The sequence below is a fragment of the Zonotrichia leucophrys genome, chromosome 1A (assembly GCF_028769735.1).
Source record: "Zonotrichia leucophrys gambelii isolate GWCS_2022_RI chromosome 1A, RI_Zleu_2.0, whole genome shotgun sequence".
NCBI classification, from domain to species: Eukaryota; Metazoa; Chordata; class Aves; order Passeriformes; family Passerellidae; genus Zonotrichia; species Zonotrichia leucophrys.
The window spans coordinates 21,811,325-22,099,682 of NC_088170.1; the positions used below are offsets into that span (position 1 = coordinate 21,811,325).

At 41.7% G+C, this 288,358-nt stretch overlaps 6 protein-coding genes across 13 annotated transcripts in view; 4 read left to right on the top strand and 2 right to left on the bottom strand.

The window, feature by feature from the left end:
- Nucleotides 1-19,236: 19,236 nt before the first annotated feature.
- Nucleotides 19,237-95,548, top strand: RASSF3 (Ras association domain family member 3). 2 transcript variants are annotated; one of them, XM_064701866.1, is made up of 5 exons: nt 19,237-19,292; nt 89,279-89,386; nt 90,873-91,140; nt 92,194-92,309; nt 92,678-95,548. In XM_064701866.1, the coding sequence occupies exons 1-5, from the start codon at nt 19,254-19,256 to the stop codon at nt 92,825-92,827; spliced, it is 681 nt and encodes a 226-aa protein (XP_064557936.1). In that variant the 5' UTR covers nt 19,237-19,253; the 3' UTR covers nt 92,828-95,548. The 2 variants fall into 2 exon arrangements, with proteins under 2 accessions (XP_064557936.1, XP_064557935.1); XM_064701865.1 differs by lacking the exon at nt 19,237-19,292 and adding an exon at nt 41,943-42,187.
- Nucleotides 95,549-100,745: 5,197 nt separating this feature from the next.
- Nucleotides 100,746-121,068, bottom strand: GNS (glucosamine (N-acetyl)-6-sulfatase). Its single transcript, XM_064701867.1, has 14 exons — nt 120,842-121,068; nt 120,262-120,321; nt 119,403-119,609; nt 118,290-118,355; nt 117,783-117,881; nt 115,375-115,542; nt 111,844-111,926; nt 110,384-110,502; nt 109,661-109,764; nt 109,217-109,318; nt 107,904-108,011; nt 107,122-107,232; nt 105,131-105,291; nt 100,746-104,322 (listed from the first exon to the last, which is right to left on the bottom strand). Exons 1-14 carry the CDS (start codon nt 120,980-120,982, stop codon nt 104,247-104,249), a joined length of 1,605 nt encoding a protein of 534 aa, XP_064557937.1. The 5' UTR covers nt 120,983-121,068; the 3' UTR covers nt 100,746-104,246.
- A 288-nt stretch (nt 121,069-121,356) lies between these two features.
- Nucleotides 121,357-174,276, top strand: TBC1D30 (TBC1 domain family member 30). 6 transcript variants are annotated; one of them, XM_064701870.1, is made up of 14 exons: nt 121,357-121,482; nt 124,647-124,811; nt 149,995-150,056; nt 150,451-150,516; nt 153,581-153,706; nt 154,595-154,780; nt 158,110-158,278; nt 159,656-159,824; nt 162,578-162,683; nt 167,889-168,001; nt 168,171-168,310; nt 169,883-170,089; nt 170,299-170,355; nt 171,669-174,276. In XM_064701870.1, exons 1-14 carry the CDS (start codon nt 121,449-121,451, stop codon nt 172,448-172,450), a joined length of 2,382 nt encoding a protein of 793 aa, XP_064557940.1. In that variant the 5' UTR covers nt 121,357-121,448; the 3' UTR covers nt 172,451-174,276. The 6 variants fall into 6 exon arrangements, with proteins under 6 accessions (XP_064557940.1, XP_064557943.1, XP_064557938.1 ...); XM_064701873.1 differs by lacking the exon at nt 121,357-121,482 and adding an exon at nt 121,874-122,282; XM_064701868.1 differs by lacking the exon at nt 121,357-121,482 and adding an exon at nt 122,006-122,282 and having other exon boundaries at nt 168,174-168,310.
- A 41,981-nt stretch (nt 174,277-216,257) lies between these two features.
- On the bottom strand, nt 216,258-257,038 carry WIF1 (WNT inhibitory factor 1). The gene is made up of 10 exons (XM_064731105.1): nt 256,856-257,038; nt 256,625-256,764; nt 236,019-236,127; nt 230,099-230,239; nt 226,901-226,996; nt 225,212-225,307; nt 223,797-223,892; nt 220,002-220,097; nt 219,307-219,402; nt 216,258-217,093 (listed from the first exon to the last, which is right to left on the bottom strand). Exons 1-10 carry the CDS (start codon nt 256,989-256,991, stop codon nt 216,972-216,974), a joined length of 1,128 nt encoding a protein of 375 aa, XP_064587175.1. The 5' UTR covers nt 256,992-257,038; the 3' UTR covers nt 216,258-216,971.
- LOC135458384 (atherin-like) lies at nt 256,990-259,235 on the top strand. The gene is made up of 3 exons (XM_064733512.1): nt 256,990-257,174; nt 257,264-257,677; nt 258,953-259,235. Exons 1-3 carry the CDS (start codon nt 256,990-256,992, stop codon nt 259,233-259,235), a joined length of 882 nt encoding a protein of 293 aa, XP_064589582.1.
- A 23,988-nt stretch (nt 259,236-283,223) lies between these two features.
- LEMD3 (LEM domain containing 3) overlaps nt 283,224-288,358 on the top strand; it is a 40,979-nt gene continuing 35,844 nt past the window's right edge. For both annotated transcript variants that reach the window (XM_064701874.1, XM_064701875.1), the window contains exon 1: nt 283,224-284,809. In XM_064701874.1, coding sequence (XP_064557944.1) covers nt 283,291-284,809 — 1,519 coding nt within the window. In that variant the 5' untranslated portion in view covers nt 283,224-283,290. The remainder of the gene's footprint in view (nt 284,810-288,358) is intronic.

Sequence of the window (288,358 nt, forward strand, 5' to 3'; positions counted from 1 at the left end):
TCTAAAAAATGTATATTGGCAAAGAATTTACTTTTAAAATATATAAACTCAGCACACCCCAAGAGAATATTTCCAGTCAAGCACCGCTGGTTGTTTATAGTTCATTTAGGAGTATTTTATTGTAGCAATGAAGGTTGGTTTGGAGTATTTTTGTTCTTTCAGCTCCTTCAGTGGGCATGTCACTGCAGTAAGGCAGTGGGGTCACGGTGTATCCCCCTCTGCTCAGAGCTGCTCAGGGTAGACAGGGACATGTCCAAACTGCTGGGTGTTTCCTCAGCACCCTTTGGCTTCCCAGCTGTTTCTGCCATGCAGAAAGTGGGTCGGGAGGCAGATGTAGAGAGCAGTGTGGTGGAGCCAGCTCTGCTGCCCAGGTGGTGACACCCTGGGCACCACACATGGAGGCTCTGTGGGCATTCCTGCACTGCACAGGGGCCCTCTGAGCTCTGACCCCTGCTCTCTGGTGGGGAGGTGGGAGGTCAGAGGCTGCTGCATAGCAGAGGGGACAGCTGCTCACCTCCTTCCCAGGCAGGTGGGGCAGCAATGAAGGCAGCAGTCATTCCCTCCCCTCCTCCAGACACTGCTCAGATGAGCAGAGGATGACCTGGGGGTTGAAGTCTATTGCAGGGAAAAGCCTTACATGGCTTTTTTCTCTAAAGGGAGGCAGGGATCAAGAGTCTGAGTCTGCTCACATTTCAGGTCCCTTTGTCCTCCTTGCAAAGTATCTCTGTGCTGTCTCTCTGTCAGAGTAGATTGAAAGGTGCATATGCAGCCCTGTGTGGTACCTTTCTAATACAGTGAATTCTTAACTTTAATAATACATCAGTGTAATGTGAGGAATCAGAGCTGTCTTAGGAGGAGCTCTGTGGACTTTGCTGAGTCCAGCTGAGAGCAGTGCATTCCTGTGCAGAGCACAGTGGCTCATATTCTAAAGCTAGCAGTTCAGGTTGAGGGGACTCCCATCATCATCACACACCCCTGATACCTGAGCTGTGGGAAGCAGGCTGTTGTTCATTAGCTTTACATTTTGGCCTAACTATGGCCTAAAAATGTAAAGTGATGGAGAAGTTGTGATATTATTATATTCTAACTACCATTGCTGTTCAGTTTAGCTTGAATTCATGTCTGTATTCTCAGCTGTATTACCTGGTTTGTTGCATAGTATAATTGTCAGATTCATCCCAGTGATGTTTTTTGTATGGAGTAAGTTCTGTTTGTTTAAAGTAGTACACAGTGTTTTATGCTCTTGCCTATTTTTGTTTCACTAAACATTGTAAGGGATAAACATCCACAGGTTTGTTACTGTCATCAACAAAGTCAGTTTATCCCCTTATGTTGTTCCAACTGGATATGTTTTACTGAGTATTTTTTAAGCCTCGTAAAATACCAGTACAAAGATACTGTATCAGCATTGTACCTGTGCCCTTCGTATCCTGCTAAAGGACATATATATATATATATATATATATATATATATATATATGTATTCTTTGACAAATTGCAAAACTAGTCAATTTATTACATATTTACTTAGGGTTTGAAATCGTACAGGTTTCTTTATGCTACTTTGATTTTCATTTAATTTTATGTGTATAAATTTCAGAGAAAACCAAGTCATTGTTTGATCTTGTATTTGGCAGATGCCAATACACACTCAGACCCCTGCTATTTCCTGAGAGAAGCAAGTTGTCTGTTGGGCCTTTAACTCTGCTCCTTGCCTGTTCTGAATTGGGTGACAGACCTCCTACTTGTGCTAAAACCGTCACTTTGCTACTAAATTCCTTCTGGTGTGACAGGGTGGAGCTCAAGCAAGACAAAATCCAGTGGTCTGTGTCCTGCCTTCTGCTCTTTTCATTGGCACTGGCTAAAGAATTGTGACAAATACAGTATAAATGGAAATGTTTATTTGTTTTTAGAGACACACTGACAACAGGAAATGCAATCAGACACCAGTAGCTCCATCCTGACAGGCAGCAGTATGTTTAAAAAGTCAGATGTATAAAATGGGGTTAAATACTTGACATATTTTAGTGTAGAAAAATACATTGTGAATTCTGGAAGATTTATTAACTGTGTGCTGTGAACGTAGCTGGTGTAACAAAGCTGTTACTTTCTGTTTAAAGGTTGATACAAAAGGATCTTTGTTTTGTAATGACATTAGTCTTCATTTTCCAGGGATTTCTGCCGTTCAGATCTAGCAGAAGCAAAAAAATCAAATCAAATGTGAGAAGCTGGACACGTAGTTGGGAAATGGTTACATACTTTTGCTGTTTAAGAGTGTATACTAGAAGTTTTGATAAATGTTGCAGGGGACATTGCAGTAAATAGCATCCCTGGATTAACAATTTAATAAGCACCGTGATTGGAGCAGATGTGGGCTATGTACTGAGATGCTGTTAATTTTTTTGTATAGACATATCTTGATAGATGCTCAATTCGTAAGTAAATTGTGGCAGTGAATGATTTGACTCTTGCATTTGCCTTAAAATCCATTAAGAGGAAAGTTGCATTTTGAACGTGTGTATCCATAGAAATCTCTGTTAAATTTGCTGCTCAGAACCTTCAGAAAAAAGCCTTTGAGAGACACTCTCTCCCAAGAAAATTCTGTTGGTTTACATTGGGGATTTTGAAAGAGGACTTGCCACAATCAGTTTTGTTGTTTATTTGTTTTCAGCCTGGAGAAGGTAGCTAGAGATGAACAAAGGAGCCCTTCAAAGCCTTTCCTGCAGAAAACATGCCTTAACATCATTGGAAACACAGTAACAGGTTAAGACTCCAGAGCATTGGTCTTTCTTTAGCTGAAGCATCTATTAAAATAGCTGCTTCTTGTAATGCAGAGGGAGGTCTGGAGGGCTGAGAGCTGGTGACGGGGAGGGAGGGGATTTAGGGCTAACAGGTGGTCCTGAGCCGCAGAGCTCAGAGCAGCACGCTCGCCGCGGGCGTCCATGGGCTCTGCTCTCTCCTCTGCACACGTGTGCCTCTGCTCCCTGGGGTAGCTGGGGAGCCCCTTCTGCCATGGCAGTGAGAAATGATCTGAACAAAACCATCAGGAGGATAGCACGGTTTTTTTACAGGTTTCCTAAATCATTGAGCAGCTCGAGGAGGAGGACGGTAAAACTTCTCTGGAAATCTCCTGGTAAGTCTGCTGCTATTTTCCCCCAGAGTTTTTTTTCCTGCCAAACAAAACAAAACAAAAAAAGGGAAAAAAGGAAAAAAATCTGTTTCCATTGAACTGGTTAACTTTTCCAGTCCAGAACTGTATGCATATTTTCATTCTTGGAGGCTCATTAGGCAAAACTGTCAAATATCCTGGAAATGCAATAGAAGGTTCATCAGGCATGTTCTGACAAAGAGTTCCCTTACAGCTGCATCATTTATTCACATCACTGATATTTGGTATCTTGGTTTTGCTGTGTTTCTCCCTTAGGTATGTATATAGGAGCTCTAATATGACTCAAATAATTGCCTGAAAATTATTTGAAATTGCCTTGAGCTGCTAATTGATCTAGAAGGCCGTGCAAAGGCTGAACTGACTAAAGACTCTCACTCACTGCACCAGTGTTCACACAAAGTGATGGGCAGCTTAGAGGGGCTTGTGTTCAGCAGTGATGCCCTTGCCTTCTCTTCCCTTTTATCAGCTGGAATGCAGTACAGCTCAGCTCACCACTTAGTAAAAGGGAGTGTTCCTCACAGCAGCTCAGTGCTCTGATCCTTGTCCAGGCCTGGCAGAAAACTGTTTGCATCTCTCAGATTAACATTCTCATAGACACCCTTAAGGCCCAAACATGGTTTTGTCCCTTTAGCATGTCTGTGAAGGCTGGGGCTGAGGTGTGTTCTCAGGGGTTGGAAGAATGTGCGCTGTCATAGCGGAGGAAGCCGAGTTCCTTCTGTTCTTCTTAAGGGACTAGTGGTACAAGGTCAGTTTTCTTGTGGTTGGGACTCTTTGGACCAAGATGGTGAACTTTTCAACTCTGCAACATTAATAACAAGTTTGTATTTGCATGAGGTAGAATTTGGGTCCGTTCCACAGCTTAGTGTTGTACTTCAGACAAGAGATCTGTGACTCTTGAAAGGGGATTTCAGGTTTCAGATTTCAGGTGCCATCTGAAATCTGTCACAGAAAGGTTGTTAGGCCCCCTGTCTAAATGACACACGACTTCTTCCCAAAGGAGTCCACAGATTTCAAATACTCAGAAGGAAATGCCAGGACATTGAAGTCTGTATTAAACTTTCCTTGATGAATCCAGAGTTTTGAACCTTTCTTGGAATACTGGTAATCTCAGGTCCTTCTAATACATTAAATCATCCTGAGTCCTCATAACACATCAGATCATTCCTGCATCTCTTTTATTACTGTAAAAACTATCAATAAATGTTACTGAGAGCTTTAATTGCCAGCTGGGTTAGACACATGTGAAAATGTTTGCATGCCAGTTATCTTTATCCCCCAGTATTGCAAAAAAATTATTGTATCCATGATTTGTAACAAGAAATGAGGTGAACTCTGAGTGCTTTAAAAATAATGCTTTTTGTGGGTTGCCTTCCTTCTTCCTCTACATGTAGTGGCTTCAATAAGATTTACCTTTTTACTATCATTTTAGTGTATGTTTTAGCATCTCTTTTGAACTGAATTTGTAAATTGTGTCTGGAGTGCCCTTAGTCCTTTGCTGCCTGTGCAATGAGATATTTGTCACAGAACTGTGGATTTGATGGAATTGTGCCATTTCAGCAGAAGGTTGAGTCCAAGCAGAAAAAAATCTCAGTGTGAAAATTCAACTCAAATTTCTTATAAGTTTACAGAAGGCAGTCTCATAAGCTGGAAGCTGAAGTCCTGATGCTCCTCTCACAGGGGAGGAGGCACAGCTCCTGATTGCTCTTCAGTCTGTACAAAGACAGCAACTTACACTGTGAGTTAAACCTTACCTATCCTGAAGTCCACGGACATTTCTGCCTCCTTCTTCAGTGTCCAGAATTTTCCTTTTGTTTGGTGAATTACAAAATTACCCACTTCCTCAACTTCCTCCACTCTGAAACACCACGTTTTGGTAATTCTTTACCAATTGCCCTCCTGTCCTTCTGAGAGAGTTGTTCAACGCAAAAGCCTACCCTGGGCAGTACTGACCATCTACCCTGACAGAACTGGCTACCATCCCTTAGTACACAGAGATTTACCTTTGCTTCCAGCATACTAGAATCCAACTTTTTGCTGTCCTTCTGGTGGGTTTTAGTCCAGGACTGTCACTCACAGAATTTTTGATTCAGGATGACCCAGCAGAACAATTCTGTGTCACTAGGCTTGCCCCACAGATGAATAACCCAGCTGGCAATTAAAGCTTTCAGTAATACTTACCCATCATTTTTGGCCACTTGTGCTTTAATAGATAAATTAACATTTTAACAACAACAAAAGAGAAAAATTCATTGTTTGGACATGTTAGGGAGATCATAGATTTTGGGTGATCTCATTCATCATGTGAACCAAGAGATGGGCACTGTGCCTCTGCATAGTACCCTCAGACTTGTTGCTCTCGTTCTGCTTCTGTCACTCCGTGTCTCAGGATGCCTTGTTCTCTCTGCTTGACCCAGAAACAAAATCTGCCAAAGCACAAAATTAGTTTTTTAAGTATAACAACGAATTTAGTGCTGTTGTAGGTCACTGTGTTCAGAAAGGTGCATTTGACACAATTTTAGAAAGAGCTGTCAAAGCATAATTATGTTGCTGTCCTTAAAAATTCTTAGCTTTTCTGCCTGTCCTTGGTTGGGTACTTTGGGATTGTTGACCACAGAGTTTGACCTACATCTAATGTACTCCTTGCAAAGCTCTAAAAGAAGGAAGGAAATTTGTGGGTGCTCTTCAGCAGCTGATTTTTATTAAGTTACTTACTGAGGTATTAAAAAAAATGTCTTAGATGTGGTTCAGAATATACTAAATATAGCTGATAATCTTTTAACTGCATTTAGTTTGATCAAGCATACATAACATTTTATAAGAGGCTTAAACTAAGGGATGTAGATTTTAGAGTTCTGGAGCCTTCATTTCTTTGAAATATATTTGAATATTTCCTACAGCATCTTAGGAGAACTTATGCTGGCACATCATGTGACTAGAAATTTTATCATGATAAAGTACATATGTACAAAAGACAAAGGAATTAGAAAAAATATCATGAAGGACCATAGATTATAGATAGGATGAAGGATAAGATTATAGAATGATGCAAAAATTCAAAATAGACAAGTAACTCCTGTTTTCTCTGTCTCATAGCAGAGGAATAAGGTGAGGGGTGACAAATATAAAGCAGATAAAAGGATTTTTCAAAATTATTTTTAATTCAGCGTCTAATTAAATTGTAGAACTCATTACCAGAGGATGCTGCTGAGGTCAGGAATGTAACAAGATTTAAAGAGGGTCTGGAAAAGTAAGAATATTCAATATTATGATAATTGAACTACAATAAAAGCTTTGAAAGACACATAAATCTTCTTGCTTAAGGGTTTAAGATAATTTTTAACAATTAAGGATTAGTCTGAGATAATTTTGTGGCTCAGATCTCACAACTGTTACTGTTTCATGCAGTTTCTCCTTAAGCAACTAATGCGCCCCCCTGGAAGAGATAATTTTATGATCTGCATTGATTTAAACCTTTATGATATTTTTTAGGCTTATATAGAAAAAACCCAGATTTTAAACATGCTCAGAGGAGAATCCCATATTATCCTGTGAAAAACATAAAAAGCACAATGCTTGCTGACTTTTAATTTTTTCTTTAACTTTGCAAAACTGCCCCAGGGGCAAACCCTGCTTGTTCTGCAGCCGTTACAATAAATAAATAGCTACAGAAATCAAGTCTGTCTGAGGTGGGTGATTTTGTGTCCTGTTTCTTGCCAAATTCTGCTGGCTCGTGAAGACCTTTATTCTCAGCTCTCATCTGGTGAGAGGTCTCATCATTTTGAGCTACAGTTTCTACTAGGTACTTTGGAAGGTTCTTTCAGACGGCAGAAAGTGAGAATTTATTGACAGAATTTTAAACTGACTGTATTTCAGGCATCTGGAAATTGATTTTTACCTTTTGCTGTTGGCTAACATTTTTTGCACCTTTTGTATTCTATTGAGTTACACCTTTAGTCCTTCTCTAATGTCAAAGTTAGAATATTTTTATTGGTTTCAAAGGATTTTTGGTCAGAATGACCAAGCAGGATGACCAAGCATCCAATATAAAATTACATTTATGTAAGAATATGTGTTATGGAAAATAAGTGGACATCTTCACATGGGTATGTTGATATGCTTTAAACTTGCTACCTCCTCAAAGAATTAACATATAGAGTTTTAATTGATCATGCAGTATAAAAACTCAAACTTTCAGCTCTCTCTTCAAAATATATCCTGCTGACAAAATACATCGATAACACATCTGGGATGGGAGGACAATGTTAGGTCATATGTCAACTTAGATTGTCTTGGGTTAAAATATTTATTAATGAATTTTTTGCTTTCATATTCGGCCAACTAACATATGATGGCTTATGCTATGAGTGCCCATGTCCTTATGTGACATCTTTAATTGGATTATTCTGTCAATAGCTTGGGTATGTAGAGGCAGCATACCTTCATTTGGGAGACTGTTTGGGTAGCTGGGAAATTAATGAGCAGACAATGTCGCTCTGCTTTAGTGTTTTTGTCAAAAGCCAGCTGGTGAAAGCCATTGCCTCCCTGTCTCGTGAGGCCAGGGGTGGGTGACACCCGTGCAGTCCCTGGGGTCAGGCTGTGTCTCCTGCATGGACTCTCCAAGCTCTCTGGAGCCCTTGCAGTCTCTGGGTCAGTGAGGCCCTTGCAGGGGTACCGAGAAGGAGAGTGGCCACCTGTGGGAATGATGGAGAGTTTTGTCCTAACAGAGATGATAGATAGAGCATAGAGGCATTTGGGAACTGTAGCTCTGAAGCTCTACATCTCTTGTTGATGCTACATCTCTCATTTGCTTTTGCCAATGTCAAGCAAAGGCAGTTGGAAGATGCTGTTTCTTTCTCTCCACTGCCCCTCTTTGCTGCCCTCAGCACTAGCAGGAGGATGAGCGGATGATGATGACAAACTGTGGTGCATTTAGCTATGCACCTCTCCAGCACAGCTGCTTCAAGATTCACTACCAGGGCTGGCATGATGACTCATAACACCTGAAATAAAAGCTGGAAATTGGTCATTTATGAAGAGTAACATTAATGAATTAGTAGTTTAGAATTACCTGTTTTAAAGAGATAATGTAACATTAGAGCTTGAGATGTAAACATAGACCAAGCTTGGATGCAGCATGCAAAAGCAGGTTTAGAATTGAGCTGTACCCAGCAGGAGGGGTGAGCTGCACAAATGCAACTATTTTTGTATTAAATTTCATTTAATTTGATGGGTTTGAGTCAACTGTTTTCTGATCTCACATTTAAACAGAAGAGACTGCAGGTTTTGTTTGGCAGAAAGTTCAAGCTTTTAAATTTCATGTGATCTATCAGTTAAAGGTCTGGCTTCTGTCCTGGTCGGATATAAACTGCTGTTTCACTCCTCTAATGGAGTGATCATTGATGCTGCAGCAGCTATTCACAATTCACTCCTAATCCCAGTGTTGTGGCCAGGTAAAGCAGGGAGCCCTTCTGAGCTCTCAGCACTGTTTTTCTATGATCCTTCTCCTCTGTGAACTTGTAACTCTTGTTTGTTACCAATTCCAGCAAGAAGAGGGAGTTTGTTAACTCAGGTCTGGTCAAGAACTCACGGTTCTGGGAGTGTACAGATGTAGAGACCTAAACTATACTTTTCTTTCCTGTTGTGTTTTCGTTGTGTTTCTCCTAAAAGGAAAACAAAAGGAAGTGCTGCTTTGCGAGTATCCGTAATGCGGGCTATTTCGGGGATTCAGCAATAGAGGGCACTAGAGTAAATGCTTTATAAAGCCAGTATTTTTATTGGATTTGCATACAAAATTGAAAGATCACTTCTGTTTTTTTTATGTAGGAGGGATATTTTACCCATTTGTTTAGGTTTTTAATGTTGGAAAGAGGCTAACAGTCAAAGCAAGTGGAAGTCCCAAGATACCAGCATGACACGTAGTGGAACTGCATAAATACTTTGGGCTGATTTTGGACTTTTTAAACAAAAATTCTGCTATTTCTTTCCATTGCATTTGCAGTGCAGAAGTGTATGCAGCAATGTTTTCCTGAGCCAGGTGTTTATTGAATGTAATATCTGATGCCTTTGGTTCTGTCAAAGGTGGATTTCAAATGCATTTTACGAAGCCACCACAAAAGGAAAACCAGGTGTGAGAATGTGTGTAGACCCACACCCCCATTCTTGTTCAGGCTCTGTTCCCTCAGAAGTTGGGAATTCAGCATGTGCTCTGGGCTGCTGAATTTTGTGGTCTCCATATGAAAACCTAATTTAATTTAGAGACAACCTGAGCTGCTTTTAGCCTACTGGGTCATGACCTAAAGTTGATTTTTCTTGTCTTGGGCTTTCATTTTTAAAGTATTTCCACTATTGCAACTTTATGTTTTAACCCATACCTCTATTGAATGAAGTGAATATTCTCAGCCTTGTTTACAAACAGATTTTGTGATTATTTCAGGGTGGTCTGGCAATCACTGGGTGTTCTGTTTCTGTGGGTGTGGTGACTGTAAGCAGGACTGTATGCAGAGGAGTATCTGGCCAAAAGAAGTGTAATAGATTTCAGGAGTAGAAGCCTGTTTATAGGCTAGTTATGTAGGATCCCAGTTTGTGCAAGTCTCCTGTGACAAGTCTTCACTGGATAATGCTGGCAAGTGCTGGAAGGAGGGAGAAGACTTAAATGCTGTCACATTGATAAAAATACAAACAAGCTTTATCAACCAATTAGACTGATTTTAATTCTTTAATACTCCAGAGTAAATCAATGGGATTTACGCTCCTATGTCACTTAGGGCCAGGTCACTCAGGGCTCAGAGACATTTAAGCATCTGAGAACCAGTGCAGATTTCAGCAGCTGAATCCTTGACCCTTCTTGTGGCACTGGTGCCAAGAGTGGGGAATGCTCCCTCAGTCAGGGACCTTCTCTGGCAGCTGCCAGCAGCCTTACCTGGCTGACAGAGGTCTCTTAGAGATGCTTTATCCATGCTAACACCTACATCCCAGTTTTTCTACGTGCAGCTAGATGGCAATGTCACCCTCCCCTTCCCGGAGAGGCTGCTCAGCTGCACTGAGATGCCGCTCCAGGCCAGCCTGCCTCATCTCCTCCTCCTGGCCAAGGATGGCCATGACACAGAACACGTGTGTCCCGGTGTTTACCAGTTATCTAGCAAACCATCTGGCACAAAACACATCGACATTAGCTCATACCAAAAAAAAGTATTTAAAGGCTGTAAAATAGATGACAGAATTTTGGAGGTTTATAGAGGTACCGGTAGCAGAAACTGAAAAAAACATCCAGTTCAGGCTGTTCACTCTAAAATACCTGTCCTTCTTTCCTGTTTTGCAGGTGGGAAGCTGAGTTTAGGTATTAACCAATTATTTTCTATCTGGTGCATGAAATCAGAAATATGGTCATTGGGTTCCCAGGCAGCAGGGACATCAAACAGTCCCAGGTTCATGCAGGCTGCTGATTTTTATACCTCCTTTTCTGCTTTGGGCCTCCCTTGGAGTTCTCAGTGATTCACTCAGGGAAGTGTTTTCTTCCTACTAAAAGGCTGATCACTCCCCACTGCTTTGCAAATGTGATGTCCTTTGCATGTGGCAGAGTTGGGTTGTTGCCTGCCTAGATAACAAACTGTTATCTAAAAACTCTGAATCTGAAACTGGTGAGTAATATGGAAAATTTTTTGTGCAGTACCCAAACTCTATCTCAGTAAGACACTTGGCAAACAAAAACAGCCCAAGCATTTGTGTTGGAACCTGGACAGTTTGATTAAAGCACTTGTCTTCTGCTGAGGTCCAAATATATGCTCTTAATAGAGCATTAACAGTCTCTTAATAGAGACTGCTACAGGAGCTTATCCTGTTTCCAGGGCAGGGTTCCTGACCCTGAATTGGGCTGTGGCACTTACAGATAGGCTGCAGTTCAAGTGCTTCTTGGAGAATTTCCCTAGACAGCAAGTTAAGCCAGTTCCATGGTCTTTCTGTTCTTGGGAGAATGACAGAGGATCCTCTCTGTGGGAAGTGTGTATCCCAAAAAGGGCCTCAGCTCCTGTGAATGGCCATTGTACCCTCTGAGAGCAGAGTCTACAGAGACACAGCAGAAGAAGTTAAGGGGTACTTGTAGATAGTCACCGCCTTACAGGAGTTTGGAAGCTGTGGGCTTTGCTGGACTCCAGTCTGATATAAGCCTTGTGTGGCTTCTCAGTGGGGAAGGGGCACAAAATACACACAAAGATCCCTCAGGGGAAAGGATGGCCATAAGGACCTCAGAAATCCTATTTTACTTGTAATAAAAGTGATCCCTTAAAAATCACTAATTGGGAAATACGGTTAGAACTTCATTTTAATCTCAGACTGATGTTAAGTGTGACTAACAGATAAACAAACAAGCAGAAATAAAGAATATTTCATAGAGATCAAACAGATGTTACAGCAGATCTCCACTTCCTAGTAGCTGTGCTTAGAGCTTTCTGGAGGCTGTTTATTTCAAACAGGTTTCTCTATTATAGAACTGAGTGAAACAGTTAAAAAAGACCTTTGTGGCAACTTTGGCATCAAACTAGAATGTAGACATTTGGGCATCAGCAAAAAAAAGACCAACACAACATATACTAAGCATTCACTGAAACGTGACATGCTGATACCAATGTATTGTAGAAATAACACAGTTCATGCTGTCTTGGAGGAGAAATATAGCTGAACTTCATTCTCCTTCCTTTTGGAACCTGCTGGCTGAAAATGGCTTAAAACTTAAAGCACTAAACACCTTACATAGTTTGAATAATTTTCCCAAGACGCTTTACAGGCATACTTTCCATAGAGCAAGCAAAACTCTCTTCTGATTTCTGGAAACCAAGCCAGAGGTTCTCATGTAGAGATGATTTTAATTGCTAACTTCCCAACACAGTAGCAGGACCAAGTAGGGTGTCCTCCTCACACTTTCTAATGAAGACTTTTTACTGTGGTTGATAACTAATGCAAAGGTAATGCAACTTTGACTTTGAACTTTCCATGTGCTTCAGTTGTTTAGGCACAACATACATTTTGCATACCCATTTGGAAGTTAAATTTGTCTGGGCCATCACAGAAATGAAATCACTCGTTTCCTAGGCAGGGGAGACCACAGCAGGATAGAGAGGCTTTGCTGTTGAACCTCTGCCTGATTTAGTAATGCTTAGTTACTAGGGTCTGATGTTGGAGCATCTGTGGGGTCCCTGCCTGTTCCTTTGCTTGCTTTTTGCTGCACTGCCCTGGAGCAAATTGGTCGTGGGAACAGCTGTTTAGAAGCTATCAGGAAAAGTCAGTTTTGGGTGAAGGAAACCCAAACATCAGGTAGGGTCCATCCATGTAAAATGAGCATGCTGAAGCCTTACAGTTTACCCCTACTAGGGCAGGATAGGGGTGGTGTTGATTTCTAGCAATAATGTAAATTCATTTTTTCTATAACTCTAGTAAATCCATTGTTGCAGTAGAATAATAAACCATAAGGTGCTTCATTGTGCTCAATAGTTGACAATGAAACTTGCAAAGCATAATATTTATATGTTTAATAAATAGATACTTTGCATTTCTTAATAATGCAGGACAATTTTCATAATTAGTATGCATTGATGCATCATTTTCATACATAAATTCAGTGTACATGACAGCCTGAGCATCAGTAAAGTAAAACTATTAGCTTTCCTAGTTGTCAGTGAATGCTTTTATTGAATGTGCTAAGTCCACAGAGCTCGGATTTCAAAGAACAGGATTCATTTCAGATCACATCAGGAAAGAGCACCTGATTCTAATTGCTTTCCAAGCAGAAATGATATGGTAATCCATGATCTGATCACCATAACAGTCTTTGCAGAATTTTAGCTACTTTCTGAATTCATGGAAATTTTGGGAGTGCTCCAGTAAAAGTTTACCAGAAGAAGGCATTTTTCAAATTTGATGCTGTCTAAACCTTTGTGGAACATTGTATGCCACAACTGAAATGAAATAATGTATTTAAAGCTAAAACAGGTATGAAGAAAAGATCATACATAGATCCACTGTTTTAGGGAAAAAAACCATCCTTTTTCTAATCTTGCTTATTAAACTTATAAACAGTATGTTAAAATCTAGCTTAAGATTGAAACAATTTTAGAGATGAAGCTTATTTAAAGATGAAGCTTTCACATTTTTTGTAATTATGCCTATAATAGCCAGGTGGAATTTATGGGCTTGTCTTGCAAATGACATTATGGACTCACAAATTAAAATGAATATAAATGGCAAACAAAATAGCATTGAGAGTTAATGTTTCCTAACTGAATAAGTAATCCTGTTTCAGAACACTGTTTAGCTAACAGATTTTCTCCTAATATTATTTGTGCATTGGTGCATGCTCAGTACATACAATTGTGCAGTCACAGGAAGCTGGGGAATTAGTGAACCCTACAGATTGGTAGGACATTGCCCATGACCTCCTCACCACACAGGTGATGTGCAGTAGCTGCTTGTCCAGACGTGGTCAGACAATGGCATAATGGCTGAATTTTGCCAGCTTTGCCCTGACTATGGGTGTTAGTTTGGGTCTTCCTCCTTTAGCCTAGAGATAATTTTCATAAAACTTAATTAGCTTTTAGACCATTTGTAGTTGAAATGGTCAGCTCTGTCAGAACTACAGCGGGAGAATTGAAAGGTGGGCATACAGTGCAATCTTATAACCATTTTTTTCTAAAGAAGGTAACTGAACTTGCAAAGTAAAAAACACAGAAATTAAGGAAAAAAGAAGAAATTAAAACACTAGTTTCATTTGACCTTCTTTTGCTTATGCAGTGTAATGTAATTTTTATTTAAGTGCTCCCATCCTGGCTTTCTCATGGAGATGCCCTGTTCTCTTTCCTGATAAACACTGGCTCCGAAATTTATTTATTCCTCTTGGCTTTTCCACTGTGTCTTATGGGGTTCCTTCCCAAAGATAAAATGCTTCACTTCTCAAGGCATCCATGAAAATGAGTGTTCTCTCTCCTCCAGAATTTCATGAGGTACATGAATCATCTGAAAAATAATCCCAGCTGCATAAGCATAAAACATAGCCCTGGGAAAACCTCATTTGGGTCAAAAGCACAGTTCTCCCTGACTTCAGCTGCAGTTGGGAATACTCCATGTTTACTAAAAGTTGGATAAAGGAACTCAAATGCATAACCCAGGAGAAATTAGGCAGCAACTGAAGCAAGCCTCACGTGGCTTGCCAGCAGCACACAAGGATGTAGGGACAGCCATCATTTCTCCTGGGCACCCTACAGCTGCCTAACCATTCTCTTTATTTGTCTCTGTAGTCTTCTGTATTGCTTCACCTTTATCGAATTCTGTGGTAAATACAGTGACTGTTTTAGAGAGTTTGAGTCTTTTTCAGATTTATACTGCAACAGGGTCCTTTGTAACCCATAATTAGCTGGAAGCTATTTGCTGACGTGTCAAGAGGAGTGTGACTTGAGATACAGTGATATTATTGTGATATAGTTGTTGTGATGAAGTCAGTCTGTTTTAAGATCAAATTATCCCAATTGTCTGCCTCAGTGCTGATCCAGGATGGACTCATTATGCTGGGTTGCTGTGTTGAAAAAGTTTTGACAGGCTGACTTTGTGCCAAATAAATACAATTAATCTTGCCTTAATGCAAGTGTAACATAATTCTGTATCAGGCACAGGAATGTGATTACAGGTTTACACTTCATCCACATTATAATTTTTACTTTTGAATGGTCTGATGGTACAGGGGTCTTACAGGGGTCTTAAAGATCCAGTCCCTAGCCACGAGGAACATCATTTCAGGGAACACTCTGCTGTCTTGCCCCATAACACCATGATGAGTATGGATATTGGAAATGCAAAGGTTCAAGAATTTATTTTTTGCAGTGAGAAACTAATTAAACATAAGGGAAACTGAAATTTTTGAGAAGCTGATAAGGGAAAAAAGAGCCCCTTCAGAATTCATCTTTTGCTATAAATCTTGAAAGTGTAAAGCTTTGTAACAACAATGGGGGAAAAAAAGTAAGCATAGCTTAGTTAGAGAAAATTAAAGCATTTCCTCCAAAAGTCATTCTTGGAAACGGCTGAATTGTTTTAGCCGAAATGTTCTAAAACAAACAGCATGATGTTCCCCAGCATGGAAACTTGAAGTACAAGTGGTTGCTCTTTGGCAAAATTATAAGCAATTTAAAACCTAAAAATAGAAAGTGACATTCAGTCCTAGACAAAGATGGCATGGTGAACTCTGCCCAGCTTACACAGAAAATCAGCAAACACAACAGGGCTTCAAAGCAAATACAAGCTGGTTCTGCAAATACTCCTAAAGTGATTCTTTCTTTGAGATTAGAGGGAGTATGAATCATCTATTTCTTACTAGAGATAGAGCCATCTGCCTGTTATAATGAATTTACATTTCTAATAGCCATCTTAGTTGACTTTAATCACCAGCAAGTGAAATTTCTGAATTGTTACTGGAGGCAACTATTTGATTTATCAGCATAATTAAGTTTCAGATAAGCCCCTTACTCTGCTTTCAATATTCATGCACATATTCTTATAGGTACCTAGAGCTTAAAACATGAAAAACCATGTAGCAGTAATTCTCTGTTCTGAGAACTGCTCCTTTCATGCTTACATTGCAACAGCTAATACCCAGTTTGTGGCATGGACCTTTTGCAAGACCATCTCAGAGAGGCAGCGCTGGTCTGGCTAGAGAGCTGCTTGAGTGCAGGCCTGTCAGTGTGACACTGGGAGGGAGGTGTGCGGCACTGTCACCTTCGCTCCGGTGAATTTACATCTCCAGCACTGTGTAGCTATTATTATCTTTGATACGGGCGGGGAGGTTCACTTGAGAGCTGGGTATTTCTCTGAGGTCACGTAGCAAATGAGGATGTGTCTCACTCCTATGTTCTGCCTGCAAAAGCCTTATTTCTAAATACCATTTTAATTTCTTTCTTTTCTTTTTTTTCTTTTTTCTTTTTTCTTTTTTTTCTTTTTTTTAATCCCTGGTGTCTGTGTGTGGGTGTTGAAGATTGCAGGTACACCTGCCACGCTCACTGCCGAGACCTGGTGCACCTGGGCTGCCGGCGGAATGGAAAATTAATGGACTGCCTTGCCCCACATGACACCTTAGATTCATCCTACAGCAGCAGTCAGGTAAGTCGTGTAATTACTGCTTTCTCTTGTCAGCTCTGTCCTGAAGTGTGGTCTGCCTGCCTCACCTGCCTGCTCGGGAAGAATGTCTCAGGCATGGATTTCCCACCCGGTGCTGTGATTTTGCAGCACAGCTGGGTCGAGGTGCAACTGGCTGCTGCCAGCTGGGTCACTCCTGCCCCAGTGAGTTTTCAGCTAAAAGACTGAAAAGTAATCCCACAAAACAGTGGTTTTCCTGTTGGTTCTGGCCACTCTGGGGCCATTTACACCTAACCAGTAGAAACCTCTGAGATGTCACCTGTGATAACAACAGACACCCTCCTGTTTTTATTTTTAGGGGAGAGGGAGGATGAAGAATTGTGGCAAGTTTTTGTGTAGAAGTTCCTCTTTTCAAGCCTTTTATTTGAGCGCCAAAAAACCCCTTCATTAACACAGGTCGGGTCCAAACTTAGAGTGTTACTGTTTTGACTGAAAAGCATTATTCAAAACATAATTAGTGAAAACAAACTGGTATATGCACATCCACAATGGTCAATTTAACCCTTTTACTGTCTTTAGAACTCATATTGAAGAAATGTCCTTATTGGGGGAAAGGGTTAAAACCCAAACAATCCCAGACACAGCAATCATTGGTAATGCTCATTTTATTCACTTTATTCACTGTAAGAATTTATGTTGTTCACTGTAAGAATCAAGAGAGATTGATAGAACAGCCTACCCTGACTTTCATTATCCACAGAACTGCCAAGCACAGGCTGCACCATGCTAAAAGTGACCAACTGTAAAATTTGTGCCCACCCAAAACACTTCTGTCTCCAAGAAGTCTCCTCTTCCCATCCTTCTACCCCACCATAAGATGCATAAGTTCATTAAACTAATGTTCTGACACACAACAGTTGTACACCCTGTGTCACTTTTCCTACTCAAGGGATATAATTTAGCAGATTTGTGGGATGGGTTGTTTGGGTCTGTGTTGGGGTTTTTTTTCCAATAATGTTGTACAGAATAAACATTTTTAATTTAAGTTAAGCATATTTTGGTATCTTACTAAGGTCTTAAAAGACAATTTTGTGTGGCAAGAAACTATAATTCTTGTGTATTTTTTTCTTGTGGCGTTGTCCATAATATATAGTGGAGGCAGTATAACTGCCCTCACAAGCTGCCCAATTATGTACACAAGAGATTGCTCCATAAATATATTAACACACTACAGCAGATACCCCTTGTAGACAGCAACTTCTGCTTTAAATTTTTCTTTTCTGAAATCAGTCTGGTCTGAGGAATCAAACGGATGCCACTTGTCTTCAAAGTCAAGACTATCTTCCTACTTTAATTTACTACTAGTGGGATATGCAGACACAGGTGATTGTAGCCATAGCCCTATTTAAGGCAGATACTAAATAATACTAGGGAGGGCAAGGCAATCCTCCTTGAGGATTGCAAAAATTTATTCTGAGTCAGCTCTGAAGCCCAGCAACACAATCACTAACTAAAGATGATGCACTGCCATTTCAGTGAAATAGTCTGAAGACACAGAAAGAAAAGCAAGCTTAACTTGGTGGGAAAAGCAGCAAGAAATATTAATGCACAGTTGAGATACAACCCAGTGCTTATATTCCTCTATGATGATCACTTACTCACTGGTGAATCAACCAAAGAAATATTTTTTCAGCTAATTCCAAATTAAAAAATAGTGCAATGCTTTTCCTTTCCAGCTTCCCGTTAAGCAAAATTCTTATAGCATATACAGAAGGCCTAAAATCCAGCTGGGAAACATTTGTGATGGACAAAGTTAGACTTTATCCTCAGCCCTTGCCATAGACATGTCAGACAGATTCCAGGAAGCATTTTTATAATTTTATTTTTTTAGCAGGAGAAAAAATGGAACTTGCTACGGACTTATGTCAAAACCAATTTTTATGAAATGATAATTCTACCAAAAAAGTAAGACAATCCAGCTAAGTAAAAACAATATTTGGTAACACAAAGATGTGTAAAGGCTTCTAGTGACTGGAGTGATTGTTCAGGATAGTCCTGGAACAGGCTGCCCAGGGAAGGGGTGAAGTTACCATCTGTGGAAATGTTCAAAAAATGAGTAGACCTGGCATGTCACAATATGGTTTAGTGGCTTTAGTAGTATTTGGTTGAAGGTTGGACTTGATGATCTTGGAGGACTTTTCCAACCTTAATGATTCTAAAACTTCTGAGCACCCTTGTTGAGCTTGGTGTGTGCCCTCCAGGTCATCCCTGAATTTTCCCTGCAAGTGCAGCATTTTATTTTGTAGAAGCTCCACCCAATTGTCCAGCCCCCCATACTGTGACTGAGGACATGGTGCCTCTCTGTGAGCTCTGTGTGTCTTGCTGTTGGGAAGACTGAATGGGAATAACTCAGATGCTGAAAGGCAGAGCAGCAGTGATGGAGAGGAGGAAGCACAGGGCAACACAGGTTTTGGAAGTGTGAGTGACTGTCAGCAAGAAAATACAACGGGAGCAGAGAGAGAAGGGCATTAAAAATAATTATTACTCAAAAAGACACGCACAGCTTGCCTGTGAGAGATCTATAAAAGAGCAAGTGCTGTCCTGGGTATGAATACTGAGCAAGGATACAGTTTCTTGCTCTTTGAGCCTTAGAGGACTTAGGGGAGCCAAATTTCATGTGCATTTGTTTGTGTGCAACAAGCCTGCATCAAAGAAGTACTGTTTTTTCCTACTGATTTCCTTCCTCTTGGAAGAAGCCACACTTTGGCTGCTTGCAGTGGGTGACAGTTGTTGCAAATCTCTTTCCTCACTAGCTGTTTGGGTCAGTGTGTGCCTGACAAGTGATACACAAAAGATGAGGATTCAAATGCTATTTTCAGCATCCATCATCCACTGGTTTTGAGGCAGCAACCATTTACATGCAGAAAACCTGGAATGTTTCCTGTTGGGTCATTTTCTTTATGCACGGCTGTCCCACATGCACAGAGCAAACGGAGCTGCCACAGGAATCTGCAAGGTTTGAATTTGCTCCTTCCTCTGCTACTGACCTGCTCAGACCACTTTGTCTTTCTAGGACTTGTCTACTTCTCTTGTAGGTAAAAAAGAAATTAGAATTTAAAAAATAATTTTAATATCTCTGAATGGGACATTGTTGCAAAAGCTGACATTAGGTTACTATTTAATTAAACACAACTCTCAGCTCAGCTGCCTTCTCAAAATTACTATTTTCTTCCATGCTAAAATTTCCTGGACTTTATCAGAATTAAAGGTGATTTTTAACTTTCTGTTTATTGTTTGAACCTGCATCTCATGTATAAAACTGAACAGGTGTTTAGTATAAGGTCGTGAAGGGGTCAGGGGATGGGAAAAAGATGATGGTAAAAAGACTGAATCTATCTTCTTTACAAAATTATTCTTGCATTCTTACTCTGTGGATGGTGTCTAGTCTGCAGGTTTTATTTAGATGCAGGACTGTGTGCTTTTGAATCTAATCTTCCAATTGTCTTTACTTTCCTTGTTTTGGTTGATATCCGGGAGTAGTCATAGGAGAAGGATCAATTCCATTTCAGGTGAAAGCTGAGCTGCTTCCTGAAGCCTGTGAGGAGAGGCACTCCAGAAGCCAACCTAACACACAGTCCACCGGATAAAAGCAGAGATTTTCTTAAGTAAACATTATGAAGGGTTTATATTGAGGACTTTGGATTCTCAGTGCCACTTGCTGTCTTTTACAGAGCTGTGTGCTGCACTGCATTTTTTGCTAAAATAGGCATTAGATTCTTGGCACAGAACTTTTCCCAGTGATGCCTGCTTTTGCTTTATCTATATCATGACTTTGAAAATCACATGACATGCAAAACCAGTTAATTTTGCATGAGCTATGCTAGTCAAATGCAGAGTTGCAAAGATCACACATGTATTTGGGAATGCGTCACCTATACAGTGAACATCAGTTTAAATTGTGAAGGGATTTTGCAGGAACATTCAAATTTTTTAGTATTGCTAACAGACTATATATAGTCCTGGGATTCGTGCCTTTTCTTCCTGGGACAACTGCTTTGTTTTGAAGTGCATTCTTTTAAAACACTAAAGCACTAGTTTGAAGTCATTGTATTGGCACTCTTGTGCTGGTACAGGTTAAAGAGTCATGGCACCTCTCTATTTGCATATGCTCCTTCAAACACAGAGAATATTACTTTGTGATGACAGTAGGCAATGCTTTGAACTCTAACTCTCTAACAACATTTCAGATTGGGCACAAACTGCCCTTTACTCTGCTGCAGTGACCTGGTGGTGCCCCCAGTGCAGCAGAGCTTGGTGCCCAGCTGAAGCTTCTGGTCCTGAGTGCTTGTTCATGCCTCTACACTCTTCTGTGTTCCCCTTGCTCTTCCACTCCCAGTGGCACCAGGATTGCTGGTTTTGGACAATGCTCTTTCAAAATGGGTCAGGAAAACGTTGTAGCTTCTAACCTTTGTCCTTGCAAAGCCCAATCAGCTCTTTAGTTCTCAACACAGCCTGCGAACAGTGCTGTCAGCACACCAGGGGCTGAGTGTTGTGATGTGGCTGGAACACCTTAAACTCCAAATAACCTTGAACAAATGTCATGTTGAGACACAGTTTGAGAATCTAGACTTAAGATTTCCCTTATGGGAAAGAGACATTTCTTACAGGCTCTTAACTGCTGATTTTGCAAAGAGAGTCTACAGATTTCCAGTGGATTTCCCTCCTGTGCAATTCTGCCAGCAACTGGAGCACTTGGGTGCACACATGAGTGGTCAAACAGTCTCAGAATCTGGAATGTGGTCACACAGCTTGACTTTGTTAGCAAGTCACTGGAGCTCAAAAGACCTAATTTTTGAGCTTCTTTTTCTCAGTGTGTATATATACACACATAAATATTTCATTATAAAAAGGTCAAGGAAATTCCACTATGAAGCTGCTATTACACATCGCTAAGGCAGCGGGGTTAAATACTTGAAAACGAAACTCACAAAGTCAAACATACTGCAAGTACCCAATGGCAGAAATACATAACTCAGGTGAAAATTGTGTGGCCCTAGATGTTTCCCTCCTGAACAGACTTGCTATAGAGATTAAAGAGGAAACAATGTATATAGGTTCTCTGTGGTCTTGTACAGAGCACTCGGAAAAAGCTGGGGAAAGAGTTGCCAATTTCTTCCACAAACAAGCAGACTGGGATGAATAAAGCTCCTTTCCAGCAATCCTCCTTGTGCTACCACATTGCCAGTTACAGGCACCCCAGCTCTGACTGACATGCCTAGGCCTGCTCAAAAGTCTAAGTATCAAAGCCATTATGTGGATTTTCATTTTTTCCTGTTTTTCTGTCATCCTAGATGAATCAAAAAGTGACAATTTTTTATGCATAAGTCACAGATAGAATTTCTTTTCTTCAAGTTGACAAGCCTTCCCAAAGAGGTCTCACTACAATCAAATTTTCTCACAGACAGAGGGCATTCAGAGTTGAAGTTTGTACAAGACCTGAGGCACTTGATAAAGTATAGAATGAGATACAGGGTATTGCAAATTACTTGGATAACTATACCCCCAGATTGCTTCAAATTGGACATGGAAGGGCACTGAGGTTGTCACCTAAATGTACCTGAAACTGAAAGTGGTTTCAGTTCTTTCCCTTAAAAAATATGGTTGTTGAACATTTCTTCAAAAATAACCCATGGAGAAAAAAACTGACAAAACAGAGCAGATATAGGTGTGTGCAGTTCTTGATTAATAATAAAAGCTACCTTTGAGCTATTGATTGCTTTCCTCTACTAACGCTTGGTAATGGTGTGTACTCTGTACAACGGGCATGGGGCTTATGGCTCACACATTTCAAATCTATGTTAAACCTGGTTATGCTTGGTAGTAGTTGAAAGGACAAGAAGAAAAGTGAATTATGTTTGTTTTGGCAGGAAAAACGAGGCAAATTTTAAATTTTGACAGTAACTGTGAAAGCTTTGAAACCAAAACTGAAGCTGATTTCAGTTCTAATTATGTATATTTCCCAGGTTACTATTAGGGAAATATATTGGGCAAGAATAAAAGGCTTGATCACTTATATAAACTATAAATTAGTTCCAAGCTTTCAAAAAATAATTTGAGAGTTTCCACAATAGTTCCTGGGGCACTACCCTTTGCAACCCTCACTCAAAGGAATATTATTAAAACGAGCTTTGTACAATGATGACTTAAGGCCTTTAAACCATAAATTAATTGTAACATTTTATAGAGTTGAATTTACTCTATCAGGTATTTGGGCTTCTTCAGTATTCTCTGGTACAAGCATAATGGAATAGTCTGTTGGGTTTTCTTGGGGTTGATGGGGACTGAGGCAGTAGTTGAATATTGCAAGTAGGATAAATAAAAAGACACATTTAAACAAGGAGAGGATTTTAGAACTCTGAGTAGACCTCAAAGCCCAGTAAGTACAGACTGGATGTGGCATGTGGTGAGGGGACTTGTATGATATCACCATGATATCACCAAACAGAGTTAATACTAGAATTGATATTTTTAACAGAATAAATTTCAGCTTCCGGGTGGAAATTTTCAGCCCACAGAAGCAATCTGAATTGTGTTTGCATGCCTTTATGTTTTTTAAACTTTTGTTTAAAAAACACACATTTTTATCAGTAAATCTATCTTTAACCTTTTTTATCTTAAGTTGGGCTTGTTGGGGGTTTCTTTCCATTTTAAGTACTTGCTTCATATTCAGGCCCAACCTTTGAAACAGAAAGGTAACAAGCTCACTGCTTTAAGCACACATTACTGAAACCTGGAGAAGGTCAATTATCAGTTGTTTAGCAACCAGATCAATTGTAGCTCTGATTTTCTAGTTCCATTGAAACAGCAGACAAGGCTTCAAATTAGAGGAAAATGCTCCTATTAGACAAGGGGAACATTTAAAATGTGCATTTGATTTTTTGTACAATTAGCTATTTTCATATTCAAGAGGTTTGTATTGTCTTCCTAGAAAATTTGTTTCCCTAAAATGTAGCCAGCCTCAACCTGTCAGTTTGTCAGCTGCCATTGTAAGATCAATGTTCTTTTTCCACTATTTATTTCTAACACACATATTTTTTAACAATCTTTTCCACTGCTGTCAGTGTTGTGCCAGGTGTAGGATGTAAAATGCATAACATATTTTTTATTGTGCCAATTTTCTTCCTAATTTAGTTATTAATATCTTCCCAGTATCTCAGCAGGCTCAGCAGAGCAGAGATGATAACATTGCTAATTTAATGCAGGAAATGCAGTCTTGCAGGTCCTGTATGTTCCAGGTGGTTCTCCAGTACTCAAATAGCATTGCTTAATCATATTGCAGAAGAAGTTCAAAGAGAACTGATCCTCTAAAATGTTCAGTTCTGTGTAGGGCCTGATGGTTGGGCTTGTGACTGTTTGCAGCAGAGGGATCAGAGATCATTTCTGTCTTACCTTCAAGGTGGATTTTTCAACATGCAGAGCAGGACAGCAGCCACGAGGACAGCTGGTTTTGATGTGGCATGTGAAGGCAAATGGATGTGGCATCTAAACTGGTGTACTTGAAGATGTGTCTTTTGCTGGTTTATGGTGTAGGTTAGATGATATGTGGAAGCTGCACAGTTGCTGGGTGATAGATCACTGACCATGATAGTGTCCTGAGTGCCTTACTAAACTCTCAACACACGCAAAGAAAATGAGCACTGGTGGGGAAATTGTTAAATGGGGTGTAAATGCTGGGCCCTGCAAATCTGTGTCTCAGTGAAGTCCTAACACTGATTTTTCTTAGAAGTCCATATGCTGCAGATGACAGATGGAGTACTGAACTTTGCCTTTCAGTTAGAGACAGGCTGGCAAACAGAGTGACAGTGGCTTTCATTCCACCCTTCATGGCCTGATTGTTTTTCATATCCATTAAACACCTCACTCTAAATAGAATTACCAGCAGCCATGTCAGGTTTGTCCTAACCTACTAATCCACAGGGGTAAAGGGGTGACTGGCTGTGAAGTATAACAAGGGGCTGAAGAGATATTTAATATCAGACACTTTCTAGTGCACTTACTTAAGAGGCTGATTTTATTTTGCATTTGAATATTCAGGAAGGTAGCTGGGCTTGTGATATGATGCAGACTGCTTAATTCATCCCACATAGACCTGCCCTGAGCAAATAATGAGATGGCAGTGAGAACTGATTAGAAAAGAAAGTCAGAACTGTTGGGAAACTCATATCCCATGCTCTCAAATACTCTTCCAGCTTCACATTATCTGCCTTTTTTTTTTTTTTTAATAGAGTTTCAGCCTTTTTGTTTGACATATGGCATTAGCAGCTGTTGGAAATATACACAGAAGAGATTGCTGCTGCCTTTTGACTCAGTGCAGGAAGGGCATGATGCAAAACCTTCCCTGGTGGGGAAGGAAGGTGGGGAGTGGTTTTTGATTATTTTTAATGATAACATTGCCGGGTGAAGATAGGAAAATATTTGTTCCCAGTCCTTGATCCAAGTAGCATGCCAACCAACAGTAACAAAGACAGCTGTTAGGAAATCAGGTAGACAACAGAGCCCTATGCTGTTCTGTTTGTTTTTCTTACAGAAATGAAAAGTCTTGTTTCCCAGAGTGCAGGAATCAAATGACAGCAGGTAGCATTTTTTCATACTGATTCATGGCTTCCTCTGACTAGTGGCACTGCCTAAAAGCTGCCCTCCAGACCTTCCTCAGTGCAGAAGAGCCCACTTATCCTCGGGAGTTCGGTTTCTCCCCAGCTATGTGCATGTGCTGCACTCTGTGTTCCCCTGCTCCAAGGGATCTCATTCTACAGTGAAGCTCCATTCTTGTATATGTTGTCTCATATCAGTGTGCTCCACAGGAATTGAAGATAGGAGCTTAAACCTTCCCCATTTACTCTGCAAATAGTGTGTTTAGGTGTGTAAAAATTCAGTGATGTAGTGCTAAAGCTTCAATATCCTCACTGGGAAAGGGGAAGCTGTCACCAGTTGCATGCCATTTAAATGCACGACCATGAAGTCCCACTCGTTAAACTTCTGGGGAGTAGTCTTCTTGTTCCTGCCCAAAGCATGAAGAAGTAGCTGGTTGTCTCAGATGAAAACATGCTGGATTCTCTTAGCACTTGCAGGACATCTCAAGCAATAGCTAGTTTGTCATGTTCCCTCCTCGCTTTTTATTTCAGCTATGGTAAGCCTGCATTCCTGCAGCATAGGTCCACTGGGGATTCAGCACCCTGCTCCTGAGACCTTATGATACTTTACTGCCAAGTGAAAAAAGCTGCCTGGATAGAAAAGGCTGTTGTACAGTTTCTTGGGAACACAGAGGCAGAGATACAAAATGTATACTCCTACAAGCTTTTCAGATCTGGTTTCTTCCACAAAAAATACACTGATAATCAGTTGCAATTGGTTTTTTGTTGGGTTGCTTTGCTGGTTTGTTTTTTGTTTGTTTGGGTTTTTTTTCTGAATGCTTATTTCACAAATGATGTAACTAATGCAGAAAGAAAGGCTCCAGTCTTCAGGTGGATCAAAAGGCTAACTTTAATGAAAGTAGTGAGTCTTTTATAATGTGACTTGCTAAGGTGATACTTGATTGGTCTCAAAGTAGAAACGTCTCACACTATTGGTGACTATGAATAGCACACTGTGAAGAACCATAACTATAAACAATGGTTACAGAAAGAGAGATAATGATTGTTTTAATTCTTTCCTCTAAGATTCCCAGGCTCAGCCTGGGAGAAATTACCTCTGTTCTTTCTTCGACTGAACTGAGAATCTCCACATGTAACAAACCTTTCAAAAAATTAGAAAAAGTCTCTTTACCACTTCTTTCAAGATACACACCTTACATTATGGTTTTGATGTCCCAATTGGGATTTTCGATCCAACAGTAGTTTTGCATCCTGATCACCTTTCATCTGTGACCTTCATGTTACTTATGACTTATGCCTTGATTCCTAATGAAGAGTCCCCTCCTATGGATGAATTTTGGATCAGCTCCTGGCTCAGATGATGCTGGAGCCGTGATGCTTGGACACTGGACAGTTCCTGAGAAAATAAACCTGGCTGGTCTCTGCATGCCTGCCCTATTTGGATAAATAGGAAAAATTTTTGGAAAAATTACCTGCCCTTTGCATTTGAGAAGAAAACTTTCATCACGGGATCCCAAGAGATCTTCAGACACATGTATTTCAATTAGTCTTGGGAACCCATGGAAAGAAAGCTGCTCATGCCTGTGTCAGATATTTTGCCTGCTGATATGTTGCATTAAGATGGATAACTGGATATGATTACCTGATTTGCCTAAATCATACCTTATACTTCTCCATCTTTTTCTCTGCTGATGCTTGCAAGTGCATACTGTAGCCATGGTAAATCCCTTTTAAGGCTTTGCCTTTTCTGACAGACAGGAAGATACATACTCTCATTGAATATTTTGCTTTACAATCCTAGGTGAGAACAAAGCAGTGGTGGTTACCATGGGGCAGCAGGATGAAGTCAATACCATGCATCCTGCCTGGGGCTGACCTCACTTGGTTGACTCAGGATAAAAAATACTTTTTCTTAATTTCACTAGGCTTTTCTATCACAATTTCTTATCAGAAAATTCTGCAGCATTATTCCCTGGGGAAGGAAGACCAGTGTATCACAAGGCTGAACATTACTTTTATATTTCCCAGTACTCCTGAACTTTGGTTTAAAGGAACATTGCTTTCCAGTATTTTTCTGTTTTCCATTTGCATTGTTCTCTTCCTTTGACCTTCCTTTTGCCATCCTGAGTAACATTTCCCTTTACAGTAACCTTGAAGAGAGATTTCCTTATCTGCATATATGACTAATCAGAAAGGTCTTATGATTATTATAAAGCAGTTTGTTGGAGGTGGGAATTAGAGCATGAAACAGGGGCTGAGGAAGCCAGATTTGCAGTCCTTGCTCTACTAGTGACTGATTAGTTATGGCCTTCAGCAAGAAAAATTGGACTTAGTTTTCAGATGTGCTGATTTAATTTTTAGTCTTTTGCCTCTGGTTTTCTTTTCTTCATTGCTTTGGGAGGAGGGAGTTGCCCATGTCATGCAAACCTGCTTTTTTTTTTTTACCTCAAAATATGTCTCAGTCTGGGCAGTCAGAAGTAGAAGCTGATTTTAGAAATGGTTGTGAGTTGTGTTCCTTACCTATTAACACAATGAGGATGAACTCTTTCTTGCAAAATATTATGGGTGAATGAATGCACTAGGTGGCACAGAGTTATGAGTTCTGAGAACTCCATTGTTTCTTCTTTACGCTTTACCTGTAACTTCTGTGAATATCCCTGAATTTGTTAAAGCATCCATCATTTGGGGAAAGAAAGCAAGGTTGATTTCTTAAAGCTGAGGATTACAGATGAAGGTAAATTTAGAGTGAACTCAGTATGAGAGAGTGGACAGAATAAAATCTCTGGCACTAGCACTTATGAACTATGATTTTGATGAGTTTTCATATTATTTTTCCCACAATCAGCAGATATAACTAAAGACAGGAACAATATATTGGACTGAATGAAGAAGAAAGAAAAAAAGTGTTTTGAAAATACCTAGGATCCACACTTTCAGTTGTCATTTGGTGGCTGCTGTCTGTCTGAGAAGTGTCCTTAGCATGACCCTTTGTGGGTAGGTCAGTAGCCCTCTCCTTTGGCTGAACCATCTTTCTGAGATCCCATGCTCCATCTCCCAGCAGGAACTTGCCAGGCTGTGCTGGGCTGCACAGCTCCCACAACCTGCCCTGCCTCAGCCACACCCCAGGCTGCTGCCAGGTCCTTCCACACAGGGCAGGAGCAGCCTGTCAGATGTGTACATCCCCCATGTGGGGCCAGAGAGAGGACTCCTGCCAGGAAAAGAGAGACAGAAAAGGGACAAGAGGGGCTGACATGAGCCATCTGGATTTTGTATTCTTGTATCCTTCTGTATCCCATCAAGCTGTCTAGGCCTCCCAGAGCAGCCCCACTCTTGGGGATTCTTGAGAATCATGGGATTAGGTTAGACAGTGAAAAAGGAGATGTAGCGTCTAGCAGAGTCAGTAAGAGTAAAGTAAAAGTCAGTAAAAGCAGAATTTTGCTGCAACAGATCCAGTTTCACTAACATTTTGTAAACATCAATTTTCTTTTTTTCTTTAAAGTATCCTCAACTTGCAGTTTTGAGCCTTCTTTGGACTGAGATTGCCTGATGGGGAGTCAGGACATGTCCCTGAGCCATGGGGCCTCTGATTTGAGGGAAGTATGTGTGCCTCCGTCCCACCCACCCTCAGGCTATCTGAATTTTAAGATGAGTTGGCCACAGTCCAACGGTGGCAGCATTTCATAGACAACTCCTCTAGACTGTGCTAAAGTGCTGTGTGTAAGAGTAGTCTTATTTTACACCCTTCTCCACAGTTTTGTTTCTTATAAGTCACCTGTGTGTTTTGGCATCAGTTAAGAAGGAAAAAAATCTGGCAGTTCTGCTGTAGTCAGATTTGGCAGTCTCACTGGTTACTTCCAGTAATTATCTCCATGTCACAGATATGCTCTTGGTGCCAGTTTTAGGAAAACCTTCCACCTTTTTGATGTTAAGGAAATGGATTCTTTAGGAAATTGTTTTTGTCTGAGAACAACCCCTTCTTTACAAATGCTCTCACTGTGATCTTTCACAAAAGGCTGCATTCAAAATTTGAAATATGCTGATGTGCAAATAATTTCAATAGCTGACCTGCAGAATCTGTTGGCAGGGCTGCTAGAGGCAGTTTGCTCTGGTTCCAGCTGCCTGCTTAATTTTGGCAGCTGCACGCTTTCTGGCCCAGATGCCTGCAGTCTCTTGTCCAAGTTAGGAGCTAGACAAATTCTATTCACTGTCCTGTAAGTGCACCTCAGCTTATCATCTACATGAAGCATTAGACCTAAAGCTTGGGCTGCCTTTTGCCTCCCAAAGTTATTTTAAATGGCCCCAGGAAAGCTGGATCAGGGATGTGCAGTGGCGGCTGTGGCTGCTGCAGCCCCACCTTGGAGGGGGCGATTGCAGCCTTGCCTTGTAAGGGTATCTGCATCTGCAGAGCACTGCCAGCCACCCTGAGCAACAGCAGGAGGCCCTTGAAAGCAGCCAAGCACACAGGGGCAGCTCCTCTGACAGAGCAGATGCTGAAGCAGATGTTAAGGCCACACCGAGGACCACTGCGTGCAGTGTGGTGGGGTTGTGGCAGGAGATTGCTTCCAGGAGACAGATGTGAAATTCTTAGGTATGGCTTGCAGTGTTGGTGTGCCTCTGTGTTTCAAATCCTCACACCTCTGCCACAAAAATATTTTTAAAAGTTTTGCAGACTTTTTGTAAGTTAATTTAAAAACAGGTCTTTGAAACAAAGGGTTTTTATAAAGACTTTCAGGCCCAAAGAAAATGAAGGTAGATATCCTAATACATACAGCACAGAGCATGAACTCTTTAACATTGTTCTGCTGCTATCATAAGTGATGTTTCAGATATGTTTTGAGGTCTGCATGTAAGACTGCAGGTTCACTCACCACTGACTGTCTCTGAGGTCCAACCAATGGAAAGATTTCCATTATCCTGTGACTCTGCTAATGTGGTCACATGTCAGAGGAGGGGAGGAGCATGGACATAGATCTGTACATCTGTTGAGCCACAGGAACATAACCTCTCTTTGGCCATGTGTTGCTGCAGTTTGCTCTCCAGGTCTGGCACTCCCGACACTGAGTGCAGGTGTGGAGATGTGGTGCTGCCCATGATGATGAGGGGGTCTGGCACTGCTCCTGTGGGACAAGAGGTAGAGCCTGAATAATGGAGACAGTGTATGGCTGATGAGAATAAGCACTGACCAGCAGAACTCAAGGACAAGGTGTGAGGAACAAAGAAAGTCCTTTTTAAAACAAAAGCCATGCACTGTTCATGCCAGATGCAGTTTTTTCACAGTTGGCATTGGTGGCATTGCCTTTGTAATGGCAGCTAGCCAGACAGATCTGGGATCCAGTTGGTAAACAGCATAAAAGGAAGTGCTTGTGGCTTATGCAGCTTTGTCCCTAGTGTACTTTGTGCTCCTCTCCTACATGGAGCTTTCTGAGCTCTGACCAGTGACATCTTACCTCAGTATTGCTATGGTAGTCCCCTGCTGCCCCAGTACCCAGCTTGTTTTCCTCTTGGAAAGCTCAGTTTTGCCTGGAGGGGTGGCTCAGCTGATGAGGCAGCTGTTCTGTTGTGGGAGATTTCAGCCTGGTTCTATTAAGGAAAAAAAAAAAGGAAAAAAAATTGGTTCCAGTTTATCCTAACCATCCAAGCCCTAAATTGAGGTGGTTCAGCAGCTGCCTCAGGAACAGCTGAGCTGCCTGTGCAGAAGGAACATAAACTTCCCCGAGAGGGACAGCTCAGACTGATATTTAAGGGTAGGAGTAACTACTTGTGTCAATCTCTAGGTGCACAGGTTGTGTGGCACATCTCAATATAGCGAAGGAAATTGGAGTTGTGGGAGATGTCTCTGTGAGCCTGGAACAGAGCATTTCTATGTCAGTGACAGAAAAGAGAACGCGATGAAACATGTTGTTCAAATGTTGTAGGAAAAAAGCTATATTTAGCTGCTCTAAAAATTGCTAAGCATCAGACATGAGGGTGATGTCTGTGGCAACCTACGCTCTTCCAGTTTCACCTGTTGCAGTGTTTCTAAAGTCTAGAAATATCTATAAAATAAGTTACATAGCAGTTAAAACTTTCCCAGAAGAGGTGTAAACAAACTAAATTCACTTGATGAAACAGTATTACTGAACTATGAAGTGACCTTGTGCTGTGTGGATTTGCTGTAATGCAAACCATCTGCACGCTGAAACAATTAAAGCCTTCACATCTCCTAGGAGTTTCCTTCCTCCGATTATAACTTATGTGCTGTGGTAGAAGCACAGAGGTAAACAGCTAGTTAGAGTGGCCCTCTCTGTCTGTGTGTCTGTGTAATTTTATGGTGCAGCACATACAAAACCATTTTCATTTGAAGTGGCAGCCAGCTTTCAAGTAGAAAATATAGCATATGCTTGGTACCAAATGCTGGAGCCATGGCTTGTAAGACAGCCTGAGTTAGACACATCTGCTCTGCTCCTCTGCTTCCCTTCCCCCAGCCTCCTCTTTGGACGTACCGAGTTTTCATGAAGCACAGGTCATGCTGGAGAGGCAGCACTTGAATCCAGCCTGCTCCTGTGTAAGGCCCCTCTGCATGTGCTAAACTGAAACCCCTGCCTTCTGTAGGAGCAGCACCTGAGTGCACTGAGCCTGGGCTGGGTCTGAACTGAAAGCCTTGGATAGCACTTACACATGACTTTATAAAAATTGTATTTAATTTACAACTACTTTAGTTTCCAGAAGTTCAGAGTTTACACTCTTTAAAGCCATAAAAAATCAATCTACAGCCATGGCATTAGAGTTTGGATGTTGCTGTGGTGGGAAAATACCAGAGATGTTGCTTCTGTAGGATTGCTGTACAATTTGCTGTGTCCCACAACTGGCAAAGTTTCATATTCAAATCTCTGCACTATAAAACCTCTTTTTAACACATTCCTCCACCATTTATGTCCATTCAGATGACAACAGCACTAAAACCTCAGATCCTCCCTCTTCAGATCACAGGAAAGAGTAACCATGCAAACTCAGTAAAATAAGAAAATAAATTTATTTTGTAGGAATAGGGTTTTTTCCCTGGAAAAAAGTTGTAGACACTAATTTTTAGAAAACATTCATTTAGATTAACATTCTAGACAATGTAAACATAAACCATGTAAACATAAGACTGTAAAATTAAAATAATTAAATATTTTTCTTTTAAAGTTAAGTCTGAAAAGTAATGAGTAGTTGCAGCATGGTTCCTCAGCCAGCCATGGTTATTTGTCTCAGTGGGCAAAGGCTTCCATCCTAGGGAGTGACCTCTGGCATCTGGCCAGGTCCCATAAAGCACCTCACGCCCACATTTCTCAGAGCAGGCTGCATCCTACATGCCTGTATGTGTGGATTCCAGGTATGGCATGTGTGTTTTATCTGTTCAAAGTGCCTGGAAAATATGTGAGGGGGCTGAGTGAGTGACACTGGTTGGGATAGTGTAAGAGAATGGTGAAATGCAGAAAAAGACTGGGGGGCTCCACACTGCCCCTCATGATGTGATTTCTGGTGCTGACTACCCCTGGAAGAACCTCTGGGGTTTGTTTTGAAGGAAATGTATTGATTTGCTGTAAAGAGGGCTCACAAATGAACTAACATGTGAAATAAGATTTTCAGAACACCAGACCCTGGGGCTGAGCTGGGAAAGGGAATTATTTGGCAATGTTGGTTCAAGTCCTCTAAATTGAAGGTCATGTACATGTTATATATAAAATACTACCTATAGCAAATAGACAAAAGATATAAATTGCTAGATTTATAGTTTCCTCTGTGACCTCAGTACTGACCCATGTATGACCTCTGCTGCAGGCTAGAGAAGTAATGAGGGTCTTGGTCATGCCCTGCATGAAGGGTTTGCAGGAATATGTTAAGCTTGAGGCAGTCAGTCATGAAAGAGGCATTTCCCACCTTACAAGTACATGCCTTTGAGACTCAAATAGATCCCCTTTGTGTTTATTTTTTATAACATCACGGGGGTTTTGTTAATGAAACAGATGAAAAAAGTAATGTCAGCTTCCCTGCATCAGCCCAGGGCTCAGGCTCTGACCTCCTCACCCACTGCAGGGCGAGATGTGGCAGTCTGTGGGGGCATAAATGGCTTCTTTCCCTCGGGGTGGGAATGGTTCTCCTACTGCATTTAAGTGCATATATTGTTTTTTTCCCCTCTGGTCACCTCTTTTCCCCCCAAAGTGCTGTCTGATTGATAAAATGTAGGCAGAGGAGAGCAAGAGCCATACTGAGCTAGGATGCCTCTGACAAGGCTACAGCCCTGTGTGATCTGCAGCTCTGCTGGACTTCTCATTGATGTAGACATCCACTTCCTGCCTTTCTCTTCCCTCCATATGTTAAATCTCCTAAACTGAGGATTTGTGATGCTGTGTGCACATCATTCCATAATTTTGAAAGAAAATTAGAAGCATCATATTTTCCTTTTGTTTTCTCTTTCCTAGTTCTCCAGTATCTTCTCAGCCCTGATACACATGCTTTCCTTAGCTGCCTTTTCACATAGATTACCTTTTAAATTATGTGGAAACGCAGAGCACCAGGAATATTTCTCTGTCTGCCCCCCAGGGGAGCACTGACTTTAACCCTCATTCATGGAGAAAGTTTCCTAGACTTCAAGACAGACTGGAATCCACAAAAGTTTGAAATGGATTACAGAGAGGGGTATAGGTGTATCACTTGGTGAGAAATTTAGGGTTTGGGATTTTTAGTATGTTGTGGATGGAAGCAAGATGGAGGGCACAGCGTGTCGTCCTGGGTTTCTTCTTCATGCTTCTTCTTCCTTCTTCTTCATGGGTTTGGGTGGCATTTTGTATTTGGGCAGAAAAGTCCAGATTGCAGCTCTTTGGGATCAGTTATTGGGTTAAAAGGGAAAATAATCTAGGTGTCAGTTCTTAATTGGATAGTTTATTCTTAAAAGACCTTGTAACAAGAGATTGTTGGCCATTTTGTGCCTTCTAATGAAAAGCTGCTGAACTCACAGTAGTGAGACTGTTTTACTGATAAGAAACAATAAACACCTGAGTGTGAACATGAACTACAGTCTCAAGTGCCTTCAATGCAGACCCAGAGAAACCAATAAAATTATTTTAATTTCTACTTTTTCAGTATGTTTTTTCTCTAAATCTTCCTTCAAAATTAGAAATGTACATCTCAGCTTTCCTAAACATGTGCTCTTTTTTTCACACAGAAATCTCCATAGACATTTGTTTTGGAATTTTATGGAACTCTGGTGAGGAAAACTTAGTTCTATTCCAAAATATTACCTTTTAATTTGGGTTTTACTTGCTGACTTGCCTATTTCTCACTTCAAACTTTTCCCTCTTCCTGCTCTCCTGTCTCTTCTTTAGACTGTCTTACTTTTTTCTCTCTTTGCAGCAGTGCTTTCTCAGTGAGGGAGGAAGAGCGTGATAGCAAAGACGGCAATCAGAGAGGTCTTGGGTCAGTGAATGGGACACAGACCAAATATCAAAGGAGTTAGTGAGGTTTAGCTAAGAGAAAGCTTGATTCAGGTCAGAACTTTCAAAGGTGGTCACACCCTGCTGAAAATGTGCAAAATGTTGATCTTGGGCAGCCTTGCAGAAGCACAGAGGCCAAAGCCCAATCACCCTGCATTGGCAGCTCCTCCATGGCCCGCTGGGCTGGCGAGCTGGGGAGGGAGCGGGCAGGCAGGGCAGGCAGGCTGGGCTGGCTCCACAGGCACAGGGCACTGCACTTCAAGGAGACTTTTTCCAGATTTTTCCAGCTAAGGGCAGACTGGATGGATTAGACAGCCATTTCAGCAAACAAGTTGTCAGATCTGTTGCCTTGTCAAGCAGCACTGTTTTTCTGGGACAGTTGTCTTCACAGTCTGCTGTTGAGATGATTTACTAGGAAGTCCTAAACTTGTGCAGGCAGCTTCTAGGGAATTTCCATGATCTACTTCAGTCAGACTTATTAAGCAGAGCAAAATGTCATCTCATACACAGTATGACAAGACAATTTCTAGTTCTTTGTCTAGGAAATGACAATTGGGATGTGATTCCCAGACCAGAAGGCCCCTTCCCCCACCAATTCACCAGTCTGAGGACAGATGCTGGGAATCAGATTGCAGCTACAGCACATTAGGGCTCACATTTTCCTGGTATCCACAAAGCATGCTGAGCTTCCACAGTTGTGGTTTCCATACTTAAAACAGAAGGTCCTAGTTAATTTTACTGCCCTGAGTATTTTTATACACTGTTAGCAATTAGGAACTGAATAAAAGTAGGAGAATGTCTGTTTTCTGTACTTTGTTATAGAATATTTCCTTGAGATTATATTCTCTCGTGTAATAGCTCTACTGGTTACCCTGGCAAGGCATGGATGCTTGCAGAGAGTTGGATGACAGCACTCCCAAGCCTCTGAGCTTCCTTTATGCCAATGTTTGCTTATACTCATGTGTGACTACTCACATCAATGGGACTGTGTGAGTAAGGATGTTTATTTACCTGGTTATTGAGCTGGATCTTCTGAGCTACATCTGGGTCCTGACAGACTTTGTCTGACATTGTTGGGGCTGGCTAAAAAGGCTTTTAGCGTAAGCTAAAAAGGCTGTTGCTGCAGGGAATGGATTGCCAGATGGGACATGGCTCTCACCTTTGAGTTCCTACTAGTACTGACATATCCCTGATCCAGCCTTGGAAATGAGAGTGAAGGGCAGGGCAATTCTCACTTCAGGACATGTGCACAGCTCTCTCAAGCCCCCTGATTAAACATATTTCAGACATATGAAGTATTTTTTCATAATTTGTATTATAAAATCTACTTTTTTGGATCTTTGACAAGAAAGTACCTGTTTAATAATGCAGTCTATAATCAAAAGGAGAGGAAGAAAGGAAAATTACTAACATGCCTATCTGTTTTGGAGCGCACTTCTGCCTAACTGGGATGCAAAAATACTGATAGGAAAATGCACACCAGTACAGCAAAGAACTGCTTTATCAGCCTTATCAAGGCTGATAAGGCAATGGGAGTCTTTCAGTTGGTCCCAGTGGGTTTTGGGGCAGGGCAGGATGTGGGAAGGTGAGTGCTGATAACACATGATGAAGCCAGACTCCATGTCAGTGTCTTCAAACTGCAGAAATAGTCCCTTGGGGAAGGGTGTACTTTTAGCCTTGTCCTGGCCAACACTGAGTCATCTTGCTAAGCAGAATTGATGACATATCTGTTTGAGATAAAAAGGTGTAGAATATTCTGGAAAGCTGTCAGATTCTAACACAAGGATGTTGGTAATTCCAAAACTGTTAGAAAGGTACAATTTTATCTTTATAGCTTTAGGTAGCAACAAGATAAAGAATCCTCCAAACTATGTGCATGTTTGAAATTATGAATAGCTGTATTGATTTCAGTCAAACTGTGGATTTAGGTAGGTGGCCATATATTTGTAGCATCACAAGAAAGGAGACAAGCACAAATCTTCTTGTTCCATTCACTTTCTCTCCCCCTTCAAACTAATGTAGGTCTGGCTGGTCTGAGCACAAACCTTGGGATGGGAAAGGTGAACTGACTCTGATTTCTGTTGTCATCTGACCAGTCCAAGTATGGTAGATGAAAAACAGAGATCTGGTGAGGGACAATGTGCACACATATAAGAAAGTGATTACACAGGTTATTTTTAATTTCCAGCTATATCCCATTCTTTCTGAGGATTTTGGATGAACAGTTGCACCAAAGGAGCTTAAGGTTTGGGCAGAATCACGAATTTGAAGAGCCAGAAAAGGATTCCTGACAATGCTGTCTAAGGTTGTGACTGCCATAACAAGTACCCCAAGGCATTTCTTCACCACGGGATGGGGAGAGGCTGTTTACCTGGCTCCTGTTTGTTTTCAGTCTGCACTCATGTGCCTGTGTGGCTGCAATGACCTTGTTTGAATTAACAACTTGCTGGGGTATGAATCAAAGGATAATTGTCACTGCTGCCAGTGGTACTAAACAGACCTGAGCCATTAATTCAAGACAAATGGGAGAAATTAGTAAACAGAAAGTTTACTGGTGTAAGGAGACTGCAGGCCTGAGTAGATGGTCTGTGTTGGTTGTATTTCAAATTTATTGCTTTCCTTTGATCATTTGAAATTACTACTGTTTTCAGCTGGAATGTAGAAAAAACTAAGCCCACACAATTAATTATTTTTTCCAGTTTTAAAGGGACAGTCTGTTACAAGCTGTCCTTTTTCCTCTGCAACTTCTTTTTAGGACATGTTTTTTGTTATATGAGTATAATTTAAATAACTAACATAATGGAATAATTATATTTCCCAGTTAAATGTGTTACACAGAAGCCAAATCTAATGTGCTATTTAGCAGGAACCTCTTTGGATTTCACTCCTAAACATATCCTAAGATTTAGTCTGTCCCATAGGGACTAATCATCAATAAGACTACTGGGGTCAGGAACAGGGTTTGCAAAGACATATGAAGACAGAAAATGAGAGGGTAGAGAGACTCACAGCACCCCAGAAATTACAAAAAGGGTTCCTGAAACAGCCAGGGGCTGGGGGCATCGGGCAAATTCATAGCAGCTAGAATAAAATACTGCAAGGGTTGTTAATGAGACTCTTCCTGAAAAGCGCTGGTGAAACTGGAGGGATACTAAAGCAAACTTAGAGGGTGTAAGGGAGTTTAGTCCCTGTGATGACCTTTCCTTCCCTCAGCCCATGTCCTGCTTCCCTTCACTGCTCCCACCCACAGCAGGCTGCTGCCTACGGTTGTGGGGCCACCACAGGTCCTGCTTGCCAGGGTGTCCAAGCACCCTTGCAGGATTTCAGCCAGGGGAGACTGAAAAGGCAAGATAGAAAAGGAGGAATTGTTCTCTTGAGATTTCCACATTATTTTTTAAATTATAATAGAAATGTAGTCTTAAATGCCACAGGACCCTCCGACCCAGGCCATACCTTGCTTTTTCCTTTCCTGCTCCTTTGACCCAATGCCTTTTGATGTGGTCTGGCACAAGCCTGGAGAGAAGACCAAGGCTTGTGTGCAGCAGTGACCAGCTTGGTCCCGAACCTCAAAGCAGAATTACTGGCCAAGTCAATGTTTTGCAGCTTTCCCATTTCAATGAGTCCTCCCAGTTTCTCTGTCAGAGGGCTGAGGGGATGTTTTAGAAACATGTAAACATCATGCAGTTGGTAATGGAGTTAATGTAAACTCCATAGGATGTTTTATCAGTTGTCCCTTTGTTTAGTCTGGGAAGAAAAAGAATGGGAGGAACAAAAAGAGTCCTCACTTACCCAAAAGTTTTCTCTGAAAAGCCAGCAATGAACTGTTCTACCTCTGTTTCTTTTGTTAAGAAACAAATGGGCAGGGTTAAGGATGCAAAATGAGAGGTTAATAAAAGCTTTCTAACTCAATAAATAACTTAAACAGTGGAAAGGATGGCCTATAGTGGAGGTGGTACAGCACCATACTGTGTAGTAAGAATGGTTTAGCTAAAGGACTGTTAGGGATGGTGTAAAGTACTTGGTTATTCTTCAGAGCAGGAGATGAATTGACTGAACTAATAACCTGTGTAATCCTGTTCAACCATACTTTTCTGAGGTGTTCTGATTACTTCAATAGAGTGATATTTTGATACAAATAAAGCAATAAAGCTGCAGGACCTTGTGAAGCAATTTACCTCTGTGCAATTTGATGTCTGGTTCTAAGGGTTATTTCAGTTAGGGTAGTTCAAAGTCCTAATTCTTGCCCAATTCATAAAGCTATTCACAGCTGTTTTGGCATTTAAGAAGTCAGCTTTCACTTCTCTGGAAGTTATGCTTGATATTCATTTCTCTCAGCTGATTCTCCAAAACCACAAAGTGCTTTAAAACTGAATTTTATCCTAGAAAGGAACAGTCATTTAAATTATTGTTTTTCCTCCTACACAACAAATCAGTGTATGTCACACAGGTTATCTTTGTCTGTGATTGCTTTTTATTCATATTTTATTGATGAGATTCTTGCTTTGAAATAGAGTGCCTATTACTATTTTAGGTTGTGTTACTTGAGCCACCACTTTTAACTGGCTACAGTCTAAAAATACTATGAAATTCTATCTATGGCATCAAGCTATAATTTAAAAAAGTTCATTCTCTTTTTCTTCATGGGTGCCTTTGTAGCACTACTTGCTACTTGAACATAATGATTCATCTCAAAAAGGCATCTCCCTCTTCTCCTCTTGCAACTGCCTGTGTGATCCTATGATAACTGATTGACAGCTTAATTTCTTGTGGGATGGGATTATTTCTCAGAAGGACTGATGGAGAGCCTCGTAACGTTCTGTGTTTCAGATCTCACTCCTATGCCATATTCCTTGGCCCTTAAGTTAATTTTTTAACTTAATCATTAATCCATAATTCTCCCTAAGAACAAGTATGCTTTCAGAAAGCTTATTACTATCCTGACACATGGCTATTTTTATTTTCATTATGAAGTGCTGTTTGCATTTTCTTTGTTGACTATTTAAGAGGCCTGTCAGAATAAACCAAAAGTAGTGCAAGTGTTGTAGTGTAGATGCTTCAGTGCAGCACCTAACAAAGAGCCTTGAATCAATTTTAGGTAAGATTAAAATTCTAGGTAAGATTAAAAAGTCAATTTGAGAATGTGGAAGAGTACTCATCAGGGGATAGAAACCTTAAAAACATGGGCAGAGAGTAGCCAGGGGACAGTGAAATCCACAAGAGTACCAATTGATCTGTAAGTATCACCCTTGAAAAATACTTCTTTTTGGGTATGTTGCTTTCAAGCACCAAACAAATCAACACTGAAAGGCATCACATCTGTTTGTGCCTTGATGTGGATTGTTTGGGTCAGTGCCACGTTTGGAAAAAAATTAAAGTAAAAAATGTCTTGTCAAAATTAGTAGTCTTAAAAATTGAGCTACAGTGGAGGATTGAACTCATACTGGAAGATATATCACAGAAAACTTAGACATGTTTTCTTCACTGTTTTTTGTTGCAGCTAGAGAAAATGATAATGTGAATTTGGTGCTATCAGTATAAACGATGCTTTACAGATGAGGTGAATGCCATGCCTTGCTGCTAGGGAATATATAAACTTGAGCCCAGGACTTGCAACTGATCTTGCACAGGTGAACTTGAGCTCTGTTGCAGCAGCTTATTGTCTCAATGATCCTCTTTGCCAGCCTCAAGTTCCTCCCACACACTATCAGGTTTGAGACTGCAGCCAAGCAAACAAGCTATACACACAGCGCCCCTTGTTCCTGGTGAGTCCCTCAAGTGTGCCAGCAGATAATATATAAAAATACCTTTGTAGTTTGAAAACACAATTGCCATTTTTAATGACACCTGAGCCACTTAAAATCCTTCACCTTAACTGTGATCATGGACATGGGTCCCCAAAAGTTTTGTAAACTGGAGAAGCTGGGTCTCGGACAGGTTCAGAGGCATGCCCAGCAGATCTCTGGTGTGATTTCCTCTTGGCATGGGGCTGGGCTCAGCAAGCCAGGTAACACAAACCTTGTTTGTCTACACAAGCATTTTAATACATTTTAGTCGCATTCAAGTAACTTGGCATTCAACTTAAATCTATCTTGCAGCTATCTTGCATACCACAGGGCTTTACAGTGCCAACAAGTAGGCTCAAGAACTGACACATCTGCATCTATGCTGTTAGACTCAATAATTTGTTTTTAAAAGCTATGATACCTTCTAATCTGCCAGATGCCAAACTCCATATGAAAATCTGGAAGAATCAGAGTTTATGGGAAGGTAAGGATTTAACACCTCCCAACTGACTGACCGGTTTTGGTTCTCAGTGTGAGTGGTTTTGCCAGTTTTGAGGTGACTTTATCAATATATAAGGCATACCTGGTCCAGGAGGAGCACTTACTGGCATAAACAGACCCATTCTCCTTTTGGGATAGAAGCAGCCACGCACAGCAAATGAGGAGTGTGTGAGGGATCAACGAAATGGGGAGCAGGAAGAAGGAAAGGAGATGTTAGCTAAGGGTGTCCCAGATTACATCTGTATCTGAGTACTGAGACCACGGGAACTGATGTGTCAACGTGCAACATCAAATACGTTTAATCTGAGGCTGTGCTGTTGCAGAAAGGTATCGCCTTGCTGATCCCCATGTCTCAGGGTTTGCTCCGGCAGCAAGTGGCTGAAGTGACTCACTTCCCCCCATGGGACCAGCGCTGTGGCACGGGGCACAGCAGGAACACCGGGCTAAGGGCGTGCAGGAAAGGCAAATCTGCTCTTACGGGCAGCTGCACAGCTTTAGGAAGCCGTACCTTAAACCCGGTATCCTGTCGGTGACAGTGACCAGCCCTAGATAAATTAAGCGAGGACATGAGACTCTCCGGCAGGTAATTACGGAGTGATCTGGCCTTCAGGCATTGTCTGTCATTTCCCCCAGTAGTGATGAGTCTGATGTTTCCCCTGTGTCTTATCAGCACTTTCGTGCTTTAAATATGTTTTCCAGTTGTAGATCTGGATATTCTTGCTATCTGCACACATATCTAATTCCTGGTGAGTCTTCACAAGCCTCCCTCCTCGCTACATCCTGGGGCGATGAATTCCATTGAGTTAATAGTCCGTGTGCTGCTGATGGTGCGCGGGGCGGCCCCGGCCGGGCACGGCGGCGGCTGCGGAGCTGGAGGCTGTGACTGCTCAGCCGGAATTCATGGATCGCTGGAAGAACTGTAGGGGAAAAGCTCTCCCCAGTACCTCGCCGTCAGTAGTTTTTTAAATGACTATGCTTACGGTGCATAGAAGAGTGAAACTGAGTAATTATTAGGGAAAGGTTTGGGAACTTCTCACTTCAGCAAGGCCCCTCTCAGCTGCCTCTCTGCTGTAATGAGCATGGAGGTGCGGAGGCGCCGGCCCGAGCCGGGCAGGGGGTCAGGCCGCGGCGGGGCGCGGAGCCAGGAAGGAGCCACCCGCAGCCCTCACCTGCTGCCCGGGCGGGCGGGGGCGGCGCTGCCCGGGAACTCGCGCGGCAGGAAGGGAGCGGAGCGAGGGCGGGAGCGGGGCCGCCGGAGCCGCGGCTCCTCCTCCTCCTCTCCGGACCCCGCGGGCTGGGCGAGGAGCGGCAGCGGCGGGGCCCCATGCGGCGGCCGGGACGGCGCTCTCCGCCGCCCGGCCCCAGCACCACCAGCAGCCCCCGCCGCCGCCGATGACCTGGACCAGCAGCATGAGCAGCGGGTACAGCAGCCTGGAGGAGGAAGAGTCGGAGGAGTTCTTCTTCACCGCGCGCACCTCCTTCTTCAGGAGGCCGCCGGGCAAGAGCCGCGCCGCCCCACAAGTGAGTGCCGTGCGCCGGGCAGGAGGGGCGGCTGCGCCGCGCGGGGCAGCTGCTGCCGGCCGGGCCGGGCCGGCTCCCTCAGGCTCGGCTCCCTCGGGCTCGGCTCCCTCGGGCTCGGCTCCCGCCGGCTCGGCCTCCACGTGTCCGCCGCCCCCTCCCCCACGGGGAAGGACCCGCGGAGCCGCCCGGGCGGCGGGACGGAGCGGGGAGGAGGCGGCCGGGAAGGGCTTCCCTCGGCGGGCTTCCAGCGGGGCTCCCGTGCCACCGGGGGTCGCTGGAGGGGCCCTGCCGGCTTGCCCCTCTCGGCAGCCGGGCTGAGGGACCCCCACTGCCTGCGGGCCGGGATGTGAGCAGACATCCCTGTCTGTGCCGTGAGTGACCGCGCTGTCGGCCCCGCTGCCGCCTCTGCTCCTCTTTCGGAGCTCGTTCCGAGGTGAATGACAGCCTCTTCAGCTGGTTTGTTGGCAGCGAAAGGCCCTCTGAAGTGTTTAAGTGGCTTGGTTTAAGCATTCAGGCTCAGGCAAGTGGGGCTTTGAGGTGAAGAACTAATTAAATACAAAGCAAAACTCCGAACCAACCCCTTGTGTGGGCAGCGTTGAAATTCAGTGGAGGACCTGTCCGACCCAGAGCAGTCATTAAACCTTATAGGGTAAACGTCACACTTTTTTAGCTAAGCAGTCTATCCCCCCTCATTTCTCTCTTTCTGAAGCACAGGATCTCATTGTAGAGATGGCTGGTGTCTTTGGAAACTGTAGGCTAGCGGGCCTGTTTTGTTTATGCTACTTCTTCATCTGCTCCCACCGGCATCAGTGCCTTCTTTCTGTTCAGCGTCTGTTTCTTTCTACAAACTCTAAGTAGTTTTCCCCACTGCATTTCAGTGTTGGTATTACCGGTGCTGTAGGAACCTGGTTATAAACTTGCTTTTGACAGCTTGGACGCATCAGCTGCCCTCTGGTCCACCTGTGGTACTTGTCAAAAAACATCATTTGTTGCCCACATTCCTGTAGGCTGCATTCTGCTGCAGAAAGCCAATCTTGGTTTCTGTTTCTCTGAGGTTATTTGTGATGTGCTTAAACTGAAACCCTCTAGCTGCCCCTTAGGAAACTCCTGCTCCCGTTTGAGGAAGTGCAAGAGCTCTCTTGAACTTCAGTTTCCTTTGCAAAGTCTGGCAGGGAGCCCGGGCACACCCTCCTCCTACACCTGAGCTTGGGCACTTGGAGCAAATAGGTTGGGACCAGCTATGTACCAAGTCGTGGCTGCTTCTCCAGGGTACTTCTCTTGACACTCTCCTCAGTTTTTGTTTTTCTCATCTGTTTTGAGTTTCAGCCTCCCACTAACCTCAGGTGTTCTCTGGAAGCTGCTGAGTACTGTGGAGTGTCCCTGAACTTCATCTGGTAACCTGTTTGGCCAGCACTGGCTGCCACCTGGCCCTTAGAGAGGAGGATCCTTGTGTGACAGTACTGTGGGAATAAATACCTATCTGCTGTCTGCCTCAGTGTAGTTACTGTATCATGACATGGGAGAAGGGTCCATCTCTTAATTCAGATCCTATAAACATACACATCTTTCTAATGCTATTGTATGAGTTGTGTTTCTAAATATTGTCTGTATAAGTAGTAAGTTGTGCAAATGCATAATTCCTAGCAAGAGGGACTGGAAAAAAAAAACCCCTTCCCATAACTAAAATTTTTTATTCTGCTCTAGTATTGCTTCCCAAAAGAATACTGCAGTGAGGTGTTGCAGGGTACATATTTAAGTATGTATTTACTAGGCTGGAACAAATTCATTTGTATTGCTGACTCTGCAGCATCAGAAATACTCAGCTAGTATTTCTAGTCATGTAGTTACTACCAGTTGCTCTCAGCTGATGATTTATAGAGAGGAGAAAGAAACCCCCTCCAAACAATGCTGAATGCAGATTTCAACAGTCATGTGGCCAGCAAGAGTTTCCCCTTCCAGCAATAACAGTCATAATAAGCCTCTTTGTAGGGATGAGGATGTTACTTTTGGTTTGTATTTGAGGTTTAGTTAAAAAATGCATACTATGTCCCCTTGAGCAAAGAGAAAAGAGGGGAGCTGATAGTTATTGTTTCTGTGTCTTTCCCAACTACACAGATATTAAGTTCTCCAGTGTGTGTTTCTCTTCTTGCAGAAGACCTTTAAGTGCTGGCAGTTACATTTATCCTTCTGTCTTAGCTCCCTCTGCCCCCTTTCTTGCAGGGAAAAAATGGTTTAGAGCATTTGGTTTGCAGCTGTGCCTGCAGAAAAACTGAGAAAAACTCAGTACTAGTGTTTAGCCTTGTTACGTATGGATTTCCAAAGAGAAGAAAGAGAAAACAAAATTCACTTGCATAAGTAGTAAATTTTTGTCTTCATGTAATTGTGCAAGGATGGGCTTAAATACATCAAATTCTGCTAATGAGACAGGATTAATGAATTGACTGCAGTTCTGGTGTAAAAACTCTGTGATAGTACTTTTGGTCTTTGCTTAGGATCTGTAGAGTGATTAAAGATTTAGCAACTGTTCCCATTTCTATACCACTTCTAAAAAAAATTGCAGCATAAAACCTTTGCAGTAGATAATGGCAGTATGGTGTTTTAGGGTTCAGTCTGAGGCAGTGGGAATAAAAATGCACATTGCCTTTTGCTGTCTTATTGCTCCTGAAAGTTTAGCTTTATTTAAGGTTTCTTATCAGCTGTGTCTCTTGTAAAATTTGAGTGTCAGAGACTAGATTAAACTCAGTGTGGTCCTGTTTCATGTTTGCAATGAGTCATTTAATAAATGAAAAAGGCAGAACTACAAATATTTTTGTCCTGCCAGTCTGACTACTCGGGTGAGGTAAAGTTATCCATGTATGTAGGCTTTTGCAAGATCAGACCAGTGCTTCTGTATGATCAAGCCTTCGGAAATGGTCCATTCCCTGTAGAGAAGATATCAAAATAAGATGTTTGGCAAACTTTTGAAAACTGACCCCTTTCTCTCCCTGTTTCCTCCCACCCACCCCCATCCTTCAGGAAAATTGAAACCAGTCATGCCTGCTGCTGCAAGCCCCACCATATGCTGGAGGGATGTGCATCTTCCTGTGTATGTTTTCTGCACTTTCCTTCCACATGCCAGTTCCCTGAATTATCCCACTTTGAGCAGGGTTGATGTAAATCCTTGCAATTGTTTCCTTTCCCAGGGGTCTCAATGGACCAGTGCCTTTCAAGCACTGGAGGTGGCTGGTTCCAAGCCATGCTGAGCTCACGTTTTCTGTGGATGACTGCAAAAACCTGAGGACATCCTGTACTTGGTTCTGCCTGCTCTGTGTTTGAGGGCCCCTTCCACTGTAACTGTAAGGGTTTGAAACATGAGAAGAGGCTGTAGTCAAGCTCTCTCTCTGCCCTTCTGTGTGAGGAATCTGTGAGACAGGACATCACTGTACTTTGGGAAACCTTGCTTTGGGAAGCTGGCAGTGCTATGAAGGTCATGGATCCCAGCTAAAAAAGGGCCATTCCTGTTCAGTATCTGAGTTGTGAATACTCTGCACACAAAATGTGAGAGACTTCTGGTTGATGTCTCATGCAGAATGGCTTGGATATTGGAAGTTTGACACTTGGATGCTGCTTTGTTCTTTGGAGTAAAAACCCAAAATGCTGCTGTGTGCTCTGTTTTTCTACCATTTCATACAGGGCTCTGTAAAAGTTTTTGCAAGAAAAATGCAGTCTCTTCTGTTGGCAGCTTCCAAAAATGCACGTGTTCCTTCTGCACCCAAGAATGTCCCCGTTGCCTCCCTGTCAACACTGGTCCTTCCCTCTCTGGGGTCTGATTTCTCCCTCTCTCTTCCCCTCACTGGTCTTGGTCTTCACAGCTTCCAGACCCGCTAAGTTCCTTCCCCTGCACCCTCACCCAGTGCACTCTGCCATGACATTGGCTTTGTGGCTGTCTTTTCTGCATGTCAGTGGGATTTGCAGCTGTGGTAATGGTGGTGGGAAAGGAAATTCATAGAAAAGCTGGAAATGGAAAGCAGATAGGTAAGAGCAGAGGAGGTGTAAAGGGCAAGGGCAAAAGGCAGAGGGTGACAGTCTCATCCCTAGCTAGTCCTGACAAGGTAATCAGCTAGCTCTCATTTCACTGTTGGAGAAGAAGGTTTGAAGGGAAAGATGTAGCAATTTTTTTTTTTTTTTTTAATGGGTGAGCTGGTGAAAATGGGAAGAAGTAGGACAAACTTCTGGGGACAGATACCTTTTTTTAGGTTTCTTCCGTGTGAATTTGCTCAGTAGGTATGTAATTGAGAGGAAGAGAGATCATTAAAAAAACCCATTTGAGTTGGGAACAGAAGTTTCTAGTAGTAAAATGCAATTTGTGGCTGCTCAAGCCTGGTTAAGACATCTCTGTGTTACCAGTGTCCATTATTAATGTTTTACATTGTTTGGCCATTGCGACTCTTCCTGGGTTTCCTTTTAGTAACATTCCCTAGGGAAAACGGCTCTCCTGACTACCAGAAAAAATGAGGTTTCTAATTATAGGCTTGCTTTGGAGCCAAAAAGTTTAGGTTTGTGTTTGACATGTAGTCGTGAAACTTGTTTTAAAAAAGACAACTAAAAATATCCAGTAATATTTTGTTCTTTTTTTTTTTTTTAATTTATTTGGCAGTCCGCGAATATTATGGGATAAACATTGTCGCAACAGAAATACTTGAAAGTTAAGGGCTGATGGAATGAGTAGGGTAGAGACTGTGTCTATTTTAGGCCCACATCACTGTGATGATAAACTAGCGGTCCTTATTTTGTGTTTTTGCCTCACTCTTCTCTCAGGGGATTTGATGTGGTGTGTCAGTAACTTGAAGGGGCTTGATGGCCATTTTGTGGTGAACTCTGAGTCCCCTGCTGGTGTGTGACAGCCTCTGGAAGTGAGATGAGGTTTATGCTCTGTGCAGTGGTTTGTTATCACACTTGGTTCTTGGAATCATCGGTTTAAATTCTGAGGACTTAACTATATGAAATAGTAACTCCTAGCACATACAAAAATTTAAGAAACAGATTTAGGAGAGGTGGACTAACATACTGTCCTAGTCAGAGTTCAAGTCACTAAAACATGATGGGTGCTGTTAGATTCAGCAATTTAAGGGTTACGAATGCAGCACCAGCAGCAGGTACTGTTCAGACTAAATGAGTAACTCTTAACCTTTCCACTGTTTTCTTAAGTTTATTTTATTAATACTATATTAAGTGCATCTCAGGCAGTTACTTATCTATAAACTTTGGGAGCACAAACAATGTATTAATAACTATTTTACTGACATTTATTTAAATACCACCAGAGAAACACTGATTATTTATTTTTCCTTTTGTTGGAGAAAAAAAGGCTTTGATTCTCTTATCAGAGTCTTGGGGTATAGTAGCTAGGCTTCACATTAGTTAGATGAAGAGCATTTAGTTAGTGTGGGTATTTTGTGAATTCAGTGATGTAATTGAGTTAGGATAATTGTGAAGGTTTAAGTGCAAAGCAGAAGGGCAGAGTTGTGGAGTTTTGCTGAAGTCAGAAAGTACTGGGCACCTATAACTTTATGGTCCAAAATGTTTAGACTTAGGCTTCTTCAGACACATGTGAACAGACATGCAGGCACAAGGAGTTTTCTTTTAACTGAAGAGTCTGGTGAATCCAGGAAAGTGCTCTGCAGAGCAGCAGAGCTCAAGGTCATTTGAATACATTGAAGAGATGAAAAAAACCCAATAAAAAGTTACTTAATGAGAAAATTTGATACCTCCTTTTCATTATCTGTTATTTCAGCTGTAGATCAGTGTGTAAGAATAGTATCAAAATGACCATTTTGGAAGAGGATCCAGCTGATTAACATCTAGCTACAGTAATAGCAAAATTATGAACAAAAACTGAAGTAGAAACTGATGATACAGAAGTTTGTCTCTTCTGTAGTCTCTTCAGAAGTGTCTCTTCAGTCAGTGGCACCAGTGCTGAATTAACAGTTGCAAACACTGCTGGCTCATGGGTTGGGCACAAAGGGTCAAAGTGAATCATCACAGACTGTCAGCTGGCCTCTCATGGACTTTTGCAGGGCTCCATCCTCAGCCCAGAGCTTGTCCACATCTTCATTAATGACTTGGATGCGGGACTAGAAGGAATATGAAATAAATTTGCCAATGACACTAAATTGAGAGGGGCTGTTGAGTCCCTCAAAGGCAGAGAGACATTGATAAATTAGAGAGATGGGCAATCACCAGCTGGATGAAGTTTAACAAGGGCAAGTGGCATATTCTGCCCCTGGGATGGGGCAGCCCTGGATGAATGGACAGACTGGGGAAGGAGAGGCTGGAGGGCAGCACTGCAGAAAGGGACCTGGGGGTCCTGGTCAAGGGAAAGTTGAATCTGGGTCAGCAGTGCCCTGGCAGCCAGGAGGGCCAAGAGTGTCCTGGGGTGCATCAGGCACAGCTTCACCAGCTGGGCAAGGCAGCAGGGGATTGTCCCACTCTGCTCTGCCCTGGGGCAGCCTCACCTTGAGTGCCATGTGTGGTCTTGGGCAATGTAAGGAACATATTGCCCAAAACTGTGAGGAATGGGCACAGTGTAAGGAAGATGTTAAGCTATTGGGGAGTGTCCAAAGGGGGGCAATGAAGGTGTTGAAGGGTCTTGAGGGGAAGCTGTATGAGGAGTGCCTGAGGTCATTTGGCCTGTTCAGCCTGGAGAACAAGGAGACTGAGGGGAGAGCTTTTATTGCCTTCTGCAACTTCCGTGTGAGGGGAAAGGGAGGGGCAGGTACTGATCTCTCTCCACTCTTGTAACCAGTGACAGAACTCAAGGGTATGGCCTGAAAGTGTGTCAGGGGGAGGCTCAGGCTATGTATCAGTAAAAGGTTCTTCACAGAGGGTGATCAGGCCCAGGAACAGGCTCCCCAGGGAACTGGTCACAGCACCAGCCTGACAGAGTTCAAGAAGCATTTGGACAATGCTCTCAGGCACATGGTGTGATTCTTGGGGTGTCCTATGTAGGGTCAAGAGTTGGACTTTGGTGATCCTTGTGGGTCCCTTTCAATTGAGGATATTCTGTGATTCTAAATAAACTGATTAACAGAGAGTTAAGTGCTCAGTATGTAAAGCAGCATTTTGCCTGTGAGCCTATACTAGTGAGTCCAGACAAGCAATGTTAGCTTCATGAAGAGAGACGTGGGAGTGACAGGTCTCTTGTTCAGCTCTCCTCATGGATAGGCAGATAAGGCCAATGTGCAGGCAACACATAGGGCCAGGCTATTCAGTATATCCTGAACTTCATTCTTAGGTAGAAGTAGTAGAGAAGTAGTAGGGCTCTTACAGATGCGTGCTCACATTAAAAAAAAAAAATTAGATGTTAGCTATATATATATATATATATATATATATATATGTATGTATATGTATGCACACACAAAATATTCAGATTTATGTATATAAATCTGCCACACACACACATATGGATTTGTGCCTTTTGAGACCAACATTCAGGAAAGGTCTTAAAACCAGCAGTCCCACAGATGGTAGAGGTGTGCCCTGATGGGACTGAAGCTAGCCCAGCATGCTGTGATGCCCCTAGGTTCAGTGCAGCACTTACCTGACTGCTGCATTGTCAGGCTTTTGTGCGGGTTCAGGTGCCTGTGTCCAAGCCCGCACGTTTCTGTAGACAGGTATGAATTGGGGTGAGTAATTGCTGCTTTCCTGTTGGGTGCTTGCTGTTCTCTGAGGTTGGTGAAGTACTGCAGACAGTTTTGAGGAGAGTGCTTCCTATGCAGACATGTATTTGGCTATGCTAAGTAGCCACATGTGATTTATGTAGCAATTAAGAATGCTTTCTAGTTACTCATCTGTGTGTGTGCTGGAGAGGAATTTGTGTTCCTGAATGCAGAGGAGTCTGTGCTGTGCTGAAAATAATAGTAAAGGCAGCAGTGGTTCATCTGCCTCTGAGGATGCATCCAGCCTTGATGTTGGGTATGTTAGGAGTACTTGGTGTGTGGGCTGCCAGCTTCTGTCTCACTCTTTACCCACTCAGTAATTGTGGAAAATGCTGTTTGCAAGTGTGTTTCTTTTATAAATTACATAAAATAATATACTAGGGACAAATTACAAAGGCAGTTGTCTCTAATCTGTTATAAATATTCCTGTTGTCCATAATTGGGACTGCTTGTATTGTGATCTGTCTCCTCTGATCCAAGGTGTGGTCAAGTGCATGGATGCTCAGTCCAACTATGCTACAGTTTTCCTCATAGTGCACAGTCCTTGTGTCTTGTGTTTGTAATACACAATCAATACAGTCTCTCTAAAGCCTGACTGGTAATAATAAAAACTGAATATCAAGTTCTCATCTGACTGAATATGATAGCTTGCCAAATATTAAAGTGCTTAATTTTATTTCTGCTGAAGCAGGAATCCCACATTTTGACTTGTCCCCCTTGAAGTAAAGTTTGTAATAGAACAAATTTGTTAATGCTTTGCCAGTAGTTTAACACCTTTATTGATGGCTAATGACCTCTGTTGTAGAGGACTTTCTCTCAGTGACCTCTTGTGTACGATTGTGCCTAGGTCACACTAGCCTGTAAATTGCAAAGAGTTTAGTTCGGATGTTTCATTTAGAGCATTATTTTTCTCTTAGAGGGTTCCTCTCTTCTGAAGAATTTGATGCCTCAAGATCAAAGCCTGCTTGTCTTGCTGTTCAGTCCACCAGGAACTTGATTTGGTGTGTTCAGTTAGATATATAAGCTGAGATTGTGGAAGTCTTTTTGTTCAGATCTGCTCATCTAATTGTAAAATATTCTCATAGTTCTTATGAGAAGCACCTGGTAAAGCCACATAAACTCCAGCAACTGCACTAGGGATTTCAGCACGACCCATTGTGATTGTGTGCATATTCTTTGGCACTGCCTGAAAGATTAAGAATTTGGTGGTTATATATTGCATAATGGGAGAATTGGTCTGCATTGTTTCTCCTCATGTTTTAAATGAGTAAGTTCAAGAATCAGTATTATTGAGATTAGCATAAGAGTCATTGCAAGTTTTTAAAACAGATGCAATCTGAACTACTGTATTACAATTTTTTATTAAATTATTGATGTGTGGAAAGGTTATGTAATAGAGGCATAGACAGGTATCTTATATTACCATTTATTCTAAAATGTGTAAAAAAACCCCCAACCCCATTTTTTTGCGTCTCTGATTAGCATGCAAGTAGTAGAAAAGTTGATGTGTGGCAAGTGACCTAGGCTGTGCCTAAAATGCACAGCAGGTACACGCTGTAGCCAGCTGCAGGAACTGATCCCCCAGCCTTCCAGACTGGTGACTTAAAGAATGTTCAGCCCCATTTTTGTTACCATGCATGTGTGTTTAACTTTGAAAAGCAGTGGACAGCAGGGGTTTCTGCAGAAGTGTTTCTGGATCTGTCAGGTTAGATTGTTGAACCTAAGTGTTGAAGATCAAGGAAGAGAAATATGAGCAGGAGGAAAGTTCATTTTAATCCTTTCATACATATAGGCTCCCCATTTCCATGACCAGTACTTCGATGCAGAGATTAGACCCATGTGATGGCTGTGATATAGCCAGGGGTAAATGCTGCCATAAGGGGATGCTCCTGAAACTGCTAAAATAAATCCCTAACTCTCCATATGGCATGGACTTGGCAGCTGAAAGCTAGAAATAGGTGTAACTTTTATATCTGACAGTAAAGGATGAGGAGAAGAAAGGAATCTTTGTGTACAAAACTTGCTCCATCTTTTGAAGGATAATATGAACACTTATCAACTGCTGAGAGCAAACTGGAGTAAATTATCCTGCATACATGTGAGGCATGGTAAAAGAGAGGTGATGTTTGAGATGGGGAGTTGATTTGTTACTGTTGTCTTTTAGGAGCTCTGTTGCAAAGAAGGAAGAGAAAGTATTCTATCTGTCCTGCTGTAAGTGCAGGCTGAAAAATTGCCTGTTCATATTTCTGCATGTAGGATCAATGTCTTATGTCCTGGGGAAAAATACACAGCTTGTGGAAAAATTCATGCTTGAGGCAGGTGCTCCATTAGGTACCCACATACAAGTGCTGGCAGGGTAAGAACAGCAGAGTCAGGGGAACATTAGTGGTGCAGGCAACCTGATGCAAGCAGTAACCAGACTCCCATGTAATCTGTGCAAGAGAAATCTGCTTTATTAAGGGGAACTTGATCTTTCATTAAAGAAATCTTCTGGTCATCATAGTCACAGCTTTCATGGAGCTTGATTTAGCACAGTGTTACTTTTCTACTGCACTGTCTACATAAATTTGTAATTCTAAAGTCTGATTTGCTGTATTTAGAAATTTATCCAAATCTTTGGGTTAATTTTGATGTAAAATCTATTATTAGGGAGAGTTTGCAGTTTTTGCATAAGTTAGCAGGTCAGTTTAAGATTAATTTGGAATATTTAACTGGACATTCAGGGGCGCTTTACTTGTTGAATTTATGAAATGCCCTTTTCACCTTCCAAGAATATAGGATACAGGTTGTTAACTAATGCCAGGAGCCTTAATCAATTTCATTTCTATAATGAAAATAATTTAGCTGCTTTTAGGGAGCTAAATTATTTAGAGTAAGGGGATCTCAGGATCTAAGTAAATGGTTACACAGTAGCTGGTTAAGATGGTCTTATGGAGTGGGGCTTTTGTAGAGTTGAAAGACTGAAATATCTTTTGTTGTATTTGATAATATAATTTAGTTTATTAGTTAGGTAATATATTTTAGTTATTTTAGAAGTGACTCTTAAAATACTGAATTACTTTTAGTTACCTTTTGGTCACTGTAGTGGTAAGAGACTACTGCACATTCATACGAATGTCAAAAGAGACAGCAAAGCTTCTGGACATCAGTCAGATAAACCTCTGAATCAGATAATCACATTATTCTAGATTTCATTTTTCTGTTCTCATTGAATATAAAGTTGAATTAATTTATATGACTAGTTCCCTTTCTTTGAGCTCTATGACTATGTCAAAAATTGCTCCTGAACAATTTCCTACACTCCCCCTGCTCCCCCTTATTTTTTCTTCAAGGTCTTAGCCAAGCAAGAGCTTGTTTTATTCTTTGGGTGCTAATTACTTTCTCTTCTTCTTTTAAGCCTGAGACTGACTCATACTGCTGTTGCTTATAACAATTATAACAAGAATTGCTGATAAATCTAAATTCTCTAAACAGTCTCTATACTAACTGCATAGTGTTGCTTTGGGGTCTGATTCAGGCTTCGTGGGAGCAAGTTTGTTTTCACAGAAATTGAAAAATGGTATTAGTGCTCAGCTGACCATATGATCTATTACTCTGAACTTTTGTTGATCCCTTGCTTGCCTAGGAGGTATTTTTACTGCTTTAAAAATGTTAGCAAAATAAAATTCAGTTTAACTAAAACCACCATGTTTTAATTAAAGTATGTTAAAGAAAATGTCTTCTATAAAACTTTTAATTCTGTGCTGTGAATTACAACTTTTTTCTTAAGTGTATATTCAGTAGACTGTATTGTCAAAGAGTATAATAATTGGGAGAATGTTCTTATTGCTAACTCAAACCTGTGAGCAACAGGACTTCATTAAGTAGATTGTGGATTTCTGGCTTTTTGTTGCTCTGGTCAGAATTCTTGTTCTGTAAAATGAAGCAGACAGTTCCTGTGCTTAGTGTGCTTATTCTGGATTAGGCTGGGTGCCAATTAGCCAGCCACTGTCTACCCTTTACAGTGTAGACAGTTCTTGTACCTCAGACCTGATCACAGCCTGTGTAACATTGTCCCAAATAAATGCCGAGTGTTTAGGCAGGGTAGGGAAGCAGTGATGGTTTATAAATCAGAGCGGCTCTGATTTACAGAGCATCACTGTTGCTAGCAGGGCATGTTTTACCAGGGTTTCTCTTCTGGTTTGCTGAACCACAGGGCATTTGTGATTGCCTTAATACAATGATAGGAGGTTTGTTGTAAAATACAGAGGTAATTCCTGATATATACCTTTCTCAGATTCTGAATAAGAATGGAACTGTCTCTAAAACTCTAAAGAAATGTTCAGCTATCAGAAGATCAAATAAGTTGGTTTGAAACATGGCAGGCTGTGTAATGCAAATTTGTTTGACTTCTTAATGATCACCAAATCATAGTGAGGTTCCTGGGAGTTTAATTCTGTGTTCTGTCACCAAAAAGCTGCTTTGTGTGTACCTGTGCCTGAGATGAACTTGTGAAGGGTGTTTTCAGTTGGCAAAGTTATTGGCAGCACCCCCTTGGTTTGGCTCACTCCTGTTGGGCGTCCTTGGTTTTCCAGTTGCTGTTTTGCTGTCCCCCACTGGCAGCAGTGGGCATGGGAGCTCTTGGGAGGAGTCTTATACCTGCTGAGCTAAATCCTATGGAAGAATGAATTTTTTTCTCTTACTGTGCTCCCCTGGAAGGGGTCATCCCACTTGCAAGGAGAGTTTTAGGTGTTCTTAGAATGGACATCTCTGCTTTGACGGTCATAGCAGTTGGGGATTCCAATATCCAAACTGTTGTTCTGTTGTTCCACACGTTCCTGTGACTGAGGGGTGATAAGATGTGCCTTAATACAGATCTTGGAGGATTTAAATAACTTACAGGTTATTCCAGTGGAACAGAAGTTAGGTATTTAGAAATATCTTTCTAAAGATCTTCTGTGTTTGTCTGTTGGGAATTTAGCTGACTAGAGACTGGAAAAGTACAAGACCGTGTCTAATTCCAAGTCTTGCACCTGCAAGATAGTGTGTCCTTGGGCCTAGCTGAGTGTGATAACGAAGTGGACAGAGAGACGTGAGAAGTAGAGAACGTAGGCCCAAAGGAATGAGGAAGAGTTGATGGCATAGTTTAACCAATAGATTGCTTGGCTTACAGAATATTCATAAGCTTATTATTTGCTGTAGAAGTGTTTGATGCTTTCTTCAATAAACTGGACCTGTGATGAACCATCTGGTGTCCTGGTCCCCTTCCTTCAACATTTGTCCAGTCATAGGCAAGAGTGATTAATAGTTATATCACAGACTTTGTTTTATGGCTAGAGTTTGTGGGTTTCTCTACTCTGACAGCTGCTTTTGAATTCATGTGAATGTGTTCACATGGTGGGAAGCTTATCTCAGGATGGGGGAACATGACTGTTTATATTGTGCTAAAAGGTTAATATGTGAAGTGAAACATCAAAGCAGTTTCTAATGCTCTGAAGTTTAAAACTCACAGTTAATTTAATTACAAAATAATTAAAGGCACATCTTTCCCCACCCCTGAATGCAGACCCCAAATATTCTTCAAAGCATATTTGATTTTAATGATTTGGTGATTTCCTCCCTGAGGCTTTTTTTAACTTGCCACTGGCATATAAAGATGTAGCTTTGAGTTGCAATGATAATGGACTATTAGTGCAGTAGGTGTTTGCCTCCTAAGACAGTAAAATGACATGTTCTGTGGAAATAGCCTCATATTAAAAAAAAAAATTCCTAAACATAGTGATTTTTCCTCTAGCAGTCTAAGTTCATAATACACTTATTTTTAATGATTCATAGCTTAAACTAGCTCCTGAAGCAGCTTGGTTAAGTGCATGGTATGGAATGCTAGCATGTCACCCTTGTTTCTTCACTTTTTTCTTCTTTTGTCTCCTCCCCTTTGAATTCTAATGAAGGGTCCTGTTTTAAAATGAGTTTGATTTTAAATCCGCCTTTATGGCCAATGCTGGAAAAAATAATGTATTATGTAATACAGATACACTGCACTAAGTAGTTGTAAAGGTGTTTTGTGGAGGATATAGAATTGGAGCTCCATGCTACCTGTCTGGATTTAACAAGTAGCAACCTGTATGTTTTCATCTTTAGAGATCTATCTGGAAGATAGAGTGGAAAGAAACACCTTTCAGAAGGCATTTCACATTTGGTAGTAATTGTGTCAGAAACGAAAGGCAGCAGAGAGGAGTATTTTTACTAAAAGTTTTACTTAGTAAAACTAGCATTGGTATTACTTTATGTTGTAGGTATGAGCACTACAGTGCACTAAGGGCAATGTCTTGGTCTTGTCACCCCAAGACAGGCCGTCATTAGAAGTGTGGTGCCATTGCCAGGATATGGGAAGTAACCATGTTTTTTGGGTACTTGCAGAGATCCTTTCTCATCCTGCACACACTCCTGAGTAATGTGCTCGGGGAGACCCTGCTTGAATGGGCAGGTTGGGCTGGTTAATCTCCAGTAGTCCCTTCCAAGGTTACCCATTCTGTGATTCTTCCCTGTCTCCCTGCTCTGTGTTTCCAAAGGAACCTCAATTCTGCCCTTGCAGAGAAATCCAAACTTTATTCTGACTATTCTGAACAGACAAGTGGGAAAGTCTGAAATATGGTGGGGTTGCCATGCTGAAACTGAGCTGGAACTGGATCCCATTCTCTTTCAGATGTGTAACACAGAACATAACTTTGTTGGTCAGTGCTTGCCCTGTTCCCACTTTGTTGTTCTCGTGTTTCCTGTGCATTTCCATGGCTGCAGGCTCACAAAGGAGGTCTAACCTGCAGTAGTAATTGGATTGCTAATCTGCACAGGTTGTCTGTAAACAGGTGGTGAGGTTTTCTTGGGCTCATGACTTCATCATACTTCACTTTTGGTGAAGCAAAGCATCTTGGTGAAAACACAATAAACTAAATGCTAAATGTAAGTTGTTTTAAAATGTAAAAGGTCAAACCACAGGCCTAGTGGAACTCACAGCACTCTTTTTTTTGGGTGTTTTGTAGAAGAGGGGTGCCAAGTACTGCCAGGTTTCCAGTCTCCTATCCTATGAAGCACAGGGAACAAGTGATATCTCACAAGGTAGAACACAAATGGATCATCTCAGAGCAGTTAATCCTACCTGTTCTTCATGCCCTGTCATATCAGCCACATGCCTGCAAGGTGGATGCTGCAGCTTGAGGGCTATTTCAGTGTGACTGCCATTGCTTGAGCAGAGGGTATGGTTCCACTGAAGCTGCAGTTTAATTAAGGTAGGTTTTTGTTCTGATGTCTTCCTTCAATCAGATCTCTCTGTGGTTGCAAGAGGAGCAGCTCTGGTGCGAGAGCAGATGGAGGAATGTGCAGATGAGGAAACTGGCTGAGAGGGTGGGACCACAAGAGGCTGGGCTTAGCTGGTGGAGCTGAACTTGGGGAGAGAAAGCCCCAGCTGATGGCACAGTGAAGATGTGCTTTAGAGTGTCTGGACAAATTTCTTAAGTGGATAGACATGATACAGGTAGGCAGAAGGTGGAGAAGTCTGGGCATTTTGGTTTTGTGTGGTTTTGGTTTGGCTTTTTTTTGGTGTTTGTTTTTATTCTTTTAATGACTAATGGTTCTGAAAGGAGGAAAGCAGTAGAACTTCTTAAATGGTAAGTATGGTCTATGCTTTGGTATCTGACAGAAAGTAGTGTAGCAAATGGGATTGCAGTGTAAACCTTGGATTTACTTGCAGGTAACTTTTGGATTTACTTGCAGATTTTCAAAATACATGCATTTGTGTATTTCTAGGTCTTTGTATTTTCTGTGGCTTTAGAATTCTCCCTTAATTGTTCCCTGTAACAGGTTTAACAGGCCAGCTCATCCATTTGGAGAATAAAGTACAGGGCAGTGTTTTAAACATACTGAAATGTATTTTGAATATTATGCCATACCAAAAGGTAGCTACACTCTTTCCTATGCCTTGACCAACTTCAGTCTCCAGCTGTTATAAGATTTTTCCACCCTAAGTGTGAGCCTGTTGATGGAAATTGGGTGTTAGTCTTTTGCTTGCTGCCTTGCTTGCCAGTTTTGAGGGAAGGTTGGAAGGGATTTATTAATGTTTGACAAATGTATCATCAGTATCTATTTTCATGCCACATCATAAAAAGTTTCACTGCTGAAACTGTCTGCCTGTGGTAATGATTGCTGTAATCAAACCTTTTGCCATGATTTTGTTTTGTTATTTTGGGCTTTACTGGTTATGGTATGAACTCCACTTACTGCTGTTTTCACAACTGTAAATATGGGCAGCTGTTTATGTGTAACTGCTGGAGAGGAAGAAAGTTCCTTTTGCTGAATGGAAGACAGAAGAATATAGGTGAAGAAGCTGCAGCAAGGGAGGAGCAGCTGCTCTCAGTAGGAGATCTTTTGTTCTGCTGGTACTGTACTTTTGTTCTGCTGGTGGATCACTGGAAGGGGAGAAGCCTGTGTGCTCCTTCTGCCTGTCTTCAATCACAGAATGGGGACATTTGAGCATCTTGACTTCTGACTGTTTAATCATTTTATTTGCTAGTTTTAAAGAGGGAGACCATTACGTGATTAGCATCTGGACAAACTGGAAGGCCCTGTCATGATTCTTTTTTCTCTTTTTTTTCCCTTCTTTTTTCCCTCGGCCCCACAAGACTGAAAATAACAAATAGGACAGAGCTCAGATGAGTAAGGCACTAGTGTTGTCAGGAACGTGGCAAATATCAGAGCTGTGTATGCTATTAATGTAAGGAAAGTATGAAGTTAAAAAAGTGCATAAAATCATACCTCATTACTTGGCAGATTAGATCTATTTTTTTACCTTGGTTGTTTTTATTGTACGAGACACAAGGTGTTCCCTCCCTTCCTTGTTCTCTTAGATCTTTCTCTTACGGATGCATGAATCTGCTTCAGGTACTTGGTCAAAACGAGGAACAAGTATGGATGGCTTCCAGGAGGCTGCAGAGCACCAGCAGGAGGGACCAAAACCTGACTGATGTTGTCAAGACCTGAAAGCATTTGATGCTTTTTTGAAGGCGATCTCATTATGTAGTAGTCTCTGAACTCAGCACTTAAATGAATACAGTGCACTGTGGCACTGAGAAATCTGTCTAAACACTTAGATTTGTGCATAATCAGTTTTGGTTCTGCCAGTTAATAGTATTTCTTAGGAAGTAATTGCAAAGTCTGTTTTATTTTATTGAGAGCTGAAGAAGGGAGCCATTGGACTCAAAGAGCATGTGTGTGTTCAGCCCTCAGGAGAAATGGAGTGCCTTAGTCAGGGTGAGGAGATCAGGTGACACTGCATGGCCTCTGTCTCTTCCTTCCTCCCTGGCTCAAAGGTTCCCTGTGTGTAGCACCTGTGTGAAGAATTAGATCTCCTCTGGGCAAAGGGCTGATGTGAGCAGATGCAGGAACCCCTGTGAGTGCTCCAGCTCATCGGTGTGGCTGTGGCTGAGTCTCCACTCCCCGCAGGCATTTCACTCCTGTCAGCACAGTGTGCTGGCTTTGACAGGGGGTCCCTGCCATGGCCTTGGAGAATAGGCCCTTCTGCTCTCCAGAGAGCTCTGCCATGGTCTGGGTACAGGATAAGGCATCTGAGTCACCAAGCTGCCTGGAAGGAAAGGGAGAGCTCTGGGTCAGCTTCTGTGCAGCTGAGGGATGCTGGAGTTGGGAGGAGGCTGTGAGCACTGTAGTTTGAGTGCTAGGTTCATTCCAGTTAGCAGTGCAGAAGGCGGAGAGCCAGCCTGCTGGGGCCTTATCCCAAGAGAGAGGAGTCCAGAGAGCTGAACAGCAAGGAGGATGTCTCAGGGAGCGCCTGCTACCAGCTGGAGTGGAGGTTTGTACACATGCTGGGTGCTGTGGGTGACCTCAGCCCCCCCTGGGGCTGGTGGCCAGGTGGAGGTGGTGGTCTGTGTTGCAGCAGTGCAGTTGCAATGGTGGAAGCTCTGAAGATGGTGACCTGATCTGAAAGGAATGATGAGTCTGGTCTGTGCTATACAAACAGTGGTGTTTATGAAAGCAGCTTATGTATGAGGAAAGGTGTGCAGGGTGTTTTTGTCATCTTTTCTTCCAGTGTCTGTTTTGTTGTGTGTCAGAACTGGCTGGACTAGCTTTATGCTGATACCATCAACTTTACTTTTGTATGTTCTTTTAAACCTCTTCCTTGGTGGCTGTGATGCCTGAAGAGGTCATAAAACAGTACCTGGCTGGATGCAAATGCTTTTCAGATGATTTTTATCACTACCACTTACCAGACATCCCTTAAGCAAGTCTATTTATAAGTTGGTATGTTGGGTGATTATTAACTGTAAATCCCTCCTGTTTGCTGCTTGAAGGCTTGAGGATGGTTGCTGATGGTAGACAGGTTATTAAATGTCCATGCAGAAGTCCAGAAACCACAGTCTAATCCTAGTCCATTGGCTTCTTTTGCAGTATTAGGTGGATATCCTTAAGAGTTTAGATGTTGTTCAAAAGTGAAAGTCCTTTTTGTCAGAGTGGACTGTGCTAAAATTGAAAGGGCTTTCTCCAACAGCCTTCAGGATGCTTTGACTGTTCTTCAGAGAATGTGTTTGGAAGTAAATGTAAAAAGTACAATTTTTTTCTAACACAACAGATAAATGAAGTATGTAGTAAGTATAACAGTATTTAAGATTTGTATGTTGACAGACAATGAAAGTGGGTGAAAGACTGAAATTTGTAAAGCTGCTGTCCACTAATTGTACTTTTGTATCGCATATTTGCCTGTAAAAAGAAAAAACTGGATCATTTAATTTTGGGCTACACAGGCAAATGCCAGCCAGTTGCATGGAAGTGTTTGCTCTGGCACCCTTCATTGCTTATGAGAGTCTTTGCTTATGACCTGAATTCTGGGAAGGTATCCAAGGCCTATGCAGGCTGAAGTGCTTATCTCTTGAGTGTTTTCTTTCCCTTTGCACAACAGAATACTCAGACCTGCTTAGCAAATGCAGACCTACTTAGCAAATGCCCATGCAATTATAGCTCCGTGTCCCGTTTTGAATTCTCCTCCCACCCCGCCAAGGCTATGCATTTAAAGATCTTGTTCTTCAGTTGCACTTTGTTCTTTTCCCTTGAACCTTGATGGTGGCTCTTTTATTCTTTTAGTTTTTAAATATTCTTAGTTAATCTTATGGCTTATTTTCAAGGTGACCTGTCATCTTGTATTCATCTCTGGAGGAAAAAATAATTTTCTGAGCAAAACAAGTTGTATTCTGTTTTTATTTGAACAGTTGCTCAATTAACATAAGTGCATGAAGAATTTTTGCTTTTGCATGCATTTTACTGATGTAACAGTAGCCTCTTGCAAGAAGCTGCTATGAGAATGGTGTTTCTGTAACTCTTGAACTCCCTTTTCATTGTTGCTAGAGTTGTGCTGGCATAAAAGATCTGTAGTGTTCCTGGAGAATCCCTGTCTGGTGCCTGGGAAGGCTGAAAGTTGTTTGTGCATGGCGCAAGTAGAAACACGAGTGGCAGAAGTATGAGTGGCTTTGTTGTCTCAATGTCATATGTAGCTGTTTCAAAATCATTTGCTGCTGTGGAGGAGGTATAGCTTAACACAAAACTGTTCCTGACTGGCTGCTTGTGGTAGGATCTCAAAACTGCCCTGGCTATCTATTTTTAGCTGTTTCCTGCAGGAGTGACACTTCCATTCCCTCTCCTAAGCTTAGATAATGTGTTGGCTAGAACTCACAGAGGTCTGGAAACACACAGATATTGGCGGTTCTACAGATCTTTAGCTAACCTGTAAGAAGGATTTGCAGAGGAACAAACCCCACTGGTGCTCCAGCCGGAAGGTTGGCAAATGCCATTTGAGGCATCAGGGCAACAGCTCAGAGGACAAGCTCTACAATTCATACAATGGAGAACAGCTTGAATCACAACTTGCCTCTTTGGAGGCATCCATGTGGAAGTGTCATGTAATTCAGTTCACAGGTAAGTTGTATGCAAGATCAAGGCAATTGGGGCTTTGTTAGTTCCTTTACATTCAAACCACTTAGGGGTTTCTTGTTGCCTTTTCAGAGACTACTGGAAGAATTTTCAGTGTTGAGTGGAGCTGATGCTGTCCCTGACCTTGGGTCATTTGAATCAGAAAATGTTTTTAGAACAGCCTTGCTTTTTGAGAACAAAGGAGGACTGGGAAATTTTGAAAAGTTGGATAAATAACAATGTGTTTGTATGGCCTGTAGCAGCCTGGACTCTTTATGGCAGGGAGTATAGCAGGAGCTTTGTTCCACATTGCTGTCCTGGCTCTCCCTCTGGCATTGGTGGCATTCTGTGAGTGCTCAGTGTAGGGAAGGGAAATGGGTTGTGTCCACTGCTGCTGACTGTGGCTGTGTTGTCAGTTCTATGTGTTTATCTAGAGAAGAGTCAGCATCTTAAGTGTGTTTGCTCCCTTACACAGTGTTTGGCATAGTTCAGTTTGTGCCCAGACAGCCCAGGAGCTGCTTAGTTAGGGAAGGCAATCTGCTTTTGTCTCAAAGCAGTGGAGAGCTGGGAATGTTCCCAGTAAAGGAGGCTTGGTATTGCCTTTTCCCTGCACTTTTGTGTATTTGTTGCACTACAGAGGTTACCCCGTTATCCCCTTGCCCTTTGGAGTTGTGGATACTCTAGCATCTTTCCCATGCCCCAGTGCCTCTCAGTGCTTCCTCTTCTGGAATAAAGTGCTGCAGGACTTCTTCAAAGGGCTTTTTCAGCTCCTGAGGTAGCTGTGCTCAGCAGCAGGCCTGTTCTGGATTCTGGAAGGATTCTGGCGTGCTTTCCCCTAACCATTCTTATCATGAGACACAGATGAAAATGGGCAGATGCATCTTTAATGCATTTATAAACCTCAAAGGATTTGGCTTTCTTTTAAAGCAGGCATCTGGCTTTGCATTTCATACTTTGTTTTTCCTTGATTACTTGAAAATCCCCATGTGGTCCATCCTGACTCTCACCTTTTGAAGATGTTTATTGGAGATGATTTCCAATGATGAGTGGGATTTAGGAATGATTTTTAGAAGTGATATGTTTTATTTCTGCATAACTAGTTTTCTGGAATAGCTTAAATCTGTCATTGGTACTGCAAACAACTCGACACCTTGTGTGAAAAATCTGCCTCCAGATTCATTCTGTGTTATATGGCAGACACTGAAAGGCTCTTCAGCAGTCTCGTTCCCTCCAGATGAGGCAAACACTGGAAAATCTTTTATTAGGAAAACCAGATCAAATATGACTTCATACTAATAATATCTGTGTTTTCTAGAATTAAGCAAAGGGAATGGTGTGTTTTGGTCTTTGCGGTTCTCTGACCTGAATGAGTTTGTTTGTGGTGTTTTGGGTTTGTTTTTTTTCCTTAACCAACAGTTGATGTAAGAGGGACAGGGTTGAGAACTTCCTGGTCTCTAAATAAAATACCCTTCCATTTGTATCTATATCTAGGAGACAATCTTTTGTATTTTGACAGGGAAAAAAATGTTTTCATTTTGCAGTCCATGTAGGACATAGGATTTAGTCATGTATGATAGGTGCTATATGTCAGAACAGAGGATACTGTTTCCTTCATCTCTTTGCTGCTTTTACCACTCCCATCTTTGGAAAACAGGATTCCTTTGGAGTTCTTCACCATTGTAAGTAGCTAAGTACATGTCTTAGCTGGAACATTCAAATGACTCTGTCCCTAGAAGGAAGGTAAATTGATTAGAAGCATGTTAAATTCTTACCTTACTCTTAATTGTACTCTGGGATGTCACAAAACTGATAGGCTGTCAAGGAATGCTGGAGTATTTGTAGTGTCAGTAAAAACACCTTAAAGCAGGAAAACAGTATTGAATAAAATAACAGAATATTCAAGTTTGTAATCTGGCTAAATCTCAGTATCTTTTGCATGTCTGCCTTTTATAGAGATGGTTCCTTTCCTACTGAGGATGCCTTGCTTCCTTGCCCCATCTCAGTAACTGCATAACATGACTTTGATGCTTTGAAGAAATATGGTTCGTTCTGCAGGGTGGATTATAAGCAAATTATTTATAAGGAAATCTTGAAGCACAGTAGGAAATGCTTTAAACATTAAGACTGATTAGAAACATTAATAAAGGAAACACTTCTTCTGAATGCAGAAGTGATACCTATAGAAGGGCAGTATGACATTTGCAGTTCTGTAATTTTAAAATGGTTTCTGGATAAACTTTGCCCATTATTTGTTTCCAGTAGCCATTGTTTTTATTGTTAATAGTCAACTACTGGACATAAGAGATTCACATTTAAGTTAATTAAATGTATGTTTTTCTAAGTGAGTGTGTGAAAATTCTGGCATGCACCAAGCTTATTTCAGTGACCCTGTAATATCATAAAGGGCACATGGTGATTTGCTTAATTTCAAGTAGCATTTTCCCATACTAATTCTCTTCACTACAGGCCCAAAGTCAAAAATTGAATGGTGCTTTATGTACTAAACCTCGCAGCTGTCCCTTCCTTAGAGCTGATAGTTCATTCAGGGTACAGAGGAAATGCATCATCTGACTGAAGAAGTATTGCATACAATATTACAGTCTAGTGTGGGCAAACCCACACAGGCTTTACTCTGCTCTGGCACAGAGGTAACTTCTGAGGTTGTCCATTAGCTCCCAGTGAAAAAAACTCAACTGGGAATGGGGGGCTTGCCGAGTTTAAAGGCACATGATGAATTTCTAAGGCTGGCTGTCAGTTGTCTGCTTAGGTGTGCCTGATGGCTCTGACATCAATATTGCAAGTTCATCTATGGTTCTATACTTATAATTCTTGACAAGGATTGTCCATGCACAGCGACTGTTCCAGCTGATGTACTCTTACATTATTATTGGGACTCTTGGGCTGTTTCCTGAGGCAAGCGTCTGCAGTCTTGGTGTCATACTTTCATGCTAGATCTGCTCTTTTAAGGCCTTCAATTTTCCCAAAATGAAGAATACAGTTAGAATAGGAAGGAAAAAAATTTGCATGTGTAGTTAATTTGATGCACCTTTTCAAATAGCTTCACTGGTGGTGGAAAGATCTTACTTCCAAGCCCATGTTAGTATTCCTGAAGTCTGGATTTCTTCTAGATCTGATGGGTCGAGAGCCTTTGATTTGAGCTTGTACATGTTGAGTTTTTGCCGGTACTGTTTACTCAGGGAGCATTTTGAACACTTCACCAGTGGGGGAAGGAAGAGTCTTTTAAGGGTAAAGCAATGTAAAGGAATTCAGCAAGGATTAGGACGTGTCATCTGCAGGTTTGCATAGAAATGCTTTAATTTCTTGCTTTTAAGAAGGAACCAACCCAAACCCTAGAATTCGTGTTAATAGAGCATTTGGCACACATGCTGTGAGTGGGTCAGGAAGTTGTTGACTGAGTGGAGCCGGTGGAAGCTGCTGGAGAAAAGCCTTAAAGTACTCTGTGTATTGCCTCTTGTACTGCATGCACCTTGTTTTGCTAGCTTAGTTTTTCTTCTAGGGCTAGTTTCCTGACACGTTATTGAGCTGACTTTCATTCACCAAGGGTTTGATGAAATGCTGTGAGCCAGGGAAGGAGGTCAGACCCCACAGATGTAGGGAAGTGAAATATTCCTTATGTCCTTGGGAGCAACAAGTTGCTGGGTTGTGTCACACCTAGGAAAACCTAACACTTATGTTTGACCAGGTCTGGGTGATAACACTGTGGTATTTGCTCCCTAGAGGAAACGAAAGCTATTAGGACTCTTGTGTGACATGAATTGATGGCTGTGTTGCCCAGTGTAACATTGGTTCCATCTATCCCTTCCTTAAGCTGACACAGCCTTTGGTGGGGCTGGAGTGTGTGAGATCAGGGAGCTCCAGTACCATGACTCATCTAGGAAAAAAGGGAGTGGGGCTGTTTGAATGTGTGTGCCAGCAAAAACGAATCTATCTCTGCTTGGAGCTTTAAGCTTGCCAGTCAAGATGCCTAGGAGGTGAGAGGGCTGATTGGGGTGTGGAGAGTTTTGCAGTGCAAGGACTGGGTGCTGTGCTGTAGCCCTTGGCAGTGACGTGTGCTGCGGGGGTGCCATGGTGTTTCAGAGGAGCTGCTTGAGGTTGAGCAGCGTTTGTGGGCAGTAGCTTGGTACCAGCCATGTCAGAACACAGAGAACTTGTACGGGGGTTTTCTGCATTCTGCCGTTCACTGCTTCTGCTTGCCTCTCTTCTTGTTATTTTCCCAGCTCCCCACAGCAGATGATTGACTAGACAATGTTGGGTGTTTTAAGATAATGCCTTTCTTTAATGGTGATTTAAAGTGACACACAACACCATGCAGTGCCATCTACTTATAAGTCTTGAGCATTAAGAAAATACGTGGTAGCTACAATTCTAAATTACTTGCTATTGAGAAATCTAAAATTGGATGCACTGGCTTCAAGTCTGAAGATGTTATCTGTCTTTCAGAGAGAGCTAATGAAGAGTGTCTTTTTTCCAGAAGTACCTTTTGTTGTTAATCTGAATTGATATTATAGTGCATAATAGGTTCTTTGAAGCATTTTGTCATCTCATAAACAATTCTTGTAAGCTGCTTTCTGTCTTGTATCTTGGTTAGAGGACTCTTCCTTCAGCTTTGTTAAAATGGCAATAGATGACATGTCAAAAAATGGCAGAAAAATTTCTCTTATTTTAAACCAAAAAAATCTGAGGTGAAACTACCATGTAATCTTTTCCCATATATTCATATTTCACTTTTACTCCTGCTAATGGAAGCTAATTTTTGTTGATGTCTAACCATTTATTGCTTAGTACTTAGCAAATACTTAGGCAGGTCATCTGCTCTATTCAGAAGTAATTAGTAAATATACTGAATCTGTCTGTCAAAGTTAGCTTAAATGCCATTTGAGAAAGACCAAATATGCAGTGATACCAAGCTTGCAGAGAGTGATTAGGGATGTTTTGTTTTCTGTGTTATTGCAGGGATACCAAGGTATTAAATGTAAAGACAAGATTAAGCATTACGTTTTAAATTCACACTTCTTTTGAACTTTACTGTGCAAATAAGTTTTATTGTTACAGGTTTGATATGGAAAGAATGAAAGGATTTTTTTCTTCAATGCAACGGACAGCACTTTTTCCTACACCTTCAAAATAGTTGATGACAACTTCAAGCACTTGACACCTGTGAAAATCAGACTTCAAACTCTTGAAGTTTGGAAAAGCTTCTCAATCTCCTCCTAACAATCTCCTGTTAAATGTGATACTGAAATGAAAGGTAATTTGGAAAAAAGACTCAGGGTCTATAAGCCTCAAATGCAGCACAAGATTTAGCTTTCTTTTTTATAGCCACTTCCTAAAATGGCTTAACTGTTGTGACAGGTACTTTTACAGAAACGAGAAATCCAGGGTTTTTTTTTGACAGCAGTGCTTTCTTAGAAGCTTGCTTTACGTGTAACAGTAGGAGCACCCTTGCCTTTTGCTTAATTTGAAGTTAGTCAGTGGCACCCAGCAGCTTCCTTTGAGACATGCAGTGGGTGCAGTGATGGCTGCCCCCAGATACATGAGGGCATTGGGTGAATTAAAGTGCACCTCTGTAGGAAAAGAGCTGTCTTTCCTTTTTAACGTGCATTTTAAATCTCTTTAGCTTTTTTAACTGTTGAAAAGTGAAATGCTGCTTCCTTTTTCCTTGGCTTTCACAGTGAGTAGAGGCAGACTGATCTCGATTATTAGTTAGCAGCAACCAACTCTTTTTGGTTCCTCTAGATCACCAAACTGTACTGCCTCCACTGCTTTTTTCTCATTTACTCTCTATTGTATGACCAAGAAGGCTGTACTTAAGTCACAAATCTGCTGACTAGTTGCAGTTGGCTCTTTATCTTCATTTCCTTTTTTGCTGGCTATGTAGTGTGAGTAGTATCTTTAGGGAAAGGAGGAAATTGAAGTGATGTTTGTGCAGGCCAGACTGCTATAGCTTACCTTCATCTGTGTCCTCTGAGACTGGCCCAGGAAAGACAGGAAGACAGCACCTGCTGCAGGGAGATCAAATCATGTTTGTGGTACTAAACCAGAGGGGTAAACTGTAAACTATGGCTGAGCCTCCTGGGCATGGTATTGGCTTGTGGAGAGCTGGAAGTCAGAAGTGTAGCAGTGTTTCCTGGCCTTCTGAAGATCCTTAACTGGAACTGAGGAGTATCTGTATGTCCTGGACCATTGAACATTTCTACTGGAATGCAATATAAATGGCTTCCCAACTACTTCTCCAAAGTGTTTTCTCCCCAGGCATGGAGGCTGTGGTGGTGTGACTTTACTAGAAAACAGTTTTGTTTGTCATGGTGTACATTGCCATGTCCAAAGAGCGCCCTGTTCTGAGGCAATTGCAGTACAGGGAAGTGCTCGTGATGTGGGAGCAGTGACTCTGTTTGCCTTCCACTAGTGGCCTGCATCTATTTTTGGTTCCTCTTCCCCAACCCCACCTTAGGTGTTTTGGGGGTTTTTTTTGCTCCCTGTGAGGACTTCTGTTTGCACATCTGGGCGCAGCAGGATTGCCTTTTCCACCATGGTTTGAGTGCTCACTACCGTGTCTTTTTCAGGCTGTTACACTGACTCAGCCTGTGTTGGGTGAGTGTCTGAAGCTTAAGCCTTTAATATCCTCCCTGCACTACTACTTACTTTTCTTTGATCTCTGGTTCCTCTTAGAGCCATTTCTTTCCTTTGTCAGATACCACAGCTACTAACCTGCTCTCCATGCAGGTACTTGTAGCCCTCAGTATTTACTCTCTGTAGCTGTTTCCTTCCCCAAATGCCAGTGTTTGTTTTAATCCCTGTGGGATAAGTCAGATGATGATCTGCACTTTCTTCCTGACCCACCGTAGTTGGATCCAACCAGGTAATTTACATTCATCAAGCCTTACAGGAGCTCTGTGTAGGAGGCCGCTGTGTTTTCCCAACCAGATGAAATTGCAGGAGCCTGCACCCCCTGTGTCAGTGCAGCCACATCACAGGCTGAGACACCCACGCTTGGCCTTCCCCAGATGTGCTCGGAGCAGGTGGGCACTAAGCCAGTTTCTCTCTGGGTGGATGTGAGCTGTCCTTCAGAGGTCTGCTGGTGAAAACAAGATGGGGCATGAGAAGTCTTTTACGCAGGGAGGCTGTCAAAGAGACTACTACTCCCTTCCTGCCGTGGGAGTGGAGGGCTGTTCCGAATTCCTCATCCTTTTCTTTCTGCAGATGCCCTCACTGGGGTGGTTTCTCAGTTTGCCCTGACCCCAGGTGGTATATATTGCCCTTCTGATCTGCTGGCAGCTGCTTGCAGCAGCCCTATCCTGAGGTGTAACCTGCTCTTTACTTTGCAAGAAGTTAATGTTCCATTATGTCTCCATGCATGCCTCAGCCTAAGGGTTTTCAGAGGGAAAGTTGTAGCATCAGGGCTGTAGCAGAATTTACAGTGTTGGGAGAAAGTCGCTGATAAAGTAGATGCTTTAGTTAAAATAGAAGATACATGTCTTTATCTTCTAATTCTTCAGGCTGTAGCTGTGTGTTAGTGCTACTCAGGGCAGGATTCTCTGAATTGCTCAGTAGAGGCCAGTGTGAGGAGCAGCATTGCCTCAGGGGATTGGATGGTTTAAAATACACCCCTGCTATAAATGGCAACAGATGGTGGTGGGATTCTTTGAGGTGGACTTTATTCAAAAACGACCCCCCCTCTCCATCCCCCCCTCCCATCCCTTCTCAGTGCAAGTTTTTGGAAAAGGTGTCAAAATGAGCAAGGAAAGGTTGACTTTGGTTTTTATTTTGCAGCTGCAAGGAAAGCACCATAAGACCTTGGGTTTCCTTTTTCTGTGGTGGCAGACTTAGCTCTTTGGTCTCTCCCAGTGCCACTCTGCCCATTCCTCAGATTAGGGAAATGTAAACAAGGGTGCAAGTGGGGTTTTACAGTGTCTCTGTGTATTTTTAATGCAGACCATATTTGTTGAAGGGTTGCCTGGCATGCTGGGTTTGGTCCCCCCAGTACCCAGGAGCACAGATGCTGTTCTGTTAGTTTCCAGCTGATAATTTTTCATTTGCTCAGGGAGGGCATCCTGTTACATTGGCTTCCACACTGTATCTGATTACCCCCTGAAACATGAATGTGGTCATGAACACTTAGCCAGATACACTATCTGCTCACACTTTTCTTTATTATCCTTTTAAGTGGTTTTGTTGTTGTTGAAAGGGTTTTTTAAAAATTTTAGTTTTATTTAATATCCTTTGCAGCAAGATGGATGGTAGTTCAACTGATTTTTCTTTTAGTTATTCTTTACTTGGTATCCCTACTTAGATTAGGTCAACTCTATTATGGGCTTTACTTCCCATTTCTCCTTATTTCTTTGTCTGCCTATATTCAGGCAGAAATTGTGCTTTTTTGTAGTGTTTGTTTGTTTTTAAATTTTGTCCTTTATAGCAGGCTGTTAATGCTTGCTGCAATTCAGGGGCAGATATTACAAAATATGAGTCTCTGTCCTCAGAGGTTGTAAACAGAAGGAATAATTCTTGCTTTTTGTTTTGCCCTATCCAGAGAGATTAGCTCTCATGTGCTTTAAGTATGTAGGATTTGCAGATCACTCTTGACCTGTCAAAATGAAAGCCAGCTGTAACAATTTGATACCTGTCCTGTGGGTTGAAACAAGAGCTGTGTTTTCTAAAGCTTGGCCTGCTCTTTGGAATGCCAGGCTTTCTTTGAGAGAGTGGAAGTTTCTTTGGCAGATTTTTTTTTTCCTTCAGTAGAGACTCTGGAACAGCCACTGTCTGCAGTGTCTTCTGTATGTGTGGTGGGCTGACCATACTTTCTCCAGGGCGGCAGAAAACTTGTACCCCTGCTTTTTCTGTGGGCTTCAAATGCAGCTCTGGAATAAGCTGAGGGTGTTTTTAATACTGAAACACTGACTTCAGATTCAAGACTTGTGCTTCAAAGCTGTGAGTTGAACAAGAGAGAGAAGAGTGCTGTGGTCTTGCTGAACTTGAAGTAGCTCCCATCTTGTCAGATGCCTGGACAATGCACTGACATGGTGCTGAGACAGAACAGAGGAGAGCATTAGTAACAAGGAGAAAGCAATTATTGTTTTTCAATTGGGAGCAGCAATGGAAGTGATAACTGCATCTTAAAAAGCATCTAAAGCAAGAAAATATTTTAAAGACCATTTGTACAAAAAGCTAAAGGAATTCTTCCCCCAAGAGATGAGAACTCTTGAAAAAAAGTCTTTTTAAGAGTTAGCTATGCTGCCATCAATTTTGATAAGAAAGTGAGAAAGCACGATTCCTTTTTGCAGTTTTCATGAGCTTATTTTTCCATTCAAGTTCAACTTCCACATCATCTAGTTTATCATAGATCTTTTAAAAATGAATAGCTGTTTGGCAGAATTCTTGTTGAAGTATGAGTGTATGTATATATATATATATATATATACACATGTGTGTATATATTATATATATATATATATACACATACACATGTGTGTATATATATACACATATACACGTATGTATATATATATATGCCAAGGCTTAATATTGTAAAGTTAACTGTAACTGTTTCATCTGAAAACATCTCACTGTCCTTAAGTGTAAAGTCTTGTCATAGTCTTCATAGATACTTAATGAATCCTAGCTCTGTGGTACTCCAATTTTATATTGTGCTTTCTAGGTAAGAAAATAATTATTTTATAAATGACCACATTAAAGTGTTTTTGTGTTTATTTTTAAAAACACTTGATAGCTAAGTTTGGAAAAGCCATCATTATTATTTGTTCTTGTCTCTCTGGATTAAGCTGCAACTTTTCATTACATTTTCACTTGCCAGCATCCCTCCCACAGACTCTTTGCCTCATCCAGCACACAGAATATATGCTGCTAATCTTGATGAGTCTTTTCCTTTCTCCTTATTGTAGAGTATGTGGCATAAAGCCATAAATCCCCTGCATGGTACTCAAAGCTTGCTTTAAAAGAAGAATTAATCATTTCAGCAGGGATTTTTTTTCCTATGATATTTCACAAATGTTTGTGAATGCGCCTTCCAATAATAACATATTAACAACAGCTTCTTCCCTTCTGCAAGTACACCACTGCTCATGTTTCTGGCTTTAAGTCAAAGTGTGTTTTGTGTTGTGGTTGGATTGGGTGATCCCTAGCTGCTTCACCTCAGGCTCTGTGCATGCCTCATCTGACAGTCATCTTGGTTGGCCAGCCCCACTTTGGGACCTGCTCTTTCTCTCTTGCACATTGCTGATGATGTTCCCATTTAATATGGAAGCTGAAGCATAAGAAACGTGTGGATACCCATATGAAGTCAAAAGCCAGATCTGTCTTAGAGGAGTGTTTGGCAATTACTAATGGCACGTGCTGGGGAAGAGTAAGAGGAACGGGGCAGTTATGCAGTGATGTCCTGACAGAACACTCCCAACCTCTTTGATTTGCAGGCTGGGATGCTTTTTCCTGGGAGTTATCTGGTTGCTTTTGTACCCATGTAGACTTGTAGCATCCCTAGAGTGCTGTGACATGGAATTCCACAGGTCCACTTGCAAAAATCACGCTTTCTATGTTTTTGAAGTCTGCCTCTTGTGGACTGGAGTAGGATTCAGCTCTGGACTGAATGCTCATATGCAGGTGTGAGAATGCAAGTGTCTCACTGATGATGTTGGCAGCACATTCAGCTCACCACCAAGTCAGCCTGTGGGCTGGGACTCAGGACTTCTTAAACCAGAGGTATGTAATGTTGTCTGGGGTACTGCTGGATGTGTATCCTGCCCAGTCTCCTGTTGCCACTTGACAGGTTGCAGGCATCCAGCTAAATCTCTCACATACCTGCCTGCCCTCTGCAGGCATCGTGGATGTGCTAGGATTTCTCACATATGGCACTTGTGTTTATCTTGTGGAATTGGCTCCTCTGTCTTATTGCATCACTTGGCATGGGAATTAAACTGTTCAGGTGTTCTGATCAGATCAGATTTGATCAGTGTCTTGTGTCCTGTCCTGTCCCCCCACTTTGCTCCCTGTCTGTGTAGTAAGACTTGCCTTCTGCTTCTGATCTGGTTAGATCTACCACTGTGACAGATTTCTGCATGTATCTCACATTGCAGAGAACTTATCTGGCTTGTGCTTGCTTTGCTTGCAGATATGAATGTTCCTGACTCTGCAAATTCTAATAATTCTCAGGTCTCAAGTCAGCTCCCCTAAAACGAGTGAACCTGCCATTAGCGATCGTCTGTGGATATTTTTGTGCTCTAAACTCCTTTTCAGGGCAGGGGTAAAACCTGTTCCTGCCAAGCCAAATTCACTTGAGAGGTTCCTCTCGCTGTTCCTTCCTTCTTTGCTGGGCTTCTTCCAGTTTCTGCAGCAAGGGATCTTACAGACCCAGCCTCACAGTTACAGCTGCTTGATGGAAGTATCAGCACAGAACACCTAAAAAGGCTTCTACTTGCGAGTGTGTGAGGAAGGTAGTGCTATGTATAGTGTGGAGAATAATACATTGGTGGTAATGCATAAATGAATTCATTTGTTCTGTAGCTCTGTTGATGAGAATAAGTGTAACAATGCTGCTTAAAAAGATGGATGCATTTATTTAAAGTGTAGGTAGACCTTGAATTGAGCAACGATTCTGGAACAGCGCTAAACGCATCTCTTTCAGCACATGGTCCTGACCTTCTGTGCCTGTGCCAGCTTTCCCCACTGGTTCCCTGTCATACTCAGGGACTCCACAGCTTTCCCTTCGCAGTTGCAGCTGCTGCAGGGACACTCAGAAGAATTTGTCATGGACAAACCCATTTCCCTGCAGCTTCTCCCTCTGCTCCAGTGGAGCTGTTTGGCTGGAGTTTTGAGAGAGGGAAAAATGTCTTCTTGATACGTAATGTTTTGAACCTTGGCTCAACCTTTTTAACATTAGTTGCAGTTGTGATCAACTAAAAAATGGCTGTTGCCATCTGTGCAATTTCAGTCAATACATGCTTGTGTACCCATAGAGGTAATGATTTGTGTTATTTAAAAATAATCTGTTTGCAAATTATTGTTGCAAATTTGACTCTGGGTGTTTGCTGTATTTATCTTATAAAAGCATTTTTAGTCCCTTTCCTTAGCTTTATTATCAGTGAAATATACTTAAACCCATTACTTAGTAGTTGTGTTCAAGTTCACAGTAAAGCTTATAGCCTACACTTGCTTAGTGCTTCACATCCAAAGGGCACACAATTAAAAACTCACAAATTAAACCTTCTCTTAAAACTACATGTGTATTCATGGCAAAATCAGAACTGGCTCTTCATTCTTGGTTTGAGTGCTGGAGTGAAAAATACAGACTTTCCCTATTATCCAGCTGCAGAGGCAGTAAATTTGAGGCCTCTTAAGGGGCCAGGTGTCCCTTGGCAGCATTTTGATGTCTCTAGTTTCTAATAAACAAGCTGGATATTGGGAATTTTGAAGTCAGTCTGGGTATGGGGAGTGTTGTGTTCTGTTATTAATAAATCTAAATAAGCATTGCTGTGCTCCTTTGCCTGCTCTTTCTTCTGTTAATCCTTAGTTTTTAATCTTCAACTGGATTTGTTCAGTGTTTTTTTACTTCAAAACTATGCAGTCACTCCAAACAGCTTGAATCAAGACAGCAAATATCAGCGAGGGCTTGGACAGCAAATATCAGCAAGGGCTTGGACAGAAACTAAGATCACATTCTGCAAACAGCTGTTATGGTGGAGGGTGGTGGTAGCCCTTTCAGTGGGAGTACTCTGTGAACGGGAGCAGTCAGATCTGGGAGCTCTTGTAATGTTAGAAAAGTTAATGTGAGAATCCGTATTCTAGTGCCTGCATTCCTGATAACTTGGTATTTCAAAACATCCCATTAAATGGATGTATGGTGTTAACTGGAACACAAGAGTGCTGAGGTTATGGGTGCAGGGATAATGTTTTCTTGGTCTGTGTAATGTTTAGAAAAGTTTTGCTAAGCCTACTGTTTACAACTGATTTGCAGAATATTCCCAGGAATGTACAGTTGCGCTGGCAAATTATTCTCTTAAGCAGTAGTGGTTTGCAAAGAGATCCCAGAGGGAGTAGGAGTGTAGTTATGGCCAGTTCTAATACACAGGAGCGTGTCTGATGCTCCCAGTTAATGGGCAAGTCACTGCAAAGGGCTGGCATTCTGGTGCCTACCAGCTGTAGCAGTCAGTTGGTCACCCACCTAGCCTCTGTTATTAATTTATAAAAGAATCTGCTTCTGCAGTGAAACTTACTCTGTTATATGATTCATTGACAGCACCTGAACTAGCTAAAACAAGAGCATGACCCCCTGGTGATGCTACATCTGCCAGTTTACATGCACATGAATTCCCTTCAGAGCATTTAGAGATCAGGTTGGGCACAGGTATTCTGGTAGGAAAACCAGACAGTGGTGGCTGGTGGTCTCCTGAGCTGTGCCAAGCAGGAGAAGGGGTGCTGGGGTTAGTTCTGTTGGAAAAAATAGATTATTTCCTGCCCAGCTTCACCCTTTATGTCTTGGAGCATGGAGTTGGGACTCTGGTGGCAGCAGGAGAGCACAATGCAGAGTCTGCATGGTGTCAGCCCTCCTGTCAGATGCAGAGGGTGCTTGGCAAAGCTTTTGGCTAGCCTGTATATGGGCTGGGTTACTGCTGTATACCTGTGTGGGAGGTGGCTGGAAGCAGGTGTGCTTCATTTCTAACATAATTATGTGGCCATGTAAAACTGCTTAGGAGTACAGAAAGCAGAGAGCATTTTCTCCTTATGTTACCAGTAACAGCAAGATGTTGCTGGTTTTGATCACTCTTTCCTCAGGGTACTACTAGACTTCTTCTGATTTACTAGAATTGTGGTATTTCCTAATCTGCTTCAGCCGATAAGATGTTTGAGAGTCTTGTTCATTTTTCAGTAATGTAAATTAGTTTGATGTACGAGACTGAGAAATTGCAAACAAAATGCACCTTTACTGAAGCAAAACTGGAAGATGTGGTGGCACCTCAAGTTGTAAACCCCACAGCTTTATCTTTTCTTAGGATCACATACCTCCTTTGTAGTTTGCTTGTTTAGATTGCCTGTGCCCTTTTTCTGAAATGCTGAAAAGCTGTAGCTAGCTTCTTCCCCCTTTGCATCATAAAAACTATTTGCTTAAATGCATGTAGTAAGCTCCCTTTGTTCCTTGTTCATGTTTCCACACTTTGATGTTGCCATGCCATTTTTTCAGAAAAGTTACCATTCCTGCATGTGCATGTGTTGGCATCAGTGTGTGTCACCTTAGTCAGCCTATGTAAGTAACTACTTTGATTTTTGTTAATTTTTACTAATTAATAAATGAAGAATCCTGATGATTTCATTAGGATTTCCTAATGAATGGTCCTAATAATCAAGGACTGTGCTCTGCCATTTTGAGAGAACTTTCTTATACTCGGAGTGCCATTTAATTTTTGTGTAACAGTGATGCTTATTACTATGCTACTGTAACATTCAACATTCATAATGTGGGACAGAAGTGATCAGATGCTATATTAATGCCTCTTAACCCCCCTTTGTGTTGTTCTCTTGTCTGTAGTTTCCAGTTCTTCTCGTTGTGTTATAATGTGGTGGTGCTACGTAGGGGAAAGACCCGTGTGTTCCTACCCCTTGCAACCAGGCATTACAGAATAACTTTTTATGGGAACCCACAATGTTTGTCGATTGGGAAAGTTTTTGCTAGCACATTATGCAAAGGACATACTGGTAGAAATTTGGCTGAATTTCAGTGTTCTGGCAAAATTGCCTGTACAGGTTTGGAGCAGAAGAAATACCAATACTTTAATTAATTACACAGTTTGATTGAGGTAAAAGCTGAGGCCCTTCACATGTGGCAATTAGAGAGGTCTTGTTAGTGGACCTGTATTATATATGCTCAGTGGAAGAGTGGATGTGAACTGACTGGCCTGATTACAGGCTGATGTTTTTGTCTGTGTCAGAGGTTCCAGGTATATTCTTAATTTTTCCAGCTCTCAAAAAGACTCGCCTTTACTTTACAGTTTTAAATGTGCATGTGTATATTTGTAAGCTAAGAATGACTCCTGTGATCTCTAAATTTCTAATAAGATAAGGTAGAGGTATAACTTAGTACCTCAGCAACTGTAAGTTTAAAGACATAGGCAAAAGCTGTATTCCCAGTTGGGTGACACTTTGTTTTTGTTTTTTTTTTTTAACTTTTATTTTGATCTCCTTTTTAAATAGTGTTGATATCTGATTGCTTGCTTCATTTTATTGGCTAAAACCATGAGTTCTCATTATTTTCTGTTAAAGTACAAGAAATGTTAACAAAATATTTCTGATACTTTTATTAAAAGGCAGTTGTGATTTTGCTTTGCAGAATTTATTGTTTATTTGAGGAAATTTTGATTGTACTGGTTTCAGTTTATCTGATGCTTGTCCATAAGGTGACCCATCCTTTTCAATGTGTTCTGTCGTCTGAGTGTTTTGTTAGAGGGTGTGGTGGTACTGATTATCCTTATTACCTCTAACAAGGATTTTTTTTAAATGAAAAATTCTACTAGACTCTTTTGCTTCCACCTGAAATGCCTATCAGCTTTAGCAGATCTCATACCTTCATATGCTTCATAATTACATTTCCTGAAACAGAAGTCAGGCTTAAGGAAAGGTGGAGTAGCAGCAGCACTTCCTTGTGCCTGTAACATCCTGCCCATAAAAGCAGGGAAATAGCTGTTTGGAAAGGAAAAAAGAACAACTTTTTGAACTTTATGTTGTAAAGTCAACACATTCTCCCATTTGCTCCTTAAGAACAAAGCATGTAATCATTTTCCCCCTTCTCTGGTTTCCTGGTGGCCATTCTCCAGCATGGCAAAATAACTTGTGTTTGGAGTCAGGCCATGGCATCAGGTTGTAAGCAAGCAAGCCCTGTTCTCCAGTGCAGCCTAATTGCTGTTCTCCTGACCTTTCCTCAGATGGAGAGTTTGTTTATCCAGCTTTTCCTGTGGGATATTCATTAACCATGTTCTGAAGTCTTCTGTTCACACCTCCCTTGAACGCATACTGGTTTGGCCTCCTATTCTCTTCTCTCTCCACTCTGTCCTGCCAGTATTGATCTAAATAGCACTATCACTTTTGTTCATGCTATTAGAAAAAGAAATGTCCGAGTGTAACAACTATCCTGTAATTCTGAAGTGATTCACTACTGCAGAATGGTCTGCCCAGATGCAGAAGCTGTGAGTTGATGAGAAGGGAGCAGCGTGCTCACATGAGCACTGGAGATGTTAGTGGTGTAAACTATCTGCTGATGCATGGCACCAGGCTAGCACAGTGTTTGGGTAAGATGGGACTTGTGCCATGGGGTGTTTATTGCACTGTAGTTCTCTCATGCTGCAGACTTGGTTGATGCTTGTTTATATTATCTGTGGGGGTTTTTTAACCTGTGCAAAAATAAAACCCTGGCTTTCCCTTGCTAGTTCTTCTGTTTTCAGTTTGTTTATTCTGTTCTTTTTCAACTGTAAAAAAAAAAAAACCAAACCTTATTCAACCTATTTAAGAAAGGAGCCTCCTGGATTTGTGGAAGCAGTCTGCTGGCTGGTAGTGATTCTGTTACTGGATGAGGACTGTGACAGCTGACACTGGTTTCTCAGATAGGGGTAGCATCTAGCAGAGAAGCAGGCATATGGCTAAAAGCAGCTGTCTTTTAAATTGTCTCAGCATTGGAGGCACCTGAATTCATTTGTAAGAAATTAAAGTGCTCTGTGTGTGTGTATTCTGGAAAACAAATTCATACTGAAACTGGGCAACAAGTGTATTTTTGCAAAAAGGATTGAAACACAAGTTGGTGGTAGTTTTCAAGTTTTGCAATGGTAATAGTATGGTTTGTCTTTCTTTTTAGAAAATGTAGAAGTTTTGAATAGACTTGTCCTTTTGTCAGTCTCAGTCTGCTTGCAACTGAATTGCTTGGTAGCCTTAAATATGTGTGATAGATAAAATCCTGGTGGTGGAAAAACAAGAGATTGAAACCCCTGAGAAGCAGGTTATCATTGCCATGCTGATGAGTTTATTCAAGGCATAATCTTGTTGACTCAATTGGTTGGTTTCCTCACAATGCAGAGATCTGAGGATGGAGTACCATCTTACCAGTGTGATCCTGAGGTCACTAGGACATGGGCTTTGGTGGTGGCATGGGGCTGGAGGGCTGAGGTCCAGCAGCCAACTGCCTTTACCAGTTTGTTCTCAGCTCTGAATGAATGCTCCACTGCATCCCTCATCCATGAGAGGATGATGAGAGGAATAACTTCAAATGGGGAGTTGCAGCAAAGAGTCCAAGAGTGATCCAAGCCTTTTATTTTCCTTCTTACTGGAACAGCAATCAAATCTGAGCTCTGAAGTCTAAATAAGTTCTAACTGGAATTCCAGTCAGATTGAATGAAGGTGGAGAAAGAACTGAAAAGTTCCTCTTTGCTGCAGCTTTGAGATAATTGCCTAAGGGGTTCTAATTTTTTTTCTTTCAACATTTGACTTCTTAAGGCTGAGGTTACAAACTAGAGGTAAAATCCTATCATTAAGGTCAATGTAAGTTTACACTACAGTATTACATGGTCCCCTAGTTTGCCCCCATGCTTTTTTCTTTCTTGAATTTTTGCCAGATCAGTTCAAGCAGTAGTAGGTGAAGCTAATGATTACAGTATGCTGGTTTAGATATGTCTTTTGGCTACTATCTGATTTTTAATAAAATGTGGTAATTAAAAGGCTGTAGCAAAGGGTACAGTCATTACAGTTTTAATAGTTAATGAAATGTGCCAGGTGATTTAAATTTTCTGGAGCTTGAAAGAAGGAGGAAGTTTTTCATGCAGGCCAGGCTGCAGGGGTGCATCCTTTTGTCTGCACCATGAAATACCTAATTTGGATGTCTCTTTGAAGAGACTGGTTTTTAATATTTCTGTGAAAGCTCTGTAGAGACTTAACTGCACAAATTGCAGTGAGAGAGGTTGTGTTGGTGTAAAAAAATTTTCTACGGACTTATTTCATAAAAACCCAACTTGTTTTAAAGTAGAGCCACAGTCAGTGTAGACTGTTAAATTTTGGATGGAGTTAGTTTTTAGCTCTGTTTTGCATATACATAAAGCAGCACTTACATAAGTTGACTGTAAATGCATGTGATGGTTTTATTGTGATCATATTTAACATACTAAGAAGATACTTCTGCTGCTTTGGCTTAGAGGTTGGGTATATTACTGAACATACCAGTGATTGCTTACAAGCTGGAGCATTGTCTGAGTCTGCCAGTTATTGTTACAAGCTTTTGAGGCCTTGCAAAAGCAGACTTCATTTGAAAAAAAATAGTTTTGCTTCCTTAATTTGTGGGGGTTTGAGATACATGTACGGCAGAGGAGGGCATTTTCCCTTCAGAAAAGTTTCAAATGTGATATCAGCACCAGGATGATAAAGACAGTAACATAACTTTTTGAATTTGAAGAACTGTATGTTCTTCAAAGTAGTACATCCTCCCCATAACCCTGGCATTTCTTTGAGAAGACTGTTCATCTTTCTGAACATTTTTTCACTGTAGTGTCTATGATAAGGGAAGACTGTCAGGGTTGTTCTATATCCAGAGAGCCAATGTGTGATATTTCCTAGGTGAGAATTATTAGTGTGTATTTTTGAGATTTGTGTTTTTGCTTTTAAGTGGAACAAATCCAAACAAAAATTACTTGGTTGGTGGGACTGTTGTGATCGTGTGCAGGCTCACCATTTCTGTCTAACACCAGCCCTAAAGCTTGGCCTGGTTATGAAGTTCTTGTCTTTTCTTGGTACAGACAGGTTTTAAAAGTCATTTGGTGACACAATCTTAGATCTGCCCTACCAAGCCCAGGAAGGGAATGTTGCTCTAAAGATAAAATGGTGTTTGACACACTTGGCAAAAGCTGGCACATCACCCAGCTTCTGCTGAGACAAGGCCCACAGCTGAGCTTGCTTCAGGCTGGGAGGTGCCGCCAGCAAGCGCAGGAAGAACGCTCTGCCTTGGCCTGGCACGGGGCTCGCTTCCCCAGCAATGGCTGCTTGGTTTCCAGTGCCAGCTTTACAGCAACATGTGGAGAGTTGCATTTGTAGACCTGGGAGGTTGTCATTGTAAACAACCTCTTCCCACCTTCTGTTGTATGGAATGTGTTGGATTCTTGCATTGTAGGGTCATGTGCAAATGCTGTGGTTTAATAACCCAGAGCCCTAATGTTACTTAGTTGTTTGATCTCTACTTGTATTAGTACCCTGGGCTTCAGACCCTACTTAACTTTCAAGATACTCTAAGTAGTTTTCAGTACAATATCCTGTATAAGCTTGTTTCCTAATAGTCTTTTAAAAGCTTGATTTTGTTGTACAGGTCACAGAGGCTGGTAATCCATTTTAGTTCATTAAACACCTTATGTTCTTAAATAGCTAGCAGTTAAAACTCCCACTTTCTGGAGACCTGAAGGAAATTATTTATTGTCTGTGATACTTCATAGATCTAGTTTTACTGAAATTTGCAAAACTGGAACAGCTGTTAAATGTTATTTAAATAATGTAATATATTTCTTTAAAAACATGACATAGTCTGGAGAGGGGAAAATGTACAAATCTTTGTAAAATCTGTTGTGTCTTTAGGGACAAAATCTAATGCTAAGCCTGAGTTGCTATTATTTGTACAGTTGGTTTTCACTTTAAACAGATGACTGCTTTTTTGAAACTGGGTTGCATGCCAGTAGTTAAAGTACAACCATGTAGGGTACAACAGGGTTTGTAACTAGGGGTTTTCAGAGGTGATGTCATGATGAACTTAAATGAAACTTTAGCAACAATGTTAATGTCACCAACAAATATATTCAGTTTCCTAGCCTTACTTTCACAATATCTGAATATGAACTGTGCTTATATTGCTTCAGTTTGAAGGAAAATAATTTGTTAAAAGGAATAAAGGGAAGTTACAACTTTTGTTTTGTTTCTCTTCTACTTAAAAATACCATGTAAACATTTGAGTGTTTACATCAGAGGGGGCAGATGGAGCCATAATGTTTTACTTTGTCGTTCATTGCTTTCATTTGCATGCCAAACCACATGGTGATACTTGGTAAAAACTGAAATAATCAGAAAGTAGCAAGTATTTATTAACTCTAATGCTTGTACCTTATGAAATTATGATAAAATTATAAACTGTGGTGTTGCATGGGGATTTCTGTAACACATTGCCACATGGATAAAAGTAAAGATATTTCATACCTGTAGCATACAGATTTATAAACAAAGAGCATTTAAGCTTTGGTGCACCTGTGTCACAAGTTCTGATACAGGTCTGGTCCCCACATCCCATTTTTGTGGTTAATTTCCCTGCTGTAAAATGATTGAGAGGATGGAGCAACTGCCTTAGGAAGACTAAGGAGTTCAAGGCTCCTCAGTTTGGAGAGGAAAAAAAGGAATGTGTGTGATGTGGTTCACAAAATCACAAAGGTGATAGAAAAGCTGAAGGTGAAACTTGAGTGTACGAGGTTTTGCCATATTAGGATTAAAGAGCATTCAATGTTTTTGACAGAAGTTATCTCCTATCTTAATAGAAGATCAGCATAAAGCAGATGGCAGAACCTCTTCTCACTGCAGTCATGAATCTTTGGAACTTGCTGCCACGGGAGGGGCAGAGACAGGCAGTGTTGGCAGGTTCAGAAAGGATTTCTGTGCCTGCTTAGGCACCAAGGCCATAAATGGACACCGAACAGACTCGGAAGGGAGGTGCCCTCTGAATTCCTGCTTCCACACTTGTGGATGCCAGCAGAGAGGCTGCAGAAAAGGCTCACGTGCTTGCTGGAAATAGCCTTTGTTTTTGCTGTGCTGAAGGCAGGCTGTCAGGCTGGATGCCCTGTGCACCTGACCTGGGAGGGTGCCACTTCTCTTGCTCTGTCAGGGGGACGTGTTGTGGGCTGTTCTTGAACTCTCTTAAAATCAGGATAATGGTTCAAACTCATGTCAGCCAAACCTGCCTAGAAAAACAAAATCTTTTCCTGAAACAGAAACTGCTTCCTTGCCCTGTGTGCCACTGTGGGAGTTGGATCTCCCTGACTGCAAAAAGTAAAAGGTATTACAGGAAGATACAGAGATTATTCTGCCCACATCCATCCTGTCAGAAAAATTCCTCTTTCCCTGACCCAGAGAGCCACCTCATCTTGTTCAGGAGGATGCAAACGTTTCAAGATTCAGCTATGTGATAAGGTCAATGCTTGGAGATACTTGGATGCTAACATTTCTTCTTAGCCACCCTGCCCCCATTTGGTCTTCAGAGCTTTTTGGCTGCTGGTGTCTGTGACTGGCTGTGACCAGTGTCCCTGCTTGGTGAGTCTCAGGGTTTCAGATGAAGGAGGAGCACATATTTGGAGTTCAGGCTTGCCCCAGGATAGAAGCAGGAATTACTGTCACTGGGAAAGCTGCTGTGCTCTCAGGAGAGTCAGGATGAGGGAGAAGTAAAATGCTTGTTTCAGAATAGTTTAATTGCAAGGTTTCAGTTTCTTTCCTGTAGGAGTGCTGCCAGGCTGTAGGAAAGAGTGCTCTTTCTTGTAGGAGTAACAACTGAGATCAGAATTCCATTAATTTTGTTTCCTGTATGCTCCGCTGGGGTTTTTTTGTTGAACAATTGTTACTTAAATCCTTTCTTTAATGCAAATGTGATGTAAGTAGGATTGCACTAGCTGTAATTTTTATGACTAAACAAGACATTTTTTTTATTACATAGTTTAGGCTGAATTTCTCCTTCTCAAAACTTCAGTGTTTTATTTCAAAAAATATTTCTGGCCACAATTTACAGCAAGATCATGACATCTTCATTCATCTGACTGAATCGTGGTCACAGTATGTGTGGGATTAATGTGAAACATGAGAGCTGAGCTAGGGACTCGTGTGTCTTAGAAGATTGCTTGAGTTCCCACAGATCTTTGGTTCTTCAGATTTCTCGTAAAAATGCTTTATGGATGTTCGTGGGATAGGTTTAACCTTTTGTCCATTATATTTTCCTCTGTCTTTCAAGCTGAAATAGTGAGAAGAGCTTGGTTTCTCATTCCTCAAGAGATGCTAATTTCTCAAAGTTCTGTGAAAATAGCAGGTTGGATGGAAGAGAGAGACCTTGTATCTCTCCATACACACGAGGCTGCAGTAGCAGTTTGGGGAGCCAGGCATTTGACTCAGGGCGGGGATCCTGAGGCTGCAGGCTTCATAGTTTTGGAGTTTCCTTTCTTTGTGAAACTTTTTCTCAGCCTCATCCCATAGCAGCCTGTAGCTGTTGAGTTTATTAGTGCTTTATTACTGCATGCAGGACCAGGGTTTGGCAGCAGCCGTGAGACTCAGACTTCCATAAAGCCACTGATGTGATTCTTCTTTTTTGGGACCACAAGTTGATTTGCAGTTCACTTTAATTGTAATTTGTGCGATTTTAGTCGTGTTTCTTGAGGATTCATGCTGAGCTAGTCTCATCTAGGGCTTTGCACTCAGCATAAATGTTACAAAGAGAGTGCTGCTTCTCTAAGCATCTGTGCTGCAATAAATGAGATGAGCATGGGGGGTGCCGCGATAAAGAAAAAACATTTTCTGCTCTTGTGAGGAAGCTCAACTGTGAAGAGGCATTGCATCATGAGCTCTAATGAAAGACCAGCTATTCCCCTTGGGAAAATGAAAGCACTTGCCTCATTTCCCTCTTACTGGCAGCTGTTGCTTAGGAATTGTGTTTGGGAATGAAATGCTGCTTTGGTTGACTTGAGAAGCGGCTTTAATACAAATGGCTGCCAGTGGTGTGCACTGTAAGTGTTGTGAAGGACAGAAAAAATTTCTTAAAAATTAATAGCTCAGACTAGAAAATTAGTGGTTTAGACCCAAATATATAATTTGCATGAGTTCTGATGTGTTCCACTGCGTCCTTGAGACCAGTTTTTGTTTTTCCCATCTGTGCTGGTCTGAGGAAGTGGCAAGATCACATTAGCATCAGGGAGTGGAAGGAGACCAGGAGCTCTGATGAGGAAAACATTTAATTGGGCTGGGAGGAGAAACAGGTGTTGATGTGGCAGACGTTACTGAGAATATAGCTTGGTTACGTGATGGAAGAGAACCTAGCTCAGGTTCTATTCTATATATTTTATTTAATTTTACAAAAAATAGCATGGAATTGTTTGTGCATTGTTTTATAGAGAAAATTCCTTTTTTCGAGCATTAGCACCCAGAAGTGATATTGTTAAGCCTGGCAACATCTAGGTCTTGGCTGATGGAAGAAGACGCAGTGTGAGCTGCTCTGCTGGTTGTGCTCATGCTTCACTCTGCTGCTGTGACATACACAAGGATCTGTGGTTAGGAAACTCATCAGCAGGCCTGACTTTTGAAGAAAGGCAGTTTCCCAATTCCCTGCACTGTTGTGGGGTGTGTGCTGGGTGTCTTGTAGGGAGCCAGAGATGAATCAGCCTGGAGATGAATCATGCTCCCCTTGTGCCTGGGCAGTGCACTGGCTTTGAGAAGCTGTGCCCGGTCTCACCTCCAAAACGCTCTTGCTCCTTTGTTTGAAACAGCTGCCTTTGGAGCAATTGCTTTCCCTGAGCAGGTGTGGCATCAACCATTTGGTAGCCATTTCAAGAGCAGGATGTCAGAAGCACATTGTAAAGCATGGTAGAGATGAATGAAGTTCATTGGATGACTCAAGGTGTTCACAGGTAATAAATTTACCTGCTGAGATAACCAGGTGGAATTTGATCTGTTAGACAGGAGCAGAGTTAGCAGGGGACAGCTTTTCTTTTAATGGGTCCTGTTATGAAGCACCTGCTATTTCCTGTGGGAAATGAGTGTGTCAAGTCTTCCTCAACCCACCTAAGGATGCTGGTCAAAGAAGACTTACTTATTTTAACTTCTAATGTGGCTAGCAAATCTGTATGGCAAAATTTAGGTACCATTGTATGCTGAGAGCAATTCAGCCCTAGGAAAGTTGTGGGGGGAAGCCAGGGAAAAAAACCCTGTATTACAGCTTGTTAGCTTCTCTTTGCATGTTGGCTAAGTATAATTAGGAAAATTAAAAAATACAGGTGTCTGAAATCTGTGTATTCTGCTTAATGACATTCAGTGAGAGCAGCTGACCCAGTGAATCATGGTGGGCTGAGGTTTTCTTGTTCATAATAAACCCAGTGAGTTGCTCCTTTGTTGGTTTTCTGTTGGCGGCAGTCATGTGGGATTTAGTGTCTCTGCAGTTTGTGTGACAGCAATGTGATTCTCTCCAAGTCCTGGTGTGTAGCTGGTGAGGAGGTTTTGTTTGCTTGATTGAAGTTGTACCCTGATGAATGAGTAGTTGGAGTGTTCTCAGCTTTTTGTTTGGGTGCAGGCTGGTATCAGCAGATTAATTCATGAAGATCTTGGTCTTAGGTTTCCAGTGGCTTCGAGTTACTGCCTCTCCTGGGACACATCTTCACTTTTCACTGCCTCTGGTCTTGATAGTGAAAGATGGAGGAGAAGGGTGAAAATGACTGTAAACAGCATTTCTGCCTATGATGTATTTTATTTTTATTGAATGATTTTGGGTCCCTTTGTCTGATTTAGTCCCAGTAGTCCTCTTTGTATTCAGTTCAGAGATTTGCTATGAACTACATGCTGTTGAAGTTAATTAAGGCCCAGGCTTTGGTTGTTTAGGAAATGAGTTAGAGGTACGTTTGTTGGCAATGCTCACTACAAAAGGAGGTAATCCCCGCTTCTGCGTAAACACACAGATGTGTTTTTGTGGCCTTAATTAAGCTTTGCCAAAATTGTCTGGCCTCCAGTGCAAGAAGGGAGAAATTCCTGTGGTATGTTCAAGTGTGGAATCATGTGTAACTCATTTGATGGATGACAGCTGCCCCAGTGATGCCCTGTGGCCCTCAGCTCTGTGGTGGAGCTGCCCCTGGGAAGGCAGACTAGGAGAGCATCACCAGGGCAGTCTGTGGGAATCAGCTGGCTTGGGTGCTGCGCTTGGATTTTGCTTGTCATGCAAAATCTGCTTCCATGGCAGTCCCCAGGATTAGAGTGATCTCGTGGGCTGGTGTCTTTTCTAACCAGATCAAACTTCTGTCATTTTGGGAGAGCAGTATGAAAAGTCTACTATGTGAAAATAGGAGAAAGTTTCTTGCTGTCTGTTCATACCCACCAATTCACCAAGGTTTTTTTTCCTTGTCCTTTTTTTTCTTCTTAATAATGCATGCAGATAATTTCCTAGACATCAGCCTTGTGAACTTTACCCTGTGCCATTGCCATTAAAGGCAATAGGTTCTTTTTGTCATCTACAGTTATTAAAGGTCTCTTTTGTGAAATTAAACTTTGAGGTGCACAGAAGTAAGTGTGGAGTGGTTGTTTATTTGTTTTTTGTTTTTTTTTAACAAAGGTTGATATTTCAACATAGGAAAGGTGAGTTTTTTCCCTCTTTCCTAGTTAGTGATTTTTGCTTAATAAAAGCGGATGTTGTGGGTGACTTCAGTAATCACGGTGACAGTTCCAACAGGGTAGGTACCTGCTTGAACAATCAGAAATGAATTAATAATAAGCATTAAAGCTGAGGTGTCTGGTATTGGAATTTCAGTATCCATATTGTTAGTAGATTGGAGAGGTATGAATGCTTGTCTCTGAGGTGAGTCTTGGCTGGTATCCATGTGAAGAAGTTTGTCTGCACTTACACTGACAGGGAATGTTGCAAGTTAAAGCTTGGGTTCTTGAAATGTGTCACATAGATGTCAGATAGAGGCTTGCAGACTGTTTCCTGTCCCTTTAGTATCCACTTCTTTTCCTTTGTGCCTCTTCTGTTTGCCCCCAGATTGAACACTATAAAGCTGAAAGAGCCTTTGGGGAGATGAAGTGGGCAGTTTAAATTGAGCTGTCTTTCTTTATAGTTTGGGGCAGATGGAAAACAGAAGGGCAAGAAGGCTTCATTTCTCTTGAGAGAATAGAGACTTGAATTCTGAAAACGTTCAGTAATTGGGTATTTGTAATTTAGTAGGTGGGGTCTGGCAGCTGTGCAAAATGCTACACAATCTTAAATTGTGCTTAAGGAACTAATGGCAGAGTTGTCATTCACTGGTGTTCCTTTTTTGCCTCAGTTTCCTGATCTTGAAATAAAGGTATGTTCTCAGTGTTATGCGGGAAATCAGTATCTCAGCCCAGATCAGAATTCAAGGTTTCTGGCTTCAAGTTCTCCATTCAGACCACACCTTTCTTTTTATAGCCATGGGAAAAAAGTCTGCTCCAGCATGCCATTTAGTGAAATGCCATATAGAAAAAAGCAAAACTAAGCCTAAAAGAGCTAAAAATAGTTGATTTTAAATTAGGAGACAGAAAAAGTTCAGGAGATTCTTTCTGGCAAGTGGAACCTTACAATGCCACAGCAGATGTGCTCATCTTTGGGTAGTGTCTGGCAAACTGAAGTGCCTGCAAAGATGTGTGCTGAGTTGTGCTGAGTGGGGTTCTGAACAGGCCACTGAAGTCAGGGAAGCCCTTCCTCAGGATACCTTACACTGGAATGTGTCTGGGAGGACAGGTGGAACTGGGACTTGGTTTGTCTGTAGAGTGAATGTGCTCAGGTGTTCTCTGAAAGCATCGAGGCTCTTCAAAGCTTCTCCCTTTTCTAATTGAAGCCTTAAATCATCAAAGCTGAGAGCTGAAACTCTTTCATACTATATATGGCATTTGTGCTAGTGGTAGAAACTGGAGTGTATTTATAACACTGGTTTGCTGCTGCGGGAATACAGATTGGGAACAAATGTTTGTTTGGAAAAAATCCAATTCCAGGGTATTCTTTTACTGCCACACGTGAAATGCACAGCAACCTTGTAAAAGCAACAGTTGAAAAATCTTAATAGGGCCTCCCCCATGGAAAAAAACCCCCATGCAATTGGTGTAACATTATGTATCTGGAGAGTTACTTGTGATGGTTTGTGCAGTAGGCAGTGACCCTGTATGTAACATCCTGTCTGTCACATTGCAATGCTGGGATGCTGTCGTGTTGTTGCCACACACTGGGATTGTTGGGGTTTCTTGCTAGGACGTGCTGCTCTTTTCAGATGTGCTCCTGGTTTGTTCAGAAATACCTATTTGTGCCCCAGGTAATAGTTAATGAAAATTTTAAGTGTTCTTTACAGGATGGCATAGCATTGACATGAGAAGATCAAGCCATAAGCTGAGCTGAGCTCTCTTGCATACTGCTGAAAACATCTGAAGGAAAACAGTTGGCAACAAAAGGGCTCAGGTGTCTTTGGGTGTGTTGATTAAACTATCCCCCTGCCATCTCCCTTCAGTCCCAGTGTTCTGTTGGATTTGCTTCATGTGTTAATCCTTTCTGTTGCTGCACAGCTATTACTGTTATGTTGAGCCTCTGTGGAATAATTACCATTTGGACTAAGAATGTTTGTATCCAGAATCATAAAAAATTTATTTTATACTGTGTTTTAAAAGTACTGTCTTGTTTTTGAAGGATGTTCAGAAGGAGAGAGAACCTCATGTTTATCTCAGCAAAGAAGAAGTTAAAGAGAAGATACAAAGCTATAATTCATCTGTCACTGATAAATTAAAGATGACCTTGGTAAGTTTTGCATACAATTCCTGTAATTTTTAATGTTGAGTTGTAGCTTTGTAGTGCATTGTGAATTGTTTTATTCTCAGCGTCTTACATATGAAACTCTCTCTGTTTAGATGGTTTTCTAAGAGACTTTTCCTTAGACTGACAAATTAAAATCTCATGTCTGGAATGCTTTTTATCCCTGTAGCTCTTTTATATGGATCAGAACAAAGTGTTGTAAAAACAAACTGATGTACCTGTGTTTGAGGTAAACTGTCAGCTGACACTAAGCTGTACATTTGTCAAAATTTTCTTACCAATTCTGAAATGCTCAGACGGTAAAAATGAAGGTATTTTTTTCTTGTTTTTGCAGATAAATTTTTGTCAGATTTCTTTGATAAGGATGCTCAAGCAGTGATAAAAGTTAAAACATGCAATATTTATTATAGGATATTTAAATTTCAGAGTAGTCATACAAGTTTTCAGCATGAAGAGACTTTTTTCCCCCAAAAACATAGAAATTACAGACAGGAATACATAAGACTTCTCATTTCAAAGGATTGTGAACCAGGTTTAATATTCAGTTGGGTCTACTCAAGTCCATACTAACAAAATTCACATCTATCTGCTTAGCAATCTGTTATAAAGTTGTTAGGCTGTCCAGATTTTCTAATACATGACATATTCCTGTGGGTGTATATGGAAATTGTGAAATTCCATTATATCCTAAACCATATAAGTATGACTGTGTACTAAAAAGATCTTTGTTATGTGTTTGCATGTGGATCGGGACTTACTATGCCCAAAACTAGATTGTCAAAATTTTTCTAGCTCAGTAAGGTTTGATTGGCTTTGCTGTTTTGTCTTTCAAGAGCAACTGAAACAAACATGTTCAGATGTTACTTGGATTGGCATTTATTCTGGGGTTTTTTGTTGTTTATTGATTTTTTTTGTTTGAGTTTTTGGGATTTTTGTTTGATTGTTTGAGTTTTGGGGGTTTTTTTGGTTTTTTGTTTATTTTCTTGTGAGTTTTTTGGGGTTTGTTTTTTTTCTGTTGGTTAGGGCTTTTTTCAACATGATTTGACCATTTAAATGCCTCAGACTAAGTTGACAAAACACCTAAAATGTGGGAGGTAATTTCTGGATTTCTGCACAAAATCTGTTGCTAAAGATGGTATTAGTGACCTTTTTCACTTCATAGTCCTCTCCTGAAGTGAAAACTTATCTCTGGTATGTTGTACCTTTTGCTTGATGAATCCTAATATACTTAGAATTCAACAGTTATTGTTAAGAAAAAATTAATACTCAGTAGTTATTAATAAGAAAAAATTCTATTCAGAAAGAATAACTGTCTGAATTATGAAAGCAATGCCTTTCCTGTGATCTGTCGTGTGTTGCAGTGGTATTTAAACAGTGCTCACTGTGAGCATGTTCATGTGCCTGCTGCACTGCTGTGTCCCAGGGGTCACTGCTGATGATTTTAACAGTCCAGGCCTTTCCTTGGTTGCAGAACGCCAATGGGATCTACACTGGCTTCATCAAGGTGCAGATGGAGCTGTGCAGACCCATCACTGTGCAGTCCTCCCAGAGGCAGGGCAGGTGTGCTCCCAGCAGCCAGGAAACTGCTTTCTACCTGCCAGAGGGCTGTGTGAACACCCTCCACATCAGCAGCACCAACACTGTGCGGGAGGTGATCGAGGCCTTGCTCAAGAAGTTCTTTGTGGCTGACAACCCTGCCAAGTTTGCACTTTATAAACGCTGTCACAAGGAAGATCAAGGTATAAACTGAGCCTGAGGCATTTTGGTAATGGAAGGGTTTGGGGAGGGAGTTGTGCTATAGTAATGCTTGAAATTAGCAAGGTGGAAGAAGTCAGATAAATGGGGTAACAGTCTTCCTGCCTTGTCTTTTTTTCCATATATAAAGTAGCATGGCAAGATTGTAAAAGACTTGGGGGTATTTCAGGATAATTCATCCAAGACAAAGTCACCTGCTAAAACATTACACAGATCTCCTGTGCTTTGCAGTCCATTTTATTTTATTTCTTGCCCTTGTCAGGTCCTAAATTTCAGCTGGCCTGATACACTGCAGAGCTGTGAGATGAAGTTACAGGCCAGGTTTTCAAACAGATAAGCCATGGTGTCTGTGATGCATGAGGCACTGGCAGGCCGCTCTCGAGGTGACAGCCATGGGCACATGTCTTGTGCTCACGTGTTAGTGCTCACGTGGCTGGCCCTGGGCACTGGCTGCTGTTAGGAGTTTGTTGCAAGTTGTGATGGGAATACCAGAAGATGGAAAAGGGGTTTTTTAGGGAAAGGTGCATTTTGCCAATGTTTTGTTCTTGCACTTAGAATCTGCCTTCCTTCCATGGATATTGAGAGCAGTTTCAGTAGTTCAGATGTTTCTGACTGTCAGATAAGCAGAGTTGTCTTTTAGACTTCGTGTGTGAAATTTTAAGTGGAAAACTTAAATCAGAGCAGTGATACACAGCTCTGATGTCATAAATGCTTAGATAGAGCAACAGATCTATGTGTTGTGGTTTTTTCTTGTGGGTTATTTTTCCCCCCTGCCTTGCATGTACTGTGTTGACAGGAGGCCATTTCATTCCTGTGCAAATGCAGTGTTGTACTGTCACCATCAATCACCTGCTCAGCTCCTCCCTAAAACTCACTGCTCAAAACCAGTATGTAGACTGATAGATAAACAGTGTGTAAATTTTAGCTACACATGCATCTTTCTGAAATTTTTGTAGCATTAGCTAGCATTAGTCATTCCAAGTGTTGGAATCATTGTTGGTAAAGATGCTAATGACTGTGGTGTCCTTCTCCTGCAGTTTATACCTGCAAGCTGTCAGACAGAGAACATCCCCTCTACCTGCGCTTGGTGGCAGGCCCCAAAACAGAAATGCTCAGCTTTGTTCTGCGCGAGCATGAAACTGGAGAAGTCATGGTAGGTCACACCCTGCTGGGCCCGTGTTTGTGTAACCTCGTGGGTGAGTGGGCTTCTGTTTGAGCTGTGCTGACTGGGCAGACCATTTTCTGGAAGCAGACTTGTTTCCCCTGTTAATTTCCTTTGTGCCTTTTGTAAACGTTTCATTTGTGGTTAGATTGACCTGTTGTTACTTGCAGAAGAAAAAAACTAATTGAAAGAGTAAAATATTTTCAGATGCCCTAAGATTTATGAGGACGATGCCTGATACTGTTTCAGTTGGAAATTGCCTACAGTGTCTGAGGTTTTGTTTGGAAATACTGCATATATAAAAGATATATGAATTTTCTGTTGATCTCATCCATTCTTTGCACTCTCTGCCTTTGCAGTGGGAAGCTTTTAGTATTCCTGAACTGCAAAACTTCTTGCGCATACTGGACAAAGAGGAAAGCGACCAACTGCAGCTCTTGAAGAACCGCTATGCAGCTTACAGGGGCAAGCTTGAAGAAGCCCTTCGGGGGGTGCTGAAGCCTGGCTAAAAGGAGCCAAAGGACACTCAGGAAAAGTGCTACCAAACGTCATAGAGCATGCCAAACCCAAGTACAAAGAGCAGCAGAGAGTCGTTCTCTTTATTCAGAAGACTGTTTTGTGATGCCAGGGTAGACTTAGTTCCATAAGCCAGGTCACTTAGCATCTTGCACCCACAAGTAAGGGATTCTGCATGTTTGTACATCAGTTTGCAACCCTCTGTGTGCCTAGAGAGTTTCCCAAGTTATCTTGGTGCAAGCTGTGAAACTGTAAGCAATTTCCTAGGATGCTATGAAATACCTTTTTTTTCTCTTCTTTGCTTAATGGTATCTTTACAAGTAAGGATGTGCAAATTGATGGGTTAAAAAAATATTATAAAGCCATTTGGATGAGAATTAGAGCACTATGTCAGAGATGAAATTGATTTGCACTACCTTTCTGTTTTTGAATAGTTACTGTAAAATTTGTGAGAGAACTGTTATAGGTGGAGAGCTTATGAGATCCTGTGGTTTGTACTGTGAAATTGTGGAAAGCTTTTAAGTGGTCTTTGGGAAGAAAGTAAAGAGAAGGTTGAAAAGAAGGTGAGAGTTGGGGGAGAAGAACTCTAATAGCTGACAGGAGGTTTTAAATGAAAATAGTATTTACACAGAGGAAAGTTGAAATACTAATTCTACAAGGTTAAAGTTTCAGTATGTTTTAATATTGTGAATAAGTTTTATGGTTTTAACTGTGTAAATCCACACTGGAAAAGAAATAAAGAAATAGAAATAGTGAGAAGGAACGAGAAGCAAAAGCTAAGTAAGAATGGAAATGGAGCTGCACATACAGGTCCCTTTTGGAGAAGCTGATTCCATAAAGGCATAGTCAGGGGTTTGAAAAGTGTGGCAAACCTGAAAAGCTGCTTACTTGAATTCTGAAAAGTGGTCCATGTCTCAGATAACTCTGTGAGAAATACTGTCTAGCGAGGGTGCTGACATAAGCTACAACTACAGATGCATTTGATTTTTATTGTAAGTCAGGTCTTTCCTCTGGCCCAGTGATCCATTTTTAGGCTGGATAATCTTGAATTACCATATCTGAAAGACAGAAAGAGCTTCCTCTGCTTCTTTCTTTGTTAAAAGCTCAGTCAGGCAAAGAAAGTAGAATTTCTTATTCACATTTCCAGCCCAGCAGAACGTTAACATTTGTTGTCTGTTTTGGTGACTGAGCTTAGTAACTCTTGCTTTTAATAAATCAAAACTTTTTTTCCCTTATGGTTTTTAAACTCTTAATTGAAAAACTGATTACCAAATTCTGCGGACTGCTGATTTACTTGATTTAAAAGTAGGAAAAATGTAGCAAGAAAACTTTTTACTTTAGTGTAAATATAGTTGTTGTTCTTTCAGAGTTATTTATCTAAAAAAAAGCATGTTCAAAAGAAACCAAAGAAGTGGGTGTGCAATAGAAGCATGGAAGCATGAGGCAGATTTGAGTGACTGATATTGTAGTCATCATCATGCCAGAGAGGAAATGAGTTATGTACTGGGGGGTGGGGGAGTGGAGGAGTGCTAAGGATTGAAGAGCAGCAGAAGTTGTGGTGGGGTTTTTTTCCCCTCTGTTCTTAATGTGTTCATTTTAAATTCCCAAGGAATTGTTAAAACTTTGGTGACATCTAATGGATACTCTGTGAAACTCCAAGATGCTTCTCTTCTTCCCCTTAATTTTATGTAATTGTGCCTTTGTTTCCTTTACTTAGTAAGATTCTTTTTAAAACTCTTCACAAGGTTTTTAGGTAAAAAGAATTTGCAAGCTTATGAGACAATCATAATGTTTTAAAGAGTTAAGAGAAATTAAGAGTAGGACTAACTATAAAATATATCTAAGGCATATCTTGTTTGTTTTTTTAATTTCACATGTAACATTGTAGTGCATGTGTGAGTTAGTAACATTATCCTCAAGTGAGACACTTTATAATGGTTCAGGGAATGCTTTTGTGTTTTGTTACAATTTGTTTTTCTAGGAATGCAGCAGTGTGTTGGTGGGTATTCTGTTAACATCTTAATTTATGTTTCTGCCCATAGCTATGTAATCATTGCATAACCGCTGTCAATATTGAACCATTTGTTGCTCAGATTTAAACACTGTTTGAGTTTTAAAGTTGAGTATAGAAATATGTGAATTTTGGTTTTACTTGAACTAAACTATCGGTCTTTTTAAGTAGGCACATCTTCATTTACTTTAGCCAAAAACCTCAATCAGTGTTGTATGCACTATGAGTCTTGATTTGGGGTGAAGGGGAAGGGGGTGGGGGACCAAAATAAACTTTTATTTTAATTTTGTCTTAGTCCACAGTTAATTATTGTAAGATGTCATGTGTGGAGTTAATTTTCTTCTTTTTTGTTCTACACACTGGCAGTTACAGCAGCTTTAATTTAAAAGAAATGGTCATGCCTGGTCAGTTTTATCTTTTTTTAATTTTAGCATCAAATTGAACTGTCAGAGCTTTTGTGGCAAAACTGTTTTCTTGTCATTATATGATGGTACCAGAATGACTAAATGATGAGGGAGGGGGAATGCAGGGAAACGTTAAAATATATGTCTTTAAATACAAACATTTAAACTATTTATAATTTTAACAAGCTTAGTTTTATTTTTGTAGGGAAGTTTTTATTCCCCTTAAAGTTATTACTGAAATGGCAAAAAAGTGATGGTTCCATTATTAAAGCTGAAGTTGGCAATACTTGGTTACGTGACGTGCGTTTGGTTTTTCCTTTCCCTGGCGATGTGTTGTGATCCTTTTGAGGCCAAGTGGATTTCTGTGAGTCCTGTGGGCAGACACAGCTGGCCTTTAGCCTGAAGTAAGGTGTGCCTGGGAGAGAGGGAGGGAGCAGAGCTGGGGGCTGTGGGGCTCAGGGAGCTGACCCCTCCCTAGGGGGAGTGCAGTGGTGCTGGGTGGGACAGCCCACGGGCGAGTTGTTTCCTTTCTGTTGATAAACACCTTGCAGAAATGAGGCCAGTACACCAAAACTGGAGGTGATACCCTAGCCCTCTCCCCAGGAACTGCTTTTTACTCCTTTCTGTCTTTAATGGCTTTTTAGTGGTTTTCTTCAGTAACATCCATGTTTAATTTTCCAGTTACTTACTCTGTGTTTCAGGTTTATTCCTCCCTGATTTAATTGGTAGAAGGGAGCTGCTGAGCTGTTGGCTTTGGTCTCTGTGGCACTTCCCGGGGCACCCTGGCCCTGCAGCAGAGACAGTGCTCAGGCAGGGCCCTCAAGGCTGGGTTATGTGAGACCTCATCACAGTTTGGTGTGTGCAACAACCCCATTGCAATTGTGTGTGCACTTGGCAAGGCCTGCAAATGGCAAGTGCTTCAGCACTCTGCCAGGGTGGGATGGATAAAAGCCCTAAAGATACTGGGGTCAGCAAAGCTGCTGACCACACAAGTCACTGGGCTCTGCCTGTGGCAGAGTTAGCTACCAGCAATACAATTCAGCAGAAGAAACCTGGTGTGCTTTGGCTGGATCAGGGCAGAATCATCCATCTGGAGACTGAGAGTACAGTGTGGGGGCAGAGCAGGAGAGCAGCACCGTCTGTGGAAGCAGTTGGGCCACTCCTCTCCATGGCAGGGATCAGCAGGTTATCAGTCTGCTCTGGATTCCTGCAGGCTGAAGTTTTAGCGCTGAAATTTTTGAACATTTGCAACAAACGCCACCAGACTCCATTCCCTTCCTCCCCTCTTCCTTTATGTGTGTGAGTATAGAGCAGTTTTCTTTCCTTCCCAGGTTCCCAGCATGGGGATTTCCAGCTGCAGTCCTTGCAAATTTTGTCAGCATTCACTTTTTACCATCTCCCATTGATCTGGAACCATTCAGGTACGTTTTCCTCCTTCATTTTAATGTTCAATGGCATGCTTGTGTTTGTTGGGAAAGAACTGTGCTTTCAAAACTTTCCCTACACTTTTCATCTTGCAGGAGCATATAAATTACACTATTTAAGTTCATGTGCAGAAAAAAAAAGTTCCTCCTATAAAACTGCAAAATAGAAACACTTTTTTAAATAAATGAGTTTTGAGCAAAACAATGCTGACTAGTGCAGTATTCATACATTCCCAGATGGAGATTTGTTAGTATACCTCAGACTAATGATAAGGAATAAAACTGCCAAGGATTATGGCAATTTTGTGTTTGTATTTGTTTCAGAAAATAAATACTCATAAAAGTCTATATACTCTTAGCTTGGACCTGAAAGCTCCACAGAATCCTTAATTTCGTCTGAAGTACCAGTTTTAACAAATTGTTTTTTAAAAAAAAAGTTAATGCCATGCTACTAGTATCTGAAATAAAGTCCTATTACTTCAACTAACTTTCTAGTCCAGTGTTGTCTTGTTTCTTACATGTACTTAATAATTATTTAGTGCCATTTTGAGACTTCACCTCTTGCCTTTGTTGGATCAAGTGAATAAAAAGCTGCAGGTGATCCTTACAGTTCAACTGAGACGTTCAGAGTCTCTTACTCCTGATGATGAAGGCAAGTGGATGACTTCCAGATGGGTAAAGTTATGCATCTGCTACATGTGCTTGGTCAAGAAGCGAGGACTATGTTGAAAATTCAAACCAGGTAAGAGGAGACACAGTCTGCTCTCCTGTTTAGAACACAGGTTTAGTGCTGTTACCTGAGGACTTACCTGGTCTGGGGGAATTATTTTCCTCTGGCTGTGTGAGTGGGTAACAGAGATTGCTGCAGGAGCCAGTATGGAGCAGTGGGCAACACCCGGTTCAGAGCGGTTTGAGCCAAGCACTTCAGACACGGAGCCTGGCTGCTGGCACTCGTTCTGTGCTGTTTTTCAAGGAAATACTGCAGAGGCCAGGACATGTTTGTCTGAAAAGCACCTTCCTGTGCTACGTGCTAGCAAGGTGAGAGGTAATTCCAGAGTGTTCTTGTTTGCCTTTGTGCAAGCTGAAATTAGAAGTGCTTTCAGTTGCAGCAGCGTAGGCCTGACAGGCACCCAGCCCAACACCCTGCACTGAGGCACCCAGTACTAGCAATTGGCTTCTCAAGCTGCTTCCTTCCTGCTTTCCTCAAAGGTGGTTTTTAAAAATTGTCTTTTTACTGCACTTTCTGTTCTCTACTTCTCCCTCTACAACTTTTGGAAAGGGCAGTGTTCACAACTGGAATTTTGAAGGTTTTTTTAAAATCCAAGGATTATTCCTGCAATTGCCATATCAAACATTTTATGATGCTGTGTAAAGCACTAACTCGGTGCTGTCTTTTCTTGTGTGCATTTTCCATATGAATAAGGATATTACAGATAAGGTAGTTCTGTTTTGCCTTCACTTTACCATGAATACCAATGAGAGAAGTAGAGTGCAAAACTCCCTTCACTAACTGTAAACCTAAATATAGCATTGTGGCCTTGCACATAGCATGAGAGAAAATAGCATTACAAGTCTAAGATTTCTCTCTTTAAATACAGAATCTGGAATGTGATCAGAAATTTCAGCTGTTTCCAGCATGTCTCAGGAGGAATTAGAATGGCAGTAGATTTTATGACACCAAAGTTCAGCCTCTTGGGTTTTTTTCCCAGGCAAAGCTGTATTAGAACACTGGCTCTGAAGCTCTCCCTTCAGTTAAACAGGTGCTTTCTGTATGCCAGTAATCCTAGACAATTCTTTTAATCTAGACTTGTCAGATGATACTTCCAGAATCTGCCCTCTTTGCTCCTAACATTTTTCCATAGATGTGAGTGAGCAGATGTTAGACACTTTGTATTTTTATCTGCTCTGGTTTGTCAAATGAGCACTCACAGTCAGAACTTGTGGGTTTTCAGTAATACTGGTGCAGAAGGGCAGCACAACTTGTACAGAGTATCTTCCAACACCCGTTGCCAAGTCCCAGCACTCATTTTTTGAATGTAAACTAGACTGAGTGAAAATGCAGGTCACATGGAAAGAACACAACATCTACCTTGGTTCAATCTATGTAAATAAAAGATGTATCAGAGGAAGATTTCAAGGAATTTAACAGACTTAACACTACAAGTGTGTTGAACAGTAGGTCTAGGATAGGTCATGTGCATTGTGCTGCTTCAGAGCCTGGAGCAGCCCAAAGGCAGGAGGACACTCCTTTTGAAGGTGGGACTTAATTGTTGCTGGTGTTTTTTTCTTTAATACTCTGCAGAGAAGCTTTTGAAGTTACTATACCATTTCAAAAGACCTGAAATACTTTTGTGAGGTTTTTGCCTTGGTAATTTGAACACTTCAAAAGCAGAGGAGAAAAGTGACTAAGCAGGTATCCGGTAAAAAACGTTGCTAGCCCTGTAGTGTCAGACTTACATGTTTTTGGTATTATTTTAAAACATCACAGCTAAGCAAAACCACAACACACGGGTTTTTTGTTTAGGATTTTCATGTTGTAAGAGAAGAGCTCTATGTTCTTGGTTTGGATCAGTTATTGTAATATTTTCCTTTCATTTACTGCCCATTTTATTTAGCTGATAACAGAAGCTAACTTCTGTCCTGACAGAAGACTCAGGACCAAGGTAGCTCATGTGAACTCTGCTGGTGCTTCCACTGATTCTCATCAACAGCATGAGAATATCCCCATGAATCTTTAGTCTCGTCCTTGATGCCTTTGCTCAACCCACAGGAATCTACAAAGTCATTCTTGCCAAGCAAGAGTCATGCAGCTGGCTGTTCCCTAGAACTTGCACAGGAAAAATGAGGAAGTGGGTGATTCAGTTGAGTTTTATCAAGTCCCTCTTATTCCTGTTTTTAGAAAATGGGCGGATTTCGGCAGCTGGAGTAAGTTCAAACAACTTCAACACCTTGAGAAAGCAGATTACTCTCAGATTTGTGAGCAATTACTGGACCACAGCTCTAAACACAGGCTAGTAGATATTATCAAAATCCTGACAGCTGAATCTGACTACAGCAACATCTGGAAAGGAATAGATTAGCACTGCCCTTTCTTTCTAATCATGGAATTCCCTTGCTCCATCCCTTGAATGAAATATTAAGGCTGTGTATTTCTTTTTCTAAAACAGGTGATTTCCTTTAGCCTTGTAACAGCAATTTTCTTCACAAATGTGGCTTGTTCTTAGAAATTAATGACAAGAAGATGTGGCAAGCTTCCATGATTGATGGTAGTGTCACTTGGGCTGTCAGTGATGGGAATGTCTAATACAGAGCTGCCCTTTCTTGTGGTGTTACAGTAAACTTTATAGTTTTCATAAGCTGGAACATCAAAAGAAAGCAAGCAATGTGCAGGCAGCCATTAAATATTTTTGTCTGCTTAATGGAATATTGCTACCTCCCTGCTGAAGGAGAAGTGAAACTGATACCACGTGGTTAAGCAGAAATACAAATAAAATGCAGAAATACATGTTTTAACAGCTTGTGAAAGTCTCAGACTTAAACAGGTTAAAGGTGTACCAAGTCACCACCTTCTACAGTGCAGGAAATGTATGTAGTATTTTTAAGCAGATTCATCCAACAAACTCAGCTCTGTAACAGGGAGTGAGGTGAAGAAGTAGCATGTATCTTACTGCTGGTCACAGTTCCCATTTTGGAAAAAGCCTCACATGGGATTTCACTCTTCCTCTTTCCTGGGGCAGAACATATTACTTTTAATTATGAACAGCAGTTTCTCCATTGTGCTCTCCGTTTTCCATCTCTTCAACTACACCAGTTTCCAAGGAAATGCAAGCAAGTACAGGTTCTATTTCACTTTGTTCCCTCACCTCAGGATTTCTTCCTGGTGTAAAGTAGTCAGGTGCTGTCCTGCTACACACTACTAAGATTCCCTGTGGCCATATGAAGTAGCCCATTATAGGCAGGAGGCAGTAAAGCAGAGGCTTTTAAGGGCTTATAAAATAGGAATTCAGCCATTACACACATGACACAGCTTATTCCTGTAGGAAAGTTTGACTCAAGCTCAGTAACAAAGATAGGAAGTTTGATAGGCAGTTTATTTTTTCTTTCTTCAAAAGTGCAGCAGTGAACAGGGTCCTCTGGAAGGGCACTTTCTAAACAGATGTTCAAAACAGCAGAAATATACTCACAACATGCTACAGCAAAGTATGCTCACATACAGAGAGACATACAAAGATAATTCATTTTAATTGAATCACAATAATGACAGCTGTTTCATTATGTTCATATACTGTAATCAGCTTGATGAATAAGTCTCAAATTTAACTTGATTGAAAAGGTATTATAGCTGCTTTGGGTGTGTGTTTCCATGTACATGTTCCTGCTACAGCTTCATTCCCCAGAATGAAGAAGCCCAGTTTTCTGGGCCCACACTGGGTAAGCAGGTTCTGGCTGTATTCGCTTATGCTGAAGTGATGATAATGAGTGTTGGTTTGATTTATGGCAGCATAAGGAGGTTATTAACTGTATTTCTCCCTGTATAGTATCTACTTTACCAGATCAGATCATTAAAAAAAAAAAACCACAGCTCTGCTTTTGATAATAATGATTTTTTTTAAAAAGTAAAAAAACATGATCACATTTTATTTAATCTCAACTCTGTACCAGTAAGGCCCTTTATTTAAAACTCTGTACATTTAACATGAATGCCTTCCATGACCAGGTATAGATGCAGCCGTGGTCAAATAACACATGAAAGGGAATATCCAGAAAGACCATTTAGTTTCCAAATAACTTAGTTGGGAATTAGATCTGGATAAGAGTCAAAGATCCTTCATAGTGGTTTTTTTAATTATCAAGGATAAGAATTAACACTGTTCATTTGTGGCTGTAAAAATACTCAGAATTAACTGCTTTATGGCAACAGACACAAGTGATAAACTGTTCTAAAAGCAATGGAAGGCAGGCAGCTCTTGGTTCCTGTTCTTCCTTTAACTACATGCTTAACGATTTTCAAGACTTTATCAGAAGTGGGAGTGAATCAAATATTCTCCTAACCCACTACATAAGGACTGATTAATTTAATTCTGAATTTCAGTTTACCAGAACATTTACTACCTAGGCCAGAATTCAGGTATAGTGTGGTTCTCTGACAGTGAGTGTGTTAAACTACTAAGCCTTGCAATTAAATGCTTTACAGGTATGTGCAGACAGCAAGAGTATTAATTTGGGTAAAACATCTGGTCACTCATACTGAATAATCTGCATCAATTCTGTCAGCTTCCATATTACTAATTAGGCAAAAAATAAATTAACTCAAAAGAACATGTCCTTGTTAGGGCTTAAAATCACTTTAAGAAAAGACTGTATTATAGTTACATTTCTGTACTCATAAAAAAGTTTTTTTTCTAATAAGGAGCAACAAAATGCACATTACTTGCACTGAAACTTAAGCAGAAACTTGATGTAGGACCCAGATTTGATAGGACTGATGAGGGTTTAATGTGCAGCAGCCCATGTATTTCACACTGGCCTCCACACAGCTACCAAAATGAAGTTTAAACAAAGAACAGGTCTGAATTGCTAGAATTCTCCAAGCAAAACACTACCTACATGAGCTCAGTAAGAAAACCCTTGGGGGCATGAAGACAGCTTTGGTTTGGTTTCTAGAGACAAAACAGTGGATAAAGGAAACTGATGGCCAATACTAAAGCTTGCGAAACAAAACGCAGGATAAAGCTACAGCTGTAGTTGAGAGAAAAAAAAAGTCCTGAGTTTTTTGAAAGCATGTAAGGAGTCTGACTATCCAAAACCCTCTGCATTTATACAGATGCCTCAGCTGAAACATTACCTTTCAAGCTTTTTTTTCTTCCAAATATTTGGTCACTTCTGAGAGATTTGAAACAAAAGTTCTGTAAAAATCAAACCTGTAGACCACCACAGAAGTTGGCAATTCTAAGCTACACTAAGGACTTCTGTGCCTCAGAACTAAAAGCCAAGAAAATTCAACTTATTTTATTGTAGCATTGCTTGTATCCAGTTGGTGGATCTGCACACTGGGGTATGCATCTTCACAGTTTTGAGTCATACTTTGTTGCCTACTTAATGATTATTTAAAATAATCATGCTCTCTACAGGGGAAAGAGATGTGAAATAACTGAACACTAAGTAGTTTTACTACAGTTTGTTTGATAAGGGAATGATTATCATGCCTGAAAGCAGAGTTGATTTGCCCACAAGCAACACAACTTGTCTTGCAGAAGATCCATAATTCAGTGTTTCCAGATGGTGTTTTGCCAGTGAATCTATACAGAAGTTACATGGTAATGCAAGTTTATGTGTTTTTCCAAGATTTAGGAAGAAAATTGGGTGCACATGATGGCTGCATTTCAGATAAGCCTAATCAGAAGGCTGAAAAGACATCACCCTTTTGGAGGGAAACCAAGTGACTTCTGCCATGCAGACCTTTGGTGTGAAGGCCACTTTTTGAAGGTTCCAAGTAGTTAGGTCTCAATCAAAAAGCAACACTCTATGAAGCATTTAAACTGCCTAAAATAGCTCTTAGCCTAATGTCTAGTGAGCAATGATTCTATGATTTATTTTTACCTAGTTGCTTTCAAAATAATTTACCTTCAAGAATCTAATCAACATAAGAAGTTAGACAATTCAAGACATTTGGAGGTTAGAAACAGATCACCTCTACTGTGGTACCCTGGTTGTTGGATTTTGTTTATTTTAGTATTACTTCTGTTTGTGTATTAAAACAGACTGAAGAGTTAACTCAAAGCACAGGCACACTTACTTGAATTCTTGTTAGTATCAACAGTCTCTTAACTCACTAGGAAGTCAGTCTAAAACCCTAAAAGGTTTTTCAGTAGTACACAGTAACCCAGCCTAGCATTTAAAACCAGGAGACTGAAATTACATTCTTATTTGCAAGCTACCAAAGCTGTCCTACAAAATTCATTGGTCTCATCTCGAAGTGGTCTCATTGAAAGAGACTATTTAGTAGATGGATTTTAATTCTGTACAAGACACTTGCTACTCAGATCCTACACTTTTGACTAATGCCCTCCTACTCTCTTTTGGGCTAGGTTGCTATTGTCCTTAACAGCCTGGAGCTCAATACAGGAAACCTATAATTAAGCACAGATTTTAACAAGGTCTGTGACACTGAATATGGGTGAGCATTACTGTGCAATAGCACCTGCCTATCTAACCTGCCTCAAATACACATTTACTTATTTTTTAGAACAAAATAAACTGTTCAGATTCATAGACATAGGTTCACCTCTGTGCCTGTGATATGAAAAGGTAATTGAAAGACAAAGGTGGTAATCAACGATCTGAGCAAGACAGATTAGCTGTATCTAACAATTTACAGTTAGAGTTCAGCTGTAAAATATATATATTGCACAAGGCAACCAGCTAAAGACAAGGGGTTTCCTTCCAAACAGGGTTTGAAAAGCCCATTAGAAGTCTTCCAGCTGTAATCAGCGAAAGTTAACAGAGACAGACCTGCTGCAGTCACTGGAGGAACTGGTTTGTGGGAGCCCATTGCAAGAGGCCCTTCAGGGTTTTACAAGAACTGTGCAGAAAACCTCCGAGCCCGCAGGCCGTGATTGCTGAACATGAGCCGTGGGTCAAACCTGTACCTGCAGAGAGGAACAGAGTCGGTGTCAGCTGCTGGGCTTGCAGGGACCAGCACTTCCACAGGCCTTGGTGCTGGAAGAGCTCTGCTGCAAGGCTGTGGGAGAAGCTGCTTCCTCAGCAGTACACAGCAGCGCTATTACAACAGATAAACTGTAACAACGTGCAAACAGAAGCCGAGTCTCCAAGGAAATAAATCCCAGCTACAATGTATGGGCAGCACAGGGGCATGTATGGCATCAAGCATTCAGGAGCTACATTCTAACAGAAAGCTTTGCTGTCCCAAATGACAAACTTATGCAGCACTTTAAGGACACTATAAGGACATTTTAAATACTGCTTTAAAAAGCTTTGGTGCAAATGATCAGTGACTGAGTTTTGAGGCACAAATGCTATTTACTTCCAACAGGTAATACAGATAGGTCAGGTCCTGCAGGAAACATTCCTGCATACAGCATCTCCAGGAACAATCAGAGCTAGTACTTGGAAAATATCTCCCTACAGAAACAAGCAGAACTTTTCCTGGTTTGCAGACAAACCTGAGGTCAGTCTCTTGACTATTCAAAATAGCTAAAGTGTACAGTTGTGCTAAGTCAACAATGTCTGACAACATTAAAGTACTAGCATCAAATCATCAAAGTTATACATGGTAAGTTAAAATACAGATTAACCATTAAAAAATAGCAGCATCAAGAAAACATCTCTATTAAAAAGCCAGTATGTACATCACAAAAACCCTCTATAAAGGCTGAATTTAAAAACTACATAGTTATATTTCCAAGTGTTACAGCAATGAAGTGTTACAGTGCTTACCCTGGATCAAAGACACCTGGTGTGCGGCAGGTTGCTCCTGAGCAGGACTGCAGCATCATTAGTCGATAGTTCATCTTCTCTAGAATTTCTTGATCAATTGTTTTAGCAATGTTATTGATCTGGTGTGGATCTGCAGTCAAGTTATACACTTCCACAAACACCTGTAGAAGAAAGTTCCTGCACTGTATTAAGTCCTGAATGCTAATTAACAGTCATATTATTTGGGAAGAATGCTTTATGGCAGCACACAGTCTCAGATGTTAGTCTGAACTCTGCTGCAGCAGCCCCACACATAAGCTGTGTTCAGCCATGCAGCTGCCTGGTCAAAGACAGGACAGTGTGCAAGCAAAGTTTTGCTGTAGCACAGTTTTGTTGGAAGTTTTTACTTTCACCTAAAGTACTCACCTGCCACAGCAGATTCTTTTCCAACATTTTCTTATGACTGTAAGACTACAGTAAGAGGCCTTGCCTAAGCTGGCAGTCTTTTCACTAATGGATGTCAAAACAACTTTATTTCATGACCACCACATCAACATTCTATACTCATTAGCTACTTAGAGCTATCATACCCAGACAAATGTCTTAACTTCTTCATGTACAAAACAGCTGAATACAAGAATGCTACAGCCTCAAACAGAAAAAGCTTATTCTGTGTGCATGTACTTTGAGTTTTGTCTGGAGGATTTTAGGGCAGACTTGTTTTTTGGTACATTAAATCTCTAGACACTTCTGTGGGACAAATACTGGTCAACAGTATCTCAAGAATTTAGCTGTGGCTTTGTCTGTGCTAGAGTAGGAGGCCTGACTGCAGATGATACTGATAAAAACTGGCTGAGTTGTGTCTAACTCTGACAAAGACATATCGGACAGACTTTGGCCTTTTTCTTACAAGGTTCACAGCAAGGTTATAGAAGCCACATTGTTGCACCTTTCCCATACTGTTGGTGTTATTCCACCTAGCTCAGGTATGCAGAGTGACCCAAAAATGCAACAGCCATACATTCTTAGTAGAAAAATCCCAAAGTGACATGAAGAGTATTACTGAGTCAACTTTGGAGACTACTTTTACAAAGAAATCCACAAGACTTGTTTAACTTGATCATCATTTGTCAGAAAGGGGAAAACTGAAGTCCAGGGTCTGCTAATTGATATTTTGGTTTCCTGTACAGTTTTGACACTAACTGCAAAAACATCTTGTGGGATTTCCTCCCCTGGCTTAAGCTGCTCATTGTAGACTAGCATACAACATGTTGTGTGGTACTTGTTACTGGGCATACCTGCTGCTCATGCAGTGCCTGCACAGCTGCTGCCAGCACAGTTTGTTAGATCTGTGACTCAGCTGCCTCGAGCCCCACATGCATGTTGGAGCAGCTGTGTGCAAACAAGCACAACTCAAGATCAGCCCCGTGACACACCACCTTTTGTACATACAGCACGTGCTCCCACAGAGAAACCTGAGCAGCCTCTGAAGGGGGGACGTTGTGTCCCTCATACCCAAACTACTCGAGATAAGGTCAGAGACCTTTCTCACAGTTGTAACTTCACCACTGTTTTTGCCAGACAAACAAGGAAATAATAGGTAAGAAATTATTAACCTGGAATTTCAGGTCTTTCCAAGTAAAAGAGGTAAACACTGTACCTCTGCTGTGTTTATGGTATCAGAAAATATTTGTTGCTTAAAAGAGACTGCTACATGGAGCTAGGCTAAGAGAGAGAACTGAAACCAGCTCAACACAACTCCCTGTGAGGCTGTTAAGTGATACCAGAAGGTGATAATCATAGTTTAGGCCTCACTCCCCTCCCACACCCCTTTTTCTCCCTTCTTCCCAAAACCCTGCAGTTCAACTATAGTATTGGTCAAACATTCACAATAGGAGATAAGTGCTTGAGTGTTTATCCTGCAAGCAATGGCAGTCAGCCTTGAGAGCTGATAAGAGTGCAGACAGACGCAGGCTGTGCACAGCTGACATGTGCTAGTCAGACAGACTTACCTCCCGGTCATCAAACTCACAGTACTGCAGGTCCCAGGCAGCTGACAGGGTCCTTACACAGGCATACGTGTTGTTATAGGAATCCTCACACACACAGTCTGGGAAGCAGTGCTGTGAGGCAAGCAGCAAACAGAAACTTCAGGGCAGAAGACGAACTTTTCCTAGAGTCTGTACCAGCTCATGCTAACTGCAGCTAACAGATGAACACCCAGATCTTAATTTAACACATGCAAATTTCCACTGGGGATTTTAAGCAAAAACTCAGTGTTGTTATTAAACTCACCATGACTAAGTGCATTTTGTCTGGGAAACAAATGTACATACACAGAAGAGAACAGCACAATACACTACTGAAGACAGCACCAATGGGATGCTTTACTTTAGTAAAGCAAAGCAAACTGCTTCAATTTAGAGTAACTAGTGACTTAAATAATAATCACAAACAAGAATTGTGTAATTGTGCAAGTTACTGAAAGTTTAGAAAGAACATTATGTCATTGTCACACACTTGACTTAAGCCCACACCTTCATGCATCAGTCTCCGCCCTGAGGCTCCATAGATTGCCACTGAAAGGGTTTTTGTGATCTCTCTGGTCATATGAACGTGCCAGTTCCACATGGCTGGACATCTCCTTTCAATTGTGAAATGCTGCATGGGAGTTACAGGGCTGGCTCCTACTTACCAACACACTGGGAGCTTCCATGCAGAACGAGGTTAGCCCACACAAACAGGTTTAATTCAGCAGCTAGTCCCTAATATTAACAGATCGTGTCTTACTTACTGTAACTCCAGGTCCCAGGCCGGGACAGGTAGGATCACTGCCATTGTATCCTTCTCCTTGGTACTCCACCAAGAAGTCTGATCTCCACGTGACATTTTTGTCTCCTCTCTACAAGAGGTTAACACAACTTAGTATCTACTGTAACGTGAAATAGAAAAAATTCTCCATGCTTGGAATAACACTAACACTGTCCACTGCTTACACTAGGCAGTATCAGTCTTAAATAATTAGCTTTAGGTTAGAAGGTCTTGTGTAACTGAAAGACAGAGATTAAACCAAAAATATTAGTACACCGTCCTGTGAGGGTTTAAAATACTGTCTTCAATTTGTAAAGATCATGCAGTAATACCAAGGAGGAGCCACATGACCAAATACTGCTATCCTACAGACAAGATCCCTGCAACAAGGCTGTTTCCCTTTGATTTGTATCACATTACCACAACAGATGGAAAAAAGATACCCTTGGCAAAAAACCAACCAAGCAAAAAAAGAAACAGCTTTAAGAAACAACTAGGTTTTAAGCTGGTCTATTTGTAGCTGCATTTTAAAAGACAGAGGAAGATGAAAGTTTACAGTTAATACACAGCACCACCACAGGCATATGCAGCAAAACAATGAGTTTCAAATTTGATTCCACCAGAGTTTAGAACAGGTGCCTTTTACCTGCTTCTGTCTAAAGAACAGCTTAAGGTTTGGATACAAGGTTTAAAGAGCAAAGCACCATTTGAAGTCTGGATGATCTTTCCAAGCTTACTTTCCAAGTAAGCTGCCTTCAATTTATAGACTAAATTTAATTAAAACTAAACAGATCACCTGCAAGCAGCTTTATTTAAATAGGCTTCTGCTCACCTATTAGAAAGGTCAAGTTTACTTTATAAAACCACATGCACTCTTCTAGAGTTTGGCAGGAAACACCAGTTCTACTGAAAATGGAGTCAAACCAAAGATTTAATGAGAACAGTCTGTTTTTCTCCTATTCCTATGCTGAGAAAAGCTAAGAAAAAGGGGAAGGAGAATGCAAGATGGAAACAAAATACAGGCTTCAAAACAGGTATTATTACAAATGTGAGAATTATCCAAAGGATGACACAACTTTCTATTAGAATATGACCACAAAGTTGTAGCACTTATGAAAACATATCTGCATTGAAACATACCTACTTTTTTTACTCAGCTATGAGCATCCCACTTGAAAACAACATCAAAGGAAGAATCTGGGTTATGAGACAACCTAATCTATCAAAGGAAGTAACAGTGGCTTTGAAGAATTACCCCTGCAAGAACTACAGGTTACTACCCCTGTCCCTACTTACCAACAGTGGCAACAGTGACATCCCATCCATCTGGGTCTTATTCAAGTCATATCCCGCAATATCCAGAATAGTGGGACCCAAATCGATATTTGCAACAAGCATCTGCAGGATGAGAAGAACTTAACTTCAGAAGTTCAGAACCTATCTTAAACACTACCTAATTTCATTTTTATGGGCTAATGAACCCTGTAACATTGAAAAGCAGTGGCAGGGAATTTGGAAAGTGAGTTCAAAATTAATTTACTTTTGTGGCCTTCAATGGCTTTATTTGATTCAAGCAGGAACAGACAGATTTTTTGTGAGGAGGCCTTTGCACTTTCTTCCACTCTGTGTACTTCATTTTATGGATACATATGTATGCAGGGCAACAAATCAGCAGCTAAAGTGGTAACTGTGAAACAACATTAAAAATGAATCTCTACTGGGATTTTGCTTTTTTCTTACCTTGTTTGTCTGATTTGGTTTTATCCCTGGTCCTCGAACAAGCAATGGAACTTTGATATCAAACTCATAGAGCTGCCGTTTGTCTATTGGCAAGGAAAACTGGCCTAAACAAGACAAGATGGAAAAGTTAAATGGCTTCTTGTTTACATTATCAGCCTTGTGTTACCATAGTGTGGTTTGGGTTGGAAGGGACCTTACAAAGATCATCTAGTTCCATCCCCTCTGTTATGGGCACTTTATTACCACCAGCCCATTTTTAAAGAAGAGAGGTTGTTAACCTGAACTATATTAACAAATTGGAGGACAGCAGAGATAACTTCAAAGTATAAGCCATATCTTACAAAGCTTAACAGCTTAGATACTGCACTTTTAGTTGTACAACATGATACAGACAAGTCTTTGACATTTTTACTGGATAACCCTCTTATACCAACTCTTCCAACAGAACACAGAGACCCTTCCTTTATTTCTGTCCTAATTTTATGCATACCAGGATACACTGGTAGAAATTAATGCTGAAATCCACAACCAAAAAGCCCCCCAAAAATAACAATAAAATCCCAAACACCCCACACTGCAACCCCAGATTGTTTCACAATTTGAATCAGTACTTCTGACATCTATAGCTTTCCACAGCTGCTGTTCCCATTTTCTGGAGTGGTCATGAGGGTGAAGGGTTATGCAATTCCTCTACAAATAAGCAGTAAGCAGTGAAAATCTTACCAGTGTGGTAGCCATTGTCTGATGTGTAAATGATGTATGTGTTGTCTAACTCTCCATTCACTTCCAATTTCTTCACGAGTTTCTCTACCAGGTCATCTACTGACAGCAGAGTTTGCCACCTATACAGAAACAAAGTACTTCACATTTGAGTGTGAATAATTTGGGATAACCCTGACTGCAAGTAGGACACTTATATCCTGCTTCCAGTCAGCAGCATATGCACTGTAAGTGAATTATTTTGTTTACAAATTCTGAAAACAAACATCATAGACTACTACACTATTTTAAAGGCTGCAATTAAAGATAGAAATACAATGTTTGTCCTCAGTTCTTGTTGATTTCTGTAGTGTCTGTGAAAGACATCAAAATGCTGATTACTCCTTATCTGGACACAGTGAAGACCAACCTTGAAGCAACATAGTGACAAAGTCAGTTATCTCCTGCAAGGTCAATTGTTATTAGTTCTTTATATGTAGTTTAATATTAAAATGAAAATCAACCATGAATTTAGTTGTCTTTATGGGATCCTTTCTGCTTGAAAACTGTACCAGCTGTTTTGTATTACTCAAGTAATGTTAGGGTCCATTATTTCAGTGTATCTAAAGCCTCCAACTTCTACAAGTTCTTTTCTTTGTCATGGGATTTGCTGCTAAGAAAAGTGATTGCTTCCACCACCCTCTACAGACTAGTATCAGGCTGAATCAAGTACAGCTATTCAAATCTTGGATTCTGCTGTTTCTCAGCTTAAAATGCTGATGCATAATTTTCACCTTCATGCTTTGTAAAGCCAAAGTCTGAAAAATCTTGGGTTTCCATCTCCAAAGTCACAAGATAATGCCTGGTAACAGCTCAAAACGAAGATCAACACTTTAGGTAATGTTTGCTTCAAAACATTTAAAGAAAGCATCTGTGGTGCAAACAAATACCCTTGCTCTTTATTAAAAAAGGGAACAAGTCATATCTGCACATTATTCACCACATCCCCTTCATAAAAAGGAATCTAGCACCTCACCTGGCCAGTCAGGCATTCCCACATACAGACTGAGAGACAAGATTAATAAATCAGATTAGCTGGCAGACAGATCAACTACATTTGATGTACATCATGCAAGAAACTGGAATTAAGTGAAGGAGACGGTAAGGCCATTTTTAAATAAAACCCTGTGGTGGACTGAAAGAAAAGCAATAGAGAGATCAGGTGCAATTGGTCTTTTTTGTGACAAATAGTGGCAGCATTTGTGAACACAGTATTTCTGAAGCCAAAGTTTATTTGCAAAATGTAAACAAAGTCATGAGGTCTTCTGAGACAAGTGCCAGAGAACTATTGGGGTAATCTGATATCAACTGTTATTAGAGGTAATCTGATATCAATTGTCAGACTTACTACAACTTATTTTAAAAATCCACACCTTATAAATTCTGATTAGAAACCTTAAGCAACAGGTAAGAAAAATTCTTACCGCTTTCTGTAAGCATCATCAAGAAACTGTATTGAAGAGTTGCTCATTGGAGTCTTTGCTTGTCGAATTAACCAGTGCTTGTTCTAAAAAACCAAATAAAACAACAAAGATTAGAGTATGGGAGAAGTATCAGGTTTTAAGCCTTTCTTAGAGCAATTACAAAAACAATTCCTGTGAAAAAGTCAGGCAATGCTATCAAACTGACCTGACTTCGGTTTTCCCTGTTGGTTCATGTAAAAACTAAGTTTCAAGATTAAGATACAGTACAGCTCCATTATGCTTAGCCTTGATGTGAAGAAAACAAATGTGGATCTTTTCAAAGCAGTTCAGGGAAGAAAACTGTGCAAGGATCTAGGGAAGGCTCTCTCAGAGGTAAAAGTGTGATCGTGTAAGACAGATCTGAGGAAAACAATATGAAGCATTGAGCATCACTGTAAGACTGGACTTGGTTGTCAGAATTGAGGTACTTTTGGGACTAAAATTGGTGAGCATCTCAACAGGTAGCAAGATGGGCAAAAGCTCCTGCACCCAAAGCAATTAGAATTACCTAAGTTATAAACAGGTGAGTTCAAATATCTAACAGTACCACTATCAGATCCAAGAAATCAGGGCTGGTAACTACTGAATGGAACAGAACATTATTATTTTATTTAGATTTTGAATCCAAAACAAGAGCATTTCTTTAGCTGCAGCATCATGGATTCTTCTAGATGTATTCCAAACTTTTAGAAACTCCTCCTTTCTTTCCTCACATACACCCCCAAAGTAATGGAGATGAAGTAATTCATATAAAAAGTGATACTTCCACACTGAAGGACCAGTCTGAGCTGGGTCACCTGCTGTACAAACACAGGTGAAGGTCTGTTGTGAACAACCTGAAAGTTAGTATTAGTGGGGATCAGAACAAAGAGAACAGTCATGTCGGGGCAGCTTTACATTTTTCATTTAGTAGGTCAGAGATGACCCACTCATCACCCTCAGCTTAAGGCTGTATTTAGGTGGTCACTCCTCTGTGTAGAGCCTCTTGTTATGCAATTTCCCTCCTGTCACAAGCAAATGACTGAAGGGCTCAGGCTTTAGGGACTCACAACAAAGTGACTCATATAAGTTCCCTGTTTTCTGCTCTTGACTACCGAAGGAAAGATTTTTGGCATGGAGACTTAATACTGTACCCAGTTTACTTTATTCTGCTGCATTCAGCTGTTTCTTTTATGGGAGTTGTAAAACAATTCTCTGGAGAGACACAGCTGATCTCAGCTGAGAGAGGAAAAGGTAAGGAAATACAGCACAAATCCTACCTTCAGCTAAGCAGAAGTCCTTCAGAGAACAAAGGAGCTGGCAACATCACCAGTGCACCTGCTCCCTTCACAGGGGCTGTGCTTAGGAGAGGAGCTTCATAAAGCACAACCACACAGGTAACTCAGGCAGGATAAGCAACCTAGTGCAGCAGAATCCTCCTCTTTGAGTATTTTATTCTTCTTACCTTTCTCTGAAGCTTCAAAATCTTCACACAGCACTCCACACCTTTGTGGATTTCAATAAACTCCACACTCACTCAGAGTTCTCAAATCTGCTTCCCTGTCATGTCTCTTTCAGCGCTTATATACAAAGCAATCCACCAATCCTGCTGCCTCCCTAAGCTCCATTCTTGGAGAAATTTTAGGAGACTGAGACAATATACAGTGTGTTGCAAGAATCAGAACACAACTGTACTTTGCTGCAGGAAAAGCAAGGCCTGCAAGAGAGATACCCAACACATCTTAAACAACTTCTCTTTTAGAACAGCTTAGATAAAACTCATCTGGTCTATTAATAATTCTGCTTGGGAATCCAAGCTGCTGATCATTTCTTACCATTTCTAGCTGAGGATCCAAAGCAGAAGTTAAACTCAGACTCTGACCAGTGACATACAAGAGATTAATTCCTATTTTCCATGCTGAGACTCTGCCTAAATGGTTCCTCTTAGTAGCTCTTGCCCACATCCAGTACAAGGAAGTGGGGCAACATTTCTTTAGGAGTCAAGACTAATCCAACTGTCAAGCAAGCATTACAACATCAGTGAGGGTCTGAGCCTATTTCCATATTAACTGCTACTGTAGGAATCATGCTTGCCCTAGAGAACTGTACAGCTCTAGAAAACACTGAAGTTGCAAGAAGATTTAGGCTTCAAGGCCACAACACTGCCAGCTGCAGAAACACACATTAGCTGTGTCTAGGAAGGAAGGTAATGCTAGTCTGTTCCTCCAGTAAAACTGCTGCATCCACAGATACCAACTGCCAAACATTAAGTCCAGCACTTTGTTCTGTGTTATACCAGACACAGGCAGAGCTTTTACATCACAAAAGGGAACTCCACAGTGCCTATTTTGCTAGCTGCTGACTTCACTGGTCAAGTTATTTCTAAATCACTATTTTAAAAGCATTTTATTACAGTAATGGAGTCTTAAGACAAAATCTGGACTCCCTTTATGGAAGAAAATCTCAATCTGATTCCCACTCTCTAGTTTGAAATTAAAAAAATTGGGCTAAAATATTTGTTACTGCCTGCAGCCCTTTTCTGTCCTTTCATTCATGTTTTTCTATCATACTGATGAGCACATGGTGATTTTGCAAGCTAGAGTCCTCAGCTAAAAACAAGTCTCATTCTGTACTACAGGAGTCACAGTGACCTGAGGTATAACTGGGCTCCTGATAGGCATTTAGGCAACATTAGCTCAGTCTTAAGATAAGAAGCAAATCTTGAAGCTAAACAAATAAACACTGAACAGGAATGTGTTCTATATTTTAAATTACTTGAATCAAAAATACAAAACTTCTGTAAGTTTTCACCAAATTAACTGCTTGAGAAGTTCACACACTGGCAGAGTAAGCTGCAGATTAGTCTGAACTAGACCATATCTGGCCATATCTGCCAGCAGTAGAAGGTACTGCCCTGTCACAAGGATGTCTGAATTTGTAACACTAGGTTATTTTAGCAAACAAGTTTTCAAAGCTCACTAACCCTGGGCCCTATGGTTCATGATTCCAGAGTCCTCTGATTAACCTGACATGCTTCCACCTTGGGGAAGCTTTGCCATGAGCTCAAGGAATGGACTACCCCCATCCACAAGCAGATGTGTGAAGGAAGAAAGGGCTCTTGCCATTTTTCACCCAAGCCTTTGAGTAGCACATTACCTATGCCTGCCCCTGAATATACCAAGAGCAATCCTAATCAATTCTTAAGAGCTTCAAAAGAGTCTAGAAACGGGACACAGAATTCACTTTTTGTCTTTATCAATCATAATTCCATTGTACTACCATACCACTTTTGCCACTATGTTGTTTTTTTACAAGACATTAGCATGCAAATATCTCAAAGTCACAACAAACTTATCTGACCCTGACACACACCGATTTAACATGACTGAACAACCAGTAAGTAGACATAGTACTCGCCTATTCTAATCTAACATGCAAGCCTATTCTAATCTAACATGCCTTCTGCTCTCACAAACTACAATAACCCACACAGGTTCTTGCTAGTTAGCTTACCTTGCCATGAATATTAAAATTGCTGTTTCTTGGTGCACTGACATTCTGAAAGCTCTTTGTATACTGTGGAGCAGGTGTCCAAGGGGAGTGCGGTGCTGGGGTTGCAATCATCATAAAGAAGGGCTCAAAATTAGATTTGTACTCCAAGAAGTCCAATGACATGTTGGCCTGTGAACAGTGTTGATTGAGAAGAAAAGTCATGCCTCAAAGGAAAAGAGCAACTATTTGACAAATCCAAACTAGACATTCATAACTTATTTAGAGCTCGGTAATACTGCAAACATTTAAACTACTTCAAAAACTTAGTGCTTGCTCACCTACAACTGTCTAGAACAGCAGTTCATAATAAAAATAGCCCCAAGTGGCTCATATTAAACAAATCATTTTTCTCACATCTTCAAACGACTTTCTACTTCAGACCCTTGCATGAATTAGACCTGGAAAGCTCATCAGAAGTTTGGGCCTATTCCAAGTACAACAAAATCCACCTATACTCTGGTTTAATCAAGTAAAATCACAGCTTTCTTCAACACAGTCCAAATCTGAGACTTTAGGATGCCATCTCCCAGTTTAAGAGCTTCAGCTTTCTTGAGAAATAGCAATAGTTCTGAAAAAATTCAGCCCCACTGTTTATAGCCTGTGCTCATTCTACAGCAAGCTGCAAGATTACAAGGGTTAAAAACAGGAGGTCTGGTGAAGAACAGTGCCAAAATGCACTCACACCACTGCACTTTCATTTTGTTTCAGCCTATACACAATTTCAAGGAGCAAGTCAAAAGAAATTGCAAGTTCCATTTTCACTTCCCCAGGTCAGCCTTTAAAATTACAGCTTCAAAGGTATTACTTGTAGATGAGTTATTCAGTATTCAAATCTTGCAACATTTTTTTTCTGCCTGATTAATACACCCCCCTTTGGATATCCTTTTCTTTCTCTAGGAAAAAAACAATACACCAGGAATTCCCCTCTTCCTTCCTTCTAAATTTAGCATCTAAGCAACAAGGGCTCAACTTCAGTTATACGTCAGCAGAGTCAAGAAAGGATAAGAACCATTCAGAAACTCATAGCGTGGCAAACTTTGATTTCATTAGGAGCTTAAACTGCAACATGTGAGAAGTGCAGTAAAAAGATTCAGGTGTTTGGATGCTTAATACCAGACTCAAATACCCAGGGTGCCCTTATACAAGAAAGCTTGAGCATCACATCACGCAACACAGGAACTTTGCATAAGCAATTTATTCCTATGCACTGCCCAGCAAATGAATTGAACATTGTTTTTGGAATGCTGGTTACATGTTTGGTAACTACAAGAAGAAAGTAACACACTGAAAATTGTGATTCACTGCTGTATCAATAGGTAACATACCACAAATAAGCAGTTTATGCAACAATGACCTGTTGGACAAAATGCTTACGAGCTGCTGAAGGATCAAAAAAACCCAGTACAATGCCTGTAATAGGATAGTCTCGCTTCTGGCTTATCAATTCCAATCTAGTTTTAGACAATGTAAATCTAAATTTAATCAGACAGCTGTTCAGAACCCTAAGAAACATCAATCAGTGCTGTTGCTGGTAAGCAGCTGTCTATATCTGAGCCCCCAGTGGAATTAAACTCCTCAGGATGCCAATGAAACACTACAAGACTGGAGGAGGAGACATTTCTAGAGAAGAGCTTTAGTGAGTTTTACTATACACTGTAATAGCACATCAAATTATGACTCCTGCTTGGCAGACGGGGGACAATCCCCCCTCCCCCCAGCCCCTTGCTAAACAGGGCCTTAAGAGAGCTAAAGTAACTCTTCCATCCTTCCTTAAAGGATCTGACATCTTTGTTACCTGTCTTTATTTTATGCAGATAAAGAGGCTAAAACCTCCCCTGATCAGCCACACATTGCCCTCATATACTAAGAAGGACTGATTAAGCTTTAATATTTACTAGTTATCAGACTGATGGAGTTGGAGACTACAAGATACTAACACATCATAATACCTAAGAAACAAAACACGGTGTGAAGTTTATTTTTACATGCTTCCTACTGAAATCCTGGCCCAGTTAATCTGTTACAGAAGTTGCATATTATAATGAAACATATCCTTGTATAAAGTAATTTAAATCTCTGCCTACCTGTTTCTCCTGCAGCACAGCACTCAATATTAACTCCTCAGTGAGGCTACTGGCCAGCAAATGGCTGGAACCCCTTTCCTCTGCACAGCTCAAACATAAGCCTGTCATTTCAAATACACTTGGTCTTGCTTTGCTGATAAATGCCACGCACCCTCACAACAGTACAATTGTCCATTTGTAAATTAATACAGCCTAATAAATTATCTCAGCCTTTCCCAAGTCCCCAGCATGAGGCATTATCTGGTCATAAGCAGTTTCTGTACCACACAGTACAAAATTTCTTACCAGTACATCTGTCAGATAATCTACACTGTAGTTCTCGCCATGCCTTCGTGCTTTGCCATTTACTGAGAGAGTATAGTTGTAGTACTTTGAATTTTTCTCCTGTGAAAAAGTGACAGAGATACTTATTCAAAGCAATATGCATGTTGATTACTTGAAATAACCCAAATTAATTGCCCCCAAGCATTTGTCAAATAGATTATGAGCATCTGCCATAAGGATACTGCAAAAATTCTCAGAAGTGGTCTCCAACAACAAAACTGGTTTTAGCGCTATCTCACACTGCTCTGGCTTTACAAATGGCTTTCTTTTCTCCAGGCACTCAATAGGAGTACCCCTTGTAAAAGCCACAGATCAAATGTACAATTAAGGAAAAAGGGAAAGAAAATTTTCATTAAATCATTAGATGTTCTTTTCCTGCTCTTTCATGACTAGCAAAGATAGAACATGAGTTGGATTATAAAGCAACCAAAATGAAGTTGTTAAAAAAAAAAAGAAAAAGTCACATACCAAAGCATACCAAAAACTCCATCCAGGAGGGACATGACCTACTCCCCCTGCATCTTCTGCTCCATACTGAAAAAAAGAGAGAACATGACTCACAGTTTCAATTATGATGAATCAAAGCTAGACATTATGTTTCATATTCATGTGCTTTATTCAACACCATGTCAAGCCAAATTCAATTTCAGAATCTGGAAAACCACATATATATGCATCTAAAAACACATGGAGGGCCTATTAAAGAAACCAGGGTTCAATAACTAGACAGTAACTGAAAACTTAGCAATCATCAGTAAAATTTAAATCTTACTCCCTGCTCCCTTCTGCATGTGAGAACATGCAGAGATCCTGGAGAACATAGTGTACTTATCAAATAATGAGCAGTGATCCAAACATCCATGTGACAAGACACTTGCAGGCTTTGTGATAACAGTTCACAAGATACTAAAGAGAATTCCACACAGACCAACAGCCTCCTTCATCCTCCCCCAAGAGGGGTAGGAACTTCAAGTAATGTCACTTCAGTGCCAAATAATCTACAACAACTAGCCTTTAAGATAGCAAAATAGGGAAAGTAGCTGCTGAGTCAGTGCCAAACTCAAAACAGAGGGTGCCTTAGAGCAACACAAGGGGTTTTCTCAGGGCAGCCCTCTCCAATCTACATGGCTCCCCTAACTGCAGGCATGAGAGACTCTGCTGAGTCAAGGGATGCTCAGAGGAAGCCAGCTGAGTTTCCCTTCCCCTTGCTGCCTCAGGAACATCAGCAGACAAAAATCTGTGTGTGCTGTGAAGATTCATGTTCCATTGCTTTATTATGAAGATTCATGTTCCATTGCTTTATCATACCACCGTTTTAAAGCATGAGATGCAAAGCAAACATGCTGTTAAAAACCCTGTAGCTCATACAGCTCCTAATCCAATTCCATCACACAAGAGGAACACACAGCCTTACAGCTTTCAGTGCTGAATTTTACATCTTACTATGAACTCCTAGAAACTATATCCTAGTTAAAAAGACAAAAAACCTAAAGCACACATATACAAGTGAACATTTGCCTCAGTGAGCACTTGACTCTTACAACAAACCACAAAAAACGCAAAAAAAACCAACCCAAATACCTCATTTAAGTACTTTCCAGCAAAGAATGTTTGATAACCACACATAGCTTTGAGCAGTGCTGGGAAGGTGTATGGTTCTTGAATCTTCTGCCACAACTTGCTGCTACAGTTCCCTTCCAGAGTGTTATTGACGACATGATGGTTATGTGGATATTTTCCTGTTAAAATGCTAGCTCGACTGGGACAGCAAAGTGCACTGGGGACATACTGGAAAAACAGAATGAGGAGATTTATGACTTGGATAGTAAAACAATTTTATGCCAAAATTTACAGTTTTTAAATATCAGCTAACAGGTTGATTAATATATTAAACAGTCAAACCTACTTCTTCCTGGACACCCAGAATTACATCTTCAGTATTTTCACTAGTAAAAAACTGCACATGAAACCAATTTCAGGCCTCTGTAGCACATGCCCTTCAACTTCTCACCACTAGACTGGACATGGTGTTCTTCTAGGCAAGAACCCACTAAAATACTGATCGTTGACTCACTCCGTTATTTTAGCCATGGAGGTACACTAGAATATGAAAAGAGTGAAGTGACTTTTCATTGTGCACGAAGCTGATGAAAGCTTTGAGCAGTGTCTTTTAATATTCAGACAACGCAGTTTTACTTTACAGATTAAGGAAGTGAGCACAAGTGCTTTCAGAAAGTGAAACTACAGATTTTGAACATCCCCTTAAGTTATATTTCTTTGAGACCTAAAAGTAGGTAGCAATTGAGTTTTAAAAACCTCACATCCATATCTACAGGTTTCATAAAGCTGATAGCATTTTTTGAGATCTCAGATGACCTATGATACAAAATACATAAACGCACACGCCTCAGAAGTTCAGAGCGTTCATGCAAACACTTACTGCATTTACGAAGGTTATTCCCATCTGGGCAATAAGAGCGTTAGTCTTCTTTAGGGGGGTCTGAAAGGAAAGCACCAAGAAGGTATCAGCTAAAAATGCAAGGATGCCAGGTGAAGCCAGGGACTTGAAGCAGGCTGCCTGGATAAAGGCCCAACACCACAGGTTTTGGGAACAACCCCGGCAAGACACTAAGAGTGCCCTTTCCTTCTCGCTAGGGCCTGGCGCGGCCACAGCGATTGCACAAGCGGGCCCAAGTGTGGGGTGTTTACGGGAATACCTATCTGCAGCGGCTGCTCCAGGGAGGCCCCGGCCCCCCGAGCCCCGCGGCCCCGCAGAGCGGTTCGTCCCACCCGTGCCAGCCCCACCGCGACGCTCCTTCCGCGGGGCTGCTCGGCCCGAGGCCGCAGCGAGCCCCTGCCCGGCTCCGGGCTGGGCCCAGCGCGACCCCGAACGACCCTCGCCCACACCGCGCCCGCCGAGCTCGGTCTCGCCGTCCGACAGCCAGGTACGCGACCCGGGCGGCCGGCGAGCCCCCCTCGCCACACAGCCGCCAGCCCCGCGCCCCCCGCCGCAGGGTTACCATGCCGCCCAGGCAGACGTCCTGGTCATCGGTGAGGATAAGCACCACGTTGGGCCTCCGCGCCTGCCGGACTGCCCGCGCCGGGCCGAGCAGCAGCAGCGCGGCCAGCGGCAGCGCCCGGAGCAGCGCGGCGGGGGACATGGCGGGGCCGGGCGGGTCGGGGCCGCCACAGGCGCGGAGCGGCCGCGGAGCCGGAGCAGCAGCAGCGCGCGGGCCCGCCCCGCCCCCGGCATATGACCCGGGAGCTCGGGGGGCGGGGTCACGTGGCCCGGGCGGCAGCCGCAGCCCCGCCCCAAGCCCCGCCCCCGCGCCGAGGCGCTTCCAGAGCGTGAGCATCGCGCTGCGCTGCCGAGGGCTGGGGAAACACCCGCGGGAGGCGTGGCGGCAGGATACGGGCAGCCCTTCTGGGCAGGGGAATGGTCATCTCAGCCAAGCCATAGGGCAAGAGGCAACGGGCGGAGACTGATGCACAGGAAGTTCCACCTGAACATGAGGAAGAATTTCTTTACTGTGCTGGTGACTATGCACTGAAACAGGTTGCCCAGAGAGGTTGTGGAGTCTCGCTCACTGCAGACACTAAGGAACTGGCAGGACACAGTCCTGTGCAATGTGCTCTGGGATAACCCCGCCTGAGCAGGGAGGTTGGAGCACTCAACCTTACTCATTCTGTTATTCTGCCCATTCCTGACCTGAATTAGTCGCCGCTGTTACGCGTGTGGCCGGGCCTCCCTGCACCGCCACCGGTGCCGCAGCCAGAGCCCGGCTCTGGGGGCCGTGCGGACCCTGCCATCCGCTCCGGGTTGCAGGCGGTGTCGCGGGGACCGGCCTCAGCGCAGGTACTGAATTACTGCCAAAACCGGGCCGCCCCTCCAGCGGGGGAGCAGGAGCAGAACTGCCGGCAGGACGGCGGTGAGCTCCGCGGCAGCCGCACGGTGCACGGGTACCGCGCCCGGTGTCACCGCGCCCGGTGTCGCCGCCCCGAGGCGGAGCGCGGTCCCCGCCCCTCGGCAGGTGCAGCGCCCCCGCCCCGGCCGCTACCACGGTGCGCGGGGAGGGAGCGGAGCCGGGCGCCGCGCCGCCTGGGCTCTCCGGGCCGCTTCCCCTTCCCCTGCCCGCCCCTCCCCGGCGTGTGACCGTGGGACGCGCCGAGCCCGGAACCCGGCGGCGGCGGCGGCGCGGAAGATGGATGCGGCGGAGGCCGGCGTGGGCGGCAGGGCGGGCAGCAGCGCCGACAGCCTGGCCGAGGAAGAGGAGGAGGAGGAGGACGACGAGGCGGGTCCTGGCTGCGGCCGGTCCAGCCGCACCTCGTCGCTGGTGAGCGGGCTGCTGACCGAGCTGTACAGCGCCGCCGAGGCGGCCGTGCCCTCGGGCAGCGCCCGCTCCCGCGGCCTCCGGGAGCTGCAGCAGCGGCAGCGCCAGGTCAAGTACCTGCGGCTGAAAGGTACAGCCCGCTGGGGCCGGAGCTGCCCCTGCGCCTCGCTTTTCCTCTGGGCCTGCCAGGCTGTCCTGCGCGAAGATGCCCTCCATGCCTGCCGCACGTGTCTATGTGTGTATATATATGTCCATTTCCCGGCTTTCTGCATGGCCGTGGCTACCAGAGGCTTTCCACGGGCTAAAGGAGCTGAGAGCTCCTTTAGACTAGGGCCTCCTGTGCTGTTCGCCCCTCTTTTGTTTCAGGTGCCCTAGGAGCCGAATTAGGGTCGTTTGCTACTAGTTCCTGTGGCAGACTGCCTAAGCTTTTGTGTTTCTGCGAGTTTGGTGCTTTTCCTCACCTATAGTAATTAATAAATGTCCAGTTTCTTTTCTTTCTTTTCTTTCTTTTCTTTCTTTTCTTTCTTTTCTTTCTTTTCTTTCTTTTCTTTCTTTTCTTTCTTTTCTTTCTTTTCTTTCTTTTCTTTCTTTTCTTTCTTTTCTTTCTTTCTCAGTCCTTATTTTCTGAATCTAGAAGAGATGCTACACACAGAGTATCATAAGAGTTTTTCTCAGAGCGTTTTAGTTCTACTGGACATAGACTAAACTGGAGAACTGTGAAGCTTATTTGGAGGTTGGCATGTCTTCCGAAAAAGAAAAAGGAGTGTAATGAAGAATGTAAATGCTGGAGTCAATCAGAATCTAAATGAATTTTTTAAAGAATTCTTCTGAAAGTTAGGTAGTCTCAGCAGTGCATGTTTGTGAAAGACTGAGACGTGCAACTCCAAGCTGATCCAATGAAGAGGAAAAGAGAACAAAGGCTTCTTGTCTCCTGATGTTTAATCACTTTTGCTTTTGATGAGGAAAAAACCCAAGAGGTGACTAAATATGCCTTTTTTTCAGAGCTGGACAAACAGCTATCTGCTTCCGTGTTTGGCTTCTTAATGAGATGACACGCCTTCTGATGTTACTAGGATGTAGCTCAAGTTCTTCTGTGTGTCCTTTGGCAACCTGCAACTCAACAGGAAATTTTCTTGTTCAGAAATATATTTTGTGGTGTTTCAACTCATTCATTTTGCTGCCAAGTTACTGGTTTTTTAGAGGCACAGCTGAGTGGCACAAGAAAAGAATAAAACTCACCAGACAACTCTGGTGGTGGCTGTATAAATTAGTTAGTACAAATGCAACTTTTTCTGTGTTTTTTTTTTTTTTCTTTCAAATCCATATATCTAGTTTTAAATTATATTGCCTGGCACAGGTGGTTGGAAATTGTATCTGAGCAGCAGGTACTGAAACAGTGTAGTGACTATAAAATTCAGTATTTTTTTTTCAGTGGCTCCTTCAGCCTTGCAGTCATACTTTTCACTAGCCCATGGTTGATGGTCATTTCAGCCTAATTTTTCCTTTTCTTTAAGCTCTCCAGAATTATTGAAACAACTTTGCCCCATGAGCTGAGCTGTTTACCATCCCACTGACAGTAGCTTTTTTTGGATGGGTATATATTTTTCTGATTAGATCAAGTTACTGAAGAATGGATTTTTTTGATTGATTTTCTTTCTGGCGTCAGGGGACAGGAGTTGCACTGAAAGTGATAGTTTGAAAAGTTATCTGCAGGGAGCAGGCAGCTGTGTAGATGCTGGTGCAAGCTGTGCCAGGCTGTTGCAGGGAGGAGCTGGAGAGATCAGCGTGTGATAGGCAAGACCCAGGATTCCACTTGTGGGGGGAGCATCTGAGAACTGAGCAGAGGACTCTGAAAAATGAATGGACTTAAGACATCTCCCCAACAACTCCCTTTTCTGGTCCTGAAGCTCACCTCAGGGGGGACAACAGGAATATTAGAAGTAAGCTGAGACATTTGGATGAACTGAAGGGGTCTGGTGGCGCTATAACTGGCCCATGGGGGTAACTGAGGCCATGCAGAAGTCATCTAGCTGCATCTTAGTGGAAAGAATTTCCCACTTGGAGCTTATTCTGGAGTTGCATTTGTAGCTCTGCAGGCAGCTTCTTGAACATGTTCCCTTGTCTGTTACAAATGTATATCTTGTCCAGGCAGCTTCTGGAAGGTACTGTATTTAAAATGTATCCCCTGGTTGCACTCATTGATATATTCTATCTGTATCTGTCACGTTCTGAGAAGTTTGTAACAGTATGGTTGTTAAGATTCATACTCTGGGCAATAAATTGAAGTACTTTGTTTAAAAGAAAATTAAAGACTTTGGCTCAGATTCTGAAAGTGTTTATAACTGGGAATTACCCCAGTCAATAGAATTTGTCATTTATAGAAAGCTTGTGTTTGTAAATGTCTGTGGGGCAAGTGCCTTTGCGTGTCAACTACAATAAGCTGCTTGTGAATCTTTTGGCATGCACTGAAGTTGTTTTCTCTGCTTGTTGGCAGATGTTGATGAATTAACAACTATAAAACGAGAACTGAATTACAGAATTTCTGTTCAATCGGCAAAGTTGCTCCGTCTCCTGAAGCAGAAGGACAGGCTTGTACAAAAGGTCCAGAAGAACTGCGACATTGTCACAGCTTGTTTACAGGCAGTTTCCCAGAAACGCTGTAAGTACTCTCTGTGTACTTGTGTAAATAGTTTGTTTCATTAATGTGCGCAGTGTTTCATTTAAGCCCTCACACTTAATTTAAAGTCAAGAGGCCAGGCTGTGCTATTCCTTAGTTAGGACTGACTCCTAATGATGTCAGTTTTACCTGGAAACAGACAAAGTGCAGCTAGCTCAGCTGGGTAAGCTGCTGTAGCCTCAGCTGTTAATTCTTTGTAACTCTTTTCTACCAAGTTGATCCAAGGTGAAGAGTATTAGTAAAAACAAACCTACTTCCCTCAAAGCCTTTTATCAGCATCAGTGTTTTGGGGGTTTTTGAAACATTGTGTGGGAAAGAGAAGAAATAATGTTCTTTAATTGTTTAGCCTTTTTTTCCTGCACAGTAAAACCTTTTTATTTGACTTGGCAAAATTGTCATCTTAAGATAGACTGAAGTGCTTTTTGGTAGTTCTTCTAAAGTAAAACTTCATGTAATGTCATATGTAAGAATAAATAGAAATTATGCCTTTGGAAAGGACGTGTGAAAATAACCTAATTTCCATCTTATTTTTTCATTAACATGCAGCATGACAGTTACAGAAATGTTCAGGTACAGTAAATAAAGCATGGTCTTTTCATAAAAATGTCTGTAGGAACTTTGAGGTGCATGTAAAGACTTTGTTGAAACAATTTTACTGTAGTGGCATGTGCTGATGTAGTCAAGGTCAGAGCTTGTGTATTAATGTGAAACTTAATTTTTAAGCATTTAAAAGCATTCCTTTGTTTTACTTAAACCTGGCATGAAAGTTTTTGGCTGTCATCTACTGTGTAGGCATATTTCTTCTCAAAAACTCCTTTCTTAACATCAGCTTGATAACCAAGGCCTCCATGCCACCAGTATGGAAGCATATACTATAGTCTCCTTTTAAATGAGACTACTTGAATCCACTACATATTTAGAGGATTTGATTGTAAATTCTGAATGCTTTTCTCCCCACATAGTGGAATCTCTGTGTAGAAGTACAACTGTTTCAAAAACTTTGTGCTCAAAACCGTGTTCAGTGTCTGAAAGCTGAGGATTTGAGTTTTGCAGCTCATACAGGGAGCCATTGACTCCTCAGTCTTAGACCTGTGCTGGCTCTTGGTCTCTGCTGGCCTGGCCCCTGACAGCTTTGGGAGCTTTGGGAGCCCACATTGCTGACTTGCTTGTGCTTCAGAGCCAATACAATACAATAGCCAGCACAGTGCCTGCAGCACTTGAACCCCAGAGTGAGTAGGGGAAATGTGGGGGAACAGTTGCCAGGGACATCGACATAACTTACTGTGTTTCTCATTATGCTGCTGACCCTTGTCCTTAGCAGGTGATGCTTGTCTTGCATTCAAAAAGGTATTACCATGGAAAATAAAAGTCACTGCAGAGTGAAGTGCATTTTGGTTGGACACATGGATGTTCATGGCTCTGTTAAAGGAATGATAAATTGTTCTATAGAGTATATGATAAAATCAGTACACTGTGTAGTACTTCTGGTTTGTAAGATATATGAATGAAGTGTTTCGTTTTAATAATGCTTTTTAAACTTAAATTTAAATAAATTCTCCAATGAAGGAAATTAGTAAGAAAGAAATCATAGTGATGGCCTCATGGCAGACATGGCACTTCTTTCTCTTACTCTTGTGATTTTGACTTATTTGGGGTAAGAAAAGATATATGTTTCTCTGGAAGCACTATGAAATATTTCAAATCCATATTAGAAACAAGCAGAGTGCTTTATACACTTAGTCATTTGAGAAAAGCAGAATTCAGTAAAAAACATTGAGGTTTTGCAGCTGTCATCTAAAGAGTATGTGAAAGGCATCTCTTGTATTTTATATAGTGACAGCTTGCTTTCATTACTAAATGTATTTTGACTGATCAAATTGCAAACCAGAAGTTCCTTGAATCACAAACTGTGATTTGTTTTAATCAAAACAAACCCAAAAGCCAACAAACAAACAGCCCAAACCAAAACCATGTACTATCTATAATTTATTTAGGAATTAAAGGATCCCACTTGATTACAAGTCAGTCTGGCTGGAAGGAAGCAGGAATTAAATTTGATTCAATATAAACTAAGCTGAAGTTACAGAAACAGAAAGTTCATTTATATTCTAGTGTATTTTTAATGAAGAAATAGTTTTAGTAGAAAATTTCCCAAAGATATAAATAATTTCTCTGTCATAGCTGTGTTGCTATGGTGGTGCTGTGTATATAGTAACTATAATACTTTTAAATGGGCCTCATGCTGTGTTCAGAAAGATCCTTAGTATTCTTTTTTGTAATACTTGTTTAGAAGCTATGATTAAAGTATTAATCTTCTGTTATTGGAGCATTGCTTCTGCATAGAATTTTCTAAGATAAAAATAAACATTTACTTTCTAGTTTTTCTGGTTTGATTTAATGCAGTGCCAGTAGAGGGAGACAGAACGTTTTATTTTGTGCAGAACTAGAGGTGTATCTCTGGTTTTCATAAGGATACAAAAGCCATCAACCTTCCTTAAACATGAAGGGAAGTGCTTTACAAATGTGATCAGGCAAAAATTGGATGAAAAAATTTAGCATCCAGTCAAATAAATGTTACTCACAAAGGAAATATTAGTTTTCTTATATGAAATAGATGGAAAACAGTGACAAAGCTTTTTACTTATAACTGAGATCATTCATTCTCACATGGTTGTCAAAGCTATTCAGCAGCTCCTGACTAAATGAACTCAATGTTTTGGAATCCAACTCCAGAAATTCAGTGGGTTATGCCTCAGAGTGTTAACTGGACAGAAAGGGAGCATGAACTGGCATCATCTGGGCACAGATTTGTCCCCTGAGCACGAACAGTTTCCTGGTGGAAGGCTGGGCTGTGAAGTCTACTCAGTTTCCGAGAACAAGTTACTGTCTCTACAGCATTAACTAGAACAAGTTACTGTCTCTATAGCATTAACTTTTCTCACAGGGTATGGAGCACAGAGGAAAGTGGGAAAGTGTTGCCTGATGTTATTTGCACGTTGCATGATTAGGAGCAAACTGAGCAAGATCCCATTACCATGTGTAGCTGGAAAAGTGCAACTTAGACATGCAAAAGTAGTCATACATCTTGATTAAATTTCTGGTTTTTGTCTTCTCATTCCCTTCTCTCAGTCCTACTGCAGTTCTGTGTCCTGTCCCATCTTATTTTTTTCCCTGCCAAATGCTTTATTAGCTTTTCTCACATGACCCAAGCTTTAAATATTGAATTTTTCAGCACTGTCCCATTTCCCCATCCCTGCATCTTGTCTATCTTGCAGTGTCTACCCAGACTACTCTCTGTCCTTGAGCTTTCTTCACAGTATTCCTTGGTCCCTTTCAGCTGTTCTTCCTTGTCTTTTTCCTGTATGTACTAATTATCTACTTGCCCATTTTCTCTATCCCTCCTCTTCCCTCAACATGGTTACAAAACCAAGCCACAAATTCACAATTTTTAGTTCATAGGATAAAAGTTTGGTTAAAGGTGTAAGAACAACTTTAACACAATATAGTGTGGTGGCAGCTAATACTGAGTTGATTGAACTTGAACTTGATAAGGTTCTTGGAGGAGACGAAAATTTTTCATGATGAAAACAATGAGCCACTGAAATAATCTCCCCAGGAAAGTGGTGGATTCCTCCATGTTGGATACTTTTAAGATTTGGCTGGACAGGATGCTGGACCATTTTGCCTAGACCATGCTTTTGTTGAGAAAAGTTGATGATCCCTGAGGTCCCTTCCAAGCTAATATTCTGGGATTTGGTGAGTGATTTCACCCTGGATCAGATGTCTTGCAACATGGGCCAAGTACCGATGTACGTATTAATTACATTAATTGCATTATTACTGATGTAATAATTCATGCATATTGAATTTTGCCCATGGCTCATCTGTCTCTTCCCACTCACTTCCCTGTAGTTTGATGTACTGTTGCAGTTGTATAAATACGCTTTAACCTGGAACACCCCACATACTCTGGTTTAATTTTTTTATTTCTTAGGAAGCCTTGAATTGCTCAGTGAATATTGCTGCTGTGGCAGTTTAGTAGAGGTGGGCTGGGCACTGGTTAGCAAGGATTTTCTGATCCATTCTGTGTCGTGTGCTGGTTTGCCAAGAGTGAGCTAATGGAGCAGTTAGGAAAGGAGATAACCTGTATTTAGTGATGCTGGAGCTTGGCTCAGTGGGGATGGAAGCTGGGCTTGCTCCACCAGCTGCACTGGGCCACTGGGCAGCAGTTCTTTTGATCTGGATGGTGAAGTTCACTTGCTGCTCCCTTGGGATTGGCATGTACAAGGCAAAATGGCTTTAGACCTAAGTGTGCTCTTAACTGACTTGTTCACTGTTACCTAGAATTATGAATAAATTGTAATTTTTGAAAATATTGCAAAACAGCCCTTCAAAAGAGCCACCTATAGTGATGAATATAGTATTAAGTGCCATTTGACTAAGATACTTCATTCTGGAAAATCTGAAAGCTTATTCAATTGCAATTGGAGCCTGGGCTGAGAAAGATTACTTTTCTTTTAACATTAGGCTTGGAGGAGAAGAACCGCAAACTTTCTGCAACATTCATTGCTGTGCATCAGGGCATTAAGAAATGTTTCAATAAGTAGGTGTGTGTCATGTTTAGTATTTGCTAATATAAATTAGATTGTGTGTTTTGAGTATCTGTCAGAGTAGGAGAGAGCTTGAGTGTTGTCAAACATAATAACAGCTGTGTGGAGCACAGACTGACAGCTAATCACTAACAGAATAACCCTGAGGAGTTTTTAGGCAGTGAATTCCATGGTTACTTTCTTTTGATGAGAATATCATCTTGGAACTGGTGTTTGAGCAGCACAGCTGGGATGCTGGGACTTGGGGAGTACTTTAACAGAGGAGCAAGTCAGTCAAGTTCTGGTGTAGCACTGTGTCGCATCCCTGTCACAGGATATTCTTCTAGAGAGCTATCAACATAGTGCCCAGATTGCAAGTGTAATTGTGCTGCTGAGGGGATGTGAACACAGAGGGTGATCTTGCACAAAATGAATTTTGATGTCTTTGATCACTTGTCATTCAGTAGCATTGGTAACCCTGTCATAGGGGGAGAGATGGCCCCACAGCAGTGTCTCCAGGCACCTCTTCAGGATGAGTTGTGCTAGCCCCAGAATGCTGACTGGTGTGTGAGTCAACAGAAGCCCTTGTCGGGCTAATTAAAAATACTTAAACTGACTGCCGTCTTCCCTTGCTGTAAAAACAAAGCTGTAATGTCAATTCTAAATTGGCAAACTGTGCAGTCAGTTTCCTTACAAACCTGGAAAATTGTGTGATTGTGCAGATTTGATACCTTTCAGAGGCCACTTTGAGCCTAATTTCAGTTTCTTCACTTTTCTGGTGTTGAAAAGATAATCTTTTTCTTTCTTTCTTCCTTGAAAGAAAGAGGCTAGATTTGCTGTCTAATTTGGTCATATACCAACTGAGAAGTTCTTGTGGTCTATGTCACTGCAGAACATCAGATTCAAAAGGTGGCAAGAACTAAGTGCTTGGGGTTACAGAACATGGAATCCTCACTTTTGAGGCAAATTCTGCTTTAAGGATACAGCAACTAAAATATCTTGTTCCAGCATGAAATAAAACACCCACTCACAGGAGTCAATTGCTTATGAAGCAAAATTCTGAAAGTTTGCATTTCAAACTAAAATGCTTTGTTCAGATGCCTTTTTCATTTCATATTATGTAACGAGCTATTTTTAAATAAGATGATAAGATGTTTAATCCTAAAAAGAGTAAAAATCATGCTTTTAGCATTTGGAAATCTATTTTTGTCAAAGATGACATTTTGCTTAGAAGGACTTTGCTTTCCACAGACTGATATTTTATGTGAGACCTTTCCATTAAAGTTGGTTTCAACCAACTATATTACAGAGATCCTCCTGAGAACATCCTGCAGCTCACTCCCTGGCTGCTCAGCACTGGGATTGCCAGGCTGCTTAGGGAGCTGAGGAGCCCACATGCATTCCTAAGCCATATGTTTTCCTTCTGAGTCTGTAGGGGAACATTACATGAATCTTTACTTTTCTGTGTCACATACTTTCCTAACTGCTTTGTCCCTAACTCTCACCGCTGAAGTATCTTATGTCTACTAAAAGGACCTCCCAGCTTCCTCAGAAAAAATACCATCTCATAATTGGCTAAAATTTGAGCAATTATTGAAATTGGCTTTTGTCATGGGCTCCTTCAGCTATATTCTTCAGGATTTAACTAAGCAAACTCTCCTGGTGGCTGCTTTGACTAGTGTCAGGAGACAGAGGTAAGACTGCCTTTGTTAAAAGCCCTGGGAGTCTGTTTCAAGTGACTCTGTATCAGCACAGGGGATAAGGCTTCACCTGACTGGCACTTTTTTCCTTTAAGTGTCATTCTAGTGCTACTGTTATTAGGGAATTGGCTGCATTCAGAGCTGGGGTCTCTGCTGCTGGGAAAATCCTGGGGACTGTGTGGAGCCTGCTGACTAAGAGATCATTATGTCCTTGAGGAAGGTGCTGCCTTCTGGCTCACTGCTGCCAGTCATTTTCCACTTCAGTAAGCTGCTGTGTCTGGAGGGGTGAGATTTTCCTTAGAAAGGGAGATGCCAGGGGTTCGGGGCTAGGTGGAAGCTGAGCAAAATGAGCAGCTGACCTCAGGGCACTTGTCTCTGAGAAGAGAGCCTACAGTTGCCTGTTCACTTCTGCCTGTTGAGCATCAGACTTGTCCCCAGATGTGCTTCACACAGAAGCAGGTGGCTGCTCTGAGACATACCCTTCACCCACAGCAGTGTGGTGAGACCTGGGAGACCCTGCTCAACCTGTGCTGTCCCCCTTCTGTACAAGCTGTGGGCCCTGTGAGATGAACAGCCATGCTCCTGCAGCCTTCCATGCCACCCCGCTTTGAGTGCTTGCCCTGGGAGGTGGCAGACATCTGGGGTGAAGGTGTAGTGGGGCTAAATTGGCCTGTCTGAGGTGTGTTGTGTAGGTGTGTCCTGTAGTTGGCCTCTAAAATGAAATGTGCACCCTGGAATGGCCAGCTGAGATGGTGAGAGAATCAGCCACTGATTATCTAACTACAAATAGCTCTCTTTCTTTCCTCCCTCCCTCCCTCCCTTCTTCCCTAACAAATAGTTCAGCAGTATTTTTTTAATGATGTTGATACTTGATGAGATAGTAACAGCTGGATGTGGTTACAACATAGAAAAATATTTTGCAGAATAAATATTTCATTGTTTATCATGGAACTGAACAGTAAATTCAGTAAATCATTCTGTAAGCAATAATCTGGCTGCTTAATCTAGGCCCAGTTTGCAACAGAAAATGCAGATTGTTTGATATAGGGATGTACAGATCACTGTCCTGTAGCATTTGGTGTAGGATGTTGTAACTGTCCTTTGTCAGTGTCCTAGCAGCTGTGACAGCAATGAAATTGGTTGAGTTAGTGCTACACCAGAGGTTGTGTTTATTTTGGGAATGCATACAAACTTGGAGGCTGACTGCTTAGCTGCTGCTCCATATTTTTCTGTATAACAGCAATCCTGTTGCTGTTGCAAAGTCACAGCTAACCTCACAGGATTAGCTTTGTAATTCATGTAGAATTTTGACTCCACTGAATTTCACTTTTCATAACAGCTGTGCCATGAGAAGTTGATGTATTAGAGAGTGCTTGTTATATAAAATACTTCCTGAGTATTAGAAATAGGGATTAATGCAACAGATTATTGTGTGTGGAGCTTTTTGGATTGCTTATCAAGCAATACTTGTAGTATTTCTATACTAATTTGCCTGGAAAAAGTGGTTCTACGGCCAGTGATCTCTTATTCCTCTGGTACTGCAATGACTTAGGGAGGTGGGATTTGATTAGCTTAAATTGAGAAGGCATGCTGGAGGAAGGATGCTGCTGTTTGGAGACAACGAACTCAGAACAGCCTGTTCTCTGTCTACAGTCCCTGTCAGTCAGTCATGGCAGTAGAAATAACTGGCAGCCACTGCTGTTTCCTCTGCTTATTTGCAGCTATTCAAATGCATACCTGATCAATGGTAAAGTTTTGTTAGTCCAATAGCTCCCTGAAAAACTGGAAAAGCTTTTATTCAGTCACCCAGGGATTGTTGTGATTAAATTAGATGAAGTGCCAATTTCCACATAGGTTCAGGAAGAGTGTGAAGCAGCTCATCCTGCTGCAGCCCAGAAGCTGCATGTCTGCCCTGGGGCAGGGCAAGTGCTGGCCATGGCGCAGGAGTGGCCCAGGGCCCAGCTGAGCAAAGGGCTCAGCCTGCAGGTCTGTGTGCTGAAGTGTTTGTGTGCTTTGTGTGATGCATGTTATCAGCATCCAGGCTATAACCTAGCAGTTCATTGCACTAACTGCTGGCAATTTGCAAGGAAGCTGTTCCACAACCCATGGTGCCACAGGCCACATGGGAAGCAGTGATGTGTGAGAAATGCACCTGGGTACATTCATATTTCACAAATCTTTACAGTTCTGAGCTGATGGTAGATCTGCTCTGATACATGCTGGTAGTGAGCCACAGCATCTGTGCCAAATGTTGGACAATCAAGATGTAAGGGTTTGTGTGTATAAGCTCACAGCAGGGGTGGCTGTGTGAGCTGCATAACTGTAATACCCTATCATTTCAGTCTCTAATCTTTTTCTGACAAGCTTTCGGATGTGGAAGCAGCCTGAGAGAAAAAGTTCTCTTAAATTGTATGCATAGTCTTTCACACTTGTCTAGCTGAGCACTGCTTTCTTTTATTCTGCTGGGGGTTATAGTTCTGTAAAAGAAACTATTCTGTTCTTTTTCCTACTGAAATGCTCTTTTCTAAAACAAACAAACAAACAAAAAAACCATGAAAAAACCAACCCCAAACATTGTGATCTTATAGGAGGGTTAATGGGGCTTCAGTGAAAATACCCAACAGGATCTATGGCCTTTAAGTAACACAGATGCATTTTATCTCCAACTGCAACACGCTAAACATTCTTTGGTTGCATTAGCCTTTGAAGAAAAGATTTCCTGGATACTGAAGATCAAATGGAGGATAACAGCTGCTTGGGATAATTAGTGCTAGGAATAGACTGATTTATGGAGCATCAGGCAGTGCCAGCAGCTATGTTTCTGCAGCTTTGAGATAGCTTGGTGTTTAAAAACAAGATGATAGAAAAGTGGGCTGTGGCACTTAGTCTGTTTGGATCAATAGTCCTGCTTATAATTCTGCACTGGAGCAGCTCTGAAGGAAGAGTTAAATGTGAATCTCAGATTTTTAAAATGTTTTTCTCCTTGAAGCTGTTAATAACCTGAATCTGATTTACTGAGCAGTAAATGAGTGCTTCTCACATAGCCTTGAAATTTGCCAGAGAAATCAAATCTATGTTCCATCTCCAGATTAGATCATCTTACTTACAAGCCTACTTACAATTTATCTTTTTCTTAGTAAAATTTGGAACCTTCTTGCTATGTTTTGTCAGCAGTGAAACAGCTTCTAAATTTAGTTTCCTATAAATTATTGGTAACTTCCTAAAATCACAGAACCTGGTTCTGATCAACATGTTTTCTTTGCCATCCATGCAATACATATGGCCAAATACAGACCATGAGCAGTTTTCGGTTCTTGGACTGGATTAGACATTAATAGCTAACATTTTATTTGTGTGTGTGTTTGCATGGTTTTCGTTTTTTGTTTGGGTTTTGGGGTTTTTCCCCAACATGTTATTGTTAATTTCTAGTCTTATCCAATGCTCATGGCAGAAATAGCTATTGGACCTTAGATCCTGAAGGAAAAATAACTATATGGTGCAACTAAAGAAAGTCAGAGTGGGGAGGTATTCAATGTACAGATATTTTTTTAAAATGTATATTAATCTGAAAAGCTAAACATTACTGATATTTATAGTATTATCTAGAGAGGTCTAGAAGTCAGGTACCTATTGAGCTGGACAAACTAGATATCACTGGACAGATAGACGGTATGAGACTCTTTGAAAAACAAACTTAATGAGACAAGACTACTTGAAGGCTGGCAGAAAAAGCGCATGTTTAAAGAATTGATGGGAGTTGTCCTGAGCTATGCAGTAGTAAGTAAATAGTCAGAGCTTTGCTGTTAGCCAAAAACTCGTGCTTGTGTGGTGGTGGACATGCTCATAATCAATTTTAATGGCTCTAGGCTTCAGTACTAAATGAGCCTTTGATTAATCCTAAACACATCCAATTCAATAAACTTGCCCTGTAAGAGTAAGTTATGAACTGAAGTTTTGTCATTTAGCTATTAAGTCTAAAATCTTTGAGTAGTAATATTCTTGGAACTATTTTCTCCTCTTCATCTCACAAACTTCATTAAAGAAGCTCTGTGTCAAACTTGCTTAACTGGCTAATGTGGGTATTTTCTTTTTTGAAAGTGGAGGTGGTGGTTTGAGGTTCCTTTGCTTTGCTAGCTGCTTTGTTTCCAGCACTTGGAGAGTGTGCTCTGTGAAGCTACAGCCCACTTGGGAGATGAAGAGAATTGGTGGTCTGGAGGACTTGGGGTTGCAATAGCTTCACATACATGCAAAACTTTCTTTATGGAACTAGTGGCTTCTACAAATGGGAATCACTGCATACATGATCAAAAACCTGGAGTGGTGGTGCAGGCTTTGCTATTGCCTGGTCAAGGTTTGTGGTTCCAAGAGCTCTATGGTGCTTTTATGAGCTTCTCCAGTAGTCAGCACCATTCCCCTCTCCAACTCCAGAGAGGGTCATGTTCCTGTTCCTGTTGGGGCCATGTGTGCTGGGAGAGAGGATCCATGCTGGAAGCTGCACTCTTACCCTTGGGCAGTGCAGGACAGCCTGGCTCTTTGCTACGTCTCACTAAAACCTTCCATGGGCTGAACCTAGTGTTTGCTGCATGTCCTTAGCATTACTGCAAATAACTATGAGTCAGTGTATAAAACTTTTATGTATAAATCTGGTCCATTTCTGTAATTATTTCTGGCCCAAAGGAAAGAGATTTCACCATTAATATTTTTTTTAACTTTGGCAATTAATTTTTAATCTAAAATCTTTCCAAGTGTTTTATTTGTGGATAAATCTTGTCATGGGAATATAGGATCGTTTTGCTTTTTTCATTATGTTGGGCAGATAAAAATCCTGCTGTTTCTGAAATAGCAGTTCAGATCAATGAGACTGGTGATTCACACTATAAAATTCAATTTGTATGCTAGGTGTTAAGCAAATAATCAGATTCTAATAAAGGAAGAGAAGTTCCATTTTAGATCTGGGACCTGCTATGACGTCCATTTTTCTGCAATATTATCTTAAACATAACTACAAATCATATCTGTCAGAATTCTTTTTTTCATGTATTGCATTAGTTTTTCTGCTGAGTTGATGACTTATTTTTTTAAATTATCCTGTGGCATTTAAGCAGGATTCTGGAGTGTGAGTATTGGCCAACATGTGCATTTACTTCATATTGTTTAGCAAGGTTAGGAAACATTTCTTAACTTTGAAAATCATACTTTTCAGCAGTATTTTTTTATTACATAGGCCTATTCAACAATTTTACTTCTTAATATATGCCTTACCAAAATGATGTTTTGAATTTCTTTTGTAGATTCAAATAATTTCTCTGACAAAAAGAAGGTCATTTGCTCTCTGAAACCTCACTTCCCTTCATTACTTCATATTTAATTAAAAAGTGTTCTCTCTATATTTTATTGACCATGTCAGCATTGCTATGACTTTTATTCCAGTTGTTAACTCTAGAATTTATGCTGCTGGTTACTGCAGCAGTTAAAATATATTGTTACTTTTACAGCGCTTGCATGACACATCTTTTAGCTTGCTCACAAGATGCAGCTATCTACTATAGCTTTACTGCTATATTTGGCATGTGAAGGCAATAAGCAAAATAAATTGATTCTCTCCCTCCTTTTATTTTCTTTATCACTGTTCCTCAAGTGGCAATTATAGCTTCAGAGTTTATTGGTGCATTTGAACCAAATTTAAAAAATATATTAAGAAACCTAGATGCTGTTGTTGACTTACAGACACACAGCCAATATTTCAACATGGAGGTATCAATCCAATTATCTATCACTTTTCTCTGCTTAGGAGCTTGTTAGAAGCATTTGGAACATAGCATTTGGAAACTTCTGCAAGCTGCTTTTTTTGTTGGGTGTACTTTCCTCCTTTTGGAAGACAACATATATATGAACAAAGAATTAAACATAAAGTGGACTTCAGCATTGGATTAATCACCTGTTTCAGTGTTTGTACATATGTTTTCATGGAGGCCAGTGTGTGTGCTTTCCTCATGGTCATTGTAGATCTAGTCTGTCTTCCTCTTGTTGCTTTCATGTCCAAAACTCTTCACAACCTACTTTTTTCTCTGTTTCTCTTTTTTCTCTGTCCCGTCCTTATAATTTCTTACTTAATATACAAGCTTGGCTCCTGCCTCCTACCTCCATCCCACATGTGTTTTAAAACAAGTACATTTTCAATTTCCCCTCATGATGACATTTTGTTATAGGTGTTTCACCATATTGAACATGTTGATTAAAACCTGATCTCTTAGCACTCTCTTTGACCTTATCCATTCATGGTGTGTCCCTTGGAGCTCATGTCTGCCATGAAGGCCATAGAAACAATAGAATATTGTGGACTATGCTTTTCAATCTCACCTGGTTGTTGACCTGTACTTCTCTGTCTGCTAATGTGTTTGCTAATGTGTTTTCTCTTCTTTTGTTTTTTTTTTGAAGCAGGCAGTCTGAGGTTTTGTTGTACTTGTGCAGTACCTGTAGCAACAGTGCTGGAGCCCAGAATCGGGATTTGGGATTTACAGGCACTGCAATGAATACAAATAACTTCAATAGTATATCAGGCGTACTCAGTTTGTTGTTCACTATTATTGGCATAATAAGGTAAACAACTGCTGTCTTGTGATCAAGCAAAATTTGTCTAAGCTCCTTTTTGTTTCCCACGTAGATAGTTCTGAGTTAAATCTGTGCCTTGTTCTTTCAGTGTAGCTGTTGAACCATATGTTAAAAGTTTCCACATCACATCCGTTTTGTAATGTCAGTAAGGTTTTAGGGTTTTTTTCTGAAATATTTGAGGTGCCTGTGATCTGTACTGCATTATGTTTAAAAAACATGAGTCAGTTTCTACTTTTTTGGAATTCTTTCAATTCTCTCGTTTTAAGCTCTGGGATTCTCTCCTTTTAGGCTCTGGGAACAGTCCATTCCCAGTGAATGGGAATGGGCCTGGAGTGAAATAAGCCACCCTTTGTACCCAGCCGATTGGCATTAGTTGCTGTCACTTGTGTATTCGGGGTTGCTGAATTATCAGCAAATTTAAATTCTTCTATTCTCAAAATTAGTTTGACCTAGGAACTCCAGGCACTACAGAATGCAAGCTTATTAATGGTGTGGTAGTGAGAGATGGTGACATAGGAGAGTTAATAATTTATGAAGTAAAGTATTTGAATATTAATATATTCAGTCTTAGCTTGATGTGATTATGTTGTAGATAGGTTTAAGAAAATCTTCTGGCTTATTGCTGAGGGGTTTTTTGAAGAACTCAGGGAAAACAGGAGCTTTTTGCTCTACTGGATCAAGTACAGATCTGGGAGATGGGTTTGTGCAGTTCTGCTGTTGCTGCCTGTATCTCTGGTACTATACAGATGTTAAGTCTTTCTGCATGTCCCCCATTCATTTGCACAGTTATGTATCTACAAATGGAAAGAGGTTATGAGTAGGTTCAGAGGGATTACAGGCACATCTGTATGTCTGTTTTAGCAACCTGCAATGTTTTTGAAGGCTTTCAAATACTCACCTACACAATCCAATTGCATAAGCATCTTGTGCTACTCTATGAACAACCAAGGGATTGAGGGATTGCAGTCAGCCTTACCTGCACTGATTCACTGCCTTGGAATGTGGAGCCTCCCTAGAAGGGAAACTGGTCATTGCAGCTCCATACCATTGTGCTGTAAACTGCTTTCACAATTGATTTGCAGATGTATTATATTTTCAAGTGCTTTCACTAATGCTGGAAACTGTGGCATACTTTTCAGGGTGTATCTGACAGAAATTTCAAGAAGCAATATGACTATGAACTTTATTCAACTTGAAAGTACACTTACTAGATGCAACTGTCCATCATTCCCAAAGAATAAATTATGACCTACACTTGTGTGCTAGCTCTATTGAGGGGACCTTCTTGTCTGCTCTCATCAATCCTGTCCTAGTGCATGCAAGTGTGTAGTACAGGAGGGAAGAGTGGATAATGTGTATGGGAAGAAAAGGGAGAATTAGGTAAAAAATCCCCAAATCCCACAACTAAAGATCATAACAAAGAATCTTGAGTCTGAAATTTTGAATCCTGATTGTGAAAGCTGAAGGATCATGTAGTGCATATGCAGTTGTGAGCGTCTTACATGAGTTACAGACTTGTAGGTGAATTTCCTGTTGAAAGATATACACCTTACTAAGCAGTACTATTTAAATTATTGTCTCTAGATTAGTCCTCAATAGATATGGCTAAACAACATGCAAGCAATATTCTTTTTCTGATATCCTACCTATAAACAAGAGAATTTCCTAGCTCCTCTGCCATAAGCTCACCAAGAACAAGTGTGTTGTTTTAGGGCTTCCTTAAAAAGAAGGCTGTATTAAAGTGTAATTACCATGCTCTCAGTTTTGGAAAGGGAAATAAGTAATAAGGTTAGGTGCCTGAAGTTTAAAGGAAGAGGAAACATTTGACTAGCTGCATGCTTCCTTAGAATAAATCATATAAATTTTGTTCTCTGTTCCTGGAAATCATAGATGTTATTTCCTCTCCATTGTGTAGTTTATATTTTTGCTGAATACCTTTGCAGACAAGGATTGGCTCTGCAGCTTTTGTCTGTGATATTTAATATAGGATATAGCGAGGTCTTGACCTCTTTTGTGATATTTGTGTACAAAGTCATACAGATGATGACTAATACAATGAAAAGCTGTAAAATATTACAGTTGTGTTGAAGAGACTGTTGTGTGTGAACGCACTGCACCATTTTCCTGAGCCATTTTTCCTGCTTTCTACAAGTGTGTAGAATTAACCTTCTCTAGGCACAAATACAGTAGCAAAAATTAATTTTTGTATTTTTTCTGGAACTATCCTTTGTGCATTGAAGACAACCCTGGATTACTTGTCTGGCAACAGAAACCAGCTTGCTGGCAGAAGTGACTCTGTTAGTCCATAATCACATTTCTCCTTCTGCATGGCACAAATCTCTGCATAGGCAGGTGCTCCTGCAGCAGTGATGCAAACAGATACACAAAGCAGTGCCACAGGCTCTGTGCTTGGTGTTCCCCAGGGTAGGTGCAGGGGGCTGGAGGATCCCAGCACACACTCCCTGCACTCTGAGGTAGCACATCAGTACCAGGGGCTGTGGCAGAGCAGTACGGGCCCTGCAGGAGGGGATGCTCCCTTGCAGGCCCGGGTGGGAGGAGTGCTGGGCTCTGCCACCTCGCAGGCTTCTGTGTTCAAGGGAATTTCTGTGTTCAAGGGAGCTTCTGTGCTCATGCTGTAGCATTGCTGTAGCACCTGTGCCCCTGTGGTGCCAAGGACCCAACAAGCCAGAAACCTCTTTTCAAGCTGTCAGAAGTGGCTCCATCTTGTGTGTTGGAGGAGTGTGAAACTCCAGGTGGGTTGTGCTTGTTTTTAGACTTTCAGGACCAAGCAGAAGGAAGCAGGGCTGTTTTCTTCAGAGGGGATGTTTAATAATAGAACATGCATAGATCTGGGTAGGATAGGAATTTTGTGCCCCAGTGGTGGAGATGGCTTAATGGGCTAAATGTATTTAAACTAGTTTTGCCTTCTGGGATAATCTCAGACTGGCTTACCTTTTCTTGTCTCTAATGTGGATGTATTTAATTCCATTTGTTTTTTCTTGTATACTGTCATTTGAAAGTGAAATATTTTTTTTCTTTTGAGCCTCATGGTAAAATACAATACATGTCAAAACATATGTTGGTTTATTTGCTAGCTTCTGTCTAGCTATTGAAACCCTGTGGTAATAGAGTTACATTTTCTGGATACATTTTCTTGGGCTCTTTAAAGTAGTATATTGAGCTCTGGGACTTAGCAGATTTGATCAATATAATAGGTTTTCCCTTGTGGTTACAATGCATTTTTCCCCCTCATCCTATTGATATATATTTCTTTCTGATATATGCTGTATCATCAGCTGCTGTAGTGCTGCTGTTTAAGTGTAATTTCCAAAATCCTCTTGGACGAATCATATTACAGTATTATCATACAATATATTTACTCTATTTTTTCATGGGTACATGTAATTTTAAGTATTTTTGCTGACATTGGTATTGAGAATTGTGGCAAATAAGCTTTCTTCCCAGACTTTGACTGTTTTACTGGGATGTTGTGATGCAAATCAGAATTAAGAGAAGTCTCTACAATTTTCTGTGAAATAAAGGGGAGGATGTGGAGTTCATGAAATGAACAGTGACCCAGCTGAAGATGAAATACAGTAACCCAGCTGAAGATATCTTACCATTTTTAGTATTTTAATTACATTCAGTCTTCTTAGCACACATCAGAAGAGAAGTGGTGAATTGTGTCTTCTAGTAATCCTGGGCTTGGGCAGTTAAAGCTCCATGCAAACAAATAGATTCTTTAAAAGTAGATTGCTCTGTGGCCCCATTTCTGCTGGCTGTCCTTCTGTTCCTGCCACTGCCCCTTCTGTTTGTACTCATTGTCACTTTCTGTCAGCCCATGTTTTACCTCATTGTCACAGTGCAGACACAAGTGGGCTAAAGAATGGAGAGGTTTAATGTAAATGGAGTTGGTCAAAACCTGGCATTGACCTTGGGACTGACCACCCTTTGATTGCAACAAAGGAACAAGCATACACACAGTATTTTTAATTCTGGCCTTAAAATGGCATGTGTGGCAAATGGTGGTAAGATTGTAAAGAGGTACCAAATGAGGAGGTAAGGTTTTTCACTAAGTGACTCTTTTGTGTCAGAGGGAATACATGAAGTACAGAGGGAGGAAAAAAAGCAAAGTCTCAGGTTAATTATTACAAAATACTGGAGATGAAATATCTTGCCTGGACAAATGTTTTTGATTTTTTTTCCCCCTCAAAATCCTTTCTGAATGTCATCTGTCTTGTCAGTAAATGCAGATGAGGGCTTGTGGACATGACCAAACTTCCATGCACTGGTGGATCAAACTAGATTCATGATGATTAACATGTCCTGCCACAGGCAGATTAGAGGCTTTGCCTGATCAGTGATTAAAACCCAGCGCCATCCACTTTTCTAGAGGCTAGGTTCTAGCCCTGAAGATATGTATATGTATGCTTAATGGGAGGCTTATCCCCCTGCATCTAAAATCCATTTGTACTAATGATCCAGTGAGTCATCAAACCTATTAGTATGGCTTGGCTTCTTCATTTTGTCTCCTGAAGTTCGATTTTTGAACTTTTTCCTTCAGAATAACATTGTATTAATTGGCTGGCATGCGGGAAAGCTCCTTAATGGTGTGCTTGGAAGTATCTCTGTGCCCAGTCACAGTATGATTGTCCTGATTGTTTCCAGTTTTCTTGTAGAGACAAGATGACAAGTAGGAGAAATAGCAATGATGGGAATACTGAATTCTCATTTTGAGAGCTGGTTATCTTCATCAGCTAAATATTGATATCTTTCTTAGACCTGATTTCTAATTGTTTAAAAATTGGAGGTGACACAGTTTAGTGTGATGACTGATTCCCACTGTCTGGATAATGAGTGGTTTCTGAAATTTTGTTTATGGCTTCCAAGACTGGGCAACGGTGTGTGGTGTTGGATTAGTTAATCTTGAAATGATCCAAGAACGATGTGGTGCTATTTGCAAAAGGCGCTCAAGCAAGAGGAGAATAATATTACAGAGATAATATGGCTATTTCTGTATTTAAATGTTGCTGTTATAGTCCCATTGGTACAATCTGTACACCTAGGGAGACTAATTGATTTCAAATTTGATGCTTTAACCACTAAATCATCATCTCCAGCTGGCACTGAAATAAAGTGATTTGCATCATCTACATCAGCAGGGAAGTGTCACCTTTGTTAAAAAAAGAACCACCGACACACAGACTTAATTATCTATTCAGAGTGCAAGCTAACAGCTCAAATGTAGTGACTTTTCTCCAAAACCCAAGCAGATATTTAAAGAGGCATGATCAAAATCACACTTCTCTGAAAGCTTAACAGTGACTTCTAAAAATAGTTATAACTGATTTTAAAAAGAGGCTTGATTCTGTGTTTTATATTGTGTGTCTTTTATATAATTAGCTTACTGCTTATCGGTTGCCAGTTTTCTCTCTTCATAATGTGACTGAGGAACACAACTTTTTAATATAGGAGAAAAATGTTTCAAAGCTACAGTTGTTGGCAGGTAGACTGAGACTTCTGGTAGTTTGGCCTTTGAGCCTGACTAATGTAGTGTGATAAATCTGCTCTCCTTCCACAAAAATGCTGAGTGGTTTAGGTTATAAAAACTACCATTATTTCAAATGCTTTTCCTTCTTGTCAATCAAACCTCTAGTTTGAGAATCTCTGAAACCCTTTTAAGATGCTCTTAGGCCAAATTGCACTGGAAAATGCATCTAATAAAGTGCTTTTGAACAGCTTCTTTTAACTACTTAGTGCCTGGCGTGTTACCTGTGAGTGCAGTTGCAATGTAGATTCATGGAAAAGACTGTTTTTTTAGCTGAGGATTGTTGTGGTTTGTGCAGAGGATGTTCTGGGTCTCTTCTCTAGTGGGTGAAAAACTGAAGCTGTGCAGCAGCTTGCTTGTGCTGCTGCTGGGGCTGTCGCTGAGCAGGACCCCAGCCTGCCCTGGCACTGACAAGCTGTTAAAATCTTTGCTCTCCCCCTGCTCCGTGGTCTGATAGTGCTGGTCTGACTCCTTCCCAGGACAGCTTTTTGAAAAAGGCAGCAGGATTATCTATAAATGTCCAGCTGTAGGCCAGAGTACCAGGTGAGAAGACCCTTTGGGGGATATTTATCTCGTTTCATTCTCGGCAGAAATGTCAGTATTGCCGCTGTTAGCAGGCGTCAAGCGCGCCGCGTCCGCATTGCCCGTGCCGGGCGGTGTCCGCGCAGCCCGGGGCTTGTGCAGCTGTCCCGAAGCCCTTTGGCACAGCGGAGCCCCACCACTGCCCCCGGAGCTCCCTTCATTTCTAACCAGAGCTGCTGCTCCCCTCGCCCGCTGCATTCCAGGTGGTGCTGGAGGAGGAGGAGGAGGAGAGGCTGCTGGTTTATTCAGGCAGTGATGCTAGTGTTGTGGGCGGGAACAGCTTTTTTTTTTTTTTTCCCCTTTTTGTCTTTCTCCTCTCCTTGTCCTCCCTCTTCTCTCCGGCACTGGGACTTGGCAGCCTGCAGTGCGGGTCCCCGCACGCCATGCCCCGTAGCCCGCCGCCCTAGGGCTTGCCCCGGGCACCATGCGGCAGGACAGGCTCACGGGCTCGCTGCGGCGCGGGGGGCGATGCCTGAAGCGGCAGAGCTCGGGCGGCGGCGTGGGCACCATCCTCAGCAATGTGCTCAAGAAGCGCAGCTGCATCTCCCGGACCGCGCCGCGCCTGCTGTGCACCTTGGAGCCAGGTACCCGCGCCGGCCGGCCGAGGCTGCGGCTGCCGGCCCGTAAGCGGCTTAGCGGGGCGGGGGGAGCCGCCGGGGCCTCGGGGTCGGCTCGGAGAGGAGGAGGCCGCCGGCGGGGGATGAGGGCCGCGGGTAGGCGCGGGGGGCAGCGCCCGGGGGCGGCCCCGGGCCGCGGCAGATACGCCTCCCCGGCCGCTGCTGCGGCAGCCCCGGCGGGGCCCGGCCGGCGCGGGGCGCCGCGGTCGCGGCCTGGGGCCGGCGGCAGGTCCGGAGCGCGGGGCTCCCGCCCGGGCTGCGCCGGCCCGGGGCTCGGAGCGGGGCCTGCGAGGCGGCCCCGGGCTGGGGAGCGGCCGAGGCACCGCGGCGGGTGCGAAGCGGCCCCGGCGGGGAGCGGGGCCGGGCCCCGGCGGGAGGCCGGGCTTGGCGAGGCCCTGCGGGGAGGCAGCGCGCTGCTCCTGCCCCGGGGGGCTCCTCCTGCTCCTGTCCCGCCCGGCCCCCCATCTCCGCTCCGCTCTCCCCATCTCCTGGTCCTTTCCTCGCTCCTCCCGCCCGGCGTCGCCGCCTCGCAGCGCTTTTGCGTCGTCTGTCCCCAGTGCCTTTCTCCCTCGTCTCCTCTCTCCCGGGCTCTACGACTCAGCTTTGTGTCAGTCCCTCCCCGAAGTCTCCTCGCAGCCTCCCCAGACCTTCCCTGATAAACCTGCTACCTCTTGACCTGCCGGAGACCCCTCCTTCCGCCCAGCCTTTGTCTGCGGTAGGGTGTTGTCTAAATTTGCAACCATGCCTATACCAAGGGGAAGGCATCAGCTCTGCAGCTATGTTTTCTAGATCCTCCTTCAGTATCAAAATCTTTTAAGAACTGGATGGTCAGCAAACGACGTGTGTTTACTCGCGGGAGGGAGGCTCTCAACAGAAGCACAGATGGGTGATCATGAGTGAGTGCTAGATTCTAGTTGCCTGCCATCAAAATTTTGGATTTAAAAAAAAATGAAATATCAAGAAATTTAAATTCAATTTACTGTGTTAGAGCTGTCACTTGTAGCTAAAACGTTGTGGATCTGTTGCCTAATTTTAGGCATTTACAAAGCATGCAAGCCAGAGATCCACTGAAACATAGAGCACTGCATGGAAATAAATAAAGATCAGTTTCCCATTGTATTAGCTGTGTGTGCATCAAGCACACAATGCTCACTGCCTCTGTGTTTGAGATGGGTTCCAGAAGCTGTTATTAATAAGGTCTCAGATACATTTTGGTAGATTTCTGGGGTTGCTGTTTTCAAGGAGATTTCCTGAATTGTAATTCTCAAAGACCCCTGCTCCAGCAGTAGCCTGCTATTATCCCAGGTAATGACGTTATCTGGATAATGACATTCATGTATTTACACTCACACAAAGACCAGGGGATGTGATTGGGTGTAACTATGAATGCCACGGTCCTAAAAATCCCCCTGGTTTGGGGTTTCCATATTGTTCACATGTAGATAAAGACAATAACCCCATTCAGGATACATGTTTTCATAGAGTGGTGGAGATGGGACCCTTTAAAAATAAGCTGGATGAAATATTCTTCAGATTTACTTAACATCTTTGTTAGCTGTCTGTATTGTGAAGTTTTTCTAGACTGGAGGTTTTAGATGTGCTTTGATACATCTCAGTGAGCTCTGGCTCCTGGTAGAAGTGGTTTCATACAGAGTTAGTGAGGATGTTACTTTTAGAGATAAATTGCAAGGCTAAGAATCTGCCTGAAACAGCGAGCAGCATAAGGTGATAGTTTACGTTGACATTTCTCTTTCCTTGAGCATGGGCTCCTGCTGCACACAAATCTGCTTTAGGCCTTTTTCCTTGTTTATTTTTTGATAAAATATTTATTTGCATTCTGTGGGAGAGGTTTCAACAGCTGTGAAGTACAGCTGAGAACCTATAGTGCTACTTTGCAAGTTTAAAGCTACATCTGTACAGCTCACTAACATGCATCAAAACACATCATCTTCCTGCACTTTCTTCTGGTTTGATATTGCTGAAAAAAAATCCCAGATTTTGCCCTATTCTTTTGTTTAATGTTGCTAGGGGTGCACTGGGAATTTGTTTCTGTCACCCAGGTACTTGGCTGCCAGTATTTTTCTCTTCTCTTGTGGCTCTTTGTGTGGTTCTGTGCTGCATTTTGGTTATGCAGAGGAAGACTGAGGGTTTGGGAATCCTAGGGATATGATCTTCCCTCTTACAGCCTTTTCTTGTCAGGAGTTGTTGTGTATTTTACACAGGAAAGGACTGTGGTTGGGGGGGGGTTATATTTTCCTTATTTTAAATTCTTTTATTTTTTTATGACTTTTCTGCAGTGGTTTCTGGTGACAGGCTTGGAAGGGCATTGAACAGAGCTTATTTTGGCATTCCCCTACCTTTCAGAAATTTGTTGTCAAGCATGTACCTTTGTGTGTCCTTGTATTCATGGAGCTAATAATTCCAGAGTGTTCCCAGCATATTCCTGCTGTTATGAGTTAATATGCTTCTCAGACATGAAGAATAAGTTAAACGTGTGTGAACTGGAGGTGATATTTAATATGTCAAATGACACTATAGCCTGGCTGATTTGATGTGAAAGGGCAGAGTTGTACTGACAACACTTAAAGTAAGAACTACTGCTCTATGTGTGGTGCATCTAGGCCAGGCTGTCCCTACCAAGGAGCTGGGAGGAAAAGTTCTCTTAAGGCCTGAAGAGGTATTTTTTTTGCAAAAAGCAAATATTTATCTAAGGGAGAGGAATGTGACCCAAAGATGGAGGATTGTTAGACATGGGAAAATCCAGTGAAAATAGGTGCAGACATGCATGAGGGTTGAATGGGTGTGGGGTACTGAGGGGGAAGAAACAATTGGGGAATCTAAGTTAGTTTATGGAGAGAAGACAACTGAATAAAAAAAGGGGAATGATGGAGAAAGGAAGGATTAGGAAACCAAGAGAGGCTGAGTTAGGGATAGGCATTAGTTTCCTTGAAGCTCTGAAGCTCAGGGACAAATTCCTTGAGCAGAGTGCAGAAACTGCCGTGTAGAAAGATGATTCTTGTGCCAGAAGTAAGTAACAGGCAGGAGATGCTGCTCCTGTTGTGCTTCCTTGCTCTCTCTGTATGGTTGCAGCTTTTTTTACATGCTTACTTGCTGTATTTTTTATTAAGCAATGTTGTAATTTTTTGATTTTAGGAAATATAAATTCTTTAAAGTGGATGGGAATGAGGAACAATTCGTATATGCTCTGGGGTTTATTCCCCATGGTTCTTCCCCTCCCCTCCCCAAAACTGTCACATAATTTGATTTGGAAAGTACTTCCAATGCAGAACAAATAAAGGGACACAGATTCTGTGGCTTTTACAAGAGGTTGTCATGCATGGCCTGACCAAGCAGTTCCTCACCATGCTGAAGAGAGTGTGCTGCATAGTCTGGTGTTACCATGTGATGTAATTCTCATTTACAGTAATTTTCACACCTGTCTTAATTGTTTGCTATGATTTAATTAACTTTAGTAGATGGATGATCTCGTTTCAGTCTCATTTAATCAAGGGTCTCATTTGAAGGGTCTCATTTCAGTCTCAGGAGGGATATGTACTTTGACTGTAGTGTGAGCTCCCTGGTCATGATGCTTATGTAATTATAGATAGATTTTTCCTTGCTCTGAGCTTTTATTTTGCTGTACTTAATCTTTTGAAGACCTGGAAGTATCTGCTTGTGTCTTTCTTAGGAAGATTCTAAAACAGACAGAAAAGTTGTTACTAGGACCTTTTAAGTCTTAGAAAACTGTGAGTAATTAATATTTGGCTGCTGGGTTGAAATGAATACATGGTTATTTTGGAAGGCTATTGGTTCTTTGCTACAAGGTAGTGTTAGATAATGTGTCAGCATCTGTTACTTTAACAAAAGAAGTTCTCGGTCATGATGTATTTTTGTATGTATTAGTGTTTTACAGTACTTATTTTTTTTTTGCCTGAGAATGAAGTTCACATTTTCCAATTTCAGCAAACGTGATACAATTTAATCTTAGGTTGTTGCCATTGTTACATTGCTTTGAATTATTATGAAAAGATTGATCTATTAGGAGCCCCTGCCGAGTGCCATTGCGCCATGGGAAGGAATACTAATAAACAGTTACTTCCAGGAACAGCTATTAATTCTTCCATGTTTTTTCAAGACATATCTATTATGGTTAGAAGTCTTTATTTTTCTAAGTCTGACAAGCATGTCTTTTAGATCTGAAGCAGGGAAACAAGGGCACTAATCCCCAGGTCTCAGTGATGCAATTCTAAAACGCTAAAATTTTAAACAGCGCTGGAGTTTGTGTGATTTTTTTCTTTGTTTCTATTCACTCAACCCCAACAAAGAAAAAAAAAGGCATGGAGAAAAAGCTTTTGTCTTTAAGTATATAATTATCAGGTAGTAAGGTTAAAATTCCTTACCACTTCCGTATGCAAATGCTCAAAGGCATTTTACATTCCATAAATAGCAAATGCCACTACAGTTGGGTTTTCTGTCACACTTGTAGGTTTAGACCTCCAAAGAACTGGGTATTACTGGTGAGTTGATTAGCATGGATGTTAAATACTTAACACTTTGCAGGATTATAATCAGTTTGGGTTTTCTGTGTGTATGTATATATATATTTCTATGTTAAAACTGTTTGGCTTCGTATTGTGGAAAGATGAGAAGCTATGCATAACTTAATTGTAAATATGGAACAATAGCATTGTGTTAAACTGTGTAGGGAAAATAAAAGAGGGCTTCTTCCTTCATGCCAGCCGATGGGAGGGAGGGAATGTGATCTGTGCTGTGTTCAGCACCTGAGGTCTGGACAGCGGCATTTGAAGGATCTAGGAATTGCACGTTCAAACTGTGGGATGGAAAGCAAATTAAACATTTTACTGTTGATCATGTTCTGGCATACTCCAGTGCCATGTTGGGATCCACTTGAGATTCTGGTATTTTATGTAATATTGCATGAACAATTACTAGGCCTGCTTCATAACAAGTAAAATAGTTTGCTCATATGGCCAAAATAAAATCTAAGCTTAAATAACAGTACTACCAAATGTGTGTTATGGTCTGAGGAATTTGAAAAAAAAATATTCTTGACAGTAAAATAATTTTCACACACCAAACTTATAAATTAGTTTTGATTGACCTAATGTCAAGAAGCTGGCATAGATGAAAATAAACTGTCTGTGCATGTGTATTTTTCTGTGGAAGCATATGACAGTTTGCAGTGTACTAGTATAGTTTGTAGACCAGTGAACTATATGAATATTAGTGAAATAAGTTGTGCCAGGCTACATCATTAAAGAGAACATTACTGCATTTTAAAAGCATTTTGTCCGTGTACTTCTTACCACGTTCCTTGAATCTACTGTGAAGAAAAAATTCACCAAAACAGGTTGAAATGTAGTTGTTAAAATAGGAAGATAAAATTTTGTGTTCTTGTTTTAACTGTGGGATTTTTGTGTTTGGGGTTTTTTGGCTTCTTTTTGTCTTCTGAGCTAAATGAAGTAATGAGTTTTTTTGTGTTTTTTTTCTTTCTAGGGGTTGATACAAAATTGAAATTCACTCTTGAGCCATCTTTAGGTCAAAATGGTTTTCAGCAGGTAATTTGATTTATTTTTTTCTTGAATTTGTGAAGAAGTGGGTTCTCAGCAATCAAGGTGCTTGCCTAGTTCAGAAGTGCGTTTGTCATCATAATATCAGCATATTATTTGCAATTGCATCAAGAGCTGTTTCATTTATATTCAGAAAATGGAATAGGCTTTCATTGTTTGCTCAGATATTTCCTAAATCCTTGTGTCCTAGAATATTATACTTTAGTCAAATCATCAAGTAGTTAATCTGCATCTTCCCTGTGAGTGGATTAAGCAGTTAAACTCTGACATGTGTGCAGCAAAATGAAATGAATGTGCATGTCTGCAAGGTAGCAAATGTTGCTATGCTGTAGCATTAAACTAATGATGAATATTTTACATTTTGGGATGCTTTTTCTTTTAGTGGCATGATGCCCTCAAAGCAGTGGCCAGACTGCCCACAGGCATCCCAAAGGAATGGAGGAGAAAGGTAGGTAGACCTCCGTGCCTTGTGAGCCATATTACCTGTAGGTTTCTCAGGACAGTTGAATTACATCAATATTATCTGTTAGTGGGTTTTGTAATGAATATTTGGACCTTTTAAGTTGTACTGGGAATTTTTTTTCATTGTTTTCATTATTCAGTGACAGCTTCACAGTGCAGATGGAAAGGCTGAGGAGACAGGTAAATATGATGTTTTCAATAGTTGGGTTCTTTCTGCTTGAGGCTTAGGTAACTTGTTCTGGTGCAGATGTTATTGCCTCATACTGTCAGTCTCAAGAAATTGCACTGGTGAAATTGCCCCCACAGTTGAAGATAACTGAAAGGAGAACATATCTGCAGTGTAGGATGTCACACTTACGAAGGTGAAGTTGATAGATGCTTAATGTTGACAAGAATGCTTATAGAAACAGTTGTTGGGGAAAAGACAGATTACCAAAATTCGGGAAGTTCAAAGTCAGGAGTGATGCAGAATGGCAGAGTGCATCATTAATGGGAAATTGTGCTGAGTGTTGTAGAAAAGGGTCCATTGGGATTCTGCCAGACTTACTTTATTGCATTCTTCAACATTTGAAGTCCCCTAGTATAAAAAGAGGCATGTCTATTAATTTTTTCTTAAAAAATGAATCACACAATCTCAGCTTTAAAAACACTGTTTTAATAAAAATATTTTTTAAAATATTTATAAAATATGTAGTTCCATGTATAATATATAATAATATTATATATTATATATTATATAAAATTATGAATTATAATTGTGTAATTGTAATGATAAATTATAATTTTATATATTATATAAATTACATATATAAATTATATATAAATAATATATAAATAATATAGTTCCACATATTTCTGATGTATCAGCTTAATTTCTTTTTCCTGTTTTTTCTGTCTTTCCAAACCGAATTGTACTTCTTTACAAATCAGGGGAGAAGGAAGACAAGACTTCATGGCATTGTTTTCCTCATACCACGATGAATTTATTTTTAATATACAACTTCAATGAATCCTTATACCCATCTAACAGCCTTTTTTCTTTCCTGAAATATTCTTTTCCCACACTCCAGCAAGTGTCTCAGGCACTTTTCTGTGGTACATGAGTGGCAGAGGTCACAGAATCTCAGAAGGGCTGAGTTTGGGTGGAACCTCTGGAGTCATCTGGTCCAACCCCTCTGCCCAAGCAGGGCCACCTACAGCTGGTTGCCAAGGACTGTGTCCTGGTAACTTCTGAATATCTCCAAGGACAGAGATTCCACAACCCCTCTGGGAAATCTGTGTCAGTGCTCAGTTACCCTCATGGTGAAAATGTATTTCTTGATGTTTGAGGAGAACCTCCTATGTTTCTGTTTGTGCCTATTATCTCCAGTCCAGTCACTGGTACAGATGACAAGAGCCTGACTTCCTCTTCCTTGCACCCTCCTTTCAGGTGTTTATACACACCGTCAGGATTTCCCCAAAGCTGCCTTTTCTCCATTCTGAATGGTCCCAGCGCTCTCAGCCTTCCTGCATAGCAGAGATACTTTGCAATTGGGTGTCCCCAGCATATATTGGTACTTGGGATTGTTTCTTCCCAGAGACAGGATATTGTTCTTCTCCTTGTTGAACTTAATGAGGTTCTTGTCAGAACATTTTTCCATGCTGTCAAGGTGTCCTTGGGCTTATCAGCCACTGCCCCAAGTTCTGTGTAATCAGCAGACTTGTGTGTGCTCTGCCACATCATCCACCTCAGATCTGTCTTTCCTTTTCACTCTGCCCATCTCTGTGTTTGCTCACATGCTCACATGATGCTAACCAAAGAAGTAGTGATGAAAGGAGGTGTTGTCTTTTTACTGCCATTCCTTGGGTTCACAATGATTTTAAGGTAGATACTAAAATAGAGGAAGTATTTTGTGGTGGCAGCCTGCTGATTGCCTCCTTTGCTGTCAACAAAAGGAGCAGGGTTGACATCTGCATTATTGTTGTGGCATGTGGGCTGGCAGAGATAAAGAATCCAGTCAAACAACATCAGTAGGGTGTCAGCAGTGCTGAGGCTGTTGGGAGGCAGAACAGTGGCATTCCTCCACATGAGTGGCTTTACAAAAGTGTAGAATTTAAATATTAAAATTTAAATATTTAAATGCAGAAAACATGAGATTCTGTGAGCTGTCTATAAATTCCTTCATCATGCAGCTATCTCAGTGTTTAAATCTGTGGGAAGTGTCTAAATTTCTTTTCTCACTTGAGTGAATTAATGGCTGATATAAAACTTGACCAGTTTGCTTTCATGATTTCTTTCAGTTTCCTGAAAAAAGGTCCTTTGTTGTTACTTGTTGTCATTGTATGATCTGTCATGTGCCTTTCATGGTTCAGGAAGTTTTCAAATTTTTAATAAAGGTCCAGCCTTTGTCTTGGATACACATGCATAAATCTGTTCTGGCAATTATTAGGCTTTAAGAGTCGTGAATATGTTTGTTTCAGAACTCCCTGTAGCACCAACAGTTTAGGAAACCCTCTTGTAAGAGTAAGCTGTTTTGATCCAAATCATGCTTTCAGATCAATCCCAAATGGTGAATACTAGATGGTATTTGTTCTGCAAACTCATCAGAAGAGACTTCTGATAAAGAGAAGCACCAACACTGCTAGATTTCTTTTGGGAGTTTCCAGGAGACGTATCCATGGTTGAGTTTGAGGAAAGCCAGCAGCAGTGCTATCCTTTTATCAAACTCTTTATTGGTTATGAGGATAGAAGGTCTGAACTGACAGAGGGTCCTTGCCTTGTGTTTCCATTTTGGAGGGCTCCTGTGAATTCACTGACAGCTGATTTGCATCTTTGTAAGCAGCCCACAGATCTGGATGTTTACTGCTGACCATTTCCTTTCTTTCTGTTCTAGGGAGCAAGGTATTAATTTAATTGTGCAAAAACTGTTCTGGCTAAAATCCTCCTCTGCATATTTCAAATCTAACAGCAGGTCACGTGTGGGTGAAGCTGATAAGGTTCATCTAACAATATATTTTGACACTTTATATTTTATCAGAGAAATAATTAATTTTACCATATGTTTTTCTAGGTTTGGTTGACCCTGGCTGATCAGTACTTACACAGTATAGCCATTGACTGGGACAAAACCATGCGTTTCACATTCAATGAAAGAAGTAATCCTGATGATGACTCTATGGGCATCCAGATAGTAAAGGTAGCCAGCTAATTTGTTATTTCTTTTCTAATTTTTACATGAAAAGTTGACATTTGAATTTGGATTTATTTTCATCTCTGCAATTGCTTTGGCAAAAAATGTATCTTAATTCCCTTTTTTTTGTCTGCTTTGTTCCTTTTGCACTAGTCTGGTTAGTGTTGGCTGGGAAAAAGATGCTATTTCTGGGTTTTTTTCCTTTCATTTTTACTTTCTTTTCATTTTGAAAAAGTGCTGGAGTTAATGAAGACAAAGGAACATAAGTGGGTTTTTTCCTTCTCTGTAAATAAGCACAAATGTTTTCTGGGAGTAAAAGCATATTTTAAAATACAGCAAACTAACATTCTTCAGTTGTTTTACAGGAGTGAAACACATTTGCCTATTTGTATTTCTCAGCTGATTAATGTTTAATATTTAAAGCAGTCAGCCATTTTGTACATTTTGCCTTTCACTTATAAATCACTTAAATTTCAAGGACACAGTTTCTGGCTTGTGTGTTTGGAAAAGTCAGTTATCTACTAGTTCTTTTATACTTTGATAAAAACAGATGCTCTTTTTTGTTCAATTAAGCAGCTGTTGTGCCTTGCCTGTTTGAAACCCAGAGATTTATTAACATCTTCTGTGGCAATGCGTTATAAACATCTTTTAGGGGACTTGTTTACTTAAGAGCTTGCTGAAACTATTTCTTTTGGGTAGGATAAAGGTTTAACAGCCTAAAAAAGAGTTTTCATCTCTTTTTGAGTTTTTCATCTCTCATTTGGGAGTAAGTACTGGGAGGGTGGAGATGGAAGGAAAACTGGAACAGGAAAGAGAACTAACAGGGGATGGAAAATACACATCTTTTCTCTGCTTGTCTTGTAATTTTTATTTTTAATTTTTTTTCCTTTAAAGGACCTTCACCGAACTGGCTGCAGTTCTTACTGTGGCCAGGAGGCAGAGCAAGATCGAGTGGTATTAAAACGTGTTTTGCTGGCTTATGCCAGGTGGAATAAATCTGTTGGCTACTGCCAAGGATTTAACATACTAGCTGCACTTATTCTGGAAGTAATGGAGGGCAATGAAGGGGATGCCCTGAAAGTGAGTAAAATTTCTTTTAGTGTCGAAGATTGCTTTTACTTAGTGAACTATAGAATGAACCAATGTGTGAATTTTGGAGACAGACTAAAAGAGCACAACTCAAAAGAGTTAGCTGATTTATAGTGGTGAGCTTTTTATTTTGTTATCCTGTCTCAGCTAAAATGAGTAGTTTGAATGTTATCAGTGTTACATTTTTTTGTTGAAAAAAAAAAAGTGGGACCACTGCTACTTACTATAGGATATCTTATTCCATAATCCCAAATCTGCTTGCAAACACTACAGGTAGCTGAAATATTAAAATTTCATTATCATCATCTTATGTGGCAGCTCCATGTGGGGCAGTTGATAAATTGGCCATATTTCAAAGCAAATCCTAGGGAAACACTAAATATCCAAAATGAAAGTAAGTCACTTTGAAGCTAATTTCTGGACCGGATTAGTCTTACATTAGTTTTGTTTTCTTAGATGGTTTTTATTGTAAATAAAATAAAGCTTCATGAAATTTATAATATGTCAGTAAATGGAACTACAGTTTACTACAGGACATGGTTTAAGGTTTGGCAAGATCATGTGCAATTTCCTTTAATAAATTTGCTCATATGTGTGAGTTGGTCTCAAATTAATGAAAGATGACTGTGACTCTTCAGAAACTGAGCTGTTTGTTTTGCCTTAGACAATGATTTAAATAGGGTAAATATTTAAATTTTCTCCTAAATAGTGCTCCTATTATTATAGAGCTCCTAAAATATAAAGCTTGTGGCAGTAGAGTCTAGCTAGCTGATAATTAATCCTTCATTCTAGACAGCTGCCTGTAATAGGAAGAAAATACCATAATATAGCAACTTTATATCAGAGAGTAAAATTTCCTTACAATAATTCTTGCTTAAGATTTCCTCAATATTTTAACAGTAATTTACCACATTATCCTATAGGAAATAGGCTTGCCCAAGGTTTATGAAGTCCAAGTTGATGATTAGAACTGTGTGCATCCTTGTGTTGTCCGTTATTGTGCGTTGTGTTAGGCTCCTTGTGTGGAGGAGACAATGAATGGAGCCAGGCTGCCCCAGGGAGGTAAAGCCCTGAAGGCTGTTTGCACCAAAACTGGTCTTACCTGGCAAAAATAAGAATGGGAAAAAAATTATCTTTTCCAAGCTTAGTGTGGGCTTTGCCATGTTGGGATTTTCCCAGAAGACAGAGGGAAGAGGGGAAAGGCAAGGAAAGGAGCAGGGTGGATGGGAGGAAATAAGAATTTGGTATTAGCATGTGATGGTTTTGCTGTAGTCACTGCCACCTAATGGAAGCAGTGAGTGTACAGCTAGAGAGGCCTGTAAAGGTGCCCTGAGGATTGTAGCTGTGGGATAGCTGTGCTGGGGTTATGGTAGAATCTGGGGTTAAGGGAGCAAGGGTATCCTTAGGGCTTGGCAGTCAGGTCCCATTTCTGGGGAGGACATTATAAACAAAAGTTCTGTGTCTGGAAAGCATCTCTCAGGAGCTAGGAAACAGCAGGTGTTACTGATGCCAAGGGGCTTTAACAGCACAGGACCCAACATGGTACATTCAGTGAATGCCCAGCCAGTATACTTGAGTGTTAGCTAGTTAAGGTAAGCATTAAGTTAAATCCCAGGAGATGCCTCAAAGTTAGCCTACAGAAATTATGGTAAGCAAGAAAATCCCATCTTGCATGAGTAGAAGCTATTAAAGTCATAGATACTGAAACGTAAAAAAGTTTTTCTTGAATGTTATTGGGTGGAAATGCTACAGAATCAAATGATAAAAATAAATATGTACAGATATGTTACAAAGAAAGTATCTATTGCAAACTGGTAAGTACATGAACTGCTTTTCAAAAAAAAGTCTTCTCAAAGCAATTCACATGTTGGTGGAACAGAATGAACTTAAGTGTTGAATAAGATTTCTCTTCTTTGTGCTCTCATATATCAGAGATCAATGAAGGGATAATATTCAGTGGGAAGGGAGCAGAGGCCTTTATAGAAGGGTGTCTTTAACATGGAGGTTTATAGCTTATGTTATCAGGAATTAATTAAAACACATTGTAAGGTAATGTTGCTGTATTAAGTTACTCTTCCATTGGTTGAAATACATCTGAACAAAATAAAGCATATTTTCACGAGACTGTGGGGTAACCCACCATTCAGCAAAGGTTACGTAATGCATCTGACAAAATACAAGCCTGTCATGTAGAAGCTGTTGATTTGCCTTTGTTGACTACTATTCCACATGCTTTAAAACATGGAACATAAGACTGCTATTGCTGGAGAAATCTTTCAAGGACAAGTGGCAGTACGTGGTCACAAGCAGCTGGGGAAGAAAAGAAAGCAGTAAGACTCTGTCAGGTGGTGCTCTTGGTAGTCCTGAGTGTGAGAAGCTGTTTCTGTGGGCCTCTTATGGAGAGAGAGGGATTGGAAGGAGGACTGTCTCCTATATGTGAAGGTGCAATGCTTCTCTTGAGAATGAAAGTCTTTATGAATCATGGTAAGGGTGCTCATATGAGAGAAATGTAGAAGAGATGCAGACGGGATGACTGCAGGCTCTCTGGATGAGGCTAGTAGAGTGGCCATAGAGATCCTAAAAGATCCTGAAGTGAAAGGTCAGTGTCTTCTGTTAGGCTGATGATCATCATCAGCTTCTGCATGTTTTTTGTTGCATTTCTTCATTCTCAAAAGTTTGACAGTATCCATTTAATTCCTTACCATCCATGTAGTTGAGCCACCTCACTTGAAACAGATGTCTGCTTAAAATGTCTCACTCTGCTTAATTTAGCACCTTCTAAAGTGACAAGATGGAGTGCAGCATATGGTAACAAATCACAGTAAAATATATGGAGAATTTCTTTTTAAAGAACAGTGTCTTGCTTTTTGGAGAAGCAAAATAGGGGATTTGCAAAATCAGTCTTCTAGTTGTGGCATTAACCAGAGAAGGGATAGTGAGACTCTAGAGCAGTGGAAAATCTCATAAACAGTTCCAACATCAGAAGTGTCAAAAATTGTTTTTGGTGGGGATTATGCTGCCAGCTTAGGCATAGCTTACTGTGACATTGATTTCAGTCATTGATTTCAGTAATTTCATGGTTCATAAATTCTGGACAGTTTCAAGAGGCCTCTGTACCTTGAATGTTTGTGGATACCTAGGGTACCTGAGGATGCTCAAAGTGTTAATATTTTCTCCCCATATAAACGGAGATACCATAAGCATGTGTTGCCACTGGCTCCAATGCATTCTTTAGTGAACAGAGAAATTTTTTTTTCTGTTATTCCTAGAAAATAACTGCTCTGTAAGTCCTACATGATAGCCTTTCATTCTGCCCACAGATCATGATTTACCTAATTGATAAGGTGCTTCCTGATAGCTACTTTGTCAATAATCTTCGTGCTCTCTCTGTGGATATGGCTGTTTTCCGAGATCTTTTACGAATGAAGCTTCCTGAACTGTCCCAGCACTTAGACACCCTACAAAGAGCTGCTAACAGAGAAAGTGGAGGTATGTTCAACAGAAAATGCTGTTCAGCTCTGTCTTGCTGTTGTTTCATCTGAGCACTGATTTAAAAATACAATATTTTAAGTGTTTACATGAGTTTATTGCTTAGAATATGTATTTTAAATTTTTAAGATGAAATATGATGGTTTCTGTTACTGATAACCTGAACATAAATAGGCGTACTTCCAGGAAGAAACAAAGGGAAAGAATTTGGTCCCACCACTAGCTGCAAACAGAATTGGGATTGACAAGAATATACAAAGCATGGAGTGACAACACTAACACTTAGCTTAGTACAAGGGCTACCTTGGAAAGGTAATTTCTTGCCTTAGCTCAGGATAGGTGTCCTCCTACTGCTCTGTGTAGTTGCTGGCTCACACAGCTATTCTGGGAAGAGTTACAGTATGGGAGCCAGTGAGGGATGGTTAGTATTTCTTCACCTGGATCCTTACCAATATACAGGTACAAAACTCAGAAGTATATCTTGGGTTCCTACCTGAAAACTGGCTTTGCATTGTGATTTTTCTTTTTTCCTGGCACAGCATTCCATCCGGACTTACAGCTCTTTAATTTGGGGATGTTCTGGGGAGGGTAAGAGGTTTTTTGTTAGTTGATTTGGTTTCTTTTTCAGTTGGGAAGATAAGTGCACCCTGAGTTCCACCTTAGAAAAGATCTGCTACTATGTTCCATGTGTCTATGCCCAAACTGTGTGAAAAACAAACAAATGGTATCAAGGAATTATTTCCTGTTTGAAAGTGTTTTCACAGGCTGGCCTCTCTGGTCATGGCCTTCAGTGCATCAGTTGATACTGGGATGCACCAAGTGTTCTCTGAGCGTAGCGAAAAAGTAACATTTTAGAGTTTCAGCCTGAAATGCTACATTTTGTTTGAAACTTAACAAGTACACCAGGATATTAAAATAATAGATATGACTTACAGAGACAGTCACCTTCACCTTATCACCATGTAGATAAAGACTTATGCCATCAGTTGGTGAAAAAATGCAGCATTTTGTGGCGAAGTTGGTGGGTTTGGGTTTTTTTTTGATAGAAGCTTTTATTTCATATGGCTTTGGGGAAGGAGAAACAGTCTTTCTGAAATAAAGGAGAAAAGTGTGGTGCTGTATTCCAGGGTTTCTAGTCCAAAGCCAATGATGCTGCTTAGTTTTTTGCAGTACAGCATAATGGAAGGTGATTATGTAATTTTTCCATTGTTCTCAGCTTATCTTTGGACAGCTGCAGATTAAGTAAGTTTTGAGCAATAACAGAGGTGCTACAATGTCTGGTGTATTTTATGATGCAGTTTATACTCCTTGTAAAATGATAGTAAATTGCAGTTACTTCAAGTAACTTGTTTTTTCCTGTTTTTTTTTTAACTTCAGGAGGCTATGAACCCCCACTTACAAATGTCTTCACAATGCAGTGGTTTCTGACACTGTTTGCCACCTGTCTACCTAACCATACAGTTCTGAAGATCTGGGATTCAGTATTCTTTGAAGGCTCTGAAATTATACTGAGAGTAGCTTTGGCTATCTGGGCAAAGCTAGGGGAGTAAGTAGTCATTTTTATCTGATTTTCAGTATGAGCCATGTTTAACTTTTGTTTTCTTTAAGATGTTCTGAACTCTAAACAAGATAGAATCTTTCAGGAGAATGATTATTTTGAAAAAGCTGCAAAAAGGACCTTTATGGTTTCTTAAAAACACCTGATTCTGACATCATGTCAGAACAGGCATGATAATTAATTGACCCCTTTTGCAGAAAATGTCTCCAGTTATTGGAGTTGTCTATGTATATTGTCTTTGTGCTGTGCTAAAAGGTTGGACTTTCCTGAGCATAAACCTCTGAAGGAACTGGTAAATTCTCTGTATAAAGACACACAAAGAGATTTGAGGGTGATCAACTAATTTAGTTGGGTACCTGAAAGTGAGGATGGTAGTTTCCTTAGTTTCACTTAAGGAGACTTAAGGATTTGAGCCCATTGGCTTTTGCAGTATGAGAGTTCATTGTTACTAAGGGAATGACCCTGTGGTACATGATTCTTTTCTGTTAAGGCCTGAAAATGAATTTTCCTGAAATTCTCTGCTTTTCAGCACATTCCAGCCAAGTTTCTGTTGTAGTCCTTTGTGGCCTTGGAAACTCACCACATGGCAGAACACAAGAAGAGATGGTTAGTTCTTCAAACCCCTCTGTTGTCAAAGCAAATATTTGCGTTCCAAGGAGTTTACAGTGCTCCCAGAGAAAAGAGTTTTGTCACTATCTTCAGTGGGAGATCTGAGCTCTGACAGGTCAAGCAGATGTTAGTTCAGCTGGAAACATTTTTCAGCTGTCATCGGCAGCTGCATCAATTTTTTTCTTGTGATGCCTATTAAAACTCATCTTCCTTTTTTCTCTGAAATTGAACCAGTGGGCTTTATGTTCAGTTCTGTCCTTGGAGGTTTTATTTCCTTTTTTCTTTCTGAAAAAATTAGCACTGCAGGCCAGTTGCATTGTAAGAGGATTTGTTTAGTACATCTAATTTTTAATCTGAAGAGTAATAATTAAAATAATAATTTCTTGAGAGCTTTTTTGTATTCAGTTCAGTTCAATCAATGAAACTTGCATGAATCATTTGCACTGGGATTAATCTGTATGTAGTCACATAGTGTTTTAGATAAAAAGTTCTTTCAGTAGATCTCTGTACACTTAAAAGTTATAATTGTGAATACTACAACTCATAACATGATAAAAAGGAAGCTAGTACTTTGAAGATTTTACTGTAAAACTTAAAGAAAAATTAAACATGTTTTAAGAAATTGAAAAGAGCAGAATCAAGAAATATATAAGAATGTGTCTAAGAGAAATAAGATGATCACTGCACGTCTTGTAACTGCTGTTTGTGGGGAATGAGAGAAGGTCTGGTAAAAGACAGGGCACTGTTTATGCTGGGAGAAGATTGTGATATTTTTTTCTCTTTTTTCCACCATTAGAACTAGAACAAGGGATTTAAAGAAGTGGGGTCAGAGATAGTCTTCATAGTCTCATGATCTTCATAATTCTCAAGATTCATTCTCAAAATTAAAATAGGGTGCATTTTTAAAATGTAGGTGGCTCAATCGTACTTCTGTTTTGAGGGAGGCTGAAGGAATGGGGAAGTTAAATATAGGGGCAGTAGAGAAAGCAGTATGTGGAGGTCATGAGAGACTAAAGGTAGCAGGGTAGGTAAGCCACAAGTTTGCGATAATTGCCTACATACCCACTGTTTATACTATTTTTTAATTATTTTTTTAGCTATGTAATCATTATTTTACCCAAACTGTGTTAAGATTTCAGGAGTTTCATAGCTCAATGGTTGTTATGTGCAGTTGCTGAAGATCAAGGGAAGCTGCTTCTTCTATTGCTTAAGAAAAAAGGCAGTGTATTTTTTTTCATGATTCCTGCATCTGGGTTTTAGAGGAGAGGCTACAATATGTAGCCATCAAAGCACTTCCTTGGGATATAAGAAAAACAAATTTTTCACTTGACAGGAGAGATGTTTAGCAGCTGACCCTAATGTGTGTAGGACACCAATTCACAAAAGCATATTACTCATATTTCTTTTCCTCTAGATGACACTCTCTGTGTTTGGAATGATTCTGTGCTTTTAGAAATGTAATGAAAAGTGCAGAACAAGTATCCAATTGAACACCCCTTCCCAAAACAAGGCAAACAAAAGCATCCTACCAAAGCAAACAAACAACCAAAACCAACACTCTTCCCACCCCTAATTTAGAAATAGCACTCACAAATATGATGAGTGAATTTTCCTTCCTTGTGCTTTATGTTAGCCTAATTATTTTTAACACAATTACATGTATGAATGCACCTATACTAATTTATTCCATCGTCCTCTGACAAGATTCAGACAGTGAATTTGGCCATTTGGTGCATGGTGAAGAATGGGTGATGAGTTAGTCAAGAAGTCTTTATGCTCACTTTTTAAGCTGATAAAAACCCTCGTGCTAGTAGGAGGCAAAATGTATTGATTCTTGTGCAGTAGAAGTGAAAGGGGCAGAGGGAATAGCCTGTCTGGAGATACATTCATCTGTTATCATGAGGAGTCAGGACAGCAGGCTGTAGTCAGTGCATCTTTTTACTGCTGCAGCTTTTCCAGTGTTGTGTGCATAGTTTTATTATTTGGAAGTGTAGGCAGAACTGCAAATAAACTTAGAAGTTAAGCATCTAACAGAAATGTGTATTTTATGATGACAAGAAGATCAGTTTTGTTTTGAGCATGTGGAATCATGTGTAAAAGTCAAATAAAAACTAACATGTATTTTGATGTAGGCAAATTGAGTGTTGTGAAACTGCAGATGAGTTTTACAGTACTATGGGCAAGCTGACCCAGGAGATGCTTGAAGACAGTCTGATTGACAGCAATGAACTTATGCAGGTGAGCAATTGTAACATAATTAATTTTTGTGTTTTCTGTGTTGATTTCTTCAGGTCTGGATTTCTAACAAATTACATTTTTCTTCAAATACTGCAGAAACCTAAATTCTCCCAAGAATAAAAGTTTCAGATAACAGAGTTGAGCTAGCATGTCAATGAAACAAGTAGGTGACGTGCAGTTAGAGCTAGAATCTTATTTTTATATGAAATGTAGAGAACCACTAGGTGTCATTTAATAAAAAATGATTCTATGTTGACAGCTGAGTCTTTTGGGATATAATGCTCAATTCCATTTACACAAGATTTTTAGGGTGTTCTTTTGCCTTATTTTTATGTTTTGGTCAGTTTTCTATTACACTCTGTCCTTTCCATTCTGCAGACACTGTGGGAATAAGGGTTTATGAAGTGAGAAGTGTGTAAAAAGTCCTTCATGACTTTAAAAAAAACAAAACATGAACAGTCAGTAGTGTACTGTAAACAAAGACATTTGTAGATAATTGCAGTGTCTGAATTATTAAAGCATATGCCATTGTATGAGAACAAAGACCCACATTGTTCTGGGAAAGGAAAGGGCCTTTAGTATAGCAGATAAATTTATTTATTTATTTATTTATTTATTTACAGTTACACTTATTCTTGTGATATTTTTAAGGTGTTGTCTACTTACATGCTTTATAAGGACTTAGTGCTGCAGTTCTGGAACTTTGCTTTTGATGAGTTAGAGCATACTGATCAAATGGGAGCAAGTACAGAGAACATAATTCACCTGAAATTTGTACCTGCCTTGAGGGAAGGAAAAAAGTCAGTCTGTGAAGCTACAAAAGTTTAATTACAGCTGTTAGCAAGTGACTTCTATTGCCTATTGTTGGAAGACTCTTAAAATACCCTATTTTCAGTTTTATTATTTTGGTCATTGTTATTTTGTCTGATGATGAAGCTCTAGGAATGGGAGAAGTGGGTGTTGTGGCTTTGTTTTGCTTCAAAAATGGAAACGCAGCTGTTCAGAGGCACTCACAAACTTTTAAAAAAAGTGTTAAAGTTCTTCACAAGACAGTTCAGAGAGTGAAGATGTGTAAGGAGGGCAGCACAAGCTGACATCTTCTCATTGTGTTTCGCTTCCTGGTCTCCAGGATGGTACAAAATCAAGATGTGGCATTTGTGAATAAGAATAATTTTGGGGAAGCTGAGGTGGTCTTTTGTGACACTCTGGATTTCTTCCTTTGCTGATGTGTGAAATAAAAGACAAGGCATGGGTAATTCACTGGTTGGAGGGATATTTTTTTTAACTCTTGCAGTTACAAATACTAGCAAATTAGCAATCTTTTTGGGCTTCAGCAAAAAATGAGTATTTGGCACAATAGATATGTGTGTTCATAGTGTATGTGTGTATTTTATGGCACTGACAGGAGTGCTAAGATAGGATAGCATTGCCATTGATATGGAGAATGTGGCAGGTTTAAGTTCTGTGTATGGAGGAGCAGTGTGTCTGGTTCATGTGTTTCCTCTCTGTTGAAGAAACCGCAATATAGTTTGCATAGCTTTCTTCAAGTCAAAGGCAGCCACTGGCAGTGTAGCCATCTCTGAAGCCTCCACTCTTTACCTTAAGCGGAAAGAATAAGGAACTACAAGAGTTTACCATCAGGGCATATAAGTGCTACCATGTATGTGGTTGGAGAAAAAAATTAAGAAATATGAACCATTGCATTAATGAAAAAATGCAGGCTGCTTGAACATGCTGGTTTTTAAATTGCTTTAAGGTTTTTCAGAGGAGTCATACAGAGATGATTTGTTTTCTTTTTTTTTTTTTTGCTTTTCCCCTAATAAAAATCAGAATTATTAATTTACATCTAATATTTTTTACAAGATGGCTCAAGGACTAGTATCCTACTGTGGGGAAAGGATTATAATATCTCACTCTGCCTTCCCATCACATTTCAGAAGAGCTCGCTGGTGGCAATCATCTCACTTCTCTTCAGACTTGCATAACACTTATATTTGCATCTAAACTGCTTGTCCAGGCTCACTTAAGCCAGCCTAACAGGCACTTCTCAGCCACTGGAAAACAAATTGTGCTCTAAGAGCCTTGTTTCTTTTAGGAGTTAGAGGAGGGAGGTACAACTGATCCTTCAGGGGAAGTGTTGGCAGAGCAGATGTCTAAAGTAGAGCAGGGGACTCTTGTCCTCATTCTTTCCACCAGCACGTACAGGTGCTGCAGTTTTATTGCTCCCTTGCAGACAGTACCTATAGTTAGGGTGGGAGCCTTAAAGCTTTTGCAGATTTGGCCCTTGTGTGACAAAAGTTCTTAACGTTTTACTGAAGAGAGCATGTAGGCATTGGAGGAGCAAACCAGCCTACAGCTTCCTCCTTTTTCAGGTTGAACAGTTTGGGTGAACAAAGGGTAAGTGCTGTACACATCAGATTCTAGGCTGGGTATGTATTGGTTCCAATATGGAGACAGAAGGCTGTGGTCAGGGGTCTGCAGATATTCTAAACAGAGTGAGCTAGACTGAGTCTGTGCTGCCATGCCTTGTCAGAAAGTGAGCACTTTTATGACCAGCTAAACTGATTCAGTCTGTATACTCAGGAACACTGCAGCACAGAGGAGATGAGAAGCCAACTGGAGGAGAGGCATCCCTTTGTATTTACTAAACAGAGAGGAGCAGGGATTAATCCTTCTGTGGTACTCTAGCATTTTGGACCATCTGCCTAGACAGTTGCCCTGATTTGATGGTATTCACTGTTAACTAGCGACTTGAATAGCACTTTGTTTTCTTTTGGGTTTGCTTTGGCTTTTGCTTTTGATTTTTATTTTGTTTTCTTAGTCAAACTGAAATAAAAGGAAATCCTTAAACCAGTGAGGGGCAGCTATGGAGATAAGTAATAAGTTGTCTGCAAAATGGCTTACCCTGTTTGGAAGCCACAGCCCATCACCTCCCATATGGTGTTCTGCTGAGGGTGTAGACAGCTTTGCATTTTTTGAGTAAGGCAAAGGATTGTCAAATGATTTAAGGTGAGAATAGAGGGGGTTTTGTCCTTGTCTCTGTTCTTGTTCTCAGGATCTGTCCCTTATGTAAATAAGATGCTAATTTTGGCTGCATCATGCTTTTGTGTGTAGGCTATTTCTCTCAGGGACAGTTCCCTAGAATTAACCAAATGGCATCCAAGGCTGTGTAATGACTAGAAAAAGAATGCTTTGGCTCTGAATTGTCACTGGGAGGATATCAGAGGTGTTGTCTGGCAATATTTTTTTAACTTTCCAGTGGAACTGACACAGGCGTAAAATTTGTTTTGTGGATCTCTTAGCCAGGTGGTAAGCAAGGCCTGCAGTTATAACCTGATAACAATAGTTAAGTTAAAATATGTATGCTAAATGAGAGAACTTGTAGCAGATGTGGAAGAGACACAGATTGGAGACAGGCAAAAGCTAAAAGTATAATCTGAAACAGTAGGTGCAAGGAGCAAATGGAGGAATTGGAGTCGACTGTTTCACTTAAAGGGTAACTAGCATATGGAACAAGTTACCTGAGAAGGACATTGACATAAGGAGTAGAAATAAATTCCAGACAAGCCTTTGGAGAGAGTTGAAACATATGGAAAAAAAATAAAACCTAACAGGAAAGTATGGTGGAGATCAAACAAGCAGGCAGACATGTTGGGCTGGGGGTAGGTCTTTCTCTAGATCATAAAATCCCTTTGTCTGGTAGACCAATGGGAAATCACTGTTCAGGCCCTAGGGAATATTTACCTTTCACAGTAGCACTGTAGTTTAGTGGAGTGGCAAAACTTCAGTTCATGCTATGGAATTTTGAAAGCATCTTCCTTTCCTTAGAGGCTGTGCAGGGCTTGAACTGTAAAAGCATTGTCACACATAGTACCCCTGTTGAGGGGCACTATTGCCCTGTCTCTGATTCAGAGAGGACTGTCCTTCCTGCTCCTCAGTGCTTACATCATTGCCATTAACAAAACTTTTTTCCCCTCCTTAAGGCAGGAAATGTCTAGTACTGAATTCATGTTTGCAATTTTCCTCAGTGTACTTAGCATAGGCAAGGCATAGTTCAAGAATGGATTATGTAGAAACTGTTCAGAATTTCCTTTCATCTTAATTGAGGTCATTTGCCTTCAGATGAAAATGTCACTGACTTAAAAGCACAGGAAAAAATATATAAGTGAAGATTTACTGTCATAGCTAATGAGAAAATTTTGTGTTGCTGTCTTTCAAAAGATATTTAATTTTCAGGATGTGGAAAAGCTTTAATATTTCAGAGAAACTATGGGAAATTACATATATATTTTTTTCTTCTGACATTGACACTCAGAATGAATTATTTGGCAGTTATTTGAAAGTTCTGAATAGTGAACAAAAGCAGGGGGAAAAAGGCAACTAAAGTATGTAGGAACAAATCAGCAATGATACTGCAATGAATGTGAATTGTCTTTATGCCAGGTGGGCTGGTGACTTGCAGCAATAATAATGCTGAAAGGAAATATATTTGCAACTATGTATCTTCCTAAATTCTGAGTATTGATGTAAAGAAAATCTATAAGCATTTTAGAAAAACTACTACCTTTACCCCCCACCAAATCCCACCTTTAGCCTCAAAACCAATCAGCAATCAAAAGTATAAATTGAGGGAAGAAAACTTGGATATGTTGGATCCTTCCTCTTTAGTGATGATTTTTGTGCTGATGTGATTTCCCCACACAAGCTCTTGAGCTTCTCAGGTAAAATAATGAACCAGCTAACAGTCCATATCAACTGCCCCTTCCTATCTGTGCTAGTGGTAATACTTTGTTGAATACTTGAGCAAAAACTTAGGTCTCCTGGAAAAACCCCCAAATCCTAAATTATGTTTTCATGTAAGTGAAATCATAATTGGAGGAGGATTTCTGGTGTGCTGGCAAGAAGGGGTTGACAATAATTTTTAAATGAGTATAGGAGTTGTAAAGGATCCTGCAGCTCATGTTATCAGTTCCCTTTTTTTTTTTAACAGAACTGTGTATCTTTCTAGTGAGTCAGACTCTATTTTTCTTACAGGAAATACTGACTGAATCATCAAACTAGACCATTTTCTTACAGCATATGAATGTGCAAGAATGTGCAGCCTTTAGTCCTGCAAGACTGTGGAAGTCTGTTCATGGAGAAATCTTTTGTGAGACTGTTAATTAAAGCAAAAAGTTTTTAAAGTTGTTTTTTTTTCACCCCCAGACTGTTTACACCATGGCTCAGTTTCCTTTCCCACAACTAGCAGAATTGAGGGAGAAATATACATACAATATTACTCCTTTCCCTGCAGCAGTAAAATCAACTTCATTTTCAGGGTAAGTTTGAAATGCACTGCTTATGGTGTATAAAGTTATTGTTTACCCTTTGCAGATGAAAAGGCAGGTGGATCCTCCCTTGTATGCTTCTAAAAAAGATAAAAATGCTTGATAATATTCACATTTAAGAATGTATCTTCCTTAATTCTCTTATGTTCTCTTTTGACAGCAGGTTAGGCAGAACCAGAGACAGTGATGAAGAGAATGACTTAGATGATGAAGACTCAATTGCCAATGCAATTGGTTGTCTTGGACCATTAAGTGGGTTTTTGGCACCAGAGCTCCAAAAATACCAAAAACAGATGAAAGGTAAAAGTGACTTCTTTAATTTTGGAAAACACAGTTAAATCTATATGACCTGGCAGAAATTATCTGCAGTTCTGTCTGTGAAAGCTGCTATGAAAGATGTGTTTTCTGTGCACACAGAGGTTACAGCAGGTACCAAATGAATTGTTCTGTCCTCCATGAAGCTGTTGCCAAAGCCAGGTTGGAAGGCTGTAGGTGTGCAGTAAATGATGGTGTGAGTTAAGGATTTGGCTGCAGTAATAGTAACAAAACAAGCCCATAGTGTTGCTCAGACACAAAAAAAGAACCATATTTGAAAAAATTCTACTCTAAATCCATGCATATTTCTGAGACAGCTGTTAAGTAGCCAGCATTTTCTGGAAGGAGTTCCTTTAATACATTATCTTGATCTTTATTAACATATGCATAGCTAATACTGGAACCTATCAGCAGTGAGTGAACTCTGCAGGTGATTTCACTGCCCTTTTGGCCAAACCTCCAGATTGTTGTATGTTTTGAATATATTCAAAATGTCACCATTTTTCAAATCCTTCTGCAAGGAAATTTCTTGACAGAATTGTAAGAACGCCGGTGCAAATTCTCTATAAGCAGTACAAAATGCTGATCCATACAAGAAAAGTAGCAGCCTTTATGAAATGGTACTGGATAAACAGTGATTTCACAGTATCTTGGGAGAGGCCATTTTTATTTATCCCCAACTCACCACCACCTTACCCTCAAAAAACCCCAGACTGATGCAACAAGTCGCTGTTCACGCTTCATCTTTCTTGTGTCTTGGTTTTACTGAGACCTGTAAGCTGCAATTTTCCTTGCTGTGGTGTTTTGTTTTTCCCTTCTTGGGGGACACTCTACCTGCTGCTTCAAGCTAGTACTTAGTCAGAACATCAAACTGCTGTTGCAAACTAAGCCAAAGACAAATAAACATTCCTTGAAAAAGAGTTATCCTCCTGACCCTGTAGTGCCAGGTTGGTGCATCAGAAACAGCTGTGAAAATAAACAGCTCTGCTGCTAATGCTCTGCAGCTGTTGGCCAGAGACACTCCCAAGTTGTCTGATCCTCAGCTGCTCTGTGCCTATCCTTTTTGTTGCTACTAGCAGCTTTCTCCCTGTGGTATTCTCTTTCTTGATGCTTCTTGCTGGTAGCACTAGGTTGGTTGTTTAATTTCATGCCTGCTTGACTGTAATGTATTTTATAACTTGAATTTTTGGCCTCTACAACAATAATAATCTGTTATTGAATTACTTCAGTGGTGGCTCAATGTACTTTTGGATATTTGAGAAGCTATGCTTACAACTTTGGACTGCCATGTTAATTGACTTTTGCACTCTTTAACTTCCCTTCAAACCCCTGATAATCTTAAGCAGTAGTGCTATTTATAATACTTCTTATTGTAAATAGCCCAGCTTAGTTAAATAATATACATATTATAATAAAATTTTAATTGAAGACTACAGTTAAATAAAATGGTAGGAATCAGACACAGACTTCCTTTGGAAATAAGCTACAGAAGTACAGATACATCTCTTAAGTATGCCAATTTATTCCTCACCTCCACTTTATTCCCTCCTTCTACAGATCAGAATGAAGAACAAAGTCTTGGTTCCAGTAACATTGCAGAATTAAGTCCAGGAGCAATAGATTCTTGCAGAAGTGACTATCAGACTGCTTTTAACAGCATGATGATGGAGCGTATGACCACTGATATTAATGCACTGAAAAAGCAATATTCCAGGATAAAGAAGAAGCAGCAGCAGCAGGTTCACCATGTGTATATCAGAGCAGGTAACACATCCAAAATGTGCTTCATTCCCTGATTTATCGCAAACTAACTTCATCAGGCAAATGACATTCTTTTACATTTAAGCAAATAGACAAAATAAGAAAGACTGATGATATAACATTGTAGTAAATGATGTAACATTAGCAGTAAAGTGGGTACCACTTCATGCAGGCAGAAAACAAGAAGGTGATATTTCTTCTTCTTTTGTCAGGATCTGAAGATGATGACCCTGGGGTTTTCTTAGGTCCCAGGGACCAACCAAACAATGGTATTTAAAAGTGGCTTTGCTATCTGGGTGCATTGTGTTGATCTCGCTGATTAAAAAACTTTAAGTCTTTGGCATTCTTGGGATTGACATATTGATGCACTGAAAAAATTGAATGCAGAGATGAGGATGCTTCAGATCATGTGGCAGGTGGATTCCTAGCTAGTCTGTATTATCTAAACTCCTCTGAGTTCATCTGGGTATGGCAAATTATGCAACTGAAGGAACTGGCTTAGATGTTCCATTGTGGCTGGCAGTTTCCTTAGCCATAATGATTCTGTTGTGAGGACTTAGCTGGACATCAGTCTCTTATTTAACAGCCCATGTTATGGAGTCTGTCACCCAAACTGTCAGACTCAGCAGTGCAAGGGTTGGCATGAAATGCACAGCTGAAGGTTTTACTGGGCGTGCAAGCTGAACACAGCTCACCCCACTCATTCCTCCTGCTTAGGTGTCATCCTACTAAGTTCGCTATTGAAATTCACTGTTCAAATGGGTCACTGTGGAGAATTGTTATTTCTCTTCTAGATTGTCTAAACCTGTGCTACCAGGAGCATTGGAATACATGGAACTGCAATTTTTTTATTTATGTGGTTTAGAAGGATTTTTTTTAAATATTAGTGAAGTGTTTTGCTTTGAACAGAGGCCAGCAGAAACAGTGCAAACAGTAAAATGTTGATTCCCAAGAATGCCAACCCCTACCTTCCAAACACAAATCTTTCTAATCTTACTAATCATGATACAGGGCTGGGTTTGTCATTTAATCAAACTGTCATCTAATCACTAATTCTGAGTCTACTACTCTGGCTTAATAAGATGTGCTTTTATGCATTAATAGTACTTCAGTTTGTTTTCCATTTTCCAGTCACACAACCCTCATGGAGAGGCTTGTGTGACTGACCTCATATGGAGACTGAATTGCCTCTTGCTGTTGGAAGAGAAGTGAAGGAGAGGGGGAATATCAGAAGCCAAAATTAATGTTCAACTATTATAGTTCAATTCCAAAATCAAGATGCTATTTTAAAAATTATATATTTTCATGGTATTCCTGGCTTTGGGATTCCCCACAGGTGCAAAGCAGTAAGGGAGGGCAGAAAATCCTTATATATAGAAGGTGCTGCTTTGTGTTCAACTCTAAGACATAAGTGAAATTCAGTGATGATTGTTAAGTTTGGGTTGTTTTTTTAATATACATTCTGTCCTACAAACCTTTGCCATATCTCAATAAAGGTATCAAATTTGGTGGTAGATCCTTAGAACATTAATTTGTTTTGTTCTTTAACAATACTATGTTTCTTTTAAATACTTTCTTTCAGACAAGGGGCCAGTTACCAGCCTCCTCCCTTCTCAGGTAAACCATTCCCCAGTGATAAACCACCTCCTTTTAGGAAAGAAGATGAAATTGAATAACAAGTCTCTCAAAAATGCTGTAATTCACATCCCAAGCCATGCTACGGGGAAGATGTCTCCCATTCCCCAAGAAGATCTTAAGACAAAACTGAACTCTCCATGGCGCACTCACATCCGAGTCCATCGGAAGAACATTGCTAGGGCCAAAGGCCAGCTGGGCTATGGAGATACTGTAGGCCTGATAGATGAGCAGAGTGAGAGCTGCAAAACAAATAGTCCTGGTGCAAAGGAGGAGGCTTCCAAACATTCTGACTTTGGAGAAAGAGAAGAAGGTGGTTTGGATGACAGGACTACTCGGAAAGCTGAGCAGCAGTCATCTGAGGCAGACTCTATGGACAGCGGTACAAACGTGTCCATGGTTCAGCTAAAACTGGAAGCACTGGAACTCACCTCAGATACCCAAACTGATGTGGAGCCAACATCCCATCGGTCCAGCCAGCCATGTTTGTCAGAGTCTTCCACTTCATCCAGAGACAGTGGAAACCTGGCTAAATCACCCCAGCCTGGGAACCCAAAGCCACAAGTCTTCAATCCTTTTCCCAGTGTCAAGCCTCTTCGAAAGTCAGCCACAGCCAGGAATTTAGGGCTATATGGCCCCACTGAAAGAACACCAACAGTACACTTCCCACAAATGAGCAGAAGTTTCAATAAATCTGCCAGTGGCAGCAGCGGGACAAGGAAACGATGATGTGCTGATACTCATTATTTCTGACAGCAACAAAAGAATTTGTATTGCCTTTTTTTAATGTGTGCATGTGTATGTGTGTCCCAAAGCATTTCTAATTGCTAGTTAAATAACAGGGACAAAAGTGGTTACCAGATATATAAATATGTGACTTTGAAAATTGTACTTCCATGATGTTATGGGATAGATTAGTGAAGATGCACTCTGGCACCCTATTGTTAATTCTGATGGTCCTGTGTAAAATAAATATTAATTTACAATGTGAAGCATACTGTTTCTTAAGGTCTAACTCAGACATTAAATCACCAGCTGCCTTTAACCCCTCAGACCCCATGGCTGCCTCCAGTCTAGCTGAGCTCAAAGGACCAATTGTCCAGTGCAGCAGACAGGTGTAACAGTTTTTTCACTGTTAAGCAGCTTCCCCATCCGACCTCATCATCATACTCTGGGAGTAGCTGGAGAAGCCACCACAAACAGAAGCACAAGCATCCCTAGCAATTATAAAAGTGTCACTTTGTGACATCTGGCTTCAGATATTCTTGAGCAGCATGTTGTGCTTCTCTTCCCACAGCAATTCTCTGCTGATACTATTTTTAATATAAACCTAAACATTGAGCATGAGAACAGCAGACACAAATCCATCCACAACATAGGTTTGCTCTTTCTCTGTTACAGGTGTACATACATACATTTCTGTTACTTACTGCTGAAGAGTTGCAGCACTATGAAATTAGGAATTAGGTACAACTATTTGTATAGTTGTATGATTATTATTCTGATGCATCTTGGCTTCAATGGATTTAAAAGCTATTATCTAGATTAGACTTGTAGTTAAATAATATTTGCCAGCTTAGCATAGGTAAAATATATGAATGTTCCAAAGTAGTTTAGGGGTTTAAATTCTATAAATAGAGTGATTAGATACTTAGAGTGCCACTTCCCATTAAAAGCCAACACATCAGCCACCATGTCAGTGGGATGTGCCCTCGGGCTTCCATGTCTTGGTTCCTCTGTGGTGTGAAAGAAAGTGATAAACTGAGTATTTATTTCCAAATCAAAAAGCAGAGCTGATAAATACTGTATGACAAGTATTTATATGTATATAACAGAGCCAGACAGAGAAACTAAACCTACATCATTCAACTTCAGGACTGCAAATTCAAGTACTCAAACTCCAAGAAATTCAGGTTGTTCTTAAATCATTGCAGCTCTGTCAGATGGTATGTACTGACTGTGATGCATTACCTTGATTCCAAGTTTCCTGTGGCATGAAAGGGCCAATATTTTAAACTGCAGTAATAATGAATCAGCACCATTGTATGTAATATCTTACTTGCTTTAAAAATTCTTTGTTAAATTTGCAAATTAATATATATCATTGTCTATGAATGTATTCCATAACCTATAGTATGTGACACCAGATTTACTGTATACCATAACTTATAAGCTGTACAATATACTCTGTTCAATGTTGTGGGAACAGTTTTATTTTGCTGTTGTTTCATATAAGTGTATGCATATAAAGTAATATACAACTATGAACACTATAATTATAAAACAGACGTAGGTCAGATCTTGCCCCTGCCTTATTTCCAGGCAATAGTAGTATTGTCACTAATGATTACTTACAGCACTAAGTAAATTTAAAATAATGTAGAATTCAGTCTCTGATTATTGACTGTATGTGAATTGTTTTTGCACTGAATTAGAAGAAATGGACTTCTCAAAAATTTTCCTGTGAATCATCCTCCCCAGTTTTTCTTAGCTTCAGTGTATCACACGGCTGTATGCTGAACCCATACAAATAAAAGGACTGTCAGTCTGTAAAACCTGCTAAAATGGTCCAAGTATGTGCATGGATTTTCAACATTTTATGAAGTAAGCAGTGGGAAATCAGTAAATTATGCATGGATATAGCTCTGGGGAAAGAACAACACATTCTAATGATTCAGAACTAATAGTAATTTACAAGTGTGCATTCAGGTCTTGGGCTGTTAGGATTGAGGTGAAGGAACCACAGCTGCTCAGTGCATTAGTTTGATGATGCTTGCTGCAGGAAATTCTCTTAAAGCACTGCTTGATGAGAAAATAATGTGTCATGTTAGCTACCTCAAAGGTACATTTCTGTACCTCAAAGGATATTCACTCTCTACCTGAAATACTGTTGGAACATACAGCAAAAACAACTTCATTGCTTAGTACTGAGACAGAACATTAAGATGAGGCTCAGAGAACCAGGGAACTCCATTTCCCATTATTGTTCCTTAAACAATCCCTTGAGAAAATGAGGTCTAGTGATGAAGGAAGTTGTGCTTGGAAGAGTGGCATCACAGCACTGAGAGTGCTGGGAAGTATGATGGTGGGAATCTGCTCTGTAAACATTTTGTTCTCCTTGAGTCTTCTTGTTCAAATGCTCTCTTCCATGTGACCAAATGACATTTCTGTTTGTTGGGGGCTTTTAAAATTCCTAGAGTTTTGTTTTTTGGAGTTCTTTTGGTGGTGTTTTTTGGTTTTGGGGTTTTTTCCCTTTGGGTTTGTTTTTTTTTTAAAGGATTTTAATAGGATCATGTTGACTTTTACTTCTGAGCATATGTTTCACCATCATCAAATGAAAGCTTTCAAAGGGCAGGCAATTGATTCCATTTTGCAGACACTTACACGTCTACAAGTGGAAACAGGTCCACAGCTATTCAGAGATTATGAGAAACTGTCTACGCTTTGGGGGTAAAAATAGCAGATAGAAGAGATAAGTTTTTCAGAATTGTTGTTAGCAAAAATTGGTTTCATCCACAACTGTAGCTATTGTGCAAATTCAATTTTGTGTAACTCACAAAAATCCTACCTCCACTCAAAGCAACCTAAGTGGTTACTAGAAAGGCAGCAAAACATTCTTTCATGCAAAAGTAAAATGCAGCCCTTTACATAGCCCCATACATTTCCAACTCAGGTAAAAGCTCATTTTCAAAATTCAAGACTTAAAACCTGTATCAAACTTTCACAACATCTATTTAAAACTGCTTGAAATATTTCATACAGAAATAAGGTGAGTTGTTTCACTGTACTGTAGTTTTCCTTGACCTTCTTTGCAAGGAGTTATCTTGTGCCCATCCATGGGCAGTAGTAGCACCTGGCTGAGTGGCAGGGAGCCAGGATCATCTGACAGCAGCTCCACTGAAGTATGAAGAGATAGAAAACTCATCCAAATGCATACCTATTCTAGTCAATGCTTCATTTGCTCCAATTTTGCTTGTGTTTAATTGGTGAAAGATTCACTCAAGGCAGGGGGGTTCCCTAGAGGCCTGCCAGTGATCTGAGATGCACAGTCATGCCAGGCAAGCACCCTCAGGCTGTGTGCCATCAGCCAGCAGGGACTGGGGAGGTGACTGATTTCTCAGGCAGCCAGAAGCTGCTCAGACACCTTTGCACACATCTGTGTTAACAGTGGCCTTGGGAAGGTGGGCTGCTTTGTGGGAGGGGGAATCCAGCACACTGCAGGAAAATGCACGGGTGAAGGAAGGGTCTCCTCTCACACCCTTCCCCAATGAGGAGCCCTCAGGGCTTGCACTGGCTGATGGGCTGATACAAGATATTTGACACAGTTTAGGACATAGAAGTGGTTTGCAGGGTCAGACCATGCTCAGGCCCAGCCTCCCCCAGTCTGCAGGATGTCATCTCAGCTGTGCTTTGACCTACAAGCAGCACACAGCACTTGCTGGCTCACCCCAGGTTTAGAAAGAACCACAAATGCTTCAAAGTCTTTTTCTGATAAAACTATATCAAACCACACTGGTTTGCCACAAATTAGCAGGCAGGCGTAGTGGTGGCACCAGAGGCAATGCGTGTGGATGGAGAGCTTGAGAGAAGGGAAGGATTGACTCGTCCAGGCAAAAGGTACAAGAAGTTCTGAGGGAAAGCAAACTCCTTGGTGTCTGTGTGGCTTTTTAGGTTTTTAAATTTCAAACAACAAATGCATGACATGCTACTTCCTGCCCATCTTTGCTGTGTTCTAAGTGGTCATGGACTGGCCTGATGCTAGCAAGGTGCACATCCTGCAGTGGTACTGTCTGCCCACTTTGTACCCCAGTGGTTTCTCTGCCCTGGCAGAGGGGAGATGCCAGTGGAGAGCCCTCTGATGAGGTTCACTGTGACTCACTTCACACTGAGCTATCTAAAAGGGCCTCCTCTCATGGGGTTCTGTTCTTGCTTGTTGGTTTTCTGATGTTTTATATTTGTTGGTGTCATGGGGAAATTTTTTGATCTTTTCCTCATTTTTTGAATAATGCATCAGGAAAGTCAAATGCTTTCTGTATCTCAGGACTCAATAGTTTTGCAACTATTCCCCTCTGTTTGGCTTGTATTTTGCCTTTGTGAACTCCCAACCCTTGCTGGTACTCATTGTCTGAGTGTTTGATGAGAGTTTTCAGGAAGACAAGGATAACCATGCTGATTGACTTAGCCCAGTGTCTTTTCTCTGACAACTGAAGGAAATGGCCAAGAATGGAGTCCTGCAGGAACACAGCACATCAGAGAATGGCAAGCTTTCCCTTGGGGCAGTCATCCAGTTTTGTCTGGGTTGAGTACACCACACAGAGCTGAGCTGGATGTTGGGCCGGCAGCTCACCCACAGCAGGGTGCTGATCTGGGCAGCTGTGTGCACAGCAGGGACCACAAACACTGGTTCATAAGCAGAATTTCCTCCTTCACATGGAAAGAACAATAATAATGGAGACATGGCCAAGAACGAAAAGAATAATAAACACCACAAAATGTGAACCTGAGGCAGCAGCTGTCATGGTGGTTCCTGCTGGGTGCTGGACTGCCTCTGTGGGCTCCACTTGAGCTTCCAAACTCATGGTGATTCTTCCCTTCCAGGCTGATTGGCCTCCCCTTGCAGGGGACATGACAAGGGACTTAGCTGGAGGGATCCTCCAAAGGGGCAGAAGGTGGGAATGGACTGGAAAGCCTCACAGGCCCTCAGAGGGTCAGACATGCTGAAAACCCCAGATCCAGTGCATCACACAGCCTGTTCAGTGACGAAGGGCTCATGGGCAGTAGTTCCCAGGCAGGTTTCACCCCCTTTTGGGCACAAGCAGTGGTGTTGCTCTGCTCCTGCTGCTCACAGTCCATGATGGCTCCTCCACCCTGCTTTCCTTTCCTAATCGTTCCAGCTGCTGTGGATGACACATGGGTACAAACCCAGAGTGAAGGGCAGGTGCCAGTCTGTGCAGACACATCACAAGGACTGCTGTGGAAGGAAGGTGTTCAGCCAGCAAGAAGAAAGTAACTTTGTTCTTAGGAAAAGTAGGAAAGGTCTCTAGCACCCACCCAGCATAGCCATAGAAGTCCAATGTTAAGACTTTGATAGGCCAAAGATTTACAACTCACCAGCAACGACTCACAGATGCTCAGGGAGAGGAGAGCTGAGTGGAACCTTACAAAGTATGAACGTGTAGTTCCAGGCACTGAAAAGAGTGTCAGAAATTGTACAATTTTTTTACCCAACTGTGACTTATAATTACAGCTTCTCTTACTCTTCTCATGACATCTCTTAATGAAATTAGATTCCTTTTTTACTTTATTTTTATTTTTCTTTTCATAAATGTAGGTCTATTGCTCTGTTTTATCTGCAGCAATGTACAGACCTGATTGTCTTCTGCTTGTTCCCACACTACTTACATTGGGCATACATAATGCCCTTTTGAACTCCAAATTACTGTGTATGATAATTTTTATACTGTTTCCCCTGCACTGGTAAACTTTTCACCCAGTTACAACAATACTGTTCAGTCTGGCCTCCAGAGCTCTCGGAGAAGAGGCCTTTCTCCAGAGGGAACAAAAGGACTCTTGTCTGCTTGGCAGAGGGCCAGGTGACTCGGTGCTGCCGGACACGTTCTCTGTGCCCAGCAGCCAGCGCTGAGTCACTGATTTCTGTCCCGACTGGAAAGTGTTTGTTCCACAAAGTGTTTGTGCTGAAGAGGTGCTGCTTCTGCCATCGTGGCAGAGGCAAGTTGTGCCACACTGCTGCTGAGCCTCCAGGCTGCTGTGACAGAGTTAGGAAGGATTTCACTATTGCGCTTGGCCAGACACGATAGCATCTTCGGTAAACGAGCTACAGCGTCTGGCCCCCGAGCTGCAGTACTGCTGCTGCAGGTTAGAGCAGCTTTGCAGCCATCACCAGCAGCAGGGCAGTGATGGGAGCTCCGGCCCAGTCTGCACTGAGGCTTTCTGTGCTCACACCCATTTGAGGGGATCTTCTTGGTACGGTCACTAGATGCCACTGGTGCTCCATGCAAACACAACTGCTGCAATTCCTGGGAAAGGAAATACAGCCATCACTTAGTGTTTTCAATTTTTATTCATTCCCGATCAGATGTGAAGCAGTTTCTAGTCTGTTTACCTTTGCTTTCACATTGCAACCCCTCTGCTCTATTTGACTCCTCTTAGTAAGCTTGCTAACCTTGCCCAGTGATCCCAAAGCACAGAGACATCCTAACAGTGTGTCTTTGGAAACAGAGCCCACAGCAAGATTCTAAAATGGTCTAAAAACTCTTTCTCAGTCAGAGGTATAATGAACTTTCTCTTTGGTGAACAAACAGAATTCCAGTTGCAGGCAGATGAAGGAAGCTTATTGGATTCACTGAGTTGAAACTTATTTTATGAGTGCACCAGCAATGACAACCAGTTCCTGCCAGTCATGAATCAGCTGAGGTATTTTATAAATACTGGAGTTAAGCTGTTCCAAAGGCTGAAAGAAAAACCCTACCTTTTGGTCAAACTTCTGTAAAAACTAACCCCAACAAAATACAGCTGTACTAATAAACTCCTCTCAGATACTTACTTGCTTGCTGCTCTGCCCTGGAGAGCTTACTGCTCAACCCATGAATGTTTTAAACTTCTGGAGCTTGAAAAAAAAACACATTCAGGTATCCAAATGTGGATCTTGTGCCTTGAAGAACTGCTTGCCTTAGCTGAGAACTGGAATTTGAAATTCACATGCCAGTCATCAGCAATCAGTACTGATTCCAAGTGGGCCTGAGGGAATCTCAGGAGGTATAACAAGGCCAAGTGCAAGGCGCTGCACCCAGATCAGGGCAAACCCTGGTATGAGCACAGGCTGGGGATGGACAGATGGAGAGCAGCCCTGCTGAGTAGGGCTCGGGGTGCTGGGGGAGGAGAGGAGAGGCTGGACATGACCCAGCCATGGGCTCTCACAGCACAGAGAGCCAAACGTGTCCTGGGCTGCATCCAAAGCAGCGTGGGCAGCAGGGCCAGGGAGGGAGTTCCTCTCTGCTTTGCTCTGGTGAGACCCCACCTGCAGGACTGCATCAGCTCTGGTGTCCCCAGGAAAGATGAGGAGCTGTTGGAGCAAGTCCAGGGCAGGGCCCCAAAGATGGATTGGAGCACATCCTGGGAAGTCAGCCTGAGAAAGTTGGGGTTGTTCAGCCTGCAGAAGGATGTGGGGAGGCCTTACAGAATCCTCCTAGTACCTAAAGGGGCATTATAAGAAAAATGGTGACAAAATTTTTAGCGGAGCCTGTTGTGATAGGACAAGGGGCTGGTTTTAATCTAGAAAAGGACTGTAAAACACTGGCACAGGCTGCCCAGAAAGGTGTGGATGGCTGGAAACATTCAAGATTGGGCTGGATGGGGCCCTGAGCAGCCTGGTCTGTTTGCAGCTGTCCCTGCTCAGTACAGGGGGCTGGACTAGACGGCCTTTAAAAGTCACTTCCAAACCAAACCACTGTATGATTCCATGGTGGCCTCTCAGGTAGATGCATGATCTAGACATAGTCACTGTCAGCATCCAGCAAAATGATACAAGCCTCGGATTTGTAACTCAATTTTTCAGCAGCTTGCTCTGCAAATTGTTGTGACCAGACACATGCAGCAGCACACAGGCTTGACACAGCCTCACTGAATCTGCACCAGGCATTTTGCTGCCAGGAAAAAGCATCAGCTGAATGCAGGTCACTTGAAAAACAAGCATCCTACATCCATTTAAGGACTTAGGTTCTTAAAGCAGGAGCAAGATGCTTTAAGAGAAATGCAGCCCTTGCCAAGCCCTCACACAGAAGCAGTGGCCTTTGGTGCTCTGTAAAATTTCCCTGTTTGGCTTCAGCACTTCCCATGCCCCTAGAATTCTGCCTTTGCTTGTGTCACCTCTGCGTCCCTTGGCTAAATCACATGTGACTGATCCAATGAAGCTGAAAAATGAACTCTGATTAAATCAGAGATTGATCTGGTACATCTAGAGCTCCTCCTTGCCTTTTAATAATGAAATTCAACACAGGGCAGATCTTGTTGTGTGTGGGCAGAGGCAGAAGCAGACTGATTTGGGGCATTAAATCAGGATGTGCCCAAAGAGATTGTGGTCATTTCTAGATCACAGCAACTGTGATTAGTTCAGCAATGTCTGTAGAAGTTCAGCAATTATTTGCTTTTAATTGCCATTTCAGGATACACTTCAAAGAAAGGTGTTACTGTTATCTCAGAATTTGTTTTTCTCTTGTACAGACAGCCATGTCCATGACCAGAATCCTTGAGGCTGGACAGTTCCAACCAGTAGCTCCCCTCCGGATGAACAAGAGTCTTTACTGTTGAGTGTACCCTGTTTTAGAGGACAAGGAGGAGTGGTCTGCAGCTCCTGTTGGGGTGGCAACGCCACACACACAAATCTGAGTTCCAGATGCAAGGACATGGCTCTGTGCCACCTACACAGGATGCATAGGTTTAATCCTCTGGGCTGTGGCTTGACAAGGATGAAAGGGGAGGAAGATATTGACCTTTATAAACTTGCAGACAATAGCCTTGTTTAAAAATTAGCTGTAGATGGGTCTGTGCATCCACTGGAAAGGCTTCAAAACATGAAGTGTATAAAAGCTCTGTCCTAGAGTTCTGACCTTTCATGTGGATGAGGGAGACCTGGACCCCACCACCTGTGTGTGGTTAGATTTTTCATTATACAGTAATTATATAAAAAGAGGATGCGCAGGGAATTGTCTCAACCTGAGGCTGATTTCTTTAGATTAATAAAAGATACCAATGATGTAATTTAAATATAAAATCTATATTAGAGGTAACCCATAATAAATCTCCTGTGTCTATTCTCAACTTGCTTTCAAGCTTCTATTTGGCAGTGAGTACAGAAATGAGACCTGAGCCCCTTTGGCTCAGATACCATCTGTACTTTGAGCTGGAGTGGATCTGTATTTTGAACTACAGATTTTTCCATAACTTTTTCCTTGAAGGACACACAGTGTGCAGGTATTTGGCTTTTACATTTGTTACAGGTGCATGGTATTACCAGTCTGCATGGTGAATGTTGACTGCTATTTAAATTAAAGTAATGGTAACCCCGCTCTAGCCAGTCCCTGTTCCGTTATACAGTGACACCACCTCGGGCAGCAGCTTGCAGAGAAGCTGATGGTCTCTGGGCTCTGAAGCCACATGCAGCACTTGATGGTGAGTTAGAGGGGCCAGAGCACTACAAACACATGCGAGATTGGTGTTTGCTGGAGTTCAGTATCACAAAAAGTGAGCTGGAAGAATCCTCGCTGTAATGGAGCTGCCACTGCACAGTTCATGCAGGTGTTTGGTTTTTACCACGTTCACCTGCCAGCAGCTTACCCTGCAGTGCCACTGGTGCTGATATACTGACTGTGGATCCCAGAAGCTGCTGCTGGTCTCCAGGAAAGGAATTATGTCATAAACAAATGAAACAAATGTTCTGGGTTTGGCTTATGCCTTCCTGTGTCCCCATGGCACAGGCTGGTGCCACCACTGTTAAAGATGGCAGACTAAAGAATTTCCCTTCCTTCCTGCCTTCCTGCCTTCCTTCCTGCCTTCCTTCCTGCCTTCCTGCCTTTTTCCATCCCTCTTTCATCCCTGAAAAGATCAAAAGCATTTTCCAGAGCTGAATTTTAGAAAAAGGCAGAAAACACCCCACAGTGGTACCTGACCTGCATGTAATATTTAATTTATCCAGCTTTCCCTTCACATTTATTTCTTCTTACACAAGACCTGTGATGTGTCTCTAGACTTTCAGGAGAAGAGAACTGAATGGTTTATCTCTGTTCCAGTGCACTGCAAGGACCTAAGTGCAGTATCTGGTGATCAACAAGGCCATTTTTGACAAGTGCACTCCTGTTATGAACCAGCCACAAGTTAGATTTTTTTCATGTCTACTTTTCTCCTCATGAAGTTTTGTAGGGTGGGATTTTTTGTTTGGTTTGCTTTGGTCTGTTTTTTATTGTCTTTCTCCTCTGTTACAAGCCCTGTCCATTAGCTATTAACGCTATGGAGATTTTCTCTGTTGGTGGATTTTTTTTGAGCCTTAGCTGCTAACCCCAGACCATACCAACAAAACCACCCCAAACAAGAAGAGGACAATGTTCCTAGCTCTCTTAGATTTGATAAAGTTTCTGCTGAAAGTTCGAACATCAGAGGAAAAAAGTTCTCCCAAAGCTGTTACTCCTATATTGACTCTGAGTGATTTTGGAGGTGTAATGTGTGATTTCTTAGCATTCTGACATAAAAAAGTATTGCTGTCCTTCAAAATTGAGAAAGTAGTCATTATTCAGGTTGACAGCAGCAAATACATGACCTGCCTCTTGAAGGCAATCATTCTCAGAGTGAAAGATGAATGAGAAGCAGCAGAAGCTTGGAGGAGAGTGAGAGCAATGCTCCCCCCTGGAGAGGACTGGGGTTGGCATGGCTTTTCTCTTCCCTTCCTTCCCAGTACAGTGACCTGTGCTCTGGTTCCCCTTCTTAGAAAACAGCTGAAGTATGTATCTGAGACTATATTTTGGCCTTGCTGGAATTGCTTCACTAAAATACAAGTCTTAGAAGGGAATTACCACACAGCTGACTCTGCTACAGAACTAGCTGCATGTTAAAATTTCTCACTGTCTGTGTATTTCACTGAGGCTCAGAGAAGATGGAAGCACTGGGAATTTGCTGCAGTCGAAACTGACTGTGAATGGTGAGTGAAATACAGTTATTTTTTCTCTCAGAGGTGTGTTCCACCCTGATGTTCTGTTGGAGAGCATGGAAAGCTTTGATGAAGGTTCTTTGATGACAATGAAAAGAGTCATGACATATGTGCAGAAAACAAAAAGGAACTCCTGGTTTTATCTTCTCCTTTCTCACACAATGGACTGACAAATTGAAAAAAGGATTGATAAGTTGCATCTTGATTGTTCACCAGCTTTTGAACTCTATCCAGAGCAGAGAATAAGTCCTGCTTGTTTTTCTGTCAGGCAGAACGTGCCCGCACGATTTTCCAGCTCTGCCATTCACATATGCAGATCATTAGAGATGAAATGTATTTTTCATGATGTTTTGCTCTCTACTCCCATGCAGAGAGGGGCTGGGGTGGAGAATGCCTCATATGCAGCAACCCTGAAGTTATTACTCTCAGAGTAAGTATTGTAATACAACTCTGTTGTCTGGGTGGTATTGCCAGGCTCTCATTTTCACTCTTTTAATAGTTTCTAATGTTGTTGTGATGCAAATTTTTAGTTTGCTTGCACCATAGGATCTTGCTTGAAGTTAAGGCAGCTCAGGATGGGAGGAGGGCATCAGCTTAGGTCCTTAGTTGCCTTCAAATGGTGGTCTCAGCTGAGCAAGGGTGGACTCCATCTTCCCTTGGTCTTTGTAGGGTCCTTGGGCCTATTGAAAGAAGTGGAGATATGCCAGTAAGGTGTCCTTGCCCATCCTCCCTGGGCATAGTATCCCTCTAAATCCAGCCAGGTTTCCAGCCTGAGCTGCTGGTTCTGTGCAGCTCTTCACCTACATCAGCTGGTCTGTGGGATGCTTCCATCTGTGGGATGCTGTTGTTGTTTTCTTTGGAGGAAATGGGGAGCTGCTCTTGAGGCTGGTAATGCTGCCCTTGCAGGTGAGTACCTCCTTTTCCTGCATTTCCTGTATATTCTCACAAGGGAATATGATTTTAAGGCTGAACTATATATGCCTCCCTGGCTTTAGTCTCACACCATCCTGCAGTGGTTTAGGCCCATCATGTAGAGAGCACAGCAGTGGCTGCACAAGTTTGAACAGGACCACAGGGAAGGCAAGAGGCTTTCTGGGAAAGGAGCATCCCAGTGGTGTCTGTCCAGCCAGGAACTGCTACCATCACCAATAGAGCCTGTGGAGAATGGGTGTCCAAAGCAGCCCCTGCGGCAGCTACCCTGAGGCCACTCTGATTTTCCATGTCAGGATTTAATCTGAGACCAGAGTGCTGAACAGCAGAAAGCCTGGAAGTGCAGGCACACAGTTTGTGGTGATTGGGATGGGGCTGTGTCTGAGCCCCATCCCCAGTGGGTGCAGCTGTGAGCAGCAGGTGAGCAGCACTGACAGCAATGAGCCAGGGAGTGCCCAGGGCACTGACCCACCACCAAAGCGAACAGAGGGCTCACAGGGGCAGTGCATCAACCGGAGGGGTGTAAAAGGTTGGGCTGAAGAACAAGAAGGGCAGATGCCTGCAGCCTTCTGAAGTGTGATAGTGCTGCTCTGTATGGGTTGGAGCTTTCTGAAATTGCATGGTGATATCTGTGTATCGTGGCCATCTCAACTGAGACATGTACTTCTATGTGACATAGAAGAAGTTGGTCAATGGTCTGCTGTTGTTCAGAGCAAAATGAAAAGCCAGAACCAAGCTGGTGAGTGAAAATCCCTTTATCTGGAAGTCACAGAGCCCCTTCTCTGTAGGGAAGCTGTGCTGAGGGGAAGGTCTCTGTAGGGCTGCACTGAGCTTTAACACTTGGGGAAAAGGGCAGCTGGCGGTATGATTTTGAGCACTGTCTACTGCTACATAAATCAGTAGCAGATTATATGTGTATAAAAGTGCAACCCTGAGGGAAGCAAGGCTGATTTCATCCCACAGAATGGAGTACAGAGCTGAGAGGAAAAGTGGACTTATGTTTTGTAAGAAATGGTGTTGAAATGTTCTGGGTAGATTTTCCTAGATTTACTTAAAGAAAAATAAAGCAAAAAGAAAAACATCTCACAGTGTTGCCTATACTTCATACTCACATTTTTAATGAAACATTGTGATTTCCAGTTCCTGTTTTTGCATATGAGCTCTAATTCAAAGCATGTGTTCTATATCATTGAAAAAGCCCTTCTCAATTGGCTTGTAATAGTCCTCTGGCATTTTACTTTTGAGAGAAGAGTGGGAGTGGTTTTTGTCACCCTAAACTAGGCTGTTAGAGAAGGGAAGGGGAGCTTGTCCTGCTGTCCTTTTGGCACACCATGTGTGTTTGTCTGAGCACTAAGCTGCCCACAGATCAGGCAGGCTCCTGGCATTTGCTAGCTGGATGAAAAGGGCTCAAAGCAACAAAAACTTGAGTTGCTTGTAGAATAGCTACTCAGATTCACCTGAAACCTAAGGCAGATATTGATCTTTTTAGAAAATACCAATGCTTTTCCAGTGTTTGCTGGTTTTCTGACAAAGAATTGGAATGATGTCCCAGGTTAGGATGCTCTGAGAAGTGTGAAATGAGGCTACAATGCACAGATTAAATAAATAAGCAAGTCATTAAGGGATAAAGAAGGCCTGAAGAGATGGAGGAGTGGCTTGTTTGAGAAGAATAGCGATATGCCTCTTATTTTGCATTAGATTTTACCCTTCCTTTCTGCAGTAATCCCTAGGTCAATTAGCAGTTTGCTGTGACTGGAGCAAAAACCAATGTCTCCTTTTTCTTTTTTTGGTCACTCTCAGGCATCTTGAGTTCAACAGAAAGCCTTCTGACTTTGATCCAACTATTTGCTCAGAAGTTTCTGCTGCTATTCAGTATTTCACAATGGCACCAACAGGGAATTTGTCAGCACAGGATTTCTACTGAATTAACAGGCTGTTAGGAACACCCCTGGGACAGGAGAGGAGAAGGACTGTTGAATTTGCAAGCAACCTCGACATGGCAAGAGATGAGAATCTTGACTCCATGTTTCAGAAGGCTGATTTATTAATTCATTGTATATATAATATTAAAAGAAAATATATATTAAAACTATTCTAAGAATAGAAGAAAGGATTTCATCAGAAGGTTAGAAAGGGAAGGAAAAGAATGATAATAAAATCTTGTGGCTGACCAGACAGTCTGAGACAGCTGGACTGTGATTGGCCATTAATTTAAAACAACCACATGAGACCAATCAAAGATATACCTGTGCATTCCACAGCAGCAGATAATCATTGTTTACATTTCTTTTCTGAGGCCTCTCAGCTTCTCAGGAGAAAAGATCCTAGCAAAAGGATTTTTCATAAAATATGTCTGTGACAAAAGGCCACCACAAGTCTTGGCTGGGATGGGAGAAGGGGAGGCGAGAAAAAATTGCTGCAACATGGCAGTAGAAGAAATGGAAAGGCAAGTAAATAAACCTGAATACTAACAAAAAAACCAAGGCTGAAATAAAATCTTTCCATTTTTTCCCACACATTTCTGTTTTGTTTGCCTCTTGAGCCCTGTCAGGCACCTTGCCTCAGAGATGGCTAAATCAGTGTATTGCCTCAGCTACTCTGAAAGTAAGCAACAACAACACTACCAACAAAATTAACTGATCTTGTTTTGTTTTGTGAGAGATTGAATTGGACAGATGGAGAGTCTACAGACCTCTGTACACCATGATTGCTATCCTTACTGTTATTTCTTTAGATACAAGTAGTATGGCATAAAAAAGGGGATATTTCATTATGGCCAGCCTGATACTGATCATAAATGACAACCAAATGATTTGCAGTACACTCTGAAGTTTGCACAGATAGAAGCTACTGATGATTATCATTTAAAGGACACTGGCAGAGTAAAGTTAGGTAATTTACTTAGTACAGCACAGTAAGCCAAAGCCAACAAAAAGTTGAATCCCTTCACTGCCATCTCCAGGCTCAAATATAACCATAAGAATTGCTTCTTTTCTTCAAAAACAATCAATTCAAAACAAAAAGATTCCTCTTGGGTTACAGGCTAGTAACCTCTAGTGTCCATAAATGGCATTGTCTTTAAAACTCTTCTACAATTTTGTAATAACTGTGGGAATTTGTTCCTTCCAATATCTGGTTAGCTACTCATTTTGTTGCTTGGGTACTAAAGCTGCAACTATCAATTTTATGTATATTTATTTACTTTTGAGAAACCCATAGGTTTTTTTGTTTTGTTTTGGTGTTTTTTTTTTTTTTGTTGTTGTTTTTTTGTTTTTTTTGGTTTTTTTTGTTATATATGCTGTATTTCAGAGTTCTGCATTCAGTCTTGTTTCTGGCATGTTAGCAATAATCTTCCCCTGTTTCACAGTATCTGGATGGTCCCATATCTTATGTGAATAAGCTTCTCCTGAGCATGTCCCTGCATAAATCTGCTGTTCAGATCCCTGCCCTTTGACACCTACATTTTGTGGAATGGCCTAAAATTGAATGTTTCAGATTTATTTATTTTCTAGCTTTAACTAGTTTCCCTCACCTTAGTCAGTTTCTTATCCCCATAGTGCTTTTACTTGTAATCTTTCCCCTTTTTCTTTAAAATTCAGTTAAAAGTTTTTCTTTGGAAGAAATTAAGATCCTTCCAGAATATTTGAGGACTTAAGGGCAAAATTATCTCTGGTGAATTATCCACCAGAGGATATTGTTTATTGGATATATATTGGTTACAGAGGATATGGATATTTTGGCTTGTGATTTTTACTGTGCCTTTTATGAGGTAGGTATTCCCTGTTGATTCAAAGGGGAGTTGCAGGCACAGTAGAAAAGGAGGGTACTTGAGTAGGTATCAGCATATGAAATTAATAAGAGGATTTTGCTTTGTGCTTTTGGTGTCCTTGAGAGTATGGAAATTATGCCAATGGCATGAAGTATTCTTTACTCTTTGTTAAATGTTAATGAAGATTGGGGCTGTTATGTAGTCATGACATTTCCACATTAGTAAGTCCATCTGTCACTGAAAAGGGAGAAGTTAGGCTAAGTTATGTGGTTTATTGACCAACTTCTCTTACACACCAACCCCGAGGTTTTAAAAAACAGACAAATTTTTCATTTCTGAGGAGAGGAAACTTCTGCTGGAGTGAACAATGGCTGTGAAGGTGCCAAGAGTGTAGGATGCATGAAAAATCATTCTCCCCCACCAAAAAGCCCCCAGTGACTGTCAGTCCAAAAAGATCCTTTCCAAAGAAGGGTCTTTACTGGGACCCTGTGACGTGTCAGCAGGGTTTGTGTGGTCCATGCATTTCTGGGGTGGTACCTACCACTCTGAGAATTTTCCATTCCATTCTCAGCACAGCTGATTTGGACTTCACCCATGGGCTGTGCAATATTCCTTCTGGGTGTTTAATTCAGATTAATTGCTTTGAGCACCTTTGCTGATGTGAAAGTGTAAAAAAATGGCTGGTTTTTATAGCTTTCTTTTCCTTCTTCCCTCCAAAATTTCAGAAATGCTTTCTTTATCATGTGGTGATTTATAAGTCCAATGTAGACAATTGTAAAGGAGGCTGCTAGCTGTGTTATTTACCTTCTCTGGCACCCTGAGCCTCCAGCTAGGTAATCTGTTTAAATTGTCCAATATTCCTGGCAAGGCTCTCCTCAGTTTTCTCTTTGGTTTAGTCCCAACCCAAGGATATTTTTCTTTTATCTTATTGTTCCAAATTTCAAAGCCTTAATGAAGAAATGCATTGTCCCTGGAACAGCAAGTGAAGCTGCCAGGGAGAGAGGAGGGAAGGGAGCTTGCTTGGAGAAGCTGGAAATAACTGGGAATATTTCTGAGTGTAAACCAGGTAGGATCCTGCAAATCTAAAAATCTACTAAATGTCAAAAAAATGGTGGGAGGTTACTTGAGTGAAAGGTACTGCTAGGTGAATTGTTTAGTTTATTACTCTACCATGTGTGATAAGACTAGAATGGACTACTGTGGTCCTCTTGTGATTCTCTGTTTAGCGTCCTTACAAGGCCTCCTACCCCTGCAGAACACAGAGGGAGATAAACCCAAACCTGTTCTTCTGCAAAGCCTGGTTTCTGGGCATGGTCAATCCCTTCAGATGATGTCTGTCATGTTTAATAGGATTGTGGTCCTTGTTTTCTGAATTTATTTAAATGGAAATTCCTAACAGTATCTCGGAGGAGAGGCACCTTCCAATAGCAGATGTGCCTAGGCAGGTAAAATTTCAGCTTTCTCTGCCTTAATTTAACTGCAACTAGCCTTTAGTTATTCTCACAGCTCATCTCTGAATCTCCAGTTTTTCAGTCCTGTCCAAAAAAGTACTTAATTTAAACAAATAAAAACTGTTTCAGTAGGAGAGCCTGAGAGTCTTATGAGGTGCAAGGATCTCTACTCAAACCTCTGCTTTCTGCCAAGGGAGCGCAGAAAAGCCTGTGGCTGGCCTCTGTGTTAGGTCCAGCCCTCTAAATGTGTGCTGGGGAGGTCCTGTCTCATCAGCCAAATAGATTTTTCCCCCCTCCTCTGCCCTGTGAACTGTGCTGTGCCACAGACATTAGAAACTTGGTGATTAGGAGATTTGGAAGATTCCTACAGGATTCTGAGGGAAGGAACAGTACCCACAACACCAACTCACAGAGGAGATAACATCCAGCCGCTGCCCGTGGGACTCAGATGGTGCCCTTGGCCAGTGTGGTTGCTGAGGCTCTCCATCTCCGGTTTTCCTTCTTTTGGTCGTCACTGAAAAAACTCCAACTAGAGCAGGGTTGTGTACAGGACCTTGCAGTACAGGACAGTCACTTCACACTGGTTTCCACCTTCATTTCTACCTAATTTATCCAGTTTCCAGTTCATTTATGCACCTCCATGTTCTCTTGACACTGGTATGACACCTTAACCAACTGTTAGTGATATGAGAGCAACACAGTGGTCTTGCAGCCTTGGGATCTAAAAACTGGTGTCAGGATCTGCTTTCTGCTGGCCTGTCTGGCCAGAGTTAGTTCCAGTACCTTCTCCAAAGCAAAATTTGCATGCTGAATGCACGCCCTCAGGGAAACCGCAAATGGATCTGGGGAGCTCCTGCAGCTCTCCTGGCATAAGTTGAAGCTGAGCAAGAAATGGTGTTAGCAGACACTTGCCCAGGTTAGTTTTCTATCAAAAGAGTGCTGGCTGAACTCAGCTGAGCCTTCCAAAGACAGGAAAGTTCTATGGAGGCTGCATGAATAGAGCAAGGAGCTAGCCTTGTGTTGGGCTTTCCTGTCAGCCACCCACGACACTGAGGTAGAAAGTGGAAAAGTACCAAGTATTACTGGTTAAGTGTAGAAAGGAAAAAAAGAGACCAAAAAAGATACAAGAAGATTGAAGTCTATATATGGGAGGATTTAAGTCTTCAAGCTCAAGTGTTTGTGAAAGGGTTGGGAAAAAATTGCTCTCCATGGGCTCTCTTCCCAAATAAATCACCATCCTCTGTGACAGCAGCACCACCACCACTTCCCTTGAGTAATAAACCAGCACCATCATCAGGTTTCTTTGTTTTGTCTATTAAAGAAATTACTTTTTTTTTGTTCTTACACATGCCACCCATAGCTTTTTATTCCTCAGCTGTACTAATTGTTATCAATTCATCCTTTCATTCATGTCTTATTTCCTTCTCTTTCTTCATTATGTTTTTAGCTTATTTTGCACTCTTACTAAGTGAAGTTCTTTTGTAACCATCACAGCCTTCTTTTCCAATTGTGGTATTGTGGCTTTCTTAGCATCTAGTGAAATATTCTGAAATATATCCTAATTAACATTTTTCTTTTTCGAGTCATCTCCCAGCTGACTTCAGTCAATAGTTTTCAGCTTGGCTCAAGGCTGGCCCTTTTCAAGCCTCCAGGATGTGAATAGCTTGGACTCTGTTCCAGTTACAGAGAACAAAGGTAATGAAATCATGACTGCTGGCTCCTATGTATCACTACCTTCTGCTAATGGCCTTTGTGTAAACAGGAGGGCTAAATTTAAATCCTCCCCATGGTCGATGTAATGCTTGAACTCTGATATTGCCTATGATTTTCAAAAACAAAGGAAAATCTCATATATGAAGATCCTTAAGATCCTTGGAATTCTGATTTTCTCCTTCCTGAACACTACAGATCAGTCTGGTGGGACTCAGCCATCAGCAGGTTACTGCTCTGCTGGCATGAGCAGCCTGTGCTTCACTTACTAGAGTGTGTTTTTCTCCACCCATGAGTCTTCTTGTCTTCCTCTGATTTTTCTCCCCATCCTTTGGGAAAGAGGAGTGAGCAAGTGGCTATGTGGGTCTTTGGCTACTGGCTGGAGTCAATCCAGCCCAAAGAAGACAAGGCTGACAGGGGCACACAGCCATGTGTCTAAATAGAGGAAGGGAGGGCCTTTTACCTGGAGGTGAAATCTGAACTGCAACCAGTGGATCTCCTCCTCTCGTAGCAAAATGTAGAGAATAAAAAATTCATAGCCTTCTTAACATTAAACAGTGAAGTTAAAAACCTTAAAGTCCCAACAAGAAAGAGCTGTTACATCTTAGTGAGCAAGAAAGTGCTAAAGGATTGATGTGCAACCAATTCCAGTTCTTGGGTTTCATCTCCAGCATCTCCCCTCAGCCATGCTCAAGTGCATTTTGCCTGTTACATTTTCCATCAGCAGCTTCCATGGCTGATTGCTCCTGCTGTAGGCACCCCACTGCTTCATGGATCCTGGCTTATTAACCCAAGCACTGTTTATTCCCACCTTTATTCTGAATTTCTGCTACCTTGTCTGTTACGGAACATCAAAGGATATGGTCCCTTCTTTTTACTATCCATGTTTTTAGTGGGAACTAGAGAACTTGCTGAAGGACTTGCTTATCTGGAAATTTCTTTGTTTTCAGCAAGACAATTTCTGGACAGTTGAATGCCACTGATGCATATGGATTTTCTATTTAAAACCAGAAAGAATCCTGCAGTATTGGAGGTACTTAAAAGCAGCAAGAGTTTGGGTTTTTTTAATTCAGTCCCAAATATGTTTGGGATCTCTGTGAACATCTATGTGGATTAATAGCATGATTATGTGGATTAATAGCATGATTTCTGAAGAGCAAGGCATTCATTTTCTAGGATTGTGTGGGGCTCATATTGTCTTCCTGGCTTTCTAAAATTATTTCTTCCTAGGCTGTGAAACACTGCTCAGCACAGACAGGTTATGTGAGCTTCAGTTATGATAGAAATACATGTACTTTAGCTTCTGGAAACATGAAGGAATGTTTTTACTTTGCTTTACTTTATGAACTCTTTCAAAATGTGGTTTCTACTTCGAGACACTGTTACAATAAAATATTTTCTAATATCCTATGCAAATATCAGCCTATTTATCCAGAGGCCAAAGTAAATACAGACTAAAGATTATCTACACTCTCCACAGGAACAAGCTGGAGGCCTATATTTTGGGACCTGTTCTGCTGCCCACACTGTCATGATACTTCTGTGTTCTGTGGTGCCTTTTGGAGCACAGTTTTGGATTCAGCATCAGCCATGTGCCCCATCAGCAGCACTGTGCTAGATCTTGTAGACACAGGCTGAACAGATACAGACCCTGCTGTGCCATTTTTGGGCATAATCTAGGAATATGTACACCTGGGTTATCTCTAAAAGATGCATGTTGTGGGTTGAGGGGGTGTGTCTCACATCCAGAAAGCATGAAAGAGGGACAGATTTTAGGGCAAATGTAGATGTATTCACATATAGCCAAAATTAAGTATAGAAGTAGCTAAGGTCTCTTAGACTGGGGTTGTCTCAGTAGCTAGATGAAAAGACAAACTTGAAACACTTGAAAATCTTTGCGCCATCCTTTGGCAGTCCATCAGGAGCAGCCAACTCCCCCCTTCTACCCAAGGCTTCTGTGAACTGTCCTGCTCCTTACCCAAAACAAAAATTGCCCCCCTGGAATACATTCTGATTCCAAGGGGAATAGCCCTGGTCCCAAAGGGTGCAGTGTTCAAGATACAGTTTGAGATACTCAGTTCATTTAAAATTAAAACTGAAGCCACTTCAGAGTTTTGTTGAATATGTTGCATTAATCATCCCTTTCCCTGCTTCATACCGTTCTGAAAGCTGGGGGGAGGAGGAGCACAGCATTTCTTCATGATATGCATATTGTGTTGGCTGTTTGTTTGAAGTACATGGCTCCCTGTAATTGTAGTTTTTACTTTAGATTTCCACTCCTGTTCATTCTGTCATGGATTTGCACATATTATTCCAATCATGGCAGGGCAATCCATAGCTTGCTTTCTTACTCTGCAGCCAGACTAGTTTCTCTGAAATCAAAGTCCTGGGACTTATTTTGTTTATTTTGTTTCTTTTAAATAAAGAGACTTTCCAAACAAAGAGCCAAACAAATTTTCCTGTGGGCTTCCTAGATTTGTTCTGCTTCAGTTAAAGAAAGATGTAGGACAAGTCAAAGTGTATTATGGAACAATGGAAAAACAGATTAATACACTGCTTTTTCTTCTTTTTCTTTTTTCTTTTTTTTTTTTCTGTGTTGAAGAGCTCCCTAAACAAAAGCAGCAACGTTTTAGAGTCCAAATCTGGGTGTCCTTGAAACATATGTCTGATCTCACCTCTCTGAACAATGAGCCTCCTTACAAAGCAAGTGCCAACTGCTCTCCCAGAGTTCATTTGAACTTCCTCCAGCTTCAGAAGAAAGAGAAGCAAGAAATTCCACTTAGGATGCCAGCAGGTCTCGTTTGTGTAGCTGGCAGCTCTGAGGGATTCCAGATGGCTTCAGCCCTTCTTTTGAACATATCTTTTGATCTCATTTAAGTTTCCTCCTGATTTCACCTGCTCTGTGTTTACTGACTGAAGGAGACACAGGTGGACATATTAACTTCACCATGGGACACAAATGGATTTCATTTTGAGTTTGTGTGCAGGAAGGAGATTGTGTAGTACAGCTAATGCAGCTCCAGCTCCACTCCATGATTTATGATTCAGAAACCACAGTATAATTTTAACAGACAGAACAAACAAATGGAAACCCTTGTCTGTCCCCAGTGTGTGTTTTCTAAATGTTACGACATGTACTCTTCAATCTAGTGGTCACCTAGGAAGTCAAGAAAGAAATGTTTTTAGAGTTCACTTCTGTGATCACATACTTTTTCCCATTCTTTGTTTACATATTTATAGATCTCTTTATTCACACACAAGTTGTTTGTCAACCTTTTGAGCTATGTTTAGCTATTGGACATTTCCATAACAAGAATAAACAAAATAATTTGTTTCAACAAAGACAGCAACCAAATACATTTAACATTGTACCTGAATCTGCATGTTGTGGAAAGAGGGAGAGCAGTCAGGATCACACACTGGTGGACTGCTGACAGAAGAAGACATCAGAATGCAGCAGAAAAATGGGATTGATGAGCTGGATTGTCATCAAGGAGGACAAGAAATGGGTCAGTCTGCAGAGACACAGGACTTTGCTGGATGGGTTAGCATGTGCCTTCATCTGAGAAACGATCTTCTCAGCCCATTAAACTGCTGAGTGCAGAGCACTTCCTCACTTCAGTTTCAGTAGATACCCCTTCTGCATGTTGGCTGTGTCACAATGAGACTCAGGTGTAAAATTTTCTCCATAGTGTGGTCTCTGTGGGGTGCATGAGTTAGGAGAAATCTGTTTCACATTTTACCAGGTGTGCTGCCTCTGCGAGAAGCTGCCAGAAGCACAGAGCCAATGCCAGGGCTCCAAGACAGACCTGCCACTGGCCAAGGCTGAGCCCAGCAGTGACAGTGGAAGGATTTCTGGGATAATAGATTTAGAAAGTGGGAAGTGTCTCTCTTGAGGAGCGGACAGAGAAGAGTGAGAACATGTGAGAGCCACAGCTCTGCAGGCACCAAGGTCAGTGAGCAGGCAGGGGGAGGAGGTGCTGCAGGTGCCTGTGCAGAGATTCCCCTGCAGCCATGGGGAGACAGGCTGTCCCACTGCAGCCCATGGAAGTTCACAGTAGAGCAGAGATCCACTGGCAGCCCACAGAACATCCCAGGCTAGAGTAGGTGAACGCCTGAAGGAGGCTGTGACCCCAAGAGAAGCTCATGCTGGAGCAGGGCTCTTACAGTACCTGTGGAGACAGGAGTGCCCACTGGAACAGGTTTCCTGGCAGGAACTGTGACCCTGCAGGGGACCTATGCGGGAATAGTCTGTTCCTGAAGGACTGCAGTCTGTGGAAGGAATGCATGCTGTAGCAATCTGCAGAGAGCTGCAGCCTGCAGGAAGGACTCGCCTTAGAGGAGCTCATGGAGCACTGTCCATGTGGGAGGGACTCCACACTGGAGCAGGGAAGAAGGCGAGCAATCTTGGCCCTGAGGTGGATGGAGTGGCAGGGACAGCGTGTGATGAATGGACCATCGTTCCCCATTCCCCATCTCCCTCTGCTGCCTGCAAGGAGGTGGAAAACTGGGGAGTGAAGTTAGGGCCAGGAAGAAGAAAAGTATAGAGAGAAGGTGATTTTAGCTTTGGTTGTATTTCCCATTATCCTACTCTGACCTCGTTGATAACAAAGTAAACTGATTTCCCCCAAATTCAGTCTGTGTTGCCTGTGACAGTAACGGGTGAGTGATCTCTCCATGTCCTTGCTTGACTCACCACTTTTCCTTATATTTTCTTTCCCTTGCCCAGCTGAGGAAGGGGAGTTATAAGGTAGCTCTGTGGGGCAGCTGGCATCTAGCATCAGCCCACCAGACTCCATTAGAAATGGCATTGTCAGGGTGAATGACATAGTACACACTACTGATGATGCAGACCAGAGAATAAACATTGCTTAGTGACTCTTTTGTTAAGTAAAATCCAAACCATGTTGTTTCTTTTAAACATTTAAGCTCCCCCAGCCCCATGTTTCACATCTGCTGGAAAGATCTGATTAGGTTCTTAGCCAAGTCACCCAAATGCTCTGAGCTTGTCCTTCCTGACCATTTGCTTCAAAAGGACCTCATCTGACCAGAGCAGATGCTTGTAGCTGACAAAATGTTCTAGACGTTATCTTAACTAAAGGAGAGAAACAGGCACTTCCACAGCGTGGCTCTCCCCATCCTAAACAAACAAAAAACAACAAGCAGAGCATTCACTCCAGCTGCAGGCTCCACTGATGAGAGAGGGAACATGTGGCAGCCAGCATCAATTTAACTCATTGCCTAACAAGTGAGATGGGACCCACTGTCTCCTGATGGCAGCCACTCTTGTCCCTTTCCTTTCCCCAGGAACAGTCAGTAGGGATGCAGCTGCTTTCTTGGTACAGGGAGGCGCCAGAACCAACCTGGAACGGGACACGGAGCTGTGGAGAGCCCTGCCCACAGCCATTCCTGAGGCTGCAGCTGGAAGGGGCTCCCCTGGCTCTGGCACCTACCCATCCATTCACATGGCTTTAGGGTACCATGAGGTACCTCCTCCTCCCTCAATGACTGAACACGTTGCTTTTCCTGTGTTCACAGCTCTTGCATCTGCTGATGACCTGCTGCAGGTTTCTCTTCTGCATAGCACAGTGTCCTAATTATTATATCCCAGTTATTGTATTAATCCTAATGCAGCCTGAATACATCCCCCCCTCCACTGAAATCAGGAATGGTCAATGAAAGGGTTGAGTAAAATTTGCAAAGGGCAATTTCCCTGCAGTTTGTATTTTGTTTGCTTGATTGATTTTAATTTAAAGGTACCACAGTTACACCCTCCAGATAGATAGCTCCAGGTTCTTGACCTAATTATGAGAAGACCCCTTCTTGGGCTTTGTTCTATTTTCCAGATTTCAGTAGAGCTTCTCAGCCTAATTACAGTTTTGAACATACCATCATCATCATAGAAAGTGATGTATTTGCTAATATGGGCATTTAAACCCTTGATCTTCAGATGTGCAACTCAGTGACAATCCTTCCTGTGCACGTCCTGGCTGGTCACTTGCTGGTCATCAATGTTGACTTTCTGCCTAGAGGGACAGGTTTAGAAGCAAATTTTTCTCATAATTTTTCTAGACAATATTCCAAAGGTTACAGACAACTTGGAATAGTTTGAAGAAAAGCCTTTTGAAACACAGACATGAAAATGAAGCTCTGTTTATCTATGCTGTGTGGCAGACATCTCTCTCATCTCGGGGGTAGATTGCTGGTAGCAAAACCACGTGAATTTTCATGCAAAGTCCCTGGAAAATACTCAAACATTGACTTTATGTGCATGTAGATTGAACAAGGCATGGAGACACTTTTGTTCCCCAGTATTCAAAGCATTTTGTTAGAAGAGAAGTGGGAAAATAAATGTCTGGGAGGAATAAGCAGATGTTTGCTGTTAAAGATCAGCATGTTATACAATTGAGTTTACAATAACTGCTTTTAAATATAAACTAACTTCTGACCAATGTTTTTCAATGTACTGTGAAATCTGCATGTCATTCCTTTTGTCATTTGCAAGTAAACACCCACTGGAGTGTTTTATAGTTTGTAAAATATGAAAAGGGCTTTGTTCATAAGAGGCTCCTTTGATTTACTGTAAGATGAAAACCTATGTGCCAGAAGTTTTTGGTTCTCTTAATCAGAACTGAGCAAACTTTTCTTCGTCTTGACCGCTCTGATCTCATTGCCTAAACATACCAGCAAATAGCTAACAATTGTGGTGGCTTTTTTTCTTCTTTTAACATAGCTTTCCTTCCCTCTGGACAGGGCAGATGTTGGAGACTGGCTTCAGCAGCCAGGAAAGGCATCTTTATCTCCTGACAGGCCTATGGAGCTACAGAACCCACAAAAACAACAATAATGAGGAAGCTTTCAAAAATAAACAGACCAAATGGGTGCATCTTCCTTTTCCCAGTGCCTCTGTGCCAGGTCCTAATGCTTAGCCAGTGTGCTGAATCAACAGCTGCAGCTATAAATGCTATGTTAGGTTTGCTAAGGTGGACAAACCTCCCCTGCCCCCAGTTGCTGTCAAAAAGGTCAAACAAGTATGAAAGATAGGTCTCCCTTTAAGGAAGATTTCACATATTCCTGAAGTAAATGGCCCAGCATTGAGGGAGGAATCCAGTATCTGAGGGAATTAACCATGCTGAAGGTGATCTATAATAACCTGCATGACAACCAGCACCCAAAGACCCAGATGAAATCTGAGGCACGTGGCCTGCGTGGTGGAAGTTGTACAAAATGCACCAATGGCATCACCTCCACTCTGGTGAAAACATCTGGACTCTGGTGATGACATCTGGACAGACATGGTGGCACCAACTGCAGAAGAACTGGCCAGACAACTTTGAGAGTGCGAGGATTATCTCACTTCCCACATGGGGCTGTGTCTCAGCTGTGGACAGGCTGACCAAAAAAAAGTCTGAGCAAGCTGAGGAACGTGGGTCATCCTTTCCCACTCCTACCAAGGCCTCAGCTACGAAGAGTCAGCCTTGTCTGTTCATGAGAAAGGGTGCCAGTGTTACACACCAGGTATGATCCTGTGGTTCTTCCTATGTGACCATGAGGAAGTGGGATGGTTAACTTACCTGGAGGCTGGAAACTTAGACACAGGAACTGAAAGGAAAATAACAGTCCAAAAGCATCCATCCAGGAAAATTACTGCTCCAGTGTCTGTTGAGTGGAGAAAAGAGCTGATTGTACCTTTGAGCCCAACAAAGAGGCTTCTTTGTCTGTTTTGCAGCTACAAATATTGAGTAATGAAGACCAGGAATAGAAGGGCCTTTCCTCCTTTGGCCAGGTGGAGGAAAGGGACAGCTGGGTTTACTGGACTGTGGGGTTCACATGGCCTGCCCCATCAGCCCCACAGGAGTATAAAGCTCTAGCAGACATCTGTAAGCAGTGTACCCTGGTGCCATCAGACTACAAAGGGGTAGAATCCATCTGCAGTTCTTGAGTGACAGGAAGATCCCAAAAACTGCCTGGCTTGTAGGCTGAGGCAAGTTTAACTGGGAATGAAGGGTAAAAGCATCCTACTCTGATTGGTCTGGAGTCTCTGTGCATCATTGGCATAGACTGCTTCAAGGGAGAGTACTTCAAAGCCCCAAGAGAGTACCAGTGGGTGCACAGTATGATGTCTTGAGAACAGAGAAGATTAAACATCTGTCTAGCTGCCTAAACACAAGACCTTGCCTGGTCTCACAGATGCTCTGTCTGTGGTTTGGTTGCCGTGTTTGAAAAAGAGCAGATTCCCACTGCTACCATGAAAATGCATGGGCAGCAATACTGCACCAGTGGAGATTCCCTGGTTTCCATCCACACGTTGATCTGGTGGCTGGACAGCCCTGGAGTGATCAGCAGGACCTGCTCCCCCCTTGGCCTTCTCACCACACCGCCAGTGCAGAAGCCTGAGGGAGTGGAGACTAACAGTGGACAATGGTGGCCTGAGTGGTCACGCTGTGGCGAGGGCTGCCAAACCAGACAAGATGGAAATCCAAAATGAGCTGGAGCTAAAGGCTGCCAAATGGCACACAACCATTCATATTGACAGTGAGTTCTTATCCCTCTGGCAGCGGAGAGCAGTTTGCATTCAGCTGTGGGTCTATGGAATACACCTGGAATGGACAGCCCCAGAGTAGAAACCCAGCCCTACCATTTGTAAGTGGGTCTGTTCCAGGTGAAGCAGCCACAAACAATTTGCATCAAGCTGCAGGAGCTCCTTTGGCTGGTTATTAGCTGTGCATTAGCCACGGCTGGGCCAGGTGGCCCTTTGCAAGGAATGGTCAGGAAACAGCTGGCAGAGCCCATATTGAGCAGGAGTCAGGGACAATCAACTAAAAGTTTTAGTATTTTCTGGGGCTGAATAATTGGTATAGATTGGAAGGGGTAGGGGAGATACGGAATAAAAAACACCATGAACACCATGTGCAAACCTTTCTTCTTCACAGAGACAATCTTTTCACCCAGTTTTTTAGCAAAGCTGCATTTTGCATGATGTTCTACTGGATTTGAGTTTAAAAAGGGGAGATAAAAATATTTTACTTTATGTTCTGTGACAAGATGACTGAAAAAGTGATTTAAGAGGGTATGATAAACATATGTTTATCATATGTACTTATGAGCAGAAGAGACTTCTCACCCTAGAGGAAGAACTAAATTACAGGAGAAATTCCCAGGGACCTGGAGGAAATTTGGAGCTCCTGCTCTTTTTTAAGCATTATTCTCAGGAGTCTTCAGACAGACACAAAAAGGGGTGGTAAGAGATGAATTATGGGCTGGAAAAATAGCTGGGTCTTAAAAGGAGTTTATGTGTGGCTCAGCAGGACTTTGGGTTAGATCATTCCCTGAGAACCTGCTGGGTGTTGCAGTCTGGCACCAAGCAGTTCTGGTGTATGACTACAGCCATGAACAAAGCTAAGCTTTGATCTAAACATCTAAGATGTCCATCACTCTCTGAAGAAGAGCTACAGTAGTTAGCATGCTGGCTAGCAAACATGAGATTCCTCACTACTTAGGGTTTGGAGATGTCATGTCATTCCTATAGGGTAAAAAGCCATTTCTTTCAGATGAGATGCCAGATCTGCTTAACCCTGTGGTTTCCAAATAAATGCTTGCTGCTGTCTTTCCTCATCATTATAAAATGTGATGGTTAGAGATCTGCAAAGAGAGGTAATTTCAGTAATACCAGTAATTTCATGAAACAACGATATAGCAAAAATATGTGTGGGCTTCACTGGGAGGAGACAGTCCCAGGGCTTGCTTACCTTTCCCAATTCAAGTTCCCAATTCAGTGTATTTTATGTGAAACACTCATTGGATAGGAGTCCTCAGAAAAGCCACAGGAAAAGGCATCCACAGGTGTCTGTGCTAAGCATTGAGCTGGAAATCAGCTGCCCCACAGAAAGCATGAACACTCTGCAGCTGGGGTGGCTGCAAGCCTCAGAGCTCACTGCATGCAGGCAAAGCCCATTAAAACAATCCAATCATTTAGCTGGGGTTCAGTAAAGCATCTCGCTTCATCTTTCTGATGCCCTGAGGTAATCAGTTTTAGGCTCAGGAGGGAATACATAAAGTTTCATGGATTCCCTGAGTTAGGAATAGGGCAAGCACATATTGTCACTCTTGAGTGCCAAGTATCATGTTCACCTCACAGACGACATTTTAATTCTGGGATGCATTTAACTTTTAGTGCCAAATTTGGGTGCTTGGTGAACTCCCTTCTAAGCAGCTGAAATGGAGGGTCTTGTCCCACAGTCTCTGGACCCAGGACTGTTTGTGTGGCCCTGAGCAGCCAGCAGCACGTGCTCCATGTGCTGTGGCACCCCTGCGCTGCCTGGGCACCCCACCCTCCTCTGCCCTTCTGGACTTTCTGTGCTTTGGCTGGAGCTGAGTGCTCTGTGCAGCTGCAAAGAGCTGGCCTGCTTTGCCAGTGCTGCTGAGAGGGAGCCTGAGTGCTGCAGGAGACTTGCAGGCATAGGAATGGAGTGGCACACCAGTCTAAAGCTGACAATGACAGTGTTTGTGCAGTCACTTAAAAAGCCCACCCAAATAATTTGAGAGCTAAAAATGAATGTTTCTGAGCACTTTCATAGCCACAGAACAATTTTAGCATCTTGTTGATTGCATATTTTGCAGAAACGTTTGCTTTTGGCTCAGGGAAGTGCAACCACAGAATGCAGTGCTCATTATTGACATTACAGTCCCGCTGTCTAGGGTGCCTTATTTCAAGAGAGAGATGCTTCTCAAAACAGTTTTCAGTCAAACCCTGGCCTTCCAGCTACCTAGTGTCTTCATGACTGCACAAAGGATGTCACAGTCTTTAAAGATTTTCTCTTTCAAGAACTGAAAGGACAAGTCTAAATCAATAGTTACTTACATTTTACAGACGGAGGTTTATTTATTTCATTGCCCAGGCTCACTATCCCAGTTTTCATGACAGCAGAGAGCTCAACCCAGGGCTCTTCAGTTCAGTGCCATGACCACAGACATCCTGTTCTTATAAAAATTCCAGTGTGTGGCAAAGTCAGCAGGTTTATGATAATATTGCTTGATTTTGCTCTAACGGACTCCATTCAGAGCATTATTATGGTGAATATTCCCTTATTTCAGGGAAAATTTAAGCTTAAAATCTATGCAGCTTCTTTTTATCAAGACTTTTTAGAACAACAAGTGAAGGGGATGGAGTTTAAGTTATATAGGTTAGACTCATCTGGCAAAGTTTGATATACACACCTTCTGTCTGTGAAAGAGGCCTTAAAACTAGTTAATAACAGCACAAACTGTGTTTATAAGGTGTTCTATAAGATTTTTTCTTAAAGGTAGAATTTTTTTTTTATCTTGGAAATTCTACATAAGTTTATGTAAAAACACCTTTGACTTCAGGAATTCTGTCACAAAGACAGTCATATTATTTGCTTATTTTGGTTTGTTTGTGGGGTGTTTTTTTTTTACCAGTTATAAGAAAAGGATGTTCTGAGTGAGGATTGAAATAGCCACAAGTCGTTCTTACTCCTCCAAAGCACTCAAAGGAGACAGATTATTGTGTAGTCAGACCTGCTCTGTGAGCTTGACTTGACTGATTCAACTTGAAAACAATAATGCACACAAACAAGAATCTGAACTCCTTCCCTCAGGGTTTCCTGCCCTAGTCTCTTGCCTGAAGAGACAATTCACATTTCTCATCTTTCTTAAAACAAATTAGATCCACATGCCAGCATGATTTAATGATTATCTAGTAATTATCATGGATATTTATGCAAGTTTTCAATAGATAGGCTTGGGATGAGTCATCAGAAGGATTTTATGCTCCTGTGAAGTTTCGTCCTCCCTCCTGCTTAAAAACGTCATTTAGTTGTTACTGAAATGGTTTCTGCTCAGTTTAAATTTAATCAAGATTTTTGTGGTATCTGCAATTTTTTTCTTACTGCAAATGATAATTTTAGGTGCCTTTTAATTAATGTTTGACTAACATCTATTTGCATGGGTTAAATCTGCATTTTGTTTGAAAGTTGCAGACTTCATCTTTGTGTGTCTAAATGTGAGTGTTAAGTCATGGAAATGAGATTTGAATTAAAAGAGAGAGTAAATCAGAGTTAAATAGGAAGGTGCTGCCACTGCTGCGCTCTCCATGCTACGATTAAAAAAATTTATCTGCCTATTTTGTTCACTTCAGTCTTTCTGACAAGGTCACTGTTTATTTTGCTGGTTTTGTTTGTTTGTTTTTCTCTTTTTAAGAAGCAAGTCCACTTTTTCATCTTCTAATTCCAGTTCTGGTGTCTCTTCAAATGAGCAAACTTTTTAAAAAGCTTCAGATCACTTTGCTTTTTTTTTTTTTAAATTAAATATCAGTTTTCCTAATCCAGCTCAGCTCTGTTTTGATACATCACCCAAAATTCTGGGATTACTTACTTTCCTCACTGACAATAAAAAGGAACTTTATGTTTTGGCTTGTGATTCCCGTGTAACTTTGGAATGTGTAGAAAAGCTCATCTCTGCTTTTGTGCAGTGGAGAAGTTTCTTTGGTAATTTTTAACCTTTAACAGGCTTTGTCTGCTACATACCTGTTAATCACACGTGTATGTCTGTCTTGCTCTCTAGTGTTGTCACAGGGTAGTGCTACATTACTGGCCCTGCATTTCTTTTTTTCTCAAACAGTGTTTTTTGAGTCAGGTTTCCATGGCACAGCTTACACAGAGCATCCAGGACTAGGTGCCACGTGGTGAGCACTTTCTCTCCTAGCTGGTCTGAGGAGAGCTCTGCATTTGAATTCATGCCTGTAGCCATTTCATATGAGAAACGAAGATTTCACGTGCTTGATTGCAGCACGAGAAGCCTAAACTGACTCCTTCCAAAGGCTGAAAGCATGGGGTCCAGCTCTTGCCCTATTGAACTAGTCTGTGGCAAGTTTTCAACAGAACTACCTTTGGTTAGTCCTATTTTTTTTTTTTTTTTTACTCATCTACCCTGCTTTCTTTCTCAATTTCCTTCATTTTCTCACATCTGTTTTTTACTTTTCCATGCTTTCTTTGTGTGTCCTCATGTACCTTTAACCTCTCTTATTTTCTCCTTTTCCCTTGTCCCATTCAATTACATTCTCTCTCCTCTGTCTCATTCTTTCCTTCCTTGCTCCTTGCTGCTCCCCCATATTATTCTGCTTTTCATACCCCCACACCTACTCCCTTCAGCCTGCTCTGCTGCTGTAGTTGGCAGCTGATCTCTGTCAGGCAGCCCAGACAAAACTGAAGTTAAGATGGATTTCTTGGGGTTTTTGTTTGTTTGTTTGTTTGTTTTTTCTTTTTTCTTTTAAACCAGCTGGACTAGTAATAATTGCAGCTTGTCGCACACTCTCAGTGGGAAATGTTTTGTGAGCAAATCTTGGTCAATCATAATCTGGCACTGTAATAAGGACCTTTTCTAGTCTAGGGGCACTAAATAAATTGGCCTTACATCTTTGCTTTCAAGCTGTATTTGAGCTGTGTTTTGTAATTGCCATTTACATGCCAGAGGGATTGCGTAGGGGTGCTACTCAGATCAAAGTTTCATTCATCTGGCCTTGGTGTATTAGCTGCAATTAGTAATGTAATTTTAGGAGACAATGCCACATTTGTGGGATGAACTGAAACTACAGCAGCACTTCAGCAAAAAAAGCAATGTTGATGCCGTCTGTTTCTCTACCAGTAGCAGAGACTAATTGCAGTGGGAGTATTTATATTACACACACAAATTCCCCTGACATATTTCCAAACTAGCATGAAATACTAACTGAAACTCCAGGTAATTCAGAGCTGTGCCTCTCACCAGATGGGAAGGAAGCACTGCAAGGAGCGGACATTTGCTTTGTGTGTTACATGGGGGCATAAGAGATAAGTGGCCACGAGTCAGGGAGAGGGGCAGGAGGATTTGGGTTGTATTTCAGGTTCCTGTCTGTTTTCTCACTAATTAGTTGCCACTTTTCCCCTTCCAAGAACAATCCTGCTTGGACATTGTTTTTTATTCTGAAGAGAAAAAAAACCCAACAAGACAGCAACCTTTCATGTCACCTACTCTTTAAAAAAAATTAGATGTTATGCATTTTGGTAGGCAATTGTTTTGGCTGTACTCTGTCATCTTGGTCTTGTCTCTATCCACTGTAATTCTTTCCTGCTCTGCCCTTGTGTACAGCAGAGAAGATGATAACAGACAGGCCCCGAGGAAGCTACAGATCCAATGGTTACAGCCTTTGCAAAGTATGGCTGTGTCTGAGGAAGGTCATTAGTGGGGAGATCATGCGTACTACAGAGCGTGGCAATTGTGCTTTAAACTTGCAATACTCCTTATTAATGCAAAGGTATCCAATAAAACTTGTATTTTTGATATGCACATTCAAGGGCCTACATTGTTTCAAATTTTAGACACCCTCATACTCCGCTATGGAAAAAAAGCCTTTTGGGTTGAGCACTGTAGGTGATACTTGTTCATCCCAAGTGAGATTTATCTTTAAAAAAACAAAACAGATCCAAGGGAATTGTTCTTGTTGGACTTGTCTGACACAGATGGATTTTTCAGTCGTCCCAAACTCATCTCCATGTGATATGCGGAACTAGCAAATGGACTTAGGTACCTATCTGTGGTCTTATTACAAATCCCAGGCATATGTGTCTGTATGTGGCCTTCAATGATGGCCATTACAGAAACATAATTCAGGCTGGGAGTCACCTCAGATTACCTGGTCCAAACCTCTGTTCAGACCAGCTGGGAATTGCATCAGGCCACAGATGTTGTGTCTGGGCAAGTGTGAACACCTGCAAGGATCAAGATTCCATACCCTCCTTCAGCATTTGATACAGTGTTCCACCATATCCAGGATAAATCCCTTTTCCCCTTCTTACTGTATTGGATTATCTCTTGTTGTGTTTTATGTCTGCTGCTTCTTTTGGTATTGCTGGTTCCCCCCGTTGTAATGGTAGCAAAGAAGGAAAAATAAAAGCAGGTAAGGAAGGGACAAATCTGGGTGTTACTTAAACCTGGTGATGGGACACACTGCTAAAGCAGGGACAGTACCAATGACTGTGGAAAGCCCTACAGAGGGGCTCAGAGCAGAGATGCATGGCTCCTCTCCTTCTAAAGGACCAGCACGAGAAGGCAATGCAAATGCCCAGTTTAAAGAGATTTAACTGGGGTTAGATAGGAAGAGGGAAGGGACATCTTCACTGCAAACTTTAACAATTCTTAAAATGGGTGGATTGGTTAGTGCAAATATAAATAGTGCTTGTGGACTGGACTTCTGCTCTCCTTTGAATGCACTAAACATAACGTAAAGGTGAAAATATATTGAACTGGTGTTCTTCCCTGTATCTGGAATAAAATATGGAAAGAAGAAGAGGAACTAAGGAAAATGATTATTACCAAAAATCAGATTCCCTGAGCAGAAAAAGTTAGAATTTGTTATCTTTTCTGCACAGAGGCATTACTCTTACAGTGTTAATTACAGTACTGTTTTGATCTACTTATTGTTTTGGGATTTATAGTTCTAGTTACAGGGTTTTTAATTCAAAAATCTAACACTCTACTTTTGAAAAATGTCTCTCATGGTTGTCAATTACTGCTCAATTATGAACCTTTTCCTTCTGTGAAGGTCCATTGGTGGTAGAGGTATTTATGTAAGCCAAGCAATTTGGAACTAGTTCAGGGTCTGCAGTAAAATACTCAGCCAAATGGTGTTGATTTGTAAATGGAATCTTCCTTTTTTTTTTTTAATATATTTTTAAATGGGTAAATCACAATGGTGGCTGAGAAACTTTTGTTGTTCCCTTTCCTCCCATCAGCAGCACTCATATCCAGGCTGAATAAATCCTTTAACGGCATTCTTTGCTTGGGGTTGTTTGATGTGGTTCCAACAGTTTCAAACATAGGAGGCATCCAAACTGCTGGAAGTTGAAAAGGCTGCAACTCCACCATCGTGGGAGTCCAGAGTGGCAGTGGGGCAGCTTGGCAGTGCCTTGTAGTACCAAAGATGCACACACACACAGTCCTTCAGCTCTGCTTCTCCTTGCAACACTCTTGGAGCGTCTTTCCTAGGGGTTGGTGGCAGGGTGCAAGGAGCATTGGGAGCTCAATGGCACAGCCTACCTGCTTGCTGGAGGGCAGCTGCTGGGAGGAATGACAGCGACACGTGTGCCCTGGCTGTGCTGCAGTGAGTCTTTCTGTGGCACCACGGTCCCTGCTCGCTGTGCTGCACCAATGAGCCCATTGGGAGAAGGTGGGGAAGGAGAAGGTGACTGCCAAGACTCAGGAAGCAGGGTCACGTTGTCACTGTTGTGTCCATGAGACCCTTTCCTCAAGTGGTGTCTTGGGGATGTATGTCTCCTGTGGGTTTTGTTGTTGAGAGTTGGATCCCAATGTTGTTAAGCCCAGTGGTTTGGTAGCCTGGTGGCTGTGAACGGGTTCTGCCCGTTCAGAGGCTGCAGCCAAGGAATGGATGGACAACGGGAGCGGGAAAGGCTGGAGGAAAGGCAGCCTGGTGATCATGAGCACCTCTCCTGGACAGAAAGTGATACCTCTGTGTAGCACAGGTCATTTGTGAGTGCAGCATCTCCGCCTGCAGCAGGAGGTCCTGGGGAGTGCAGCCTGGGGAGTGCAGCTTGGGGGGCAAACAGATGGCTGCGTGCTCCAGCCTCAGTCCATCACCTTTTTCCAAGACCTAGGCTGGCTGCAGCACACCGATATTCCCTCAAACCAAGGTTTTGTCTCTGATGCTTGTACAAATGAAAAAGTTCATTTTAACAATACAATTTCCAAGTAAGAAACCTCAAATAATTAGAGGAAACCACCCCAGGGGTATACAATATCTAGTTAAAGACCTTGCTGAAAACTGAACAGATTATGTTGTTACATGTGGTTAAACTGGGCCACTAATATTAAGACTGTTCAGAACACAAAATAAATTTTCTTCCATCAGAGCTTGTGGTTCAGTGTTCACACATTCTAGGTTCCAGTTAAATGATTTACTGTACTGCTTAATGCCTTTCAGCTGTCACTCGCACAAAACGATCCCTTGAATGATCTGCCAGCAAATAAAGGCAACACTTGTCCAAGGTGGACTTGGGCCAGGACTACAAAGCCCAGTGTGCCAAGATAGACAGGAGCAATCACATTTGCCCCTGTGACCCACACTTGGCCCTCAGAAGAGTGAAAGCATCACAGCTGTGACTGTATCTGTGAAAACACATAATTTGAAATACACGGAGACATTCATTCTGCTGTTGGGCTTTCATGAGCAGTTGCCTTTATGAAGGCTTGTATCAAAGCATGCTGTAGTTCTGTGCCCTCATGAGCTCTTCTCTGTTCCTGTTCTTTAAATGGTGTGAATTTTTGAAGTGTTTATCAAAACTCCTTCACAATAGCTTTTTTAATTTCTAATTCTCATGTAGCAACAACCTGAGGAGAAACAGTTGCCATGGGACAGTGAAAAATACACTTCAGGAGCAAGGAAGGAAATAAAAAAGCCAGTACTCTTCTCTAATTATACAGTTTAGGGTTTGAGTTGGCCTTGAGTTCCTTGCCTTATCCTTGACAAGCTGAAGTCGTGGCATATGACCAAATATCAGTGTATGAACAGCACCTTGCTGTGATTTCAGTTATTACTCAGCTTCCTCCACCTCTGGAGTGAAATTGTAGATGCACTCAGAAATTAAGTACCTGCATAAGCTTTGGGGTTATTCACCACCTTGTATGTTTAAGACTATACCAAGATATTAGACCAAATCTAAGGTGACCACAGTGTGGAAGGAACCAAAACCTTGTCTTGTGATTTCTATGGGAAGACTGTAACTTATTTTTTAGCTACTAATGTATCTCTTAGAAGGTCCTGCTTTTAAGACCAGATGATGAACCTGCTGCAGTCCCAGGTAAAACCTTACACTTACTTAATCCACTGTTAATAACAGTGGTGTACCCAGTCTGAAAATTCTCTAAATGAATTTTTTTCAGGCCCAGGAGACATTCTTGTGACAAGGAGTTGGTTTTGCAAGTAGTGAAATGGCTGGGATACCCTTTGAAGATCTCATCCTTTCTGCTGATCTACCAGAGAGCTGGTCAAGCTTGCTTATTCAGCAGAAAACTGCTTGTTTTTTCTGCTGAGGATAGTGTATGGGATGAAGAAAAAACCTCTCTTCTAGCAGCAGGGAGCGTTTTCAGCAGCCCAACCACTCCTCCTGAAACACGTTTGAAGTTTCTCACTGTGTCACACACTTTTCTATGATTCTGAATATCTCTTGCAATTTTCTTCTGAATTCTCATAAATTTTCTGTGTTGTCTTGAAATATGGATACTGCAGAAGCAGTATGAAGCAGACTGTTTTTTTCTTGGAACTAGTCCTACACACCTTTAATAAAAAGATCTTAAATTTTGTTACAGAAAATTACATCAGCGTCCCTTCCTCTCCTGCCCTTTCCTGTGAGTTATGATTCAGTACTGCTTGAAAAGAGACACTGTCAGCTTCTGATTATTGCTCCCCTCTGTACTTTGATGGGTAACTCAGCTGGGAGAGCTCTGCTAAACTGGGAAAAGCAGGCAGGATCAAACTGCTTGAGATGGCTCTGAGTCTGGGACAGTCTCCAGGGCTTGGCTAACACCACTGGCCCAGAACATGCTGAAAGTCAAATAAACCTCCACACATTCAGCAGAAGTTACTTCTGGGCTCCAAATACATCCTGTAAAAGAGCCAAGCTACATTGGTTCCATGTAGCTGTGTTTTCAGATCCAAAGCAATGGGGCAGCAACTTTATAGCTGCACTCCAGTTTCACAGCAATATAATTTGTCTGTAGTGACTTCACAGATATGAAACAGCAGTGTTGTATCACTGGCTGTTTATAAGATGAGGAAACCTGAGTGGAGTGTTACACAACAGATAGGAAGGTGGCAGTAATAATGAAGTTATAATTACTGTTAATTGCTTGCCAGGTTTTTAAGAGTCTCCCCCCACACCCCCACCAATTTCAAAGGGACATTCACTGTCTTGATTTTTTGAGACCTTAATTGTTGTGCTGGGCATGACAGAAAAAGCATAGCTCCCAATTAGCCACTTTTTCCATGTAATTATTCCCTCTCTATTTTCTGGAATGCAGAAGGGAACACATACAAAAGGAATGTGTTTTGCTAGGAGAGGAAGCAGAGTTAGAAATAAACACAGGATTCTGCATTCCTCTTTTGATCAAGATGTGTTCAGCAGATCTTTTATTTTATCTTAAGCTCTTCCAGAACAACCTTTGCTGTGGACAATAGAGGATTGCAGTGCAGTCAGAGCTGTTGCATGATGATATGTTGAATAATAAACTTTAAAAATGGACAGGAACTTCAATACCTAAATAACCTCATGGCACTTTTTGGGTACTTTCTGCACGTGACAGCTCACTTTTTTTATCTAAGTGTTCATGTCACTCATTTGCTGCAGAGAAGATTGCTGTGTCTCGAGCAGAATAGACTCATCCGAGTGACCAAAACTCATTTCAGTCAAATACTAATCCTCAAGCTATTTTTATTGTCTTCTAAAAACCCAAGGAAATATCACATCCAAGGCGTTCTGCTGGCCTCATTGTTGCAGCTCCTCTTCCTTGTGGATGGTCCACAAAGTGCTCAAAAACATTGTAGTACTTCCAGGGATAAGTGCAGAGTTAAATGTGGTGTTACTGCAATATCAAATTGTTGCTCTAAAAAGACCAGAAGTGATGTATCCTAAACAAATTAAATTCTTGGGGATCTCAGATACTTGGGGTATATTTAATTATTTGTTTGTTCATTTGTTATTTGATGTTAGTGTGTTTTAAGACAAACAATAAAAAGGAAGCGTAGCAGAGCAGGAAAACTGAAATTTGATTAAAGGCAGGGAAAGCTGAGGTTATTCAACTTGGAGAAGATTCCAAGAAGACCTTATTGCAGCCTTTCCATATATAAAGGGGGCTTATAAGAAAGACAGAAATACTTTTTAACAAGTCCTATAGTGACAGAGGTAATGCTTTTTAAATTAAAGAGGGTAGGTTTAGAGTGGACATAAGGCAGAAATTATTGACTGTGTGGGTGGTGAGACACTGGAACATGTTGCCCAGAGAAGTTGTAGATGCCCCATCCCTGGAGGTGCTCAAGGCCAGGCTGTACGGGGCTCTGAACAGCCTGGTCTAGTGAAAGGGGGGAGCTGGAACTAGATGACATTTAAGGTCGTTTCCAACCCAAACCACTGTGTGGTTCTACATTACTAGATCATTTCTTGTAAAGATGTTCAGGAACAACTACCAAAACCCTCAGTGATCCCTCTTTCAGCTCCCTGGTGGCAATGAAGTTGAACCTCCAGGGGGGCACTATGCACTCTTCCCCTGCTGTTGCTGTCATTTTTCAAACAGCTAGAGGGGTCCTCTGGTGTTGGGGAAGTTCCTACTCTCACTGATCACAAGGAATAGAAACACCAAACTCACCTCTCCCTAGAAATTCCTTACATCTCATTTTAAAGTGGATTCCTGTAAGTTGCGACATCTAAACCACTCAGAAACCCATAACTGTCAGACTAGGTTAACATTTAACCTGCCTTTCAAATCCAGTTGATTCCTTTTAGGAATAAGCCTTGGAGGTGGAACTATCGCTGAGTCAGTCTTACAAGGGATAAATACAGTGAAGCAGTACAATCAATTCCTTTATTGTTGCTGTAGCTGTAAAATGGGAGAAATCTTTATGCCTTTGCACAAAAAGAGTGGTTTAAAAAGCACTGAGTGGATTGTGCTGAACTTTCATTTAACTTTTTTAACAGTGACACCATCTGGGAGATGTATACATTTGGCAGTCCCTCTCCAGATAGACCAAGGGAGAGGTGATACCCACAGTGGCCACTGAAGGGTGGAATTGTGCATGCTGAGAACAACCATGACCTTAATTAAATGCTCAGACTTTCAGCTGGATTACCCTAATTTGAAGAAAGCCAGAGTCCAGCACACAAGCAGCTCCCATAGTAGCCAAATTTGTCCAACAAAGTCTGGCAATTTGTAGTAGGAGAACAGGGGAAAATTCCAGCCCAGGGTCATGGCAGGCTCCATTTGGGCAAGGCTTCTGCAAGCTGGAGATGATGGATAGCACAGAAACTTGATGCACAAGGTATAAACACTGTGGGCCATCCTTTCCAAATACTGCCTTCTGGAGAATTTGGGGAATCCCACTGGTCCTTGCCTAGAAGTGAGGCTCACTAGGATGTCTGGGCAGGAAGGATCAGTACAAGTGCAGCACGCTGATTAGGAGATATATATATATATATATATGTATATATATATATATAAATTAAGTGTTTAATTAATTAAAGCCAAACAGAGCAGTCAGAGCCAGTTAGCTCTGTAAACCCTGTACAGTGCCCCAGTGCCAGCTCCTCAGCTGTAAAATCCCCCAAGCATATGCCAGGAAACAAAGTGTTAGAAAGTCCTTGTGGGGATGTCCCTCATAAGCATCTGAACTACTTTGGAGCTGTGGTTTGGCCAGACAGGGTATGTGTGTTAAATCTTCTGAAAAAATTCATATTTCCGTGGAAAGATTCCTGCAATGAGACTGCTCTGGCTTCTGATGGGCTGTGTGGAAAGTGATTAAAATGCAATCTCTGTAACTAATATGGATAATAGAATATGGTGTTCTAAGTAAAAATATATATAGTATGGGGCTTTTTTAAACTTAAAATTGTAAAGGTTCATTGAAACTGAACTTGCTAAAGCCACAAAGATAAGAAATGCATCTCTCAGATCTGCCTGCATGCCTTTTCCAAACCTTGCTGTTCTCCTAACCCGTTTGTTCTGCGCTCAGTTCAGCTTTGCACTGTTGCTGGGTGTGGGTGAGCTTGCACGGCTCACAGCCATGCACCCAGGGGTGTGTAGCCAGCTGTGTTCCAGCAGAAGCTGGGTGCTGGCAGGGACTCAGGGACTGCTCTGGGGCTCAGCAGCCATCCTGCAGAGAGATGCAAGAAAAAATAAACAGCAACTGGGACACTTTTCACTTGAGACTTTTTTTAACTAGTTGCTTTTCTGTTTAAAGCATCATGTGAGCAAATCTTGCTGGCACATTTTAGAGCTGGAGAGGCTGTCACTGCTTTAGTTGGGGTTTTAAGGTTTGGCTATGCCCTGGCTAATCATAGCACCTCATCACCTCACTGAGCACAAAGTCTTATTCACACTGCAAGATTTGTGGGATTTAGTAGGACTTAATCCCTGTAATGGATGAGAGCACTTTTGACTGATGCAGTTCCTCTGGGCTAGAACTGAAATGACTGCAAGGCCTGGAGCTGCCATGAAGCCATGTCTCTGAGTGATGCCTCAACACCCACTCACCCATTCCCCCTGCCCAGTGCCATGCTGTGGGCTGTGCAGGCACTGGGGGAAGCCTGGCACAACTCCAGGCTCTTTCAGGCAGCTCCCTCTCTGCTGCTGCCAGATGTCCCGTCAGCATCTGCAAGTAGGAATTTTTTCCGCAGTAGGCAATCCCAGTAGAACAGGTGATGTAGAGGAGTGAGAGGAAAGGAAAGGTAACAAATCTGTCCAGCAGAAACAAAGCTGACATTTTTGAATTAATACCAGAAAGTCTGGCCAATGTTTTAAGTCTGGCTTTTGGAGTTTGAATCTTACAGGCAACGAGTCATCTGGAACAATTTTGATTTTTTTTCTTTATAACTATTTTTCCTTAATATTCCTTGAAATGCAGCTGAAGCTGAAGAAGAACAACTGGGCCATTCAGTCCCAGCACATGGAGATAGTGTGCTGGGTTGCAGCAGGCAGTGCTGTCTCCTGGCCAGAAGGAGCCCTGAGCAGCACCCGGTGTGTGCTGGGCCCTGCTGCCCCTGGTACCCCTGCCCTGCAGGTGGAACCAGCACAGGCTGCCAGGCCAAGCACAGCATGAACAAGAAAAGGCCGCAATTCTCTCCAGCTCCCCAGCAGTCAGGTGAAGATGTGAAGAGGCACAGATAGAGATATGTTCGAAATCCAATGACACAGACAGAGCCAACCCGAAATGCAAATTCCAAAAAAAAAAAAAACCAAACCCAAACCAACCCCTAAAAGCATGTGCATCAGTTCAGTAATGTCAGCAGTACAAAAAACGCAGTTTGCCCTTAGGATGTCTGCTTCTGCTTTCTTTGTGTGCCTTGTGTATTTGTCCTTTGAAATGTTGTGCGCACCTGGACATAGCAGGATGCCAATATTAGACACCTAAATTATCAAGTACTATTAGAAGTCCTTTGTAAAACTATCATTTTGTCAGTTGCTAGAATTGAGATTTCTTTGGTAGAGTTATAGTGGCTTTAACATTTTATGTTGTTTTATTCATTTTCATCACCTTACAGCTGCTGTTCACAAGTGCAGTGTTTGGCATCTTGCTCTGGCTAACTGCAAACTTTCCAAATATCATTGAAAAGGCAGTTTCTGTCTGACCTATTGTAGTGGATTGGTATTTTGAATTTTTTTTTGCTATTTTTAAATAATTTTCATCTCTGGCAGGTCTTTTTTTCCTCATATGCATGTCCTGTTTAGTGACAGAATGTGATAAATTCCCTAGTTTATTTTCAAATGGCTAAATTGCTTCCAACTCCCAGCTGGACTTTTTCTGGAAAATTCATGTCTTCTTTTAGCATTCTCAGTCTAACTTAAAACTCTGACATCAAGGACTGCCTTTTACACAGGAAACTTTGTGCTCAGACTGCAAAGATATGGAGATTTTGTGTAGACAATTGATGTTATTTAAGAAACAGTTGTGGTATAGCGTGCACTTTGAGGACTGTCTTTTCCTTTTGTAACTTTTCTGATTATATTCTTCTCACGATAATGATACTTTCAAAAATCAATGGTGAAACTCTGAAAACAAAACAGCAGCATTAAGTGTCTTTACGGCAAGTAGCAAAAAATTTACTCTGTATAAAAGAATACACTATCTATTTTTAAGGAAGCACTTTCTAAGAAATTGACAGGAGCAGAAAAAATTCAGCCAAAATATCTGAGGAATTTTAAGTAAGAATTTTCTCTGCTTTTTACTGTATTGTGTGATAAACCACTTAATCTTTTCTACAGAAAGAACAAAAAGCATGCAAATGTGACATTCATGTTTGTACACAGCTCCCAAGGCATCCCTGGATGTACAGAGCAGCTACACATTTAATCTCAACCTAAGATTAATCTTCTCCTTTCAACACTTTTAAGAAAAATATAAAAAAAATTTTCCTTCATAAACAGTTATCCCCAGATTTTCATCACCAAAATGTTTTCTCCTCTGCCTCAGGCTGCCTCTTTTCCATCTTTTTTAATCTGAATAGGGTGCTTTTGGGGCAGCACTGACTGTGGGCAGAGGCTGAGCACCTTTCCTGCCCACATCTCCTCTTTCTGGCCTCGGTGGAGGGAAAAGTTCAGCTCTAATGCTTCCAACTTTATGTTATTTATTTTTTTTATTTTTCTCCCAAATAATAAGATTGCCAGAAATACACTATAGCAAGGGCCAGTAACCATTGGATATTTACTGTTCTTCAGTGCAGACAGAAAGCATGTTTTCTGCTTCCAAGCCACATCAAATTACAAATCACATGGCCCTTGACTGTTGCAAGAAGCAGCACCCAAACCTTCTACAGAGTGATCCCAACATGACAAAGGACCATCACCCTTGAGCAGCGAACGTGGCTGGGGCAGAAGATGTAAGAAGAACATTCTGAGCACCTGAGGCACCACAAACTGGGCACACCAACATGGATGGCTGGGAACAGGAGGACGTGGTACAAGGAGGACAAGTATAAGGAGTGAAACACACAGCCTTGTATGTTCTCCCCTCCTTGGCCAAGGCACAAGAAGTTGTTCTTCTGAAGTATTTTGAAGATCTGTGGGGCTAAAAGTAGACAGAGGGAGAGCACCCCAACAGTGCCACTGTTTTATGAGGGTGTCCTAGAAAAGCCATCGTCCCAACCCAGCACTGATGAGACCCCAGGAGGCCACACAGAGCAGTACTCAAAAAACTAAAGCAGTGTCTTTATTTTATACATAACAATCAGTATAAAAAGTTTATTACATAAGAGCTGTTCTGTTTACAATATATTATATTGCTTCAAGCTGATGCAGAAACTTCTTACATTATAGCTCTACTTTGTTTACAATACATTATGTCAGTTTAAATGGTACCACTGCAGTTTCTTTTTAATACACAAAACTGTAAAGCCAAAAATAACATTGAATTGAGTTATTCAGTTTTTAAATTAGGCAACTTATTTATTTATGTATTTGTTTTTCTTAGGGAAAAGTCTAAATACACAATTTGTAAAAATTTGCAAAATGCACCTTTCTTTTGTCTTAGGCAAATTGCATCTGTAGTCATTGAAATAATTCAGGGTTAGCATCTACAGGATTTTCTCCTTGAATATTGTTACTTAATTTTTGGATAATATTTGCTATATAACCAAAAAAAAGGGAAGTTTAGCTGTAACTGAAGTGTAGTACAAAACACCATCCAAAGCACTGAGAGAAGAAGCCTATATAATCATGCTACAGAAGTATTTATAAAACTTAAAAGGAATAGTAAGTGTCAGCTCTGTGGTTTATAATGAAGCTAATAAAATTCCAGCCGGTAGTCTTAACTGTAATGAAGAGCATTTTAACATTCAATCCATGAGAGGTTAATGAAGGCTGTGAACTTTGTGTAACACGAACCATTTCAGATGTTGGAGCTCACCAGATATAATTGGATTCGGGTGGGACATGCTTCTCCTCGGCCCTTTTTGGCGAAGGCGTGTGCTGCCTGTGCTTGCTGCCTGCTGGCCTCAGGGCGCTCAGACCGCTGGCTCCGTACCCTGGAAAATTATCCAGTTCAAGAAAAAAGAATCCACAGAAGTGGGCTCGTGATCCACAGCTAATATTTCAAGTGGAAACTGTCTTACCCATTTGATTTTGCTTTGCCTTACAAAAGTGCTCACACGTCCGTTACCCCTCAGGACAAACAGAGTCCTGCCAGACAGACGGATGCTTGGCCTGGCCAGGGAGTCAAGGGATCCCAGCACAGCCAGGCTGTTACTCAGCCTGGGGTTCACATCTGTAACCCCCATTCCAGGTGGGTTACACTCATGGTGTTCTGCCAGCTCTAGAGTGGGGCGTAAGCAATCCCCTGGGGAGAATCTGCACCAGCTACCTGAGCTGGGCTTTGGTTTATAGCTGAGTGCAAAAAGAAAGAACACCAGTGGTCATAAACACCTGGGGGAAAAAAAAGCCATCTGAAACAGGCTTAGTAGAGCTGCTTTGTTGTGGAAAATGAAAGCGAACAATAAAAATGGAATTCAAAGTATAATGTTGTAATTCTTTATAGGTTCATTTACTCATCTCATCACTTAAAGTTCATGGAAATTACTTTGAAAAACTGAGTCCTCTGTTCAATTTTTTAGCCACTTCTTTTTTTAAGAAAACAGCTTTACCAAAGAGCCATTCATTTGATGGAATATGAAGCAAGTCTCTCAAGTTAACTCTAAGTCTCCTCTCAAGACCCAGTGAGGTTTGATTCCAGCTGAAAAGAGGGAACTGCAGTGTATGCACATTAATGGACACTTAAAATGGGGGTGAATTTTGCCAAATGTCCATTTCACAGGTTCTTTGCTGAATACAAAGAGTTTTGCAGTACTAAACAAAACAGGACTCTATCCAAACTCCAAGTAATGAAGGATGCAAAACCTTGGAGTTTACAATAATGTGAGACTACTGACTTCTTATCACAAGGCAGGTGTGAGCTTTAGTTTTGTTGTACAAGTAATTATTTCTTTGGTGATGGTCACCTAAAGTATGTATTTGTTTTCATGTGCTATCTGAGTTCTTTATAGGAAGAGTACGACAGGAAGAAAAAGTTCATACCAAAGTTACAAACTGTAGTTTGTAGTGCTTCATTTCTTTATATCTTTTTTCTAACCATAACTTGTATTAACGGTATTTCTCCTTCAGAGGGTAGCATGAATACTTAAACACAAATCCACTAGGTAAAAACAGAAAAGCAGACTCCCAATTTTCACAGCAAACCGAATTTTCACAGCAAAATCCATCTTAGTTGTATAATACTCAGTTTTCAATGAAAACACTGTATTTATTCTATACATTTTGATGTGACAAAAATCATATGTATCAACAGGTTTTAATAAAAGTAAACATTCAGTTGATGCTGCAACATAAGGTTCACATTCCTTATGGCTGATTGGTTTTGTAGCTGCAAACTTTTTTATTATTGACGCATAAAACACAACATGTGAATTGGTAGCCAACAGTGATATACATTAGAATTTTTTGGGAGTATATAAAGATCACTGCTGTTCAAGTATTGTTGCACATGAAACATAAAATTAAATCTGAAGTTCTTACTGGATATATCCTATTGTATTTCAAATAATTATATAGTACCATTTTAAGCCCAGTGACATGATCAGTTACTACAATAGATGGTAAATGGACCAAAAAGCACAACAGAAATTTATTTTGAGAACTTTAACTTTGCTTTGGGGCAATGCATTTTGTATGCTGTGGAACATGGGTGGGAAGAGGAGAATTAAAATGTAAAGTTGCTAAGAACAGATCTTGCATAATTCTTCAAGTTTTCCCCAAAATTTCTAAAGGACATTACATTTTTTCTAAGTTTCAAGCAGTTTTAAAACCTGACAGAGTTTTATTTTTAAAAATACCTACCCAGCATTTCAAAGCTAGCTGACATTACTGAGGAGTATTGAAAAAATTGGATCCCTTCCATGCTATGGTGGGAGGACATGCAAGTCCTCCTCTGATTGATACCAGATTCTGGAATTTCTAATACAAAAATGGTCATGATAAAACACTTTCAAATTATTATGAAATTTTTTTAAGTAGGTGAAATTATGGAGTATTGAAAGCCTTTGTTTTATTGCTTGGATTAAAGGTCAGAGAAAAAGGAGTGTGGTATCATTAATGATGCTGGAAAGGCTCTTGAGGCAGTCAGTTCTTTATAGCACTGGGTGTGTAACACCTCAGATCCAGCTCTCAGGGTTTGTTTCTCACTTACTTTTATTGCAGTGTCTCCCGTGCCAGCCTTCCTTGCACTGGCATTTGTTGGGCTCCACACAGGTGCCGTACAGGCCACAACTGGGTTCACAGACAGCTGCAGAAAGTGAACACACACACTTGTTCTCATGACATTTCATCCAGAGACAGTCACACATTTGCTCTCCCTGCTGTTTCACATGATGAGCTGGTCCTGGCACAGGCTGTGGCTCTCAAAGTAAATCTGTGCCTTTGCATTGACTGCAGTCAGAGCCCTGAAACAGTCCACACCCATTCTTTACTGGCAATGTCTAGCTCAGCCCCTGGCAAGAGAATCAGGTTGTACAGCAGAGACAAGCATCCATCAGAACCAGCCAGAGGAGAGAAGTCCCCAGCACTCCACTTAGAGTGGATATTTACATGGCAAATTATTGACATTTCATTAAGCATTTCTCTCACTAAACTGCCATTGCTGAGCTGACACACTGCTGTTTTATAGAAACTCAAGAGTACAGAAGGGCCTGTGAGGACACTTCTGTTAAAAAATGTTTCTGGTTTCATAATTTCCTTAAGTCTGGTGTATGATGTACGTCCAGAAAGTAAAATAACTTGAATTACTTTGACAACAAACAATTAGCAGTGACGTTATGTAAAACAGATACTGCACAGCGAGCTCGATGTTCCCACGGGGACTGAGGGAGTGGCTTTGGTACTCACGCTTTGAACACAGGTTTCCCTGGTAGCCTTTGGAGCACTTGCATTTGTTCTTACCAGTACATTTGCCTCCATTTCGACAGGGTTGATGGCATTTACCTAGAAATTGAAAAGGTGGAAACAATGGTCTTAGTCCCCTGTGCCCACTGGAGACAAGTGTCAGACAAGCTTGCCTGTACCTGAAAACTCACCAGATGTTAGAGTGTGCACTGTGGATCCATCAGGAAAGACTCTGCTGCAAGTCTGTGCTTCCAACTTAAAAGTGTTCTTCTCCTTTGAGAATATGACAACAATTTGGCATGGCCAGAGCCTGTGTGACCTTGGTCAGTACTGGCTCCTGCTCTCTCCACCTTTTACAGGGGAGGCAGCTCTGCCCAGACCATGCAGTTCCAAAGAGTGGGATCCAAACCCGAGGGGCCCCAGCAGAAAAAAAATCTAGTGCCATCTGAGAGCAGTAGGAGACTCAGGAAATGACAGGTATGGCTTGCAGACAGTAAATAGATTGGCTGGGCCCTTCAGCTTGTAGCACAGGCTGGGAACACCATGATGCTGTGGATGGTGCAGCGAGGAATGTTCCACATGGCAGCTCAGAAACTAAGAGCTCATTACAAATACATGCCCTTCTTTCCTGTTTGCAAAGAACAGAGCAACTTTGCTAACAGTAATCCGAACTGGCAGACATTTTTCCAGGCTCTTGGTCTGGAAATTACTTTCCTTCACAAACAGCCTTTGCCAAAGGCATAGGCTGGGTCAGGTGTTGTTGCTGTAGGAAGTCTTGTTTGGCCCTGATTGTCTGGGACTGAGAAGGCCCTCCTGGTGAAGAACCACACTCAATTTCTTTCTTTCATGCTGGGCACACCAGGGACCTTCCTCAAACTTAACATCCAATGTCCCACCATCAGACTGCCTTGTTAGAATTTGTCTGCATTTCTGAACTAATTAAATCTTCTCTCTAAGAAGGGAAGAACAGTGCCCATGAAGTCAGACACTCCAGGCTGAGGGAGGTTCACTGTCACTTCCTGGGCACTCTTGAGCCACCAAGAACTGCATCCTCACTTTTCTGCCACCTTGATGCCCACATGTACCAATGCAGATTTTCTCATTGTGGTCCAAAACCATTTTTTATCTTTTCTAATGCCACTAGACTTCCTTCCTCATTCAGAAAAGAGAAAACAAATGCACCCTTCCTAGATTTAACACTAATATTTACCTGTATCTGTAAGCAAATAAAAACTGGAACCTGGGGCAGCGAACTGATTCCTTTCCTTCCCTTTCCCTTTTCCCCTTCTCCTTTCCCTTTCTCTTATTTTTTTTTTTTTTTTTTTTTTTTTTTTTTTTAAGAAAGGTATTAACTGAGAACTGCACATCATAATTTAAGCATCAACACTATCTTGCTGTGCCGAAAACCTCATTTTGTGATCACAGACTGTCCTCTTGGGAGCTCAACATCACAGGCAGCACCTGCTTAGCCCTCAACCCCTACAGACCTTTGTGATACACATGTATATTGTCAATATAAAGGAAACACTCATTCCTATTCTACCTAATTATTTTAATAACTCTGAAATTCCTCTGCAGGAGCCTTTGGGGAGGGAAGCTTTAGGCATTCTAATTTACAAACAATTGCATCCCAAGTAATTAACAATTGGAAAGAGCAATGCTAAAGAAATCAATGAACTTTCCTAGTTCTTTAAGCAAATCTGAAGTATATGGGTCAAGAGATGTGACATCAACTTCCACCAAGTTGCAACAGGCAAGCATTTGGCTCAGTGCAGCTCAATTAACTTCGGACTAGGATTGTCACAGAATGAAGGAAAGAGTAGTAACTCTCTCTGTTATTGACTTAGAAATGGAAAAAGTAACAAAACAGCTGGTGACAAGTACGAGAGGAATCCAAAGCAAAACAAAACTCTGGATTCAAAGTGAAACACTAATTAGGAAAAAACCTGGAAGACTTTGAATGCTTGTTAGTTTTGTAGACTGGGTTCAGTACACTTCCCAGGAGTCTTACAGAGGGATTCAATTATTACACAAGCACTGAAAACCTATACCCAATTCTAAAAAAACCCAACAAAACAACAAAACCTTGCAATTTTCAGAAGATGGCTTTCTGCCTGTTGAAAGGTTTTTCCCCCTCATTATTTTAAGAATCCCATGATTAAATGTAGCTGGCCCTGGATCTAAGAAAATTGACCGAGTTGTGTTTCTGCTCTGGTGTTTCTAAGCCTTGTCTAGATTTCTTGCAATCTTCCACTGCTGAGCTGATGCAGTGCCCAGGGGTGATGACAGCTGTCAATCACAGTCTAACAATTGCAGTCCTGGCTTTACAAGAGCCAGAGCAAGTGCATTGCTTTCCTTGCTCTCATTGACATTGTCCCAGTTTACCACGATCTGAATTTGCTCTTTTTTCTTTTGTACAGAAGCTAGTTTACTGCCTGTATTTTAATTAATTTAATTTGAGTTTCACAGGTAAACCTTTCCAGGAAATCAAAACAGTTGCACTTATCCCAAGCAGCAGTAGACAAATACAAGCTTCAGTTCCTCAGACAGGTCAATTAAATGGACTGCCCTTAATTATACATGCTGCAATAAGAGTTCTAAGAATTCTCCTCAAAAAAACCACCACCAAATATAAAATGCATGTTTCTCTCTGAATCAAACCTTAATTTTCATCTAAAAAATGTCAACAACATTGACATTTTAGGGACTGAAGAAAGAAATGGGGTTCTGCCAAATAGTCAAATTTGAACTTGATATAAGCAAAGGTAAATCCACTGAAAACCCACACTGTTGTTCTTGTGGTATATGATCTGAATTTATATGAGTTGGCAATCTTCATTTACTTAAAAACAATAAAGCTTTGCTGCTTCTTTTTCCCTGAATTTTTAATGCTGCAAAAAGTAGTTGCAAAATGCCTTGTAATGAATAGAAACATGGTGAAACATCTACGTACACCTACTGTTAATCTGCTCATAAAGAGTGAGCAAAATGTAGGTCTTAGTGTACCTGTGTACTTTCTTTGCATAGTAATTCACTTGTTGTTGTGTACTGGCTGATAGCAAGTTAAGAGTTTATTTCCATGTGTTTCCAAAGTGATAAAAATTTCCTAATTGTGAGAAGAGCTTGTTTCTACTGATGTATATTTAAAAATCAGCATTTACATATCCTAGGTGAAATACTGCTTTCCATGCTCCTGTGAAGGTGCTGGGAAATATTAGTGGGATTATTTACAGCAGGGAAAGCTTTCCTGCACAGTGTCCTGTTAGAAGTTGTAAGTCCAGGAAGAATGAGGTCTGGTTCTACATCCTCAATTACCTTGTGAATGTAACTTTGCATGTTGCATGAACGCTCTCAGCTCTTACAGTTTAGTTCTCCTTTTGCCCGAAATCTTTTCATTCCCAAATTATAGTAGCCCTTTCAGAGGTGACAGCTCAAACTTAATCTGCTGTGCCCAGGTGTGATTTGCCATAATGTCTGAAAATAGATGCACCCCACAGGCCTGGCATGGCAGCACGTCTGCCACAGGGCATTGCTTGCATACTTACAGCTTGAGTATTGTTACCAAGCCTGGTTACTAGTGAAAACAGAACAGGGCAGAGGGTGAGATGGTCCAGCAATGAATCAAACTTCTGAGTAGGAGACTCATTTGGAGGCATGTGGCATCTGACTCAGAGGGTCCCAAAGTGCTGTGTGAGACCCTTGCTCTGCGCCCAGCAGAGGCAGCTCAAATGTTACCATTCAGGCAATGACAGTAGAAGAAGCTGTAAATGAAAGCAAGCACACAGAGATGCTACTCACTAATTTCACATTGGTCTCCCTCATAGCCTGAAGGACAAATGCATTTTCCCAGATAGAAACATGTCCCTCCATTGAAACAGGTTGTTGTACAGTTTGCTGAAACAAATAAAAAGAATTAACTAATTAATTAACATGAACTAGAACTAACTTGGACTTAATGTTCCCTGCTGTTCATCATAAATAAACATTGAGTAGGTTGTAAAAGCAGGATTAACCTCTTTTCATCTGCTTTACAAAGTAAGACTGAAATGCAGTTATTCCTACATAATGCTTTACATGGGCACACACACAAGGCAATATAGAATGAGACAAGTGAACAATACAGCAGTGAGCTCTCTGAGGATGGACTGTGCTACATCTTTATCAACCCTCACACATAAAGCTCATTGAAGGATTAAGGCACTATTGCTATTGAAACTGCTAGTGTCTGATAAAAGGAGCACAGCCTAAGACTGGAAGATACTTCTAAAAGAGGATACTTCACTACAGTTCTTAAGTAATCCTTTGACTGAAAAGAAACCTCTGTGAGATTTTCTGTGTGGTGACATAGATGCAAATGCTCTGACTTTCAGCTGCCAAATAACTTACATTGTGTTAGATGTGACTTTTCACCAAACAGCTGGGATTCACATTAGTCCTTCAAGACGTCAGGAGCATTTAATTAAAGCGCGCATTTGAAGCATTTTCTAAATGCGGTGAAAGTCTGTTCAAAGACTAGATAGAACTTGTGAGGGCATTGACACCAACAGTTTGTGTAAAGTAATAGGAAGGTTCCCACTATTTTGCTGAAAAGGCCTCTAGGACCTTTTGCATTCAGTCTTTACTTCATATAGACCTGCAATGAGAAATGGAGCATGACATGGGCAGGTCAGGTACACTTCTGTAGGAAAGTACTTGGTTCTTTCTACATGGTAGCTTAGACTGTTCCCAATTACTGTTCTGAACAATTGATTGTTGGTTTTTACCCTTCATGAGTCCCAATGCAGCAACGAAAAATGAATAGCTTGCATATTTTTTTCATGTGTCCAGATGCAGCACATTAATGTACTAAATAATTAGTAAAATTAATTTTACTACAGGAAAATAGAGCTCAAATAGAGATTTTTTTTTGGTAGTTTTTTTTCTCACCCCAGAAATAGAAGTGATTTTTGTGGTAAGATCAGTTTTCAGTGGATGAGCTGAAGGGATTATCCCAGCAACCCTTCACAGAGCTGGGGTGTATGGATCTCTACAATTTCCTACATTCTTCCAGCAGCTGCCAGCCTGTGCAATAGCATCTATTTTAAGAATTTAAATTTTAAAGCTTATTTACTTATTGCTTGCCTGACTTTCCGAAGTGCCCTCCTAGAGGGAACCTGGCACAGGTGGGTGAAGAGTGGCTGCTGCGCAGAGCTGGGGCTCCAGCGGGCGCTTACCTTTGTCGCAGTTGATGCCGTAGAACCCCGGGGGGCAGATGCAGAGGCCGGGCGTGATGCAGAGCCCGCCGTTCATGCAGCGAGGAACACACAGTGCTGAGGGGTGGGGAGAGCAGAAAAAGCATTGCTGGTGGCAATGTCCAAATGTCAGTACCTTCCTGGCATTTAAACACATGCACATTGACTCCTTAAGCTACTTTCCCTTCTGCTTATTGTTCTAAGTCAAAACAAAGTGCCTCTGGTAAGGGGTTAAATTTATTATATTGATGGTTTGTATCTGGCAATTTCTGTATAGTGCTACTAAAAATTGTAGGCTAATTGAAGTTCAAATCTAACTCCATTTGTAAGCAGAAATTGCCTCTTGTATAGTTTAATACCAGACAGGGGAGACCAAAGTACCCACATACACTGACACTCTCTGGATATTTAAAATCCCCCCAGACAAGTGCTCTCTACAGCTGTATTCTGGTTCCACTGCTGTGCAGGCAGGACTATCTCAGAAGGGTCAGTAACTCACTGGGGTTCCCAGGCAGGCTTTACAATGAACCTTCCCCACTCCTGCAGACCTGAGCATAAGCCTGGCCACCTAATTTTGGTAGGTAAGACTGCTGCACAGCCAAACTGTCCTGCATGCTCTCAATGAATCTTCTTTGGAGCTCCTGTCCTCTTCCAAGACCTCTCTGCCTTGTGGCCACCTCAAAAGGCTCTTCAGGGAGGCAAGTTACAGGGCAATGCTTCACTTTGTGGTTGCCCACAATTGGTACACACAGTGAGGTTGGGTCCATGCTGGTGAGTTAAACAGTGCCCAGGCACAGGGCCAAATGGCCTTGTGAAATCATCTTGTGAAATTGTTGGTGGCTTGGCTTTGTCCCAGCTGACCAGCAAATCCTCCTGGCCATGGTCTTGGGATGAGTAGTGACCACAGGCTCCTCCCAGGAGTGAGTTTGTAGTGGGCTTGTTGGAAGGTAAGAATTTATTAAACATATGAATGTAAGCTGTGCCAGTTGCTCTCCAGGCCAGAGAACAGTCCTTGATCCTTTGTGTTTAATATTTTTGATGTAACCAGAGTATCTGGGAAAGAATGATTGCATTGGAGTAGGTTGCCCATAGGGATGGGCGTCTGCAGTTGCCCTGGGGAGGGACTGCCACTGGGGAAAGGAAGGGAGCAACAGGAAGAAAATCTAATTTCCTTGCTAAGTCACACCAATTTCTTGGTTCATCACTCCTGGAAATGTTGGTTTGGGCTATTATCCACTCATGGAAGAGAAAGAGAATCTTTCCTTCATCTTCCCATTTTTGTTTTCAGCCTGCTTACAAAGATCTTATCTGCAAATAAACAAATGCAGAGCAACTAAAGCACTGTGCTTTGTTTCACAGCTAGTCCTCATTAACAGAAGAATTTTATTTAATCTTCTTGCCAGATGGATTCCCTGTGATAAGGGATCACTTAACTATTGCGTCAGTTTTTGTTAAAAGTAATTTGTGAAAGAGAAAATATTTTTCAGGTAAGCAATTTGTATTTCCACTAGACCATGGATGATAACAACAATTCTCTTACATATTTGAACTCAAAATATACAAAATCTTCAGAAAAGGCCATTCTTAATTTTAGGAGAGCATACAGTGCAGAAGATACAGTTTTCTTGAGAGTGTGGTAAAGAAGACAGTTGAGATATTTTATTAAATTACCTTTCTCACAATGAGGCCCATAAAATCCATCAGGACATTCACAGACATGTCTTTCGTTGCAAACTCCTCCATTTCTGCATCCTCCTGGACATTCCGCTTCATAAAATATAACAACAATCTTAATTAAAATGTTATATACTTCAGCTGCCAGCTAGATCTCAGTAGGATTAATACATTTCTTTGACATAAGAGTCAAAATTTTTGCTGGCAGACAAACACTGAAGAAATGGGAATTCAGCTAAGATTTCTTCAAGATAAATTAGTTTTTCTTTTAGTCTACCAATAGATGTTCCATCACATGTTCCCATGGGTGCTGCACTTGTTGGTGGACTCTGCATATTCATCTTCCTATTGCTCGATAAGTGCATGAACAATGTGGATGCTCTGCTCAATCCAATACTTTATTTTCTGTGTGGAAGTGAGCAGGCAGCTTAGTGCAGAACTTGCATGTCTGGTTAGACCTACCCTCAGTGTGCAGTACCAGTTTCGATTTCTGCAGCCTGAAGTAGACATCACTGCAACTTGCATTGCATTAATTACCACATCTGTTACCACTGAGGTGACAATGATGAAATCTGTGTTCACATGAAAGAGTGAGCATCAAGGCTAAATGGAAGAAGGCCAGAAAGGAAGATGAAAGCAGTCCTGCACAACAGTTCTGCATCATCGTCAGCTCTCATTCATATCTCAATTATTGATCAAATACGTAAAAGCATTTGGCAACACCGGCAGGATTGTACAAGGATGAGAGATACTTCTGGGTGCCACCACTATCCTCAAAACACCAGAGTCCATCAAACAAGAAGGCAAACTAAATAAAGCCTTGTGGAATACCATCAAAAAGGGCTGCTGGGTAGAAAAACAATTACACAAAAATGCCTTCCCAGATCCCTCCCGGAGAATAAAGCAGGCAGGAGAGACTGCTTATTCCCATTAGAAAAACTTAACATCAGTAGGGATCAGTGGTAGGCACAACCTCCTCATCTTGATGCTCTGTTGTATGACAACCAAGTGAGAAGGTTCAAAACCTCTAAAGTAAAATTATATGCCTTAAAAGTAAAGCTGTTTGCAGCCATAGTAATTGTAGTAAAGGATTTTTGGTCCTATTGTGTTCTAACACTGTATTGTAGGACTTTTTCTGGAAATACTTCTCTCTTTGTAATCAAATGCAGAGCTGCTATTCATTACCAAAAAATGCATGCTTAAATGCATACCATTTCAAGCAGAAAAATAGGAAAACATATACTTTTTCTTTGTGACCACCTCTTAGCCACAACAAATCCTCTCTTATCCACAAAATTGCTCCCTTGCTCCACTCACTTCCTCGTCTGGGACCTTTTTGTATGGCCAAGAATAACTGGAAACAGTGGCTAGGGCCCTGACAGGAGCTCTTCACCATGTATGATATCTTTCAGAGGAAGGAAACTCACACCTACTCTAACACTAACTAAAGACATTCTTATCCTTCTCAGCATCTGTCCTAAAACACTGTCTCCACCTTACTAGACACAGGGCAGGAATGGGAGTTATTCCAGTATGGGCTGGAAGAGACTATGTGAGAAAACTCCTCCTTGGCACGTCTCTAAAGTTTGGGAAATCTTCCTTCTGTCTCTCAGCTGGCTCCATGAACAAAGAACTGGGACAATAATCAACCCCAGGTTTCTTGAGAGGTCATATGATGCAATACTGCTAAATTGTTGGATATTACAGCTCTTATAAAAATGGTAACAACAAATAATAACACAGAAATGACAACTTGGATGACTGCTATGACTAAACTGAATTTGGAGCCCTTCCTCTTTAAGCCACTATTTTCCAAACTACAGACCTGTAACTCTGCTTTCCCTATCAGAATACCCCAATGTTATTTCAAAAAATTTTTAAGTTCAGTATCTTTGAGCTGAACTGAAAATAAAAAGAGAGGAAAAGTTTTATGTTGTATTTACACCAGACACACAACTTCATACATGAGATCTGATTGTTTTTGTGCATTTAAAGCCTCCATTTTTCTTTCTGTATCTCTGCCCATTTCTTCTCCCCCTCCTCCACTTTCCCTGGGCTAATTGGCAGCAGCAAGGCTTCAAAGGGGACAAGCACCTTTGCTATTTGGGCATAGTGAGGTTTCAAAGAATAAACAGCTCTGGCTCCCACTGCTCACTCTTTGAAGCCACACTACAGCCAATTATCTCAGAGAAAGTAGTGCAGAGAAGAAAATGTGGGACCGTGAATGAAGATTTAATAGGGGAAGGAAAAAATCATGTTCTTTGTACATCAGCCCTGTCATGAGTTAATTTGATACAATTGCACATGATATGGGATAATTATCTTGTCTTGGACACTGATTTTTCAATTTCCATAGCCTCAGCTTAAAGTGATAATTATAGTTGTTTGTGGTGTATCAAATTAATTCAGAAAGTCTTATTACATAGTGCTTATGGTTCATAGATTACTTGATTGAACAAGTGCTCTCCTTTCCAAGCAAAAGCTGCAAAAACTTCATGGCTTTTCTCCTATCAGCATGTCTTCTGTGTGTTTACTGCTTGATAACTGGAAGTACTGAACACCAGCTTCCACCTTTTTACCTGTATCAAAAGCCAAGAGGTTGCACCTGAGCTACAGAGAAGGTAAAGCCAAGTTTTGCAGAAATTTTCTGATTTAAGATTTTTTATTCAGTTTGGATGTGCAAGTTTGAGATTTAGGGAACTAATGACACCAAGCTGGAACTGAGGCACTGACAGCATTAATTGTCCCCAGCGTCCCCACTATAGTTCCCAGGAGGTCAGCTCCCCAGATGATGTGCCATTTCTGGATAAGTTAACCTCAGCCTGCTTTCACAGAACTAGCTCTCCCCCAAGCACCTTGAAGCGTTTGCTAGTAGGGGATTTTCATATGATACATCTCTATCAATGTCTAAAATTAACATCCTACTGATGTTAATGTGATGAGCAGTGAACAGCAGGAGGGAGAAATGTCTCCAACCCAGCGTGCTGGGGGAGTTCTGTAAGAAAAGGCTCAGTAAACACGTAGTAAATGATCAACTAAGAGCATACAGAGCCAGAAAGCCTGGAATTCACCATGACTGCTTCACATTGTGTGACTGCTTTACTTCCATCCTCTCTAGCTCTAATCCTAAATGAAACATAAGACAGTTAGGAGACCTGTTCTAACAGCATTCCAGCATGTTTTCTTCAGTGTTACCTTGTTGACAGGTTTTAAAGAAGATGGCGTTCTGAGGGGTCTGGAGAATAATATTGCCTTCTGAATTCATTATGATCACGTTCACTTCAAATGCAGCTACCCCATCTTGTTTTCCAAGGCAAGGAAATCCAACCTGAACAACTAAAAGGATAATAATACCAATAACACTTATATTTACATGCACATATACACATACATACAAAAGCATACATTGCAATACTAAAAAAAAAAAACAAGTTATAGATGTATCTAAGCTTTGGAGGAATGCCATTGATGAAACAACATAACACAGAACCCTTTATTCAGAGGCTCTAGGATTAGAAGTAAAGCAGGACAGGAGAAGAGCTTATGTTCATTTGCTGAAATAACCCCAAGAGTCTATAGCACAGACAGTGATTTTAACATAACCATACTTTTCTTGCAGATGAGGAAATTAATCATGTGGAGGTATCTAAGGATATATCAAAACATGCTGGAAGCCTACTTTAAATTTTCTGAGTTGAACTGTTCACTTCTGAGTCTAAATTTTCTGCGCTGTCAGATGACTTCTGTAAAAACATATATTTAGGGGAAAATTTACTTTAGGTAAGTTTTTCTCGTTTGGATATTGCAATTATTACCTAAATGAGATACTGAGCTAACCAAAACTTACTCCATAAAGTGCTGACAAATGGTACAGTTGATACGTATGATCATGGGTGCAGGTTTTAAAAAGAAGACATAGACACCTCACTCTGACAGAACTAGTTAAGCATAGTGACGTTTGGACATTACTTTTCCAGGAAAAGTATTCAAACACTTTTGAAATACAAAGAGTTTAAGCAACTAATTAAGGCCAGTAAATCTGGAGTATTTTAATGATGAAGTAAGACAAATACCTCAGAACTATGGAATTCTCTGTTGTGATTGTCACAAGAGATCTTAAATAATCTTCAGATGAAATTATTTTATCTCTTTTCTTCAAAATTGGCTCTTCTTAGCTGCCTGATAAGTCAAATCCAACTAATAGAAATTGTTTATTCCTTCTTCTAAAGCTGATCTGAGATTTCCTAATAAAATACAGAGCTAAAAGCCCTACACTTGGCTTGTTTTAGATTGCTTGTTATAAAAATTTTGCAAGCCATTATTTGGTCATTTTGTTATTTGGTGCCTTGGTAAAATACAGAATAATTTATTGCTAAAACTCATTCTGCCTCTGGTAAGTCCTACAAATAAAAAGGTGCCTTGCAGTTCTCATTCTAAAGTAATTACATAGTCAAAGGGCTTTTGCACCAACCTTTGCAAAGACCAAAACCATGTAACCAGGTGGCAAGAAGGAAACACAGTTTACTATTTTAAAAATACATTTTAAATGCTGTAAATTTCTTAAACTGTAGTAACCTTCTCATAGCATAAGTGCAGGAAATCAGTGCTTGGATCAGGATGTGTTTTATCTGAACAAATTGCAATGGGGAGGAAGATGTAGCAGACTGTTAATGACAGCACTATAGCTGTACCTAAATTTCATTGAATTGTTAGCAACCCCTGAACTCCTCTGAGATCTGGCTGTGGTTTAAATGCCTAGGGAAAAACCCAGCAATGCATTACTAGAGTCCAAGGCCACAGATCATAAACCTTTTATTCCAGCACTGCCCACTCTGGAATTTTTAGACTTAATCATGTGTCTGAACAGGCACACAGATATGCAGTAAAGGACCCTCCTGTAGGCAAAAACCCCCTGGATCCTGGCTGAACTCTGTGGTGGTTCAGAATTGAAATAAAGCCCCTAAGCTCTTCCTGAATCTTTGCATTTTTATGCCTGTTTGAGTAATGCTAAGCAGCTACCAACAGCACCACAGTCAAACCAAAGCACAGAGGGGAGTCCCTTGCATCAGAAAACATGGCCATGAGCTCCCGTGGCCCACCACGGTGCTGAGCAGGGCCACAGTGGGGCAAACCTCAGCTCTGGTCCCTGCTTCCCTAATTCAGGATGCAGTCTACATTTGTCCATCACTGGCTGAAAACAAGGAGAGGGAATCACAGATATGGACCTCTTTCTGTTAACCATCCTCCCAAAACCAGGCCAGAAAACAGCCTCTCCTGCGCATGTATATTTCTGTATCCTCTGGAGCATTTGTATCCAGGGCTGCAGAGCATATGGCTCTAATAGGAACAAGGAAAGTTTAACAAATTTGAAAAATAACCTAAGGAAACCCAGTGACTTAAACTTAATTTAATTTTAGGTAGTAATTAGAATGCTCTCCTAGGATGCAGAGAATGCAGGTTTAATACCTTTTGTCTGGGAGATCATGCCTTTTCCCTCTGCTTAGGAAACTGAAGTTCTCTAAATTCTTCAGTAGAAGCAGGCTGAGAGTAACTCCTGGATGTCTGTAAGCCCTTCAAGTTTGCAAGCAATTACCTTGCCCACTAAGCAAATGTGTCAAGGCCAACGACAAAAACCACCCTTAGTGTCCACTGAGATTGCTTAAGGGACATCTCTGAATGACCAATCCCAACAGAAGCAGGCATGAAAGGTCTGGAGAGGAGTGGGAGCCCATACACAGTCCTGCAGCCCACTGCCACTGTACCAGCATGGCAAACAAGAGCAGAGATGGTGTTGCACTCAGAGGAGACACTGATTTCTGCTGCTGAGCTTGGAGAGATTTTCAGCCTGTTTTAGCTCACCATCTATATTTTAATGTCTCAACACCAGCAGTGGGCAGGGAGAGAAGGTCTCCTGAGCCTGGCTGGTGGGCTGTGGGGGCTGCATGAAATGCACGAAAGCAGCGCTGTGCCAGCAGCCTGCTCACACCAGCCTGCACCAGCACTGCCCTGCCTGGGTCACACAGGGACAGCAGGGGCCAGCTCTGGCCACTCAGGGCTACAGAACTACCTCAGTCACAGGCCACTACATTGCTTCTGGGCACACACCTATAGCTGTGTTTACCTCTCTGAGTGTGGTGCTCAAGATGTTAATCTCTGCTATGACTCATTTGGTTTTCAACTCGCCACCCTCAGATTGAAACACTGGACTTCATAGGCTTTTCCCTGCAGTCAGAAATGAGCAGCCAGCTGCTTCTCACTGGGCAGGTATCCATACTCCTCCCAAATGTCTTTTGCACAAGCTGAGCAGCCTTAGCTCTTTAAGCTCCCTGAAAAGCATCTCCAGTCTTCTTAACATCTCACCATGTGTTTAGGTGTAGCAATATCATGTTGTGAGCACTGAATCAGCTACAAATTCTGGGACTTGGCAATGGTTTTCAATAAGTCTAAGGAACCTAGGTGATTTAAATCTCACTTAAATCCAAGGAGAATTTGGTAACTCATCTCAGGATGTACCAAATTAGAGAAGGCTAAGAGAAGGACAAGGCTGCATCCAATGAGAAGCAATTGAGTAGGCTGTGACTCTTTAAAGTCTGGCAAAGAGAAGAAAGATCAGGGGATACATAATAGATGTATACAAAATCATGGATAGGATGAACGGAGAGACTGACTATTGTCTCTACCAGTGCAAGGACCAGTGCCCATCAGACAAAGCTGTTGCAGTCAGATTTGAAACAACAGGAGTGGGATCTTCATGCAATGGATGGCAGTGAACTCCTTGCCAAGGTGATTGGAGACAACAGAAGATGATATGGACTCAAGGACAGCCTGGAAAAGTACTAAAGAGAGAGATCTATAACTCATATGGGCTTACAAAGTAGACAGATCACTTAAGACACAGGAAATCATGCTGAAATAGTAAAAGCTGAGAGGCTAAATGGAAGTATCACATGTGCTTGTCCTCCTTTTGCTCTTCCACAGGTCTTCTTGTGGCCACCATTGGCCATAAGACAAATACAGGCTATAGAGGCCCTACAGCAATAAAGCCGTTCGTATGCCTTATTTGGACACAAATATCTTCAAAGTTTCAAGAGTCCACTTGATTTTTATAAAACCACTGGGTTGAATTACCTCTGAATAAGGTATCTGTTAATCCTCATTCTTGTTTCCCATGCTCATGCTTACTATAGTTGGTCTTCCTCTTTTATTTCTCCTTAACTCTCTGTAAGGGCAATTAATTTTCTTTGGAGTAAAAAACTTTTTCAAAAAATACCATAATTGCTGATTTGTCACTAAATACAAGCTTATGGTTGAATTTCTTATGACATCTGTATGTATAGAAAAATTCTGTGGTAATGCAGTAGATCCAGGCAAAGTAGACTAGATTCGCCAACTCTGTTTTGCCAACATTTAAATTATACCAATAACTACAAAGTAGCAAACAATCACTAGCTTGATAGAGTGTATTTACTTAGGACTAAATTAATTTTGGCCAGCTAACAGGGAGCATAAAAAGCCCACCATCGCAGTAGTGTCTCACCAATAACAGTGTGCATGCTTCAAATATTGTATGGGTACTGAGCACTAGAACACCAAACAGGACTGAAATACTGCTTATATATACACCCAGTGCAGTGGTGCCCTGCACATGATCCATGTAAGGGAACACCATGGACATGCCCCTATTAGTCCTGGAACTGAGGCACCAGTGCTGCCAACAGGACAAGTCCTTTTTGCCTTTAATAAGATCTCCCATCACGATGATTAACAGACCTTCTGCTCCAGCTGTGAGCTCTCATCTCTGCCCTCCCTGCACTTTTAGATTAAGTTTTCCTAAACACAGTCAGAAAGGAGTCATTTTGGTCTATCCTTTCTAGATAGTTAAAAATAAAGGGAGAAACTAGGTTATATTAGAGAATGCTGAGTGCAGCAGAGTGCTTTTCACAAATCTCACCTGCATTATATGGAGATGTAAATAATTGCTTAAAAAGAACTTGGCCTCTATGACATTTAGGTTGCTATTAAATATCTTTATTTGACATTCATTTGGCTTGGAACGAATTCAATTGCACCAGTTGTGGCACAAATATCATACCATCTTTCACCCAAATCTATTTTCAATACCACTCCTTCAATCCACACTGAATGGAGAGACCAATCATTCATGCTAAATTCCAGGTGTCATGGCAAAAAGCTGTATTGAAACATTACTTCAATGCCAATCTACCACAAGCTGAAAATGGAGAATATTATACACAGACTTTCAGAATTCATCGACTGAAAAAGAGAGCGGGAATAAAGACTCATCAGAGATGAAAACTTGTATATTTGCAGTCCAATCCTCCTGTTTTATTACTCTTTTCTTTCCCACATTTATCCCAAGGTTGGCTAAGGCAATTTAGGAAACAATAATCACTAAGGCACTGCTGTCATCAAGATACACATTTCTGCCTTCCTACCAGAGGCTACCATGTATGAACCCTGAAACAGATCACATAAACTGTTATTCATCCCCTTCAGAGCTAACTGGATTCAATAATCTTTCGTGGAAAGCTTTTTTACTCAAATCAGCTCACTACACACCATGGTATTTCTGGAGCATTTGCATTGGCTTGGGCTCAGCCTCTGCTGTGGAGTTGTAAATTCCAGTGAAGGATTAAGAATGCACAACTAAGGGATAAATAATAAATTATAATATCCTAAATTAGAACTTGTGTCTTTGAGCTGAATGCCTGATGACCCTAAATGAAAGCAGAACATCCACAAACTGCAAATTCTGAGAAACAGAATAATTTGATAACTTTTCCAATAGTGATCAAAGAATTTGTTTTTCAAAAGTTGTACAACTAAGTAATAGCATTTGTGAATTTTATGCAACAATTTTGCACAAGTTTCTGCTGATTTACCCACACATAAAAGCTTCATGCGTCTTGACTCAGACAAAATATGCTGCTGTACTTACTCAAGGCAATTACAAACGGTTCAGTGCCAAGCACTGTGGCAAGCATTGCTTTAGGCAATAAACTTCAGAACTACAATTCATAATGAAATATTTAGACTTTACTGGCTGTAGAATATATTTTACAGAAACAAAATTTATAATATCAACAGTACAAACCTGATGCTTTATGAGGAACTGTTCCAAGCAGGGGGATATTTATAGTTGGATCAGCCATTATACCTTTATCCAAAGAGTGCAACGACAGGAATTCATAGTAGTACTCAGCCTACAACAAAATAAATTAAAAAATTGTATTTATTTAATTGTATTCACAGAAGCAAACTATTGAGCACATAAACTATAGCAGAACTACTACATTTTTCATGATGCCATTTACTGGATTAGTTTCTATAATTTCCTTGAGTGCTTCTTCATCTAAACATAATTTTCAGAAAATTTCCTCTTATTTCATAGATTGCAACTGACCATACACAGTAATCAGCATGCAGCATATCAGCAAGGAAGATGTCATGCATATAGTGGAGAAATACATTGTGCAGAGAAGATGCTTTTTACAACCTACACCATTCTGGCAGACAACAAAAATACCTGAATGCTAAGCTCATTTTTAAAGCTGTTTTTTGGGCAGAATCCTCCTGGAACTGACTGGTGAGCCTGGATGACGTGCCTGTACTACGAGTGCAGTTTAAAGGGCATGGGCACATACAAGTGCGGCATGAGATTATCCAGGCTTGCTCTTGGTTGGTCTGCTCAGCTCATTGCCTTGGGCAAACAGTGCCAGGCAGTGAGCAGCCACGCTGCTGGGGCACCACAACAGGACACATATCTTGTTTACAGCTCTGACACTGCCTTGTTCAACCCCTCTCCATTACCTTGTTCCAAGGGTGGAGCTGAGAGCTCTCCTACCAAGCCAGCTTCATGTCACTCATTAACTGCAACATCAATGACTTGTTTTGGCGATCCCTAGAAAGTGTTGGAATGATTTAAAAACTACTTTCCACTACCTTAATCCTTCCCCCAATAAGCACCTGCACTGTGGCACAGATTGCAGGCTCTGGTACTCTTGTCCACGAGAGCCTGGCCTCTCTGTTGGGTCATCTGTTCAAGAGTTCTTCACATTTGATGCAAAGTGCCATCATGCGTCTGCAGTGTGGCTGTACACACCACATACAGCTGAGATGTATGCACCTTAGCCAGTCACTAGAGGCTTCCACTACTGTCAGTAGCACAACTGCTGGTGTGCAGAGCAAGTGGAAATGAAACTTTTATGTTAAATTGTGGTATCTCATTTACCATGAAGCATACAAGGGATTACAGGTAATTCTATCTGCTGGTCTCAGGTAAGTGCTTGAGAACCTTAGCATGGGCACTGGCAAAAATGTGTTTCCATCTGCTCACTGACAGCAGATGGTATTGTTCTGTCTACTTTTTAGATAAAACAGTGCAGCAAAGAGAGATTAAAGCCAAAACTTGGGCTGGTAAATGATAGCTTGCTTATGTCTGTAAGATGTTTGTCCATATCCTTAGCCAGAACAAGGTCCTTTTTCTCCTGTAATATCCTGGTTCCCTAGTCAAAGAAGGACTGATGACACCAGAAAGGCACTTATGACCTGGATAGAATGGTTGTTATGAAATTCCTGATCAGCCCTGGCAGTACATCCACTTGCTCTGTAGGGACAGTAAGGACACCCTACAACAGAGAGGAGATGGCATGAGGGGCTGCACTCTACATGGACAATTTTCAGAGGGTGTTGTGTAGGCACAGAGGACTTGCAAAACAATAGGGCAGGAAAAAATGAAAGGTTTTAAGTAGGGGTTAAACACATGGAGTAAATGTGTGAGGGAGACAGGACATGGAGTGAAACAGTAAAACCAGAGATGAAAAATGAAGTCTGGGGTAATGTTCAAAATGCTGTTTTTAATTAAAAACATTTTTTCCCCAATACAATATACCGTGCCAAAATATGAAAAAAGGCCATAAAGTCAGATTGTGAACATTTTTGTTTTCAAATAAAACTTTGTTCAGAAAAATAATTGTATGTCTCCACACATCTATAGAACAGTGCAATGAGCGAGTCAGGGCTCCACTGTCTGTTTCTCATTGGTTAGCTTTGATGTTTGGTCGTATCTAAACCAGGTCATAATGAGTTATGACCTGGGATATTAAAACACTATGTTCTTACTATTCTAGTAAACAACAACTGGTAACTAGTCCAAATAGCTCCACTCCTGTATTTCCATTCCGGACACACTGTTGTAGAAGGTCAGCTTGTGAGCCAGATTCCCAATTTGTAGGAAAAGGACTGGAATCTCATTTTCTAGAGCCAATTTTCTAGTGCCTAAGGACAAAGACAAAAAGAAAGTTCCCCATGGATTACTCCTGTATTTCCATTCCAGACACACTGTTGTAGAAGGTCAGCTTGTGAGCCAGATTCCCAATTTGTAGGAAAAGGGTTGTAATCTCATTTTCTAGTGCCTAAGGACAAAGACAAAAAGAAAGTTCCCCATGGAAAAAGGGACCCACTGCTGCATGAGCCACAATACTCACAGCTGCTGAAGGAAGTAATTCCTCTAAGCAGGGCAGAGGCGTAGCAGCGGTTGGTGCCTGAGGCAGGAGTCTGCTCTGATGGCACGTTCAAAAGATGGGAAGAGACATTGCACAAGCAACAGGCTGCTCAGAAGAAAAGCCACACATTGCACTGTGGAGAGATAACTGCTCTCACCATTTCTCTGCAAAAGTTTTTACATCTGCTGAGTTGACAGGAACTGAACTTCTTGAAATGATAGCATCTAAGAGCTGAAACACCTCAGGTAGATCCAGCTAGCTTAGCTTCAAAGTCATGTGCTGCTGAGAATGTTTGCAAATTATGTGTGCTCGATAGAGCTGGTTAAATTTGACATTAAAGTTATACACAAAAATCCCAGTCTACAGAGGTTGCACAGTGAAGCAGAGTACTTCACTCCTCAAATCTGTGAATAAAAAACATGATTTGACTGCCATAAATCCTATATATTTGGAGAAAATCTGTCTTGACACTAACCCTACATTGAGTCTCCTATATTGTCCTGCTGTAATTGGAGTTGATTGCCAACTCCAATTGCCAATTAACTTGCATTAATCATCATGACTGAAAAGCAAACAACATGCTCTCAGCAAATATTTATCATGCTCCAAACTACCATGAAATTTAGTGATGATGGTTAACTGAAGATACAGGTTTGTGCAATTAAAATACAGTCTAGTGACTACTGTAATTTACGCTGCAAGTAGTCATTGTGAGTGACCTGGTAGTGAGAACAATTTGCTTGGATATTGGTGACAGTAAAGGGAAAAAGTTACCATCTGTAATTCTCTTTTCCATCATACAGGTACTCTCATGGGGTTTTTTTGGGGTTTTTTTGTTGTTCTTTTCTTAAAGTTGGCCTACAAACTGGTATGTGAAGATCTAAATTTGGTAGTGAAGGTAAATCTTAGATCAACAGTGTTGTCAAGGGTGGTGAAGAAAATGGGGTTTGCATTAAATTGCTGCTCACTGACAATTGCACACTTTGCACTGACAAAGGACTTATGGCTTGACTTCAGGAAGCACTCAAGGAGAAGTATGCTTTACTTCTGTGGACAATCTTTGTTTGAGATCCTCAGAAAGGCAAGGACCCCTGCAGACCTTGTGTGGACAGTCTGGGGAGCTGGTGCTTTCAGGCAGCAGGTAGCCCCAAGCAGCTGCCCTTTAACAGTTCCCCATGTGGGTAAAGCAGAGAGAGGAAATTTCACTTTAGGCAAATAATTCCTTGGTCGGGATTAACTTTTATGGAGTTTGAATGGCTGTTTTCTATAAATCAGAGGAATTTAAAAGGTTATAAAAATAATGAAGCCCTCTAACAAGTATTGTAGAAAACATCTGTCGGCAGTTTGGTTTTAAATGATATACAGTTAAAATTCCTACAGATCTCCTTTCCTTGGTTCAAGATCTACTGCACTGAACCTCTTCTATCATTCAGATGACATGTTGTTTCTCACTGATTTTTCTTTCATGTTTTATCAAAGAACTCACAATAGTATGCTTTATATTTTCTTCATTTTACACGATAGACATAGAATTGTAGTACCTAAAGCAAAGCAGAGTAGCTTGAACTGTTGTATGTTATGGTTCAATAACCAAATTAAATCTACACCCTTTCTAATTAAGAAGCAAATGTATGTTAACTTTGAAAGTAGATGTGAGAAATTGACTATATTTTCTTCTCATTATTTTAAAGAGATCAATGCTGAATGTTCTTTTATCAATTAAATGACAAATATATCTTAATGCCAATTTTCTATATTTAAAGGAAGAGACACATCAAAGAAGTTCCTTTTTATCCCAGATCCATGAATATTTCTGGCTATGCACACACTGGAAGATTCTACCCTGCATTATCCATAGCAGATGCTCACAGCTGCATATGCCATAAATAAAGTCACGAAGTGAGACAATGTATGTGTTTGTTAGGTGTTTACAGCATGGACCATTGCTTCTCCAAGATATTCACTGCATTAGGTCAGAGAAGCTGGTCTGTGCTCCAAGATGAAGCATGAAGCAAAGTGAGATTAATTCCAACAAATATTATCTGTACTGTGCATACCAGGCTATTGAAGGAGTCTGGCAGAGTAGGAATTTGTACATACACGTGAGCGTTTTGTTACTGCACTGCAGTCTAGACACTGCTGTCATGAACAACATAATGGGGCTCCCTTAGACAAGCAGATAATAAAGTGTCTGCCTACAGACTGCCCATTTTTGTGCTAGGGACAGAACCCATGAATTGGTCCTGTCACAGAGTGGGTAAACCATTTTTCACACCTCAGTGTAACACTCAGAAACTTGCTGTCAGCCTCAAGAGGTAGACTTAAAATGGGAGGCATGCTCAACAACATGAAGCAGTACTGAAACCTGCTCTGAGAAAATCAGTTTACATAGAAGACAGGGTAATCTGACTGTCTTCCAGTATCAGCTGCTGAGGGTGTGGGAATGGACTGAAGCAGCAGGGTTAAAAAAACAGAGATGCACACAAAAGGAGGAATAGAGATATTTGCTCTTTCAAATAAATAAAAAAAATGACATTAACTAGAACTCAGAGAAATGGGAAACCTCAAAGAAAAATACATTATGTGACATTAGTAATTAGACAATGCTGTGGTGAAATGCTCACAAATCTGTAGAGCCTCTTCTATGCCTGCTTTCTTCTCATTAAGGAAATCATGGCAGATTGAAGAAAATCCATGTACAAGAGGGAAGGAAGACTTTTTAACAATAGAGTGCATCCCTGCACGAAACTTTCAACAATAACTACTTGTGGTTTTAATGGTTTTAGAAGAATGGTATAAAACTCTGACTTTGCCAATGGAAGATGACTAACTGGTGCTTAATGTCTCCTGTGGCATTCAGCTGTGGATGGCAGATCAGGTCCTCCAACAAAATGATTTATGAAATTGGAGAAGTGAAATTCATCGTGTTTTTTAAAAGAAGCCTCATATTTTGAAAGGTGACATTACAGGGCTCCAAAAATGCTTTGCACTGGGGAGATGGTCTGAAATCTTTCAGAATACATCAGCTTTTCCTCCAAATATTGAGAAAACAATTTCTATTAAGATAAGTAATATGAAAAAATCACTTCCAAGAAGCTTGGTGAGGTCACAACATAATAGATTTAGATTATATTTGCATTGTTTCTGGCAGTTGTCTGCTCTTTGGGAGACATGGGAAACAGGGCTCCTACTCAGTCATTTTGAGCAAATATTTTCTCTTACCAGAAGCTGAGTTCTGGAGGCTCTAGCATTTGAAGCAGTCATTTGAAAGCAATCTCAGACTGGAAGCTGAAGGGCTTGCTAGAAAGACTGGGGTTTGAGAAGAACAGAGTTGAAAAGGAAAAATCCAAGTATACCAGCCGAGCATTAACTCTGAAAATCATCATCATGCCTAAAAAGCAGGCTCCTGAAACAGAGGGACAAATAAAAGCCTAGAACACATTCCTGTCCATCATTAGCCTGCTAATGACAGTGCAGTTTTGGTTTAGATCAGAGGCAAGCCTTGATGCAGCAGGAACCTGCAGTGGGGACAGTGGGGCTGTCCCACTAGGCTGGAGCCTTGGTGGAGCCTTTGCACTTGTGCAAAGGGATGCACAGCAACCTCCAGATTAAGCACAAGCACGTGGAGACAAAGGCATGCAGCATGCATGGTTTCTTAAAACAGTCACAACAAATTTACAGCTCCTCAGTGATGAAAGTCTGGGAGTTTCTCATTCCTCTCTCTTGCTTTATTTGGAAACAAAGAAAGCAACCAACTTCCCATATTTAGAGCTTTTTTTGTTTAACACATTTTCTGTAGTGCATTTTAGTGCAGCTTCACTAAATTACTTTTGAAAAAAAATTAAGCTGAAAGAAGACAAAACCACTAAGGTTTTGACAAATATGCAGTTAATTATGTCTTGAAAATTTCTAGCAAGGAATGCTACTTCTCTGCATGAACCAGGCCTGGTGCACAAGCTTCCTTTAAATTGTTTTCTCTCATGTCTTACAGATGAAAATTAGATAATTCTGCTTTGGGGAAGGGGAGAGAAGCAAACAGTACACCAAAAAGAGATATACCATTAAGAGTTCAGATTTAAAGTAAGTAAAACACACACAAGCCTTTGCTATCTTCAACAAAACATATTGGTCCGGTATCCTGAAAGATATTCTCCTGAAAAGTTAATTCTTGTTCCAGCACAGCAAGGGCTAATTCATTCTTTGTTCACCTAGGAAAAGATTAGTGCTCTCTCTGGTGGACATTTAATGATCATGGACATTTAAAATGCCCACCTCCCAAAGCTAATAAAAATGGAGAAAATTATTATTGCCCTTAGAGAAAAAAATACAAAAAACACTGTCTCGTCAGGTTACTTCCTAAGAAAACAAGTCTTTGCAGGCCTGCCACTGCCACCTGCAACACTTCTATGTGGCTCTATGTACACTGAGAAAAACCCACAGGGCTATTGTCTCTCCCTCACAGCTTGAAAAGTAAGTGAATAGCTTGGTTGGCTGATCCTGGGTGGGCACCTTTAGATTATAGTCTGTTTACAGTTTCAGGCTTTGGATAGATTTATTGATAATTAATATTTACCCTGAAAATTCTTCACAAGGAATGTAAAATAATTTCAATAAAATCTTTACAATTAGGGAAGTGATGGCACTAACAAGCATTGAGGTTAGTTATGATGGGGATCTGAACAGACACTATATTTAGTTAAGCAGAATAGTTCTAAGAGCAAAAATGTAAAGCTTAGAGATGGTGGCTCATCTGATGCAATGAGGGAAAGCTCACAGACTAAGAACAAGCTAATCCACCTCTTGAATGGTGGTAAACATGGATAATGCATACAGATTCATTTTGGCCACGCTTCAAACTTCCAACTCTTTGTTCTTAAGCCTCACAGAATAGCTTTGAAGTTGAGGATAAAGCTCCTCTAGCACACCATTACCAAAGAACAACCTTCTGATTATGATCTCATGAAAGTGTAATCAATTACTTACACAAGTTAAAAGCATGGCAAACAGCAAAGGTCACATAATTGGCCTTTATTGAGTCCATGTGTTTCTATCTTGGCTTTAACTGGCACTCCTGTGTAATAAATATAAATATCTCTCTTCAAATGTAAGCAGTGAACCTTCTCAATAGTTATGAAATCTCACAGCAGCTTCTGTCAGATGGGAGTCCTTCAAGCGTTTCGAAGAGGGATGCCTCCACTTTTGTGTACCCATGTGACAGAAAGTTTGCAGCACCTCTAACTGAGAGTTTCTTTATTTATTGCTCAGCAGATACTGGTCTTCAGCCTTATTTTACAGGAAGACTAGTGTTTAAAATTGGAAAATATGCAAAAACTCAACTCTGTCCTGACTAGCCATTAAGAAAGACTTTTTTAACACTACTCTCTTTTAATACCTACTGCATGGATTTTCAAATACATTTTTTGTGAAAATTGAGAGTAATTTTTTTCTTATTTCATAGGCTGTCGTTGATCAAAGCAAATTCTAGATACTACTGTGAAAGAAGAACTAAATTCACTACTAAGTGCTTTCTAAGTGTATCTGAAAAGGAACATGTGTGTTTGCTGTTGTACCTGGAATCACACCAATTTTTCTACTGAATGAAGACTCTGCTAAGTGGACATATATTGCTGTCATATTTCCACATACTACAGAGGTGCCACAGAGTTCTGTCCTCCATAACTATACCCTGAATTATTCAAAGCATGATGGACTTCTCTTCTGAGTAAAGTAAGGAAGAATAATCCTATTCCCAGTTTCTGGTGGGAATCTGCACAGGTTCTACAAACAGCTTTTCTGTCTTCTGGACTGTTTCCATAGGCAGGGTCAGCACAGATTCAGCCCTTGTTACAGTACCTGCCTCACAGGTCCAGTTTTCTGAGCTGAGGTCCAGTGTATTTCCCAGCATTTAAATGAAGCATCTTGTTTAAAACCAGCTCATCCTTGACTTCCTGTACACTCAAAGGACAGAGACCAGTGCTTGCAGAAGAAAGTTTAGCCCAGCTAGAATCTGATTTACCTGCTGTCTTGAACCACCTTTCTTTCCCTCCCTGGGTGCAGGTGGAGTCTATCTGCAGCATAGGCATCTTCACAAAGCCTGGACTCTGCTGCCTTGACAGAGGGTCAAGCTGAGCTTCCAGATAAACCTTTTAAACACACTTGCAGGAATAAGACCCATTAAGAAAGGCAGGAAGTTTATTTTGAGAAAACTACATCATTCTGTTGTGTTTTTTTTTTATTCTGGATAACATGACCTATCCTGTGTCAGTCTAAATCCTGGCAGGGAGGGCTGGCAGCTAAAAGTTCCCAAGAATCTTTTGTAGAAACCCTAACATCATTTTTATTAGAGAAAATGCATGAGGAACGGCAGCCTCAGAAATGAATGTGTGGACCTCCCCAAGCTCAAATTTACCTGGATTCTTGCTAAGATCAGAGCTATAACTTACTCCTTGATGAATATCTGTGGTAAATCTGGTCTGCTGTTGCAGACTGGGACCAAATTGTTCTTTTTGCCACTCAATGTATTACAGATATGTTGACAATCCCTAATTTGTGCTGGTGTCATAGGCTGCTGGAGATTCCCCAAATACCCTAAAGCAGCCTTTATCAATGAATGAAGTGAGTAACACTGGGCTCCACAGCATTTTCAGGAAGAAAAAAATTGCTGGAGGGGAACAATGTCCCACACCACAAACCTTGCTGAGCAGTCAGGTCTGCTCTCTACATCACTACAGGGCACAGAAATGGCTGAAGAATCTCAGTGTGATCCATTACCTACTCTAAATCAGGAAGGGAGAAAGACCTCACTCCACTTACTTCAGTCTTTGCAGTCAAGGACAGGAACACATACATATAAACCTAGAGACAGATGTTTCTGTTGGAGTTGTTGGGTTTGGGAAGAGGTGGAAAAGCAACAGATTTTACAAGAAGTTGCAGAGATTGTGAGCTTTTTACCCCCGGGTCACCCTTCCTCCTGCCCAGAAACTCTCAGATATCTTGTCCTTTAAAGTATTTCCTAATTAACATAATATAATAAATTTATACGGTTTGATTGTATTTTACAGGATGAGGAAGCCCTTACTTTTGGAGGAATAAAGGTATTATATAAATAGGATATGCCTGTTGAAATGTTTTATGTCTAATTCTGGTGTCAGGTGATTCATAGAATCATAGAATGAAAGTAGCAGTGGCATCATGATACTATAAAAATTATGGAGTTTACTGTAAATATTTGAAGAGACAACTAAAAAGGATTAACTAAGCAGGATATTCACATAGATACAATTCAAATCTGGATGCTGTCAGTGGGCAGGATAAGGCGCAGACTTTTTCCCATCAAAGGAAAGTTACAGTTAGATCAGGTAAAAATGTGAAACCCATGGTTCTTGATGTGATGAAGACTTCTAATTTTTGCCCTTAAGGATCAGGATAAGCTGCTCCATCCTGTACCTAACACCAACAGGTCACAGGTCTGATCAGAGGGAATCAACATGTTGGGTTACAATCTTTCAGCCACCCTGCCTTGCCAATACAGAAGTCAGATCAAGCCTATGCAATATAAATAGAGGTTCCTGCGCAAAACAGGAAGGAAGGAAGGAAGTGGCGGAAGGAAGGAAGTGGCGGCAGGAAGTGGCGGAAGGAAGGAAGGAAGTGGCGGAAGGAAGGAAGTGGCGGAAGGAAGTGGCGGAAGGAAGGAAGGAAGTGGCGGAAGGAAGGAAGTGGCGGAAGGAAGGAAGGAAGTGGCGGAAGGAAGGAAGTGGCGGAAGGAAGGAAGTGGCGGAAGGAAGGAAGGAAGTGGCGGAAGGAAGTGGCGGAAGGAAGTGGCGGAAGGAAGTGGCGGGAGGAAGGAAGGAAGTGGCGGAAGGAAGTGGCGGAAGGAAGTGGGAAGGAAGTGGCGGAAGGAAGTGGCGGAAGGAAGGAAGTGGCGGAAGGAAGGAAGTGGCGGAAGGAAGGAAGTGGCGAAGAAGGAGAAGGAAGGAAGGAAGGAAGGAAGAAGGAAGGAAGGAAAAGGAAGGAAGGAAGGAAGGAAGGAAGGAGAAGGAAGGAAGGAAGGAAGGAAGAGGAAGGAAGGAAGGAAGGAAGAGGGAAGAAGGAAGGAAGGAAGGAAGGAAGAAGTGGCGAAGGAAGGGAAGGAGGAAGGAAGAAGGAAGTGGCGGAAGGAAGGAAGGAAGGGAAGGAAGGAAGGAAGTGGGAAGGAAGGAAGGAAGGAAGTGAAGGAAGGAAGGAGAAGGGCGGAAGGAAGGAAGGAATGGAGGAAGGAAGGAAGAAGGAACGGAAGGAAGTGGCGGAAGGAAGTGGCGGAAGGAAGTGGGAAGGAAGGAAGGCGGAGAGGAAGGAGAAGGAAGGGAAGGAAGAAGAAGGAAGGAAGGAAGGAAGAGAAGGAAGGAAGGAAGGAAGGAAGGGAAGAGGAAGGGAAGGAAGTGGCGGAAGGAAGGAAGGAAGGAAGGAAGTGGAAGGAAGGAAGGAAGTGGCGAAGGAAGGAAGGAAGTGGCGGAAGGAGGAAGGAAGTGGCGGAAGGAATGGGGAAGGAAGAGGCGGAAGAAGGAAGGAAGAGCGGAAGGAAGGAAGGAAGGAAGGAAGGAAGGAAGGAAGAAGGAAGGAAGGAAGGAATGGCGGAAGGAAGGAAGGAAGGAAGGAAGTGGCGGAAGGAAGGAGGAAGTGGGGAAGGAAGAAGGGAAGAAGGAAGTGGGGAAGGAAGGAGGAAGTGGCGAAGGAAGGGGGAAGAGGAGGAAGGAAGGGAAGGAAGTGGGAAGGAAGGAAGGAAGTGGCGGAAGGAAGATGGCGGAAGGAAGGAAGTGCGGAGGAAGTGGGAAGGAAGGAAGGAAGGAAGGAAGGAAGGAAGGAAGGAAGGAAGGAAGGAAGGAAGGAAGGAAGGAAGGAAGGAAGGAAGGAAGGAAGGAAGGAAGAAGGAAGGGAAGGAAGGAAGGAAGGAAGGAAAGGAAGAAGAAGAAGGGGAAGGAAGGCGGAAGGAAGGAAGGAAGGAAGGAAGGAAGGAAGGAAGGGAAGGAATGGAGAGGAAGGAAGGAAGGAAGGAAGGAGAGGAAGGAAGGAAGGAAGGAAGGAAGGGGGAAGGAAGGAAGAGGAGGAGAGGAAGGAAGGAAGGAAGGAAGAAGAGAAGAAGTGCGGAAGGAAGGAATGGCGGAAGGAAGGAAGGAAGGAAGTGGCGGAAGGAGGAAGGAAGGGGAAGGAAGGATGGAAGGGAAGGCGGAAGGAAGGAGGAAGGAGGAAGGAGGAAGGAAGGAAGGAAGGAAGAAGGAAGAAGGAAGGAGGAAGGAAGGAAGGAAGGAAGGAAGGAGGAAGGAAGGAAGTGAAGGGGAAGGAAGGAAGGAAGGAAGGAAGGAAGTGGCGGAAGGAAGGAAGGAAGGAAGGAAGGGCGGAAGGAAGGGAAGGAAGTGGCGGAAGGAAGGAAGGAAGTGCGGAAGGAAGTGGAGGAAGGAAGGAGGAAGGAAGAAGAGGAGGAAGGAAGTGGGAAGGAAGAAGGAGGAAGGAAGGAAGGAAGGAAGGAAGGAAGGAGGAAGAAGGAAGGAAGGAAGGAAGGAAGGAGGAAGGAGGAAGGAAGAAGGAAGAAGGAGAAGGAAGGAGAAGGAAGGAAGGAGGAAGGAAGGAAGTGGGGAAGGAAGTGGCGGAAGGAAGTGGCGGAAGGAATGCGAAGGAAGTGGCGGAAGGAAGGAAGGAAGGAAGGGGAAGGAAGAAGGAAGGAAGGGAAGAGGAAGGAAGGGAAGGAAGGAAGGGAAGGAAAGGAAGGAGGAAGGAAGGGAAGGAAGGAGGAAGGAAGGAAGGAAGGAAGGAAGGAAGGAAGGAAGGAGGAAGGAAGGAAGGAAGGAAGGAAGGAAGGAAGCGGAAGGAAGGAAGAGGAAGGAAGAGAAGGAAGGAAGGAAGAGAAGGAAGGAAGGAAGGAAGGAAGGAAGGAAGGAAGGAAGGAAGGAAGGGGAAGGAAGGAAGGAAGGACAGGAAGGAAGGAAGGAAGGAAGGAGGAAGGAGAAGGAAGGAAAGGAAAAGGAAGGAAGGAGGAGGAAGGAAGGGAGAGGAAGAGGAAGGAAGGAAGGAAGGAAGGAAGAGGAAGGAAGGAAGGAAGGAAGGAAGGAAGGAAGGAAGGAAGGAAAATGGCGGAAGGAAGTGGCGGAAGGAAGGCGGAAGGAAGGAAGGAAGTGGCGGAAGGAAGTGGCGGAAGGAGAAGGAGGAAGGAAGAAGTGGCGGAAGGAAGTGCGGAAGGAAGGAAGGAAGGAAGCGGAAGGAAGGAAGGAAGGAAGGAAGGAAGGAAGGAAGAAGGAAGGAAGGAAGGAGGAAGGAAGGAAGGAAGGAAGGAAGGAAGGAAGGAAGGAAGGAAGGGAGAAGGAAGGAGGAAGGAAGGAAGTGGCGGAAGGAATGGAAGATGGCGGAAGGAAGGGCGGAAGGAAGTGGCGGAAAGGAAGGAGGGGAAGGAAGGAAGATGGAAGGAAGGAAGGAAAGGGAAGGAAGGGCGGAAGGAGGCGGAAGGAAGGAGGAGGGAAGGAAGGGGAAGGAAGGGGAAGGAAGGAAGGAAGGAAGGAAGGGAAAGGAAGAAGAGGAAGGAAGGAAGGAAGGAAGGAAGGAAGGAAGGAAGGAAGGAAGGAAGGAAGGAAGGAAGGAAGAGGAAGGAAGGAAGGAAGGAAGGAAGGAAGGAAGGAAGGAAGGAAGGAAGGAAGGAAGGAAGGAAGGAAGGAGGAAGGAGGAAGGAAGGAAGGAAGGAAGGAAGGCGGAAGGAAGGAAGTGGCGGAAGGAAGTGGCGGAAGGAAGGAAGTGGCGGAAGGAAGGAAGTGGCGGAAGGAAGGAAGGAAGGAAGTGGCGGAAGGAAGTGGCGGAAGGAAGTGCGGAAGGAAGTGGCGGAAGGAAGTGGCGGAAGGAAGTGGCGGAAGGAAGTGGCGGAAGGAAGGAAGGAAGGAAGGAAGGAAGGAAGGAAGGAAGGAAGGAAGGAAGGAAGGAAGGAAGGAAGGAAGGAAGGAAGGAAGGAAGGAAGGAAGGAAGGAAGGAAGGAAGGAAGGAAGGAAGGAAGGAAGGAAGGAAGGAAAAAAGCCAGCGCAAAGCAAAACAAAACAAAAATATCAATCAAGGTAACTGCCAATGTGCTTTGCTAGCAAATCAATTCTCAGCTCTTAGTGTGTTATGCATATCATCTGTTGCTCATGATTACAGACCCAGATAACTGCATTTTGCCTCTTCTTCCTCTCTGAAGTATGCTCTGCTGTGCAACCTGCCTGTTCTCCCTGACAGTCTCCGCGAGGAATATTGCAGCCACATAACTGCTTGCAGAAACTTTATCTATGTGTGGCTTCACAACAGGAAAATAAATTTGTTTCAACCTAGTAAGTCAAGTAGACTCTGTTTCAACAGCTCAATTTATTTCCCAAAACCTCTGCAAGAAAGATAACTGGCTAAGGCTCAAACTTGGCAAAATGAGACCAGTGTTTGCTGCAGTTTAGAAGCAACAGGTTGAAGTTGGGACTTGTACTCCTTACTGAAGGTGTTCAGTGGACTTGATTATTTACCTATGAGGATTTAAGTCTCCAATTCCCTTTGGCTGTATCAATATTCACACATTTGCAAGTTGAGGGCAAGGAGAAAATATTGCAGGAAGAGCTTAACTTCTGCTCATCAACAAGTTGCGATTTGTCCATGTCTTCCACGGGTTCTGAGAAAAATCAGGTTCATAATCACAGTACTGAAAGCTCTGTTCTCTGATGGTCAGGATGGTCCAAGAGCCTGCCCTCTGCTTCTCTGGACAGCTGTTATTGCAAAGGCTGGCCCTCTGGCTCTTGCTCCTGGTTTCTGTGCTTCAGTGTTCAGAGCTGGTGACAGATCTTCTCATTAGTGGGCTGCTGTTTGGGAGTTTATTTTGCCTGGTGATGGGCCAAAACCTGGGGCTGGGAGATTGCCAGGTTTGATGTCAGGCGTATTTATTTCCTTTAGGATCAGCTGGGTTTAGCTAGCTTTTCATCCAGGCAAAGGGGCAACTTCAGAGGATTTGTGGGACCAGCTCTGAAAGCAGTATTGGTCTTCAAGTTATTTATTGAAGTATTTAGCACCAATGACAGCAAGTGCTGAAGCAGCTCAAAGGTAATTGCCCATTTTTCCTTGTATGGCCAAAAAAAGATGGACTCCACCAGCTGATTGGAAAACAAAGCAAACTTTTATTCTAGATGCAAAAAAAATACCCTGAGGTTTTCTTATTGTAAGGCTGGGAAAAAAAATCTACCCCAAATCATTGAAAGCCAGTGCTAAGGTGTTCTATGAACAGAACATACTGGTGGTGGACTTCAGGTATCATGGCTGCGTAAAGCTTCCTAATGCCTCTGTACAACAGTATCAGTGTCTTTCCTTCATTTATGTTTGGGTTTTTTTGAGGCAGATTTTGGGTTGCTGCTTCACTGTGAGTATGAGACCCAGGACTGACCTCTGAGGTGGACCACTAGCAACTGGTCTCCAGCTGGAGCAATGCACCTTGCTCATCTAAGTGCCACTTCTCACTTCTGCAGCTGGAGTGTGGTGGGAGGCAGTGCTGAAGGCTGGGCTCCGTCAGGCACAGCCCTGCCAGCCAGTCAAGGTGGGTATTACATTTCCACCACGTCAGGGCTACAGTTCACTAATGCAGTGAAAAGCTCGGCCACAAATAAACTGTCAAAAAGCAAACAAAAACCTCCCAGCAAAATGAAAAAATCCACAATGGTAAAAGAGATTAGTACAAGTAAAGCAGAATCTTTCAGATGGTGCAATTTGTATAGAAAAAGGCAAATAAAAGAAGAACAAATCCTAACAAGTCAAATGTAAACTCACAGGAAGGCAAAACAAAAGAGATTTTGAGATGCATTTTCTTGAAAGCTTTAAATATCAGGTACTCATTGTTCTGACCTAAGGTATCCAGCTCTTGAAATTCTGTTCAATGTGATGCAAATATCCCCTACATAATAGTTTTGAAAACTCTGGGGCACACCATATTCCTCACATATCTGCATGCCCTAGGAAGAGTGTGGTTCCTTACAGGTGCTTTGTATGTACATAAGCCACTTGGCTAGAATCAAGTTGTAGCTACCCCAAAAAAAACCTCTTTGGAAAGTGTGAAAGCAAGAGAAGATGTTAATATATGAAAAAAACTTTCAATTAGTTCAGTTAGTTCTCATTTTTGTTAGTTTTTTCTCTATAGCATTACTTGTTAATGGCATCAACTTTAGACCACTAAGAACATACCTGTGAAACAGTCTGTAAAAAGAGGTGATGTTGCCAGAAAACATTTTCATTTCCACAAATAAAGAGAAACAGAGGAAGGCAACACAAGAGGAAAGCCTGGATTCTCTTTTTCAGAAAAATTGTTAGAAATACAGGGAATGAAATCTGTACAATTTCACAAAATATAGACTTGAAGTTTGGGATGTCCTTGTTCGTTCCAATGCTTTTCAACAGTTATGTTTTACATTGCAGCTACTACTGTAGAACTAGTGAAAATACTTTATGACTAGCTTATTTTTTGTTAAAAATGGATTATTTATAGAAATGATAAACAATGAAATCTTGAAGAACAGTTTACTTAACACAGGTTTACACTGCTGTGTAAAAAGAATAATTGTGTAGTTTACACACATGCCATGTAAATTACTATGGAAACCAGATGCAGCTTACACTACAAGGTGCCTTGTAACTCATCTCTGCTGAGCAATAAATCCCCCTTTTCTTCTTGGCAAAACTTTGAGAAACTTTACTGCTGTTTTCTATCAGCAGATAGAACAGATGGCTGGCACATGCCTGCTCCACTAAGAAAGTAGGATCTCGACAGTATTACTTTGATCCCTGGTGGCATGTCTACAACACTGAGACGCAAAATACCACAGCTGAATAGAATCTAAATATTAAAGGTTTGGAGCTGTGCTTTTGATTTGAGAACCCCCTGTCTAGAAATCATGCTCACAGTATGTAAACATCTTCACATTCCACATAGAAATTTTGGTACAGAGGTCAGAAAACAAAGTATTTCCCCAGTTTGGTGACATGGAAGTGCAGTGAAGGTACCACTGAAAATCACAAAAGTGTGAGTTTACGCAATTACCTTGACCAAACTTCGAGAAGAGCCATACTTTCATTGGAAAAAATCTCCTAAATTTTGCATATTAGACTTTTTTAAGCTGAAAAGCATCACTGTAATGACTAGTTATGAATAAGATATTTACAAAAAAATTCAGCAGTTTCTTTGAAGAAAAAAATTCCTTTGAAGAATAAGGTTTTGAAATTCAATACTTTATGTTTTCTTTCAGTTTACCAGGGAAATAGCCATGTTTGACTGGAGCACATTATTGCACCACTAATGCCTTAAAATTGGTGGCCTGCTAGCTTTCCTCTGAGCAAGGAAACAAATCTTCCCCCAGCATAGCTGGATATTCCATTTTTTCTTTATGGCCAGGCTACATCTCAGCAATATAAGACAATTTCAGACAACTCAGCTGAGCTATTCAGGGCTGATGGTCACATTGCTGAGATCAGAACCAGCCTCTAGGAGCTGTTAACTACACAGCATTCCTGACCTTCACTTTACAATATAGAAATGATGATAGAAAATGCGCTGAAGACTACATTCCCTCTTTCTCAGAGGTGGGCACCTTTTTGATTGACTCAAGGTTGTCAATAATTCTTTGAGACTTATTTTAGATGTCATGTTATGCATTCAACCACTCACCAGGAGAGGAATTATAGGCTACTCATAACATAGCGGGGAGGGGGAAGTGAGCCACCACAATAATTCATCTGACCACAAATACTTCTCCCATATCTGAAAGGAAAAAAACAGCCTGGGCAGGTTGTGGCCCAGATTGAGTCTTTCTCTGGATCAGACCAGAGAATGCTACACAACAAAATTTCCAACTTGCTTTTTGGTTTATTTTTTTCACCTCCTGTCTAATAAATCAACTGGGCTGCTTCTCTGTCGCTGAGCATTTGCTCTTTGGGAAATAATCAACTTTTAATATGGTTCTCTTCTACCAATATTCTCCAGGATGTGAACCTAATTTTGCAGCTGTCAGAATGCCCACTGAAAGTTAAAATACATGTTGGGTTTTGTAGATTTGGAGATTAAATACTTGTCACAAATTCTTAAATGTTGTAGAGATTATGTTATCACTGAAATCTTTGGTAACTTTCACTAGGGGACACATGTGGAAAACATGTAAACATGTTGCAGCATTAATCACTGTGATAGGGTTTCACTGGGAAGCTTTTTAGCTCAATCTTCCACAGAGGACAAGACCACTAAAAGCCATTGTATTTTCTTTTGGAAAAACCATCCAGAGTAAGAGCAAGAAGCACACCAGTGAGCTCTAGTGGTTACATGGATGCATGCTATATACTACATATTATCACTGATTTTTGCTTTTTTAAACCTTTCAATTCAAAGAAATTTGCAACTGTCAATTTATGCAGATTACATTTTTAAAGAGAACATAGTACCTCTAATGTTATGCTTTAATTTAAAAGTAGAAGCATAAAGTGCATAAAAACATGACAATCCCATTTTTCAGTACTTTAACATTCTTGTCATCCGTGGCTCATCCTGATTTCACTAGCAAAAAACCTATATATCCAGCACCCTCAGATCCTTAAATTTTGGGTTTCCCCCTATATTTCTTAATGATTAATTAGAAGTAGTGGACTAGCAACTAAAAGTGACTAATGCTTTTTTTTGGTCAATGCTTTCTAGTGAAAATTATTTTGTTTGCTTATCAAACTAAATCTTTTTCACATAAAATGCATTCAGGACACAAAGGTCACTACATCAGAACTCACTACTTAAATGTAGTGAGTTTCAAGCACTTCTGTTTCCACAGAATACAAATGCAATCTAGTCCTTAAAATGTGCCTTTCAAGAAGCCATTTTTGAGTTAGAATATTCAGCCATGCAGGACTGAGAAGCATTGCCACTCCCTGGGTTGAATTATTTACTCACCTCACACCTGGATTATCATTTATCCCAGGAGCAGGTAGATGGGATCTGCCCACTGGATATTTATACATCCTAAAGTGCCCTGCGGGGGATCTCAGGTGCGGTGGGTTGACCTTGTCTGGCTGCCAGACACCCACCCAGCTGCTCTCTCAGTCCCCCATCTTGTTGATATCAGGACCAGGAACTGTGTAATGCCATGGACATCCTGCACCTACTCAGGAGAAGCCTTGTATCTGTAGACCCAAAAAGGGTCTAGCTATTCCTAGAGGTGGGGCATATAGTACTGGGAGCCCCCAGACCTTGGAGTCCCAGAGAAACATCTTCAAATTTCAACTGGGATACAGGGTCAAGAGGCCTATAAGGCACAACACCCACAGAAGCATTATTTCAGTTTTACCAAACAGGAGGCAACAGTATGCTAGTTAACAGCTACTTTGCAGAAAGCAGTCTAGCACTTCAGCATTTCAAATGCCTTTCTTTTTTCAAAAGGTACTAGTTTCCATTTCTTTTCCTTCTTCCTTTCTTGCTTCTCTTTTCCCTTTCTCTTCTTTTCTTTTCCTCTCCTCCTTCCTTCCACTTCTCATTTTCTCTTCCCTCACTTAGGAAATTCCCAGAAAAGTACAGAATAAAGGTAGTAAGTTGTTAGCACATCCCTGGATGTGTTAATGGAAACTTCTAAGAACATGTATACTCAAAACCAAAACAGAACACTGGAAAAAAGTAAAAATGTGCTCATTTCTTCCCCTCATAAAATATTGGAAGTTCTGGAGAAACACAGAACTTTTTTAACCATTTAGGTATTTCACTTACTAATTATGCTTTGTCTAAGAGGAATTCGGTAATTTGGAAAATAGGAGGAGGACTAATGGGTCAAACACCTTTGCAGCTGCTCAGAAAGGATTTCATCCTGCAAGTGGCATCAAGCAGAACATTTTCCTATGCTGTCTTTAAGCCTGTGACTCTTCTCACCGAAATCAGTATTGGAACCACCTTTTCCTAATGACCTACCTGTAGGCAGCAAAGGAGGGAGAGCAGAGTACAAGAAGGAAATCCAAGAGGACAGTGTTCAGTCTAACACCATTAAAAAAAGAGCTAGTTTTATCATCAACAGCAACTGAAGCTGGCAGAGAAATGGAACAGAAAACACAGTTCCAAAAGACAGCAATTATTTCTAGGTATATAAATGCCAGCCCTGGGCTTACAAAGTTGTTTTCTCTGTAAAGCTTGATGAGAACGCCAAAGACCTAGAGCAAGGCAGCCTTCGTGAGCAAGTTTTGTCTCTCCACATTCACCTTCCTCTCTGGAGGAGGGGGTGAAGCACTTCCTAAACCCAAAGGCTTTGTGAGGACAGCAAGAATTGCAAGGGCATCAGACGACACCTTGAAGTCATACAAGTCCTGTAGATAGAGAACTTTCAAAACAACCAAAACCACAGCAAAATTTGTGAAGCTGCAATTAGCTGAATTATACAATCAATGATCACAATTTAAATGGAAATATTGTTTCATCTCTGCAAAGTTCTTTATTGTATAAAGACAATGTTCAGCACTGTAAAAATGAAATAATTTTATCCAGGATTTTATGCCACCGTGTTTTTTCTGTATCCATGATAATGTACACTAACAAGTTTCAGCTTTATGCAAATTCAACATATGTTGTCAGTGTGTCAAATCATACATATGTTTCTTCACAAAAATATGTCACAGATTCTTATATTTTCAACAAAAGAATCCAACAGGATTCAATAAACTGCAGATTTATGTGGTTTTGCAATTTAACTTGGAAAAATTAAGTCTACAGAAGAGAATTGCTATTTAGTAGCACTACAAATTAAGCCTGCACATTTAGTACATGGAGATCAATGAAGAGCTGTAGCGAATGTTCATAAGCTAAAGACGAAAGAAAACTGCATCCGCACAACTACCGTCCGGTACAAAATTTTACGGCAAGGACAGGCGACTGGGGTCTTCCTAGTGAGTTCAGTCTCACGTCTCACCAGCCTGAGGGTTCTCCGGCCCGGGCAGCCCGGCGCTCCCACGCACCTTCCAGCCCTTTCCCAGCGCGCTTTCCCAGTCATCCATCCCAAGGCGCTGGCAGCAATCCCTGCTCCCCGAGCCCCCCGCCCGCGCCTCGGACCCCCGCACCCAGGGCTGCCCTAGCACGCTTTGGAGAGGCTTTTCTCAACTATTCCAAGGCCAAACCACCTGCCTGGGTTTACAGATCGTCCCCCGCCCCTTGCCGCGGCCCCATCTCGGCGCCTACCCGTCCCGTTGCCTGCCAAGTGAAGTTCATGGCATGGATGCCGACGGGGATGGCGGGCATCCTCTGCTGGGCTTTCCTAAAGTCGTGGGTGAACGGGGCCATCTTCCCCTCGGACACGATCAGAATATCCTCCTCGAAGCCTGCGGAACGCAAAGGGGCGCAGTGCGCGGCAGCCCCGCCGTGCTCGGCTCCGGGCTCCCGCCCGCCGCTCGGGTCAGCGGCCGCACTTACCGATGAGCACCCGCGCCTGCTGGGCGTCGATCCACAAGTAGAGGGTGTCGGGCTGGCGCGGCGCGGCCCGCAGGCTGCAGAGGCTGAGGGCGCCGCAGAGCAGCGCGGCACAGCACAGCCGCCCCGCCGGGGCCATGCTCCCGCACCGCCCGCCCGGGGCTCGCCGGCTCCGCTGCCGCTCCTCCCTCCCTCCCTCTGCCGCGGGGCGGCCCCGGCGGGGCGGCGGCAGCGGCGGGGCGGGCGCGGGGAGGGCGGCGGGCGGCGCCGCGGGCGGCGGGGAGCGCGGGCTCGCTCGGTCCTTCCCCCGCCGCGGGGGGCGGTCAGCGCTCCGGGGCTGCGGGTGGCCGCCCGCTCCCGCAAGAGCAGAGTCGAGAGCCAGGACCGTGACACACGCCCGTTCTGTCACAGGGGACCCGTGACACCGCAGGGTCGCACTCTGCCGCGGGTCCCGCCCCCCTCCCTGTGCTCGTCCTCCCCGCAGGGGCACCCCGGCACTCCGGCCGTCACGGTGGCACCACCACGGTCGCAAATGAGTCGCTGGAGTCACTCGTGTCTGCGTGAAGAAACCAAGTCCTTGCGTAGCCGCCCCCCGGCACACGTGGGGTTCGAGTCAGAGATGGGGGGAGCATCACCCAAGCCGCAGGTGGGCGCGGTGCGGCCGCGGCTGCAGCGGGGACCCGCGACACTGCACAGGTCAGCCCTAAAGCGAGCCATCATCCGGACAGCGGCACGGGGACACGCTTCCCAGCGCCAGAGAACGACGCACAAAATGAGGCGACGTGCTAAAGGAAGAAAAGGCTTTCACCTGGCTTTTGTCCCAAGGTCTTGAGAACAGTGGAGACTGAAAAACACCGAAATGTTGCCATTTACACAGAAACTGGTACTGGCTCAATATAGAAACTTAGTAAATGATGAAAGAATCTTCTATTCAAAAAATTATTTAAATAGAATCACTCCTTCTAAAAGGAATAAAAAAAATATTATTTCTAAGTTTTCTGGATTTTTCCATTACAAAAAGAAAAGCCTCTAAAAGAAAAAAGACACAAAATTTCAAAACTTAGCAGGATAGATAAAGTTTGAGTAAAACCCCCAAGTTTTTGTCTGTAGTGTTCTGGAAGGAGTTGCAGGGTATTTTCTCCCTGTGATTACTGCTTTAGATGCTGCTGGCGCTCCATCTCATCCTGTTAGTGTGACTGCTAAAGTTACCTCGGTACTACTGCCAGGGCTGGAATTCTCTATGTAATGGACAGCAACATGAAGTTGGTCTTTCTTTTCCAGACAGATATTATTGAGTGACGTTCCCTAGTAACTTGCCCAGATGAAAAATCTTAAGTTCCAAAAACTGGAATCAGTGTATGTACTCTAACAAAAATACCTGACCTCTAGATGCTTGTTAGATAGGGGTGATTATTTGCTATTTTTTGGTTATTTAGTAGTGTGACAAGTAGGTCAAGGGAGGTGATTCTCCCCTTCTACTCTGCTCTTGTGATACCCCACTTGCAACACTGCATCCAGTTCTGAGATCCCCGGCAAAGGAAGGATGTAGAGCTGTTGGATTGAGTCCAGAGCAGGGCCATGAAGATGATGAGATGGCTGGAGCGCCTCTCTTACGAAGACAGGTTGAGAGAGTTGGGGTTGTTCATCCTGGTCAAGGCTCACAAGAGACCTTAGAGCATCTTTCCGGTACCTAGAGGCAGCCTAGAAAAGAGCCAGAGAGGGAATTGAACCAGAGAGGGAACTTCCACAGGGACCTGTAGTGATATGACAAAGAGGAATGGCTTCAATCACAAAGTGGGTAGAGAATGGCTTCAAAATCAAAGTGAGTAAGTTTAGATCAGAGAGAAATTCTTTACTGTGAGAGTGTTGAGGCCCTGGCACAGGTTACCCAGAGAAGTTGTGGATATCCCATTCCTGGAAGAGTTAGAGACCAGGATGGATGGGGCTTTGCACAACCTAGTCATAGGTGAGTTGAAACTTGAGATGATCATTCAAGTTTCCTTCCAGCCCAAACCACTCTGAGGTTCCGCGATTCGATAATTCTCATTTATTTTGTGTAAAATTCTTTTTTTATCTCGCACACTCCGCTGTGCTCCCCAGTCTGGCTGATGCGGTTGCACTGAGGGCCGTGGGTGCTGCGGCCCGGGCTGTCCCGGCCCCGCCGCTGAGGGCCGTGTGTGTGGCGGCCCGGGCTGTGCCGGTCCCGCCGCTGAGGGCCGTGGGTGCTGCGGCCTGGGCTGTCCCGGTCCCGGCCGCGGCTCTCCCTGCGGAGCGGGGCCGCCCCCTGCCGGCCGCCGCCGCCGCTGCAGCCCCGGCCGCCGCGGGGCTTCGTCCCGCAGCATGCGCTATCAGCGACCCCCCGAACAACCGCGTAAATATCTGATCCCAGTCAATGCGATTGAGCCTTCTCAGCTTGAAAATGCACAATAAATTTTAACTGTATTACAAAAGATAAATATAGTGGGGAAAAATAGTATCTGAAATGAAACTTATAGGAAGAGGTTAAATTGGACCTCAAGAAGGGCAAGAATATTTAATATTCTAATGCAAATGATTTACATTGTTACTTACGACGTAAAGGGACTTTTTAAAGATCCAGCAAAGGAAGACAATGTAATTGCCAATAACACTGGAACACAATTTCCAAAACTGTGATGATACATTTTAAACACTTATGAGTAAAAATGCAAGAGCAATTAGCTTACTTTCAGTTTGATGGGTATGTTTTTGTACCAACAGACTATCCAAGCCCAGAGACACCTCTGTAGGTGTTTTAGTGGAGTGTCTCTCCTCCAGCACCTGCCAAGGCTTAGGTGAATCCTTTGTTAGTGCTGAGACTGGCCTGTTGTACTGCAGTGCATGTGCTCTCCAGTTTCTCTCTGCTGTAGTATTGTACCACAATGAGGTTCACTGAGGGTAAGGTCTGCTAAACTTCTGCTCATAATGCCTGCTTGCATTTGATGTGGAGATCTAGATATAAGCTTGGTATAGTTCTTGATCCCTTTTTAAAACGCCTCTCCTAAGTTACACGACATATTTCAAGGAAGAATAGTCTCTTGTTAAGTGAGTTGAGAGCATTATGGAGAGAGGATTGGAATATACTTGGGGAAACAAATATTTTGTGGTTCTTTGTTTAATGAAATGGAAAACATATATGAAAACAGAATTGTGTTGTGAATATGTCTTCAAGTTCCACTAATTTTCATAAGAATGCATATATTGTGCATTTGTGGCCCGCTCTGACATTCATTGCAATTGACAGCATCCCCCTGATGACAGCCTTGGAATGAATAAATGAACGGATGGTTTGAATGATGACATATCCAGGGAAGGGTATGGATGTCAGAGCCTGATGCCCTTTGATCATCAGCTATGAATAATATAAAAGGAGGGAGAAAAAGACATAAGTAATAACAGTATTTGGCATAAATATGGCCCGAGGCAATAATCATTCCAAAGGTTATAGATGCTGCTTCACTGCAGAGGCCAGCAAGGAGAGAATTCACAACGCTCCCCTGGAGGGGAAACCACTCAAACCCCAGCTACCGTTGGTAGGTGAGCAAAAAGGCTTCTCCCAGCATGCCTTGCTGTGACATGCAGATTCAATGTATCCCATTGGCCCTTCTCCCTCATTCCACCCCTGTGCCCTCATCCCATTGGCCCTGGTGTTCTGCCCCGCCCCTCAAAATCCATATATAAACCCCTGCTTTCCCTGTCTCTGTGGCTTTTTGTCCCATGTCTTGAAATCGGAAGACAGAGTTGAACAAACACTCCTGAAAGGAGATATAATCAAAAATAAAATTGAAAAAATCCCAAAAATTTGAAATGGAATGAGCTGAAATTGGGTGCAAGGAAATAGAGCAAAACTTGCCAAAATTATTCCCTTTGAAATCCCTAAAATCAGGGAAGAAATCTGAACAAAGAGATTGAATAGAAAAGAAGAATTTAAATTTCAACAAGAAAAAAAAAAGAACCTGATAGGACTGTGGTAAATGGATTTGTAAAGAATTCTCAAAACCTGACTCAAAGCTCACACAGTCTTGTACATCTGTATGCAAATGCTAAGATAAAGTGTACTGACTTAGAAAGGCCATGGAATAGAGATGACATTGTTGAGGAGGGATTGAACAAGAAACAAGTGTCAACAAGTTTCAAAATATGGCCTTGCAAAAAAACCTAGATATTTTAGAGAATTAAAACTGAAAAAGATGCACTGTAGCAGAACCACGTAGGGAAAAAATATAGGTAATACATAGGTAATAACATAGGTTAGAAGTAATAGCAGCATTGTGTGGCACAAGCTAATAGGCTGGAAAACATTTCTAAGGTGTTGTAACCAAGAATAGGTTAGCTTGTGATAAAATAGCATTGAGTTTTACATCTCTTGTGTCTCACTATCCACCGAGACTTATAATAGAATAAAATATTTTACAGTGCCTCTCAGTTATCCCATCTCTGTAAAAACTAAGAAAACCAATCCTTACCTTCACACTCCCATCCCTTCTTCCCTTCGTCAACCCCTACTTACCTCCAGCCTGTTCCCTAAACCCTTCACCCAACCCTTCCACAATCCTGCAGGACCCCAGCTGCTGAAGGGACAAGTCCAACAGATCCAAACAGAAAAAAATCACTGACAGAATAAATTCTTTGAACAGTGGGGACTCAAGAGTTGAGGGCTTGCTTTAGTTAAAAATGTTTTGTAGATTTTTATTGTAATTTTTATTGTTTGGCTTGTATTTTCATGGTTTTTACATTGTCATAAAAAAGCCATGGGAGAAGCCTTTTTAATAAATAAAGAAGTCTTAGCAAATAAAGAAGCACTTCTAATAAATAAAGGGAGGGCAGATGTCCCTGTACCCCTGAGGTGTCTTTTTCAAGTCGCTTCTTCGGGCAGGTTGTGTCATTCTGAATATCGCTTGCTGTGACACTTCACCTCAGGTGTACAGAAATAGCAAATACAGATTTTATTGGTTTGTTTCTGTGTAGTGAACACTGGTAGATGATAACTAACACCTGCACAATTTAAATAAACAAGAAGATGCCAAATTGCAGCAGGATTTTCAGAAGTGTTCAGCCTTCACTGCGTGTATTCACTGAAGTGAATCATAAAATTCCTGCCAGTCTCTGCAGACACAAAGGTTATGCATTGGGAATTAGATCCTTTTAAATTCTTCCTGCTTAAGCCACAGCAACTGTCTTTCAGAGCTGTCAGGAGAAAATCCCATAGAACTAGTTTTATTAGAAAAGTCAGTTTTTATTAGAAAAACCAGTTTTGCTGAAATTGAAATAAATAGAAGTTTCTGAAATTTCAAATGGGAAATTAAAGACTCCATCTTCAATTATTCTGAATATTACATTCCAATTATTTATTCTAGAACATACTCCTTATTGTAGTTTAAAAAACTATGTCAAAGCAATACTGAAGGTTGCAACACACAATATTCAAGAGGCAGAAGTCTTCTATTTTATATCACTTATGATATGGTTCATTATCTCATTTCTTTTCCTACAATAGTCCTGGGTCATCCACTGGAGAACATGAAGTTAGTCTGGCTTTGAACCCAGCTGGGTACTGTAGAAGACAAATATTTTTACAGCTATTGTCCCACTCTTTACTGAAGCTGAAAACTGCGGCAAATGAAAGTTTGCCGAAATAAAAATTGTCAAATTGTTAGAGAAGTTAGAGAGAGATGTCCTTGTCCTTGCTTCTGTCATATACTTGAGTGGCAATAGGCAAGATATTTCATTCATTTTCCCCGCTGATCACCAATTTTGTTCTTCATTTCAGCATGGCTGACATCAGAACTTTGGTCTTGTCTGTAAAATCCCAGAATCTGGTTGTGTTATCCCAGAGGTTTTTAAAGCTTTTAGCAATTGAATTTTCAATGGTTTGGGAGTTTTTTTAATATAAAACTTGTGTGACATTTCCCTGCTTCTAAAAAAGCAGATCTAACCTTTAAAACTTCACTAGTAAATGCTTGCACTGCTTTAATTTAATTAATATTATTGTAATTTCCATTACTTTAATAGACTGTAGTAAATTCAGACCTCAATTACTTAATTTTTAAAAGGAACAGTGTCATTGTCATTGTTTTAAATAAGGGATGGGACCATCGTTGGGCTAAGAATGATTTATTGCTCAGAGAAGAACCAGTCTTAGAGGCCGTGAGATTTTAGAGGAGCAGGCAGTCAGCCATAGCACAGAGTAGTCCCAAGTTCTTTGTTACAAGACAGCATATAACTTTCTGATCCAATGGACAGTTATTTTACTTTTCTAACCTATCACCTTTACTCATTTCTACAGCATTGTGGATATTTTCACCCAAGGGGCTTCTAACTCATGTACACACAGATGCTTCTATTATAACTTTTAAACTCTTAACTTCCCCCATACAATGCTGTTACTATACTATAGACTCTTCACCATCTTACCCTGTACAGATTCTTACTTAAGGCATATTCTTACCTACAACTATAAAAACATAAGTTTATTATTTTTCTACTTAATGGCTGTGTACTTTATTTTTACATCAATCCAAGCTCCTTCCAAGGCTGCAGATCAAACCCTCTTGAATCTGTGGAAGTTTCTATCTTTCCCTTTCCCACAGAACAGTGCACACTATTTTTATTAATTAATCCCCAGACTAATCATTGGTGTTATCCTGAAGGCATCAGTTCCCAGCTCTCTCACCTGGTGATTCTCTTTGTCCTGATGTCAGGACTTCTAACTTTGCTTCAGGTTTCAAGTTCCATTTCTGAAACCAATTGTGTGTATGACTAGAAGATGTGAATACTTGTTTCTAAACTATCAGACTAAAGCAATTTTTAAGAAACAAAAGTAGTCTTCTTTTTTTATTGCTTTTCTATAAATAATTTCAATGCAAGTATATTTTTAATTGTTTCCATTATTTTGAATCTTGATAGTTGAATTTTTCATTGAAAAATATATTTCCAAATTATGTCCTTAAAACACTGAAAAATATACTAAACTAAATACTCTTATTAGTATTAACACAATTAATTGTACCTTTCCTATTTATAAGATTTGCAATTGGATTTTTAAATTAATTTAGTTTTTTTTAAGCTTTCATTGAAGCATTTAGTTGCCAAATAGTCTCAGAAATAATTAAAATGAAATCTTTATATTGAAGATGTATTGTATGTATATACGAAACCATTTCTACCAGTTTTCTTTAATTGTTTGCCTTCATGTAACTTCTTTAGTGCTTTTTAGTGAATGAAGAGAATACTGCAGACTCACCAAGTTACTTGTCCTGAGTTGTTTGAGGGAGGATGTAGCATTACCCAGAAGAGGCAGCCCTAGGACCCTAAGGCTGTGGGTCCAGCATCTCAGTGGGCTGAGAGGAAGAAGATTTTAACAAAGTAAAAAATAAAATGGAAGGAGAGAGAAGAGGATGAAATTAAGTTTCAGCCTTAGAAATTACAGAGAGTGTGAGTAACAGATCTGAGCAATTAATCCTTCACAATTTTTTAAAAATATTGTACCAAATGAAGCAATCTCTTATATCAACTTTACTTACCTGCAGAATCAGCTCCAGTGGGTTAAAGTCGACATCTATTGGAGGAGATAATGGGCAGATTGTGTAAATATTACTCACTGAAAAGGAATGAAATGTATGACAGCAGTATGATTTGTTGCTGAATGTGGCTGCCCACAAAGCCTTTGGTGCTTTTGTCATACACTGCAGATTAAAAGCTCAAATTCTGCGACTATAGGATCATGCAAGCTTCTTTGATAACTGAGCTAGTGGTCTGTGACTTGCCTAGCAAGAAAACCTCAGGCACTTCCAGAATCAAGGTTAAAACTAAAGATATCATTACAATTTATCGCACAAATAACAACAAAAGCACCTCAAATTCTCTTAGGAATATTCTTGCAAAACCACAGTTAGTGTCCAAAATGACCATCAGAATGACAGTGCCTCAGGAGCAGAAAGATCAAATGTATATTGTTCATTCTGACATGGGAAAGATTATATATATATGCCATAACATGAAATAATGCCTTACATATGGTAAAGAATATGTGAATTTCAAAGTGGAAAATAATCACTTGGAGCCATATTGGAATATGTATCCCAATATAACCAGTTAGATGGTGCCCAGGCCAGTTCTGACCTTCGCTGCTGGGCCAGAGGCAGCGCTGCGGTGTTTCACCCCAGTGGTACCTTGGCTGGCGGCGAAGTGCAGCGGGGCACAAGACAGGACTCCGTTCTCCTCAGGAGAGAGCTTCTGCCGATGGTGGAGAGAAAGGGAAGCGGATTCTGCTAGAAGGTAGCCAGATGTTTATTCCATGAGTACAGATACGTCTGCACTGGGCCACTGCTGGTAACAGAATGAAGCCGCATGGTCTGATTCACATTTTAAGCTCAGGACAGGGGAAGGGGAGGGGACAGGTGAGTCACCAACCAGGTGAAGGGGCAGGGTCTCAAGGTACTAGGGACACCTATCACACGACGCCTTGCTGGTATGTTAGCCTGATTGACAGGGCACACTCAGCGAGGGGCGAGGGGGAAGGGAGAAGGTAAAACAGGATATTGCAACACACCACAACATCTCCCCCTAGTTTTGTTTAAAAAGAAGAGGACTGTGTTTATGGTGCAGAATGATTCTACTGAGGCTTCCAGGTCATCCACTGGAGCACTGAGGGCTTCTAAATGGTAGACCTCAGGAGGGGGAGATGAGCTTGAGATTAACTTGAGAACCATGCGTCTGATTACTCCAAAAACAATGCTAAAAACTACAATAACTACAACTAAAATAAACAGCACTAAAATTACAGTTTTCAGAATAGATCCCAACCAGCCCGAGAGTCCCCAGCCATTGAAAAGTCCATTCAGCTCGTTGTCAGTTTCTCTGTTGATGTCTGAGAGCCTTTGCCAAGGCAGTCCATATGTGGTTTGGGCTGCGGTACTATGTAGGAGATTGCAGGTGGGATGATCACGAGTAGGACGAGAAGCAGGCTCGGTCTCATGACGTCTCGAGGCTACACACGAACAGTGGGATCTAAACTGGTACAAAAACTTGAGACAAACATATATTACAAACTATTCCAGATAGGAGGCTTAAATGGAATTTCCTCCAGAGAACGTGCGCGGCGTTTTCTTCTCCAGGCAGCGTGAGCAACCTGGGGTGCTTCTGCAGATTTCTCTGAGACTTTGGGAACATAGGGCTTTACCCATTTGGAAGGAACCCACCTTAAACCAGAGGGGGTGGACACACAGGCGTATCCACGTCCCCAAGTAACCAATTTGTAAGGTCCCACCATTTTCCAAGTCTCAGGGTCCTTTACTAAAACTGGAGGTTTTTCTTTCATCAACCTGTGACTGTTCCCCCCAAAGTGGCGTAGGATGGGAGGGTTCAGGCTGTCAAAAGAACAATTCAGAAAATTTATTGTGAATAGCGCCCTGGATAACCGGATGTGGGGAGGTTCTACCTTCAGAACCTGTTGTTGCTGGTCCAGGACCCTTTTAATATCACGGTGAGTTCTTTCTACAATGGCTTGACCTGTAGGGGAGTAGGGGATGCCAGTTTTGTGCTCTACTCCCCATTGCTGCAGGAAGCTCCCGAATTCCTTGGATCTATAAGCAGGCCCATTATCAGTTTTCAGCTCCTTGGGGATGCCCATGAAAGAAAAAGCCTGTAAGAGGTGCTTAATAGCATCAATAGATGATTCTCCTGTGTGGGCAGAAGCATAGACCGCTCCAGAAAAGGTATCTACACTAACGTGAACATATTTCTGCCGTCCAAAAGCCTGTATGTGTGTTACATCTGTTTGCCACAGTTCACAACTGTTCAGTCCCCTTGGGTTTGCTCCCGTACTCACTGTAGGGAGTGCGTGTTGTTGGCAATTTGGGCACGTGGCCACAATCGCTTTGGCCTGTTCTCGAGTGATGTTAAACTGACGAACCAGGCCAGGTGCATTTTGGTGGAAAAGCTGGTGGCTGATTTTTGCCTGTTCAAAAACATTTGGGAGAGTGGCCATCACTGCAGGCGCAGCAAGAGCATCTGCCCTTCTGTTGCCTTCAGCAATAAACCCTGGCAAGTCAGTGTGTGACCTGACATGCATCACATAAAAGGGTTGCTCTCGGTGAGTGACTAACTTTACCAGTTTGGAAAGCAATTCAAAAAGTGCAATGTTAGATACATCTTGCAGTATTGCTTGATCTGCTCTGGATACTACTCCTGCCACGTATGCAGAGTCTGTAATCAGATTAAATGGTTCTGAGAACCTTTCAAAAGCCCTAACAACCGCAGCCAATTCAGCAACCTGAGGTGAACCTTCCACCTCAGCAATGTCCGTCTCCCACTGCTGGGTTTGAGGATCTTTCCAAGTCATAACAGACTTGTGGGACCTCCCGGACGCATCTGTAAAGACAGTCAGAGCCCTTTTTAAAGGTCTCCTACTTAGAGCAGTTCTTAATTTTAAAGTAAATTGAACATCTTGTTCAAACAATTTGCAAGCGGGCCGTGCTACCGAAAATTGTCCTGAGTAGGAATCCAGAGCAAACTGCAACACTTCATTTTCTTGAAACAATTGTTCCAGTATTTTCATAGTATTTTGACCTGATTTTAACTCAACTGGAATGTGAATGCACTTAAAATCACATCCTGCTAACTCCCTGATCCGGGTCCTTGCTTTCCGGATCAGTTCTGCTATCAGCTCCTGAGGCTTTGTCAGCCTCTTGGACCTTTTGTGACTGAGGAAAACCCATTCTATGATCAAGAGAGAGTCCCTCTGGTCCCGGTCCTTTTTTGGTGTGTCCTTTGCCTTAGGTGTTTGTTTTTCCTCCCACTGGAAAATAATTCCATGGAGGTGTGGCAACTTACCTAGGATGATAAATTTGAATGGCAGATCAGGCCGGCATCGGTGGGCCTGTCTTGTGGACATTGCAATCTGAACCTTTTCTAGAGCTTTCCGTGCCTCTGGGGTAATAGACCTAGGAGCACCTGGGTCCTCTCCCCCTTTCAGTAAATTGAAAAGAGGGGCAAGGTCTTCATTAGTCAGACCAAGCCATGGTCTTACCCAATTCAAAGACCCACACAACTTGTGGACATCTGCAAGGGTCTTGATCCTTGGATTGATTTCTAGTTTTTGAGGAACAATGGTCCTATTTCCAATTTCTAAGCCCAAATACTTCCAAGGTGGCATCTTTTGAATTTTCTGTTCCTGGAGCTCGAACCCTGCAACAATCAATGCATCGATCGTTAGGTCAAGCGCATGTGTGAGTAAATCATCATTGGGGGCACACACAAGGATATCATCCATATAATGGTAGATGATGGCCTTCTCTGCGGCTGCACGAACTGGGGAAAGCAGGGAAGAGACATACCACTGGCAGATAGCTGGAGATACCTTTAGGCCCTGAGGAAGAACGGTCCAATGGTACCTTTTCATAGGAGCTTCTGAATTGATAGAAGGGACAGAGAATGCCAAACGCGGTGCATCGTCAGGGTGCAATGGGATTTGGAAAAAACAATCTTTAATATCAATAACAGCTAATTTCCAATCTTGAGGAAGCATTGTTGGGGATGGCATACCAGGCTTGGGAGAACCCATATCTTCAATTACATTATTAATTTGTCGGAGGTCACAGAGAAGTCGCCACCTCTTTTTGTCAGCTTTTTGGATGACAAACACTGGAGAGTTCCATGGGGACATGGTCTCTACAATGTGGCCCTTTCTTAGTTGCTCTTGTACTAGTTCTTCAAGCACTTTTATTTTTTGTTTACTGAGTGGCCACTGTTTCACATCAACTGGTTCGTCTGTTTTCCACTTAAGTTTTTGAGTGGGGCGCTGTTGTTTAATGACTGCTGCACAAAAATGCTGTGGAGAGTCTGGAATATTAATTGTGACACCCCACTGGGCCATTAAATCTCTCCCTAACAAAGGTTCTGAATAATCTAACACAAATGGACGGATATTTGCCAATTGTCCGTTTGGACCCTCGAATTGAATAATGCTTTTGGATTGCCTTGCCAATTGCAGACCTCCTACACCTCGAAGGTGACCAGCAACATTTTGTAAAGGCCAGTGTGCTGGCCAGTCTTGTACTGGAATCACTGTGCAGTCTGCACCTGTGTCTACAAGCATTTCAATGCGTTTAGACTCCCCACCCCCACTGACATTGCACGACAATTTGGGTTTATCTGTCCCAATAACTTGGACCCGGGCGACTGTGGGCCCTTGTTTATCGACATTTTCAGGTAAAGATGGCACAGGGATAGCTTGAGCAACAATTTGTCCCTTAGGAAGAAACAGGGTGGGTGGAAACAGTGCAGGCTGAGAACAAATTGCTTGGGATCTGATGTTGTCAGTCCCGGAGCAATTTCGATCTCTTGTGGTGTGTTTTTGTCCCCAGTGATGATGTACTTACAACGAATTTGGTTCCAGGTACCTTTCTGTTCAGGATTTACAGAGACAATACGCCAGTCAGTGTCCTTCAGGTGGAGTGACTCTGTCAGCTGCAACCTGTAAGGCTCATTGACAGAAGATGCGGTTAATACAGAATCACTTAAATCATAACAAAGGTTATTTTGTTTCACATTTAACAGTGGACTAGCGGACTTGGTCTTTGAAGCACCTGCTTCATTTACACAAATGTTAATATTATCGCGCGCTTGATTTATTTTACTACCCTTATTCTCTTGGCCTGCTCCTTTTATGTCTGCACGCCTGGCAGGCTGGCGCTTTATTCTTCGTTTTTTTGTTGTTGACCCCCAGGGAGGGCTTGCAGTTCTCCTCCCCTGCTATTTTTAAATTCATCAAATTCCCTTTTCAGGGGGCACTGGTTACTCCAGTGCCCTAGCTTATTACAAAGCAGGCATGGTTTAGTGGGCTCAACCATTGCTGGTCTCCGCTGCTGCCCAGGGTACTGCTGTGCTGAAAGAGAAGGTGCAGGGCTGGCAACAGCGACACGCTGAGGTGGTCTTGGCAGCAGCCTTGGTCTGGAGTCTTCAGCAACACTCATCAGAGGCACTTTCCTGTTACAGACTAGAAGCATATCTTTTAATGTAGGGGAAGGTTCCATAGGAAGGCTCAGGATTGCTGCTCGACACTGTTCATTTGCATTTGTAAACGCTATTTCTTCTAAAATTGCTTCCCTTGCATTTTCCTTTTTAACTTGTATTTCAATGGCTCTAGTTAGCCTTTCTACAAATTTCACAAAAGGCTCTGATGGTAGTTGTTTGATTTTACTATAGGGCTCCAAAGGCCCCTCAGGTTGTAGGGAAAAGAATGCCTTTTCAGCTGCTTCCTTTACTTTCTCAAGTGTTTCTGCAGGAATTGCAGCAGCTTGGACTGAGGGAGAAGACCATTGACCCTCACCACAGAGGTGGTCAATAGTAATAAGGTTACCATTGTTGTCTTTTGCTGTGTTTGGATCAGCCTGTAAGCTTGGGAGAGCATCTTTTAGCAGTTGTTTCAATGCTGATTCCCATAATTTGAATTCCGTGGATGTCATGAGACATGAAAACAATTGTTTTAAATCATGTGGAACCACAATAGTCCTACTTAATTCAGAATTTAAAAGGCCACGGAAATATGGACTGTGTTGACCATATTCTTTATGAGATTTACAGATCTCTTTAATCAATTGTCGTCCAAAAGAACTCCAATTAGCAGTTGGGGCTGCTCCAGCTTGAGCTGCAGGCTGAAACGTAACAGGAGCTAGTGACAACATGGCACTGTGCATTGGGTCTGCTGTCCCCTGCTCTGTATCCCTTGAATCAGAAGCATTGGGATCACAGCTACAGGTTTGGGGACAGGCAGTGGGTGTGTCCCCACCGTGGGAACCCGGGGAGGGGGCGGGGACAGGGAGCCGGCAAGGGGCGGGGAAACCGTGGGAACAAGGGGCGGGGTCAAGGGGCTGGCAGGGGGCGGGGATACCGTGGGAACAGAGGGCGGGGTCACCTGGTGACATCACGTCAGCAGCCGCCCCCTGGCAGGAGTAGAGGGGCGGAGCTGAGGGTACTGCAGGAAAGGCGGGGGGAGGGGGGAAGGTGTCACGAGGAACAGGAGGAGAGGGGGATGGGGCAGGAATTTTGGGATGCTTAAGAGGATTTTGGGAAGAAGAAGACCAGGTTTGGGAAGATGCCACGTGGCACCCACCATTTTGCGGACCCCCTATGGACTGGGGGCCATTTTGGACATCACTGCTCTCCGAAAAGCTAACAGGGGTTTTAGAGGGAGAGGGAGGAACAGGGAGAGCAGAGGCACATGGCTTTACATTTGGCTTTTTCTCCATTTCCTTTTGTTTGAGCAATGCTGTTCGAATTTGTAAACTCCAGAACACAAATTTAGCTGAGGGTAATTTGCCAGATTGTCCTAAGGTTATCAATTCATTCCCAACTTTATCCCAGAATTGAATATTGTGGATTTCTTCAGGGAAATGTTTGGGAACTGCAGAAAAAGCCATCTTATAAACTGTTTCAATTTTCCTTTAGAGAATTTCACATTACTCTTGATTAGAATGCTAACAATATCATAATACACTCCCCTTTGTACAATGCTAAGTTTGGAACCCATGATAGATGTAAAAAAGCAGAGTACTTAATCCCGCCTGACCAAAAACAAAGCTAAATTCAGCTACCAATTTCTAAAAAAAACCACAGATAGAAAGCGATAACGAGCAGACAAAAGCTTCACAATGCAGCTGTATATACTGCTTTTAAAATTCCCCGGCAGCAGCAGCAGGGCACGCCCTGCCGAACAGAGGCAGAAACAAAGCCTCCCCCGCGGTGGAATGCAGCACCCCCGCGGAGCAGAGGGAGCAGCCACTCCACGTGGCAGCCGAAACCGGGACGCCCCCCCCCCCGCCGCCGCGTGTGCAGAGCACGCCCGACCCCGCAGGTCCCCCGGCCACGTGGAAAGAGAGCCCCCCCTCTCCCGCAAAGAGAAAGAGAAAGAGAGTCTCCTAACACGTGTCTGGACACGCTGCTGAGCTGGGGAAGGGCAGAGAGCGATCCCGCTCCGGCGCGAATTCTAAAAAACAGTGAAACACGCAGCAGGAAAGCTAAACTAGAACGCTATGAATTCTCGTCTGTGGGCTGCGCAGCCAAAATGCAAAGGCAAAAAGGAACAGAACTCGCGGCAGAGTCTGTTTTTGAGCTTCTGCTCTACCGAAAGCAGAGATACTCACGTGAAATGGAAGCTGTAGGCTGGGTACAGGCAGGTCTCCACCGGAAAAGGACCTCTCTCTGGGTGCAAGAGAGGCTGCCCTTTTCTCCCTCTGGAAAATGTGCTCACCACAATGAAGCTGGGCTTTCCAGAAGGCACCGAACAGTCCACGAAACTTTTTCTGGGAATATTCCCAAAGTCTCTAGCTGGGAGTCTTGAAGCCAGGCTCCTTTCAGCTGGATGCACGGCTGGCAGAAGCTTCTCTGAGGAACTGCGAGTCCTTTTTCGGGCTGCAGAGTCGAGCCACCCACAGGGACGCCAATATATTGGAATATGTATCCCAATATAACCAGTTAGATGGTGCCCAGGCCAGTTCTGACCTTCGCTGCTGGGCCAGAGGCAGCGCTGCGGTGTTTCACCCCAGTGGTACCTTGGCTGGCGGCAAAGTGCAGCGGGGCACAAGACAGGACTCCGTTCTCCTCAGGAGAGAGCTTCTGCCGATGGTGGAGAGAAAGGGAAGCGGATTCTGCTAGAAGGTAGCCAGATGTTTATTCCATGAGTACAGATACGTCTGCACTGGGCCACTGCTGGTAACAGAATAAAGCCGCATGGTCTGATTCACATTTTAAGCTCAGGACAGGGGAAGGGGAGGGGACAGGTGAGTCACCAACCAGGTGAAGGGGCAGGGTCTCAAGGTACTAGGGACACCTATCACACGACGCCTTGCTGGTATGTTAGCCTGATTGACAGGGCACACTCAGCGAGGGGCGAGGGGGAAGGGAGAAGGTAAAACAGGATATTGCAACACACCACAACAGAGCCATATGTTCCTCTCTGGCATTAAACTGAATGGGAGAACAAAATAATCCAAAAATAATGTAATTTTTGAAGCAGAGCCATTCAACTATGTTCTCCTTCTGCCTTTATACACTACCCTAGAGCAGGTATGAGAAGATATAAAATACTTTAAACTGTGCTAAAGAAACGGGTTCAAACATTCCCTATGCTGGAACAGCAAGGAAACAAAAGAGCAAGGGTGGGCAGGGCACAGACCCTGATACTCAGTTCTTGGTTTTGGTAGAACATGAGTCAGACAAGCAGGATGCCATCCTAGCTTAAATAAAGGCAGTGACAAAACTGCCATTGACCTAAGAGGGCCAGAATTTCTGTCTCATTATGTATCCTAAAGTCCCCCATCCTCCTGGAACAACTGTGAAGCTGCTGCTGAAGTGTCACCCTGGGCTGGTAAAGGAATTGAGGAACTGAATGCCAAGGGCTGTAATCCCCAGCACTCAGGGAAGAAACCTAAGAGAAGAAATGCAGTAAAGATGTAGAAAGGTGGGGTGCTGGAACCCCAAAATCAAAAACAATGAAAAGATCCAATCAGCAAAAGATCCAAATCAATCTGGCATTGAACACAATCACTACAAGCCTTTTTAATTGCACTAAACATCTCTCATATTTATGTAATGACATGTTTGGAAATTAATATAGGATAATTAATTAATTAATATAGGATATTCTGAGAAAATAAGACTTCTGCATCTCTGCAGGAGGTTGTTGCAGCTTTTTAACTGAAAGCAGTAGGCATTCCAGAGGACTTGTGAGAATTGTGTCTGTGGCAAATAGTGATGTACAAATGGACTAAACTGCTTAGAGAGCTCACCACTGGGATTTCTCTTTGTCATATTAATTGCTGGAGATTGGAGTTTTCTCACTAGCCAGGACCAGAAATATTTTCACACAAGTAGTAGATTGGAGAGAACAAGAAAGAGCTTTTTTAGTTCCAAACTGCACAGGCAGCACCTGAAACAGAGTGAGAATAGCCACCTCATAGCATATTTACTATGGAAGAAAGCATATTTACTATGGGAAGAAACCCATGGAAGGAAGAAAGTGGAGGGAGTGATGGAGTAGCTGAACTTGTATATATCCTCAGCAATCCATTCATTATGAAAGTTACAGCACTACAGCATTACCAGTTGTCAAAAAGAGAAAAAATAATGTGAGATTATGGGAAACCTGAAAGTCAAACATGAAATCTGAGAGCAACAGATGGATAATGAGAATGCTAAAATGTATATATTATCTACAAGATGTATTTAGAAAATTTTGCCTGGCATCAGTTCTTCAGAAAATCCTAATGACAACTGCAGATAGATTTAAAAGAGTCCTGACTTCCACAGTTCACAGAATGAGTGAGGGAACTTTTACAGCCAACACAATGTCAAGATGAATGATGTAAAATATAAAAATTGCTGAACTGTGCATAGTAAAATGTTTCCTCAGGGAAGGAACAAGGACTAATAGGTTCTAAAACATGGCTTCAGTAAATGATAATTGAAGTAGGAAATGGTCCAAAGAGTTAGTAAAAAAGCCATGGAAAGCAAATAAATGTTATTAAAGAAAGCTAAAATGAAATTACAAGGCAGTGATATAAAATAAATGTCATAGCATCATGCAAAATATACGGAAACTATTTAGGCAGTTAGTGTTTTCATAGAGCAATTCAGCTTCATACATATCTTTATATCCTTTCAGATGATAAAAATAGGTCTAGATGTACTTAGGAATGGACATGATGTTGTCCTAGAGCTGAGGGTAAAGGACCCATGAAAAACTTGGATGGGTAAGAGCATAAACAAAATTGTGTTTTAAGACCTATTGGACACTGGTTTTACTGAGATTGAACAATATTCTCGATGTCAAAGGGTTTAAAATATTTTATAAATAAAATCAAAACATATTTTCTATACTATGTACATTCAGTTGCGTATGTAAAATGTAGATTAAAGCATTAATTCAAAGGTACCATCTTGGTCAATTTAAGACACTGCTGGCTTCTTCATATGGTTTATAACATATGGCAGATGTACACTAGGTTGTAAAAGTGCAAATGTATGATGTTGAAAACTCTCATTCAAGTAAATAATAATAATAGCTATTAAAAATCTGAGCTGGCAAGATAAGATAATCCCTCCTATATTTTTCTAGATGGTTTTCCAATTAATTTCATTTAGATTTGTGAATAATTAACTTTTCTAAAAGCTGGTCTTCTCTACAACTAAATTTGGACACTTGGATGATTAGGAATACATTACAAAAGGCTCATTTGAAAACTTTGGTTTACCTGTCTTTCCCATTTTACTTCTTGAAGCTTGTTGCAGGGTTAATTCAGTTTCCCTGGATACCAACCACAAGGTAAGGCCTGTACTTCTCTTGTGCCTTAACTATGTGTTTTCCCTTTTTTTGCTGTAAATAAGATTGTTGACTTTTAAATTATAGCCTTCCTTTTATGGTCTAACATATTTTTATTCATTTTATATCTGTGCCTGTTTCAGGACACATTGAAAGGTCTAATAATACATGGCCACTTTGTTTTTCTTATAGTATGACAAGTTTTAAAATTCCTTAGTCACATGCTGCTTTTTACTCCAGACTGAGTACTGAATTGGCATTTCATTTTTTGCTTGGCTGATTCTGCTACACAGATAACTTCCTTTTAGCACATCTTTTGTCTGCTATAGCACATAACATATAGCACATAGAAGTAATCCAGCCTTTAATTTTGCTTTTGCTATATAATTTTGCAGCTTTATTATCTGTAAAAAAAGTACCATTCACCGTAACAAAGACATCACTCTTCAAAAAATCCAGCAAGAGGACAAATGATAGCCTAGGGAGTGCACTGGAGTGGAATTCCTACTTTGCTTTTCTATAACATTTTCCAGCATAATTCTTGAAGCACTTCTACAAAGATGAATCATTATTTCAATTTGCCCATGGGAGAAACTGAGTCACCTAAGAGGAAGTAATTTGCCATGCAGCAAATCAGTGGCAGAGCCAAGGGCAAAGAACAAGGCTCCTCATTTCCTGCCTAGTGCCCTCATGACATTAACTCAGTTTACAGCTCTGCCACAGTCTTCTTTATGACCTTAGGTAAGACCTTTTGGGTCCTTTATTCTCCTAACACTTAAGTGCATGCTTAAGTTTTTAATGATCACAATTGGATGACAACTCTCCACTGATACATCAGATATATTACAGACATGGTTCATCCTTTCTCTCAGGTACTACGAAACTGAGAATTTTTTGTTCAGCATACTGTTAAATTTCTTTTTCATGCTGTATTATTTTTTACCCAGACTAATCCTAGCCAGGGGAAACTTGTGTCTGTAGATGATAGAAAATGGTGAGTTAGAGGAGCCTCTGTTCTGCTGATCAAAGGGTACAATACCTGTGTATTGTGGGCCCCCAGTCCTTCAGATTTGCAAATACTATTTTCCTTTCTCATAGACATCTGGAGAACAACTGTTTGCACTCCTGATGAACTCGGGGTGCAGATGAGAGGAGAACGCACTCCTTCACCTACTGCTCCCTGCACAGTGTGTATGAATGAAAAAAACCCATTTTTTCCCTTGCCCTACCCATTTGCACATAGAGCTCCTCCAAATATTTCCTCTAGGTTTCCTTGTAAAAGTGCCTCTTCACTGCCCTATAAAGTCTCCTGGGGTACAAAGCAGGCATTTTGGTATTTGGCTTTTAATTTGTTCAGTATTACTACTTTCACTGTTCCTTCTTCTTTCTTCTATTCCCTTTAACTTTCTTACTTCTTCTTGATACTCTTTCTGCTGTGTCTACTGTTTCTCTCTGTTTCATTTGTTTGGGGTTTTTTTCCTTTTTATGCTTCTTTTCCATGAGAAAAGGGAGGTGTTCCACTCTAGGCCAGCTCATCATAGAGGCATGGAGAGAACTGGCAGAAATCATTGCTCATGTCTGGCTATGCAGGGAGAGGACTAGGGTTTTGCTGCTGTGAGGATTTCTCAGAAGTGATATTGGAGCTGTTCCAACAGTTTACAGTAAAAGGACTGCAGTTCTAATGCAAGTTCAGCAAGGTCAAGGCCATCTTTTTTCCAGGTACAGCAACAAATGGTGTTAGATGTGTCTCTGGTCTGAGAAATTAAACCTTTGTACAGAACGCTACATGGTACGCTGTGGAGATGAAGGATCCAGCCTTCACAGGAAGTCTGACTTTGAAGAGCAGAGAGAGATTTCTGGCCTGTAAGGACCATAAAGAATTAAGCACAGAAGGAAACTGAATGCAATGATGACATTCACATGTATTAAGAAGACCAGGGAGTGTGGGGAATGCTAGAGACTCCCATGATGTGTGACACAGAAGATTCCGTTCAGACAGGATGAAGCTGCTTTTAGATGGAAATGTTTGTGTAGGCCAAAAGTTGGTTGTCGTTAATGTTCCCTGAAAGTACTTGATTTTTACAGTAGTTTTCTACTGTAAAAATAGAAAGTTCTAGAAATGTAGCATGTACTTTGAGAAGGAAATTGTTGTCTTAGGGCTAGTGGTACTTTTTCCCCCATTGTCTGTGAGTAGTTCTTATGGAAGTTCTTCCTTCCTCTTTGTGAGATATTTTCTATGTGAGTGAAGTTATAAACAGTGGAAATAATGTAGCCTAAGGAAATCTTTTTAAAGGGTGCCAGGATGACACCACTGCTCGCTAACAACAAAAGGATTGATTCAATACTCAATAAGAAGTTGAGAGTAGGAGAGACAGAGAGACTTGTGGCAGTCTGCACTGCTGAAATGCACAAGTGCTTTCTCTACAAAGAGAGAATTTTCTAAGGGCTACTGGCTTCCTGCTTATGTACCTTGCCTGCACTTCAAGACAGAGGTAATGGAAGCAAGTGGGTATTCAAGGGGAAGGGAGTATCTTCTCTTGTGTTTGCACAGAGCCAGCTACAAAAGAGCCAGGAAAATGGGTCAGATCTCCAAGTGTTAAAGAGGCATAGACAATACCAATAATTATTTGGAACACACTGAATTTAGTGCTTTACAGCAGTCTAATGACATGGACAGAAAACAGAATGGTGGTCATGTTCTTACTTCTTGGATTTGGTTATTTTTGTCAACTCTATGAATTAATATTTTGCTTAGTTATTGAATGAACTGAAATTAGAAATTAGAAATCCTGTGGCACAGGAAAATGCATTACACAATTACACTTGTACAAAAAGGTAAAATATAAACTTCATTTTTTCTTTCTGCACATGATGGGTCTTCTTTTAAGCATAATTAAATTAATTAAATAATCCTAAGTTTTTAAGACATTAATTAGCTTTGGATCAAAGTCAAGGATGTAATTGTAAACAGTGAGCTCTTTATGGCTCCATCTATGCTGCTCATCCCTTTGGTGCCAAACACTATTCAAGGTTTCAGGCTACAGTGCCACACTTAGAGCCACGTTAAAGGTTGTTTAGGTCGTGGCAAAAAAAAATCTCATTAGGTGTAGTTAACATGTCTATATCCTGCATGGTGTTAGCAGATGTTTCCTTATGTGAGAAAGGTACAAGAATGCAGGGAATCAGGCATCTCCAGGTTTTCAGGGTTCTATTGATTTCAGAAAGGCAGGATCCCTTTCCAGTACTCTTCTGTGGTTAAGTATACAACTCTAGTTTTTATTGTTCCTTAGATCTTGGAAATATTGCAAAGGACACCTAACCATAGGAAAGTAGATGCTCAAAAGCCAGAGTAGTGTATTGCCACAACTTTTGGCCACAACTGTGCTGGGAGGTCATTATATATGTAGAAGTACTTCTTCCAATTCCACATGGCATGTTCGAGATTTACCCAGACAGAGTTTCTGTATGTTAAGAGTAGTGAACCAATAATAAAGTACTCTGCCTGACCACCAAGCTCAGCTTCCCTTTTTCCTTTTCAAATTTAAACAAAAAGCTCTGTTTGTAACTGTACAAGGCTTTAGAGAACAAAACAGAACTGATTTGCCACCTGGTTAGAAATATTGATTAAAACATGCAGTAGTCTTTAGCAACAATTGTCTGAGACATAAAATAGTAGGGCAAGAAGGTTTTAGACCAAGAGGTGGGTGAGCATTTTGATACTGTCCTACTAATGAGATTTTTCCATTCTCTCTGAATAGCTTCAGGATGATCCCCTCAACCATGCATCTGCATTCATTATTTCATCCATCTGCCCCTCTGTAACTACATTTTTGCTTCCTGAAGAAGCTGGAAGGAGAAAGTTGACTATCATAATAAACATCAACTTTTAGTCACTATTACTTCTTTGTTTTACTCCTAAAGCCTTTGTCTCTCTTGTTGGCATTTTCTTAAATTCTATTATTTCTTTGTCACAGTTTGTTATGAAATCTGTCATTTTCTGATAGCTGACATTCTTCTTTAAGCTCAGTTCCGGAGGAATTGAACGGCTCAGATTCAGGTTTTAAAATAAATATACCTACCTATTCCGGTCTCTGAGAAGAGAACTGAATACAGAAAGTGAATTTAAGTGAAAAGCTCATATGTAAATAAACTGTCCTTTCAAAAATAAATAGAGTTTTTCAAGTCAATCTTTAGGATTTAGGAGTTCTGCTTTGTGGATCATTTATTTTCAAAGTACAGAGTCAGCAGTAATGCTTCCAACAGTTTCATCAAAATGGCCAATGCCCAGGAATACAGATATCATAAAGTGAGCAGAAATTATATGACCTGATCAGGCATGACCACCCAATAGAGGATATGCTATGGATCAGTTTAAGTTATATAAACATTGACATATTAACTGCAGGAGGGGATTCTGTTGTCTTTTTGAAGTCTCAGTCATGCACTAGGATTGTTCACTTTTAGCAGCAAGAACTGCACAGTCACAGCAGGTCATCACTAACTTTGTGGGAATGGAACTAGTGTGGGACACTTAGGAAAGAACTGTAATCTGTAATGTGGTCATTACAGATTACACATAAACAAATAATACATATTAGTACCATAACGCCACTGTTAATTTCAACAAAGATGGATTTGCTCTGATTAAAAAAACTCATATAGGAGTTGTAAGGAGGAGAAACAAGAAACCAAAAGAAGGCAAGTGAATCTGTTCACTCAGAAATGTGGCAGCAACAGTAATATTTAAGATCGGTTTTCTTGGGAAAAAAGTCCATTCAATGTTAAAAGGAAAAGGGTATTTCATGTTCATCATGTAGTATTTGGAACAACTGGATAAACAAGGGTAAATAGGCTTAAAAATAGGTTAGTACAGTTTGTTTTCAGAGGGGAGTGATTTCTTCTGAGGCATGCTGCCATAAGAGTAACTCCACTATTTCCTGGAGGCCTGTGATTATGTGACTATCTCCACTTTTATTAAAAAAGACAGGAAAGGCACATTGTTACTTTTTACTAACATTCACATTCATTACCACCACATTCCTAAGAGAATATGATCTCAGCACACCTTAAGGCTCAAAAATTGAAAGGTTTTATAAAATAGAAAATATATAAATAGAAATACACAAGCACTTACAATATTGGGAGTTTAAGAAGAGGATAATATTTCGTTTAGATGTGACTCATGATTTCTACATGCTTCAGGTATGCAACAGTGATTTGTATAGGGAGTGGGCTGCATTAATTGAAGAGGAAGTTGCAGTGAGAGACTTGCTAACATTTGAAAGGCAGCTGTCATTCACACATTCTAAGAACATTAAAAAAGCATAAATATCACACAAATCTGGAATCAGGAAAGAAAAATAAGAGAGGTGTTAAAATACAACTTCAAGTACCAGTCTAATGAAGTCAACATAAGTATGGTTGCTAATTTCCAGAACAGCTTTTCACCTAATGGAAGAACTGGCAGTTTCTTTAGAACACCAGTCCTTTAAGGATGAGAGGGAAAATACAACCCAAAACTTCTTATCAAAAAAACAACCACCGTTTTTTTGCTGATGAATAACAGCCTCCACACTCCTTGCAGTCAAAAATTAGAAAAGTACTTTAGAAAAGCAACCACTTTCAGTATTGACTTAAAAATTGACTATGTGGATATATTGATAAAAATAAGGGATTGATACTAATGTATTCTATGAAAGAAATGTGAGTTTGGATTGGTAATGGAAGTATCCTAACTTCAGTACAACAAGAAGACGTATTTTTTAAACATTTCAAAATATTTTGGCACACAGATTTTATATCATGACTTGGAATACGTAGACTTCTCAGTCAGCTGTTCCATGTATCTACATGAAGGAGATGATTCAATTTTTGAGGAGATTATTCAAGTTTTGCAGGTGTTATAATAATTGTTAACTATTTATAGTATTTACTGTACTCCTGCTGCTAAGTAAACAGTTTTATAAAATAACTCATGCCCTTGCAATAATAAACAGCAAGATAGGAATTGCACTGGTAGGATAACAAGATCCTCACTTTCTCGCAGGACAGCATACTTTCTGCTAGTAGAAGGAAGGTGTCCAAGCCAGTGCTTTCCAGATTGGTGCCTGGGCTGGGACTGACTGCTGTTTGTTTGGCCAGTGTCACAGGCAGCTGGAGACAGGCACTGAATGTGGCCAGGTGTGTTCAAACACGTATCCCGACTAGCTGCTGCAACGTGGGGGTTGCTCCTCACTGATGAGAAGGAATGGAATGTCAGAAGTATCTCCCATGGCGTTTACGGTATCAGTTGGCCAGTATAGATTGGGAAATAGGACAGAACAGGTACATTTACATTACTAGTTTAATGCGTGATGGAGGTCATGCTGAGTGTAATGATCCTACAGCTGGAGTTCCATGCATTCCTCCAATGCAGGGAACCAAGAGGCTGCGCAGTGGTGCCACATAAAGCACAGCAGTCATAAAGACCCTTGGCCACGCCTCCAGCTCAGTAGATTTGGCTTGATCTTCTCACATAGCTGCGTTACAGCTACCTGAATTCCTTTTCTGCAAATGTTCCTCAATAACAAAATTAGCAACTTCAGTTTTGACATTAGGAGGGCACATCCACAATATCCTCACTGCAGCAGGCTGTGAGGGAGAGCACACAGTTGTTCATGCAGTTCCATCTTGTCCCTGAACCAATTTGCCAAAGGTGGTGGAAAGCCAGTCAGAGCTAGGTCAAAACTGAGGCTCAGTCTCCTGTGTTTTTGATGTAGTATGTAGAAAAACTGAGCCCAGGGTTTTGTCATTCAGGGTGGATAGGTAGAGACAGGCAGGCCAGGAGACTTTGAAGCCTCCGTATGAGGTTCTGTGGCCAAAGGGCCTATCCACAACGGTCAGCACACACCACATGCTCTGAGAAATGCCGAGACGACATCTCTTTATATTGGCACAACCATACGACAAGTATGTTTCTGTATACGCTTTGACAACTTCAACTGCAATACATATGAAGAATTATTTTTTCCAAAAGAAAGAAGCAAAATACATCCAAATAATTCCAAAATTAATCACATGCAAAACCACACAGAATTTATTAAGCTGGAAAAGACCTCAGATCATCAAATCCAACTTATGACTGAATAACACCGTGACAACTAGAACACAGCACTAAGACTGGATGTGGCACTTTGTTTAAACATCTCCAGGCGTGTGTCTGCCACATCCATGGGCAGTCCATTACAATGTCTAATCACCTTCTCCCCTAGCCCAGCTTAAGACTACGTCCTCTCGTATGTATGAGAGGTTGTATGTCTGCTCACAGCCGAGATGTCCTGATGCTGGAGCTGCAACAGGGAGAGGTTTGCTCTTTGCTCCCACCAGGCACATTGGTGGAAAGGAGCTGCTGCCTGCCACCTCGGGAACGGCCCGCCAAGAGGTGCACGAAGCCTCTTCCCATTTCTCCAGCCACCTTTAGGCTAAATTTGACACTCGGGAATGGCGCTAGTGGAGGTTCAGGGCTGGGTCTGACGCTGCTCACTGCAGCGCATTCCCGACACTCGGCAGCAGCCGCGGTTCTGCCTGTTCACAAGCGAGCCTGACCCAGCGCGTTTCCCACCAGCGCGGCTGCTCCAGCTCCGAAAGCCGCCGCTGTCTCCCCCCAGCCCCGCACTCAGCGGCCCCCGCCCCGCCGCTTCCCCGCCGCGGCCGAGAGCGCCTCCCACAGGCCGCCCGCGCCATGCTGGGGGCCGCCCGTTCGACGGTGCCCTCCCTGCTCCCATCCGCCGCCCGCCACGGCGCGACTGCCGCCCAGGACCCCCTCTGCGAGCCCGGGGGCGGACGGGGCAATCCTGGGCCCCATCTCTCGCGGTGGCGGCGGGAGTGGCGCCAGCCCCACGCGACAGCCGCGACCGAGCGGGGGCGGCCGGGAAGGGCCGGCGGCGCCGGGCGGCCCCGCCCCGCTCATCCCCCGCCCGCCCGGCCGCGCTCCCGGCGGGCGGCGCCGCGGGGTGACGGGCGGGTCTCGGCCACAGCCGAGTGCGGCGCGTCAGTTCCGGCGGGGAGCGCGGCGCGGCGCGTGGGTCGGAAGCGCCGCGGCGGCGGCGGCGGGGAGCGGAAAATGGCGACGGCCGCGCAGCTCACGGACGAGGAGCTCTTCTCGGAGCTGAGGCGCTTCGGCTTCTCCCCGGGGCCGGTCACCGAGAGCACCCGGCCCGTCTACCTGAAGAAGCTGAAGAAGCTGCGCGAGGATGAACGGGCCGGGGCCCGCGGCGGCGGCGCCAACAAGACCCGGAACAGCAACAACAATAACACGGGAGCCGGAGCGGCGCCGGGCGGAGGCGGCGGCCCCGGGCGGGCGGCCCCGGGAGCGCGGCTGGCCGGCGCCGAGCACCCCTTCCTCCCCGGGACTGCCGCCGGAGGCGGCCGGGGCCGCGCCGCACCCCCTGCCGGGGGCGGCAAAGTGCTGCTGGGCTTCAGCTCGGACGAGTCGGACGCGGAGAGCAGCCCCCGGGGCCAGGCCGGCGGCAGGAGGGAGCGCGCTGCGCCCCTCTTCCGCGGCCTCAGGCCCGCCGCCCCCCACGGCGCCTGCGGCGTGAGCAGCAGCTCCCCCCCGGAGGAGGCGGCCCGGCGGAAGCCCAACGCCTGGTGGGGGGCGGCGGCCAGGAGACCGACGGCGACTCAGGGTCTGAGGGAGCTCGGGGACGGCGAGGAGGAGGACGACGACGAAGAGGAGGAGGAAAAGGAGAGCGAGCAGCAGCGGTGGAAGAACCGGACCGTGAACGGGAACCGGCTCCTCTCCTACGGAGGCAGCAGGGACAAGTACTCGGACTCGGAGGAGGAGGAGGCGGCGGGGGCTAGGGCCAAACAGCAGGAGGAGTCTGCAGTTCGCCGGCCCAGACGGAGCCTCAGCAAGTCGCCTGCTCCATTCATAACAAGCAAATGCGCTGCAGCCGGCGCTGGCGTGATGGAGACGGGCCAAGAAAGGGCTGGCGGAGGCTGCGGTGCTGCTGTGCTCGTAACGAATGACAGGGCGGCGGGGGCGGCTGCTGCCGGCAGTCTAGACAGGGGCAGAAATCAGGAGGAGGAGGAGGAGGCGGCGGCGGCGGCTGGGGGAAGAGGAGGAGGAGGAGGATGTGAAAATCTGGACTCTAGTCCTCCCAGCCCCAGATACCGCATTGGCCTACCCAAGAAATCCCCATCAGTATTGCTGTTGCCACCACCGCTCACGGACGTGGACAGCGGCAAAATCACTGACCCTCCAGGCGCCATTAGGAAAGCGACCAATAACCATGTTCTCAGCGGTGCTCCTGGTAGCTGTAATGTTGAATCCAGGATTTATTCATCTACTAATAGCCTTCCCCCGGGTGGAACCACCTCCTCCCTTAGACTCAACCACTCCAATCATACGGGTTCAAATCATACCTACCTGAAAAACACCTACAAGAAGAATCTCTCTGAGCCCGAGGAGGAGCTTCTCCAACAGTTCAAAAGAGAGGAGGTATCCACCACTGGAGGCTTCAGTGCACATTACCTGTCCATGTTCCTCTTAACTGCTGCATGCTTGTTCTTTCTGATACTGGGATTCACATACCTGAGAATGAGAGGTTCTGGAGTAGCTGAGGATGTGGGAGCCAACAGTAAGTATTAGGTGAAGGGTAAGAGGAGTTTCTGCAACTGGATGTAACAACTGTTAATGCGCCTTTGCGTTCCCAGACCTCTCTTACTGAACAGTTCTGGGTTCCACCTTAGTATAATCTCTCTTTAGAGGATGGTGCACAGAGAAATTGTCTTTCCTTATGTATGCGCTTTGCAAGCTGGTGTAATAAGCTTGCAAGATATTTGAGGATAAACTTAAATCCCAGCATTCCCTGCTCTAATCTGTTGATACCTTACTTTCTAGCAAGTTTTCTTCCCAAAGCAGTTCTGTGGGTTTTGTTCAATTTAGCAGGAGTATCGTTAATGGAGAATTGGCGAGGTAAGACTTTACGTTAATCTTGCAGGGGTAAGTGCACAGTTAGATACCTGGGATTCCTGCAGGGCTGAGATTTGGCTGTAGTTGTTTGGTAATGAAACAGGTTGTTTTCATTCATGTGTGCTGAGGCTTGAAAAGGATCCTAGGTTGAGATGATGTTGTGCACTATGACAGATTTTGTGCAGTGAATGCTTGACATATTGTGTATTGTTTTCTAATAAGTGATTCCTTCTAAATTTAGTTGATAATAACGTTTATACATGAATTACTGCTGTGCTTTAGTCTGAATTTCAGAGCATTCTTTTTTTTTAAAATACTGAATTATTTGGGAACTCCTTTAACATGTGGAAGTAACTTGGAATGGATTTAAAACCTACCATTTTTGAAGAATACCAAAATGGAAACATACCACCTGAGGGTAGTGATTCATGCTAATTCAGTTCTTGGCTGTTTTGAAATGGACAGTGGAGATTCTAACATCAGAAAGAAAAACCATTACATTGCTGTCCTGAGTTTTCACTGCTTCTGGTAAGAAATTATGCAAAAATCTGGTTTTGGGATGTAAGAGCGTTAGAAAGTTGTTGGCAGCTTGCACTCTTCTTGAAATGATTGAGGATGTTGTGGGGTGTACAAGTGGGGCAAGTATGTACATTTTTTTTTTTATGGAGAGTAGAGGATTTATGTCCTCATTTGTGGACATGTATACAGTGCCTTGTAAGGAATGATCTGACTATTACCTTGGGATCTGCTAGATGTCCCAGGGCAGCCGTGTGGGCTGGCTTTTTTTTATTCCCTTTCAAACTTTGTTCATTACATTAGGGTAGCAGAATAATTTAAAATTCTGTTTAATGCTCTTTGACAGGGGGGTGGGGGTGGCATGTAAAACATTTAGTGTTGAGGAAGGACGGTAGCAGCAAGGACTTGGGGATTTGCAGTGGTTTCATTGCGATGGTCCACGTGGCTTTTAAGTCTTGTTCAGTCTTGTTTTTTGAGCTGGCTGTGAACATACACAGGTGGGCTATAATTAGACACAGTGTAGTGTGACTGTTAGGACTGCTCATACTCTGGTCAGCTTCTGGCCATAACTGATAGAGACATGCCTGCATTTTCTTATGTATGGATAAGCTGTATTCTTGTACTAGCATAAGTATTATATGCTGCATTTGGTCTTGAAATATGATTTTAACCGGAGAAGATCTGTCAGCCTGGGGTAAACTGCCAAATTCAGTGGTTGAGTTAAAACTGGCTTGTCTTCCTGTTTGGTAAAAGTTGAGTGTTTCAGCAATGCAGATAGCAATAGTTCTTAAAGTTCAGAGTGGATTTTTTTTTTTTTTTGTTTTTTTTTTGTATTGAAAAAAATTTGTTTTGGAATGTGTGAACGTTCCTTCAGAGCATGTGGGATGACTGTGTTGAGTATATTGCTCTTAAAAAGTTAACCCAGCTGGGACTGTTACACAGGAAAAATTGTGCTCTTCTTAGAGGACCTTGCTTAGGATAAGCTGCCTAGTCAGTGCTCTGGTAGCCCAGTGTTGCTTGGTAGTTCAAGTAAACCAGTTCTTGGCCGGTTCTTACTTGCTCTCTTTGCAGTGGAACTCTCGAAAGTGGATTTCCTGAAGAATCGTTCTGGCAATGGCACTCGTATTTCATCTGTGCTGCTTCCTCACAGCCCCAGGCTTCGCTGCAACATAACAAATGGGAACGGGAATAGTGTCCTTTGGCAGAAGCAAACAGCAGGTTTTGTGGCTAGCTCCTTTGATAGGAAGAGGAGCAGGCCACTTCTTTTAAGCAATGTGGGAATGAGGAGGGACTTACCTTGCCCATATGTTTAGCACGTGCTTACTAAATTCCTTTTAAATCAACATATGGAACAAAAATACGGTGGGTCTGTAGAACGGGCAAGAACAGACAAGACAGGCTAATAAAGACTGATGTTTACTGAAAAGGGGGAGAACCCTGTCTTCCTAAGCTTAAACATCATCCAAGTGAGTCCTTTGACTCTTATGTTTATATGGGTGTATTGTCTGGTTTTTTTAATAGAAGCAGAAATGATTCATACTTTTTAATTAAAATAGTTGTATATCTCAAAAACAGCCTTATCATTTAGGCAATTGGATATTGAGATTTTTCTGTCTTTTAGGTGGTTGTAGGTTAGATTCTGTTGAGTGAGAGTGATTTGATGGTGGAAGAAAATCAGCTATTTTAATTTCCAGTCTGTGTCATAAAAACTTTCATGGTTCAGCAGAGTTGTAATATATGCATCTAATTATCATGCTTACTATGATAAAGCAATAAAGACAGTTATTTGTATATTTGGTGACTTCTTATTTTAAATTTGCAGGGAATGATGCACAGTGAGCTTAATGTTGGTTTTCTTAACAGTTAAGTGTTTAAAATGAAATGCAATCAAAGTAAGGCGATAGTATGTTTGTGATGTTGAGAAATACTTATCACAAAGTACACTCAATATCAACACTTACATATTTGTCAATCTAAGAACAGAGGAGGTGTGTCTGATGAGAGGGAGGCTTAAAAGCAGGTGTTGGAGTTGAATTTAGGCCAGGTGGAGTAACATAAATGGGAAGGGGTGAGCAGATTATTTCACAAGGGACTTGTCACTTACACTTACATTTTACAAGAGACTTGTGCATAGTGTTCAAATGATTTTTTATGCAGTGCTCTGAAATAGTAATGAAGTGCTTCAGTTTTTTCACATGTAGCATAAAAAAAATCAGAACTGGGCTAATCCTTCTGTATCTGAGCTATAAACGTCACTTGAATTAAGGCTTTTATGCATTTTGCTGTCTAAAATATAGATGGGGTTTTTCTTAAACCCGCTGAAATGAACTGCTCTTCAAGCTCACATAAAAGACCCAGCTAATGCTAGTGCCTGTTATGCTTGCTGTCTCTGACAGTACTACATTTGAAAAACATCAGTTTGGGCTTGGTGCTCGTAACCTCGTTCCTTTTGCTCTGGCTGTAAAGCATGTTTTGTTTGCACCTGCCTTCAAAAGGCCATGGGATTATAGCAACTTCTTGCCAAGCCAGCATAATATTTTGTCAGGAGAATGGTACACTGTAGTCTACTTCCTAGGTTCTTCAAATCCTGGAGAGGTGTGTGTATATCTCTTTCAACTTCTGTGCTTTTGTGATGTTGTTCTGAGCATCTCTAGTGGCTGTTCCTGGAAGTTAATTCTGAAGTTGTTTTTAATGAAAA

Bases quoted from the DNA above. Each gene is read 5' to 3' on its own strand.
- RASSF3 (XM_064701865.1), top strand. From the start codon at position 42,059: ATGACCTGGACCAGCAGCATGAGCAGCGGGTACAGCAGCCTGGAGGAG. The intron at 89,387-90,872 runs GTAAGTTTTGCA...CCTTGGTTGCAG, and splicing joins ATAAATTAAAGATGACCTTG to AACGCCAATGGGATCTACAC. The intron at 91,141-92,193 runs GTATAAACTGAG...CTTCTCCTGCAG, and splicing joins CTGTCACAAGGAAGATCAAG to TTTATACCTGCAAGCTGTCA.
- GNS (XM_064701867.1), bottom strand. From the start codon at position 120,982: ATGTCCCCCGCCGCGCTGCTCCGGGCGCTGCCGCTGGCCGCGCTGCTG. The intron at 109,319-109,660 runs GTAAGAAAAAAG...CTCATCCTGCAG, and splicing joins AACCAAATCAGACAAACAAG to ATGCTTGTTGCAAATATCGA. The intron at 105,292-107,121 runs GTAAGTCTGTCT...TTTCTTCTACAG, and splicing joins GTGAGTTTGATGACCGGGAG to GTGTTTGTGGAAGTGTATAA.
- TBC1D30 (XM_064701873.1), top strand. From the start codon at position 122,024: ATGGATGCGGCGGAGGCCGGCGTGGGCGGCAGGGCGGGCAGCAGCGCC. The intron at 153,707-154,594 runs GTAGCCAGCTAA...TTTCCTTTAAAG, and splicing joins TGGGCATCCAGATAGTAAAG to GACCTTCACCGAACTGGCTG. The intron at 170,356-171,668 runs GTATTTAAAAGT...ACTTTCTTTCAG, and splicing joins CAGGGACCAACCAAACAATG to ACAAGGGGCCAGTTACCAGC.
- LOC135458384 (XM_064733512.1), top strand. From the start codon at position 256,990: ATGCTCCCGCACCGCCCGCCCGGGGCTCGCCGGCTCCGCTGCCGCTCC. The intron at 257,175-257,263 runs GTCAGCGCTCCG...GTTCTGTCACAG, and splicing joins TTCCCCCGCCGCGGGGGGCG to GGGACCCGTGACACCGCAGG. The intron at 257,678-258,952 runs GTCTTGAGAACA...TGTGCTCCCCAG, and splicing joins CACCTGGCTTTTGTCCCAAG to TCTGGCTGATGCGGTTGCAC.
- WIF1 (XM_064731105.1), bottom strand. From the start codon at position 256,991: ATGGCCCCGGCGGGGCGGCTGTGCTGTGCCGCGCTGCTCTGCGGCGCC. The intron at 256,765-256,855 runs GTAAGTGCGGCC...TGCGTTCCGCAG, and splicing joins GCAGGCGCGGGTGCTCATCG to GCTTCGAGGAGGATATTCTG. The intron at 236,128-256,624 runs GTAGGCGCCGAG...ATTTTGTTGTAG, and splicing joins CTTGGCAGGCAACGGGACGG to GCTGAGTACTACTATGAATT.